Raw genomic sequence first — 286,152 nt, forward strand, 5'->3', positions numbered from 1 at the left:
GGTCACAATGAATCTGGCACCACACCACACGAAGTTGCTGCTTTCATCCAGATAGTGGCATCAAAACCACCAAAAGCCACCAAAATCGAGGCCAACTTCCCCACAACACTGAAGGTCACACACACAAAGCACCTGTAATCGTTGGGTGTTCGCACGTAATACCTCTTGTCAGCTCAACCAAAATATCCCCATGGTTTCCGCTCTACCTGAGAGACTGAAATTCTAACTAACCAGACCTCATCTGGTCTTTGTTGGCTTTCTCGGGCACGCCAGGGGCACAAATGTGGCAACATTAGCTTGAACCAACCAACTTCTGAAAAACATCTACTGCAAGTTAAGCTTTGGATAATCCCCATTCTCGCCCATTTATGTTAAGCTCAAGGGCCGTGACATAAAGTGGAGATGACGGAGTTACAGAAATAAGGATTTATTTCACTGAAAAGAAAAAGAAAGCAGCAACAGGTGAGACATGGTGAGCATCTGCAGCTGAAAAGTGGCCTCTTCAACAAGGCCCTTTTATTCACATCTTCTCAGGTGTAGCTGGTTAAGGTGATTACGCACAAGCCAGAGACACTTTCACAGCCTCTGCAAGGCCAGTAGAGGTGCAGATGGGCGTAGCATGAGCATCAACAAATGCTCCTAACTCCACACACAAAGACTCAGCTTCAGAGGAAGAGAAACTCAGTAAGAAAACCCTCTTTAATTTTAGTTGATAATCGTTCGGGGATTACTCCGAACAAGATGAGCCAATTAACCGGCGGGTAGGACAAAAGTCCAGCTCCCCTGGGAATCCCCGGGTACGAGGCTCTAAACCACAGCTTTTGGGTTACATCTCTCTCTTCTCGTCCCCTGCCTCGTTTTCTGTCCTCTACCTCTCTGTTCCCCTGGTCCTTGTCCCAGACAGCGGTGAGGGGTGGGTGTTCGGTTTCCCAGATCGTGTGAAGGAGCTGTCATGCCAACTTTGCAGCACATTAATCATACACAGAATGTGGCTAGAGATACTCTGTATCCTGTTCGGGTGAATATTTATTATTAATAGAGGCGCAAATCTAAAGGATGAGACCACATTTGGTGTAAGTGAAAAATTCAAAAGCTACTAAAGAGACAAGGATGTTAACTGAACAATAGAATTAGGCCATTCTTCATTCTAGATAGCGTTTATGAGAACAGGAAACCATTCGTTTAGTAGAATGACCATGCTGTGAGGGGTTTCACTCTCATTGGTTACAGGCTTGTGATGTTCGACGTCGTGCAGTAAAAGCCTCGCAGAGGACTGTATAGCCCGGAAAGCCGTGTTATTTTAACTTACCCACAAATCTGGCAGTAATTTGCCGCCTCATTTATTATCTCTCTGAAAGCAAAAGAAAAACACTTCACCCAGGTTTTATTTCCATATAAAGAATGATCTTTTAATAGATAAGTCCCATTTGCAAAAACATGTAGAAACATTGGAAGACACTGCATGTGTATATACACATATATGCATATATGCGTATATACATACACACTGTGTTCGCTACCTTGCAGCTACCTCGTCCATGAGACAAGTATGACAGTCTTTTTTAACACTTATCCAAAAGATAGCAAGAAAAAAAAAGCCATATTTACTTACGTTAGTAAAACAGAAAAAAGCCTTCAAAACTGTAGTTTTTAAATTATACACTTTTGCCTCTTACAATAAATACGAATCATCAAACACTTACTGAAATGAACACACACAAAGGGAAGAAGACAAATCCTAAACAGTGACACCATGTACAGTTGTGCGTGTCGACTCAAAAACCTGTCTGGGTAGGCTGAACTTCAACTGAACTACTCCCAGTAGTGCAATTTAGAAACTACCTCAGTAGCTTCACAGAACTGAGACTGACATTGAATCAATTTTGGTGCTTTTTAGTTCGTTTGTGCAAAAACAGAAAAATACTGATGTGAGGACGATATCTGTTGTGTTTTGACTGAAAAGACGACGTGGAGAGTGGCTATTCGTTTGAAAGGAAATGTGTCCTATCTGCAGTGAGACGCCAGGCCGCCGTGGTACTGAGCTGAAATGTTGATCTTGTCATGAACAGTAATCTAAACTGTACAATATTAGCTTTGACTCAACGTTAGGAATTAATAGTGGACATCAACAGAAGAGTTTTAACCATACAAATTTTTCTTCAAACTAACAACTCGTCTGAACAAATCCTCCAGCTGATAATCAGTACAGTCGTTGTGATTTTTTTATATATTCTTGTTGTCGTCACCTTTCACCCTCCTCCATGTCGTGCAAACATCTATGTAAAGAAGCCGTTTCTAGTATGATAAACAAATGCAATATAAAAAGCTTTGGCCCAACCAGTAGTTTTACATGTTTTGGTCCATTAACTGTAAAATACACCTTATTCTGCTGTGAAGTTTTCCAAAAAAGGATTCTGCAGGAAGCTGGGACCATTTGAAAAGGATCCTCTGACAGAAGCATTGCACTGGAAGCTTTTGTGAACGTGCCCTTGTATGCATGAACAATGAGTGTAAATACATTATCTTGCGGCAAAGATGTGACTTGAATCAGTTATTATTATTTTTTAACTGCAGTGGAGTCTATTTCAAGTCTCAGCAAATGATTTAACACAATCCTGTAATGCATAGAAATCAGCAGTTTCCATTCATAAATCACTGGAGGCAGTCGTGACAAAGTTATTTTTAGTTAAAGCACTAAAACATGCAAAACCACCGGCTATCCTTTCAGTTGTCTTGACTGTGACTACCATTGCATATTCTCAAAGTCGGCCAGCTCACATGAATAGGTCCAGCTATAAGTCATCTCCTGTCTACATAACAAAACATTATTATTATTTTTTTTCACTTTTTAATTTTTTCTTTTTTTTTTTTCTTTTTACAGCATAAATCTTTGTCTCTTCCACAAAAGCCAGGTGTGCACAACATATACAAACAAAATAAACTCGCGTGTCTAGACATCGTTTGTCTCATTGTCGCTAAATCCAAAAGTGCTCGGAAACCGACTACAAAATATACTCGTTAAAAACGAACTCATCTAAAACCATAAACTGGACTGAAAATATTATTTTCTGATTGTCACTAGAACCTGAGCCTTGTTTGCGTCCTCTTCGTCAAATGGAAGACACCCTGGGAATCCTCGTAATCATAAGACTTTTATCTATTTATTTATTTATTGTAATGCTGGTGCATTTATCTAAAAGTACTTTAATGCAAACTGATTGTATGTGAGGTGTGAGCGAGAGCTTGGGGGGTTGGGGGGGTGCAGGTACGAATCTGCAGTTGTGCTTATGTGTAGGTAACGCATCGATCGCTTCTATGGCATATAAATGTAGGGGCTGGACTTGTGGTGGCCTGCGCTCATGACGCACGGCATAACGTTCCTCGGGCCGACCATCATGGACTGGTTCATGTCGTGGCCGCTCTCAGGCCACGGCGGCGAGTCCATGGGCTCCCGCTTGATCGAATGGACCAGGCCGTGACCTTTGAACTCGTAAGTGCCGTGCTTGTTGTAGTCCGCGTGCATGTAGGCCTTGTGAGGGTCCTGTGAGTAGATGTGCGAGTCCACGAGGTTGATTGTTTGGTTGCTGCATAGAGAGTCCGAGTGAGACAGTCTCTGCGGACTGAAGTGGCTGGAGTCAGTGTTGTTGCCCAAGTCTTTGTCGCACTTCAACAGCCGCGCCGTGTTGTTGTTGTTGCCGCTGTTCTGATAGTTCTGATAGTTGCCGTTGTTGTACGGCGGGCTGATCCCTGCCTTCCCTCTCTGACAGGGTGAATATTGAGGGTCATAATAATCTGCCTCTGATTTGAGCTGCATACCAGAGCTCTGGTCGTACACCCCGTTACCGTAGCGGCGGTCGATGGCCCAGGGTCGCCCGTACGCGTCGCAGCCGTTCTCCGAGTCGGAGTCATGCTCCACCTTGATGGGTGGCATCTCAGGCATCAGATGGCCGTCGTAGCACTCTCTGTACCCGTTCTCGCTCTTCACCAGATCCACACAGTAGGCGTCAGGGTCTGTGGGAATCTGGACGTTCCCGTAGACCTTGGAGACAAACACCTCGCCGCCTCTGCCGTTGTGACAACTTGGGGAAAGACGGTACGGCTTCCCGTACTGGCCAGCTTTGTTCATGCGGTTAGAGGGGATGTAGCCCACACCCTGACCCGATCTGTGGGGACCTGAGTTCTGCCGCAGAGGCCAGCCGCCGCCCATGCCCGGGCTGAGACCTTTAAGAGGACCCACTGAGGTTTTACAGTAGTTGAGAGGTTCCTCTTGGTTGTAGTAACCGTCGGGACGATACTTGAGGTTGTCTTTGGAGAGCGGGGTCCAGGGGGTGTGGTGACCTCGCTGGCCAGCGCCGGGAGTGGAGCAGGAGAGGAGGAGAGGGTCTGCGACGTCACCCATTCCTCCACTGAAGGAGTGCCTCCGGAGGTGTTCCCCACGCTCGCTGTCAGCGAAAGGCATAGCATGACAAGAGGGGTGGGGAGAAGAAGAGAGGGATAACAAAAAGAAAATTGAGATCATTATTCATGAAACGGGGAATCAAAACAAGTTCCAGCAGAGGTATTCTCCTAAAATACCTTGTGGCAACGCCCATAAACTCATCTGGGAATGTCCACATACTGTTTTTTCTTTTCTAAGGAGTGACTCAAAGAGTAAATATGGTTTGGTTCACTTTAGTTCACAAAGACTCTTTCCAAAAGTGACTCATCTTTTCCGGGACGAGTCTCATCTTAAAATTGAGAACAGAGTCAACAACCAGAGCCCAAAGATCAATGACCGCAAGTTTAAAAGGAGCACTTCTTCATAGTCACACACTAAGGTTTAGGTTTGTTTTTGTGTTTGAGAATCTTGTATTTTAGGGCTAGGGTTAGGGACGAGGGTTAGGGTTACTACTGATGGTTTCAATCATATCATATATTTAATTAACAGTTAGATTGAGACTAACACCAGGAAGGATTTAAACTTCTTAAAGCCTTAGTAAACTATATTTTACATGTTGAAATAAAATGCATTTTGTCAATTACTCGCAACTGCTCAGACTTGACTTCAAACACCTCGGAAACATTTATTATTCATAAATCTTTTCACTTTAATTCAGTCTGTAACAACATTTCCCTCAAGGAAATCCAAGCACATGCCTATAAATGTAGTAATAGGTGCTGCTCTGGCTCTGTGTGAGCTCAGAGTAGCGGCAAATGTTTGTTTCCAGAGTTAAGTTTCTTGCACTTTGCTTTTCTATCAACTGCTTCTCCTCTCTCCACCTGATAGCTACTAATATCTATATCAACTAAAAGCTTTGGAGATCTAAAAAAATCAGATATGACAAGTCTTATTTTGCACTCACAAAAACAAAAGCTGCACCCCAGGTTACCTCTGAACTAAGAGCCACGTGACAATTAACAATTAACGACTCCTGGTGACGAGTGGCGCAAAGTGACAAACAATGTTGGTTTTCATGTTGTATAATTAAAGCCTGATGCAGTTTCTCTATTCCAATCAGGGTCGTTCAGCTTCAGCCAAGAACCGGACAGCTTTGTGCAACCGGCTAATTTATTTTTACATAAGCCTCGTCTTTGTGGAACCGGGCCCCGGATGCCATGTCCACTGCACCCTCTCTGTGAACCTCAACCCTGAGAGCGACTCTCCGATCCAAACCTGCTGTCCAGTTAAAACTAATTGGAATTTTGTTATATTACACAACATGTTGCCCTGGATAATGCAGAAAGAGACTCTGCTCACTGACTACAGCTCAACTCTTGGCCTCCCAAACTCGTTAATGATGCATGAATCACAGAGGGCCTTATCCAAGCTGAGACATGTATTTGCTCCTAATTGGCCACAGGTAAAGGCGTCCAGCCGCTTGTTTGGTTTGGTATCGCAGCCTGCTGGGTGAGGAAAGGGCTCATGTTTGTGTTGGTAACTAGGCCTCAGGATAAATTATTGTGTGTCCGTGGAGCTGTTCCTGGGTAATAAGTTGGTATTTTTAAGGACTGATGGACATATATATATATTTTTACAGCTCTCTTGTACTAATGTGAATGTTTTCTTTACTTTTATTGTAGGTACGTTTTACAGTATAACTATACAGTAAAAAAAAGCAAACAACAGGTCACCCCTCCTGAATAACGAGCTGATACATCAGCTATAGTTGATGAGGCCTGTTTTGACCTTTGACCTTTACTTCTAGCTCCCCTGTCAGGTGAACCAAGGTGCCAAAATGCATCAAACCCTCGACCTCAAGTTTGTGTTAAAAAGCCTGACCTTTAATTATATATTTATATATATCGTCCTCATTAAAAGTGTGAAATTACATCATTCCTACCCGTGCTCCAGTGCAGAGATCATGCCTCCCGCTCCTCCCTTGCTCTTTCCCCGCATTAGCATGTTCTTCATTTTCATCTCGGTGATGGAGGGCAGCAGGAGGGGTACAGCCACGCAGAACAGGGCTAGCTGGGGAGGCAGCAGCGCCCCGGAGCCCGACTTCTTCTTTTGCCCGTTGAGGAACTTCAACCGACCCTGGAACTGCATGGTCTGGAGCGGGAGAGAAGGGCGACGAACAAAACGATATTTATATCTGCGATCTATATACACAGCTTTAATTCTGCAGCTTTAACGTGTCAGTCTTTGGTCCTTGAAACGTACCATGGATGGATCCATACCTTTCTTGTGTTTATTAAAAATCGATGGCTCTGTAAGGCCATGCTACTTAACGAGATTACTGGTCGCTAAATGCTAACATCAGCGACATGCTCTCAGTTACAATGCGAACATCTAATTTAGCAAGTATCTTGAGGCGGTTTACAAACATCACCGCCTTGGTTTAGGATGTCAGGATGCCAATATTTGCTAATTAGCACCAAACGTGGTTGGTTTAGCGAAAAATGCATAAAATGCAGTTCCTCTAATGGCCACATGAGGCTTTCTTGATAAAAATGGAGCCAATCCCCATAGAGCTCAATGTTAAAATGCCCAACTTTAAAGCATAAATAAACATATTTACAGCCTGTTTTCCTCTCTATGGACTGTACCCCACTCACGAGAACTATATTGTGGGTATATTTTTATATAACTCACCAATTTGAACCATATTAAGGCTTTAAATTATGCATTATTAGGGGCGTGGCCTCTTGTGCTACCCTTTCACACTTTTTATTTGCTTATTCCTGGATTAGCTGGGATTTATGTGGAGGTTTATATTCTGTGTAATACACAAAGTGATTCTTTAAACAAGAAGAATATGTCTGGCCTTTTTATTTGCTGGCAGACTGAGTTCTGTGCATCACATGAACACATAAATGCTTGTGTCCTAGCTGCTAGTACGTCCGCTGATGAGAAAAGCATCTCGCTGATATTTGCTCACTGCTTGGCTGCCAGTATTTCCATTATACGACAGAAAATTACCATCTAGAATTTCTGTTGTGCAGCCAACATCAGTGCAACCAGAGTGGACGTGGTGACAGTGAACTTGACTGACCCAAATGAAACGGACTAAAAATGGTCCAAACCCATATTCTTGTTGCGCCGTCGAGCTTTTCCACTGCCGGTTTCCAAACCACCCCAGTCACAGCCATATTCTGCTGTTGTGTCCATGCGCCCAATTACTTTATAATCCCTTGCAATACAACTGGAAATAACCGCGATATACACTACAATTATAAGTGAAGCTTTACAGTCCCAAAGAGGTCATGGCACTTTTTATTGGCCTGGTTCTTCTCCCAGTGAGTGGGCTACACTTCGTCCGTTCTCAGTTTTTTATGTCTTGCGTAAACTTTAATGCATCGAAAACTAAATGAGTGTTTATTTTAGCCGACCACTCACCAAGAATCCAGAGGTGCTGTCCAAGAGGCACCGAACCCTGGCTATGAAACATCTGTTGAGAAAGCAGGAGAGCTCGGGAGGGATTTCCCCCGCGTCTGGAGAATGGAACAGGCTGCTCACTACAAAGTCCTCACCTGCAATGCAGCGGAGACAGATGGAAGAGGAGGAGGAGGAGGAGGAGAAGAAACATTTATTTCGGACTGCAATTTGCGTGTCAGGTCTAGAAAAGTGATTCTCGGTGAGGGAAAAGAGAAAAATAGCAAACCATTAAGCACTGGGAAATGGTGACGCTGTTTTATGTGAAGTCTCTTATGACTTTGTCTGCAGATTTCTATAGTCACCACACTGTAGCAGACATAGTGAGATACCCACCAGTTCCTGCTGGGTTATCCTGGTGCGCCGACGTCCCCTGATGCGGTGGAGGACACATGGACCAGTGGAGCTGACGTCTGAACTCCTGACGGTCGTCTATGTGGATGTAGTCGAACACATTCTGGTGCATGACGTCAGTCTGCGGAGGGTAGACTTTGATTAGTTCAAGTAAATCGATTGACTTTTCTTTTTAATGCACTGTGTGCATCATCAGTCAGGAATACTCCTTGTTTTATATTGGCTTTGTTATCATGCACCATCCAGTGTGCTCTGCTTCCATCGGTGCAGCTGGTAGCTTGCTGGTTTAAGGGAGGGAGGAAGAGAGGGGGGGATTCCTGTCATTGCTACTCAGATAGATTCAGTCTGCCTCAGGAGGGTTTGCAAGCTTCCCCCACCGCCAGAAACACAAAGTCAGTGGAGGTCACAGATACATACAGACCATTTACATATACACTGTGTGCTCCAGCGTATACACACAGGCAGCAGCAGCAGCAGCGGCAGCAGCAGCAGAGTTTACCCCGTACAGTAACAGTTTAAGGGCAGCTGCAGGGCCAGCGAGGGCAGCTGTGTTTGTCAAACATCGCGTGACACCGGCTCCCGAACAGCAGTCCAGCCCAGCTCACCCTCCCCATCCCCATCCGCACATGCACCGAATGAGTCGGGTTCCAGCCCGCTCTCGTCATGCCCCTCTCTCTCTCTCTCCCTCTCTGTCTCTTTTCCAGCAATAGCTTTGCTTTCTGTCATTCCATGACAGATTCCTCGCTAAAATGTTCAACGTTCTCCTCTTCCCCTCTCCCTCCCTCCTCCCTGCCCTCTCTCCATAATTTCCACACTGGTGGCACGCGAGGGTTTTTGATCGCCTGCCTCCGAAAACACAATCTGTTCCCACCGTTCTCGGCGAGCGATTCGCCCTGTGGTTTGGTTCCCTACCGGCAGTCAGGCAGACAGACGGATCGAGTGACTATTGTTTATGTTTCTCGTAAAAAACACAGAGAGGAAAAGAGGAGGAAAAAAAATGGAGAATAAGTGATATTTTCTCTGACCTTCAAAGGCTAAAGGCCCCAGCAACAAATTGGATCAAAGGCCAGTGGAGGTTTTCTTCTCCTCTCCAGGGCTTTCTTGTGGTGCCTCTTAGTGAAGCCTTCTCTTTTCTCTTTTTTTTTTTTGTGGTATATTAGGGATAAGTGTCTTTCTGACTACAATTGCGGGCTCTAAAATTATGCAACATGTTGTCAGGGCCTCGGAGGCAAAGCATGTCACTTAAAAAACAACCAATGGCTCATTAGGAAGAACTGAACATGTGGGGATGGCTAAGAAAACGTTCTGATGACAGTTTACAACGTAACGTGTCAATCTGTGAGTATTTAAGGAGTTTTCTTTTTCCCTTTTAGGTGCGAGGAGTGTGATCTTACGTGTAGATAAACTGTGATTTTTCTTCCTCTGTCGGCTATAAATCACCTTATCGCTTTGCATGCTGAGGATGCTTTGGTTCACGGCCAGACTTGTCAATGCCTCGTCTCATTCTCTTGAGCGTGTAATGTAAACAGTTTTGCATTAGTCAAATTAAAAATAACCACGTGGAATGACAGGTGCTATGAATGGGCCAATGCCTAAAGTTGTAGTTGTATGGACCCGAGTTTGTGAATTTGAATTATTTTGAACACTGCTGTACTTTGCAATTACTGCAAATAAACAATTATTAACGTACTAAAATCTTAAAGTACCCATTAAAATCAAATGACATGTATTAAATTATTGTACGTATATTTTTTCATACAGTTTTTTATACAGCTTATCATTTCCAGAATCCTTTTTAACGTCGATGACTCATCCTGCACCAGGGGGCTTATACAGATTTCCAGGCCCCTCCCACCCATTGTGTCCCTTCACCATGCAGCAACGCTGGCTTAGCTCTCTGAACATGTTCAGGCGATGGGTGTTGACCAATCAGAGCAGACTGGACCTTTTTGGAAGGGGGCATTCTCCGTAACTCTTGTTTTGACAGGAGACATTTAAATAGTAGCACACTCTTTTAGCTATATGGCTACTTTAAAAGGGGACTAAACCCATCAAAATGTTAACATTGTCATTATGGACATGTTAGCATGCAGACATTAGCATTTAGCTAATGCTAACATGCTTGCAGAGCTGTTAGTGTGAGTGTAGAAACTTTTCCTTGTCTAAATGTTTATGTATACTAAAAAGAGCATTTATTTGTTTATTTGCAACATTAGTTTAGTTTAGTTTATTTCTTACAGGGACCATGTAGAAAATGCATTAATCACTTAAAAGGGAGAAAATACACTGTACCAGATTTAGCAAATAGCTAATTTACATCTGCCGTCCCAGGGCAGGTATAGACACACAAGTACATGCTTGTCAAAGAGCATGACATATGTGACATTTTTGTTAATAAAATAATTTTCATTTGAAAGGAAATATCTGGAAAAAATTCACCTTACATTTTTATTTCCTCTCCTGGTTCCCAATAAAGTGGGAACACGCACACACATTCACACATACTGCGGCAGGGTCTCTCAGACCACTTTGGTTTTCATGTCGATTTTCATGGCACTGGGCTACTGCCCCCGTCTGCTTGTAAGCCAAGTGGGAGCGTAGTAGCGGCAGGATTTCTGCCCCGATGAGTCAGTAAGTTGTGTGTGTGTGCGTGTAGACGAGAGTTTAACAGTGAAAAGCACTTTATTCATGGTTTTGAAGGGGAGCGATGGTTTCAGCATCGCAGGACAGGCGAGCCGGAGTTGATATCATTTATATTTAATGACTGGCTGGGTACGGCCGCCGGAGAGGAAGGAAGTTAAACCGACTTATCAGTGCCCGCACAACACAGACATACACACACACACACACACACACGTGTGTGCAGACACCCACAAAGTGTATCTTGGGGTGAAACGGAGGTCTTCACCCTCTCGTGGCCTCCTGACTGTAACTTAGTGGGTTCACTCTTGCCTCTAGAGAGAGTTATCAGGCAGCAGGGAGGCAGATTGAAAGAGAGAGTGTTAACTCGGGACAATTAGCCTCAGGATGAAAAGGAAAAGGAAGTAGAAAAGGATGGATAGGGGAGAACAGACAGATTGGACTGCAATAAAAATGGGAATAAAGATGTTGTTGAACAATGGCAGCGGTTATGTCTGAATTCTTGAATGAGCCTGTGTGATAGATAAGCTGTTTGGACAGATTTATTAACATATATGTAAAAACTGACATAAATAGTGACATTAACCGTGTTGATAATGTAATTTATGACCTGAAATTGTACAAAGCTATTAAATATACTGTTTAATATGGTGGGAAATAAACATAATTGCCTTTATTTTGTATTATTATTTATCCATTTTATACTTAGACTTTATATGGTTTGGCATTCATTGTGGACAGCAGAGGAAGAAGAACACGTTTCCTTACTGTGCATATGACTTTAAACTTGAAACTTTAATGACACGATTGATGTTGTGATATGTTTGTGTGCTTCATATGTCGACGAAGCCGGTTTATCGTAGCGTAGCTGAGCATAAAGACTGGATTTTGGACAAATCCAGATCAGCTGTTCACTCATGTTCCCAGTCTTTCTGCTACGCTAAGCTTAAAAGGATGCTGGTTCCAACTACACATAAACCCACAGATGGAAAAGTGGTTTCTCATCTTTTTTTTTTTTTGGTGTATATTTTATCTGTTTTATGTTCATTGTGACTTGGGTTACTGATCTGATCCAGAAAGTAAGAGAAAGAAGGTCGAAAAATATGCATTTCCGTGTACTGGTGTGAAACGCTGCTTGCCCCGTGCAGAACAAAACATCTGGGCATGTAGCATTTGTGTTTGTTTCCATTTATACATATGCAACATGCATTATACAGTATGCTGCACAAATGGTGTACAAATAAAAGGAAAACTAAATGAGATGTTCAACTCACCTGGTGAAATCCCAGATAGTCCACAATGGTTGAGGAAGCGTAGAAAACCATCCCATCACTGCTCACCACCAAGGCAAAGCCTGTCAGAGACTACAAACGCACACACACAAACAGAGACAGAAATAAGAAATGACTCAGGACATAAGAATAAACTTAAGTGGCACAAACAATTATAACAACATCTATTCGATCCGTGCAAAGCTAACTTTAGATGCATAATCCACACTTAGCACGCACCCAGCGAAGACGTGTGTCCAACGGTTTCATATGTGGTCCAACTGCGGTTACAGTCATTACTGTATAATTATTTTTAAAAAGCCTGAGACTAAATGATGCCAAAATTTGTTCTGGCAGCATTTTTTTTTACAGCACAATGTTCAATTCATATAATGCTCTCCATAATTCTCAGAGCGGCAAATAGAACGATAAAAAAAGGGGGGACAAAAGAAAGAATAATACGACTCGGGTAAAGGAATGAAAGACAGATGGTTATGTCACAGAGTCCGCCAGATAAAACAAATAAAACTTAGTGATTTCTAATGCAAACTATTGCTTTTGATTCATGTTTTTAGAGGATTTTTCTGGTGAAATATGAATTCACGGTATTTTTTTTGTGGACGACGCACCCGCCTCAATTTGCTGCACTTCAAATTTATGTATTTCATGAGCTAGGAACTTTGATAATGAAGTCTGTTTGACCGCTAACATGCTTTGATTTGTGATACCAAACACGCTGATTAAAAGCAGAGAAACCCTAGACACAAACAGTCTCGTTTCCACACTTTTTCCCCCCGCACACACTCCCGCACACAAGGGGGAATAGCATGTTTGGCCGGCGGAGCTCGCAGAGACAAGTGTTGATTAAGAAAAGACGAAATTTCAAATAAACACATGACTGGCTTCGGTCAAATGAGCGGGGAGGGGGCGGACGGATGGGGAGGGGAGGAAGAGTGGGAGGAAGAAAAAAAAAATAAAGCAGGAGAGAGAGAGGGAGAAAAGTACAGGAAGGAGATGTGGAAGAGGGGAAGAGGTCTTCCACAGTGTGTGTGTGCGCACAGCTGTGATAGCGTGACAACTGCAAGGCTACTTGACTTGCGTGACTGCTGCTGCCAGAGTCTGTCACCTCTATTTTACAGCGAGACTATGCAGGTCTGTCCTGGTGTACGAGTGTGTATTTTACATGGTATACATTCCCTACGGCCTCCGAAGTCACACTCATACCCACTTCTCCTCCACGTATGCCTCCTTTCCCCTCCCTTCCCCTAACAGCGATCTGATTACCATCGCAAAGCAGCGCCTGATAAACTCTGATATCTCTCTGAGCAACGTGCACACCTAAAGCCCTAGGGTGCCGGAGTCATACTGTGGCGGAGAAACATTGTCAGAGGCAAATGTACGGAATATGATCTGGAAAATAGACAGCAATACGAAAGCATGATGAGCCCGGGTGGGTGTGGATGATACAGATTGATGCCTCACATTCAACTGGTGCATTTAAATGATGACCAGAGCACAGAACAGAAACACAACACACACAGCTCGCTCCTGCAAATACGCAAAAAGTAAATAACGATGCAATTTAGTAAGGAATGACTTATTCTGATCTCGATTTGAACTTTATCAAACGCGATCTTTGTCTACGTGTTCCGCTGAAAGGCATGCAGTTAAATTTAAAAGCTTTTGAAACGGAGACAAGAGGCAATGATGGATCAACAGAAGTTAACATAGTTTTCAATATACTTAGGGCACATCTTGGGGCGGCACAGACATCTGGCAACCGCGCATCAGAGCCAAATCTAATATATTTATGAAGTCCAGCATGTCTGTGATGAAAATATGAAAATGTCTGTTTTTTAGAGCAGGAATTTGACTTTCTGGGATTTTTTATTTTTTTTACTGCATCAAAACCATGTGTCCGAGGAGGGATAGGGTGTTTTAGGTTGTACGGCCCGCAGCTGTGTAATGCCGTCCAAAGCTGCGATATCGCTTGTCTAATTAAAACATGATTTACTGTACTGAACATGTACCGTCCGGTTACTGAGCTCGTGTTCAGCGAGCCTGGAGAAAACTTACACGACCCGCTGATGCGCCATTTAGAGAAACCGTCCAAAGGATGGACATGAAAACAACGTCCTGGATATATACGGGAGTGTTCTGGTGCTTTTTACGAGATCCTACGAGGCCGTAAAAAAAGGCCAGAATTTACATGTTGGGTTCATTTAGGTTTATTTAGCCGGTTCACCTTTTCTCTGCTCCCCTTCCAAGGCACTGAAATTCCACGATAAATTTCTGCAACCCATTTTCTTTGACATTTTTATTCCTCTGGAGAAAAGAACTTAGTATGTGAGGGCACAGAGAGTGTATACATGGGTAGGTAGGTCGATTAAGTTAATTGGCTTTATATCTCTGATGTATACTTGTTTTTCTCATGTCCTCAACCATTAAAGGAACGTCCCATGATTCATGTGACGAGGGCAGCCATTTGTTTATTTCATTTCACAGATACAAAGAAGAAAAGAACAGCTAAAAGATCTTAATAACTATAACAAAAAAGCAGCCATCTAAACAGAGACACAGACACACTGGACTGATATTGGCTGCGCTATGCTGCATGTTGTTTTGGTATGTTTCCCCCCATTCACATTTCCCTCAGTTCCTTGCATACTAAAGCCTTTAGGTAATGGAAACAGGCACCTGCTGCTGGCCCGCTCCACCACATATCTGCAACTACGACGCCCCCGGCTCCCATAACCGCCCCTGGGAGACTAAAAGCTTTGACTTACAAATCTTAAGAGGCGCTTTGCACGCAGAGCCCAAAAATAAAATATATGTTCTCTGGATCTGGAGGCATGTGAAGAGGAGGAGGAGGAGGAGGAGGTGAGAGAGAGGTGGTGGTGGTGGTGGTGGTAGTGGTGGAGGAGGAGTGTAGGGGGTTGACGGCGGGGGTTTAGCCTTGTCTCATTGTTTCAGCAGAGTTCCTTTGGTTTTCCCGCTGTCTAGCTGTCACAGGGAGACGAGAGCGGAGATGATGAGGTCATGACAAACACGGAGACCTTCTGCCGCCGGTAACGACACCCACATCGTACACACAGATGTTCGGGTTGCAAGAATACGGGTAATATGGGTGACGGTAGTGCTAAACGCTGGTTAGCAGCAGCAAAGTGGAAGCACTGACACACAGAACAAACGGAATAAGGGTTTATTTTCACTTTTGTTTTTTAGATATGACAGGGTTTTACTCCTGACTGAATCATTTCAAAACCTATGGGAGGAAGTTTGGTAACTATGGAACATTAAAGCCTTGGGCAGCATCCTGACTCTCCCTCTAGCACCTCTGCAAAGTTGACAAATGCAGTTTTGGTTTAATTTGCTGTTTTGTCAGTACTTCAGCTGCACTTTGTGTTAAAAGTGAGAAAAATAAGGGTCTGAAACGTGAATGGAAACATGCAAAAGTACAAGCACAATCCATGGCTTGCGTCCACGCTGTTACCTGCCAAACACAGACAGACGCCACCTAAGCACGCATACCACAACACACACACACAAAGACATGCAATCCCACCACCAGACGACGCGCGCACATATCCATCTCTTCCCTCTCTTGGGATCCCATCGCCATAACACAGTTTGCAGCGAGGGCCCCCCGGCGCAGGACGAGTCACGCAACGGGAGGCGGCACATCACTACGGTCAATCTAGCCTTTTGTTTATTCGGCCCCATTGAGAAACCCAACGCGTTAACAGAAGCATCAGTGGCTCGGCTCGGCTCGGCGCTGCTCTGCGTGTGTGTGTGTGTTTGCGTGCGCGTAGTTGTTGGCCGACGATCAGTGTCATAATTTGCTGCTTGACCGTGAGCCATTAGGATATTGAGTGCGCCATGATGATCTGATGCCCGAGCAATTCACATGTAGCGCGCTGCTATATTTGTCTGACAACCTGTCTGCTCCGATGCCCTCAACAGAAACAGTCAGCATTTCCAGGAACTTAACAACATATCTTTACAAGGTTTATTTGAAATGTATTCAAAATTACACACGTGCATATTACTGGGCGTTCTTGTCATGTCAAAATAAAAAAAAAAGTACTTGTCAAATGTTATTTATCCAAAAGAAACTGAAACAAATGCCTTCATAATGAGTCCGTTGTCAAAGTCTGATTAAAGGTCTGAGGTCAAGTGCCTGAAAAACACATCCTCTATTCGCTCTGATTGGTGTTGACAGCCTTGTGTGTTCTTCTCACTCCCTTCTGCTCACTTTCACCCAGGACCACATGCGCTCGGACACAGATGCAGCTCACACAAAACACACTTGGCCGGCTGCTCGAGTTCCCCCCACTGCCTTCATCAGCTCTGACACTCGGCTCTCACCCGCATGTCACGCAACACCGCGGCTCTGCAAAGGAGGTCAGGGCAGAGGGCGAAGGGCACACACGCATGCACACACACTGAAAAACTCCGCACCCCACCCCGCCTCCAATTCTCCAAGTCAATCACACACACACACACACACGGCCATGACTGGAGTGAACGCAAACTTGAGGGCATTTCACCGACGGTGACGTGCGGGAGGCAGGAAAAGACGATGCCAACCAAAATGACATTTAGTGGACTAAAAATGTATATTAGCAAAACAGCTGTAGGGCAGTATTTGCATTCACTTGCTGTTTGAGTGAATCGGAACAGGTGTCACATGCACACATACACACAAATCTTCCACAAGATATAAATACAGACGACATGCCAGGTGGGTTTTCTTACTTCCAGGAGGAGGCCGCTCTCGCTGACGCCGGTGCCCAGGGAAAGGCTCTCTTTCCTGGGTTCAGCGTTTGAGGATGCGGTGCTGATGACGTGCTTCCTGGAGGTCTTTTCTTGATTCGCTGTGAGAAGAAACAAAAGAACTGGGTAAATTGGTTGGAAGATTAATAAATGAATAAACTCTTACGACAAAGATAGCTGGAAGTTAAAGTATACAGTAGGTGGAGGTGAAGAGAGCATCCAGAAACAAACCAAGGAACTCACACATCCACTGTACTACTTATTCAAGTTAACCTTATGGATATGTGCTCATGTTTGCAGGATTCAAGTTCTGGGAAGTAAAAATCCCATTCACATTCTCAACTTTAATGTTTTCCAACATGACAAGTGAGGGAGCTGGAACCAGCGCTCAGACATGTGGCGGGAACACGTTAAACGCTTCAGTCTGCTTTTTGCACGGCGCTAAAGCCAGGTATTAGCCCGTGCGGAGGGCAAGTCTAACAAGGACTTTACAGGATTTCTCACACACGATATAGACGCATGCGAGGCTTGGCGGTAACACAGAAAAAAAGTGACGTTGCACTCGTTTTTATATCAAATTAATGATGACATCCGGTTGTTTTAGCAGTTTCCTAAAGCGGGTCTAATAGAAGCAAATGTCTTGAACAAAAAGGAGAGAGGAGACTAAACATTTTTTGTTTTTTTGTTGATTCCTGAGGTAAAAGCTTTCCAGCTCCAGTGGCGCTGTTACCTAGCTGAGCCTCTGGCCAACTGATCACAAAGTGCAGCCGTGCTATATATAACAGGTGGACACTGTTAAGAATCTCTTCACACACTTTATTCTAATTTAGCACAATGTCAGCCTGCCCCTGAGCTACTCCCCACCTCCTGTTTGTGCTACCTGCAATTTAATAAAGCAGAACTTTCAACCGAACGTCCCAACTAAGTCACGCTCCATCGTCAACGGCTGTGCTTCCTGCCACAAAGCAGAGCCTTCTTACTTCCAGGCCACACCGTGCTGCACACGCAATTAGCCTGTATGATCACGATCGTGGCGTGCCGAACCCTCACATGTGAACCGGTGACGTGTGCGTTGCGTGTTGGAGGCATGTTTGCGTGTTCCTCTTGTGGGTGTGCAGTCAGTGGTGGGTGGGAGGCGGGGGGGGGTTGGGATAAGAGATCAGCCCTTCGCTCTGTCACTCATTGTAGCTGGCACAGATTAGTCACGCAACACACAGCGTAGCTTCATTATGAAAAAAAAAAAGTATCTACGGATGTATCTTCCGATGCCTCGTTGCTCCCTCTCCACCCCCCGCCGACTAACCCCATTACGGCTTCCATTCCTCCCCCCTTTAACCTTCCACCATCTTCTACATCCCCCCCCCCCCCCGTCCATCCCTCCCCCATTGAGCTTCTTCAACCCTTCCTTTCCTCCTCGTCACCACCCTTCCTTTGTTCGGCTCGGCTTCGCACGGCGATCGACAACCGATTTCGTGACGTTGGAAAAATTCTCTTAAATCCGCTCACAAGCACGCATGGCCTTTTTTTTTTACTTTCATCCAAACAGTTATCCTGGATTATTATTTTTTTTTCCACATATATTGATTTGTTGCCTCAGTTATAATACTTTTATTCAAGCCTTTCGTGTCAAGTAAAGGTCAAAGTCTGCGCAGGAGATGCTGACAGGCAGCTTCATAAACTCATAAAAGCCAGTAATAATGTTAAGCATTTGGTCATCACCTCCGCTAGGCGCAAACACACACACACACACACACAAACAAAAAGACCCAGACGTCCACACACACACACAAAACCATTCAGCCCAATCACCGCAATATCACCCAACCAGTGGAAACCATTGCAGAGGGAAACGAATCTAATAACCGTCTTCATTTTCCTCCTTCAGCGCCTCGTGTGTTTTTGTTTTCTCTCTTACGGCAGCTTTTGGAGAGGATGCTGCGTCAGGAAAGACAAACACACGGGATGATTAATTATCGGCACCGGCACTTCCTCTGCCAGCAATTCAGGGTTCATTCCTCGCCGCTCATGTCCTCGGAGGGTTTGCTTTTCTTCGCCCTCTATTTTCTACCCTCTCTGGTCTGAGAGGGAAAACAGAGTAGGTAATGGCGAGGCGTTTATGTGCTCTGTGCGCAGGGAGGACAGGGTGCTGAGGCAAAAAAAAAAAGAAAAGAAAAATAAAGTGACAAGTAGAAGGGATGTAGATGGTGCCAAAGGGTGAGGCTGAAAGTGCCGAGCTCCTTTAGTCGGACGGGCCTGTCTTTCCACTTCCACTGTGTAGACTAAATAATGAGACCACCCGCCAAATATTAGACTTCCACAATTATCACGTCTTAAATGAAACGGGCTCAAAGAAAGTTCTGGAGGAGGGACCACAGAGCTCATAATTAAAATTATAAAAGGGTAGCGGTGCTTCGCTTCAGTTAAGATTTAAAGAAAAAAAAACATCAGCAGCTTCTTCCTGCTGCCAGGAACCAGGTCTTATTATTCAGGTGTTAATGTCTGCAGCCTCTAGGGGGTGAGGTGAGTTTGGCCATGAAGCAGACGGATGTGTACAGCACACTCTGTTTTCAACACCCTCTCTGCTGATGCCACTTCCTCTTGTAAAAGCATCAACAGCTGAAATAAAGAGATAGAAGAAGACGCACTAAGGAAAAAGGAAAGGGGGAGGGGAGTCTCTGAAGGGCCCATCGTCACACTGACGTGCTTTTATTCTTGGGATTGTGGGGATAGAAGACAGAGAAGTGTCTCACAAAATGTTTAATATTTCAAGCCCATGGCATGACAGTACTTAAAAGTGATATACGAATCGTGCGTACAAGAGCAGCATGCATTTTGAGGCCAGCGGTTCGGTTAATACGCCATACTTGTGGGTCTTGTCCCTGTCCAGAGCAGGTACGCAATCATACAAGCTAATAGACGTCAGCTGCTGCACGGTTTTAACCTGGGACCTGCCTGCCAGCCAGCCTGCATGCATGCATGCAATGCAACTCCAAACTGGGTCAAACAGGTGGTTACTGCAGCTGTTCGTTGCTCATGTGTCGCAGAAATTAATTCAAGTCTGTCTGAGGATATAAATAATGTTAATAAATGATAAGAAGTGGTATAAAAAGAAACTTTACAAGGCAGTTTTAGTTGCTAATCATCTTATGGACTTGATTTTTATGCATGCACTGTAGAAAAGTGTGGGAAACACTTTCTAACACCATAATTTGCAACAGCATAACATTTACATAGTGTTTTCTGCATTATGAGCATTTTTATATTTGATTTTTTTTACATGCATTTGGTTGGTACGTCTTAATTTTGTCCAAAAGCATCAGCAATCCTTCTGAGTAAATTGATTTTTATTCCCGGGGGGGACACCCAAACAATCATCTGTGCTATATACAGGTCCACCCCTGATAGGAGCAGGGTGGGTGCTATCTTTTGGCAGCTGACTATCAGCTGTGTGTTTCTGGCTCGTAAAAAAGAGCTCCAGACCTGAACATGCAGCCCAGCACAGCCCAGCAGTCCCTCCCCTCCTACAAGGCTTGCGTGAGTAGAGAAAACTCTGTGTGTGTGTGTGTATGGGTGTGTGTGTGTGTGTTGAGGTTGAGCTGGCTTGCTGCCACCTCCTTTGCCTATGCCCGCCCCCTTCGCTCGGCAGTCTTCTTCTATGTCTCTCTCTCTCTCTCTCTGTCTCTCCACAGGCACAGGAAATCCACAGCGGTGAGAGAGCAATACCAACACACACAGAGACAGAGAGAGAGAGAGAGAGCGAGAGAGAGAGAGAGGGAGAAGTTGGCTGATCAAGGGCTGGTTGTCACGCGAGCGAACCGTCTGTCAATCTCCCCCCCCTTCCTCCTGACAGGCTGCTGGCGGACGGCCAAGGCCTTGCGTGCAAGCCGGCAAGCCACATTAGCCCATAAAGAATTTCATAATAGCAACAGCTGTTAAATATTGATGACTGCTGGCAAGCGCTCAATGGTGCTCCGCAAAAAGGTTAAGCCTGCACTGTAATGGAAGCTAATACTTCATTATGCCAGAGATCAAATATCCACATCTTGCCTGTGTCCAAATCCAACTCCATACCATTACAACTTTTTTTTTTTTTTATGTTTTTGCAATGTAATAAATAAATAAATAAATTTTTTTACTTTTTGGCATTTTCATCATTTTGCAAACATTAGCAGACCTTTCCACTAATTCAATTCCGAGTATGTGCAGCACACTCCCTCCCTCCTAAGTCCTCTTACGTGCCATATATTAACGTTAAATGGAGGTTTATAATCTTCCTGATGCCGTTTTGGATGAGAATGTTTTGTCTCCTCTGTGACATATTGCACCGAGACGGATGGAACGATTTAAGGGGAAAACAACAACCGCAAAAAAAAAAAAAAAAAAAGCACTTTGTTGGACCCAGGTCAGGAATTACAAACATTCATCTTTTTCCGAGGAGATTATAACGTTGAGTGAGTGATTTTTTTTTTGGTGGGGGGGGGAGCCGCTGGGGGAAGCCTGATTTTCTGAGCAGACCATAAACAAAGGCCTTGGTTGTGCGCCGAGATACCGAAGCAGAAGGGAAGCGATATAATGACAAAGCAAATGGGATAACAGTGAATGAAAGTCGGGACGTAAACTCGATTGTTTCCACTTCTCTGTTTTGTTTGGCAAGCAGACGCGCCAGTCGCCGTGTTGTACAGGAGTAATACGTCTTCGCACATGAGCCCTTGGGCAAAACAGACTTGTATGGCAACATCTCTACAGAGTGTACACTGCTACCGTATGTGGCTTCGCTTCACGGTGCTTTGTGGAGATTGGTGCCATGTCCTCACACACACACATATGCTGGAGGGCTATTATATCAATCATAATTTGAAAGTTATCTAATTGCTCCTATAAATAGAGAACGTTGCTGATTGGGGCACACATGTTTTATGTTCGTCTGCAGGGGAAAGCGCTCTGCTGATGAGCATCGAGCTAGCAGAGCCAGCTAACAGGCTGTCTAAACACTCCTAAATTTGGCTTGTCAAGCCTTGGGAAAAAAAAAATAAAAAAAATTAACCACAACACAAGCCCAATGTGGTGCAATATTTATACAGACAATTAGAAAGACTAACAGAATGCAAATGGATGGAGGCCCAAGGAGGATGAATGAATGAATGTGCCCTCACACACATGCACATGCACGGCCGCATTCAGGCATGTGTTGCGTGAGATGAGCCAGTTATGAAGGAAAAGCTTTTTCTTTTTTTATTTTGACTATACCCAAATGAGTGCAATGGCGTATCATCTAATTCAAGACTCTCTCCAGTTTTCCTGCCGTTGCCGGGAATGGGATACGTTCCACCGGCCGAAACGTCGACGCTCGGGAGGGTTGAACTCGGGACACAAACTCTCTCATGAGTCACAAACTCTATATACCAGCGAAGAAAACCGAGCCTGGAGGCTGGAGTGTCAACACATTATGTACACGCTGTACTTACAGAACCAAACAGTGAAAGTGTATTTTAACGGGAGAGGGGAGTCGACTTGAGAATCTATTGTTAAGTTAAAGTGAGCAGACAATAAGACCTGTCACCTTTGCTTTAAAATTTACTTCCAACTTCCGCTGATAGGCCGATTCAAATGGGGACATTTTCCTTTTGGGGGCACCTGACTGACGTCTTTTGGCTTGAGATAACCTATCACAGCGGAGAGCACAGTAAGTGCCGTTTCCAGTCATCCAACTATAAAAAGTAATACTAAGAGCTGATACATTTCTCATGCAATCTTTAGAGGCCGCATCTAAACATCCACATCTGAGATCCACTGCAAGGAGGCATCAGCCCCCTTTGCATGCATGTATGCGTGGCTGCTCTATAAATAGTCCCCTTTCCTTGGATTCCTGTTTTGATGAGAGCGGCTGTGGCTTGTTGCTCTCTCAAGGAGCTGGCGGTTAATAAAAGTTGCATTCACGGAACCCCACCTGGCCACAATAAAGCGCCAGCCTTCTATTTTTGCGCTCGCACAGTCTCGGTTTTCACAAGCGGGAGGACCTTGACGTTAGCGTTCACGTGAGCACCGTCGCTGGTCGCTGGTCGCTGGTCGCTTCAAATCCCCGAGTTGGAGTTTAATTAGGGATAAATTTGTAATTGAATCCTCTCGTGCTTCGTAAACAAACAAGAGGCTTGGAAACAGATGTACCATGCGAAGTGAATTTGAAGTTTTAAATCAGTCACATATGATTGAAAATGCAGGAAGACATGGATGAGGAGGGAGAAATACAAGGGAAGAATGATTTTAAGGACTAAATTCACTTTATTATTATCATCTCAAACTTACAAGAGGCTCACAATGTATAGAAAAAACTGTAATAAATGAGTAATATATTGCTCACTTGTTGGTCTTAAACTTTTTAACGCCGTGAGAGATTGCACAACAAACACCTCCAGCACCTTTGGGACCAGTTAAAACGGCTCAGGAAATAATTATTAGTTTTCTACCTCCTGTATTTTTCTTCACACTGAATTCTTGCACGGGAGGGGGTGGAGGGAGGAGAGCACCGTTTTGCAGCAGCATCACATGCACGTCTTACTTTTTGCAAAACACCGTCTCCTTGCATCGCGTGCCAGCAGGTTTCACTCACATTATTCAAAATGACAGGGAGACAGAAGTACAACAAGCCTCAGATTATCTCCCCTCATCGCATTTTCCCCCCTTTCTCTTTGGCCACTCAGAAGCAGCCCTCGCCCCGTTTCGTGGCGAACAGTAGGTTCAACAGGTTTTCTGGAAAACAACCACACCTTTTTTTTTTATAAAAACAAAAAGTTGATTTCATCTGTGATGCCATTAGAAGGTTTTTTTTTTCACCCTCACAGTCTCTCCATAACAAGAAGGTAATCTGTTAAAAAGATTATGGTGCCGTTTCGGCCCATTGAGGCAAGTAATAATGGGCAGATGGTCCCTCAGGCTGAATCCATATGGGAGGGAAACTACACTAATGCTGCCGTAGCACGCAATGCTAAACTAATGCTAACCACCGACGCTGGGTGGAAAGAGTGCTTCGTGGCAAGATGTGTTGATTTGAGGTTTCACTCAAGGTGACATCAATTATAGAAGGAGAGGAGCGGGCGTTGGGTAAAAATAGTGGATCGTTTAGTGTGCTGGTGATTAAAGGTTTCAAATCGAGGGAAAGGTGAGGCTGCCACAACATGCAATTCTAGGAAAGGCGAGTTAAAGGAGAAGAATGGACGCACTTTTACAAGCAAAAACATCCAGCAGATAGCTCCAAGACTTTTGTTTGAGCAAAGCGAACCGCAGTTGTTTTCAGTTCTGTGGCTGCGTCTAACGGTGTTTTAAATGGTTCATTAAGCCGAGAAGAAAGGAGATTTTTAAACTTTAAACTACTTTAAAAGGTCAACAACATGCACATAGTGTGTTTTTCTTGCAGAATCCGCCCCTCACACACATAACGAAGGCCCACCAATGTGTAATTAAATGGGTGTGAGGTGGTTAATGTGTCCAGGGTTGAGGGGGATCAAGTGATAGCCACGATGCTGATCATGCTTTATGCATGACATCCATTAACTTGTCAATCAGTAGACACTACCAGAGGTGTTATATATCTGCTGTGCCTGCGTCTGTGTGTGTGTGTGTGTGCTTATGTGACCCGGACCAATCTGTGAGGCAGGTAATTTAGAGCAATAGCAGAATGCAGTATTTATTGGTGTCACACAGACACCGTTCACCCTATTTCTGAACACCCAGAGCTAAAAACATAACTCTGAAAATTGGATTTTAACATGTGACGGTTTAAAAGCGGACTTTTCCATCAGTTTCAGCCTGATTTGATTTGACTTAGCGTCTCCTGTCAGCTCCACTTTAACACGGGGTGATTCATCTCCTTCATTTCTCACCAATATCTCATAAAACGCTGGCCGATGAAAGGGCTAATTCATCGACGCAAACCCAACCGTAATCTGATTTAGTTTCTCTTTTTGAGAAAGTGACTGATGAGAAAAAGATTTACACCCATGCACAGCAAAAACATGACAGTTAAATGCTGTAAGCATCACTAAAATATATGTAATATTAGCGTTCACAGGTGTTTAGGAGAGCCATGGTGGACTCTACGATTCAAAATGAGGGAAAATGGATGCGTTTCCACTTGGCATCAATGATGGAAAACTTTTATCAGCATCATTCAGCTGATATTTTGCAACTTAAGTGGAAAATTAGACCTTTATACGTGTTGCCCAACTTTAGTGAACTTTATGATTGGAGATTTTAGATAAGGGATGAAATAAAAGTGTTGAATGACTTTGCTCAACACTACTGCCCGGTGTCAGTGCAGCAAATATCCTAGCGGTATTCCAAAACCCCTTAAAAGTGAAAATAACTAAGCTCCAGCCAAAAAGCCTTTGTCAGGTCTGGCCATATCGTGACTGTCCACTTCACAATCTCCCATCTGTGCCGCTTGCGTGTCATAACCACGGCATAATCCGAGCCTGTTTATACCAACAGTGCTGGCTCCGATCACTTCATTTGGCACGGGGAGAGAAGACATATATGCCCCCCTCGTGCTATTGCCCAGCAGGCGCTATGCGTGTTTGTCTATATGTGTGTGTGTGTGTGTGATACTGATGGGAATGATGGTGGGATCACGCAAGCTTGCTAAAAGAAGCAGGAGAGAGTCACGCACGGTGGGACTTTGCTGCAGATGCCACTCGGCCGCCACTCTGCTCCCTGGCATCTGGTGTTAGCGTGAAGCTACAAGTGTGTATATGTATATATATATATATATATATATGTGTGTGTGTGTGTGTGTGTGTGTGTGTGTGAGAGAGAGTGTTGTGTTTAATTCCCAACCAACTGAAGAGTTTTTCAGGGTGTAAACAAACACCGACTTGTCTGCGCTCTCTAAACAGGCTGTCGCTCTAAATTGGAAGACTATTTTTCTCGGGGCGCAAGCAAAAGCTGACAACTTGTAGCACATGCTCCCTCGAGAGGGAACACGCTGCATGGAGGTTTGGAAGTTTGACTGGCTGGATGTGTGCAGTGCAAGGAAAAATGAAAGATGAGCAAGTGAGAAAAGCCCGTGGAAGCAGAGGCATAAGGTTTTTTTCTGTGGCTCAGAAGGATCGTTGCGAAGCCAAAGGAGGAAATGACAGATTTACGGCACAAAAGCTGTTGTATAAACCGGAGGTGTACAGTAGATTTGATTTATTAAAGTATTACTAAAAGATGCCATTAGTTGCGTTATGTGAAATGCAGAGCTCGGAGCTTTGAAGGACGGCTATAAAAGGACGTCTCACAATTTTCAATCATTAATCTGTGACTCGTGAGAAAGCATCCCTTTAATCAAAATTATTTGTCTCTACGAGGCCCGTGGATCTGTAATTTACCATAACATCAAAGGCGAAACTTTGAATTGCAAATCAGCTGCACAAAAATGTCCTCTTAATTTTACTGAATTCCCGTGTACAGAGAACGAGCTGCGGTCAAAGCAGACAAGCTCCCAGCACGTAATCATTGTTTGCGATGAGTTGAACAAGCTGGGCTGGTTTAAAGACATGTCAAAGGGCTGAAGCTATGGGGAAATTGGAATCAGCTGTGCTACTGTATAAGTTTCTGAGTGCTTTAAGTCTGCAAAAAAAAAAAACAGAAAGGAAAACATTTCTGTGCATGCGTGTCTGTATAGACCAGCATTTATTTGTTGCACTCCTTGAGTGTTTGCATGCATGCATATGACTCAGCAGTTGTTTGTGTGTTTCGGGCCCGGGTGACGTTCTCACCATGTGGCTAAATATCCCCGTCCCCGAAAATGAGACTCCTCTTCTCACGGAAGCAAAAGTCGCAAGAAAGCAGCGGAGCAGGTGCGTGCGTTTGTGTGTATTCGAATCACTTTTGTGCAGCACGGCAGGAGTACAGTAGGGCGCTGCAGGGTCAGCAGACAGAATTAAGTGTCTCTGTCCACTGACCATAAAGCTCCCCTGTAGCACACAAGCTGATGTCTTGATGTCTTTGACCGTCTTAAAATAACTATAAAGTCTGAAATGTACTGGAACTGGAAACTGGAGCTAGTTGCAGGATACAACATCTTTATATATGGGCTATTTAAATCCCAAATACAAGCATTCTTTAGGCTGAGTGCCATCTAATCTAATTCCGTTATTTTTAAGAGAGGGCAGGACATAACTTACCCTGATATCTCCAAAACTGAGCAGCTCACATCAAAACAAGAGGGAAAAACATGCATATTTGATTTAGCGTCTGAAGCTGGATTTAGATCACTTCAAACAAAGCAGTGACTGATTGTAGAGGCTGATCCCCGAAGAATGACGACATGACAGATCTCAGTCTAAATTCCAACCTGCAGCCAGGGCAGAGCTAAGCTATAGATTTAGCTATATGCTAAATTTATGTTCTTGTACTATGTTGAAATCTGCAGATGGCGAGGAGCGGGTCGGTAACGAGTAAATGTGGAAAAAGTTCTTTGATTTATCTAAATAGTGGGTATTATCCAGTCATTGCATAATTCGATTTGTTGAGATTTATGTCATGCATCGAGGCTGCAGCTGGATGAAATGCGAGATGAAATCATGTGCATCTGAAGTGCATCTGTCAGACTCTTTAAAACCAGCGGCGGTGAGGACATAGAGTCCCAAAAGTGGCTTCTGGAAGTTTTGAAAATACCCACTTTAAAAGGTTAGAAAACTCCCAAACTCTAATTTTTCTAAATGCCGTACGGCGAATATCCGGCGTTAACGCGCCGCACGCTTCTCAGACTACCCTTGCAATTATCGCCTCCACACTAATGAACCTCACATTACACCCTGTGTCAGTAAACCACCGCTTAGGTTCAGCAGCATATAAACTTCCACTCTGGCTCTTTGGTGGCGCCCTGCAGCTGAGACCTGCGGGCAACGCCGCTGGACCAGCGCCCATATCCACCCCATATCTGTGACTCCACTTCTCTGTTTTCATGCTGTCGCTTCGTTTGAAAGGTTGCTGCACAAACTGCTCACACTAATCACATGCTCCCAATAAAATGTATTTAACTTCTACCTCTGTTTCACTACTAGCTCTTATCTCTTGTCATGTTTTCATCTAGAAATGTGATTTATGCTTCTCTGTTTTTCCTGTTTTTATCTCTTCCATTCTCTGATGTCGCACACCAATTTCCTCCCAGACATCTTCAAAGTTTTATCTAATCAAATCTAACTAACGCGCCGGGTGAGATGCAAGATGGCAGCGTTCATCAGATCAGCAACGCTTGCACAAGTGTTGCGGTCTCAAAGCGAGCGTCGGAAACCGAAGCAGCTGCTTTGTTCGTCGAGAGGATCACGCTTCATTTCATGGATCACTCCTCGAGAGAGAAATCTTCGCATAAATAAAAAGAAGTTAAGTGATTCATTGATCAGCGCAACAGCTTGTGATTTCCAGCCGGCGAAAAAGACAACAGGACGCCTCGGACAAGGTAGAAGTGAGGAACACATGTTCCCGAAGCACTTCATCTGGAGCAGCACTGTACTGTACATCACAGCGCAGGCCGGTCTTCCAGCATTTTCTGCTTGACTTTTTTTTTTTTTCTTTTTTCAGCTGAAGTCTGATTTATGAGCAGGGCCACAGAAATTCCTCTGCAATAGCTTCAGGATGTCTCTGGAATAAGGGCAGCATCGCTGATTTGGGAAAGTATTAGCAGCTCAAAACATTAGTGTCACTGCGAGCGACTCACGCGAGGTATGCAATAAAATAAATCTGGGTTTTAAGTTGTTTTTTTTTGTGTGCATTTCAGCTGCAAATGTTAGCGCTCTGTGAGATAAATCCCTGTCAAATGGGGAAGAAATCCTTACACATTACTTCATATCTTGACCCACTAACACAAACCCACTCTTCAAGACAATCCAAGCTAACGCCGCTACATTTTAGCCTCTCAGGGACGCGGTGTCTTGCTCAAAGACGCAGGACGAGCAGCTGCCGCTGGGTTTGAACCGCCGTCCATTCGGGGGCCAGTCTCCCGTTGCACACACACACACACTCTGTGCACACGCACACACACACACACACAACATAAACACACCAGCTACCCACATCCTCCTCACCCAACAACAGTGCTGCAACTGTTTCTCATGTGACAGAAGAGGGGGGTGAGCTGCTGAGTCGAGGGAGTGGCGGAGGAATAGCGTGCGAAGACCTAATGCAATGTTTCAGCCCCAGATGGGTCACATCAGTAGCCCACAATCAACAAATTTGGCCCTGCCAAGTTTACACGCTGAACATGTCAGGAGAGACGGCACAGAGGGAGAGAGAGAGAGAGGGAGAGAATGCTTTCCTCGGTCGCCACAGGTTGTAATTATTAATTGCTGTGACTGATTTTTCCAGAAGAAGAGAAGAGAAGAGAAGAGAAGAGAAGAGAAGAGAAGAGAAGAGAAGAGAGCTGATTCCAGACATAAGGGCATTTCAAAGCAAATTAGCAGAATTAGGTTAATAAATGCAATAAATTACATGCAATCACGGGACACCCTCGAGCCTGCTGCCTCTTTCCCCCGTTACAGTACGGCAGGAAGAGCTCTGCGGTGAGCACGACACCAGCCTGATTATAACCACCGCCACAAGGCCATTTAGGGCTGGCAAAAAAAAAAAAAGAAAAAACATATGCTAGTAAGTGTCCAGAGCGTTGAGGACACCTGGTGAGTAACTTTAGACCCGTCCAGGGCCCGTCTAATGCGTCCACAGTAGGGATGTTTAAATAAGGCCGATGATATCACCGTCTCTGGAGAAGCGAGGCACCTGATAACGAGAAGTTTCAGCATCCTGCTCCAGACTATCAGTGGCAAATCGCACACACGCATGCTTGCACCCGCACAAACGTGCAAATCTTCTCAGACGCGCCGACGTTAGGGAGAGAGAGATCTCTGTCTCCCCCACCGTCTTCCCCCCCACAGCAGTGTGTGGTCTTGTCGTTCAGCCTTTGTTTCCACTGCGGCCTCACTCGACTTTAAATAGCCTGCCGCAATCGTGCCCGTTCGAGCACAGGCGCATGTATTTTTTTGGGATTTTTTACACAGCGCCGTCGCGCACGTAACGAAGGAGGCTTTAAAGTGAGTGGAAAGAAAAGTCGCGAAAGCACATTTAGACCGTGATTTACTAAATGATCAGATAATAATCGCGTCTGAATTGCAAAACAAAACTTCCAGACGAAGCAAAATGCCTTTAATTTGATGCTATTCTGAGATAATGATTTGACAGATTGCACAGATGTTGGTTAATCCTCGTCCTGTGCTACGGAAGAGCACTTTAATGTGAAGATAATGACTAACAAAGACAAGATGGGAGGGTGGGAAAAAAAAATAAAAAAAAGTATGGAGTCTTTGTGAGGTAATAAAGACAAAAAAAAAAAGAGGAAAAGATAAAGAGAATCCAGGGTGGGAACTGTCATAAAAAGAACAGAGGATGAGATTCAGAGTCTTTTTCCCACCGGACAATAAAACATGAAAAAGTAAGTGTTAGAAGGAAGGAGAAATCCTCCGTGGCTCCACTGTACTGAGAGGGAGAGTCGGAGAGAGATCCAGATGTGTCTCAAACATGCTTCAAGTTTCATTGTGATACTTAGTGGGTCTTAGCGAAGCAGACCTGGGTTTTGTATTAAAGCCAGTCCGGTCTGGCCCTTGTTCACACACGGCCAGATGGTTTGCATATGGGAGATAGCTTTCAGCTTAATTGTACAGCTATCTTTTTGAAGAACACGGCGCGCAACGCTCACCAGAGCGCTTAGTTTTGATTTATCGCGCGGCTAAATGCTAGACGATGAACGCCACTCTGTCCACAGCTGTCTGGACTGATCTGGAGACGTCTGCATCAGCGCTGCGTGTTTAAGCGGCAGCTACAAAGAGGTTTACTCAGAGACAGAAAAAAGTAGAAATGCATTTAATTGGTACATGACAGGGCTTTTTAGGTACCTGCGCCTGCGTACGGGTGGAGGCGGGGGGGGGGGGGGGGGGGGCAACAACCACCTCCAGCAGATGCAGAGGATATTGTAACACCTCCCTGATTCTTTTCAACACTTCCCCGATGTGAAAGTCAGCGGCTGACATCACCCCCCGCCCCCCTCGCCTTTCCTGCCTCTCCTCCCCTCCCCTCTTCCCCCGTTGCTCGACGGTCACAGCTTCTCCCTGTCTAAACATTTAGTGTCACCGCGCCACAATAGAGATATTCACCTTCGATCACCAGCTGTGAGTCACCGAGGCGGAGGAGAGGTCGAGGCAGGAAGGGGGGGAGCGGAGGAAAGTAGAGAGAGTAGAGAGAACGACAAACCAACTTGTTGAACCTTGTTTAAGGAAACTGTTATCACAAATGCACAATTTATATATTCTCTCTTCTTCTTAATTAATTATGAATGTTACATTAGAAACTAAGCACTAATTTAATTTTTATTTATCCTTTAAACTTCTTTTAATTCTACTTTTGCATTTTAAATTATTTTTTACAATTATATCATTTTATTTTCAATTGTTGTGTTTTTTTTAAATTTTTTGCTCATTTCAATTTATTTTTTATAATTTTAGTTTTTATTAGAGTCACTATTTTTTATTTTTTATTATTATAATACGTGAATATCTGTCAGGGGAAGTCCAAAATGATAAAACAAATACAAAACTTTGTGAAAGTAGCAGGATCGCATCGATTTTGACTTTCCAGTCTTATTAAACATAAGAAATTCTCATTTATTTATTTTTTATTAATATTTCAGTTAACTTTCACACATAGTTATAGTTTAGTTAACTACAATAACCTACAGTAGTTACACAAAACTAAAAAACACTGCTGCTGCTGAATATTCAAACATCTTCCAGCAGCGAAAAGCATTTCCAAAAATCAATTCTTTGCATATCAAGCAGCTAATTAATTGAAATCATTTCCCCCTCCCCTTCATATGTCAAACATTTCCATGACAGAGCTCAGAGACAGTTGCATGGAAATAGTTATGTTATAGCGTCGGCTTCTGTATCTCAGAGTTTCTTGACTCGGAGCCAAACGAGCCAATTGATTAGCTGCCAGCTGGAACACAAACTGTTACGCTTCTGGCATCTTTTGTGTAGCGTACTTTTTTTTTTTTTTTCTTAGAGGGCGTCTGACTGAGAGGGAGTTTTTAATCGGGCACACAATCACACGGCATTGTCACCTTCTGAGTTCTCAAGAAGACGGAATAGAAAAGACGAAAGGGAGATCAGAGAAGGAAGGAGGAGCTTTCTTGCAGGTGCAGATGGTGTATATATATCTATCTAAATATATATATATATAGATATATATATGTGTGTGTGTGATTTTATCAGATTTGTGTGAGCACTGACGGTTGTATGTGTGTGTGCACTAAATGCGTGTTGCATTTGCACGTGTGACTGCATCAGTGATTTGTATTTGTATGAGTGTGCATATGAGTCTACCTGATTGGTACTAAGTATTTCAGCTCCATATCCTAGAGGTGTGTGTGAATGTGTGTGTGTGTGTGTGTGTGAATGTGTGTGTGTGTGTGTGTGTGGGAAGAAGAAAGCTGGGATTCCCTAAAGCGTGTTCAGTAAATCCTCAACCGGCACGGATTCCCAGGCATCGCGTGCAGCAGGGTGGGACTCTGGAGCTAAACCACTCCTCCTTACACGCTGTACACACACACACACATACATACATGTATATATACATACATACACACACACGCACACACACACAGTAGGACAGCAGAGGAGCTTGTAACAGAAGCAGTGTTAGAACAGTTAGGTGGAAGGCTTAAGCCGGTGTCGTGGGAGGGTTAATGGATTTCAACCATTTATTCACCTGTCATCCCCATTAAATCCATAGCTGCTCCTTCCGTGACCAAATGAGACCTCTTATCTCTATAACAGCACAACTCTGGTTAACCTCAACCCCGATTTCTCTCCACAGTGTGTATGTGTGTGTGTGTGTGTGTGTGTGTGTGTGTGTGTGTGTGTGTGTGTGTGTCAGTGGAGATGCATATTCCCTGTATGCCCTCGGCAGCACTCGCTCGTAGAAACACAGAACGACGCATATCTAAATATAAGAGCACCCCTCCGAACGTACCGGGCCTTCGTGGATACCTTGTGACTCATCCACTTTGTGATTTTCTCCAAATACCTGAAGACAAATGTGGTTAAGAAGTCAAAGAGCAGGTTTTTGGCCTGATGAATGTCACATGTCGAGGAAGCTCTGGTTGCAGCGTGGGTGGTCAAGTCCACAAGAGATCAGAGCGACTGACAAGAGAAACCCCGCTTCTATGTGTGCGAGAGTGCGCTGCGGTGGTGGCTGTGTGTTTAAGGGCGAGAGTGCACCCTGTTATGGTCGACTACGCCAAAACACGCCACTGCTGAGAAACGGTTGGTCCTCCACCTTCGAAACCATTTTAAAGCGAGACACTTTTGACCTCAGAGCAGCAGCTAAACAAAGGCTTTTATTTACAGGTGAATTTGGATTTCAGTGTTGAATGGTGGAGTTTTTGTGTGGTAGCTAATTTCCACATCGGGGGTTTACTGGTCGGTGACAATGAAACTTCACAAGTCCCCGGTTTACTGGGCGAGAGAAGAGCTTCTACGTTAGCTCACACATTTTGCTTCTCTCATTGTGGTCTGGCAAGTCTGAGCATCAGACCACATCTAGAGGAACCAGTTCTATACTCGATTATATATGCATACACACACATATATATATATATATATATATATACATATATTCACAACTTGCCAGACCATCGCTGGCATTTGCTTCAGGTTGTAAATCTCTGCAAACATGGCAGCTGTTCTGGAAAAATGTCTTTAAATGTCATCATATTTCTTCCGTCATGTCTGAAATGCTGTCGTTGTGAATTTTATTTTGGGGATGGGTCGGCCGGGCCAACTGATGCCAGCACTCTGGGAAACCACACCTCAGTTTTACACGCAAGTAAAAAAAATTTAAAAAAACTAAAAACACCTGAAATAAACTGGAGAAACAAGACGGTGGACGTAGCGCAGCTCCTTATCTGCTGAACTACTCAGTAAGGAGTAGGTAGGGAGTTAAGGATAGCGTCTACAGACAGATTTACTACCTCCATGTGGGCAGCTGTTTTACAGTGGAAGCAGAACATCTCAGAAGTGTGCAGTCCGCTGCCTTGACTGATTCGTCAGCATCCACGTGCGGCTGCATTGGAAATTAAAACAATTTAGGAAAAAGAAAGGACGCGTGCACCCAGCCTCGTTTTGGCGTACAAGTGCACGAGCTCAAAAATGCATGTGTGCAGCCTTGATGTGCCTGAACCTGACACCATTACAGCATGTGATGCACGCCACCTGTGCAAACAACACTACAAAGGCTTCCTTGTTTTCGTGGACCGGCCCTTTAATTAGCCTCTAATTGGGCCACAGCTCCCACAGTTGAGACAGAAAGACACAACCAGCCAGCTGTGGAATGACCACTGGCACAGAAATGAGATTGAAGTGCATGAATGGCTGGAAAGCTGCTTTTTCCGTCCCACTACGACGTCACCCTCTCATAACGAGTGTTATCATGTGTTATGTTTATGAGAACTGCATAAAGATGTAGGATGTTTAAAGAGAAAAGGCTACCTATTGTGCATGCAGTCGAATAAGGAAGGTGTCTGTAGGAGCTCACATACACGCACTTCTACACTAATACTTTGTGATTTACAAACCGCATCTGAGGAGTTACGCAACGTTCAAACATGTGGCCAGTATTGAAAACAAACCGTGGCACGCGATGGTAGAGAGGTCATTTTTATGCGCTGTAGCGTCTCGCTCTAGCCTCTCTCCACTCTCCGTCCTCTCTTATTCCCAAAGGCGCACTTATGCAGCTCACAGGGAAAGCGGTCAGACGTTATTAGCTCAGCCAACATGCCACTGAGTCTTTCCTGACATAAGTTGAGACCTTAAATAGACTTAACGCCGGAGCAAGGGACACGCAATGCCATCCGCTTTAAGAGCCATTCATGAAAAGAGGAGGAATTTGCAGCGCGCTGCAGAAAACATCAATTAATGGGCTTCGGTCTTGATGATGAGGTGACGATCCAAGATCAAGAGGGGCAACTGTTCTGAGCTAAAGTGCAAATCAGAAACACGTGACGCTTTCTTCGAGGAGCTGTGTTTTTTTTAGTGTAATCAATACCACACTAGAGCGATTTTATAAAACACTTTCACACAGAAACAAAAATGTCTTTCATTGTTGAAAATAAAGTGTCTTTAAATATGTCTAACTCCCCCCGAAAAGAGCCAACTGTTGCTTTTAAATAACCAATAAAAGCGGGTTTACGGCAAAAATGCGCTTTCATAATGCAATCGTATTAATATTTGAGGCTGGTATTGAGGCTGGAATTCAGATTTTATGAATTCTGAATTTGGCACAGGGCGATCACGCTGAATATCGCCACCAGAAGAAGTCACATGTGGAGCTTGATCTGATTGAGGAATGTATTAGTTAGTCACCTCTCTGGCCCGATATAAATCTTTATTGTGTAACATATCAGGAATGCTGAATGAAGACCATATGACGAGTGCTGTTAACTGCGGGGAGAAGAAAATCTGCTGCTCACATGAACATATTCTCCACATGATGGAATACATTTGTGGACAGTTAAAAAAAAAAAAAAAAAAGGTGAGAAGACATAAAAATCTAAGAATCCCCGACTTGTTTTACACATCCTGTCTTTTTTTTCTTTTCTTTTTTTATTGGCGAATACAAGCTGCATTTGATGGGAAATCTGAGAACTGATTCAGCAGGTGATCTGAATCTATAAACTATTTTTTATTTTTTTTTTTTACAACAGAAGAGTCAGCAGTAGTAAATGAAAGCAGCATGTGCGGAGCCATTGTTCTGGGTTTGTTGTGTTGTGTGTTGTGTTGTGTGTGTGTGTGTGTACTGTATGCAGGGAGCATCCTGTGGAGAAGCAGAGGGAAACCATACCATTGTGTCGGTGCGTGTTGTCGACATGTCCTTCCTACCTCCTGCCTCACCAACACTTTAACAGAAGCGGATACACAACAATAGAAAGTGTTATTGTTTTCTTTTATTTTTTATTTTTTTTGCTGTTCTACACTAACATGAGAAGGCCAGCGCTTTCTTTGTAATACTGATAGATCTCTATCACTGTATATGATAAAAATACAAGTTAGCCTGGGAATAAACAAACGTCCCGATTCCTTCCTCCCTCCCTTCGCCATTTAAAATGAAAATAAATTTGATTTTTAGCAAATTTAAAGTTTTTTTTCCTGCACAGGATTGGTTTCTTGCAGTTCTCTCCCCACCAGATGTTTAGCACTGCAGTTATTAATTACAGTTTGACTAGCATACGTCAACACACGATAGTTTTAGCTTCAAACAATGGACAAAGAGCAATAAACTAACCTTACAAATAGTTACAACAGCAAACGTAGTGGTTGTATATGGTTGAAACTGAAATTATATGGAAAGTATCGGACAAAAGGTTATGGATACTCAACTCAACTTTATTTATAAAGCACTTTAAAAACAACCACAGCTGAAACAAAGTGCGGTACATTGGTAAGACAAACTATTAAAAACAATAAAAGCACTAAACAAAAGCACAAAAACAGTGTCTCTTGCTGGGTCAAAGGCCAAGGAATAAAAATGGGTTTTAAGACAAGTTTTAATAATGGACAGTGTCTGATGTGGAGTGGTAGGTTGTTCCACAATTTGGGAACAGCAACAGAGAAAGCTCTGTCCCCTCTGAGCTTCTGTTTAGACCTTGGTACCTCTAGGAGCAGCTGATCAGCTGACCTGAGACGCCGAGCAGAAGTGTAAGGATGGAGAAGCTCAGAGAGGTGAGGAGGAGCGAGACCGTTTAAAGATTTAAAAGCAAATGAAAGAATCTTAGAATGAACTCTAAAGTGCACAGGCAGCCAAGTGGAGGGAGGCAAGAATGGGAGTTATGTGCTCACTCTTACGTCCTCCAGTTAAGAGAGATTAAAACATCCGGTTGAATACAAACTGGACCAAGTCAACTTAACACTGGAAAAACTGAAGAAATTGACTTAAATATTAACTTCTATTTGACTAATAATGTTCAAAACTGGGTTAATATTCAAAAGAAATGCAGATTTTATACCAGAAAGAGCTGCACAGACTCAATAGAGGGATCAAATGCTCTAAAAGCTACATAATATTTTACTTAATTTGTCCCATGTGACTCTGATGTGTATTTTTCAGAACAATCCAAGAAGTAAAATCTAAAAAAAAAAAAAAAGTGTATTTATATCACGTGTGGTCACCAGATCCGCCAACTTCCGTGCAAGATGCTTAGCGGATGCCCTTCGGCAAAGCATGAATGGGGCATCAAACATGCTCTACTACGGCCCGGGACGAAAGAGGAATGCCTCTATATATACGTTACACACTATTAAATCCACATTGTGAATTATGTGAAGAGTGGATTACTGCATGTAGCACTGGCATGAGGGATGGAGAGACGGCCACATATGGAAGGAGTAGGGGTTGGATCGGCACGAGTGAGTTGCCAGTAATGTATTGCTTCCACGGGATGCCCCGCACGCTACAAAACAAGCCATAATTGGCCTTGATCACGCTCCGCCATTGAGATGTACAGTAAATGTGACAAGCAGCGGGGATGGAGAGAGAGAGAGGGAGAGGGAGAGGGGGAGAGATGGTGAGGCACTGTGACAGAGTGATTTTGCAGAAGAGGATGAACTGTAAATATTGACCCTGGAGAGGAGGGCAAAACAGTCATGGTGCACCAGCAGGGAAGTCATATCACACACACATACACACACACACATACAGTACAAGGTCTGTGTTCATCTGGAGGCATGAATCTTACCGAGGGAAGATAAACATCATGCTGGTTTTAGAATCGTTTCAGTCTTCACGTGTGCAACTTGATTTGGAATAATCTCCTAATAACCGTGTGGTGCATGTCTCAGCTATTCGTCGCAGGCCTACCCATCAAACTGTATGTATCTATAGAAGTGACACCGCCTACAGTTCATTTCACATTCCTCCTCTGCTAAGCCTTTTATCCTCAACATTTAGTGTAAACTCCTTCTCAGAGCAGAGCAATAATACCGGTATCCAGATGAGAGTGCAGAAACCACACGGCCCACGACGGCTGCCAGGAATTCCTCTCACCGAATTCTTCGCGAAAATGTTGCAACCAACGTGGAAAAAATCTTTCCAAACTCCGTGTCCTCAGATGAGATGACTCCTTGACCCCTTTGGATCTCATGACTAATCCCTCTACGAGGAACAGGCCTCCAACTTAATGATCCCCCAGCTTTTTGGAATGCACTTCTGCAGCTTCTACGAGCATCTCAAGAGTTTAGTGTCCTTTGAAAACACAACACAGTTGGGAAAGGCTTTCATTTAAGATATTTTGCAACGCTTGTTTGTCATGCTGTGTGTTTTATAGCTTTATTTTTTATATAACTGCTGCTTTAAATTGTGTATTATTATGGTGCTTTTAAACAAGGAGCCAAGATACTCATAGCTGCCCTGGATTTAACATGAGCTAAGCAACTTTTCACCTACTCCCATCTCGTTATAAAAGGCTTTCTGCTTTAACGGTGGTTCCTGCTTCATAAAGTTTCCAGATCTCGTGAATGAGTTACAGCGAGGTCTATATGTGTTTATATTTGTGTTTCAGTTTCAAGCTTCAATTTAATGCCAGTCCGATTTTACTTTTTCTCGCTCATTCCAAAACAACAACCGAGCTTCCTCGTGCTTTTTACACCGTCCTTCGCCTTATTTCCATAATTACACTTCCACTCGTGCAGGACCTGTAGTGTGAGTGTGGGACACAGTATAAATATGCTTATCTCACGCCCAAAGCGTGAGAGTTGGCAGCCTCGTTCATAACAAAGATCACAGTTGTCATGACACAGACTCATTCACCCTTCCGCTCTCTCCTCTCTCCTCGTCCTCCTGTCTCTCTCAGCCCCTTGCCCTGTTGCGCTGTTCCCTCCCTTCCTCCCGTCCGCCCGCCCTCCCTCCTTCCCTCCGTCATGCCGCTGTCCCTGTTGAGCGACTCATGCATGGAATACAATGCGCTCCACTGTGCTCTTTGAAGGCTAGCATTACCGTTCACACGCAATCTGCGCCCGATACGTTTCTCCCTCGCTTGCATATTTTCCCCTCTTCCTTCTCCCGTCCCATTTCCATCTTCTGCCTGCTCCGTGTAAACTTTTAGTGATACCCAACCCTCGCAAACTCAACCCATCAAACTCAAACGGTTTCACCGAATTCCCTGAAATTACACCCATCCTTTTGGTTATTTTTAATTTCAAGTCATTAAAGCTTCATGTCTTCGGTTGAAGCTCAGTCAACAAAGCGTGCGGCGTCTCCTGTGACAAGGAAAATTAACAGCTTACATCTTTCTTTGATTACACAGTACAGGTTTACGGCTCTCCTGCCTCGCCAAGGAATGAGCAAAAACAGTCGCAGGTCTCGCCGCAGTCGCAATGTGGAAACGAACTTGATGTTCCTGTAATTATTTTAACGCAGCAGAAATCCGAAGCACATTGAGTGTCTCTCGGGTTTTTATGCAGGGAGGGAAAAAGTTGACGCAGAAACGGTGGAAATTTCACCAGTCCAAGCATCTATGCGATGTGTAATTTGACGGTTTATTGTGAGCCCTTCCTGTCTTCCGTCTGTCTCTGATTGTCCCCGTGCGGTCGGCCTCAGGAATCTCTCCTGGATATTCAGAGCATGCCACTGCCGCAGTGGAAACACGATACCTGACTTTCTCTTCCCCAATCTCTCTCCTGACAAAAATATTCCCATTCCTCTCTTTGTGTTGCCACCGTCTAAGCACGCTATCTGCTCCCTTGGATGAACTGGTCTTTAGTGTACAGTGTTGTGCCCTTGTGATCTATTAAACTGCTGTAAGTACAGGACAGAAGAACACAGCATGGAGTAGATGTGAAATGGTGTTAACTGCATGTTTGTGCGTGCGCCTATGCATTTAATACCTCAAGGAACATATGTGTTGCCCTCCTGTAGTCATTCCGTGATAGTGTAAGGAGCAAATGAACTCATTTCTGCAGGGCTGGTCTCTCTCTTTCTCTTTCTCTCTCTCTCCCCCTCTTTTTCATTCACTCCCTCTCTCTCTCTTTCTCTCTTTCTGCGCTCGCATCGACGGATCGTTTTCATAACCACTTTTCTGAGGTCACAGCCTTGTCTGCAGTAGTCACGCAACCCCTCGCCTGCTCAGTCAGCTTTACGTGCGCGCACACACACACACAACTTTTATATATAAACACACACACGCACGCACACACTCAGTCAGTGCACCACAGCAGCACTACACTACACTACGCTACACAAAACCCCGTCTTAAAGAGACAGCATCTCTCCCGGCAGCCACAACATGTTACAGACTCCGCTTTTAAAGGGTCAGCGTGCCTATTTTTGGCATCTCCGCGCTCAAAGCATTCCTGCGCTGCCGGCGACGCGCATGCAACCTGTGGCTGCAGCGCGGAAATGTAACACCGGTTAGAGACGATTTTCGGATTGAACCCTTTGACCGTCAATTGTCTTGAGCAGTTTTATAGGATTCATTTTTAGAGCGAAAATAGAAATATGCGATTCATGTGAGGGAAAACAGGTACAGTGGATTAATTACGGCGCAGATACTCCTGTTCCGGTAACAATATACTTCAAGGGGCTCATCAAAACGCTGCCTTTATGTGGTTAGTGCACACTTAGGATGCGGTTTCTTTGCCTTTATCTCATAAAACTCATTTGTATCAGCGGTTCCAGCTGCTGTTGCAGGTGAGAGCCAATTGTACAACAAAGCGTGCACTGATCATGGAAGGGAAGATGATTAATTCTCAATCTCTAACGGTTTCTGTGTGACTACATTTGCTTGTGTGTATGTGTGTAAAACATGGTGATGGCCACGTAGAGCAAGTGAATTCCTTCAGCAGCCCAAAAACAGAGCCTCGCATTGTCCTGTCCAGATCAGGACCTATCCAAGTCTCCCCCTCGCCCCGCTACACCCACCCACCCCTCGCTCTCTCCGTCCTCTTGTTTCTGTCTTGTTGCCTGTCCCGACACCTCTCGATCCTCTCATCACCTTTGTACTACCGGGATAACCCAAGGAGGAATATACAGTAACAAGGGATGACAGGGAGCCAGAGGAAGAGACAGTGGACAGAGAGAAAGTGAGTGCCAGTGGATTTTGAATGGGCTCAGGAAGGCAGAGAAACAAAGAAATCATTCACATTGCTGGCCTTTCGAACACTTTTCAAAATCCTACAAAGGTCTGGTTTGTTGGACAGCTCTCAAATATAATACGGCGGATGTGACCGAGACCTTATACTAATATGAAATGATAGAAAACAGAAAATCAACCGAGACTTTGGCTATTTGTCACCGTTTTTTTTTTTTTTTTTTAGTGCAGACTGACTTTTTAATGTCTCAAGCTTATTTGAGAACCAGATATGAAAGACGACTCTGATAATTAGTTACGCCGGGGTTGTTAAGGTTTAAATTCCACAGATCTGTTAATATTAGCACAACACATTTCTACATAATGCAGCAGCGGTGCCTTGAAATTGGCTCACGAGAAAGAATCCGTGCACTTGCTCCACCTCTCGTGGTACTCGCACACTCGACACTGGAAATTCTTAGAGTTTGTGAGCCGAGACGTGCGTTTTCAGAAAAAGCTGACGCCGTGGAAGTTTTATTTTTAGAGTTTTTTCTACATTTTATAATAAGCAAGAGGAAACGTTGATATTCCCGACAGAATCATCTTTTCCTTATGCCTTTGCATTTCTTTCTTGCTTCTAAATCCTGACTTGCCAAGCAGTTGTGTTCTTACTTAAAGTTGTGTACATTTTCCATGTCATAATCATGAACTTACTACTTCCATTCAGATACATATATTTCTAAATATTGCACACATATCCCTTAAATTGGAAGTAACAATGGGCTACTTCAAAACTGTTCAGTAGTTTGCAGCTTATAGCAAACACACAGTTAAATCTTGCAAATTTGCTTTTGTGTTCTGGTTTTCTGGGGATAAAGGAGGAGCCAAAGTCGATCCAATCCACCTTAAACAAACAGACCAGATGCACACCGCCTTAATGCAAAACCCTGATTCGGACAGCCCCGACTTCCCTTCCTAATCCAGGGCAGGAACAAGAGTCTTAGCTTGCTGCCCGCGACGCACAACAACGTCCGTTTGTTGCGTATGAACATGTGCCCCGAACGGTGTAAACGCCCGGACACGCATGAACGCACGCACAAACCTCGCCGAATTCAAATATTATTACCTGCACTCTAGCTGTATAATCAAAGCTGACGTTTTGACACATGCTCTACACAGAGTGGACAATAATTCTTTACAAGCTGGAATGAGATTTTCCAGCTCATCAAATCTCAGTTTGTGTTTTTTTGTCATGACATCACCGGCCGAGGGAGCGAAGCCACAAAACAGCCTCAATATGGCCTGGAAATTGACAGAGAATTTTGGCCAGAAGGAGGTTGCATGAGAAGGAGAAGGACTTGAAGTAGCAGGGAGGAGAGGCTTGCCAAGAGTAAAGGCTCGGGGCCTGAAGGCTTTTGGCAGGTGTTTTGTCTCTGCTATCCATCCAGCTGCTGACTACAACCATGGGAGGCGTTACGAGAAAATCTATTAGCCGTACAGACAGGCTGTAATCCTGGTAATCCTCCGTTGTAGCAGCTTTTACTAATTTCTACACACTTAAAGCATTTTCCTTTTTAATCTTAATGCACTTCAAAACGTCCACTCGATCTTGGCAGGTGAATATACAAGAGAGACATTACTCCAGATGCAGCTGAGCAGAAATTGATCTTTCAAAAGAGCAGCGCCATTGCCGTGAAGGGTTAAGCATCGACAGTCAACCAGGTGCAATATGTCAACAAATAGCTACGATCACTTCTGTGGAAAATCTGCATCATAGTTTATTGTCTGCAGCAGCTGCCACGGCCTCAACAGCAAATCATGTGGCACTGCCAATTAAGTCAAAACCGAGAGTTTTCTACATGAATTGGCTGATATTTTAATAAAGATGCCGGTTCAAAGATGGATGAATGGAGAATGAATTATGCAACATGTTCTATCTCTCTCCTTTTATTTTATACGTCCTTTTTTTTTTTTTTTTTCCTGTTTGCAACCCCCATCGACCTCGCTGGGGCACGCCACCGTGTTCACAGGGTTAGGTATTGCGTGACAAGCTGACCTCGTTGCAAGTGTCTTCCTGTTGAGTAATAAATAGCCAGATTTTTTTTTTTTTTTTTTTTTGTGTGTGTGTGTGTGTGTGTGTGATGTCAGAGCATGTTGTGTCAGACTAAGCTGTGATTATGGGTTTATTGAGAAGTGGACAAGTGAGTGAAGAAAAGCAAAAAAACAATGTCAAAGGAGGGAAAGAGAGAGTGGGAGGCGGGATGAAGCCACACAAGAAGGCATGTCATGCTGAGGCTGTCCAGGCCTCCGGGCCAAGGTGTGGAGGCACCGCAAGAGAGGAAGGGCTAAATGGGAGATTAACAAGATGACTGAGGGCAAAACAAAGTGGCGAAAACACACACACACACACAAAACAAAGCTGCCTCAACGTTCAGAATGCAGAGACGCAGAAAATGAAAAAAGTCATGACATTAATTCGGTTAAACTTTACGTTAAAATGTTTGAGATTGAGAAGTGAAGCTGGAAAAACACAGTGACGACGATATAATCCATTTGTTCTGCGATGTTATTCTGGAATGCAATCAACCACAACATTATGACTGTACCTATGGGTTGAGGGGAGGGGCCTCTGTGGATCATCCCACAGACACTTGATCAGTTTGGGATCTAGTGAGTTTGGAGGCCAGATCAACACCTTGTGCTGTTCTTCATGTTTTGTTGAGTTGTTCCTTAAGTGTTTTTGTGTGTGTGTGCCTGTGTCAGGCTGAATCCTGTCCAAGGAGTGTCATTTCTATGGGGTGGGGGTGCCTGGTCTGGTCTAGGTGGGTGCTACATGTCTAAGTAACATCCACACCAATGAATGCCAGGCCCGAAAGTTTCCCAGCAGAACATTGTACTGTCACAAGATGTTATTTACTTCTCCTGTCTGTGGTCATAATGTTGTGGCTGATTGGTGTACACAGGCACACTGCTTTATTATTCATTATTATCAGTTTATAAAGGAGAAGACTGCGCTGTTGAGATTGCAGCTGCAGTTTTTCGCAGTTCGATTCCTGGCTGTTGTTTTCCACATGAAGCCGTTTCATTTGATCCGACATAAAAGAGAAAGAATTCCGACACGAACAGATGGTAAAACGGTCAAGACGGATCCAGCGGCAACGTCGGCTCCAGCGGGAAACGCTGACAGACAAAAGACCATCAGTATCCGCGCTGCTTCTGTGCGCACATTAGGGCGGGTATTTATAAAACTATCACCACATTATCATGCCTGAGACATGTGAGCGGGCGCGGCATCTTCATCCTTAACTTGTTTAGGACATATTGAGGTCATTTTTCCCCGGGTTTACACAACATTGCGTGAGAAGGGAAGGGTATCTGGTGGATCCAATTGCCCTCTGTGAGGGCGGCAGCGCCTCCATGAATGTGGCCTTTGAGTGGAGAGAGGCCAGCAGACATGCAGACAGCCTGTACTTACTGTATGTGGGAAATAAGCCCTGATGCGACTTCAAACAGCCACAATGATGTTATTATGGTCCCCCCTCTCCTCCCCAAAGACTGTTTCCCTCTTCTTTCTGAGAACTTGTTGCTCATGAGTCACAAGGAAGGACTCTCCAGTGATCTTTTGTTTACCCTGATATTACTCGTGGTAAGAGTTGGATGAATCCCTGCTTCAGTTTCAGTGTAAATACCATGTTTTCAGTTAGCGCTTGCTCTGCAGGGGATCGAACTATCGCTGTGATCATCTCAATTTTCCCACTGCTGAAAATAAACGTTACTTTTGTCTTGGCCAAACGTCTTTTTTAGCTGGAGGAAAATGAGTAATTGCTCTTATATTTAAAGGTCAAATAGGATCATTTGTCGGGGTCTCATGGGAAAATACGTAAGAAAACGTTCTGAAAAAGCATCACCACAACTTTTAAAGTGATAACGCTGCACTGACTTGGCTCTCCTTCATACTTAACTGGGTTGTCTATATCTTTAAGCCAAGATTTGCTCTTGTTTCCATTAAGATATATATATATATATGTATAATAAGGCCTCTCGCAAACATTAGACAGGACATAATGTGCAAGAGGAAGCAAAGTTTTTTACAACAACACGGTTCGGCGTGGTGAAACACATATGCGTGGTAAAACACCCGCTTTTGTGAACTTTTATCAGAGCTGTGCTGAAGTCCCGGTTTCATAAAGTGACGCAGACGGCGGCTACGGACGACGAGCTGGATGTGATCCAGCTTTGATTTCGGTGCTATATTTACACAGGCATTCAACGCCGGCGCCGGCTGTCACACCCACACCTTTTCGGTGTCAGACTCTTCGCTGGGCCGGGGCTTCCTTTTCGACAGCGAGAAACTGGGTTAGACTTCAGAGTGACAATTTTATCACATTTAATTTGGGGAAAAAATAAATAAAACTGTGAGCATCCCTACTCTTTTTTGTCAGTTTTAGATTTTGCAAAGCGCATGGGAGACCCTCACTGTCTTGCTAATTCGTTCAAAAATACATCTGCATTTATTTCAAAACAGCTGAAAATACATTAATGCTACTGTCTGGTTCTGAAGAAGAATCAATGCATCATGGCCACACACACAGCTCCCATTAATCTTCCTGCATGCTGACTAATTGTTACCCCACACTGCACGTGTTAACGTAGAGCCACGGCCAAGGGTAAGCAGCGACTTCCATTACAGTCCGAGAAATCCCAAGTTAGAAATCAAATATGATTGAAAAATTAGGGGAGTGGTGAGTGAAAAATAAACATGGGTGGTAGCCACTTCCCGCTCCGTATTTGACAGATGACATTGTATGAAAACAAGGATTAGCGCTGTAAGCGCCGCGACGGGACGAATGTGAGTAAATGTGTGAGTGTGCGCACATGTGATGCATATTTAAAACGTTTGCAATTTGATGATGAAAACAAACACTGGCACATTAGCATGGAGAATTTCCCTGGCTCCGCACGCAAACTTTCGAGCTGGGGTGGGCCCCAGTGTGCGAGTCTGTGTGTGTGTGTGTGCTGCTGTGGGTGAAGCCGGCAGCTGTTTAAATTCACTCTAACGGTGCTCTCTCTTTCTCTCTCTCTCTCCCTTTCTGCAACATGCCAATTTAAACGAGATCCTCAGGGATAGAAACAGAGTTTGACGCTTCTCTTCACCTCCCTGTCATTTTCTGTCTCTTCCCTACTGTTGGAAATATGCTTTGCTGCAGCTGCACCGACTTTAAGTCTGAATCCAGCGCGATAGTAAAACACATCACTTGTACCCGGAGCTCATTAATCTCACCGCATTAGCCACGATGAGCTCATGCACCTGATATGATGCTCCGGCACGGATCCCCTCAGCTCTCGGTCGTGTACCATGTATGTGAGGTCGTGTCGTTGTGCCCGATGAATAAGTCATCAGATCAGCGCTGCATTAGCTCCTGAAAGGCCCAAAGGGTTGCAGCCGGTGGCTCAGTTTCAAATAAGGTCACACAACACAAAGGAACAACGAGATTAATAAAAATTCAGGTACATGTTGGTCAATTACGAGATTAATTATTAGTCATTACTGACTAATAATGGCTAAATAGTACTCTGCACACTGGTTAAACAACTTTACAGACTAGTTGCACTACTGCTGAACACTAGAAATGACCTTATTCGCACCATCTGCTGAATTTGTTCATTTGGTTTTTGTGCAATACTCTGTATGTTATTACTGTACCCTGCAAGCTGCTATCACCATACCCACTTCTATACATAGCCAACCTGCTGTTGCATATTCTAGTACTGTGCTGAGTCAATGCAATGACATTTTGTTCTGTGCACGCTTGCTCTATACCTGACTGACAATAAAGTGAGTAAAACAAGAAAACCAGTTGAAGCTGGAGCTGAAGTGGCATTTGAAATTCAAGAAGTCCAAATGAAAGGGCTGATATGAGGCGATGCAGAAGTATCATCTGAAGTAAATGTCTGCAAAAGGATAGGATTTTAATCACCGAAAAGAGATGACATAACAAAGCGTGCGAGAGAAACTGACGCGGATGTGTCAGCAAGTGTTCGTTACAGTGAAAGTCTAAAGAGAAATACGCCTGATCTCAAACGTAAACCAAAAAGACAATGCTGGGCGAAGTGACGGCTCTAAAAGCAGTCGTACTAAATATGAACAAAAGGAAGTTGTCAGAAGCTGAAGGTGGTTTGTTTTGCTTGCGAGCTGGCGAGGATTAAACGTGTCAGCTGAAAGCAGTTGGATTGTAAATCGAGATGAGACGAGGGAAGATGAAACACCTGTGAAAATATTTAAAGCCTGCCGTAGCGGAGCATTAACGCCGACAGAGTGAAAGATTCAATTAGGGCCGCAGCCAGAGATTTGTTTATTCCCTTTGATCAGATCAGGTAAAGTCAATAATCGGCTGCAGCGAGGAAAACGTTACTCGTCTGTTTGCTTTTGATAAATGTGGCGGTAGATTAGTCAAGTCCTTCAGAACTGATTTCATGATCAGACAAAACAACCATAATTCATCTAAAGGAGAAAAAAAAAAGGACTGCAACACAACTTTTTATAAATAGCATCGCTATCGTTTTAATTATTCAATCACTGCGTCTTTTACTCCTCTATCACTCGAAAAGTCTCAGAGGGCTTTTAGCATGAACTATCCCAGTGGGCCTCTGGTTGTTGGTGATGCTAGTGAAAACCTCAAGCTTATCATTTATAAATAAAGAAAAAAAACCCACTTGTGTTTGAGTTCTGCGAGCTAACACTGCCTCGCCAAATGTTGTACTTACTAGTGTGTGTTTAGTGTGTATAAGCACCTGGGAGTCACTGGAGTTTATCAATGACATTTCAGTTTAGGTTCATCCTGCCCAGGTCATCATTTTTTACAAATGTGCACATCCCAAATAAACTCCAGTAAGCACTACACTGCCCCATCACCGCTGTGTTTACTGTAAAACACTTAAGCTATGCCTTCCCTTCTCCCGGTTAACAAATAACACCCGCGGGGCTGAGCAAAGCACAAGTCACGCAACTGCCTCTCTGGCTCAGTCACTCCTCGCCCTCACATACTTGTGTCTTCCTGACTGACTGGATACCTGACTGTCTGGGTGAGACATTTGCCCCTGCAGAGCTGTTCCTCTTAAACAATGTGCCCGGACGCCGTCAAGTCGGGGGAAAATCCTGCTGCCGCCAACCGATGCTCGGCTCGGCTTTGACTTGGGCCCAAGGAGGGACTGTCTTCGCCCTCTCTGCCTCTTGCTGTACCCTCCGCTTGCGTCTCTCTCTCCACCCTAAAAATATTTTGTCAGGTTCACTCATTCGAGCGTAATTCGGCAGAGAGCGGGAGTTCACTAAGAGTTCAGACTGTGCACGGGGTGCGCAGAGTGCAGCCAAGTCTTGCCAGCCTATAATAAATTAAACAGAAACACTTTTAAACACGCTCTTTCATCACATTACTATCATCCTCTTTAATTAGCCTGCACCGTGGCAATATAAGCCGTTAGCAGGAAGACGTTTTAACTCTGTATTTATTCAACACACTGTCTGCAAAAAAAAGGAACCCAAAGCCGATCTCCGAGGCTTCTCCAAATAACCCTAACAGTATATGACATGATCTGAGGAACTATTTTTACTCGGGCGAGTTACGCGCTGCTGTTTTCCCATATCAAATGCTGATGAAAGGGGACCTCATCTGGCTGACGGTAGTTAGCGTATCGAGCTGTATCGGGTCAGATGCCACCTTTGGTTAGTGATCTTTCCAACCGCATGGAAACATATCGATTTACATTAGGGAACAACAGCAGGAACCGGGTCTGGCCACTGCTGCACACTGAAGCATGCTTCAATTAAGATAAATGGAGGTGACAGACGAAACAAACGGTCCGATGTACGATGCGCCTGGGCAGCGCGGAATACAGACGCAGCCCGACGACTTGTAGTACATGCGGTTGTTACGCCACGTGAGGAGCCTTGTTGAAAAAGCCAGCACGATCACTATCAGTAATATTGCTTATCAAAGGCATATGCTTCAGTTCCTCTGCAATCAATCCATCACTACTTCCTTCCGACATTTGTGGAGAAGCTTTTCTTTGTGGTTGACGGTTTTAAAAGTCCATAATCATGATGCATTGAGTTGCAGCTTGTTGTGTTCAGTCTAGTTTGGTTCTTTTCACACTGTTATTTTACTGGTTAAGGCTGGTTACTTCTTGGCAAGACGTCGTCCTATATATTGACACAGCAGCAGTGTCACTGAGTTCATCCATCAGCCACTGTGAATAGCCCTTTCCGTTCGCTCGGTTTAGCCATCAACAGATCACATTACTGACACCAGTGAGCTTTTTATGCGAGTGGCCATGTTAAATTGGTTGTGCTGCTGCAGCTAATAGGCCTTGGGTGCTCAGTGGGAAGAGATTGGGAGGCCATTCGAGCCAGGGTGGCCGCTAACATTCGGTCGTGGATCTATGTCAGGCCGTCATCGTGTCCTATCCAGGTGACGAAGGGACACGGAGAAGACAGACAAAGCTCCACAGCCGAGATAATACACATAAATTGTTTACACGTCGTTTATTTTCTTCTATATTTGTATGCATTCAGGAGATCCCACAATAAACAGTCGCCAAACTTTTTCCTAAACTCAGACATTCAGAGACTCTGCGCTGGAGTGCCCACATGCCACAACAAATGAAAGGAATGACTCCTCCGGGGTTAAATGAGATATCAAATGAGCTTTCAACATGTGGCTTCATGCTGTACTAAATCTGTAAGCCATATCGCATGTTTGCATGGAGATCAACGAACCCTATTTGTTTGCCGTGTGGGGGTAATGGATACAAACTGGCAGCGCACAATTATTTATTCAAATCCAGAGGGAGTGTAGTTGGTATTAAGCAAGGCCGGAGATGCGTGCTTGTAAAAATAGCACGTTGCAGTGCAAACCAAAAGCAGAACAAATGTTTGTAATAAGAGACATGTCTGCCAATAACATTACCGTTCAATAACTGAAGATTGACTGCAGTTTGCACACCCAGTGGATATTCTAGACATCAGAGCGGTACAAGGTTTCGACTCGCATGCCATAATGTCATAAACCATGTAAAACAACAGCTGGAATATGTCAGCATGTTTGTAGCACCACTGCTCCTTAAAGTGCTTCCATTATATAATTATCAACTTAATCTCCGGGGGCTTTGGTGGGCTTCCCTTCTCGTCCCTCCGTGCTTGCCTCGCTCAGAGAGACCACTGCGCTAAGCGGAGGCTGTGACAGTAATTACACAAGACAGCTCCCAACAATAGTGTTGGCCCAACAAAGGCTTCTGCTCCCTCTGCATGAGACCTAGCTGTCTATTCACACTCACTCAAACTCCAACACACACTCTACCCGTCTGCTCGCACACACACGCTTGCGCAAAAAAACACACCTCCCGTCGCTGCGCGGCCTCCGCTAGCTGCTACAGTTAGCGTCTGAGGGGGGGTCTTGCTCTCTGCACTGATTTGAGCAATTCACTTATGGCCTTTTGTGATCCCGGGGGGCTCCTTTGGCCCCCTCGGGCCTACAGGGTCCCAACTCCACTCAAGCGAGGTCAATGTCTATGGCACGAGAGGCCGAGCTGGGACAAAGCCAGTGTCATGCCTTTGATTCAAGCAACTAATGAGTTAGTTGTGAGGATGCTAAATGCGTACGGCGCCTTCTCCATACATGCTTTTCGACACATACAAAGGATTGGCATGGCTGGTCTGTCGCAGTAGTTAACAGCTATTGTGCGGCTGATTAAAGCAGAATGGGCAAACGCACATGCAAGAGGATGGGAGAGTGAGCTGACATGCAACTAATGTCTAATTTAACATGGAATCAATGGGAGGACAATGGCTGTGTGTGTGTAGGGGGGCAGCAGAAGGAATATAACAAATCTAACTTAAATAAATGCATGAAACTAGTACCAATAATTGGGAAAATGATAAAAATGCAAAATGAACCCTTAAACAATCAAGCTACCAATCAAATCAAGGGTAATGCAAGACAATAGTTTGTTATAAAAGGTACCTACTCCACCCTTGGATCATAAAAATCCTTTATCTTGTGGGTTTTCTAGCCATGAGTACAGGGTAGTAAACTTATTCCTGTATTTTACTTGTGCAAGACTTCTTGTGTGCAGGTATTAAACGAGCAAATACTTTAGAGAAAGTTTAAATAAGCAACGACAATGCCTTAGTGTGTAATCCTACTTCTTTCAAAACATTTTCCGCTCAAATGACAAAGGATTTTTGCATGCCAAAACAAAGGATAGGAAGACCCGGAGGAGTGTTAACAGTGAGAACACATTAGCTTGTACACGGAAAGGCATTAAGCCACCATACGTCTTGTCTTTGTATATAGAACTCATCGCACGAAAATTACAGACATCGCATGCGGAGGAAAGAGGAAGGAGAGAAAGCCTGAGCGCTGGCATTTAGCCCGATCACGCACTCTCCGCGAAGCGCACGGAGACGAAAGGTGATTTTCTTTTCGCGGGGGTCAGCGAAACAAACAGAAGGGCAGAACCCCCCGTCGGGATGAAGAGGGGGGGAGGAGAGAGAGGCAGAAACGTCGGCGGTGGCCAGCGTTGAGAACGGAGATTAAGAGCGACAAAAAGAAGACGAGGAGTAGAAGAGGGGGCGACAGAGTGGAACTGTTGCCTCATTTGAAGATGCTAATCATGCATAAGAGCAAATTTGCTCTGCTTCAGCAGCCATTCACTCCCTGGATGCTTGTAATCAATATAAATGTTGTAAAGGCTTAGTAATGTGCGCTGATTAGAAGCACGTAAGCTCTGGTTACCCTGTGTTATGACCAAAAATGTCTCAACTCTTACTCTAATTATCATACTCTTAGAAAATGTAGTGCCACAGCTCAAGAGATCTGGAAATTTCATGCCACCAACAACCAGTTCAGCATTGACCAGTCCATTTCTATCTTGTCTTACGGCCTTTTGACATTTAACTGATGGACCAATGTTCTTGCAGCCTTCGGGCTTTGATGCATTGCGTGCTGCAAGGCCCCGAACGTACAGCCGCAAGAACAAGTAAAGGCTCCGATAAATCAGCATGTAAGCGTCATGTTGGTACTAATTAACCAAAATGTTTAACTTATTCCAAATGATCTTCCAATCTGTCAAGGAACAAGGGGGAGAATGAAAGGGTCGAAGGGTTTCAACCTTCAGGAGCTTTGAGTTTTCACTTAAAAAAAAAATGGGTTAATGCATATATTCACAACCCGAGAGCATATGATGCTAGCGTCGTTTCACTGGCGGCTGATCATCAGCACGAACAACAATCACGCAATCGTTCCACGAAAGTGAACTGGTTCCGCGAAAGAGTCAAATTTACACCAATTCTCTAGAAACAGTTGGGAAGCGAGGCTCTACTGTCATGCCTTCAACTCCAACTTGAACTGAACGCTAACGTCAGCTAACACGCTCATCGTGACAATGCTGACATCCTGATTCATTCACCGATCAACACTAAACACAAAGTACAACTTAATCTGACTGGAGCGTCGGTTGTTTTTTTTTAAATCAAGCTATTGGGCAATTTAAATTACCCTCCCCCGCCCGATCATCGCGCAGATTGAAAATTGCCTGCCTTTGGGCGACAGAGTATCAGAGGGAAGGGTGAAACCGTGGGGTCACTGAGAGTTTAGTGAGCACAAAGTCTCTCTATAATGCGACCTGATACACATTTTCACCCCGGTCATGGGATCACTAGAGTCAGCATGATTTAGCCTATTTGCACAGTCTGCGCCAACTAGACAGTCTACTGATAAACTATAGGTCCATGCACTTAGTTAAGCAAAAAAAAAAAAAAAAAACAATGTCAGACATAAGAAGAATATAAACATTTTTGGTTTTGAGCATAAAAATACTAAATATATTTCCTCTTCATCTTAAATTCTAAGCTGTTGAGACAGAAAACCAGTCAGAAACTAATAAAGAAATCTGCTAATTTACTTCTGTATAAAGTAATAAGGTTGCTGCATCTTAAACATACACCTATCAGGCATAACATTATGACCACTTTTTTAATATTGTCTCTTGTGCCTCCAAAACAGTTGTGACTCATGAGAGAATGGACATGGACCTTCTGAGGGTGTCCTGTGGTGTCTGGCAACAGTTAATAGGGGTGTCTGGTCTGGTCTGGTCTAGGTGGGTGCTACATGTCTAAGTAACATCCACATGAATGAATACCAGGTCCAAAAGCCTCCCAGTAGAACACTGAATTGTCACAAGATGGTCAATGTTATTCACTTATCCTGTCGGTGGTTTTAATGTTGTGGCTGATATATGTATTCTAAGCCAGATTAGATGCAAATAGAGTGAGCCAAATTAATTAGTAAAATGAGTCTAGGGTACTAACTTTCATAGACCTATACTCAGACAAGGTGAAAAAGACACCAGTAGGAGCACCTGTGAGTTTTTGTCTATAATTCGCTGGCATTTTATTTCCAAAAAAACAACAACAGTACACACTGACCACATGTTGACCTTTATTTGCTAAACCCTTTCGCTTCATCTGCAATATGTGCAGCCCGCTGATACATCTTGGCCTCTGCCCTACCATATCGCCTGCCTTTGGGCTGGAGAAGATTAGGGAAGGAAAAAGTGTAGGGTCACCGAGAGTTTAGGAAAACACAAAGTCTGTCTATAACGTGACATGATTCACATTTTCACCCCTAAGCAAAGTCTCCATTCAGAAGCATCTATCACGCTGCGGCACTTCCCTCTTCGAGGAATCAAGCGCTCGCATTGGCTCGGTTCGACACAGACCCGGAAAGGTTTATTAACCCGAACAGAGGAGGGGCGCTTACACCCGTGACATTTTCTTAAATGAGTCGACGATAGAATAAGGATCCAGACTGATTGTTTTGCCTCGTTCCGTCCTTCCTCTATTGCGGGGCGGTGGGTTAGTTACAAAACCGTCTCCTGTCTGCCGGCTGACGTCATGAACCGTGTGTGTGCTTGGCGTGAGTCTGTGGGCTCTGTGGCCTTTTCCTTCCTCTTTTATTATAGCTCAGCAAGCAGTTAGTCACACAACGCGTCGTACTGAAACCGGCTCACACACTTCTGGCAATTAGGGACACGCATGTATAATGAAGATCTGAGCTTTTAAGGCAGCAGCGAGGTGATTAATATGTTGCGGTTACCATATTTGGCTCAATCAAGTATACTTGTCTCTCATTTGTTTCACATCTACATGCACGTGTACCCATACACTGTCAACACCTTGAGTGGACTAGAAACTATGAGGGAAGGTGGAGTTTTAATTGAGGGCTTCCAGACACACTTATAAATACACCTCAGCGCGCCGCGGCTACATTTACACCACAGGCATTTATATTTGGGCATTGGAAATGTTGTTTTGATGGTAACATCATGGGCTCCTATGATAAATGGCAAGACACTGATGATTTTCACAGCAGATTATTTACCGAAAGCAAAGCAGTCCTGACTGGAAGTCGTCTGGATGTTTTTTTAAGGCTGTTAATGTCTCATGGAGAGCTTTTGCTTTCTGCGTGCGAGCGTTTATCAAGTATTTAAAGTATTTAAGGGATTTCGGGCAAGCTCAAAATAGTCTGGGTTTTTTTTTTTCTTCGTGCAAGTTCAAGTGTGTAAAATAAACTCTCAAAATCATCTGCTTTTGCAAGTCGGTTGTTTCGCTGGAGGTCGATCATCAGCTCGAGCAACAATGACGCAATGTTTTCTTTCGGGGATTTGAAATATTTTCAAGAAGATACAGTAATCTCCTTCTAATCCCTCAGTTTGTAGCATTTTCAAAGAGCAACCAGCTGCTGGCTGCAATCGGAACGTGCACGTACGTCGGCCCTGAACGTGCTCTGCTCAGACTGAGAAATATTTACACTGCAGCCGATGCACACGTGTGATAATCGCTTCAGCTTCCTGGAGAAAGTGTGATAGAAGAGCGAAACTGATAAGTAACACTGTTCACAAATAAAAATGCAGCCTGTTTGGTTGTGATCAATACACGTGCTGTGCAAATGGCATTAACCGCTGGTTTGGTGGTTTTCGAAAGGCAATGCAACCATTTGAGGTGTTAGTTAATACCACTGACATCTGACCTGATTACATGATTTACTTTCGTTTTACGTCAAAAAACTTGCTGAACTTAAATCAAGTCCACCAGTCAACTTCAGTTTGCCCCGGCCAAAGCAAAGAAAAGACGACGATTCGATTGGATTCGAGTCCCAGAGTGAGCACGAGGACAGAGAGGGTTACGGGCCGTGACAAATATACATGGAGTAACGCAAATGCTGCTCCTTTCCCAGGGGTGTGACGGGGGGAATCTGATCGCGGTGACATAAGGGTCGAGACCTAAGAAGGCGACAGATGCCGTCAAAATAAGCTTCTGTTGCACCCCATCAAAGGCGGACATAGTGCACACGGTTAAAATAGCCACTGTGGAGATTACGCAATCATACGCACACTTAGCAGACAAACACATTAAAAAAAAAAAAACATTCTGGTGTAGCTGTCAGGGATTAATGCTTATGTCCAAGTATTAATGTAATGCCATGTTCTGTGTTGGAAAGAAAAGGAGGTAGGAGGTTAAACCGTGGTCGGCTAGCGTCTTGCTTCGAGGGGCGTTGTGGGTGTCAACTGAAACTGAAACTGTTCTGGACGTCTGAACTCTACCTGCTTGACAGTTAGCTTTCCCCAAAGGATTCACAAAAGCGTTGTGCTTTGTCTGAGACACACGAGTGAGAGACGGGGGCACGCGTCTGCAAAAAAGAAATGTACAAAACACAAACCACAGGCTGCACTCCAGCTCGCAAGGATGTGACCACATTACAAGCAAACAGAGCCCACAAGGCTCAGTGACGCTCGATATTTTTGATATGTGTGTCATGACAACAAATGGCACGATTTACAGCGACCCATTCACATGCAAAGCCTATAATAGTGCCACGCAATAGCCTTATTTATAGCTGCATAAAAGAGGGCCCGTCCTTAAAACTTCCATCTGATTCATATCACAAGCTGTTGACGTTTTCATTCCACTTCGTATCTGCTTAAAGGGCGGCGTGAAAGGGAAAGAAATAAAAGGTGAAAGCATTAATAAAAGCGAGGACTCCTCGTCAAGATCGCAAGATATTAGATTAGATTAGATTAGATTCAACTTTATTGTCATTAAAAAAAAGTTGAATCTAATCTAATCTAATCTAATATCTTGCGAGCTTGACGAGGAGTCCTCGCTCTTATCTGGATATAAAGATATCTGGATCTCTTTAATGTCAAATACAAAAAATAACAACCACCCCCCTGTAGGCACATCACCCATAACAAAAAAATAAATCATAAAGGGAACTTTCCCCTACAGTGTTTGCCTTTAATCAGCTAATCCCTTAAAACTACAGTAGTAACCTGATTAAAGTTTAGAAACAAAGCATATTCTGCTTTCAGATAATGAGGGCGGGGGGGGGGACAAAAAGTAGTGAAACACAATCACACAGACTCTAAAACAACACATATGCACCGGAGGAGAAATGCATGCAATCGGGGCAGAGAGACAAATGAGGAGGGATAGTTAATCCTAAGGGTAAATATTTAACAAGCTCAGCAATTACAGTGAGGGCAGAGACCTAACATGGAAGAGAAGGGAATTACAGCCTGCTGACTGTCAAAGCAGACGCGCACACACACACACACACACATTCACATGGACCTACCTGATTGGACGTCTGCCTTAAAGTTATGGAAATAAAAAAATAAATGCCCTGACCTCAGAGCAAATTTAAATCAAACGTCGAGCTCCACACAACCTGTAGGCTATGAAATGATGATGTATACTATTTATTTTTATTATTATTTCTACTTATTATTTCGTATAAAGGAGAGGCTTGCCCCCTCTGGACTTGTAGCCCGATTTTCACTGGAAAAAGCGACTTCAGGTTTATACTACGCCCCCTCTCAACTGGCGGTAAAGCTGCGGCGGCAGAGCTATTATATATTCCTACAATTTAAATGAATCTTTTAGTTGAGTTGTAAGATATGAGCTTAATTTTTAATAGTGTGCGTCAGAAAAACCCAGAGAAGGGGGCATCCTTGCGTAAACTTCCCTTGTACGCCGACGGGTATTCTCCAAGCACGGTAAATAAAATCCTATAAATAACAAATGAAATGGTTTTGCTTTATTTATTTATTTTTATTTTTTTCCCTCCCCCTGCGTGTGAAATAGCTCATAGAGTCATATCAGGTCTTGTGCCGTTGTGCCTGTAAACAAATTGTTTTGTTAACTGGTCTGAATCTGATGATGAAAGGAAAACGAAGGTGAATCTACTTCATGCTGCTTTTGTTATTGACACACACAAATCGAGTACATGCAGACCCACAAGGCCTAGGGGTATATTTGCATAAAGTGCATATGTACACACTGTTTGGTGTGCTCCACCCTTGAACAGTCACGCAACCCAGACAACGGGCAAGAATCTCAGGGAGCTTCCAAAAGCACCTGCTTCACGATTTTCCCCTCTTCTTCTGACTCTCTGAAAGCTTCAACAGGCTGCACAGGAGAACGCTAAACTGCCTAATTGAGATGAGAAATTACGTTTAATAAAGTATGAGCAAGTTCACCTGGTCACAACTAAGTGAAAAGGACAGCTGCTGTAACTCCAGTAGTAACTTCACACAGCCACCCCCTAGTGGGCAAAAAAGAAAACTGCATCAGGAAAAAGAAAAAAAAAAGAAATCTTCATTCTTCCTCTTTGAAACTGTTCATAAAGACAAATGAAACTTAAAGCTGCAGGTCTCATGGTTTCGTCGCATGATTTCTCTCAATGACTCACTGTTAAAAAAAAAGAACAAAAGACAAAACAGACAATTGTGACTGTTGTTCAAAACCGCAGGACGGATGTGGACGTGTTGCTCATCTTACATTTATCTGGAAAAGTTCTGGTCAAACAGTCCCATGGTTGAATAACAGTGGAAAAACACCACGCTGCTGCTGCTGCTTCTGCTGCTGCCGCCGCGAGAGTCAAACGAGTAGGCCAGAGTGCAACGAGGGTAGAGATTCCAGATGTATACAGATCCAAATCCCCTCATGTTCCACTCTAATTAATCCCATTAGTGAAGCATCAAAAGACAGATAAGCTGTTCACTACTGCCACTGATAACAAGGCACCCAGCGGAGGAGCGGTAAACAACGAGGCTTTGGCGTGGACGCACATTCAAAGGCTTCAAAAACAGCTAAATACTCCACAGAAATACCACCTTTAATGTAATGTTATCTTAAATGCTCAAACAGATGAGCTAGGAGAGACGTAAGCAGGAAGTAGCTGTTAGCACTGATATTAAAAAAAGAAAAACACACACCAGCAAAACCAACTGCTCACTTCCAATAACTTCTAAACACTTCTTCAACACATTTTTTCAGTTATTCCCTTTTACAGCTCCTGCTTGGCACTGACAGCCCTCATAGCATCTCGCTTTATCGAAGCAGCGGCCTTTATCTCTGCGTGAGCCCTTGCCCCGGAAAGGCGCCTTTAATAACTCCGATTAGCACCTGCGAGTTTGCGTGACGGCCTGGCTAAAGGAGCAGCTGTGTGTGCGAGTACGACCGCGAGCATGCCAGTTGTTCGGGTGCCATGCCAAACCGAGGCGGACGGCGGATGATGGAGATTAAGGTTACCGCGAGGATCGGAGGAGGAGAAGGTGAAGGAAGTGAGCCTCGTGTGCCAAAGGGGAGACCTTTCAAATGTCGGAGCCAACTTCTCCAAGAAGACAGCTCTCATTGGGAATTTTCTTACAGCCCCGAAGGTCTAGGAGGACAGTGATTCTCCCCCTCCTTATGCTTCATAACGTGCCTTTCACTTTGCAAAAACAGAAAGAGAAAACGCTCATTATATTTTCCTTGAAAGCCGTCACGTCGAGTTGCGTTATTACCCCATGAGTCGATAAGGCGGCTGCCCAAGGCCACCGGCAACAAAATACCGTTTGAAGCGGCGCATGAATATTTGAAGCGGGTCGTGGAGCAACGCAGGGAGACGAGGAGGAGCGGCGTTCGGTGGACAGGGCAGGGAGGGAGGGAGGCAGGGAGGGAGAGAGGGTGGGAAAACAAGAGCAGGCCTTCGACGTAGCGTTTAATTACATGTGAGCAGAAAAGACATTAAGATAGATGGACGACCGGGAGCTGAGGTGAAGAGGCAAAAAGTTTTGAATCAATAAAAAACTTACAATCATTAACCGCTCTCACAAGTTTGATGAAACTTTTAATTAGCAGGGTTTTCTAAAAGAGTTTTATCCTGGTTTGAGCCATTACCACCAAAGAAGCAGAGAGAAAACGTTCACAGGTTAGAAAGAGCCCAAAAAGAGAGATTTTGTAAATGTAGTCTTTCTTTACAGGCTACTTATTTCTCTAAATAATCACTTCCACGTCACAACACTGCAAAACAGTAAATGTATATCTATAGTTTCTTCCACTCCTGCTACTGCAAACATTAATAACTCACGTTTGAATCACTTATGTCGGATTTTATCACCATGTTTCTTTAACGCAGAGATAAGACTTTACAATTAATATGTAATCCAGTAAACTGAATTATATCCATATAACAGAGGTGGGCCACGATGACCTCTGTGCCAACGTACAGCCAATAAAGTCTAACCCATGTCAGCTCAGCAGCTTCCTACCAACACAAAACGACACACACACACACACACAGAAACACACACACATCCACAGAAACACCACCGGCACTATAAATGTCATCTATTTGACCTCCTTTACCTTGGAAGAAACTCTTGACGCGGAGGTAGGAAACGGCGAGCCGCAGCACTGACAGCTTGTCCAGCTTCGAGATGACATCTGGGGGGAACGGCAGCAGGCTGGCCAGGCGGTCCAGTTCGGCGTTCAGCCTGTCCCGGTGCCGCTTGGATGGGTTGGTTTTCTCATTGGCGGAGGACGGCTTCCTTTTGACGAGATGGACACAGACAGACGGAGCTCAGAGGGCAGCAGGGAGCGTGTGTGTTACAATCAGAGGTCATATATATATCAAAACAAGAAATGTTTTAGCTAAAATTGTCTTTTTTTTTTCACACGCTTGACTAAAAAGCACCTCGACAAGGAGTAGCAGCAGCAGCAGCAGCATAAGAAATAACTTGTTCACTTGTTGCTGCTGCTGTTAGTCTAGGTCAGATTCACACAACACGACACAGGTTGTTTTAAAAAGCTTACAATAATCTGGGTCTGTGCTTTAATGTTATTAATAATCACTCATATAAGAGCTGGTGTTTAACTAGTTGTCCAAGTTGTCATATCAGATCTGTATCAGGGGCACAAGGGATGCAGCGCTTTACTCACGAGAAGATTTAGCGAGTTAGTACTTGATGGTTTCGACGGATATGACTTATAAGGCACGCAACTCATCTGGATTAGTTTCTAAACAAATAATACCTGACAATTCTGCTCGTCAGCTGTTCCTCATTACAATGACAGAAGCTCCTGGATCATATTTTGCCTGACTCTGTGGCGAGCACCACAACCCAAGTAGATACACATGACCGAGCAAGCCACACCGTGCACAAGTCTGTCTTTCTTTAAACTGTATTTCTTTTTCTTTTTCTTTTTTTGTCTCAGCCTCCCCCTCATACACCATGCACCATTCTCTCCAAAAACAAAACGGAAGAAATGATTTAGGGGTTTCATTCTATCAGGGGGGGTCAGTCCCTAAAGAATATCTGTCACGTTAAATGCACCGTGCCTGTTCTACTTAGTGACTCCCGATATCAGAGGTATCGGCCTGACGCGCCCCGATCCTTCGCAGTGCCGCAGAGAAAGTAAAACCTTAGGCTTAAAGTTATTTGTGCATTTTAGTGCGGCGTGCCACAGCTTTCCCAGTCAAACCTAACATAATCCACATATGTCATGGTCAGCTTCGGCTTCCGAGAGTTTTCTGTTCGTGTGCCCCGAGAACTTTTACAAGAATTGCCAGACTTTGTTTAATCCTGACGACGCAGCTAATAAATGTATTTTGAAATACATGCAAATGTCAAGGGCCGGTCACATTATTTGGTTAAACTAAAGTTCGCCTTACTTGCAACCTCAACAAAAAGCACAAGAAAATACGGCAAAGGGGTCACATCATTGTTCCACCATTACACAACAACAATAAAAAGTGAATTTCATCGCAATTAAAATACTTGAAAATATTGTGGAACGGCGAAGAGGCTGAAAAACAATAGTCTTCTCCGCACAAAGCATCGGTTTGATGTGGCGAAGGTTTCCTTTCAGATCAGAAGCACAGGCTAAAAACTTAAAACTTCACAAAAGCCCGGGTCCTTGTTAAATTACCACTTCCCTCTTCAAATTCTTACTACAGCCAGATATCATGACTGATCTGTTGACAAGAAATGTATTTGCCCTTTCATCAAAAGCCACAGACACTTAAAGTAGCACCAAGCAAACGCAAAGTGTGACTCATGAGGCTGCACGGAGACAAACAATGTTAATAAAAGGTACTGCAATAACTATATTTGCACATATAAAGTTAGTTTGTATTAACAGTGTGAAGTCAAAAAGGCAGTGAAATCACTGGAGTTATTTGTGACATTCAGAGCTACATTTAAAACTGACAATCTGTACCAGACTGAGCTTATACCCCTATATTTTCACACCTTCATGCTCATGCTAGTCACTAACTTCCTGTACTTCACTATATTTAATATACTAATTAGAAGAAAAAAAAAAAGTTTCTCTCGCACGTTGCCAGGCAAGGGAAATAAACAAAAGAAATAAATAAATAAATAAACAAACTGATTTGACAAATGCAGAATATTGAGCTGCTTAACTGCTTTTGGACGGGCTTCCTCCTCTTTCTGCCCGCGTACATGCAGTCTCCAGGAGGGATCATGATCTTGCGCTCCGTGGAGGTAACAGGTGCGCTGCGGATGACACAGAGCAACTTTCAGGCTGGAGAGAGGAACTTAGCACACAGTGTGAGGTAGCTGTTGCACGTTATGTCACCCAATGTCAAAGACAAAAGTTCCTTAGGATGAAATGTGCACTAAATCCCCCCCCCCCAAAAAAAAAATAAAGCGATTATTAGTCTGTAAAAGCATAAAATGTATATTTAGTGTAAATTAAGATTCAAGGCGTATCTTAGTGCCTTTGCTAATAAGTGCAAATAATTCAAATAAAACTAAAAAATAAATGAAATATATTGATTAGTAAGAAGTAGCAGAAGTAAAAGGCATGTTCTTGGAAATTAAATTTAAATTAAAAAAACGTCACGCAGAAAACACTTACCTAAGATGTCTGTGACTTTCACTTAATTCCAGTATAGTGATGTCTGTGGCGTCACATTCACTTTAAAATGTAGAGAACACAGAGATGCGTCTCCCCGGCGATGCACCGACTCCAGCAGCGATAAATCCCAGGGAAAAATAAAACAAACACGGAGAGGTCCTGCGTACGAGCTCCGAGCTGATGTTTTCATCAGCGCTGTACTGCTCGGGGCAGATGTTGGCTGATGCTTTATACCCAATTGAGTCGCCTTCACTTCCTCGCGTTTCAGGTGGCGGATTCCTCTGAATGACATGTCGAGCCCTTCGCACGCAACTCTCTGCCACACAAACACGGCGAGGGCGCACACACACACACACACAGAAACACATACACACACACACACGCGAACCTCGTGTTGCGTTCAGGTGCTGTCTGCATATAGGAATAATGCATATTTTTGCTTTGATTTTTTACCTTTACGTTAGTTTTGCTGTCATTCTTATGAAGGAAAAATAAATTAATATCTTTGTCAACACACAATTTCACATCGTATTTTACACAATTTTCGCCATCATTAAAAAGCTGCGTGCCTACAAGCATTTTATTTATTTATTCTTTAACTTTAGCCGCAGTTTTAACCCCGTTTTAGAAAAAAATAAATACAACTCTACTGATAACAGCTACAGTCTTCACCGTGCTACTCTTCAACTCGCGCTAAAATACGTGTAAGTACGCGATTTTCCCAGTATCCTAGCTAACTAATATTACATTTGTGATCAGTTTGCATATTTACGAGGAGCACTTGAAGGTAGCAAAAGCCCAACCCGACCCGAGAGACATTTTTCGAGCAGCGCGAGGGGAGGGATCACACGCGAAGGGCAGCAGAGGCTCGAGCTTTCGAAGCCTTCACATTCGAAGCGAGGCGGTTGTCGGTTGACGCTACTAACGGACCAGGGGTTTTCTCTTTTTTTGTCTTATTTTATGTATTTTTTTTACTACTTTGACACGTTAAAGACAAGAGTTCATTTCCAACTAAACCTGCTGCGCTTGAACATCACCGTGCGTCGACCCGGACTGGACTTCTTTGTAGTTAATTTAACGAGCGTAGCTTTCCAGAAACAGCCTCGCGCTCTCTCGGCACAGGTTAACGCCGGAAATAAGACGATCGCGCCTTCCAAAACAAAAGCACTGACGAGTCGTGGATCAACTGTACAGTGTTGAATCAGTTCGTCTTTGTAGTCTCTGGAAGTAAATGTGACTCCACCTGCGAGTGGGAAAAAGGATTAACCGAGGTTGTGGTCATTCAAACGCTGTAAATAATGTGTAATTTTAAAAGTTTGGTGTAATCTGTAAGGTTTTATTTTGCAATTTTATAACCGGAAATGCTATGCTAAGCTGTTGGACTTGACGGAACTATGCTTCAGTTCCTATCTTATATAAATACTTGAGTTCATTATTTATTAATTGATTAAGTTATATAAAAGGAGACACGTATTCCAAACAAAACATTAACATGAATATTAATAATAGTTCAAATTATTGATATTAATTAATAAAAATCCTGCTTGCTTGTAAAACATTCCTAAATAAAGTTTGCTTTGAAAAAAAGTTGTCTTTTCACTGAAACACAAACGGTACAGTCACCGGAAAACACAAGCTACTAACTGTATGTACTGTAGCTTGTATTGTACTGTGGTTTGCTTTAGTGCACCCTAGTGTGCAGATGCATTAACTACAAAAACAAGAAGCTGATGGATGTGAAGTAAATCATGCAAGTCGAGTTACGCTCCGATACACTTCTTCTTTAAATAAAGATGACACGGTACAGGAGGATCCCCATGGTAACGAAGCACAACAAGCACCATAAACAATACAAATAAGGAAGAATTTGATTGTTTCTTTTACTCATTAGGATTAGGAAACATAGGAAAAATGGACACATGGACTTCAATACACTAACCACATTGTTTATTTTGGTGTGGTGGTTAGCACTGATGCCTCACAGCAAGAAGGTTATGGGTTCGATTTCATCTAGGGCCTCTCTGTGTGGAGTTTGCATGTTCTCCCTGTGTCTGCGTGGGTTCTCTCCAGGTACTCCAGCTTCCTCCCACCGTCCAAAGACATGCTCATTAGGTTAATTGGTGATTCTAAATTGGCTGTAGGTGTGCATGTGAGCATCAATGGTTGTCTGTCTCTCTGTGTTAGCCCTGCGATGGACTGGCGACCTGTCCAGGATGTACCCCGCCTCTTGCCCAATGACAGCTGGGCAAGAGACGAACCTTCACAGGACAAGTGGTTACAGAAGAAGAATGAATGAATGAATGAAGACAGTCTTGAGCCACACAGACAAGATGTGCTGTTGTGACGTGGCTCAACCTACTAAGGTTTATGGCAACCAATGGGATTATTTCTGAAAAGCTCTGACAAACGTTTCCCTAGCTAAAACTTTAATCTGCCAGCTAATGAAACTGAGCAAAGCAGCCAGTGGGAATTTTGGCAGCATGATGAGAGCAGATTAAATCACTGTTTAATCACCACAGGTCCTCAATAAGGTCAAAAACAACAAGCAGAACAAAGGCCACGTGCTCGGTTGGGGTTGATGCGAAAAGGAAACTCGATGCATTTGTCACTCAACCCCCGTCGTCTTCCACGGCTGTTATGAAATGCAATTCTTCCGAAGCGAGTCGGCCTACACTTAAACAGATCGGGTGGCTGCGTATGATGCGGCTGTATCAAATTGTACATCAGTAGGGATGTTCTATTTGTTGTGACAGGTGGAGATGGGGATCTGATGAGGTCCTAAGGTCCCGTTAACACTGTCACTGGCTGCCATTAAAGCTACAGGGAGCTCTGGTATCGTTGCAAATCCACTGGCAACACTATCCAAGCTGCCTTCCAGATTAGCCTTAGCTTAATGCTCTGCTAATGCTGCGGGGGCAGACCTTTGCACGCAACAGTGTAATTGTCTCAGCAAGTGTGTGAGTGTGTGTGTGTGTGGTTAAATACACATCTCACAAAAGTGGCCGTGCAGCCAAACATGACTCCACGAAGGGCAAGAATGTGGCTTTCATTGATTAAGATGCCCTGGTTAGCATCGCCTTAGGGACACTTCGGGGGACACGCAGAGCTGGGACACGACAAGTCTGATTCCTAATGGACATGCATAATTGATGAGAGGAGGGGGGGGTCAATAACGGAAAGCGCCAAACATACACTCGCTTCACCTCTGTCGCTGTCATTTAAAGCTTGCTTTCCATTAAGTGCTCCGTGATTGCTCCAGTGAGAGGCAAAACAAGACACGCAACCTAATTAACACGTAGCATGGAGGACAATCCCGACCTCTCGCGCACTCGTAAATGGATGTACATCATCACTAATCCTGTCAAGATGTGAGACGAAAGAGGCTCCCGGTGTACACCAATCAGCCACAACATTAAAACCTCTGACAGCAGAAGTGAATAACATCGACCATCTTGTGACAATTCAGTGTTCTGCTGGGAAACTTTAGGACCTGGCATTCATTCATGTGGATGTTACTTAGACATGTAGCACCCACCTAGACCAGACCAGGCACCCCCACCCCATAGCAAGGACACTCCTTGATGACAGCAGCCATCCCCAGCAGGATGCAGTCGCAAAAACACTTTAGGAACTACTGGCCTCCAAATTCACTAGATCCCAAACTGATCAAGTATCTGTGGGATGATCCATAGAGGCCCCTCCCCTCAAAGCCCCCCCCCCACTAACAACATCCTGTTGCCAGACACCACAGGACACCCTCAGAAGACCCATGTCCATTCTCTGATGAGTCACAACAGTTTTGGAGGCACAAGGGAGACTTATGCAATATTAGGGAGGTGGCCGTAATGTTATGCCTGATCTGTGTATCTATCTATGTGAAGCTGCTATAGAAAGCAAAGCAGAATGGAAGCAGCCGAGATGTATTTAATCTAATACAAACAAAAGTCGTGTCCATTGAGGTGATGACCTCATTTTCCGAAGACCCGAACTCAAAGGGCACGAGGAGCGCTATGGAAAAGCAGACATGTCGCTGAAAGGATTTGTGGTCCCAGAGTCATAAGCCATGACAGCAGAGAGCTCTTAATGCAAAAGACCAGCTCAAAAGGTCCTGTTAGTTCAAACAGGAAGCCTGCTCTGACCCCTCAGGACCTGCAAGACATACTTTGTGCCATGCCGACATAAAGCGAGCACACGGGGAAAAAAAAACAAAAAACGAAAGCGAGGTTTTTAGATATTCATTTTCATACAGAAAGCCCCAAACAGTCACGCAATGACCCTCGAGTGTTTACGGTAATACCACATTTGATGTTTGTCTGGGGACAATGAGCAGATATTCTTTGATCTCATAAGACCTCAAATCCTGAACAAAATTTGACAACAAAACCAAAAGGCACAGATTGAAAAAGCCTCGGATGCACAAAAATAATCTGGCAAAATACGATTACTGCAAAACTTCTGGACAGGAAGCAGTATAGATCTCATTAATGATCCCTTCAGGGTACGATTGTGAAACTATTGTATTTATTTATGCTCTGAAACATATGGAATCAGTTGAGACTGGAAAAGGAGAAGCATATATTATTATACTGTTTACGCTAACGTAAAATACCGTGCAGTTTAATATCAGCAGTTTGAGCTCCGAATAAGAGATAAGCTGCGTATGGACAACAGAGAAACATGAGCCGATGGAGCCAAATGTTAATGAATATACCCTCAAACTCGTGCTCAGCTGTCACGTTTCTGTCCGTCCCTGCGTTAAGATCTATGTCAATTGGTCTGAGAGGGAAAACTGTGTGTTGGGACTCTGTGGGGATAATCTTTTGTTGACATTTGGATTTGCGTTTTTTTCCAGAGGTCACTTTACGGCTAGACCGAGGGTCAGACAGAGACCGACTTCTGCCTCTGCTCCCTCAGTCTCTGTAATCTGCTCCATCCCGAGGCTGCGGCCCTTTCTATCTGAGTGATGTATGCATTAAAAAAAAGAAAGAAAAAAAAAAAAGAGAAAGAAGGCCAGAGAGGTCGACAGAGAGGGCAGCAATGTTGTGCAACAAGACAGGATGCTAGGAAACCCTGCAAGCAAATGAGTCACTGTTGCAACGAAGAATGTTGACAGTGGAGCGCGAATGCGAAATCAGGCTGCAACTGTTTACGTGGACGCAGCTATTTATGCGCGCTGGTTACTGCATGTACTTCAGCTTTTCTTAACAACAACAAACTGAGAGCTCTTCAGAGAGGAAGGGTGGCAAGAGAGGAGAGGGAAATTAATCGACCTAAGCCAGGTTTCCAACCAAAATATTTGGTTGCAGAAATATTTTTTTTTCTGACAGATATAAAATCCTGTGAATATTAATTGGCGAATTAGATTACTGGCGGCTGTTTGCACGTTACTTTGCGTGCATCCCACAGATACTTGATCAGTTTGGGATGTAGTAAATTTGGAGGCCAGGTCAACACCTTGTCCTGTTCTTAATGTGTTTTTTGAGTTGTTCCTAAACCGTTTTTGGGGCTGCATCCTGCTGGGGAGTGTCATCGCTATGGGGTGGGGGTACCTGGTCTGGTCTAGGCGGGTGCTACATGTCTAAGTAACATCCACACTGAATGAACGCCAGGTCCAAGACAAGATGGTCAATGTTATTTACTTCTCCTGTCAGCGCATGCATGTATGTAGGGCATCACTATCACACTTTTTCCATAACCTTTGGTTTCTCGTACACACGCATAGTCATACCATATTCACACCTCCCCCTCCCCCATCCCACGAAACAACAGACTCTTAGTTGAAAACTTCTCTCAACAAGCAGCCCACACACACACACCTACACCGCACAGTTTTTTCCTCCCAAGCACCTTATTTTTTTTATTGTATATATTACCCATACTACCTCTGCAATAACACGTAAATATATAATCCCTGTAATTCCTGTTTACATTTGCACTTCAGTCACTTTACTCTTGCAGTCATGTTTACATCCTCCATGGACAGTCTGGATAGTTAATATATTTATGGGATAGTGTTGTTGTTTTTTGTGTATATATACTTTTACGCGTCTTGTACTTGCACGTCATGCTGCTCACTTGTGCCTTAAATGAATCTGAATCTTTTTTTTAAATATTTACTTAATGTAATATTCGTAGCTTGATTCCTATTACTGTGTTAACTTTGCACTTTTTGCTATTTGCACTTGTGGTTAGACGCAAAAGCTGCATTTCGTTGTGTATATCCCTGTGCTATATGCACTGACAATAAAGTTCAATCTAATCTAAACTGATTTACTTCTTTCCAAATGGGTCATTGGTCATTGGGTGAAAGCTCCAGAGGCTTCAAAACTGCAATCACTGCTCCCCACTACACCAAAGAGGTGTCACACACACATGCGGCGCAGCAAAGCCATTGCCTTAGGTGATGCGCATCAGAAAACCGCACTGGCTCGTACAGCCAGAGGCCGATGGCCGCTAAGTGACTTTTTGGGAAGACACCCAAATGCCGGGTAAATTTAGCTAAAATGTGACGCCGGGAGGGAGCAAGTCACTTCTCGTAAACTTCACTCCAATCCTGGACACATCACACCGAGCACAGAACCATCACTAGCTAATTAAGTTTAACAGTTAATAGTGAAATAGTTCTTTTAAGAGGTGAAATAAAGCAGGAGAGCGACTTCTTGTCTCCAAAGAAAATCCATCATTGAAGTCACTCGTTCCAACGATTTAAAAAAACAGATGAAAGAGATTCAAACGTGCATTCGCATGTATGAATTTTTGTGAGATTTTCCTCGTGTTTGGACCGGTCTGTCCCTGAGTGACTCTTCGCAGAGGAACACAGCTCTCATCGCTGCAGAAAAGCACGAGGAATGGAAATCGGAAAACTTCCACCGAAGCGAAAATTGATCTCCACAGGGAATCTGAACTTTAACGCAGACGGACTCAGGTTCTTTTAGGCAGGAAACCATTTTCAGCGTACGAGGCAGACATCCTGGCGGGCGGGCGGGGTCTCGCCATTAACGGGATTCATTAAAAATCTGGTTATTAATTACTTTTAAATCACGCGCACCCAAAAAAAAACTGCTTCATCCTGAGTCAAGCACCCATGATCTACTGTACGTCTGCTGTTCCTCCCTACTGCACGACTACTGTATTGACAGTTACAAACAAGATTATTAAATGTTATTCAACCCAATCAAAACCGTATGCGAATGAAAACAATTCGGAGGAAATTGAATGAGTCACTCCATTTGCTGCCCACATGCCACAGCGAACGCTAATATCTTCCAAATGCTCTCCCCTCCCTCTCCTCCAGCTCCTCACTGCTCACATGTGACCGTACGTCTGAGCTCTCAATCTGCCACAGTCCTGGAGAGGAGAGCCGTCCTGCACTGAGTGATGCTTTTCATTAAACACTACAGGAACCCTGTCGCCGGCCTGTCGGGCCAGTGCATATCCAGCTCATCAATAACGGTTTCAGCAACGCCAGCGTGTTGCTATTTGGTCATGTTTGGGGATGATCTGTGTGTGTTGCCGAAACTTCAGAGAAAGTTGTTTGAAGCGCTCGTCGTTTCATTTTTTCAGCTGATCATTCTCACATGGCGAAAAGAAAGCTTCAAAACACGAGAACACCAGTATCTGAGTCCTCATCCTGTATTGTTGATTTTTGTGTGGTGACTTGAAAGCACGCCTGGAAATAAAAAAAAGACTTTTCAGTTTAGTAGGAGACATCATAAACTCTGAAAAATGAAAAATAATTGCACATTTATAGAGAGACTCTAAAGTAAAAGAAAAATTGTTCTGTCAACACATTTTAAAGGGGAATTACCGTTTTTTACAACCTGGACCTTATTTCTGGCATAAAATATGATCGTTTACTCACCCATATAACTTTGGTGTCATTTGGAGTCGTAGATAGACGATATGTAGATCCACGTATATCTATATAATGGGAGTGAATGGGGCACCGAAACACAGCCTCTAAATAACGCATTATCTGCCGCGAAACACTCTCATTTCACCGATATTTGGTCATGATACGCTAGTGCTATTTCCCGTTTAGTCCGGAGTTACCTGTTATCATCATCCAGGGTCTGTGGATTGACCTGCTAACCTCTGACCTGTAATTTACCTGTAATTTGCTACTGCTAGTTTTTTGCAACATGGCTGAATATTTTTCCAATTCTGAGGTTGTGGACGACGACTTTGTTTATGATGGACGTCCTTACCGTTTTGAGCCAGAGTATACGGATGAGGAGCTCGTTGAAAGGAGGATGTGTAGGCAGGGAGAGGAAGAGCTAGCCAAAGAACAACAAACCGCTGCACGTCCACGAATAGATTACAGGTAACTCCAGACTCAACGGGGAATAGCACTAGTGTATCATAACAAAATATTGGTGAAATGAACAAGTTTCGTGGCAGATAATGCGTTATTTAGAGGCTGTGTTTCGGTGCCCCAGTCACTCTCACTATATGGATATACGTGGATCTAAATATCGTCCAAACAACTCTAAATGACACCGAAGTTATATGGGTGAGTAAACGATCGTATTTTATGCCAGAAATAAGGTCCAGGTTGTAAAAAAACAGTAGTTCTCCTTTACATAAACTTTCTCTCATGGAAAAAATTTTAATTCTTACAAAATGGCTAGCAGTGTGCTAATCGTTCCTGGATATTAATATGTTTAAAATAAAAACAAACCTATCCCCAAAAACCTCTGCAGACCGTTCCACATCACCTATGCTAGTGTTTTTTTTTAACCAGGTAAGCTAGCTAGAGCTCAACGCAGAGAAGAGCCACGAGGAACGCCTGCTCTCTGTTGATGTTACTCATGAATCAGACAGGGATGAAATTAAACAAGAAAACCTGTGCTCCCGCACACGTTTGAGCAAAGACAAGAACTGGCAGTGCTGCTGGGGGAGACGAGATGCAGAGGGAGGAACACAACAATCTGAGAAGGCATTTAATTTGACAAAATATTAGTGTACGCCCCAAGGTGCAGGATGAGTCATCAAGATTTTTATATGGACTTCCAGGAAATAACAAACTCTGAAATACCATTAATAATACCTACAAAATAAAAACAAAATGTCATTTTTTAGCAATATACCGATATATAGGAGATATAAACCGATCAGCCACAACATTAAGACCACTGAGAGGAGAAGTAAATAACATTGACCATCTTGTGACAAGTCAGTGTTCTGCTGGGAAATGTTTGGACCTGGCATTCATTCATGTGGATGTTACTTAGACATGTAGCACCCACCTAGACCAGACCAGACACCCCCACCCCACAGCAATAACAACCCTTGATGGCAGCAGCCATCCCCACCAGGATGCAGCTACAAAAACGCTTTAGGAACAACTAAAAAAAAACATGAAGAACAGCACAAGGTGTTGACCTGGCCTCCAAATTCACTCGATCCCAAACTGATCAAGTATCTGTGGGATGATCCACAGAGGCCGCTCCCCTCAAAGACCCCCCCACTAACAACATCTTGTTGCCAGACACCACAGGACTCCCTCAGAAGGCCCATGTCCATTCTCTGATGAGTCACAACTGTTTTGGAGGCACAAGGGAGACCTACACAATATTAGGAAGGTGGTCATAATGTTATGCCTGATCGGTGTATGTGTATATAATGCAAGGCATATCATGTAACAACAATTAAACATTGAATCAGAGCTCACTGGGACTTTAAAACAGTTTTTCTGGTACATCTTCACACCCAGGGGGCTTTTAAAGTGAATTCATCACAATGACTCGACATTGTCACGCGCAGATTAAAATCCATTTGAAGTTTGCAAACATCAGATGCTATAAAATTCTTGTCATGAGCGAGTGAGGCTGTAGCAGCTTTAATGTGCCAACTAAACTTGTGCAGAGGATCACAGCCCAGGATTGTCTGAGCTCAGTATCAAAGCTAGACAGCGCTGTCTTAATAATTCATTACATCAACAGGAGGTCGCTGCCATCTTGTGGAAGGAAGACGGTTTTACATCATTGATTTTAATTTGCTTTCGTACATCGTTTTTTTTTTTTTTAACACAAGCACGGCTGGAGTTGAGACCTATTTTCCAACTATTAAACCCAAGCAGCACTGAATACCGTTTGTATTCTGCTCATGTTTGTAGCATTTACTCGCGGACACGCATTTTATTTTGTTTAATTTGTGGTTTAATTCGTCATACAATTCACGTCCCCCCACGCTCATTACACGACTAAACAGGACATGACATCAGTGTCGTTTTATATTTAACTAACCGATTCACAAACACCGCCACAGCCCATCATTTGGATTTAAGACTCGGATTATAAATACACCTGATATTTACGATTGATACAGCGCTTCATCTGTCTTTATGCAGACCAACAGTTTAACGGTGCAGCCGGAGGCGAAAACATACAAACGTCTCGGAGGAAAGTGTTGCTCAATGCACCTCTTTCAAAGTAAATTTGCACTCCTAATAAAATGCTCCCGGAAAACATTTTCTCATCTCAAGTCCGGTAAGATATTAAATGGTAGAAACAAACATGTTTATTGAATCATCATGATGTTTATTTATTCATGACAGCGCAGCCTTGACGGAAATCATCTGTGTACATAGTGGTTTGCGAAGTCAAGACTTAAAGACACTAGTTAAAGCAGTCCATGAGACTGGAGGATGAAAAAAAAATAGTCTGGTTAATGTCCCTTTTTCCTCCATCGACTCTCGTCATCAGTGCACCTTCTTAGTCACAGCATCTGCCCTCACGTCTCAATCCCAGTCTCTCTTGCTCTCTCTCTTCTTTTCCCTTGACTTAACCACATTTACAATACATTTGCTGCATCTCACATTCATTGACAAAGAATGCGTGCTGCACAGCTTTTGTTAAAAGCAGCAAACACTGAACATCCCCGTTACGTCTCCCCTGCTTTACAATCCAATCAGAGGAATATTTTAAGGCAGTTTGGTCCAGTACGATCCTCTAAAGGCAGTTTTTGCTGCAGCGTCCTCTTGCACTACGACCTCTTGTGGTTTTGGGACGCTGGCGTCCAGAAGACTTCCCATTTTTCATGCCATACCATGTGGTCACCGGCATTTTACTCTTACTTTAAGTACCTTTGGTGAACTTCCTCGTGGGCATCAAGGCTACCTCTTACTGGAGGAACGTACCTGGTGTCTCATCCAACTCGTTGGAGCTGATAAAGAAAAGGGGGAAAAGACACAGTTCAGGATGCCGTCCTACTTCTATCAGGGTTGCCTGGCGCAGTTTCTAATATCTGTCACTTACAGCGTGGTTGTCCTGGTTGCCGTGGGTTACTGGCGCTGCTTCCAAAGGAAGACTGGAAGTTATGGATGGTCTCTTGAAGGATCTGCCTCTCTCGGCCCTGATGACAGCCAACAAGAATCGTTATAGAATAAGAACATTTTGATGCACTTGGCATTTGGCCCCTCTAGTATAAATTCACAGTAACAGCAATTAAATTCATTATCATATAAACTATTTAGAACTAAATGCACCTTTCCAGCATTGAGCTCTGATATGGCAGCTAAGATCTGTTGTCTGGGTCCGTCTGTTTTAATGCCCAGCTCCTTCAGGTCTCCGTCTGTTAGAGTCAGGAATGCCTCCATGTCTACCTAGAAGAAGAGAAAATAAGGTTTCTGTTTAATTTAAGGTAAGAACTGTCTCATTCATATAGTCTTTATAGCCACAGGAAAGCAGTTTCCTTCATGTTGAGAACTTATTTTATTTCTAGGTAAAGGAAATGTTTCGGTTTCTATTTGAAATAAAAGACAGAATACCTCCTGTTCTTCAAATATAGGCTGGTATTTCTCAAGGGACAGTTTTTTCAAAATACTGGACAGCTCATCTGAAAAAAAAAAAAAGACAAAACAATGTAGAAACACACAACTATTTGCAAGTTAATTTAGTTTCTCTAATTTCTCCAACAGCTCAACTGCAACACATATATAAGATCTGGCTTCACCTTCATCCGTGATGGTTCCGCTGCTCGAGCCACCGCTGCTCTTGGAGCGAGGGTGAGAAGAGGCTGAGGACAGAGAGTCTCCTGGGCCGGTCGGGATCTTGGGCGTTGGGGAAGGAGAAGGGGTCAGGGTGGGCGACGTACTCTTGGAGGTGGAGGAATTCCCCGACTGAGGTCTTTTTTTCAACTCCATCTTCTGCAAAGAGGACAAACGAGGACCGACGCCAATTATTCCACTATTAATACTCAGGCACCCTCTCCAAAAACTAGTCTAAATCCAAAACCTTGTTTAAAAAAAACTTCCTAAAACCTAAGGATCTCCTGAAAACCATTTCAAATCAAACAGGCTCACGTCACATCTGGCTCTGCATCCAGTCTTGATGGGTAAAAGCGGAGTAACAGTTCTGAAAATACATACCCTTCTAGAGTGGATGTCGGAGGCGACCAGGCTGGGGTGGGGGTGGATGTCAGGGAGGCTGATATCAGGTGGTGGAAGGCCAGAGGCTGAAGCTGGCAGCGGGGGCTGACTCTGAGTCTGGCTGGGCTGCTTCTCTGGAGCTGGGGCTTTCACCTCTATCAGGCCCGCTGCTCTTTTCCTCTGAGCTGCTATTTGGGAGAGGACACTGTCTGCACTGCCCCCTGGTGTAAAGAAGAGAAACAAGAATTTATTTTCTGTGTCTAACTTCTATTCTTTCTGTTTTTATTTGTTTTTAGATTCTTATGTGCGAACCTGAGCGGTTGTGAGAGTCCCGGTTGAGCCCGGCCACTCCGTTCGAGCCCCCTGAGGAGTGGGGGGAGTGGTAGTGACCGGAGTTGGAAGGAGAAGACGAAGAGGGTCCCTTTGGGATGCTGGGAAACTTAATGGACCTGCTAACCACACGACTGATGGACGTCTGCCAGAGAAAGAAAACAGCAACAGGCACATAAACGATGACATCTATAAGGACGTCGCAGAAACTTTCACACGCAAGCACTCACGATATCCGAGTTTCCACTGCTGTTGAGCTTCCTTTGTGGGGGCATGGGCAGGCGGGGCACTTCACTGCTGCCCTCTCTGAGGAGGCGAGAACGATCCGAGTTCCACGGCTCAAAGTTTGACGGCGGCAAGAAGGGAGGAATCACTGCTTTGAGCTTGTCGTTTGGCAGACGGGTCAGCGGTGCACCGCTCCTCAGCTGAAGATGAACACAGTATCATAATTCCCTCATTTAAATAATTGTGATTGTTTATTTTAAAGCAAAAGCAAGAGAAAATAATATATGAAATGTAAGAAATCCTAGATTAACGCATTCTATATAATGAAAGTAAATTATAAAAAAGTTCAAATGCAGCTCAAGCTCAAAACCAAACACTCCTACCATTGTGTTTTTTAGGAAGTCCTCCTTTTCTGACGATGTTCTGCAGTGACCTGGTAAAAGAAGAATGCATCACTTTTACACACGACTTTTCCATATTCTGAGACTTAAATTCAAATGTGATCAGTGCATTCGTTTTTAAGAAAACTGACAACGAATGCATCATGGTATTATTACTGTGGCTCACCAGCGTCTTTGGTCTTGACTGCCCAGGTGGTGTCATTTCCTCCCAGGGCGGGAGTCGGTGCCACCGCCCCATTAGACACAACAGCAGCAGCAGCAGCAGCAGCAGCAGTAGTCTTCAAACTCGCCTTCATCGTGGCATCCAGCGGAGTTTCGGCGTCGTCGGGGAACGGAGCCAGGCGATTGGACGAAAGGCCGTGCCTCAGGGTGTGAGTCAGCTTGAGCCGCCGGAAGCGATTGGACATCCGACTCCACCAGGACTGGAAGAAAGAAGGATGACGGGAAGATTTTAACCTCAACCGTTGTGATTTGGTGGCATTTTAAGTGAACGATATATAACAGTAACGAGACTTTCGTTTCTTTACTTTTACCTTGAGGCCACCCTTGTCATCAGGTGGTGGGACAGGGACATTGTTGAGGGACTGTCGACTCTTGGAGCGAGTCATTAACGTTCTGCCTCGGTGTTTTGACTTGTCTTTGACTACCTGCATGCACACTGACGCCAACAGACGGACCAGCTCCGTATCTGGTGAATTCAGACGAGAGACGCAAGGAAACGTTAGAAGAGCTCACAGAAACAAATGAACAAACGGCGGAGAATTAGCCGTAGTAGCAGATGTCTCTCATAACGCACTGAAAACAGTGAAACGTACATAAAAACAATACCATTTTTTACAATTAAATGCTACATATTGTATGTAATAACTTGCACTAAGTTAAATGAAACTGTTACAGTTTATTAAAACCGTATGTAATGAGCACTGTTACTATTGATTAACCTGTTGATTCTCTAATAATGGAGCTGGAGTCACTATACCACCACAGGCGACTATGAGATGAGCTTTTAGAAAAACAAATATCTAAATTTGAGAAAGTAACAGCAGTGAAATTTGACATTTTCCTTTTTAAAAGACAAACGCTAACCCATCTATTTGCTAAAAAATTAAATTTTGTTTAGCTGAATGTTCAAGTAACTGCGCAATTCTTCAATTTCCAGTCAATGTAATATCTAAAAGATATCAGATTTAGTTTTGTTTAGTAGTAGTGGCAGTAGTGGGCGGCACATTGGTGTGGTGGTTAGCACTGATGCCTCACAGCAAGAAGGTTCTGGGTTTGAATCCATCTGACTGTGGGGCCTTTCTTTCTGTGTGGAGTTTGCATGTTCTCCCTGTGTCTGCGTGGGTTCTCTCCAGGTACTCCAGCTTCCTCCAGACATGCTTATTAGGTTAATTAGTGATTCTAAATTGGCCGTAGGTTTGAGCGTGAATGGTTGTCTGTCTCTCTGTCTTAGCCCTGAGACCTGTCCAGGGTGTACCCCGCCTCTCGTCCAATGACAGCTGGGATAGGTTCCAGAGGACAAGCGGTTACAAACAATGAATGAAGGCTAGTGGTTTTTGTACCAAATTTTCCAAATATCTGAACAGTGTCGTCTAGTGAGACTATTTTTTGGGTAGAGTTTAAGAGTTTAAGGTGTTTGTTCAGCCTAACTAGGTTCTGTGCCGTAAAAGCGAGCGATGACGGTGAGGACTACCTGGGTCGTTGAGCAGCATGACCAAATCAAAGGCCGTGTATCCATTCTTAGCTCGAAGGTTGACGTCAGCGCCTTGATTCAGCAGGTACTTGACAATGTCTTTATTGCTGGAAGAAGGTGTGAGGAAGAAAACAAAAGACAATGTCACTATACTTCCTGTATGCACATCAATCCCGTGCTTGTACCATACAAAGCCGCTCCTACTTACCCGTGATACGTGGCCTGCATTAAAGCGGTCCACCCATGGACAGCATCTTGCTTGTCTATGTCGGCATTCTTGTCCACCATCAGCTGCACCACCTCTAACTGGCCGCTCACCGCTGCCATCATCAGAGGAGACGCTCCCTCCTGATTGGACGAATTCACCTGAGCGGGGTCCTCCTCCAGGATCTCTTTGACCAGCTGTGAATTCCCTGAATCAACACATAAACACACACGTAGACACACGAATACGCCAATAATAACCTGGTATTGTTACACAAAAAAAATATTAATTTCTTCACCGCTTCTGCTTCATGTGTTTAATTTAACTCACCCAGCTTGAGGGCGCTGAAGACATCCGGCCTTCTTCTCTCATCGTCTGTGAAGAAATGAGAAAGACTCTGAAACAACAGCCCTACTTGGCCTGACTCCACATAGCTCTGCACAGTCAGTCAGTCAGTCAGGGTGGGGGGTTGTGCACATAAAACCTAATTACTACACAGTTAGACACTGCAGAAAAAAAAATTTACTTGCAGAAAGAAAGAGAAATAAGAAAGATAGAGAAGTGAGAAGCTAAAAGACATAAAAACACTGGGTTTTGACTGGAAGACGTTAAGAAATATGGCAAGTCAGATGAAAACGCTTCAGTCTGGGCTTTTTAAGGAACATTGCGTTTGACCATGTTGGCAAAAAAACCCAAACCATCAGTCAGAAGAGCTGTCAAACATCAAAAGAGTCCCCACTGTTGGTCTCACTCTCACAGACGTGTTAACTGCAGTGTTAACGTCTAGAATATTGTGGTGACAACACACACAAAGAAGGCGTGAAAGTCGTCAGTTATCTTGTTAAACTCTACTCGAAAACCGTGAAAAGAAAACCGTGAGACTCTACTCTATTTTTTCCCCATCTCTCATTCAATAGACATTGTTTTGACGGCTGGTGGTTTGATTAACATGCACAGGTACATCAAGCGTCCGCATTAAGTCCCGACAGTGGATTGGCAGGCCCAAAAGCTGTTTTCCCTACTGCGACAGCTCAAAAACACCTGCTGTGCCCCGTGCAACAGGTGTTACAATACGCCGTGCCAATAAATGAAGCAACACTTTGAAGACGGCTCCACCTGTCTGTGGTCGGACAGTGGTGATGGAGTCCAGGTAGGCCTTGATGTCTCTCTGTTTTAGCTGCATGGCGAGTTCAAACGCCGTCTTGGACAGAACGTTGACTCGGTCTGGGTCGGCGCCACGCTCCACCAGCTGCTGAGCCACGGCCACCTTTAAAACGTGCACAAACAATATTATTTGCCAGCTTCCACGGAAATTTTAACACAAGCAGGATCTGTGTGCTTTAATTTTAAAATAAAATGCTGGGGTTTCATCAGTGTAAGATGTGTTTTTTCACCTTCCCACTGAGGGTGGCGACCATCAGCGGCCCCCAGCCAGTGGTCTTCTGGGAAAAGTTGATATCGGAGCCCCACTCCAGGAGCAGGAGCACAGTGGCCTCGTGGCCATGCTGGGACGCCACCATCAGGGCTGTGATGTCCATGAATTCTCTGCCACCGCCTCCTCCTGGACAGCCTTCACCCGGTGCAAAACCACCCGCACTGTGGGAAAGAAGACAAGAGAGAGGCACATCATTATAAAGGATTGAGAGCAGCGTGCAGGCTAAAGATGTCATTCACAGATAAAAACCTGCAGCTGTTGTTGTTGTTGCCGTTGGAGACTGCCTCCGCAGCGACAGCCAGGTGATCGTGATCGTCAACGTAGGCCCCGCTCTCCAGCAGCAGCTTGACCACATGAGTGTGTCCCCCACGGGCCGCCATAGTGAGGACGCTGGCCCCGAGCCTGTTGCGTCCGTTAATCTCGGCACCGTTCTCAAGGAGGATGTGGGCAACTGTCAGGTGACCAAACCTGGGTGGAGAATTGGGAAACTAAATAAATATTTTTCCCCCAGCTAAAGCCAGTTCATCAAACGTGCTAAATATGCATGAAGACAGTCGCATTTTAACATTAATTAACATCCTAAAGGTCAAGAAGGTCAAATTTATTATTATGTTAATCATCTGACATCTTTCCGCTTATAATATAAGCTTATCATACTTTATTATGTACAAGTTAAAGCTCCAGAGTCATAGAGGACAAATGCCTTTAGTCAAAGTTTCATGAAGTTGACAGAACAAGTTCAAAAAGTTCAAATTCATGTCCTCCACCAAACTCCATGCAAAATATTGCACATTTTCAGGCAACGCTCACAAAGAAATAAATTAACCAGACAGCCATTGTGTTCAGATAGAAAATGTTTGAACAAGTCAGTATTCACTCAAATTTATGTTTGTATCTGCCGAAATGAGGAGAATCATGTGAAAAATCCTAAACTCAGGGGTGAAGTTATGTACCATTACGGACAATAAATGACAAGCTAAATTATACTATTTTTAAATGGAGTTTGGTGTGACTTTCTTCACTGTGGAGTAAAGCTCCAGCGCGCAGCCCCACCTAGCAGCCTGCATCAGCGGGGTCCAGCCGTAGTTGTTGCGGCTGTCCACCGAGGCCCCCTTCCGTAGCAAGAACCGGACCAGGTTCTCGTGGCCGCTGGCCGAGGCGAACTGCAGGGCGGTGTTCCCCTCCTCGTCGGTGCAGTCCACCGGTACCAGAGACAACATGTCCGCCGCGGCGGCGGCGGCGGCGTTGCACTCGGAGCCAGCTTCTGACCGCAGCCTGCTCTGCCGTCCGGACTCCTTCGGGGCTCCGGGCTCCAGGATGCCCCGGGCTGTCTCATAGTCCCCCTCATCGCAGGCGCGTAGAAGCAGCAGCGAATTGGCGGGGACACCGAAATTCATGTCTTCATTTAAAGCGTTGTCCCGTCTCCATTCAACTGGTCTCAACTGCGAAAAAGTTTTCCTCTGTCACTTGGAGGCGGCCTGTGTTTGGAAATCATGACGCACAGTGAAATAAAGTTTATAATTCAAGTCAAGGGGCTAATCTTCTTGTCCCGGGACCCTACACCCGGGAACTGTTTTACAAACTTGACATTTAATCGTTAACTGTTGGACAAAACAACTTTCTGGCAGGCAGCCGGCACTGCCCGGTTCCGTTACTTGTTTAAGAATCTGACCGTTATCAAGTCAACGACAACACGACACGTGACTTCCGCTTTTACTTTTCAAAATAAAAGCACGATTATTTCCCATTTCCCATCAAGATTTCTCATAGATAGATAGACAGATAGATAGATAGATAGACACTTTATTTATCTTTTTGGGGGGAGATTCGGAATTACACACAGCAAAAAGGGTACAAAATAAAAATAAAATGAGGTAAAATGGACCTTGAACGTATAGGTCTAAGTGTATACAGTACACAGCCTTTATTTGGTGTTAAAGAGTGTAGTGTCAAGTTATTGTTTTTAATATACAAATGATGTGACAAGAACTGTTTCAAGATGTGTTTAATGTTTTAGCATATTTATTCTAAGTCGGTTTGCATTGTAATATAGCATCCTTGCAATGAATGCATACCTGTAATATAGCAAAAAAATTGTTTTGTCATTTTTTTCTTTAGCTATATTAACATTTAGGGGCGGAAATGTAGAAGGTTTTCACTGGATGTATTATCTTATTATACCTGCCTTGACAGAGGTATGTCAAACATATGTACTGCCATCTCGTGTTGCGAATGGGGACGTACATCACTACAAGATTTTTAGTAGGTGTGGTGACAAGTCTGGTGCAATACCATATCATTTTATTTGCCCCAAATTAAAAGGAAGCAAGATTAAACTATCAAATTAATTTAAAAAAACACGTATAAAGTTTGTTTTAGAAACATCCACTGTATTTTCTTCTGTGGCCTCTAGAAATACAGAAATACTGCCCTCTAGTGGTGACAATGACAGCTACACTAAAGAGAGAACCATGTAGTAGCCACTAGATGTCGCTGTTTATTACTGATTTGATTAAAACACCAAAGAAGAAGTTGTCGGAACCCCGGATGAGGAGTACATAACCAGGAAGCGGCCCTCTGCGCTTCCTTTTCCCCCAAGAGCTCACCACGTTTGTGGCGACTGTTCCTGGCTCACCGCTGTTCGCTTGAATTTCTCCCGAATAAGTCGGTCAGGAATAATCATAATGGTATGCGGATTTATAATACACACCCAAATGCCTTATTTGATGTGTTTCTGCTGGTGGTTTGTTCATTTTTAAGGATTTTATTGTACTTGAAAGAAATGTGTGCTAGGCTAGGTAGCTAGCGTCTAGAGCTTATGGCGCTCTGGAGTAGACGTCCCGCCAGATGCAGTTCACAAAACGAACTCTTTAATAATATCACGATTATAGTCAATTTTAACAAATTGTCCATTCACGGGACAAGTCTTATAGTGTTTTTTATTCTTATTTTACAAATCGGCGTGCTTCTCGTTGAGACTGGTGACTGTGTTGGATAAATATTAAGCCTTTTGTTTTGGAAGGTGCAGGGTTTTATGAAATATTAAGTGGTGGGATTTGTTTAGACCATTAGATTAGGCCAGTTTTTACTCAACGTAAAACTAAAATCGACATTCACTTGTTGCAATAATTTTGTTATCTTACCCACGTGCTTGTAAGCCGGTGCTGCGTTTAGGTCATCCAGGGCTTCAGGTTTAAACTAGACTGATCAGATTTCTGTGTATACAGTTAGTTGGGGGTTTTTGTGCCTATATTAGATGTATATACATGCAGGTAAATGTTTACAGTCAAATACTGTCTAATACAAAAGAAAACATGCTAATCGTTGCAATTCTGCTGCACTCATTGCTAGTTTTTACTCATAATGCTGTGTTAAGTTCAGTGTGTTAATAACTTCTGTTTACTCAAATGCAGGCTTTTAAGGACACCGGCAAGGCACCCGTTGAGACCGAGGTCGCCATCCACCGCATCCGCATCACCCTCACCAGCCGCAACGTCAAATCTCTGGAGAAGGGTAAATATATTCTGCTTTGTTCACGCTGAGAATAAAACTAGACCTGAGCTATGAGGATAAAAACTTAATCGTGATCACCACTGACGACGTTATACGCTATTCTGAGCCATGGCTTTAAAAAAAAGTATCAGCATTAAAAGAAATGGATGCTTTTGTTTTAATAAGTTTGTCTTTCTGTGATGTGCAGTCTGCGCTGACCTGATCCGTGGGGCTAAGGAGAAGAACCTGAAGGTGAAGGGACCCGTCCGTATGCCAACCAAGGTACTGGAGATCAAGAACCACACATTTATTTAAAATAAAAACGACTTTGATCACACCTCTGTCCTGCATGTCACAAATGTAGTCATTCGAGCTAAACTCTCCTTTCTCTGCCTCCCCCCAGACTCTGCGCATCACCACCAGAAAGACTCCCTGTGGTGAGGGCTCCAAAACCTGGGATCGCTTCCAGATGAGGATCCACAAGCGCCTGATCGATCTGCACAGCCCATCTGAAATCGTCAAGCAGATCACCTCCATCAGCATCGAACCAGGTGTAGAGGTTGAAGTCACCATCGCCGACGCATAAGCGGAGAAGATGTTTGAATAAAGAAATGATAAAAAGAAACTGATGTGGTGTTTGGTCTCTTACATGTGTCAGCCGTGTATCATATACATACAATAATAAAAGGGAAAAGGTGATGAAGGGCCAAGAAAGATATGGATCTACAAATTAAACTGCAAACACATGTAAACTGTCATTGAGTTTATAGAGGATTGTTTAAGTGAGCCAGTTCTCTGAATGAAAGCTCAAACTTTAAGCTCTCGCAAGTTTTTGTTACAGTTGAGTTGGACTGTTTATCAGAATTAAAGTATAAATCCTTCAACGAAATTGTTTTGTTGCTGTTGCTCCCATAAAGTGACAGTTGCAAAAAAAATAAGATGAATAAGAACCAAATGTTGCACAAGTATTCACGATTTGACAGAGGTAAAATGGTAAGAGTGACCAACACTCAGCAGGAGGAGTTATAAAGTTTGATTTCCACAGGCAGGTAATGACCTGTGGTGCATTTGGGTAGGATGGTCTTCACTCTTGCCAACATCCTCCTCTCTGACACTGTTCAAAGAGTCCAGCTCCATCCCTATAACATCACCGGCCTTGCGAACAGTTGAGTCTTTTAGCATCCGTCACTCTCAGCCTGCTGCCCCAGCATGCAACGGCGTACAGGAGGGCACTGGCCACCACAGACTCGTAAAACACTTTTTCATTGGGCAAACTGAAACCTGGGAGCACATAATAAAATGTAAGACAAACTTTGAATCTGTAAGAGTTTGGTTTAACTCATGACAATATGACACGTTTTATTCTGACGCTCTCTTCCACAAACACTGAACAAACTAAGACAAATCGGTGAAATACTCTACTTCCAGAGAAGGAGGCACTACTTCTCTGTGATACAGCATCATTCACCCTATTAATTTATGCTCTTCAAAAACAACAACCTCTACAAAATCTTGTCCATCTTGAACATGCATCTACAGTATGCAGCAGGATTCATTAATACACAGGATTAGATGTTGCAATCCCTTGTGCCAAGATCCCAGGCAAAACACATTCAGAGGCCCTGTTCAACTGAGAAACCCTAACAAACCTACAGTCATGAGCGATGACTTTTAACCGATAATCTAAATGAACTAAGTAAATGCTGCTGGCTTGTATGGCCCGCTCAGCAGCTAACCAAACAAATAAATATCGCCACCAACCAACATGAAGACATCAGATACCTGGCCTAGTCAACAGCAGTATGCAGCATGTCACTGGGGTTTTCAAGTGGGAACCTCCCTTCACCGATGTTTCGTTAAGTTAGGCCCACGACACCTCAAGAACGCTTAACAGTGAATTCCAGAACAAATATTGCAAACTGCTCTTAAAAGTTTACTTTTTGTAGTCTACTTTAATAATGATGACTCTGCAGTGGTTGGGTGTATTAGAGATGGACAGGTGGTGGAGTATAGGACACTTTGTGGAGTGGTCCCAGGCAAACCACCTACTCCTGAATGTGGACAAGACCAGGGAGCTGGTCATTGACTTCAGGAGGAAGAGGACACCAGCAGAGCCCATCACCATCCGGGGCCTGGATATGGAAGTAGTGGACCACTATAAGAACCTGGGAGTCCATGTGAACAACAGACTGGACTAGAGGGACAACTGTGATGCTCTGGACAAGAAGGGACTGAGGAAGCTCTGTCTTTTAATGTATGCAGCAAGTTGCTGGAGGCTTTCTACCAGACTTCTGAAACACAAAGCTGGAGCAGAGCCCTCCCAGCTGATTGGCCAGTCCTGATGACTTGTTTAAGTTCACATCTGATTCCAGTTAAAGGTGATTGAGAGATTCCTTCTGATTCCCCAGGGGAAGGAAAAACAGCAGACATATCTGTAGCTCTTGTTCTGTTCGTTTATTTTTAATGCTAAAGGATTCTGTGAATTGATTCAGAGGTTGTTAATCGGTAAATATTTTACCCTAACGTCCCGTGGATTGAGTGAATAAGGTGCACAAATTTAAATTCCTGTTTTGGAGCTGACTTGCCTGAAGATGAGTACGGACATTGACTTGAAGGAAGAAAGTTTCTGTTTGCAGTCTGTTGACATGGACCTGACCTGTACCGCTCCTCAGCAGGTGATTGTTTTAATGAAACCGTGTTGCAACGGGAGCAATGTTACGTCAGTGCAGTTGTGTTTAGTTCCTGCTCTGACTTGGTCTTCTTCATCGTTAGGCTGAAGCTCCTGGTGTTGCTGAGCAGCAGACGATGAAAGTTTACCTCAGAGTCAGGCCTTTCTCTAAGGAGGAACTCCATGACAATGAGGATCAGGTACAGTAAAGAGTGGAAATGGTGTCATGTCATCCCTGAACAAAGCTGAACAGTAGGGAGTTAGAAATATCACTCGTTATCAAGTGTTACAGTTCATCCACATCCACAAGGTAAAGGACTGGTTAAAAATTATTGTTTTTAAGAAGAAGGGACACACTAAATTTAATAGTTTGGAGCCTAAAAGGTATATACTAGAGGGAAATCAAACCTTTTCTATATTTGCAAATTTTCAGTGTTTTTAAAGTTGAATTCTGAATTGGATTAGATCAACTTTTAGTCCAATGTGTCTGAGGGCAGACGTAAAAATAAAATCAACAACATGAAGGCCACAGTTGTGAGATGAAGTGTGCTGGGGGATGACTTTGTAGAACACACAGGGGTAACTTTATGGTACATTTTAATGTACTCACAGTTACCAGGTTTGTGCTAGAACTGCTTTCCAGTCCAATAAAACTCTTAATTTACGGACTTAATCAAATCTCAGCCTTCCTCAGGGCCTTTCTGTGTTGAGTTTCTCCCCGTAGCACTCCGGTTTCTTCCCACCATCATCAAAAAACATGGGTGCTAGGTGCTGGGTCAGGTCAAGTACAGCACTTCACATTTAACCAGATTTGGAGTTTTCCTGAAAACCAGTGCCAACAGTGATATGGATTTATCCAAGAGAAAACTGATCTTTATTACTGCTTCCACCTAAGCGTTATTGTGGACCAGATCAAGATCGAATGGCACAGTTTACAGGCTGAAACAAACTTAAGGCAGTCACATGCTTTTGAATGAAACCAGAATCATGTCAAGTCGAATGCTGTCTCAAAAATGTGGCTTGTGAGTTTGTGCGGGACAGCTCTGCCATTGTTAATCTTTTTCCCCTCCTCACTCAGGATTGTGTTGTGATTGAAAACAGTCAAACCGTGACACTGAATGCACCGAAAGGTTCTGCCACCATGAAGAGCAGTGAGAAAGGAATCGGCTTGTCTCTCCACAAGTTCTCCTTCTCGCAGGTTGGAAACTTTTAAAAAAGGAGCTCTGTGCCTTTTTTTTCAAGCAAGTATTAACTTTCACCTTTTATGCCGGCCTTTAGATCTTTGGCCCGGAGACGACGCAGGCTGAGCTGTTTGAGGACACAGTCCGAAGCCAAATGACCGATTTCTTGGAGGGAAGGAATGCGTTAATATTCAGCTATGGTGTTACCAACGCTGGAAAAACCTTCACAATCCAAGGTACCAAAGTCAACACCTTTCTGGGCTTTAATCTTTGACGGGAGTCGAACAAAGTGCTCCTTGTAACGTTGTGAAACGCTTTAGGGACTCCAAAAGAGCCGGGGATACTACCTCGAGTTCTGGACGCCACCTTCCACTACATTGGAGATCATCAGTATGAGGAAATGGACCTGAAGCCCTACCTCAGGAACGCTGCGCAGCTACTGGATCATGACCAAGTCAAGCAGGAGAGGAGTGCTAAAGCTGCCATCTTCGCTTCAGTAAAAGAAGTGAGGAGTGAGCTCTGAACTGGTGACAGCTCCTCTCTGCAGGTTGTGCCATAACATGTGCACGTATGTTCTCTGGTCTAGGAGTGTGATTCGTTCAGAGCCAGCGGTGGATCGGAGTCTCTGTCCTCTTCTGCCAGCAATCTCTCATCCTCTTCTTTGTCTTGCAGTCAGACAGGTAGACGGGCAATGAACGTGATCCTGTATTTTTGTCCAAATAGGAAATCTAGTTTGAAGTGCACATGCAGTACCGTGACCGGAATGTCTTGAATCGTCACAGACAAGACGAATAAATGTACTTCTGTGCTTTCCGGCTTTCTTCCCACTTTAGCTGTGGCCAGCAACCCAACAGAAGCAAGCAGCAGCAGCAGCCAGTTTGCCTTATGGGTGGCGTTCTTTGAAATCTACAACGAGTGTGTATACGATCTGCTTCAACCTACTCTCTCGTCAATGTCCAAGAAGCGAGCCACCCTTCGCGTATGTGATGACGGGGCTGGAAATGCTTACGTTAAAGGTGTGACAATTTACATTTGTTTACTCAGTTGGTAGCAGTATGCCACTAATAGTATAGATGTTGCTTCCATCTTAAAACCGAGTTAAAGGACTTTGTGTTTGTCTCAGACCTCAGGTGGATCAACGTCCAGAACCTGGGTGAAGCCTGCAAGCTGCTTCAGTTTGGAAATAAGAACAGAAGTGCTGCAGCCACTAAGATGAACCAGTCTTCTAGCAGAAGGCAAACTGTTGAGTTAAATGTTTTGGGGATTTTTTTTGGTGTTGTCTTTTGTTTTTAAAGCTCATACCAGGTTTCCTTACAGCCACAGCATATTTACCATGAAGTTAATGAAGATCGATTCAGGAACAGTTGAAGGGATCTCAGAGTAAGTAACTGACCTCATGAATACGGCCTTCTTTATTAGTTATTCCCATGATGCCAACATTTGAACTTTGTTTAAATCATAGCATTGCAAAACTCCTTGCAACAACTGATGTGTAAGTTAAGGTTTATGAATGAATACAGCTGTCAATGTGTGAAGTCTGAAACCTCTAAAATGTTCAGGCTAGTTCTATTGGCATTAAAGAAAATTCACATTGCAGAAAGGGAGGACACAGTTGCAGCTAATAACATGCACATTTGAGTCGGGGTCTGCACATAAATTAGACTTGGATTATGTGACGCTCACCTCACCTGTCATCGGTGTTGAAGAATGATGGATTCAGAGCCTAATTTCTCAGGAGTTAATTGGACCAAACTGCTTTAAACTTACTTCTGTTTCTCAGGTTTTCTCTGTGTGACCTGGCCGGATCAGAAAGATGCAACAAAACCAAGACGTTCGGCGAGAGGCTGAAGGAGGCGGGAAACATAAACAATTCCCTGCTTATTCTGGGGAAGTGCATCACTGCTCTTCGCAACAATCAAACCGACAGGTACGGTGCAAAGAGTTCAGCTCCTACCTGACTGCACATTTAAGTGAAATACTTAGTCAGTCTTATTGACTTGGATGCTTCTGTGCTTTCGCGTTGTCGTCCATAAGAATGAAGAGCAGCTACATTCCTTTCCGAGAAAGCAAGCTCACCAAGCTCTTCCAGGCTGTTTTCTGCGGCAAAGGTAGAGCGTCGATGATCGTCAACATCAACCAGTGTGCTTCCACCTACGACGAGACTCTCCACGTCATGAAGTTCTCTGCTGTCGCCAAACAGGTGAGTCTGAGGACACAATAGTGAGAGATTAATCATGAGGATCTTGGAGCCACTGGTCTGACCTGTGCTTTCTGCAGGTGGTGCAGGTGATCCCAGACAAGCCTCTGGAATCTCTGGCTCCTTGTCTGGTCGGTCGAGATGGGAGGCCTCTGGTGAGGAACGGGGTGATCGACAGCGAGGCCCTGGAGTACTCCCTTGCTGAAGAGAGGCTGCTTGATGAGGGAGATGAGGCCGACATAAGTTTGCTGCCACAGAGTGTATAGCTGCCATTTATGTCATGGTCACATTGCAGTATTTTAGCGAGTGTTTAACCTATAATTAATATTTTAATGTTCCTAGGAGCTTGTGAGCATGATTGAGGATCTGCGAACCAAACTGCTGGCTGAGCAAAGAAAAAACCTGGCGCAGGAAATAGAAATCCGCAAGGAAATGGGAGATGCCATGCTGCAACAGCTCATGGTGAACGAAAAACTACGCACGTACGTTACTACTTTGGTTTTGCAAAATTATGTAAACTTGCCATGCACTTATGTATTTAGTTATGATCATCAGACCCCTTTTTAAATACCGTTTTTAAACTGTTAAGTCGACAGATCGAGGAGCTGAAGGAGAGCTATGAAGACAAAATGGAGTACACTTTAGAGATGTACAAAGATGCCATCAAAGAGTACGCTTACCAGAGCGCTCTGAACGAACTAGAAGAGGACTACGTACCTCTTGATGAGTTCATCGTTGAACAGGACAAAGTAGAGGTACGCTATTGTTTTTTGTTTTTTTTTTCTCCAGGGTGTTAAACTGTTTTTCTCGAAAGGAAGTAGTACAGAACTTGACATGATGAACTACAGCTGAATTACAGACTAATAAATAATAACCCGGTCAAAAAAAGATTTGATGCTCCACAGCTGACAGAACCACTCACAGTACAAGTTATATATGCATGCATCGCGTCTTTTTATTTAGCGTCCTTGTAAATAATTGAACTATCTTCATCTCTCTCTCTCCAATATAATTAATTACCCTATGCCTCGACTACACATTGACAGAAATTCTTCAGATTTGGCACAAGCATTCTCTTCAACTCGAGCATGAACTAATCAGTATTTGATGGCCAAAGGTCCCGTCACCTCAGCGGCTGAATTTGTGAATGCAAAATCTCAAACGCCAAAAACTGAATATCTTGAAATTTGCCACTAAAGCTCATTTGGAGTCGAGGATGAACAGATTTTTAAATGTAGAGGTCAAAGGTCATCAAACTGTCTGTCCCATACTTGTGAACGCAATGTCATACGAATCTTGAGGGATTTTCCTTAAAGATGAAGGCAGTTTTGTGTTCATTTAGTTTTTAGACGTGGACATGCGCTGCATAACGATACTTGCTAAGTTAATCTTTAAAACGTTAGCTCTGTATATCCAAAAAGTGTTTAAGAAAGGCAACTGAACTCGCAGAGTTTCTTGAAGATGTTTCATCCGAGTAGCTTCTTCGGTTCTAAAGGACTGGTGGGAAGTTGAGGTTTAAATGGGAACATCTGTGGGTGTAGCCCATCAGAAACTTGCTTGACTTGTTTTCTAGAAACTTGTTTAAGCCTTTCTTAAATGCTTTTTGGATATACCATGATCTGGATGACTCAGAACCTTCACATTAGACATTAGATCTGTGTCTCTGTTGACTTCCAGGCCCTGAGATGCAAAGTGTCCGAGTTGGAGACTTTAGCATCCAGTACCAGAGGAGGAGTTTCTGCAGATCCATCGGTGGATGAGTCATCTAAAGCAAGAGAAGAAGCAGGTTGGCATACAGTCTCATTTTTTTTTTTTTTCCAATTGGCAAAGATATGACATTTGAAAATGGACATATGTCACCCACACAGACGATGATCGACGCGAACGGCTTTACAAAGAAAAATGTGCATTGGAGATGATGTGTGAGGATAAACAACAGGTAAGGAGGGGAAAAAAATATATATATTTGCTCAGTCTGATTATATTTAAATGATTTCAGGTTAATGTTTGTTTGTTCAGTTAATTTTGTCCCTGGAGAAAAGGCTCGTGGAGCTTGGTAAAACACTAAAGCAGGTCAGAGATGGCTTCCTGGACAAATCAGCTGAGTTGGAGGCTCTGCATGGGAAGGCTAATGATCAGGTGAGATGACTAAGGAGTATACGGAGAAGGGTGGTTGTCTGGGTGTGGCCAGCAAAGATTTCAAATCTTAATGTAAAGGCTTTAAAGGGGAATTACCGTTTTATATAATGGGAGTGACTGGGGCACCCGAAACACAGCCTCTAAATAACGCATTATCTACCACGAAACTTGTTCATTTCACCAATATTTTGTTATGATACGCTAGTGCTATTCCCCGTTGAGTCCAGAGTTACCTGTTGTCATCATCTGGGGTCTGTAGATTGACCTACTAACCTCTGACCTGGATGATGTCATCTCTGAGCACCGCGTGCACCCTGCGTTGGTTGTTTACCTGTAATTTGCTACTGCTAGTTTTTTTTGCAACATGGCTGAATATTTTTCAGATTCTGAGGTTGTGGACGACGACTTTGTTTATGATGGACGTCCTTACCGTTTTGAGCCAGAGTATACGGATGAGGAGCTCGTTGAGAGGAGGATGCAGAGGCAGAGAGAGGAACAGCTGGACAAAGAACAACAAACCGCTGCACGTCCGCGAATAGATAGCGGGTAACTCTGGAGTCAACAGGGAATAGCACTAGTGTATCATAACAAAATATTGGTGAAATGAATGAGTTTCGCGGCAGATAATGCGTTATGTATAGGTTGTGTTTCGGTGCCCCATTCACTCCCACTATATGGATATACGCAGATGTAAACATCTTCCGAACGACTCCAAATAACACCAAAGTTATATGGGTGAGTAAACGATCGTATTTTATGCCAGAAATAAGGTTTAGGTTGTAAAAAAACAGTAATTCCCCTTTAAGAATAATATTTAAGCTGAGCGGGTGTTGTATGTGGTTGGTTTTACTTTTACTTTCCCCCCCCCCCGTTAAGACAAAATCCATGGAGGATGCTGTAAAGCAAAAAGTTGAAAAGGACCGGGAGATCACCTCGCTCAAGGCAGAACTTGCCAAACTCTCCCAGAAGTCGCCTGTGCAGCCCAAGACCAAGCGAGGCCTGCTCGCCAACATCAGGGACGCGGTCACGTCGCCACGCAAGGGTTCGACTAGCCGGACAATCAAGAAAACGGCTAGGACTGTACACCACTGAAAAAAGCTCAGCCTCAGTACGACAACTTGCACTTGGACAAGTCGTTAAGTAGAGATGTATTATAAACTTCTTTCGTGCAGATTTAAGGTACCTGATGTTTTCCATGTGTAGTTTGTGCGTTTTTAAATGTTTGTGATGTTTTTTTTTAAATAAAATTGACCAGATTTGTAGTCGAGCATTGATTTATATCCGTATTCACAGTTTCTTTGTAGAAAGCTCCTCTGCGGTGATTTCAGTTCATGGTCATTGCATATACACTACATACGATTTTAGTTTTTCTACATGCCTTTGTCCAAAAGGAGACCTCGTTATGCATGCATGCATACATTCACTGCTATAGAAATGTCACATGTTACTTCCAAGGATGAATTCACTGGTCATATAAGCCCATCCATTTATCTGGAGCCTGAGGGGAAAGTAAACCACAAAGAACCTTAATAGGAAGAACATGTTTTAATTCCCTTAAATGCTTCAACATTTACTGTCCAGTTATTAGTGCACGTTCAGATGCAGCATAAATCTGTTGCACTGTCTCAAGCCGTGTAGGATTTGAAATGTAAATCTACCATGCTGTTAAAAATCTTAATGTAGCTTATTGACCTTAACCATTGCATGAGGTGTAGCCAATGCAGCGTGCTTGAGGTAACGGAGTCCAGCCTCCTCTCAGTTAGTGGAGGGGCCATTGTGATAGACGGACAGCTGCTTCACTATCTCTCTAGTCTCGGTGACGGTTAATGAGATTAGCACTTCGTCTTATCCTGCGTCAGTGCAAAGGGGTCAATCACAGGATTAGCACCTTGCTTAAGAGTTACATCACTTTATTATATTTTTTGTCTTCATTACCTTTACTACAGGCTCTTTGTGAGGAATTTTTCAACCTCCAAAGCATGTCCTGTAACTTCACTTTAGTTGCCGGGTTGGATAATTGCCGTGCGCCATGCTTCTTTGGCACTGAGTCTGTCTGGACCCTCAGCCGCTGAATGAAGCATCTTCCAGGGGTAGGAGAGGAGCAGGGGCAGCCAGAAAAGTGAAGGGCAGCTGGGCCAAGATCTTGCCTGCTGTGGCAGAGTCTGAGACTCTGCACCAGCCATCCTCATGCCACTTGTAAATAACAAAGTTGGCAATGATAGCACGGTCAAAGGAGAAGATGATTGCACAGATGGCAAGGGCAAGGCTGTGGCGGATGGAAAGGCTCTGGTGGATTCTTTGATAAAGGTAAGCTCAGTTTTCATTTACGCTGGGACCAGTCGGGACAGGATGAGAAAGTTGTGGTTGTGATTGTGTTGAACTGTCATTTTCAAGGTGCTGTAAGCAGGTGCAAGCCACCATCTAATATGTGCATTACAATAATACATCTAATTTGAATATTTAACTTCTACAATTTTTTAAAAAAGGGCAGTTTTTATTGCAAGAGTGGAAAGATTGTACAAGAAAATACACTTATCTTATTTTCTGTAGTCTGCACCGTGTTATTTTACGGAGTGAACACGCACAGAGCACTGAAACATCTTTTATTTTTCCACCCTGCGGCTTAAAAAGCACTCTCTTTGAAAAGAATTTCTCGGTCCGCCGCATCTTTATGACTGCTCTGAATTAGATAATGCCATGGTCATGCAACTTCATTTTTTTCCCCAGGTCGTAGCAACACACTGTGATGTTTTGCCCCTTAATAAAACCAAAAAAACACGAGTCGATTCATCTTGTAGAGACATGTTTGCACAAAGAGAACATTAGGTAGATTACAACTACAATTAATTTGTTTCTTGTCACACACACACACACAAAAAAAAAAAGCTCACAGGGTGCACCTCTGCAGGATAAGTAAATAAATAAACCACAAATAATTGGCTGGATTTTTGTACTTTATTATTCTTGTCGTTCAGCAAATATACAATATGCTGTTTAGTTATTGGTTATTTACTGTGACAAATTTTAGAAATCTAAAAAAATTTAAATTAACACATAGTAAAGTATATAATAAATATAATAATAGTTGTTATTTTTATTTATTTTTTACTGTGGTCGTGTTACTTCCCCTGATCCGTCCAACCGTGAAAATGCGCCCCTTGTACTCTGAGCGCGCAAGGTTGTTTTGGCTTATCTAGAAATAGAAATAGATCAATGGTAATGAGATTATTTCTAATATTTTTAATGAATGAAACCCCAGCTGCTAATCCGCCAAGGTTAAGCTAATGACTATTAATAAAACACCATGTTGCCTTGTGACTTGGAATATAAAACCAGAACTGTATAATTTCCCACATTACCCAGATATTGAGCGAGAGGAGATTATTTAGATGACTCACATTGCGTCTCAACAGTCCACAAACAAGTCACAGGATTTCTTTCTGATGTGGTGCTCTGGTAAAATATACACTACATGAATGTGTCTTGGTTATGTGATCAGTTTGGGATAGCTGCTCAGAAGGTTAATGGATGCAAAATACCTAATTAAGATTAGTGGTCTTCATACTTGATCAGAAGATAAGGACAGCAGGGACACGTCTGTACCTGTGCAGAGCTAAACAGGGTATTCCTCTTGCAGACTATAAGAAAAGGACACTACTTTGTTTGCCTTAACTCTGCAAATTAATCACCACTGTGAAATCTTTTCCCTCACTCAGGTGGTGGCATGTTACCGGCATTTGGCGGCATGCGTCGGCGGGAGCACAGACACCCTCCAGCTGCGGGACGAGCTGCGGCAGACGCGAGAGAAGGCCCAAAAGCTGGCCGTGGCCATCTGCCAACACCTGACCTCACATCTCCGAGACAAGAGCCTGCCCGAGGAGCAGCGGAAGGAGATGGAGCTCCTGTGGGTGGCCTTCTCGTCCAGCCTGGAGCTCCTGCACGTCGACATGTGCAAAGTTTTCAACATGGGTGACATTTTCTCTCTGGCTAACACCGCTACCCTGGTGCAAACCGGCCTGCAAGGTACATGAAAAGCAGTGGACGTCTTATTGTGTTTGCAAATTCAGGCGCTGATGTGTTTAGAGGCAATGCAACAAATGTTCTGATTGCACCGCTTAGTCTTCAGAGATTATGTGGATGTGGGTAGATCTTGAATGTCTTTTCTTGACTTGCTGAAATAATAGAGCAAGAACACAGACACTTAAGAGGAGGTACTGTAGGTAGGGCTGTTAATTATATATATTATTTAATCAGAGTGGCTGCAGAATGTACTATTACAAAAAAAGGCTGCACCTTTAATGATCCAACTACTAATAAAAGGCCTTGAATAGTGACACTTCTTAAGACAAGTAAAATCCCAGTTAACTTTGTTCAGACCTCCTCAGACAATAGTAGTGGGTACCTCTATTCTTGCTCTGCTACTAAAAAAAATACATATAAACACACGATAATCAAATAACAATTTATTCATTTGTTTATGACCCAGGCTATTTGGGGGATTTTTGAGATGGTATACGGAAATTACTTCCTTTCCTCCTACTGTCTTCAAAAATTGTTATCCTCAGCAACTCTCCGTCTTAGTCTTAGACTTCCCAGCCAGATGGTTCCCTCCGAAAAATAGTCTTGGCTTCATACAAATAGACTTATTTCTATATACAAAGCCCTCGTGCTTGCTCTTGGGGTTTCAGACCGGATTTTGTAAAGCGTCTGGAGACAATTTGTATTGTTATTGACCAGTTTTCTTTTATTTTCTGCTTTGTTAGCGACATCTAAGTCCATCACACTGATCCAGACCGAAATATTTCACCAGCTCTTAGATGGAGCCTCGTAAAAGTTTATTAAATTATCCACGGTCCCCAGAGATGAGATGAGTTCTGGAATGAGATTTACATCTGTGTTCTTGGGTTATTTGTAAAAGCAGATGATTTAGCAGGAAATCTGGAACCAGTATACTAAGGGTGCAGGACCTTTGTCATTTTCAATGGAAGTTTTTGGGATGCTTGTTCCTTTAGGTTTACTTTTTAGTTTTCTACAAAATGTCCGCTTATTGTACTATCATGAGTTTAGAGGCAATAGAAGTGACTGGTGGAAACATTTTAAATTTCAGGAGGAGGCAGCGAGGTAGCAGCTCGAGCACTTAGCCTTCCAGACCTGAAAGAGGTTGAGACCCCAAACCTCCCTGATGGCCTGGAGAGCGAAGAGCGGTGCACCATGGAGAAGGAGATCAGCCAAATCGACCACATGATCGACGACATGGAGATGAAGGTCAACGTGTTGCGCTGGATGGTGGAGCCCCAGGGCCCGCAGTACGCAGACCCGCTCAGCAGCACCGACAGCGCCTCCCTACCTCTGATGTCCGTCGACGAGGAGCAGCCTGGACGCCAGCCTTTATGCCAGCGCAGTCACATCTTTGGGCTCGCCGTGCTGTCTGTTGTCATTTTGCTGGCGGCCGCTTTGTCCGTCTGCATTGCCCTTTTCTCATGAACAAAAACCTTAAAACACTCAACTTATTTTGTTCTCTCTACAACCTCAGAAACGCTCAGTAACACTGTAAAAATGGCGAGCTTTGCACGTGTAGTAGTTTTCTCTCTACCTAAAGTTTAATTTTATATCAGCAACTATAAAGTTTATTAGCGCAAAAGATAATGAAATAAATCTGGATGTGAACCAGATTGCCATTTATTGCAGTGATACCAAGTCTTTGTTGAATAAAGTGACAAAAGTACAGATGCCAGTTAAACGTGATTAAATAATATGACCATAGGAGAGGTGGTTCATTCTACCTACTCCACTGTAAAAAGAGAGAGCTTATATTTTCCTGTACATTTTCCTGACTAGTTTGATACGAGAAAGAAAAATATTCAGATTTTAAAAAGACACTTTTATTACATTTTGTTCCTTAATCGTTGCCATTGAGAAGACATACAGTAGGTGCGGATGCTTTGTAGTTGATAAACTGTATTAATTTTATTTTCTGGTTCACTGTAATTTATTTTGTATATGATCTGTGACAGTATATAGTGTAGTTACGCATTATAAAATATCAACTTTGATATATTGGTTTTCATTTATTCTTATTAGCACCTTAGCAAAATGCTAAAATGTACAGTATGCTAGGCAGGAAACATACTAACATAGTTTTAAATAATTCATTTTATTGTTTTTAACTTTAAAACAAGTGATTACAATCTGTGAAAAGTCTGTCAGGCGTATGTTTCTTGATAGATATTGTACACTGTGGGTCAACCCATGTTATCTTTTAAAGATATCTACCAGTTCAAGGCCTGAAACGGTTAAAAGCGCACAGAGCAGTCTTTGTGGCTTGTAAATACAACTTCAAAGTTTGACCCTTTCCACCTTAACTCAGCAACATGCAAAGCATAACACACGGTCTGTCTGCAGGCTGACGAATCTCAAGGACATTTTCACTGCAATCATGTCTCAGCATGGTGGGGACCGTTGCAGTCATTGGGCTGATGTAATGTGTTATATTCTAATTCCAGGCTGATGCAGATATTATCAAATATATAGCATTATTATAAAAACACACAGCGATTTCCAATTACATATGCATTAACAGCGGAAATCATTCAAAATCCTTGAAATTCGCTTCTATTGCTCCTTAATTCTGTTTCACGTAATTTACACATAACCTGTATTTTGTAGGTGAAACAGCATGTTGTTTATACGTGCAACAAATTTTAAGGGGAATAACCTATAGCGGTGTAAATTTTCAAAAGGTTCTGAATAATCATAACATCTAGTGAAGAGGACTGTTCACTATTAATTTGACAGTATCTCTGACTGTGAAAACCAGTTTCTGCCAATGTTGTAGAAAGAAATCCAATCTTGAAGGTCATTAAAATGAGAACATTTTTGAGTTTTGTGTCTCAAAACTGGGATAATTTTTTCACAAATTAATGACTTAGGGTCTTAAAATGGGTTAGTATCTGAATATAATGAGTATCTCAAAATAATGAGAAATTTTCCCAAACTAATGACTTAGTATCTTAATATTAAGTGAAACCAACAGAGAAGCTAAGTGATGCACATTATTGTGAGAAAGTTTGTTAATTTACACTATTATTTTGACATTCAACGTCATGTTTAATTTGAAAAAGTTTGTCACTTTCACAACACTAAGTTGTTGTTATTTACACATTCAGAGTCATTATTTGGAGATGACCCTAACTCTTTAATTTGAAAAAAGGATTTTCGAGGTACATTATTTGATCAACTTTGTCATTTAAATGACTTACAGGATTAAAATTTATTTTATTTAAAATAGAAAGTTATTGTTTAGGCATTCAAAGTCGTTATTTGGAGATGCTGCCTCCTTAAAACATACAAGACTCAAAGAGTTTATTCTCATGTGCACAGTGTAGAAACATGTTTCCTTGTACTTTTGATTTACAGATACTTACAGAAACAGGTTATACAAAAATAGAATATGTAAACATATAAAGACTTTTGTATAAAAATATAAATGGAAGATAAATATATTGCACAGTCTAATTACAGGGTAAAATTTCACAGCAATACGGCACTGAGGTCCTTAGTTGAGCAGTGCTGTGTAGGTGAGGAGGGGGGAAATATTTTGCCGTCCACCCAAATGCCTAACAAAATAAAAAAATCTTAGAAATATAAAAGATACATATAATACAAAATATAAAATAACTAATGCAAATATCGACGTGCAAATGGGGATGTAAACATGAACTGAAAAATGGAAAATGGAAACATTTTCATTGTTTTGAGATGCTAACTCATTATTTGGTCTGGTTTGTCACTGAAAGTATTAACAGAACGTATTTCAATATAACTTTTACAATTTTTCAAAATGCATAAAGTTTGGCGTAAAGGGGTTTCCATACATGAAAAGACGTATATACGTTCTTTATTTTGAAAGGCGTGACAGGAAGTTGTTCCTTCATCTGTTTTGAACGCGGGTCAGAAACAGAAACTGGGTGAAAAGTGGCGATGGAGGCAGGAAAGAGTCAGTTAATACTCTGAACCTCCTCACAGACGGAACTACCGGCTTTTTCTAAACCTTTTACACGATGGTGCTAAAACAGTGTCAGACACGACTTAAACTTTTTAGTCTGAACCACCCAGAGAAGTGGTATGGCCATTTTAATAAAGACTGCAGAGCGACTCCTCCCAGAGTTTCCTCGACCGGTTTGACAGGTGTCAACATCTCGGCGTGTCTCCAGTTTATCACGGACAGGCCGCCATTGAGAGGGAGACGAGCCCCTGGACTGATGCACCTCTCTGGGGTGACACACATGGTCGTAAGAGGTAACAGACACTACTGTGGTTCTTATATATGTATGTGACGCTAATGAGTCATAATAAAGCCTGTTAGTAGATGCAGACAGTCATATGTTCTATTGATAGATATTCCACTCCATTCACTTGAAGGTTAACTTTAATGACAAAACGTTTTGTGGATAACTTGAGTCACTGTTTCCCTTTTGAATGTCAAAATAAAAGTCCTCTAAAGGTTCCTGTTTTAATCTTAAATCTGCACTGTCTTCATCTAGAGCAGAGGTGTCAGAGTTTCCCTTTGTTTTTAGTGCAAAGATGTACACCATGAAGATGTTTACATTTAATCAGCTATCCTTTTACAAAATATTTTATGAATAACCTGATTTTTTTACGAGAAAAATAAAGTGCAATGTCTGCACATCGCTGCCATCTGCTGTTTAGTTCTGTGTCTCTCAGGTTTGTGTTGTGTCCACAAGTCTTAGTGGACAAATTAGGAACAGTTGACGTTTTTATTTAAAACTTAGATGTACATTTTTCACTTTAGTCTTCTCTTTCCTTTTCCCTTCCTTCGTTCCATATCTCCTCCTCCTCCTCCTCCTTCATCTCCTCTTACTTCTCCTTCATTTCCTCTTTCTTCTAGTTCTCCCTTCCTCCTGCATCACCTCTTCCTTCTCTTTCTTCCTCCTTTCCCATCTTGTTCTTCTTCTCCTCTATCCATTTCCTCTTGCTCTTCCTTCTTCTTCCTTCCCATCTTCTCCTCCTCCTCCTCCTCTTTCTTCCTCTTCCTTCTCCTTCATTTCCTCTTTCTTTTCATTCTTCCTCCTCCTTCATCTTCTTCTCCTCCAGCTTCTTCTCCTACCCCTTAATCTTCTTCCTTCTTTCACATTTTCATCTTCATTCCTTTTGTCTTCCTCCATCTCCGTCACCTCTTCCTTCTTCCTATCTTTTCTCCTCTCTTTCCCCATCTCCTCATCCTCTTTCCCTCTTCGTCCTTCCTTCTTCGTCTTCTCCTCTTCGATTTCCTCTTGTTCCTCCTTCTTCTTCCTCCCTATCTTCTCCTCTTCCTGCTCCTTTTCCTTCTTCTTTCTTCTCCTTCATTTCCTTTTCCTTCTCCTTCTTCCTCCTCCTTCATCCTTTTCTCCTCCCCCTTTATGTTCTTCCTTCTTTCTCATTTTCATCTTCGTTCCTTTTGTCTTCCTCCTTCTTCACCACCTCTTCCTTCTTCCTATCTTTTCTCCCCTCTTTACCCATCTCCTCATCCTCTTTCTCTCTTCGTCCTTCCTACTTCTTCTTCTCCTCTTCCTTTGCAAATTCACCCTGTTGGGCCGGATTGGACCCTGTGGCGGGACGGTTTTTGACCCTGATTCAGAGCCTACTTTCAGCTGAGTGTTAAATATTTCTAAAGCCAAGCCCTGATACTGAATCCACCTTGTTTTAAGTGTAAACGTCTGCCCACATTACACACACTGTGTATACATAACATACCTCTGAGCATCCCCTTTTTCCAGGTGTCTGACCCCACAGAGTGTTATTCCTGTGTTTTGAAATATAAATGACTCACAAACCATCTCTAATAACTTAATAGAAAGTAATTTCAAATGAAAGCTGCATCTGTTAATTGCATTTTCTCTTAAAATACAAAATCTGAAGCGCTATAAAGGGCAATAAACTTTTAAATTGTTTCGAAATAAAAGAACATTTCTATATACGGCCTAATGCTGTTTGTATAGTAGGAAATAGTGAAGTATTATTGTAAACTGTTAAATTTGTGGCAATAAGAAGAATTTACATTAATATACTGTTCGTGGTTTTAATGTCTTGATGACAGCTGCAACAAAACAGAATAGGTAATGTCTGTGTAGTATCAGTGTGCAGGTGGAACTGAAACCTGAATATTCATTCCTTCATTTCAGAGATATGTACGTCAGTCAGAGCATTCCAGTACGACCTGAAACCAAGCGTACCGCAGTCCGGGGGCCGGAAGATGTTTTTCGACACGCATGCGGTGGTGCGACTCTTTGAGGAAAACGGTTTGGCTTCTTCAGTTAGTTCTAATATGTTCCTGCCGGCTTCAATTTTCTCATTAATATTTATTTATTTTATATTTTTTTTCTCCCCATCAACAGGTTTCACTACGCAGCAAGCTGAAGTGATAGTTAAAGTGCTGGTGAGGATGACGAACTCAAACATGGATGTCATTTATAGTGACATGGTAACCAAAGTACAGCAGGTGAGACTGAGGGAAGAAGGTTTGCATATTGTACATCTACTGTAAGGACTCTAGTAAGAAATGTGTTTCTTTAGTCTTGTAAATACTGAAGAAACGCAAATATCTTTCAAGAAGTCCCGTTTAACTCTCTAAAGGCTCTTTTAAGGTACTGTGGCTCCTAGACGCCGAATCATACGTACGCAGCCTACGCCGGTGCGAGCCATTTATACTTGTGCACTCGTCAGTCTGGCTCGCTCTGTAACAACGCCACCCAAACACTACTCTGCGCTGTGTCTTTTTTGCCAGTCGGGTTCATTTTTGTTTCTACTTGCTGCTTCACTTTCAGCGAACGCGACTGAAACTTTCGGCAATCAATTTGACAACTGCGGAGATAGAGAAGCAGCTGTAAATACTAAAGCAGAACCAATCACAGCTCTTGTGTTCTGCGTTGCCACGGCGCATAGTTACATTTCGGGGGAGGTGCACGTCAGTTACGGCGCTAGGGTCTGCGTAGTGGTCTGCGCTGTCGCCGTAGCTTCTGCGTCAACTTAACGCAGAAGTCTAAACCACCGATAACTTGCACATTTTTCTTGGTCACGGCGAACAGTTGCCTGATGAAGATCTAGTACAGAGAGGTTGCGTAAATAAATATTTCTTTGCAAGTTAGCTCGGTGACATACCAATCTGACAGTCACTTTTTTTTTTTTTATATGACCCTACTTTTTCAGGTGTGTCCTGCACCGTTGGCATTAGCAGGACCCCTGTCAGCAACATGTCATGAGAGAGCTCTCTCTGATTGGCTGTTGAGCACGAGAAGAAAGACCGAAGTCATGAAAATAAGCAAAATGTCAAAGTTCTAAGGGCACACAGAAAGCTTTTCTCGTTCACTTCTCTGTCTAACCTGAACATTCAAGCACACAAATCAGTGTGATTCAGGAGAGGCTGTGGTCTCTGGATGACCTTAGCTCTGCCTAGCTTCCCAAAAAAATAATAGTTCTTCTAGTTTCTCCGAAGAGTTATTTCCTTTCACACAGGAGTACAGGAGTGTATCTATCAGCTGGTTGTTGGCTGTAGTCTTTGTGGTGTGTTCAAGTGCAACTTTTTGGCCCCTGACACAGCTATGTGACCTTTGTGCACAACTGCAACTTGCACAACAGTACTACTTTTTAACTCTTATATGTATTTCTGCAGGAGATCATGTTGCAGCGTGTTATGTCTCAAATAGCAGCTGTGAAGAAGGACATGATCATCCTTGAGAAGAGTGAGTTCTCCACTCTGCTGGCAGAGAATGAGGTAAATACGTCTACCAGGACGCTAAATCTTTTTCCAAAATTACATTTTTGGGATCTAAGCCTTCCGCTGCTCTGATGACCACTGTGGTCCCTGAAGTCAAATCCATGCAGAGAGGGCTGCAGTCAGATAAAGACATTGTAATTGTTAAAATGACTGACTTTCTTTCTTTTTGTTAGTCAGGAGCAGTGACTGTGCAGTACATTTGTGTTAGTATTTCTAGATGTTTCTGACTTATTATTTTAACATTTCTCCCAGAAACTCAAGATCCAGTTATTACAGCTCAAAGTCCAACTTGCTGTAAGTGTGTTCGCACTTTTAAATAACTTTTAAAACGTCTTTGACGACCCTGGCGTTGTCATTTCATTGAATTTAACAGAAATATTCCTGCAGAAACGTTTAATGTGAGGTGTTTTATTAACCAGCTGTTGTGTTGTGACTTTCTTTTGTGTGCATCTTTTGCCGCATTGCAGGACGTACTGAATAAAGTGCGCTCAGACACAATCATGGACATGAATTTGGAGAAAAGCAGAGTAAAAGAACAGGTAAGGGTTTGAGATACCATCTATATCTAATGCATCACGCTGCTGTTGTCGCTGTCACTGAATTTTACTCAGATCAGTTCGTAAACATAATGAATCATCATGTTTGGCACGTCATTACTGAAATTAATCACATTTTTCTTGTTGGTTCTATTTGCAGAAAGCAGAGCATGAGAAGAAGCTTCTAGAAGCACGAACTGAGATTATTGAAATGGTTTGTATAAGTGCAGGACACTTACAGAGTCTTATCGTGTATCTTTTTTTGTTTATCCAAGTAATATGCATTCATGGAAATGCTGTGGCTTGACCTGTAGAGGCTCATGGTGCATGGCATCTTGCAAAAGACGAAACCTTTTATCTTTCTCTTATAAGCACACGGTATCTGGTAGGTTTTTGGTGTAGAACTTCTCCATTGCCTGCGTTTAATTTCCCTTCTTTTACAGAGTGCAGAACAAGATCGTCATTTGACTCAGACGAACATGAAAATAGACACGGAAGTGGCTGGTTTGAAAACCATGTTGGAGGCTCACAAACTGGATACTATAAAATACCTTGCAGGTAGGACATGGCACTCAGAAAGTTTCTTCCCCGTTGCAAAGGTGCAATCAACGAGTCGCAAGGTTGTGATTGCTAGAAAATAAAACCTAAGTGGAGTCATTCGGACATGTTAAGCTTAATTTAAATAACTACTCAACTCAGCCGACTAGTTGCCGCCTAGCGTTCTAGTGCCGTAATCATCGGCATAGCCCCTTACGGCGTAGGCTCCACATGGACCAGTTGCAGACGTATAAACCAAGCTTTACACTCACTGAAACCAAAAAGGCTAAAAATGCAACAGTATTTGAGAAAAGTGTATTTTTTAAACAGTTGAGAAGTAGCTGCAAAAACATTACTAGAATACAAAGTAAACAAGACTATCGCAGAAATTGTTATTGTCGTGGTACTGAAACTGCAAATTATGTTTCTCTGTTCCAGGTTCAGTGTTCACATGTCTCACTGTGGTCTTGGGTTTCTATCGTATATGGATGTGAACTGGGCTGATGATCATCACATCAAGTCAACTTTATTTGCTATGTACTGTATATATGTACACAAGGAATTTGTGGAGAAGTTTTGGGGTTTTAGGTGCTTGCTCAAGTTACCTCAGCAGTGACCATCACCAGTGACCAGAGCTGTTTCAGTGTTTGAACAACGTTGATTGACTGACAAGTGTACTTCTGAACTAAACTCTTGTTTTCGAGGGGAGGATAGCTTTTTATGTTGTGTAAATATTTTATATGTGTATATATATCAAGCTGAATCAGAAGAAGCTTGACCCCTCCACTGTATCGTCACATATATTTTACAGGTTCTTATCTTTCTAGTTTGTGGTTTCGGAAATGTCTGTAAGATTCTTTGACACATATATTTATTAACTGAATATAACTGTCAATAAATATCAGTTTTGTGCTGACAAATTATGTTTCTGCTTCTACTTGTGTTATTATGTATGAAATTCAGTCTCAGACACATATTTACCGTTTTACGTCTGGATTTCAAAATATACTTATTATTCTCAAGCAGTACGCTAACAAGGAACGTTAAATGTGAATTATGTTTGTAGAAACTTATTTTTTTGGATGAAGGGAAACGAGAAACTTCCCATGAGGTAAGTTTTGTCAGCAAAAGTAAACAGTGCGTCACTGTCAAGTTCACTCTGGCTTTTATTTTGAAAAACGAGTGAACCGGAAGTGTTTACAGCGGAACTGCTGCGGCTAACTGACGACACGTGTGTTGCTGTCAAAGAAGATTTTACAAGTGTACTCTTACGATGCTTATGGTGTATTTGTGGTAATGTAAGTACGAAACGCCATAAATATATTATTATGTTTTTTTCTTTGGAAAAATACGGGGAGACTCAGTCAAATCAGCTAGCAGCTAAGCTAACAGCTAAGCTAACAGGCAGCTACTGTGTAGCAGGTAAAATACAAGATATTTGTTGTTATGTAGTAAGACACTAGTGCAGCTTAGTATTAACAATGTGGTCTGGTGTTTGGCTTAGTTTTTAAACAAATATTTAACAAAAAATAAGATTAAAAAGCAGTGTTTTTTTGTTGAGAAAATATACTTACATAAAAAACAATAATTGTGTCCATATTTTTTTATTATTTATAATTTAATAAATGTTAGACATGCTTTTCTTCATTAATCAAGTTGCTAAATATAATTTACTGTTTTTTTGTTTGTTTCTTTGTTTTGTTTCAGGCAATTTTGAGTGTTTTCCTCTTTCCAATCATGGCTGATGCGTTCAGTAGCAGCTCGGAAACCGTAATTCAGCGTGTGGTGGAAGTCACGGCGAAGACAAACACTCCCGTGGACAAACTTGACGAGCTGTATCAGATAAAGGAGACCTGCGACTTCATTCGTGAGCATCTGTTCAAAAAGGTGGGGGACGTCACTTTAAAATATCTTTTAAATAATTGCTCAGTCAAAGCAGCTGAAGTCATGCAGAAACATTTTTTATTCTGATTGTGTCAACATGTTTTGCAGGTTGCTCTGCAGTTTCCTGACGAGCTGTTGGTGGATTCAGTTGCGATAGCGGAGGAGATTGAGAGAAACACTGACGCCAAGTCGTATATACTGGGAGATACATCCTATGGCAGGTAACACACCAAGTTTAATGAAGACACAGCCTCCTTCATTGTTATAGTATTAAGGTTTTTGCCAGCTGATTCATACACATACAACTTCACTGTATTCAGGCTTTATATTTTTATGTACACTTATAATAACTCTCCTGTGCAGCTGCTGCGTGGACGAGGTAGCCGCGGAGCACGTCGGAGCTGACTTCATCGTGCACTACGGCAGCGCTTGCCTCAGCCCGTCCAAACGTCTGCCTCTGAAATACATCTTTGAGAGACGACCTGTGGACGTGGAGACGTGCGCCTCCTCCTTCAGAGAGCTCTACCCCGACACACAGAGTCACATCGTCGTCCTCTATGACGTCAACTACGTTCACGCTATTGGTAAGTGACCAAAATGAATAAATATGTTTTTTGAAATAGTATTAGGCCGGTATATAAATGTGCTCTTACACTACGTGGATAATACGTGACAATAATAATCTGTGGATGACTCCTTACAAGCCCAAGTTTTGTGCAATGTGGTCTATAGGGGGCGCTACTGGTGACGTGTAAATATTTGAGTCCTATCTCCTACTCAGTTGGCAGACCCAGCTTTCTCCTAGTCTTTAGCCCATGACTCCCTCTAGTGGCAGACTGAGGCAGTGGCATCTGTGGAAGACTGCATACAAGCCCACCAAATTTCGTTGCTTCCGACCCGCCTGACTCTCAGGCTGTGTCTCAAATCGCGTACTTCTGCACTTACAATACCTAATTTGAGTACGTGAGTGCGTTCACACTGAAAATTCCAACGAGACGAAGTGCACTGCAAGTACCCGGATGGTGTACTCATAACGGTCAAAAAGCTGAGTGTGGAACGCTGCACACTTTCCACCCTTAACGGTAGCCATCTTGACTACGAAGCGGAAGGGGAGGGACTATCAACCCAATTCAAACTTGCGATAGTGGCGGCTGATATCGGCGGCAGTGATTTGGAAGCAGTGGTGGAGCAGTTTTACAGGTCCATACAGATGTAAGTTACAATATGACATTTAATGAAAATGATCTATATTGCTGTTTTACACGTAGTACTATTAAATTGCTGCTCGATATACGCTCGCAGTCAAAATCAAAATACGGCGTAAGTCATTCGTCATTTCCGGTAAGTATAGGCGTAGTACCCGATTTGAGACGATACTACCTTTTTGAAAATTACGCACTACGGACGTAAGTGCATAGTGCTCATAGTGCATGATATCGAAGTGTACTGACGAAAGTACGCCATTTGAGACACAGCCTCATTCACTTGTCAGCCAAAGGATTCCTCCACAGACACTTTGCCTCCTTTTAGGCCATGTCCCACCCGCTTATGCCTCTGCGTCCCACTCGGGGGGGGGGGACACATATGGTAGTAAACAGTAAACAAAAAGGTGTTAAACAAAGCAGAATATGTTTTAGATTTTAGATTTACCGCCTTTTGCTTTGGTGACAGCTTTGCACACTCTTCTCTCAGTCATCTTCACGAGGTGCTCACCTGCAGTGGGTTTCCAAACATCTTGAAGGAGTTTCCAGTGTTACTGTGCTCCAATTCATCCCAAACCATCTCAGTTGGGTGTGGGCCGTGTGATTGCGGAGGCCAGTTCATCTGATGTAGCGCTCCATCACTCTCCTTATTGGTCAAAAAGCCCTTAACGTAGCCTGGAGATGTGTTTGTAGTCGTTGTCCTATAGAAAAACAAATAATGGACCCAGCAAAATCTAATATATAAACATTTTTGTCTATTTAGATGTAGATGTGTGAAAACATTGGATTGATAATGTGTGTGTAATCCCTCACTCTGTTATTATCATGTATATATTTATGTTTTCAGATGACCTCCTGGCAGTCTTATCACCAGAGTACCCAAACCTCGTCGCCTCAGAGCTTGTTGTCGAAGGGGAGCAGTGTTACAGTCATGGGTGGATTAAAAAGCGTCTCCCTGAGCAGGACGACCACCAGGTTGTCTGTCAGCTTGGACGACAGTTCTCCTTGAAAAGTGGCTCGAGCGTAACGGATTACAACATGTTCTATGTAGGCCAGGAAGGAGCAACCCTGCGAAACTTCATGATGACCTGGAATCGCTGCTCGTTTTGCTCTTTTGACCCCGTGACAATGAAGGGCAGGACTGAGTCAGTGAGCATCAACCGTGCTCTCATGAAGAGATATTACGGCATAGAAAGGGCCAAGGATGCCCGAGTGGTCGGCATCCTGGTCGGCACCCTGGGGGTGGCGGACTACCTCGCCATCATCGAGCAGCTGAAGGAGACGATCCGCAGAGCCGGCAAGAAGAGCTACATGTTCGCCATGGGGAAGCTGAACGTGCCCAAGCTGGCGAACTTTCTGGAAATTGACATCTTCGTGTTAATTGCGTGTCCCGAGAACTCGCTTCTGGACTCGAGTGAGTTCTATAAGCCGGTGGTGACGCCGTTTGAGATGGAGGTGGCCTGCAACAAACAGAGGGAGTGGTCGGAGGAATATGTCACAGACTTTCGATCCCTCCTACCAGGTTTGATTGAGATTTATTCAGAAATCTTTTCTTTATGTTCAGGGGCTGTGAGACAGTGTTTAGGGGGAAAGGTCACTGTGAATAAGACGATGGAAAAAAATAAAGTACATGTTACATAAAAATTAGAAATAGATGAGGAGAAAATATACGAAGCAATAATATGAAACATATGGTACAAGGAAATATTCAGCTATTCAACCAAACCCAATTTAAAACAAGAGTATTTACCAGTTACCGTGGGAACACTCCCACCTCAGCTCTACTGCATTGTGGTTTATGCTGGTGTAGTGGACTATTTAACTATATTAAATGACTCGTTAGTGTGGAATTTCAGGCATATACACCGATCAGCCGCAACATTATGACCACTGACAGGAGACGTAAATAATACTGACCATCTTTTGACAATTCAGTGGTCTCCTGGGAAACATTCGGACCTGTTACTTAGACATGTAGCACCCACCTAGACCAGACCAGGCACCCCCACCCCATAGCAATGACACTCCTTGATGGCAGCAGCCATCCCCAGCAGGATTCACACACACAAAAACACTTTAGGAACAACTCAAAGAAGCATAACGAACAGCACAAGGTGTTGACCTGGCCTCCAAATTCACTAGATCCCAAACTGATCAAGTATCTGTGGGATGATCCACAGAGGAGCTATTAATTCCATTCCTGATATGTGTATTTGTAGATACACTGAATGTTTTTACATTAATGTAAGTTTCTAATACGACTGCAGCTCTTTATTACATGCGGCTGTCATCATTGCTGAAGTCTCCAACATCCTCCTTTTCAAACTGTTTCTAGGTGGACAGAGTCACGTGCCTTTGGCTGATCAGCAGCAGGAGGAGCAGGAGGATGATGACACCGACGTTTCATTAATCACCGGAGCTCTGCGGAGCCATAATCTGCTGAGCAGTGAGCCTGTGGAGTCGGCGTATGGGTCCTCCGTGGTCCTGAGGAACCAGACGATGACTGTAGCCAACACAAACTCAGCAGGTAGGGGGCACTCAGAAATGTATTCGTTTATTAAACAAAATGAGCATGAGTAAAGGAATCGTTACTCTTTGTGGATGTTGATCATTTCTCAAAATAAATGATGCAGAGTGTGTAATAGCTACTACTACTTGTGCCTTTTTTCTTTCAGCGTCTTTTCTGGCAGGTCGAAGCTGGCGTGGCTTAGAGCGGAAGTTGGGGGAGACACCTGTTGTGAAGGCAGTAGAGGGAAGGAGAGGCATAGCTATAGCCTACGAAGAGGAAGGAACCGCTTCATGATAATTCACCACGATGTCTTACCACAACAGATTATTTATTGATTAACAAATGCACCAAATGTATAGTATACAACTTGTAATCACTGGAAACTGTTAAGTTGAAATGGTTTTCATTAAACATGTTTTATTTTCTAAATCACAAAAGAAGAAGCTTATTGGCCTCAATTAATGAACATTTAGGTTTCATTACATAAATCACTGGCCGTTGACGGGAACTTCTTCCACAAAGGACGCGGGAAATATACCAGTGTTCCCATTAATCTTCCCTTCCAACCACTCCTGGTTAACTGAAGCAAAAGAAAATATGAATCGCAGTCATTTCTCATGTTCACATCCCAGCGTTTCTAAATGTTTTGTTGACATGTGCTCGGCCAGAAGAGCGTAGCCTCACCTTTAGAGAGCAGAACGATTCTGTCTCCTTGTTGAAATTTCAGATCCTCTGGATTCGACGACTCGTAGGAGTGAAGCGCCACCAGGTGAACCTCGGCCTGTGGTTTTCCATCAGTTTGCTACAGTAAAAATAAACGCACACAATCATTTCCAGCTCCAATTCAGTGTTAGCTTTTTGCAATGTTTGACTTTCACAGTGGCTTTAAGGAGCAGTTGCACATAAAAAACACTCTTGGAAAAGCACAAAGAAATATAGGTTTTAAGATAATTTAAAATAAAATAATACAATGGTATAAGCAAAATATACAAGATTTGCATTTGCACAGATCTACAAGAAATAGAAATTCAGAAGTAGCTGACACGTCTATCAAATAAAGAGTGAATGTAAGCAAAAGAAAATTACTTTGAGGTTTAAATATTTGCATAAACTACTTTCATTCAGTCATTTTCTGTAACCGCTTGTCCTCTGGAGGGTCACAGCAGGGCTGGAGCCTATCCCAACTATGATTGGGTGACAGATGGAGTACACCCTGGACAGGTCTCCAGTCTATCACAGGGCTAACTCAGAGAGATGGACAACCATTCACACTCACATACACACCTACGGCCAATTTAGAATCACATCTCCAATTAACCTAACCAGCATGTCTTTGGACGGTGGGAGGAAGCTAGAGTACCCAGAGAGAATCCACGCAGACACAGGGAGAACATGTAAACTCCACACAGAAAGGCCCAGTCAGTCGATGGATTCAAACCCAGAACCTTTCTTGCTGTGAGGCATCAGTGCCAACCACCACGCCACTGTGCCTCCCATTATGAAATACATTGCATTCAAATTACTTCTAGGCATATTAGAGTCGTGGGGCCACTATGATTGAGGAGAAACCATCTGTGAGGTTGTTCTAAGGTCTGTATAGTTGTTCTACCACTAATTTTTATCCTCCAGAAACAAGAGCACCATTTATAGAGAAGACACAAAAGCTAGTGAGTCATAAATATCTTCACTTTCCTTATCCTGATATTCAAACAACATTTTTTTTTTTGTCAGGAAAGTGTGAGCAGCTATAGATCTGTACCTCCTTGGTTTTACACCACACGGTGATGCGTCCATCCCTGACACGGTTCCAGACTTTCTCCATGTCTGTGCTGGCGTCGATTACGCTTTGTCCACTTGCCTCTGCAGTCAAGCTAAAGCAGAAAATGATTTTTTTGTTGTTCTCAACACGACAACAACGGGTTTTTGTTTAACTTGGAACCGTACCTCAAGGTGACTGCTTTTGAGGGGAGGTTCAGCTTCTTACTGATCTTCCCAACCAGAATCTCATAGGGAGAGCCACGAGGTACCGAGACAATGAAGTTGAATGTGAAGCGGACTTTGACAGTGTATGAATTGTCAGTGCGTCTTGCCTCCTGATGTTAGTGAAAAGACACAAGAGTGGAAATTAAAGCACGGGAATCAAAGGAACAGGTCAATATGTCACACTCTTGAAAGCAGATGTTTAAAGGTTGTATCACAGTATCACACGTACCTGGCGTTGAGTGTTTCCTCCACTGCTGTCATTGCTAGGAGTAAGACCTTAAATATGGAAAATGAGAAAAAATTCAAATCAATAATGGGTCAAATCACTATAAAACTGTCAGATGAATCTACCTTGTATCCTTTCAGGTCTGGTTGGTGGTTCTCGGCTTGGAGGGGCCGTTGTTGCCTGTTAATTATTTTCCGTTCAGTACACAGAAACAAAAGAGTTTTAGAAGTATTAACATTACTGCAGTAGAAGTCGTAGTAGTAGTAACAAAAATAAATTCCCTACCTTGTTTTGTTTGGAAGTCACAGAGATTTCCAAACGTTCCAGGTAATTATAAGGTACAAGTCCCCTCTGTAATGGACATCGTAATGATAAGACTGACAACAGTGTGACAGGAATTCTCATAAAATGATGAGATTAATTGATTTGTGCATTAAAAAAAAACTTTAAAAAATGCTGCAGGCGTGCAGATTCTGAACGTCTTACTCGCTCATTGAAGACCACAGAGGCCCAGTTGTCTGCGCCCTTCTGCAGCACAAACACAATGTTGCCCGGCACGACGGCCAACTCATCGCTGGTCTCGGGAACAAACTCGAACAGCACAGTGTGGGGTTCTCCCTCCAAAGCCCTGTGGAGGAGACGGACATCCCCATAGCGTCAGGACACTAACACTGAGGTAATCTCTTTTATAATGTTTAAAAAGATGCAACACACATCATATTACTAAACACTGTAACCCACATTTATATCTAATATGATGTGTATTTATAAAGCGTCATATTTGTACAGCGTACCTCAGAACCTCAGGTTCTTTCGGACAAGCTGGACCATCTTCAACCTGCCACATGTGAGCAAAAAACATCAGTGGCTGACGTGAGGCTGCACAATAATAACTTTAAATGTCAGTATTATATCTTCCATATAACATATTTTGGATATATTGCAACATAACACTCTGATTTCTACACTGGTCAGGCATAACATTATGACCACCTTCCTAATATTGTGTAGGTCTCCCTTGTACCTCCAGAACAGTTGTGACTTATCAGAGAATGGACATGGGCCTTCTGAGGGTGTCCTGTGGTGTCTGGTGGGGGGGGCTCTAAGAGGAGGGTCCTCTGTGGATCATCCCACAGTGAATCTGGAGGCCAGGTCAACACCTTGTGCTGTTCTTCATGTTTTTGTGTGTGCTTGTGTCAGGCTGTATCCTGCTGGGGATGACTGCTGCCATCAAGGAGTGTCATTTCTATGGGGTGGGGGTGCCTGGTCTGGTCTAGGTGGGTGCTACATGTCTAAGTCACATCCACATGAATGAATGCCAGGTCCAAAGGTTTCCCAGCAGAACACTGAATTGTCACAAGATGGTCAGTGTTATTTACCTCGCCTGTCAGTGGTCATAATGTTGTGGCTGATCGGTGTAAGTATTATTTTTTAGAGCCCATTTGTCACCTGTGGCTGTAATGGAGCGAATCCAGAGAATTCATCTTGTGGAACAACGGAGGCAACAACCTGATGATAATATAGAAAAAAAGTAGATTATGATTTATGTCACTGTGAAAAATAACTATAATAGTATAGTTATAATAGTATATAATAAATTGACAAAATCGGAAAAGTGAGTGATGGAGGTTTTACTAATCAGGGTAAGCTGTAATCAGTTTATTGAGGTAATCAGTATCATCATCCAGTATTACCTTGGCCTTACCCAGGTAGTCCTTCTTCTCCAGCTCAGCGACATAGTGCTTATTCGGTTTGAAAAACACCTTCGATGGGAGCTCGACCGGCTTGAAAAGTTTCTGCTTCTGAAATTTCACCACAGCCGTTACTCAAAAATATCACATAGAGGAGTATTAAACTCCTAACTCTAGTGCAGGCAGTGAGAGACACAAATAAACGGCAATCTCAATTGCTCACCGTGCATATTGACTTAATAATTGAATGAGACGTGCATGATATACAGTATGTGTACAGCTAGATAATAGCGTCCACATCGTGACTGACCAGGGTGGACTGCAGAGCTTTGTCGATGATGTTCAGCTTGGCCTCTGTTTTGTAGTCGAGAGCCTTCACGAGGCTTTCCTGGGCCTTCTCCCATCTCCCCAGCTGAGCCTCAGCCAGGGCCATATTGTGGAGAACCTGTGGCAGCAAGCATCAATATTTATGTAGAAGACTGCAAAAAGGAGGTCACTGTGTCTGAGCTTCCAGACATTTTATAATGCCTGGGCTTCTTTTGTTCTTTTCTTTGAGTAAAAAGTTCCACATTATACTTTGGAGGAATGGCTAACATTAACAATCCTACATATTGAATAAAAACTTTAACAAAAAACGTTTTTTGACATTAAATTAAGCATCAGACTCTTTTAGAAAAAGAAAAGTGTTTAGGGTTAAAGGGGAACTACTGTTTTTTACAACCTGGACCTTATTTCTGGCATAAAATACGATTTTTTTACTCACCCATATAGCTTTGGTGTCATTTGTAGTCGTTCGGATGATGTTTAGATAGATAGATAGATAGATAGATAGATACTTTATTAATCCCGAGGGAAATTCAAGCATCCAGTAGCAGTTACATACATTGAACATAAAATACAAAAGCTATATAAAATAAAATAGAAAGTGACTAGAAATAACATGTTTATACAAATATAAACTATGTTAAAAATATAAAGTGACCTGTTAGAAATATAAATATAAAGTGACCTGTTAGAAATATAAAGTGACCAGTAGAAGTAGAAGGTTTTTTTTGTTTTTTTTTATAAATATGAGAGCTACAAATGGGAAAAAATGAATGAAAATCACAGTCACCAGATGTAGCAGAGGTAGACAAGATCTGTGTATATCCATATAGTGGGAGTGACTGGGGCACCGAAACGCAGCCTCTAAATAACGCATTTTCTGCCGCGAAACTCGTTCATTTCACCAATATTTTGTTATGATACCCTAGTGCTATTCCCCGTTGAGTCCGGAGTTACCTGTTATCTATTCGCAGACGTGCAGCGGTTTGTTTTTCTTTGGCCAGCTGTTCCTCTCTCTGCCGCCGCATCCTCCTTTCAACATCATCCAGGTCAGACGTTAGAAGGTCAATCTACAGACCCCGGAAGATGATAACAGGCTCCAGACTCAACAGGGAATAGCACTAGCGTATCATAACAAAATATGGTGAAATGAACGAGTTTCGCGGCAGATAATGTGTTATTTAGAGGCTGTGTTTCGGTGCCCCAGTCACTCTCACTATATGGATATACGCAGATCTAAATATCGTCTGAACGACTCCAAATGACACCAAAGTTATATGGGTGAGTAAACGATCATATTTTATGCCAGTAATAAGGTCCAGGTTGTAAAATACAGTAATTCTCCTTTAATAATCAGGAGACTTACCTCACATGCATATAATATGTATCTGAGGCCCAGGGCTTTGTAATCTATCAGCTGATTGCCTCTTAGGGCTTTGAAGGCTCTCTGGAAATCAGCTAGACTCTCTTCATACCTATGAACAGGAATATTCACATGAATCACTTTTGCATATAGTAAAAAAAAACAAAAAAAAAAACACAAAGAAACACAAGACAGTGGTGGCATTGTAAGGCATACATTATCTTTTAAACTAAAATAACAAAAGAAATGTTGAGATAACTGGTGCGTCTTGCCTCTTCTTTCTGTAGAAGGTGATTCCTCTTTGAAAGAAGGCAATGGCCAAATGCTCGTCCTTGCGTATGCTGCAATCAAACGCCTGAGGAACATGAGAAAACACAGTGACTTCCTCTAGAAGAAAGAAGGTAAACTCCACTTCTTCTTTCACAGTGACTTGCACTTTCAGTCAGCACAAGATCGCATGATTTTACTCTCGGCCTAAATCTGAACGGCTTCACCTTTGGATGTGTGCTGTTACCAAAAAAAAAAAACAGATCAACAACATAATGTTGCATCCTGAGTGTGCTGGTCAGACATACCTTTTCCGCAGCATCCAGTTCTTGATTGAGAAGCTGGAGACAGCCGATGTTAAAGCAAATTTTGGAGTTGGGTTCTTTGATAGACAGGAGAACCCTGAGCGCCTCTGTGAAATCCTGTCTGTCTGCGCAAGTTATAGCCTCGTCCCACTGGCGAAGAGTGTCCACGAATGACATGACTGCTGGTTAGGAGTGTGAACCGGGCTACAGACCAGATTGAGGAAGCTGCACATGATTTGTACCACTGAAATCAGGAAGTGAGTGATGACAGCCATTGTTACTACATTTAGCCACATCGTCACTGCGTCATAAGGTCCAGTGATTGTTATTTCTCTCTCTCTCTCTCTCTTTTTGTTATAATTTAGTGTTTTTGTTTGATGTGGCTTAAATAAAATAATCAAATTTTGTGATATTTGCCATCATATTGTTCCATTGTTTCAACATAAAAACATAGCAGCATCTATCATAAATGTGAGGATGCGCTGTGCATGCTGACATTTAGGCTGCAATGAGGTCTTTAATTAGAAATAAGGATGACATTGTTGTTAAATAATAATAATATAAATGATTTAAAGACCCACAGGTATACAGGAACTGTGTATTCAGCTTGTCTTTATGAATTTTTACTCATCAGCATGATTGCTAAACTTTACAGCCCAAAAAAATGCGACTTCCGGTGTGTTTTATTTTATTTTATTTTTTAAAGAAAATCATTTATGAACAGACAAGAATCTCCCATCGGTGAATAATTACATTATGCACTCCAGCTCATCTCAATTCCACTCTATAGTTTAATGAAAGTGTATAATACATTACTTTGCGTCTCAAATATTCCTCTTTTACCCCAAGCCAAAACGATGCTCTTATTTTGAAAGGAAAACAAAACGCGTACTTCCGTCATTCCGGTTAGCTTGAGGAGGCAGACGTCTCTCTCCAGCTAAACAAACATGGCTCTGCTACACAGTCAGACATCGGACCTTTATGATACGTAGGCAAACGAAAACAAGGAATATGCGACGATTAATAACAAAAAAGCCACGCGTGGTATGACACCGAAGCCATAGTGTGGCTGTGACACTTAGCCGGCTAGCGTAGTGTAGCCTTTTGTGACGGGTGTTTACACGTAGCTAGCTGTGCAGTTGGCTAAAAGTACGCTAGCAAAAATGGACCTTGGAACAATGTTGTACAACAATTTAAAAGATGTTACATGGAGCACGACGTCCTTGCCACTAGATCAACTCGTCAGTACTTATAAGATGCCTCAAATTGTCAAGCTGGATAACGGTTAGTAACTTTTTCGCTGAGCCAAGTTTTACAAGCTACCGACTTAGCGCTTGCTAGCTGCTAGTTAGCATCAGAGGTATTAGCCTTGGATTTTGTTTCTGTGTCTTACCAACATAAATAGTCTAGTTTATATTAAAAAATAGGCTTTTTTTTGTAATGATAAAATAGAGAAGTTGTGTTATAAAGCGTTTCCCTTTATTGTGCAGATTGCAGCAAATAATGCTAAGCTAACTTTTTTCTGTTTTTCCTTTTGCTCTGAATGCTTTCACTTAGAAGCTATCCCTATATTGAAAGTTAGAGTAAACGTGGCTATTGCCATACATAGCTGAGTTAGGAACATCATATTCAGGCATGCAAATGTCTTTAATTCTGCAACACAGTGACTAGCTGTTAGAAAAAATGCATGCATGTCATCCTGAAGAGATTTAAAACATATTTTATCAAAGACTAGCCCAGAGCTACAGTTGACAGATGAGGCAGTATGAGTTGCAGCAAAGCAAATAACTAATAAACAGTGAATTGTTTAGTCAAGGCTGAAAACTGATCTGTGGCCTCATTCTAGACACAATGATAGATTTGTTTAAACACAGCGATATAAAATTACGGGGTGAAGTTACAGATTGCTGTACTGTCGAGTTATGAAATGTGCCCGTGCAGATATTTTATTTACCCTGCAGTCGTGTGCAAACATATTATTCCTCAGCGCTGGTTTTAATTTTATCCAGTCACACGCACACACGCTGAGCTTCTTGTGCAGAATTACGGCGCTGTGTTGCACTGTCAACGAGAGTGCATGCTCTTTTTGGAGAGGTATGGATTAAGGCATTACTCACTGTCCACGGAGCACAGTGGCTTGAGTGCGCTCAGTAATCCAATACCTTCGCCTGTGTGTCTTGTAAAAGCTAGTACAAGTGGGACAAAAATGGAAACAAGTCACCACGTTTTTTTTCCTCGTAGTGATCAGCTCAGTTCAGGTGTTGTACCTGTGCGTGGTCTTTGTTATTGTGCGAAAGATGTGACGCCCCCTTTTTGTCATTTGGATTCCCGCAGGTCAGTCGGTTGAAGGGCTCCGAGACAATGACTACCTCTTGATTCATTCCTGTCGTCAGTGGACGACTATAACTGCTCACAGTCTGGAGGAGGGACACTATGTCATCGGGCCCAAAATAGAGATCCCAGTACACTATGAAGGTACAGCCGTATAGATGCTTGTCCAGTTTGTCTCATGTTGTTATCGTACCTTTGCCTATATTTTTATCTTTTTGTATTTCTGAAAAAGTCCTTATTGACACTGAGAATACTCTTTTTTTTAATTTACAGGATTTGTGAAGCTTCGTAAAACTAACAAAAGTATTTTCTGTCAAAATGAATCGTGACTTCTAGAGGTCAATGCCGTTTGAGACCTGTCAAATCCAGACAATGCAGTGGATTACATGCAGATGTGTGGCGCTGTGGTCACGACTCACGACTCTTCAATGCTGTGTCCTTTCCTTCTTCAGGCCAGTTTAAGCTGCTGGAGCAGGACAGGGATGTCAAGGAGCCCGTGCAGTACTTTAACAGCGTGGAGGAGGTGGCCAAAGCGTTCCCCGAAAGGGTGTACGTCATGGAAGAGATCGTTTTCAATGTTAAGGTACTTCTAATCCGTTCAGCTGATTATCTTAAAAGTTTCATGGCATTAAGTAAACTGTATATATTTATCTGTCAAACAATGCCAATGTTATTTACCACTGGCAGCGAGATATTCTAGATGTTTATACTACCTGTTGAAGCTGGAGATCTTGGCTCTTAATATCGGTTAGTTTGTGCTTCTCAGTAGGGGCGGGCGATATATATCGTCTGCGATAATATCGTGATTGTTGTGTTAACGATGTGCAAATTCACATTATCGAGTATTTAAATTAGTCACTCCAAAACACGCATTAAAACTCCACACATTCAGAGGTGCGTGCAGCAGAAGCCCTTGGCTGCAGCAGGGCGTCACGTGATTGCTGTAGTGGGCCCACACGTCATCATCTCTCTCACAGGTATGGTTACCGCGGGGAATGTGAGTGAGGGGAGTGGAGCGGCAGGGCGCACCGCTGTCTCCCGACTGCTTTTTGTCAGCTGAGCTGTTTGCATCCCGAGGCCCGGCCGTTATCACAGGCCTCTCCCGCATACTCTAGATAAACCGTTGTCTCGGCATTGATGTGGGCGAACATACAAACTGATCGCTCCATGTTGTGTCAGCTAGCGCTAGCTTGGAAGCTAACGGGTGTTAGCTAGCGTGCAGCCGCTACTTTAAAGTGAACGAGGTTATCCACGGTCATGACGGAAATGAAACTTCAAAATAAATGATAGACGTTGATTTTACTCTCTTTAATTGCTATAAGGTCTCATAAAAGTCATGTTTACTCAGAGGTCAATGTTCTTACACTAGTTCAATTGGTATTTTGTATTTTGTCTGAATTGTTTTTACTTGAATACTTACATGTTAAAGAAAATAAATAAGAACTGTTTTCATTCAACATTGTGCCCATTATTATTATCAGTGATTAAGTAACTCAGACTTTTAAAAACACATTTTTAATGGATATCGTCTTATTATCGTTATCGTTAAAATCGCCAAAAATATCGAGATATTATTTTTTGTCCATATCGCCCACCCCTACTTCTCAGGTTTAACTGGCATAACAATCTAATGAAATTATAAAAGCTGTGTTTGCCAGGTTTTATACTTTTTAAAATAAATTGTAAATACTCTCTTTAATATCTCCAGTTCTCATGCAGTATGTCATCTTTTCACAGATGGCTTCGGGGGAATGCAATGAAGACACAGAAGTTTACAACATCACACTAAGCACCGGTGATGAGCTGACGCTGATGGGCCAGGCTGAGATCCTCTACGCCAAGAGCTTCAAAGAAAAATCGAGATTCAACACCATTTTTAAGAAGATCGGGAAGCTCAACTCCATCAGTAAGATCGGACGAGGCAAGATGCCGTGCTTGATCTGCATGAACCACCGCACCAACGAAAGCATCAGCCTCCCTTTCCAGTGCAAAGGCCGCTTCAGCACCTGCAGCCCGCTGGAGCTTCAGATGCAGGACGGCGAGCACAACATCAGGAACATTGTGGAGAAAACCCGTCTCCCTGTAAATGTCACGGTGCCCAGCAGTCCGCCCCGAAACCAGCACGACCTCCATCTCATTCGGGAGGGTCACCGCTACAAATTGGTTAACATTCAGACAAAGACGGTGGTTGTGTGCTGCATTCTGCGAAGTAATAAAATTATCCCCATCCATTTTCCCTTTCATATGGCCATGCCTAGATTTATTGTCCCAGAGGAGCTGCTGCAAGGCGAGCTGTGGCTAGAAACCATGGTCCACCGCTGGTTCTCCTTCTGCCAGGAGCAGTTTGACATAGACGACTATTCTCGCGCCGTCCGGGACGTACGGACTGACTGGAGTGACGACGGCAAAAGCCCCAAGAAAAGCAGCGGGAATGGCAACTCCGGCGGAAGCAGCGGAGGCAGCAGCAGCAGCTCCAACGGGTCTCAAAACCACATGCACATTCCCAGCTCTTTAACTTACGCCCGAGACGAGCTCACTCAGTCCTTCCACCGATTATCCGTGTGCGTGTATGGCAGCAACCTGCACGGTAACAGCGAAGTCAACTTGCAGGGCTGCATGACGCTGTGTGGAGACTGGGGTCTGCTGCCGTCTGATAACAATCCCTCAGAATCTGGAGAAAGTGAACACTATTTCCCCGAGCTGATGGATTGCACAAACCAACAACCGACCCTCAAGCTGGACGTCCCTTACGAGGAGCTGTGGTTGGATCACTTGAGAAATCAGGTCCCGAAGACTTCTGCGAGCGAAGGAACCCGAGGCGTCGACAATGGTTGTGCCACAACAGCTGCACTGTCGTTCCCAGTCACTTGTCCTTTGGTGGCCATTACCAGTTCAGATGTGCCTCTTACGCCACCGCCGGTCCCGCCCAAATCTGAAGCTGTGAGTGTAATATATCATAATTGAAGTTGTAGTTCATTAGGTTGCACATCTTGTTGTCTGGGACGCATTTGGCCGCTTTCCTTCTGGTAGTGTGAACACCTATTCAGCACAGGAGCTCTTGCATTGTGCCTCATTCATTCAGAAATAAAACACGCAACCGCTGTTACACATTATCACCTCAACTAGAAAAAGCGCCGTAAGAGATTTCTGTTCATTAGCAATAAGAGCCTCTTAGAATATTTAGTCCTTGCAGCTGTAAACTAACTAAGTAATAAATTAAAACTAGTCGGGAATGAAACAAATTAAAAGTATTTAATATGAGAGCGCAGTGTGCGATCCTGTCGCTGAAAAAGCAGATCGGCATGTGGTTAATTATTTATTCGATCACGCTGATGCATAAGGAGCCAAGTGGAGCTGAGTTACCTATTACCTCAACAGTGACTTTCGTTTTTACGAAAAGCACAGCGGTGAAATTACGGTGGAAGTTTTCAGGGTTCCAGTTATAATCTGAATCTACTTGTGAGTTTTTTGAGAAGACGTTTCACCGTTCATCCAAGTAGCTTCTTCAGTTCTTGGTGACTGGGTGGGAAGTTTGAGGTTTAAACAGGAAACTCCCACTCAAACTGGTGTGTGAACAACCAGAAACCGGCGCAGCTAATTTCCATTAATGTTTGTGTACTTACCTGTCGTTGAGGGGGGACTGTTTTGTCCCTCAAACTTCCCACCAGTCCCCTAGAACTTAAGAAGCGGCTCGGGTGAGTGGTGAAACGTCTTCTCAAAAAAACTCTACAGGTCCAGTTGCCTTTTCCGAACCTATTTTGGATAAACCACGAACCTGGATGACTGAGAATCTTCACAGACTGTTTGTGCCGGTCTAAAATATCTAATGTCAGGGCAGAGAAGAATAAATAGACAGATAACTTGAGTGCTTTCAGTGAGTGAGAAAGACTTTTTATGAAATGTTAATCATCTCCCTAAAGCTTGTTACGTACTCCGCAAGAAGCAAGACATTCGTTCTCTCTCCTAGGGCTGCAAGAACAAGAAGAAAATTCGTTCTGGCCAAGTAATTTATACTGAACTCAAGTGCCACTGCAGCACACGTCACACATTCACACATGCTAAGCATTGTGGGAGATGCGGGGGAGATAGAGCACTTTTCTTATTATTTTGACAACCGTGTCCTTCGGATCACGCTGTGTTTTTTCAGCATACACCCACACACAGAATGCCGACCTCTATCCAGGAGAGATTTGCAGCCACACAAGGTTTAAAAAAAAATTGTTTTTCCCTTCAAATTTCCATTTGAGAGATCCAGTATCGATGCAGAAACCAAGAATGTTAAATGTAAATACCCTGAATGGCTATTGCAGATAAAATGCTGATCTTAAATACTATTAAAAACAAAATGGGGTCTGATAATAAGAAAGTTGTTATTTTACAGACATTATGGTGCTTTTGCTGGATATTTTAAAGTCGGGTCATTTCCTCTTAGGTGAAGGAAGAATGTCGCCTTTTGAACGCCCCACCGATCCCGCCACGAAGTCAGAAACAGATGCCGTCAGTGCCCGTCCTGTCAAAGCCACGGCAGCAAGACACTCGGTCTCCAAGTCCAACCCTCTCCTATTATTCCTCTGGCCTCCACAGCATGTAAGAATTGGATTCACTTGAACCTAACCCTCCTTAACCGACCGCCGCACTCTAACAACAGCTGTGAAATCTGCACTATGTTTACGTCATATTGTGCCACAAATTAATCTTGTATTTTTCTTTCAGTAGCGGAGCATGCGAGCAAGAGGGAGCTGACCCACAAGAGCAAAGCCACGTGTGCTACCCGTGTAGCTGGGGTAAATCCAAGAGCACTGAACCAAATGTCACTTCTCCCTGCGGTAGCCTGCCATCGGACGGGGTGTCGTCCCGGTTGTCATGGCCGAATAACTTCAGCGGAGGGGACTCGCGCTGCATGGACGAATTTCTACCAGCAAGTTGTCGGAGTTACTACAGCTACCCCAGGAAGAGATCCCCGAGCAACGCTAAGACCTGCACCTCCAGCCTGGTTGACTTTGACGGCAGAGAGCATGCACACAGCAGTAAGGACTTCAGCATGCAGAAAGCTTCTCTGAACCAGTTCTGCACCAAGTCTTCGAGTTACAATTCAGAAATGTACAGAGACAAGCCAATAGAAGAATCTAACACTAAGCAGAGCCTCTCCTGTCCCATCCTACCCCCGAGAACGCCAAAACCCAACGCAGTGAAGAAGGGCACAGAGTCGCTGTCGGAGTCGGCGCGTGACACTGAGCAGGAACCTTTGAATTCCTCGCTCATGCAACCTGAGCAGCAAGAGCAGGGCGCAAAGGAGATCTACTCCATCTCCAACTCATTAACTCTGAACTGTCCACCCTCGTCTCCCGCCGCACAGTGGCAGCCGCCGTCCGACTTGGCCGGCCTTTCCATTGAAGAGGTGTCCAAATCTCTGAAGTTTATCGGCCTGCCGGACGACATTGTTTCTCTTTTCGTGTCTGAGAAGATTGACGGGAATCTGCTCCTCCAGCTCACCGAGGAGATTTTGTCCGAGGACTTCAAGCTAAGCAAACTGCAGGTGAAGAAACTCATGCAGTTCATAAACGGGTGGCGACCCAAGATATAAAGAATATATGACACTAAATCCAGTTGTAAAGCAGAGATAGACATGCCTTCAGTATATATGCTATGCACATCAAGCCACAAAGAGTTTCCTTTTCTATGGTATGAACTTATTTCCTTGTTACAACATTGTGGGGCGGGTATTGTTGGGTAATACTTCCCACCTCGCTTATAGTCTGTGACTGCTATTTGCTAACTGAATCGAACTGTTTGGCACTTTCACAAAGACATTTTCATGTCAACTACTTAGTACTTTTCCATCCGTGTTCACGTCGTCTCAAAAATCCTAAATTAAAGGTCCAGTGTGGAGGATGCAGTGAGATCTGTTTGGAGAAATTATGTTTTCTGTCATTTGTAATCAGCTGATTGACCACCGTAGTGACCACCGTAGTTTTCCTACATGCTTGGAAAGAGCGGAAAGGTTTTGGAGAAGTGGTGTTAAGTCGGTTGCAATCTGCAGTCTCACCACTAGGTGCCATTAAATCCTACATGCTGGACCTTTAATCCAAAACCTGTAAAAGAAAAAATCATCATTAACGCTAAAGATATGAGGATCCGAAGACATTAAAATGAGATCTAAAGGTGGATCCCAGCAAATTCTGCTAATCACACACTACTAAATGTTTGGCTTTAGTATATGCTGCTTAATACACCTAAAAAAAAAACTATGTATTATCTGTATTTGGTGTGAAAAATGATGGTGTTTTAAATTATAAGACAATTATAATGACGAGCTCACAGCCAGAACACGCTGTTGCATTACGCAGCTAGTGACGGACATGGTTGAGGTCAGGTCTAGACAATACAAAAACTGATAAATTGACGACTGCCAACAAGTATAAAGATATGCTTAGCTTCTTCTTTTTTTAAAAGCAACCAATCTGAGCTCTTCTGAGGCCTGGTCTGCACCAGTAAAGTTTATTTTTTAAATGGATAGAGTATCTGTGGCATTAGTGAAAATAAGAAAAAGTACATAAATCTGATATCGGGGTGAAAGAGCTGGTTTACGTTCCAGTTTCAGAAGTTGAATCGTCACATGCGTTTAAACCAGCTGGGTTTGGAAATTGCATTCTTTGAATTATATTCCACTTTAAAGGAACTATGCTAACGACAGCGAGCCAAATCAAATGATTATCTTCATCTCTCAAGTGCAACAGGATGCAAAGAGAACGCTACTTATGCAAGATCCTATTTCTGTTTCAATGCCTTTTAAGTAGAATCAGTACTTAACGTCAATCTGTCTAAAATGCAACTTGAGGTTAGTTGAAGTTGAAGTTGTGCCCTTACTTTAACATGGAAACAGCCAATGGAGCTAATGGACCATGAAGTTCTAAATAAAACACAAATTATGCATCATGCACTTTGGTAGATTTCAGTTTAAATAATTGCAGTTAAGGTCATTAAAAAGAGTGTGTGTGAGTGTGTGTGTGTGTGTGTGTAGAGTGAATGCGCTACATGTTTATTCAGACGGTACGTCTCCTTTTGTTTGTATTATAAGTGTCCTCTAACACGCCTTAACCCAGAGACCTTAAAACGTTAAATATGTCACCTTGGCTTAAACATTTTCATTTTGTCCGTGTCTTATCGTGAGAATGTACTCGACACAAACTGAGGGAACGATGATAAGTTTGTGTTTTATTCCGCCCCCAACACCCCGAGAGAGAGAGAGGGAGAGCCATGCAAGCTAAAAAAAAATTTAGCTTGTTTTTAACACCAGTAATGAACATTTTATTTCTATACCCTGGATTCAGAATTGATTTATTTATGCAGTACTTTTAATACAATGCAAAATATGCAGTAACGGTTATTCTCAGAGGGGTTTGTAAGGCTGGTGAAGGAAGGTGCCACAGCAGCGGCGGTGTTTCCCACAACCCAAGTCTGCTCTGTTGGCCAACAGCTGTTATTATTTTTATTACCCCCTCCTCTGGGACTATAAATCCCCCCCACCACCACCGACATCGACACTTTTGTTTTGTCTTGTTATTTTTTATTTTTTGCAGCGGGGTGTTACATATTTTACGTGATATTTTTTTATTTTGTATGTAAGTGCAAATTTTATGTAATTTTTTTTTTTTAAAGAAAATTTGTTACTAATGTTTGAAATTATTTTTATGGAGGAAAAAAAAAAGAAGCTTATGTTCAAATTTTTTTTATTATTATTTTGTAAAACATGGACTTTTAAACAAATACATGCATTAAAAATAATGGTCACAGGGAGAAAAAAATAAAATAAAAAATAAAAAAAATAATAAAAAAAAAAAACATCAAGCCTCAGACACACTACAGAAACAGCGACCAAAAAAAAACAAAATAAAAAAAAACAAAAAAAGATGTCAGTAAGAAATGATGAGTGCTGGTAATTTTCCAGATTTGCTTCTAACTTCGTGACAGGTATTTTTTTTATGTCCTACGTTCCTTGAAACTGTAATTATATGGCGGTGATTAATGTCTTATGCAATAGCCATAGCACTCTAAAGCAACAGTGTGAAGGAACAACAAACAGGTAAAATAAAAAGGCAGCGGAGTATTAACGTGTGTTGAAACTGCCTCAGTGTTAATTTCTGACAATTGTGCATGCCAAAGGAATTCGTCCAAGTCGGTGATGTGTTTTTTTTTTTTTTTTTTGCTTTTTTCTATGGATAATTCTGGGATATGAACTGTGAACACACTACAACAAGTCCTACTAACTCTAAAAATAATCTACTTGTCAGCTCTGGTATGAGGCCTACATGAATTATTGACATTCTTGTGCAAAAAAAAAAAAAAAAAGAAAAAGGTAAATGACTGTGACTGTGACTCTGGGTTTGACAGCATTACTGAAATCTTGAGTTATAAACAGTTAGCTTTCTCTTTAGCTCTTGTTTACCCCCCCTCCCTCCCTCTATGTTTTTTTGATTGTATAATCTAATAAAATGGATTAACCGGTGCTTCGGGTTTTTTCTTCTCTGTCATTCGGCTCCATTGTTCACATGGAATTCGCAGTTGGTACGAGCAGTTGCACAAGTGTGTCGCGCAAAAGTTAATGACGAAAGAGATTGGTTCTTTAGAAAAGTATGTGATGAAATGGAAAGCTCTCGATACAGGGTAAGGTTTTAGCTCTGCAACAAGTAGTCGATTCATTTTTCAGTTGTTTGACGCAAGGTTTATGTATATATGTATTCGCATATTCATGTATTTATACGCACAAGCATTATTTTTCCTGCGTGCACATATATTTTCTTTGTTTTTAAGCCGAACTAATACAAAAATTTATCAAAGATTATACCTATTGCTGCTACTAATGAAATATAGCTTTTAATATATTTTGCTTCTCATCATGAAAACATGTAAATGTGCTCAATAAGCACAAGACTCATCCAGCTTCAGTATTATGTAGACACAGATGTTTCAGAGAAATTCTCCTACAGTAGTTCTTTGAATACTAATTGCGCCGTTTTAATCCATAAACTAAAGATTAACCAACTAAGTCAGTACTTGGCGCCAAGAATGTGAACTCGGTGAAGTTCACACACAATCCGTTAAAGCAGATTGATCCACCTCGGTGCAGAAAACATCTGGCACGTTTCCTTTTCATCAAATGCTGCCGCTGTTTGTTTGTCTTCAAACACACCTTTGAACTGTTCACGTCACTTGTTTTCTAAATGACTCAAGTATTTCAGATTATATATTTCGTTGGACCGCCTTTAGCTTTGATTACAGCACGCATTCGCGTTTTAATAAGCTTCTGCAATGTCACCAGATTTATTTCCATCCAGTGTTGCATTAATTTTTCACCAAGATCTTGTATTGATGATGGGAGAGTCTGACCACTGCACAAAGCCTTCTCCAGCACATCCCAAAGATTCTCAATGGGGTTAAGGTCTGGACTCTGTGGTGGACAATCCATGTGTGAAAATGACGTCTCATGCTCCCTGAACCCCTCTTTCACAATCTGAGCCCCATGAATCCTGGCATTGTCATCTTGGAATATGCCCGTGAACATCAGAGAAGAAGAAAATCCATTGATGGAATAACCTGGTCATTCAGTATATTCAGGTAGTCAGCTGACCTCATTCTTTGGACACATAATGTTGCTGAACCTAGACCTGAGCAACTGCAGCAACCCCAGATCATAGCACTGCCCCCACAGGCTTGTACAGTAGACACTAGGAATGATGGGTGCATCACTTCATCTGCCTCTCTTCTTACCCTGATGCAGTGGTTCCCCACTATCCTTCCAGTTCCCAACTGTAGTTGTTTCTTCAATCTCCTTAGATGTTTTCTCTGCTTGATGCATGCCAATGATTTGACTCTTCTCAAACCACGACCACGTCTTTCAACATGGTTGTTGAAGAAATGAGAAGCTGCTCATTGCATCAGTTGGGGTTAAATAACTTGTTGCCAGCTGAAAGATAATCACCCATGCAGTAATTATCCAATAGGAGGCTCGTACCTGTTTGCTTAGTTAAATCCAAGTGGCAGTGTATAATCATCCCTCTGGTATGAGGACATTTCATTCAACGCATGAGGTATGACTGCAGAGGCTTCAGGCTGCAAATAATTCAAATAAAGTTCCCAGACGCTGAATTTGAATAAAGCATTCAAAATTTTAAATTTAAACTGAGTATGCATGTAAGATATTCAAGTGGCACTAAATCAAACATCGACTATGCCAGCCTTTCACACTTTTTCACTGATCTTGTGCAGTAAGTTGTTCTTCCTTGCAGCAGAAGTAAGAACAAAATACAATCTCCTATTTGTTAAAGTCACACACTCGGTTGGAGAGGTCATGAATCTTAATGGTCTTAATGGAGTATATTATATTTACATCCTTTGTTCTTTAGTATAAATTGTACTAAAGAACAAGAACAGTATCTAGCGCCATCAAGTGGTTAAGTTGAGGAACTGCAATTAATTCAATGAACGGTGATACTTCCTGAAGATTTTCACAATACAGTTATCATAATAAACAACCGGATACGAAATAACGGAAAAAAAAAAATAACAACGCTACTTGTTCTCCGATCCTCAAAAGTTAAAAAAATTATTATTCAAAACTTATATATTTTAGTGGGAATTGCAAACGTGCTCATATTGACAACTGTTTATCGTCCAAATTAATAAAATTAAACTTTGTACAAAATAATACGTCCAATAAATAACACCAGACGGATATATTAGCAGAATAAATATAAGTTTTAACATTTAATACAGTTTGGTGTATTACTGATAATTCAACTCAAACAACCGTCAAGTTACATTTAATGTCAGCCCGCTATTTCCGGTGACTATTTCAAAATAAAAGTCACAAACCGTTCGCGTCGCACTCCACTTATGATTCTACGCGTATAAAAGCAAATAACTGCGTGAATACATATATAACAGCACACTCGTTATTTTTTATGTATAACTTACGATGTGGTAAGTGTTTCATACGGGTATGTGCTTAAAGAAAATGAGAGGGCTTTTATTGTGGAAAAACATCCAGGTGGTATCCGGTTGTGATTCTTCCTGGTGTGATGGATGTGGGGCTCCATGACTGCACACTTCAAAGTTGACAGTCTGTTGTTTAGCTAGTTGGAAGGAGCGTGGTTCGCCAGCCGAAGTTGGTTTTGTGATGCTAGCGTGCTAATGCTAATAGCTTGAGCCGGTGCAGCAGTCATGTCTTCCCACGGCGGCGCCGCTGGAGGCATTCAAGGGATTCTCCTGAAACTTCACGAATCACTCGCAGACGAAGACACCCGAGCCACGGCCTTGAAATGTCACGATATCATCGTTGATCTGGGACAAGAGTGCATGCTGACGTCCACCGAGAATGAGCTTGGTAAAACGGTCAAATCTCCTTTCGTGCCCCCCCGTAGGAGCGCATTCAGTCCGCGCCAAACTCCATTGACAATCCGTCTATTTCACGTTTATGACTCTTCTGTTGTTCACATGCGCGGAACATCTTGTAGGATACGGCACTTTAGAGATTTTTAGATGCTGTTTATCAGTTCGTCATACAAGAAATACTTAAATAACACCCTTAAGCTCTTTTATTAACTTGTATTATTTCCGCCAAAACACTCAGGGGGGAGTTAACGCTCTGTTTAGAAGACAATGATTATTTGATGGGAAGCAAAACCTATAGGAATTACTGCCATAACTAAATTGGAAGTGTGCATGATTAAACTTGCAAAATAATCCAAAAAATATGATTAAATGTGTTGCTTAACACTCCAAAATGTGTTTGCAGCAGAGTTCAGAAGTCTGCAGGATGTTGCTCTAACCACAGATTCCCTCCATGGCACTTTACTCCTCAGGGGGATTCACTCTCTAGTTCATATGCAACACAAAACATGCCCTCATACAATCATATCACAAGTGCTGCTTGAACCCACGAACCTCACCATTTCTCATTCTGCTCCTTAACTCTGCCACACCTACAGTAACCCAGCTCTATTAACTAGACAGACTTGTGCACATTTTATTGAGAGGCACATACTGAAATTTAAAGCAAGTATTAACATGTATTATTCCATCTTTGCGCCTTCTAACCCTCCCAGCTCTGCAGACATCCCTGTTGTTCTCTAAAGACTATGGGCTGCTCACCTTCCTCAGGAAGTCTCTGGGAAAGGACGAAGTAGGTACCACGGTACATCCAGTAAGTAAGCGCTTATGCAGTGAACTAAAAAGTCCTTACATTGTCTTCTTTTTTTTTTCCCCAGCTGCGAGACACGCAGGTTAAGATCTTAGGTTTTCTGGAGAAGTTTCTGGACAAAGTGTCGCCAAGAGTCAAAGGTTGGGATAAGACCTACGCCACGGACATAAGAGTAAGTTCTCAGTTAGGAACAAGTTCATAGCATCACTGGTAGTGGTGGGGCTGCTTTATTACACCTGCTACATAACATTTTATTGCATAAACGCAATCACATGCAGTAATTATGTTGTTTGTTCTTTCTTTTTTGTGCAGGACATATGCATGTCTGTGTACACAAAGGAGAAAATCGCCAAAAGTAGGACTTCAGTGCTGGAGCTCCTTATTAAGGTTGGTGAGCAATGACCACAGTCCAGTCGGTTCCTCACAGGGGGGTGTTGTATAGTCTTATGTCCTGAGAGACAAACAACCTCCTCAACCTGTCCGTGGAGCAGGACAGAGACAGCAGCCTGTCACTGAACGAGCTTCTCTGCCTGACTATGGTGTCGTGTAGAGGGTGGTGGACATTGTTCATTGTCCGGAGTTTGTTCAAGGTCCTTGCAAGGTCCTTCTTCTTAGTGCTGCCTCCCCAGGACACCACAGCGTAAAAGAGGACACTGGGAACAATAGTCTGGTAGAACATGTCCAGCAGCTTCCGGCAGATATTAAACGACCTCAGCCTTCTGAGGAAATAGAGACGGCTCTGACCTTTTTTGTATACTGAGTCTATGTTAGCCAACCAATCCAGTTTGTGATCTAGATGTAGACCCAGATACTTAAAGGTCTGAACCACTTCTACACACTCCCCGTTGATGGTTACAGCCTGCAGGTGGGACCCGGACCTCTGGAAATCCACTACCATCTCCTTGGTTTTAGCTGCATTCATCAGAAAGTGGTTCGCTCCACACCTTGAGGCAAAGTTGTTCACCATATTCTTGTAGTCCTGCTCTTTGTCCATTCTTGATGCACCCCACGCTGACAGCTCCAGTGCTGATGACGATAGTTCCCCAATCTGACATACTGAGGTCCCCCATTAACATAGTCTGCTATCCAGTTGAGCTGTGAGTCCACTCCCATCTCTGTTAGCTGGTCTTTCAGCGGCAGGGGCTGGATGGTGTCAAAAAACAAGATCCTCACAACAGCATTCCCCTTGTCCAAGTGTGAGCGAGTCCAACGGAGCAGGTAGAGGATGGCGTCCTCCGCCCCCGCCTTTTCATGGTACTCAAACTGCAATGGGTCTATAGCTTGGCGGACCTGGGGCCTGACGTGATGGAGCAGCAGCCGATCCATGGTCTTCATGATGCTGGATGTCAGGGCGACCGGTCTGTAGTCGTTCATCCAGCTTCTTGGAGACAGGGATGATGTGTGGTGTCTTCCACTGCAGGGGGACTGCTCCTAAGGTGTAGGCTCAGGTTAATTACATGCTGAAGGGGCTCCCCCAGCTCAGAAGCACAGGCCCTGAGTAATCGTGGGGACACTCCAGCTGGGCCGAAGAGGATGATGGTGGTGGTGGTGGTGGTGGTGTGAGGGGTGGCTACAAGCTACTTGTCTGCAGCAGTGACTGTGGAAGGTGATGGTGATGGTGAGGGTGAGGCGCTATTATGTCTGGTGTTGCTAAGGGGGAGGATCTTTATTATAAAAACTGTTTCACACGATAACTTGAGCAGCTGTTCTTATATATGACACGTTAACTCCACTCTGTAGGTTCTTCAGACAACGAAGGCTTCCAGTGTCGTTGCTGACTTTAGAATCTGTGAAATATTCAACAGATTTTACGGCGAGCTCTGTCAGAAGAGCAAATTACCAGATTCAGGTGAGTGTTCCCTTTTAATGCCAAACCTTTGTCGTGTGGAACGACTTTAATCAGGCAAAACATTGACTTTTTCTTACATGTTTTTCTTCTTACTTCTGGAATAGTTCTCGGTAAAATCTACGAGCTGCTGGGAGTCCTTGCCGAGGTTCATCCCAGCGAGATGGTCAACAACTCAGACAAACTCTACAAGGCGTACCTGGGAGAGCTGAAAGAGCAGGTACACTGCTAACTATCCTGTCCTGTGCAGGTATTTTTATTTTTCTGGTTGTGTGACTGACCTACAGTAGTTAATACAGGTAGAGCCAACAGCTGATAATCACCGAGCTGATAATCGGTTTTCAGTGTTTTTATTTATCTATTTTTTCATTATTTTTTTTAGATGACCTCTTCCACAAAGGAGCCCAAGCTTTTCGTAGTCGCTGGATGTCTGAGAGGACTCACCGCCCTCATGGTCAACTTCACTAAAACCATGGAGGAAGGTGGGACGTCTTTCTCTTGATGCGTTTACTTCACAACATAAGTTCTCATTTCTATTTTTACTCAGCTCCTGTTTCTTTCTCGCAGACCCTGCAACGTCTAAGGAGATTTTTCAGTACGCCATGAAGGCAATCACTCCCCAGGTACACTGAGGATCACTGAGCAGTTTTTACCCTTTTTACGTTGTCCACTGTGTTTGTGCATCGTATACCACGTCACACTGAGCTAACTGCATTTATTATGATTGTAATATGAGTCCACGTCTTCACTTTCTGTTGCAGATGGAAATGAGTCGCTATGCTGTCACTAACGGTGAGGCTTGTCTTTTTATATTAAAACAATAATAATAATAAAACTCTTTGACATTTCCTTTCTTTCTTTCTTTAATAGCTGGCCTCAGGTTATTTGCCAGACACGCATCCCAGTTCAGCAGCTGCCTCATGGACCACTACAGAGCTCTGTTTGAGACCATGTGTAAGCTCTGCGGACACATCAATGCAGAGATGAAGAAGACGAGCTACTATGCGCTAGAGGCCTTCCTCAAACAGGTAAAAAAAACACTACACCGACTGGTTTATACTGCAATTGATATAGGTTTGTTTTTAAGGTTGAGATAGATAGATAGATAGATGCTTTATTAATCCCAAACTGGGAAATTTCACAGTTGCAGCAGCAATGTACAGGCACTTCACACCATACACAATATTTACAAGAATTATAAAATAAGAAAGAAAGAAAAATGAAATTGCAATGAAATTAAATGAATTTACAAATAAACACCAAACAACCATGTGCAAATGTGCAAAAAACAATAATCCAGAGTGTCATCTGTCACACAGATGACAGATGAGGAGTTGTACAGACTGATGGCTTGAGGCAGATTTCCTGTAGCATTCTTTGAGACAAAAAAGTTGTCTGAGCCTTCTGGAGAAGGTGCTCCGTTGTCTGTCTGTTGTGTGGTGGAGAGGGTTGATGGATAGTGTCCTCCTCTCCAAAGGTTTCCTGACTGCAGCCAGCCTTCCTGATCAGTCTTGGAAATACTTAATTTCAACTCGAGGGTGTTTTTGTCATGTAGAAAATCAAGATTAATGAAGTTACCATATATGGTTCCTTACCCTTAAGTGGTAAACAAATGTAAACATGTATTTAAAATTAGAACATAAATGTTGATTCAGGCACTTGTCAACATTATCACATTAGGCAACATTAGGCCTTTTTCTTCGTTAATAAAGCAGTTATGCTCAGCTTTCATGCAAAGGTGGAACTTGCAGACCACATGTGACCTGAGGATGTTTCCTTGATCTTCTCTCACATGCTTCCCAACCTCACTGAGAGGCACAGAGACGCAATGAAGTTACCAAATATGGTTCCTCTTCCCTATAAAGGGTTAACCATCTTCTGAACTCAAACTCCACTGCTGTATCCGACCATTTTTCAGGTTGCCATGTTGGTGGCGGACAACATCGAGGAGCACAAAGGCAAACTGAAGTTCTTCATGCACAAGTTCTGCGGCATCATCAAGACCATGGAGTCAACACACAAAGAGCTTTCTATTGCCATACGAGGATATGGATTCTTTGCAGCCGTAGGTTCTTTTTATTTTCGTCTTTTAAATTCATATAACAAATGTAAAAGTTTCCTTCTGTTGCTTATTTTTCTTCTCTTTTCTCGTAGCCTTGCAAGAAAGTGTGCCCGCAAGACGTGGACTTGATGTACACGGAACTGATTCAGCGCTGTAAGCAGATGTACCTGACGGAGTCTGACGGGGAGGACGATACCTTCTACCAGCTGCCCAGCTTCCTGGACTCTATAGCCAGCGTCCTGATTCACCTGGATAAGGTAAATCAGGACGCAGATCCACTGGAATGACTTAAATCAGACTTTACATGATGGAGGAACATGACGCACCACAATCATTCTTAGATTTGTCTTTGTTGATGTGATGCGGCCCCTTTGAGAGACATCGCTGCTGTGAGCTAGCTGGTGTTAGCATGGAAGATAACTAGATAGAAGGAGGTCTAATCGCAGCTTTCTGCCTTCGTATGTCAGATCCCGGAGGTGTACACGCCGCTACTGGAGCGCCTCCTCGTGGTGCAGATCGACAGCTTCCCTCAGTACAGCGAGAGGATGCAGACCGCCTGCTGCAGGTCCATCCTCAAGGTGTTGGTGGCCATGGCCTCCAAAGGACCTGTTCTGTGGAGTTTCATCAGCTCCGTGGGTACGTCGACGATGGGCACGTTGTTGTCCCCGATGCTTCCATAAAACACTTTCACAACATTCACCTTTGCCTCTTTTTCAGTGCACCAGGGCTTGATTCGCGTCTGTTCGAAACCCATCGTGCTCTCTGAGGTTAGACTCGTGTTTCTGCTTTGAAATGAACACAAGCGTGTAGATTGACATAGCAGAAAATTAAAAAAACTGCTCTTTTGTCCTTCTTTTCTCAGGACACTGGGGCCTCTGAGTCTCCCCAAGTCCGTACTGGAAAGTGGAAGGTTCCTTCTAGTCATGACTACCTCATCCTGTATAAGGAGCTTTTAGACTGTGATCGCTTGAAGGTACATTTATCTTCATTTAGCATTTTAAGACGTGGAAAATTTGCTTTGCTGTAATCACGGCAGATTTGTATTAGTTCGTTTTATAAATACAGTTAAATGTCTTTCTGCTGTCCTTCTGTAAAGTTGGTTTAAATCGGCACACATCGCTTTACCATTTTGTACATTATATCATGCAGTGACTTATAAAACGCCCCTTTTGTGGGTAGAATATGTCTTGCGTTTCAATAAGTAGTACACTTTATTTGAGTCCTTGTTTATCCGTTTGCAGGATTCAGGATTTTTAGACGGGGCTTTCGAAAGCCAGAACGCCGCTCTCGGGTCTTTGAGCCGCCTTCTGTACGATGAGTTGGTGAAATCAATCCTTCGCATTGTGGAAAAACTGGACTTGTCCGTCCAGAAAGTGTCCACAGGAGAGGAGGTAATGTCTCAGGTGCATTTAGCTGGCAGGTGCACAGGAGCACAAGAACAAGGAAGAGCATTATTTTGGGTGTCATAAATATCTAAAACCTTCTAAAATACAGCTCTTGAACATTAACCCTCTGATGTCCTTGTCCTTCAGGCTCCCGATGATGCTGCCCACGTCCTGCCCTCCTCCGACCCAACAGCTCACCTGCTGCCCAATAAGATCAAAGACTTTACAGCCTTTATCAACCTGGTGGACTTCTGCAGGTAACGGACGTTCTTCTCTGAGTTTGTCCTTCCAGTGTGGAGCTCAATTACAAAGTCAGGCCTGAGGTCGACCATGGCTGCACCTTATTTTCACCTTAAGCTTTCACTTTAGTCTAACACACACACACTAAATAAGAAGTTTAAACTCGGAGCTGAAACTTGTTTTGTGACCAGTTTACAACTAATCTTTAGCCGTACACAAGTCTCAGGTGAACACTGTTTTGTCTTTTTTCCTGCAGTGAGTTGCTTCTGAATAAACACGTGGAGTATTTCCAGTCATGGATGTATCCCCTGAGCCACGAGCTCATCCTCCACTCCATACGAAATCCACTCGTCAGTGGCTTTTACAAGCTGCTGTCTGTCACCATGAGGATTGCAAAGAGAATCAAGTACTACCAGGTAATGTTTTATTTAGCTCAGAGTCGTCATCATCATTTCAGCTTCCTATGTTCCCCTAACCCACATTGTCAGGTGTTTCCTGACCGGTATATAACATATGCATCTGGATATGTGTAACTGGCAGACCTGACGCCACATTGAACCCCATTGGCTCATATCAACATGTACATGTATATGATTGGTTGTTTTAATTTAACTTTTTTTGATGCCATGAATAGAATTTCTTCTACAGATTCTTATGTTAGGGCATATAGAACGTGTTTCAGTGTAGTTTTTGTACAGCATACTTTAGGATTACGTTGGAAAAAATGATTTGTGTCCTTGCAAACTTGTGTGGCACAGGATTCTTGCAGAATTAAACAGAATCACAATGACAGAAATATTTAATAAAAAATAATCCAGTTCTGCTTCTGAACAGGGAGTTGGCCTCAGGAGCTCTTCATCCCCTCAGAGCGACACGGTGAAAACTGCTTGTTTTGCGCTCTTCTCCAAGTTTGGAAAAGAGGTAACTTCCCGTTGCAATCTTTCCTAGGAATGTTGTGAACTGTGTCTGTTGACGTTATAAATATGAAGTGAATTTGAGACACGTTCCTTCCTCCTAGGTGTGTGTCAGAATGAAGCAGTACAAAGATGAGCTGCTGGCGTCCTGCTTGACATTTGTCCTCTCGCTGCACCACAACATTGTGGCTCTGGAAATCAAGGCCTACTGTCCTGCTCTGGAGGTGGGATTCTTGTATTTATTTCATCATATATCAGTGAGCTAGGTGGACATGGTTGAGTACGGCTTAAAAGAAAAGAGATGAATGCAGATGTACAGTAACGCGGTTGCAGAATATGCCCCTACATTTAGTAAAGTTGTTTGAAAACGAGCTACTGAATGAAACAGTTAGCGAACGTCAGCTAATATCTACTAAATACATTGTTTAAATACTTAGCTAACAGTTGTGAATGTGTGGTATTGCAGTTTAAATGGTTAAAATAACTAACAAACATAAATTCTCCAAGGTTGCAAGGAAATAGTGAGGAAGCTTAGCTGCACGTAATAATAAAACGGTTTAAACTATTAGCTAAAACCGCTAAACAGCTAAACTGTTAGCTGCTAACCCTAGTACAAACGTCACATTTACTCCATTATCTGGTCCTGCAATGACAACAACCTGCCTACTTACTTATTCTTTGCATTTGTGTGCGTGCAGACGGCTCTGAAGTTGGGTCTGAGCCATGTTCCTTTGGCCAACACGGCCCTGGATGCTCTTGAGGACTGGTCCTTCCACCTTTCTTTGGAGACGATGCAGCCCTGCTACATGAACGTCCTCCCTCTCCTGGATGGATACCTGAAAGCCGCCTCCACCGACAGTAAGATGAATGATCATATGTAACTGTAAAGTGGCTGGACGCATCCGCCGGTGCAAAGAGCTTAAATCAGATTCTGTTTATTGCAGACAAAGATGAGAGCAGCTGGGAGGTGATGTCGTCTTTGTCTTTAAAAAGCGGAGGATACAACAAAGTGATGACGAGGCTCCTGAAGAAATCCAAGCAGCTTTCTATGGTAATAGGCCAGAGAAACATATTTCATCTTTCAGTATTTGTGCTCTCAAAGTCAAGATTTTTGTGTTTCTCTGGCTTTGTCATGTCCACAGTTTTGCCCCAAAAGGGTCTCACATTGCAGCTCTGTTACTTCCACAAGTCAGATTACATTTTAAATAGGAAGTTCTACTTGTATCATCCATCTTTTACCAAATAAAGAATCTGTTACGGTTCAACCAGAGCAAATATAAAAGTAAGCAATCATGTTGTGCACGTCAGGATGAGTGCAAATGATTTCTATATTATATCGCAGTACAAAAGCAGAGCTGTGTGCAGAAATGTTGCGTTCACAAGCAAAACGACATCCTGCATTTCATCTTCCTGGTTATGTTTTTTTGCAAATGCAGGAAGACGCTCCTCTTGTAACGGTGAGGCTCAGGGTGGTGAAGCTGCTCGGCCACCTGGGAGGAAAGCTGAACAGAAACCTTGTAACTGGTAAGGATTTATGGGACCATCCCCTCGAGAACACACTGACTACACTTGCATGCACAAAATATTCCAAATATTGTTCACCTTTATTCAGAAAGTTGTCCAAAGAATGCTTCTGTAGCCTGAATAACATTGCCACTTTCCACGTGTCTTAATTGGAATAACAGTTGGAATAAGCGCTAATTCAGAATATCTGGTCTGAATATGATGTTTGATAATTCTTAGTCTGGGATATTGTCGTATTCAGAAGTATAGTCGGTTCATTTTAACGTACTGATTAACTGCTAATGGTCCTACATTTTGACATTCAGTGGTCTCATCGGAGGAAATGATGAAGAAGTTTGTCGCCTGGGATTCTGAGAAGAGGCTCAGCTTTGCCGTGCCGTTCCAAGACATGAAGCCGGTCATCTACCTTGACCCGTTTCTGCCTCGCATCAGTGAGCTGGCTCTGTCCACGAGTGACAGACAGACCAAAGTATGTCGTTCTCATCTCTTAGCACTCAGTGATTTTCTAGAAATAAAAAATAAATCTGTTTTTAATAATAATTCTGTTTCTCCGCAGGTGGCAGCTTGTGAGCTGCTCCACAGCTTGGTGGTGTACATGGTTGGGAAGAGCGCTCAGATGGCTGAAGGGGAGAACACTTTGCCGCCTATGTACAAGCTGCACAAAAGACTGTTTCCTGTGCTGCTGCGTCTGGCCTGTGACGTCGATCAGGTACAGTTCCCATTTAGCCTATCCCAGCTCTCATTGGGCGAGTGGCGGGGTACACCCTGGGACAGCTCTCCAGTCTATCGCAGGGCTAACACAGAGAGACAGACAACCATTCACACTCTCACCTACGACCAGTCTAGAATCAATGAACCTAACGAGCATGTCTTTGGATTTAATTCTCTATATCTGATTTAGTGTGCAGAGGACAGGGTAGAAGGTGTATTCATTTCATCAGGGCCACATTTTTCTAATTTACACTTTATATTCCAGGTCACCAGACAGCTGTTTGAACCTCTGGTTATGCAGCTGATCCACTGGTTCACAAACAACAAGAAGTTTGAGAGCCAGGATACGGTAGCCGTGCTAGAGGCCATTATGGTAAGTGTTCATGTTCGTATGTATACGGCTAAACTTCTTTGTTATCGTTGTTTTTTTTGTGACTTTGCATTTTCCTTGGATCCTCAGGACGGCGTGGTTGACCCCATGGACAGCACTCTCAGAGACTTCTGTGGCCGCTGCATTGAGGAGTTCGTCAAATGGTCGATCAAACAAACGACGCCCAAGCAGCAAGAGAAGAGCCCGACTAACATGAAGTCCTTGTTTAAGCGCATCTACAGCTTGGCTCTCCACCCCAACGGGTTCAAGCGGCTCGGTGCCGCCTTAGCTTTCAATAGCATCTACAGACAGTTCAGGTAGGAGGCGTTTCTCTCGGCTGATTTGCTGTTTACAGAATGAATGTTACACTTGATTTCTTCCTGATAAATAATGCTGTTATTTATTTTTGTCTCACAAGGGAGGAAAACTCGTTGGTGGAGCAGTTTGTCTTTGAAGTTCTCGTCATATTTGTTGAAAGTCTGGCTCTTGCACACGCCGATGAGCGATCGATGGGTAATTGTTCTTCTGCTTCAGCTTTACAGACGTTATGCCTTGCTATTTATCTTTTTGTCTTAAAATAAGTTAAAGGGGAACTACTGTTTTTTACAACCTGGACCTTATTTTTGGCGTAAAATATGATTGTTTACTCACCCATATAACTTTTGCGTCATTTGTAGTCGTTCAGGAGATATTTAGATCTGTATATATCCATATAGTGGAAGTGAATGGGGCACCGAAACGCAGCCTCTAAATAACGCATTACCTGCCGCGAAACTCGTTAATTTCACCAATATTTTGTTATGATACACTAGTGCTATTCCCCGTAGAGTCCGGAGTTACCTGTTATCGTCATCCGAGGTCTGTAGATTGGGCTACAGACCTCGGATGATGTCGTCTCTGAGCGCCACGTGCACCTGCGACGTTCGGCTTGTTTACCTGTAATTTGCTACTGCTATGGTTTGTCCGAATGATGATAACAGGTATCTCCGGACTCAACAAGTATTGGCACTAGCGTGTCATAACAAAATATTGGAGAAATTAACGAGTTTCACAGCAGATAATGCGTTATTTAGAGGCTGCGTTTCGGTGCCCCATTCACTCCCACTACATGGATATACGTGGATCTAAATATCTCCCGAAGGACTACAAATGATGCAAAAGTTATATCGTTGAGTAAACGATCGTATTTTATGCCAGAAATAAGGTCCAGGTTGTAAAAACCAGTAGTTCCCCTTTAAGTTAATAAACTTTCAGGCTATGGAGCAGATACACCAGTGTTTTCAGATACAGTAATAAACCAAAAAGGGATTTACTTTGTGTATTTGCACATCAAAGATGGTTTTTTTTTTTTTTTTTTTACATACCCCTTCCACTGCACAGGTACATTGCAGCAGTGCTGCAGCGCCATTGACCATCTGAAAAGAATAATCATACACAAGGCCGCCAGTCTCAATCAGCCCAACGCTAAGAGACGCGTCCCGAGGTCGGTGCTCCGTGTACATGTCATTTTACGTCATTTTGTCTTATTAATTTTTCCTCAACTTTATCATTCATAGTGATATACCCTTTTATATACATTTCCCTTTTTTTCCAGAGGTTTTCCACCAGATGAAAAGCTGTGCCTGTCAGATATGGTTTTATGGCTTCTCCAACAGTGCGGTCGACCGCAGACTGAGTGCCGCCACAAATGCATGGAGCTCCTCTATGAATTTATTCCCCTCCTCCCAGGTGAGAGGCGTCATTTTCCAAAAGTTAGGGTTATATAGTTATATATACAATACTTACCTACTGCCACACTGACTTAATATAATTTGCAATGCATCAGGAAAGAAATCTCCACCTCAGTGGTTGGACGGCATGCTGAAGGATCATGGCATAGACTTCCTGATTTCACGGTTCGAGGGTGGAGGTCTCCTCTCCCAGCCCACTCTGAGGGACCTAAATAGCCCTTTCAGTGTCAGAGCCACCCTGCATTGGCTGGACCTCCTGCTGGCTGTTCTGGACTGCTACAACACCTTCATCAGATTGCGCATAATCAAGCCTCAGCACATTCTTAGTGAGTCTTATTTGTGAAATGCTTGGATGTTGCTATCAAACATCTTGTTCCCTTGTCTGCATTTCATTATCAAGTCAAAATAACAGTAGTGTTGATTTCTTGTCGTCTCCCGTCTTCATTTCCAAGGCTCGAAAGACCAGTCCAGCTTTCTCAAAGCACTACATTTCTTTCTGACTGAGCTGGCAACTCATGAGCTGGCAGCAGCAGAAAGCTGCTTCCCTCTTGGCGAGAAGTCGTCTCACTTCAGCCCAAGAGAGGTTGACCTGTACAACTACAGCAAGTGCACCATCATCGTCCGACTGCTAGAGTTTGGCTCAATGATTCTTGTCAAAGGAGACGAGGAATTTTGCAAGGTACGACTGATTTGTAATCGCTATGACACTGAAGTCTTCGTTTGTGAGGTTTTACTTATGATTTCCTGATTTCATCTGCAGCTCTTGGAACCGGATATTTTTTGTGCAGTCTTTTTCGAGTTGACTGCGATGGTGGTGTGCAAGCCGTCCGCTGTAGGTTTCAACATGGCGAATGTGGAGGTAATGAAGAACCTGCCGGAGGTGTGTGTTCCTCTGCTGAAGGCACTGCTGGCCTCACCGTACAGCAGCCGTCTTGAAAGCAGCTTGCGGACAAAAATCTCACGTAAAAGGTACCTGAAGAAGACAGTTCTCTTGCAATGCTTATCACTTAATAAAAAATTAATGGACGCACTTTTTGACCCACTTTTTCTTTCATCTGACCCCCTGTAGTGTGGAGGAGTTGTGCACCGTAGACATGTACCATTCGAGCATTCTCGACCGCCATGCCCAGATGGAGATGGTTCTTTCTTCCTGTAAGCAGATTCACAAAGCTGGCTTCCTCAGCTCCATTCTGCACAGCCAGGTATGAACATTAACCTACCGTTAGTTCAATTTTTACAATGATTCTGTGCAGACCTGTCGTTGTAATCATCCAATCATGAATTAAATCTGAGCACTGGCTCCTTAAAGGATTCAGCCTACGCCAAGTCCCTGGGGTCCCAGCTTTTAATGACGGTGTATAAAGGCATAGCACCAGGAGAAGAGAGGAAAGCTCTTCCGTCCTTGGACGTAAACACCAGGAGGGTAGCAGACGGCCTGCTTCAGCTTGGCTTTTCTCTCAGTCAACAGGTCAGTTGCGAATCTTTGTCAACTGAAATCATACCATCTCTACAAACTAATTGGTTTGTCTGCGACCCCTAAGGTTGAGAGTCTCAACCAAGAGGTCGACACGGCACTAAAAATGTATTTCAGATAAACAAATAATAGTCTGAATACAAGTGTTTTTACAGATTGCTGCCTCTCGTTGTGCACGATGTCTCTGCAGAGTGAGCAGCTGGTGGATTTGCTGTTGAACACCATCATGCTGTCTGTGCCCATATCTGGAAGCCACAGCCACAACTTCCTGAGCTTCTCGCACGGCGAGTACTTCTACAGCCTCTTCCAGGCGACCATCAACACGGAGCTGCTGAGAAGTCTGGACGCCACAGTGCCACGCCTCATGAAAGCCTCCTCTCAAAATCCCAGCATGGTAGTCCCAACACACGATTACTTGGTTGTAGATAGTCATCTAGTTTTTTTTGTGAGTGAGAAAAAGCTATTCTGGCGTTGAACTTTTCATCAGGTGAGCGTGTTGCTGAACGGCATGCTGGACCACACCTTCGGAGAGCGCTCTGTGAGGAAGACTCAGGGAAAACGACTGGTTGAGGAGGTGCTAAGCAGATGGGTCAGTCTGCGGTCGTGGTGGGAGGGAGATTCCTCCACTCCAGAGAGTAAAACCGCTACTCTACTGCTGCTCTCCAAGCTCCTCCAGGTGCAGCATGATGAAGTTACCAGTTAACAACCTAAACTTAATAGATAATGTCCACTGTTATAGTGTAGATTACCCAGAATTTTCTTCCAGTGTTGATATTTGTGCTCTTTATTTCAGATTGACTCATCTGTCTGCTCCGATATCAACCATGAAGCATTCAGACCGGTGTTTTCCACTTTCACTGTGCTGCTGCTTGACATGAATCTACCTCTGAATCTCAAGGTAATGATTTATGCTTTGGCACATTTTATTACTTTAAATTACATTTTCTGTTTTTGTTTCACGTTAATTCCTCAAAATCACCAGAGCCAGGCGTTGTTGGTGTTGCCCTTCTTCACAACCCTCCCAGAGGAGCCGCTGGCCGAGCTGCAGAAAGCCCTCGACGCCCTGGTGGCCTCTCACTTCCCCATGCAGTCGGACGAGTTTGCTAAGGGCTCCCTTCACCGCAACAACTACATGGACTGTATACGGAAGGTAAGGACAGGGCTTTGGAGAGTTGGAGGCTTAAAAGTTTATTCCTCAGGCTGACCAAGGCAAAATAGACTTAGGTCCCGTTCAGACCAGCTTCCAAGTACCAGTACCAGTTTGGAGGTGGTCTCGGATTCCAAATTGTGTTTTCAGTGAATGAGAGAGACTTCACAGCTCGTTCCAAAATATAAATCACTTCCCTACGTCATGACACGCGATAAACACCTGCTTGTGGTTCAGATACAGCATCAGGTAGAGATCCACTAGAGTGGATCAGTGTTTATTTGCATACCGAGCAGAAAACTGAGATTGGATGGCTGGGGACGTATGTAGAGATTCATTTTAACACCAGTTTGGATTTCCCGGGTGGGATGTTAATGCAAAGTCTCTCTCTTCCTCTTAACTATGTACATTTGACTTGGCAAACCTTACATTTCCTCTAGTTGCTTGATGCCCTGGAGCTTTCTCAGAGTCCGCTCCTGCTCAAATTGTTGGTGGGGATCCTGTGTCGAGACAAAAAACACATCATGGAGGAGCAGTTCCAGACCTGTTTCCAAAGAATTGCCAAGCGGTAAGTAAGGACTTTATTTGTACTTGAAAGTAAGGCTACGCATGAGGTTTCTGAAGCGGCCCGGCTCTAGCTCTCATTTTGTCCACTCCCTGTGTTTGTCAATGTCTGATTAGGTCAACCTGTGAGCGGCAGCTGCAGCTGCTGTGTGCAGTGTACGATGTGATACAGGAAGGCGATGTCCCGGCGAGCTTCATGCTTCAGGCCATGATGGAGAGGGTTCTTCTGCCTCTGGTCACTCACTGCAGCACCAAAGCCCTGAATGACTTCTTCGTGTCGAACGTGTTTGACATCATCACCTTCCTGCTCAGTCGCTTCACCAAGGTTTGCCTTTTAAACATGGGAATAATTTAAAGAGCAACAAGAACAGCAAAGTGACACTCGCTTCTTTGTAAAATCTAGTCAAGTGAAACAACATTTGAGATCCAGTTGCTGAAGAAGAACGGCTGCTACAAGCTAATGGAGCTCCTGTATTCACGGCTTCCCAAAGAGGAGGTTTACTCCAAGGAGTCCCGCATCAACCAGGCCTACTGTCGATCCGACAGGACAGAGGGAAACGAGTTGTCCAAAACCTTGATCAAGTAGGACTCCCCATCATTTTGCTCATTTGTTTTCCTTTTTTTTTTTGTTAACTTTCGTGAATAAATTATGATTTATGCATTTTATAAATCAGGTCCTGCTTCGAAGCCTTCACTGAGAACATGGCCGGTGAGACTCAGCTCCTTGAACTCAGGAGGCAGTATCACTGCGCCGCTTACAACTGTGCCATCGCCGTCATCGGCCGCAGCTTCAATGAGCCCAAGTTCTACCATGGCTTCCTCTTCAGCGAGAAACCAGAGAAGGTAGTGTCAAGTTTGCACAAATACAAGTACTTATCATTTAGGTAGACTGCAGTACAATCAGTTTATTACATTGTTTCATGCACAGGAGGATCTTACTGGTTTTGTTTCTGTTTCTTTGTCCAGAATCAGCTCATTCTTGAAAACATCATCAACATCGAAAGGGAATACAACTTTCCAGTTGAAATTGAGGTGTGTTTTTGGTTATTTAAAAGTATGCTTTGAGTTTAAGACAAGGTTTACCCATTCATTTATTTAATCATCGTAGGTCCCACTTGAGAGAAAGAAGAAATACATCATGATCCGAAAAGAAGTGAGCGAGGAGAGTGGAGGTATTAAAGCTTTTACAACTTGGCCGTCTACGTCACATAGTAGTAGGACTTGGCTTAGGAATATGAAAATAGGAGACGGGTCTGATTTAATGATAAATGACTGCGGAGGTCGATGCATGTGACTCGCCTCATGTTTTTATTAAAAGCCTGTGACGTTTGTGATTATGTTTTATGTTGCGGTTTCCACAGAAGCGCCGGTGTATCTCTCCTCCCAGTCCTACATGGCCGACAGCAGCCTGAGTGAGGAGATGAGTCAGTTTGACTTCTCCACGGGAGTCCAGAGCTTTTCCTTCAGCTCCCAAAACCCAGAAGGACAAAAACGCACCGTTGCCAAAAGAGTTAGTTTTTCTTTTTTGCTCTCTCTCTCTTTAACATGTTTCATGGGCACAATTTTCAGTTTTAAAACAAAAGAATTGTAATGTGTTTTTGAATGCTTTTAAGGTTTGTTGATATGTTTGCATATGCAGGAGGCAGAGGACTCAACCCCCTCCCAGGACGCAATGGTGGATCTGGAAATGGACGAGCTCAACCAGCACGAATGCATGGCAACGATGACCGCTCTGATTGGACACATGCAAAGGAACAACATAACACCCAAAGTTGAACAGGTCATTTGCATTTAATTTGATTGAAAGGGGTTTAGAGAGAGAGACGTTCAGGGCTTCAGATCAACTCCAGATAACATTGACCATCTTGTGACAATACTGTGTTCTGCTGGTAAATGATTTGACCTGGCATTCATTTATATGGAATGGATATATGGACATTTTTATTGTAAAACCTTGTCATAAAATACAGTAGATGTTTGACACGCTTATTAGTGAAAGATACCTTGACACGTGCAAGTCTTTAGCATCTAGAATAGCATGCATTTTATAGTACACCATGTAGTCTATAGTAAAGGAGTGTACACTGATCAGCCACAACATTAAAACCACTGACAGGAAAAGTAAATAACATTTAAACCATCTTGTGACAATTCAGTGTTCTGCTGGGAAACTTTTGGACCTGGCATTCATTGGTGTGGATGTTACTTAAACATGTAGCACCCACCTAGACCAGACCAGGCACCCCCACCCCATAGCAATGACACTCCTTGACGGCAGCAGCCATCTCCAGCAGGATGCAGCCACAAAACACTTTAGGAACAACTCAACAAAACATGAAGAACAGCACAAGGTGTTGACCTGGCCTCCAAATTCACTGGATCCCAAACTGATCAAGTATCTGTGGGATGATCCACAGAGGCCCCTCCCCTGAAAGGCCCCAAAACTAACAACATCCTGTTACCAGACACCACAGGACACCCTCAGAAGGCCCATGTCCATTCTCTGATGAGTCACAACTGTTTTGGAGGTGCAAGACCTACACACTATTAGGAAGGTGGTCATAATGTTATGGCTGATCAGTGCAGATTTTATTTAGGCTCACTTTCTTCTTTGTAAAACAGGGAAATGTGCCCAGTGATCTTCCTCCATGGATGAAGTTTCTACACGGAAAACTGGCAAATCCAGCAACTCCTCTGAACATCAGACTCTTCATCTCAAAGCTGATCATCAACACAGAGGAGGTGAATTTCCCTGTACATATTTATCCAGTCGCACCATTTGTTAATAAAGGGAAAACGTATTTTTCCTGTCTGTGACACATTACTAATTTTTCTTTGTGGTTTTTAATGTTTCGCAGGTTTTTCGTCCGTACGCCAAACACTGGCTCGGGCCGCTCCTGCAGCTCGTTGTCTCTGGGAACAACGGAGGAGAGGGGATCCATTTCATGGTGGTGGATGTTGTGGTCACGGTGCTTTCTTGGACAAGCCTGGCCAGTCCCAAAGTTGGTCCTGCTTCCACATAAGAGAAAATCTTAACACAGGATTCACTTAATGTCAATAATCGGTTGCTAAAAAAGCTAAAATCTGCTCTTAAAAATGTATAAAATGTTGCCTCTTATTATATAAAACAACTTTGCTGCACTCCTATGTGTCATAAGCAATAACAATATATCTGACCTCAGGGAAATCCCAGAGATGAAGTCCTTGCCAACCGGCTGTTGGAGTTTCTGATGAGGCACAGCTTTCACTCCAAGAAAGCCGTTTTCCGTCACAACCTGGAGATCATTCGTACTCTGGTTGAGTGCTGGAAAGACTGTCTGCATGTTCCTTACAGGTAGACCACGCACGCCTTCACTACAGAGCTGACTGCGTTGGTTGGGTAATAAGGACAGACGAGAGGAGAAAAAATATTTGCAGGAATGTTTAGTCTTGTGTCACCACCCAAAGCTACTAAACCACTTGTGCTGTAAGGAAAACACAGAGCTGTTATATGTATTTATTTTGTTTGAGATTTAAGTCCCCGGGATTAAATCTAGGAAAGTATATGTTGAAACATTATGCTGATTACTCATTATGCTGCATACTAGAATGAATTATAAGTCTAAAACTTGTGTTAACTAACTGAATGAAATTAAGCTGCTCTGTTATCTCCTATCCTGCTTTTGCAGTCTGATATACGATCGTTTTTGTGGCACCGACCCGAACAGCAAAGACAACTCTGTCGGCCTTCAGCTGCTGGGAATCATCCTCGCCAACAACCTCCCCGCGTACGAGGCTTCGTGTGAAATTGACTACGACAGGTAGTTTAACCGAGTCGCCTGACATCCGTTTTTACTTGATGCTGAATTTGAGCGTGAATGTTTGTACTTGAAATTACAAAATGCAAGTTCCAGTGACGTGAAGCGACAGCAGGAGGTGAAATTAGGAGCGGTTTATTCTGACTTTTATGATTTATTTTATCATTTCTGCGTGTTTATTTCTTTCAGATACATCCAGTCTCTCACCAACAACCTGTCCTTTATACGGTATAAAGAAGTCTACTCAGCCGCTGCTGAAATTATCGGCCTCATCCTGAAGAGCATGGCTGAAATGCCCAATGTATGAACTGCATCTAGTTTGGCTGAATTGCATTTAACGCCTCATTTATGTCTGAGGAGGCTCTAAATGTGCATGTCAAGAGTAAAGCCTTCTTCAAATGTTCCCTATTATTTGCAGTGTCGTTATTCTTCTATCTAAATTCATAACCTGTATTTTAATTTTCCTGTTCATGTCCCAGTATCAGCAGGAGCTTCTCAGTCTTGCTGCAACTAAAATAACAAATCTGAAGAAAAAAGACATGGATGACAAGTTCATTATTTGCTTGAACAAAGTATCAAAGCATTTTCCTCCGTTCATGGATCGGTGAGTTCGTGCTCAGATTGCATTTATTTATTTATTTTTGAATCATTTATGTTGGACCTGATAACAGGTTAATTTCTTTTCATTTTTCAGGTTCATCAATCACGTGTTCTTCCTGCTGCCAAAGCTGCACGGCATCCTAAAGAATCACTGCTTGGAGTGTGTGCTGAGCCGAGCTGATGTCATTCCAGACATCTTTCTGGAGCTGAAGACCAAGGGATTCATTCAAATGATGGGGCACGGGTAGGTCTTGTTGGTGATTTAGTAGAATAGATTTTGCAGTTGATTGTTTTGGGTCAAAAAAATGTGGAACACATCAAGCAAAGGTTTACTGAGGAGGTTCAGAGATACAGACATTTGTATGACTCGTCTTCTGTGAAAGTTTCAGTCGCCATCGTAGAAGCTGAAGCAGGAAGTAGAAGCAAAAATTAACCCGACTGGCAAAAATGACACAGCGCCGACTAGCGTTTGGGCGTTTTTTACACAGAGTGATGAGAACACAAGTATAAATGGCTTGCACCGACGTAGGCTACATACATAGGTTACGCCGTCTATGTCCCATAGAGGCATACACCGCGCTTCAGTCACAGTCTACCACGTGATCGACAGGTTTCTTGTCCTGGTGTTATTTTAATAAGGAGGAGTTTTGAGACGTTAACTACGAGTACTGATATTACTTTTACATATGAAACCATCCCTAAAAAGACTTAATAAAACCTATGTTCAGTTCACAGTGCTTTGCTGTTTATTATTGGATTAACATGAAATCTCTGGACTTGCAAAAACACCAACAGTGTATCTCACTGTTTTAAAATGAATGAAAATGAATGATATTAAATCAAAATCCATCAGATCGTGACGGATACATGAACCTAAAAGACAAGACATTCCTCATTTCATTCAGGACTTTCTTCTGTTAGCTTGTCGAGGCATTAAAGTCATGGTATCAGTCTGGAGGAGTTCATATTCAGTCAGTTTAAGGCTACAGGTGTGCAGCATGTTCGCCTGCAGCTCTTCATCCAGTAGCTCACTGTGGCTGCTACTTCCTGTTTTGTTAGTGCCTACTATATTTCAGAATGATCACACATCAAAAATGACTACTCCATATTAAAACATGACATGTGTTCTGCCATTTAAACTCCTTTAATGTGTGTTTGCATCAGTTGGAAATCATTGTCTGATGATGAGTTAGCATTCTGCATTCAAATTTAGATATATGTGATCTGATTACATCAGCAGCAAAATGTAATCGCCTCTTCAGTGTTCTTGTTGTTCCCTTGACTACTCTGTTCAACACTTTGGTCGTCATTCGTTGTTGTTAAATGTGCTTTATAAATAAACTGACACTTACTTTACCTTTTTCTCAGGGACGAAGCAAGACAGCGAGTGTGTCTGGACATCATCCACAACATTATTTCCCGTCTGACTCCGGCTGAGCTTCAGGAGCTCCTGGGATCTGTGACAGCTTTTGTCTCTCACCCTTCACCAGTTTGCAGAGAGAGGATGTACAACATCCTCATGTGGATCCAGGACAACTATAGGTCAGCCTTTTGACTTCTTCAGCCAAACAGGCTACTTTATTTATGCTAATATGTAGTAAATGTGATATGTGTGTGTTTTTTTTTTTCCTCTAGTGATGAGGAGAGCATGAAAGACAACACTTCACTCGAGGTTTTGAATGCTGCCAAAGAAACTCTGCTTCAGGGATTGTCAGAAGAAAACCAAGGCCTCCAGTCAGTACATACTTGTCTCACCACTTGATTTTCAACCATGTGATAATACTGTAAGGATGTAATAACACCATTCGTCTCTGTTCTCTCTTTTTTAGGCTTTACGTTCAGAACTTCTGGAGCCAGGAGAAGCGCCTCCCCGCCGCGACCCTTGAGCGAATGTTGATGGTGCTTCGCTCTCTGTACTCGTGTCAGATAGAACGGTGCTTTTTGAGCTTGGCTACGAATCTGCTGCTCGAAATGACCAGCAAGAGTCCTGACTTCGCACGAAACATGTTTGAGTATCCTCTGTCAGAGTGCACCTTCCAGGTCAGTAGACACACACAGTAGACGCCAATTAGCCACAATATTATGACCACTCACAGGAGAAGAATTGACCATCTTGTGACAATTCAGTGTTTTGCTGGGAAACTTTTGGACCTGGCATTCATTGGTGTGGATGTTACTTAGACATGTACCACCCACCTAGACCAGACCAGACACCCCCACCCCATAGCAATGACACTCCTTGATGGCAGCAGCCATCCCCAGCAGGATGCAGCCTGACAAAAACGTTTTAGGAACAACTACAAAAAAATCATGAAGAACAGCACAAGGTGTTGACCTGGCCTCCAAATTCACTAGATCCCAAACTGATCAAGTATCTGTGGGGTGATGCACAGAGGCCCCTCCCCTCAAAGTCCCCCCACTAACTACATTCTGTTGCCAGACACCACAGGACACCCTGAGAAGGCCCATGTCCATTCTCTGATGAGTCACAACTGTTTTGGAGGCACAAGGGAGACCTACACAATATTAGGAAGGTGGTCATAATGTTATGCCTGATTGATGTATATGTGTATATAATGAACTGTATATACTGTACAGTCTAAACTGTCTATACTACACATACCCAATACCCAATTATTGCAAAACACTTATTGTTAGACGCCAAACTACATTTATTTTTTTGCTGGAATTTATTTTTTATTTTTAAATAAAAGTCTTAATTATATTTTGGAACTTTACAGGACTACGTGATCGATTCCAACTGGCGCTTCAGGAACACAGTAATGACTCCCATGTTTGCCGAAACCCAAAGCTCCCAAGTGGCGGAGAGTGTGGCAGCGTCCCAGTCTGGAGCCATGAAGGGGAAGCTCAGAGCCACACAGACTTCATTAGAGTTCAGCCAGACCCAAGCAGCAGGTACTGCTTCTACTCAGTGTTCCCTATGAAAGAACAGTGCTAAAGACAGCAACAACACTGCTCATATTTGGGTTAAATGCTTTTACTTTTACGTGTCGCATGTTAACACGTGTGCGTTTTCCCCAGGTCGACGTACAGCTTATAACTGGCTGACGGGCAGCAGCGTGGACACACTAGCAGAGTACACGCTTGGATCTGAGTCTCTGTCTTCACTCATGGTGTTTGATAAGAAAGCAGAGAGGCAAACGGCAGCAAGGAGACCGGTGGGAGAAGGGTTCGGGCTGAGGCGTCTGACTGCGTCATCGGACGAGGTGGACAGTCGCACTAGAGGTCGGTCTCCAAGAAAACGCACACTTATTCCCCTGAAATGTGACCCCTTTTTGATTGTTAAGGTGAACATACACTTTGTATTAGTGTGTGAAAACACTAAAAATTAATACATCTTTTACAATTTATGTCAACAGCGGAAAACGAGCGACGTAATGGCATCCTAAGATTGAGACGCAGGTTTCTCAAGGACCAGGAGAAAGTCAGCTTGGGTTTTGCACAAAAGGAGATCCAACAACAAAAGCAGAGAAAGGTATTCAAGAGGCTGCAATCTGACCAGATCTATATTTATAATCTCATGCTGGTTTGCTGCGAGGGTCTTTAACCATCTGTGGTTCTGTTCGGCGTCGTACAGGAAGAAAAAGCGGACCAAAGGCTGCGTAAAGAGGCCCAGGTGACTCTGTATCGTAGCTACAGAGTGGGAGACTTTCCAGACATCCAGATCCCGTACAGTAGCCTCATCGCTCCGCTCCAAGCACTGGCTCAGGTAAAATTGCTTCTCCTTTCTGCACCCATCCCAAGTGGCATTTCTTCTACATATATAACTTTTGCTCACTAATATTTTATTCTCTATGCATACCCCTCTCCTCTTCCTCCTTAGAGAGACCCCATTTTAGCCAAGCAGCTGTTCAGCTCCCTCTTTTCTGGTATCCTCCAAGAAATGGAAAAACAACACAGTCCGGATGAGAGTGGGAGGATCAAGGAGGAGCTACGGTGCAACCTGGATACATTCCTGAGCAAGAGCACGCTCTGCTTCCCTCCGTTCATAGCGTGTGTGCAGGTAATGTTTGCATCTCATCTGCCAAAGTCTGCAACCGCTACCATGACTGCATAGTTCCAGTTTTTCTGTGTCTGGTTATTTTGTTGCAGGACATGTGCTACCAGCATAAGGACCTACGGCAGATCGAGCCAGCGGCCGTCAGCTCCACTTGCCTTGTGAGTCTCCAGCAGCCTTCGGGCATCCTGTTGCTGGAAGAGGGCTTGCTGCACGCCAGTGGCCCGAGTGAACGCACGGCTAAAAGGTCACGAGGACGCCAAGAAATCCCCCCAGACACAAATAAATGGATCCACCTTGCAAAGTATTACAGGGTTTACCTTCATACTGGCTGTATCCCTTCTGGCTTGTAGCCTGTTGTAGAGTTTATGACATTGCGTGCTGCTTGTTTCCTTTGTTCTCCAGGCTTTACAGGTCACTGGAGGACTATGATGTTGCGCGTGGCATCTTTGGTGGTAAAGTTGGGACCAAGTCGATCACCTGTGCTGCCCTTCAAGCAGAAGCCAACACTGACTTCGCTGAAGCCGTGAAGCTTTACAACGAGGTAACGTCGTAGACCACTTGAGAACATTTCGCTTCGGTAGCTTGTCAGTGCACACGGACTGGTGCAGTTTTATCAGATTGTCTTCCATATTAACAGGCTCTAAACACAGACGACTGGCCTGACGGCGAACCCACCGACTCTGAGAAGGACTTCTGGGAAATAGCTGCGATGGAGGCATACAGTCAGCTGACCGAGTGGAAGTCTCTTCAGTACTGTTCCACTGTCAACATAGATGAAACCTCACCGCCCGACCTGGAGAAGATGTGGTCCGAGCCTGTGTATCAGGTAACAGATTGGATTCTTCCGAATTATGCCAACAGATGTAAACCTCTGCTAACGCGAGTCTCTTGCATGTGTGTGTTAGGACATGTACCTGCAGCACATGATCCGCAGCATGCTGAAGCAGCTGCAGCTGGGCGAGCGCGACCAAACTCTTCTCAGCTTCATCGACAAAGCCATGAAGGTGGAGGAGCGCAAAAAACTGCTGGAAAGTTATTACAGCCAGGAACTCAGCTTGCTGTACATCCTGCAGGAAGACTACGACCGCGCCAAATACTACACCAACCACGCCATGCAGCTCTTTATGGAGGTCCGATCTGGTGGCCCTAGTTACTTTTTGTTTATATTGTTGGGTACGGATCTCAGTGTCACTGTTTGCTCAATCTGTTTTGCCTCATACAGAGTTATTCCAGTGTGGACACACTGCTGACTCAAAGTCGACTGACCATTCTACAGTCAGTTCAGGCCTTGACGGAGATCCAGGACTTCTTGGTGTTCGTTAAAGGAGAAGGTGCGTGGACGCTGCCTTAGAACTCCAAACACACCATGAATCACACCTGTCTTTGAATAAATGCAAATAGTTTCATGCTGCTGTGGAAATTTTATAACTTTCATTGTGTTTCAGTGTCTGTGAGCTCTCTCAAGCGCCTCATCAGATTGTGGACTGAGCGGTATCCCGATGCCAAAGTGGATCCAGTGAACGTATGGGACGACATTGTTACGTCTCGGTAAGTCGTACAGGACGATTTAAGAGATTTAAATGTGCAAATAAAAAAAAAACGTTGACACAGCTTCAAATCATATCTCTTTGGTGTTTCAGGTGTTTCTTTTTGGATAAGATCGTGGAGAAGCTGAGAGATCCCGCTCCCAGTGACAGTATGGAGGTGGATGGTTCAGAAGACCCAGCTGGCGGCACTGAGACATTAGTGAACGACTGCAAGTTCAACATGAAGCTACACATGGCTGATAGCGCGAGGGAGCAGGTGGAAAAAAAACAAGCGCGGGAGTAGCTTTTTGTGCCGTCACGCGGTATCCGGTCATACTCATCCGAGTGTTGTTTTTCAGAATAACTTTCCGGTCGCCACCAAGCTGCTGAAGGAGCTTCACAAAGAAGCCAAAACTAACAGAGGCCGGCTGCTGCGATGGGTCCACAGTTTTAGCCACTACAGTCATAAACGCAGCCAGACCCAGGGTCCTGTGGAGCAGATCAGTGTCATGCTGAAGACTGTCCCGCTCCTGGGTAAGGATTCAGATATTAAAGGCGTGAAGGGAGCAAGTCAAAATGGGACTTCAGCTTCTCTTGTTTTCTGTTGAGATGTTTCATATCACCTCTTTTGTTTGGGTAGAGGACCTTCAGGAGGACTGTCAGAGTGCGCCAGCGAAGGTTTTCAGATACCAGAAGATACTCCAGGGTACGTCGTTCCACATGTTGGCCACAGCTGTAAGCAGGAGCCCCTCAGTCCTGGAAACAATTGATGGTGACAAAGCACAGAGAGTTGTTGAGCTTTCTGGAGTTCCTTGGCCCTACGGAAATCCAAAGGTACTCGACTCGACTTAAGTTAGCAGTTGTTAAAATATCACAATATTGATGGTGTACAGATGAAAAGGTCCAGTGTGCACAATATACACAACATGCACAAACAAAACGCCACTAATGTGTTTTGTTTTTTCCTGCAGAAGGTGGAAGAAGGGCTGCAGTTGCGAGCGCTGACGTTGTTGTGTGAGGCAACCAGAAAGGCCGATGAGGAGCTTCAGTCTTATACTCAGGACTATGTGGAGACGGGCAGCATCGTGGAGACGTACATGGCTTTGGCTAACTTCTGTGACAAACTGCTACGAGAGGAGGAGCAGCGTGATGCTGGTGAGTAAACCTTTATTAAAGGGGAACGACTGTCTTTTACAACCTGGACCTTATTTCTGGCATAAAATACGATTGTTTACTCACCCATATAACTTTGGTGTCATTTGGAGTTGTTCGGACAATATTTAGATCCGCGTATATCCATATAGTGGGAGTGACTGGGCACCGAAACTCAGCCTCTAAATAACTCATTATCTGCCACGAAACTCATTCATTTTACCAATATTTTGTTATGATACGCTAGTCCTATTCCCCGTTGAGTCCAGAGTTACCTGTTGTCTATTCATGGACATGCAGCAGTTTGTTGTTCTTTGGTCAGCTGTTCCTCTCTCTGTCTCCACATCCTCCTTTCAGCGAGCTCCTCATCCGTATACTCTGGCTCAAAACGGTAAGGACGTCCATCATAAACAAAGTCGTTGTCCACAACCTCAGAATCGGAAAAATATTCAGCCATGTTGCAAAAAACTAGCAGTAGCAAATTACAGGTAAACAAGCCGACCGTCGCGGATGCGCCCCGGATGATGATAACAGGTGACTCTGGACTCAATGAGGAATAGCACTAGCATATCATAACAAAATATTGGTGAAATGAAAGAGTTTCGCTGTAGATAATGCATTATTTAAAGACTGCGTTTCGGTGCCCCATTCACTTCCACTATATGGATATACGCGGCGATCCGCTGGATCTAAAGATCTTCCCAATGACTCCAAATGACACCAAAGTTATATGGGTGAGTAAACGATCGTATTTTATGCCAGAAATAAGGTCCAGGTTCTAAAAAACGTTTTAGATGCACTGCTGCCGACGGAGTGATCTGACTTTCTGCCTCAAATTTAGCTGAGTTTTGTTCGTCTTTTTTCTTCTTTTGTCTCCAGCCTTTTTAATATTATAATGTTTTATTGAGAAAGGAAGATATTTTTATTCAAAGAGAAATCTGAGAATTGACACCTTGTTTTTAGACATAAGTCATAAGAAAAAGTCTAGTTTTTGGACAAATGCAATGCCTGAATGAAGTCATTGCAAACTTTATATAAACAACAGGGTTATTCCAAAGTGTTTGCAGCTTTCTGTTGTGTGCACGTTTGGTTACAGAAAGCCAGTTTCCAGAACTTCTGGCACTGCCTGTTCACGTCGTGGAGAGCATGCTGAAAGCACTGAAGATGAACTCGGAGGAGGCTCGTCTCAAGTTCCCACGTCTGCTACAGATCATTGAGTTGTACCCGTCGGAGACGCTGGACCTCATGACGAAAGAGGTTAGTTTGTTTCTCAAAGGCAGCAACATTATTCTTCAGATAAGGAACATGTTCTGATTTGTAGAACTTTCCCCTTTTCGTTCGTGGGAATGTTTTTTTGTGATGGAAGCTGTGTGTTTGTTTTAGACAACTCTGTAAAATAATGATTAAACCAACACTGGCGCTTTGGAAGTGAAATTTGACTTTAATCCGAGGAGTCTTAGTTTTAATTCGATGCCGTATTCTGTGATTTATACGTGCTTCAGTGATGGCTCTTCTGTCTGTATGTAGATGATGACAGTTCCCTGCTGGATGCTGATTAGCTGGATCAGTCAAATGGTCGCTCTGCTGGATAAGCCGGAAGCGGTGGCCGTGCAGCACTGCATTGGGCAGATAGCAGAGTGCTATCCCCAGGCTCTGGTTTACGCTCTCATGATCAGCAGCGAGAGTTACCAGTTTGAGGACTCAGTTGCAGGACATCAGCAGCAGGAATTTGTCAACAAGTACGTATTTATTTATTTTTAAATAAGTATTAAAAATGTGTTTACAAGTCCACTCTTCACTATTTTTATGTGTGGCTCTAAAGACTCAAGAGCATGCTGGATAAGGGAGGAGCTGTGAAGAACTTTGTGGATGCACTGCAGCAACTTACAAATCCTGAGATGCTTTTTAAGGTAATCAGTGCAAGTTGAAAACCCTGAATTATTACTCAAGCCGTTGCCTTTTAGGGGTTTGTCACCTGACATTGGTCGTTGTCATTTGATCCACACAGGACTGGTGGGATGGGGTGAAAAATGAATTGGAAAAACCAAGCTTTACCAAGAAGCAGATGGCCAGCATGTACCAGGAGATGCGCTCTCTCCTCGGGGATCGTAACGCAGGCGGTCACGGACCGTTCCGCAAGAGGTTCATCCAGGTTCGTCATTTGTCTCTGTTTCTTCTGATTAATTTTTGTTTCTGCTCATTTAGTACAATATTCACTTAGCATATGCTAGCCAACCGGTTCTTCAGTTGAAATTGCGTCACTTATCAAAATATAACTGTATAATTTAGTGTGCCATCTAGAATATTAACTCTACTCTTATTGACATATGCAGTGATAGTGCAGCAGTGTTAGATTTATGATAATAGTGCATTGAAATTTTACTTATGAGGAAAGATAGCTTCCTCAAAGTAGCTAGATACAAAAGCTAGAGCTTAGCGTGTGTGTGTTAGGATGTGTTTTTTTATTTTTTTATTTTTTGACCTGTCTACTACCTTTGGCAGTTTTGGGATGCCATACCAGGGACTGACCATGCAGTAGTTGTAGCTATCTCTGTTGAAAGACAGTTCGGAAAACATACAACTAGTGGAATCTCCTACGCAACAGAATGTAATTTTGTACTCTTTCGTGATTGTATCTGTGGCAGAAATTTTCAAAAGAAGTGGAGAAACTGCTGGGACCCAATGGTAGTACGCTCTTCGAGAACAGAAAAGACAGAACATTTTTAGAGAAGGTGGATGCACTGATTGGACCCATGCGGGACTTCCAAAAGGAACCAGGGAACCTGAAGGAATATTCGCCATGGCTGAGTGGATTTAAAGCTGACCCATTCACCAATGAGCTGGAGATCCCAGGTCAGTAGGACGAAGCCTCTGTGAAATTGTGCTCTTAAAATAAAACACATCGTCAGTACAATGACTTCTTTCAAAAGCAGCCCTGCATATATCTAAAGAATCTGAATGTTTGTGAATGCAGTGAAAGAACTCTTTCTCTCTTTATGTTGTAGGACAGTATGACGGCAGATCGAAGCCTTTGCCGGAGTATCATGCCAAGATTTCTGGCTTTGATGAAAGGGTAAATTGTTTTTTTATCATCCTACGTGTGTATATTTCCAGTCTCTTTGTGGTCTGGTTAGTAACTTAATATAAACATATGCCCTGCAGATAAAGGTGATGACTTCTATTCGCCGTCCCAAACGTCTGATCATTCGCGGGGACGATGAGCGGGACCACCCCTTTCTGGTAAAGGGAGGGGAGGACCTTCGTCAGGACCAACGCATCGAGCAGCTTTTTGCCGTCATGAACATTCTGCTGAGCCACGACCCGTCCTGCACACAGCGAGGCTTGCAGCTGCGCACCTATCAAGTCATTCCCATAAACACGAGGTGCTGGCTTTGTCAGTGTGTGCCTGTACTGTACTCTTTCAGTTAAATGCATACAGTATTGAGAACGATATATCAAAGCTGGTTGATTCATCATTTCCCTCATTTTATAATTTATGATTATTGATTCTGCAAATTATTTATTTAGGACTGAGGGTAATTATTGGTATCATGCAGTACAATTAAAGGGGAAGTACTGTTTTTTACAACCTTATTTAATTCGGACGATATTTACATCTGCGTATATCCATATAGTGGGAGTGAATGGGGCACTGAAACGAAACCTCTAAATAACGCATTATCTGCCGTGAAACTCGTTCATTTCACCAACAATGCTATTCCCTGTTGAGTCCAGAGTTACCTGTTATCATCATCCGGGGTCTGTAGATTGACCTACTAACCTCTGACCTGGATGATGTTATCTCGCTTGTTTACCTGTAATTTGCTCCTGCTAGTTTTTTGCAACATGGCTGAATATTTTTCCGATTCTGAGGTTGTGGACGACGACTTTGTTTATGATGGACATCTTTACTGTTTTGAGCCAGAGTGTACAGATGAGGAGCTCGTTGAAGGAGGATGCGGAGGCAGAGAGAGGAACAGCTGGCCAAAGAACAACAAACCGCTGCACGTCTGCGAATAGATAACAGGTCACTCTGGACTCAACGGGGAATAGCACTAGCGTATCATAACAAAATATTGGTGAAATTAATGAGTTTCGTGGCAGATAATGCGTTATTTAGAGGCTGCGTTTCGGTGCCCCAGTCACTCCCATTATATAGATATACGCAGATGTAAATATCGTCCAAATGACAAAAAATTACACCAAAGTTATACGGGTGAGTAAACGATCGTGTTTTATGCCGGAATAAGGTCCAGGTTGTAAAAAAAATGTAGTTCCCCTTCAAGTCTAATGGAACAAAATGTCCAAGAAAACACTTTTATTCTCTTTACAGAATTGGTCTAATTGAATGGATGGAAAACACCAGCACTCTGAAAGAGTTCCTGTACAACTCAATGACTAAGAAGGAGAAGGACGGGGTGGGGAGGTATGATACATGCGTTTCACTGTCCAGTGATGAAGAGGAAATGTCTTCGTCATTGCTACAGAAACATTTTCTCTCTTCGTAGAGTTTTAAGTCTTATTTTTTGTCTGAGGTACTTGCAGAACATCTCAGTTCTTCAAATACAGACGACAAATAATAATAGTAAATGCTCTCCACAATCAAAAATAGCTGTTTGGTTACTTAACTAGTAATAAAAAAACTGTATAGACTCATGTGCTCCACATAGTTCAGTGCAGTCATTTTATATATTATTTTTTAAGGATGTCTTTCTCTTAAAGGTGTGCAGTCCTCCACAACGACTGGCTCTCAACCTTCGCTGGAATATCAAAAAAACAAAAAGAAACTGGTCTTGTCCTATATAGTCGGGCTTACGAGTAAGTCAGCTGATCTTTTGTCTAACAAGAAATTATGGCAACTGGTTCAAATTAATTTTATTATCTGAAAGCATGTATTTTTTTATCTAGAGTGAAATATCAAACAAACACGAGGTTACACTTAAACTCTGCTCTCTACCAGGAAAGCAAAGCGTGCTGATACGATCACCAACTTTACGAAAGTGCTACGTCTTGTGCCCGGTGATCTGCTGAAGTAAGTTGGTCATCTTTGTGACACAAGCGCTCATGAAGGGAAACACTTGGAATAAGACATTTTATTCTCCTTTTCTTTTTTTAGAAGAGCTTTTCTGAAGATGTGCAACAGTCCCGAGGCCTTCCTGTCTCTGCGCTCCCACTTCATCAGCTCTCACGCTCTGCTGAGTGTCAGCCACTGGATTCTGGGTATAGGAGATCGCCATCTCTCCAACTTCATGATCAACATGGAAACGGGAGGCATGATTGGCATCGACTTCGGTCATGCATTCGGCTCGGCCACACAGGTCAGTCTAGTGAAAGCGCTGAACTAGGAGCAACAATTTATTTTTACATACGTATATGCATCTAATAAGATCCATATTTGACTTTAAAGTCTTGATGTCAAAGTCTCAACAGCACAGGTAGATGTTTTTGCCATTAACTTGTATGTATATGCTAGAAATAAATAAGGAAAAGGAAATTGAAGAAATGGTAAAATGTGTGATGAAAGGTAAGGTGTAATATTGCACCTACAAAAAAAAACACATAAAAGTTAAAAAGTGAAAACTACTGCAGGTTTTGGTTCCTTTCCATTGGCCTAGGTTCCTCCAACCTCTCCTAAGCTCATATCGTACCTTGGTAAAGTCTTTAAAGGTCAGGGGGATTAAAGAGTGTAACATACCTTCATAGTCAGTAACTGGTTTGTCAGTGTGATGATGTCCAGCTATATACAAGTGAAGCACGTGTGAAACAACACAACCCCCAGTATAAATAAATATGCATGTTTTTCTTTCCCCCCACACAGTTCCTCCCTGTGCCTGAGCTCATGCCTTTCCGGCTGACCCAGCAGTTTGTGAATCTAATGCAACCCTTGAAGGAGTCAGGTTTGATCCAGAGCATCATGGTTCACTCCCTGCGTGCCTACAGGGCCAAGCCAGACCTTCTACTGAACACCATGGATGTGTTTGTCAAGGAACCCTCACTGGACTGGAAGGTAACCATCCCTCCTGCTGAGGTTTCCGGTAAACAGAGAATATTCTGGACGTATTATGTACAGAAGTTCAGCTTTAGATGGAGAAGATTGGTTATTTGACAAAATCCCAATGTTTATGTGAACTTGTAGCCTTTAGGTATATTCCATAAATGTGTTCTTAAAAGTTGCCGTCTCTCCCTGCTCTCTGTCAGTACCATGGATGTATAGAAAGGCAAATTTCCTCCCTTTCTGATGGACCAAAGTGCAACTTTAATTTGGAGAAATATGTATAGTAGTCTATGGAGAAAGATAAATAGCTTTAAGAACCTGTTTGACTTCTGCTATAAGTTACACACACTCTCACGGGTCAGTTCATTGGGTACAAAAGTGAAAACTGCAATTTAATATATATAACACTAAACCCCCCCTTCATGACTTTTATAATGTTCAATTAAAAAACAAAACAGAATCAGAAAAGTGGTAATTCAACTGTAAGATAATTTTGGAGGATGTAGTTTGTGGTTGCTTATAAACTGGATTATAATGAAACACAAAAGTGTTTTTGTCATTTAGCTTAGCCCACTGACTAAAATGGAGTTGTCGAAATATTATCTAAAAAAGCGTTTAAGAAAGGCAACTTGACTTGTAGAGTTTTTTGAGAAGATGTTTAACCACTCATCCGAGTAGCTTCTTCAGTTCTCACTTTGCTATGCAAAGTGCTGTAGGTAGTGTTTCTGTTGGACTGAAGGCAAGGCAACACAGTAGAGAGGTGACAGTGGATAGGTGGATGAAATGTATCCTTCAGATGCATTCACTCAGAATCCAACAACTGGTACCTTTGTGTTTATTTGTGCTTTAGAACGTAACCACCGTTAACCTATGTTATTTTCTGTAATGCCGCTCTCTCTCTTCATTATACTCTTAAGGGGCCAAGTTGAATATTACGCTTGCAGGCAGCAACTGAAAAATGCTATCGATTATACCTTTAACTTGTATCACTTGGTCATTGTATATTTTATTAAATTTACTTGAGAGGTTAAAATAATTTTATTGTAATTCTACTGTCTTAGCTTGTTTTGACATTTCTTTCTTTAAAAAAAACTGCAAAACATTTTTCAACCTGCGATAAAAAGTGATTTGTGTCATTGATATTACACAGAACTTTGAGGTGAAACAACTGAAGAAAGGAGGCACATGGACTGAGAGCGTAAACACCAAAGAAATCAACTGGTATCCGTTACAGAAGGTGAACTTCGCCAGACGAAAACTAGAAGGAGCAAATCCAGCTGCTATAACCAGGTATATTATTGAATGCTATTGAACTTTAAGATGGAATAAAAGCTCCCATTGTTGACATTTACAATGGTAGAAAACTGCTTCAGCTCTATAATGCACAATGTTACAAGGGCCTTACTCCATTATTATTGTATTCCCCTCTATATTACTTGTGTGTGTCATGAGATGCAGGGGTGTAGATCCGATGTCAGGATTGGGGGGGACACAAAAGTGATTTTTGTTTTTTGTCGGTATGCAACTCATACCATGGCACCATACCAATCATTTCTTTTTAGATGTGAATCTAAAATGTGAAGAATGTGAAGTCTGAAAATACATTTGTTCAATTTTGAATAATTTTTATTGGGGGGGACAATTCATGTTTTTCACAAATTGGGGGGGACATGTCCCCCCCATCCCCCCCGGGATCTGCACCCATGATGAGATGTTTGTAACAAGGTAATTTCCCATACATGGGATCAGTAGACATGTCTTATGTCTCATGTCTTATGTCGGTTTATTTTGTCAGTGAGGAGCTGAAGCTGGGCTTTGAGAAGAGCAATGCCTTCCCAGGGATGCAGTCTGTGGCTTTGGGGACTGAGGAGCACAACATTCGTGCTCAGCTTCCAGCTGCAGACTTGTCGGTGGAGAAGCAGGTGGACTGCCTGCTAGATCAAGCCATGGACCCGAATGTTCTTGGCAGAGTTTATTGGGGCTGGGAACCATGGATCTGATTCTTTTCTACTTAGCCATTGTTCCATGCCATGTTAAGAAAGGGTTTTAGAAAAGGAAATTGGATATAATGTTTGTACTGTCTGTAATGTCAAATCATCTTTTTGGAGTTATACAAAATCATTTTTTGAGCTGTGACGGTTTTTGCTGAATGGATGAATAAGTAAAATATGACAAAAGAATGGAATTTGGGAGGGAAAATGCTGAATGATTACTGTATGTGTTTGGTATTGAAGTCGAAATGATTACAAACTTAGCAACTGTGCGACATTTTCTTATTTACTGGACGTTATGTCATTTCTCATTTCATTTCTATTTCTACCGACTTTTGGAAATTGTCATGTATTAAAGGAATGAAAAATATCAATATCCATTCGTTCAATCCTTCGTTGCTTTTTAGAAGAAATCGTGTAAAAAACAAAACAAATACAACAGGTACATTCAAATTAAATTTGATTAAATATCATCACAAGGTTCAAAAGACCAAAACTATGAAGAATTTGTTGACAGATAACTCTGACTAGAGAACACGAAATTAGATCGACCTTGGACTCACAAACATAATGAATAGAGTGGTTGATATATGTTAAAGTTATGAATACATTTATGTTATAAATACGATCATGATTATAATGTTGCTCCAGATACCAAAAGTCCACTACTTAACAATTCATAGTGCCAAACACAGAGGAAGTTTATTGTATTTGGCCTAGACAGCATGATTTGATTAAACACTTAAAAATGCGGTCGGTCCGGTAGGTCAAGTTCCTTTTTGTTTTTTGTTTTTTTAACACTTCCTCATACGTCACAGATTACGTTCGCATCCACTGTTAACTTTATCAACACCTTCACATGTAGGTTTTAAAGGTGTGTTACCTGACAGTTCGCTTTACTTCTCATGTAATTACATAAATTTGTCATTTTTATTCCCCAAAAAGTAAAGTTTGCATAATATATTGGGGGATTTACGCGTTTTTATCACCGTCGTCGGTCAAAAGTCAAAAGCCAGCAGTTTTGGTGGGCGGGGCTTGTTCATTTCCGGGTTGCTGTCAGTCCAGCGTTAAAATGTAACACCGCCACAACACGGAACACTTTCACTTTCGATTTGGATCGAGGCGCAGTCTTGTCGTCTCTCGTCTCTAACAAGAAAACAACAGTTTTTCTCGTCTTAAAAGATCGTTTGAAGCTGAAATCATGAAGGTGTTTTTCGCCGTCGTCGCTGTTCTCCTTTGCCTCATGGAAACTTCTATGGCTAAAGAAGGTACGTTTGATTGTGGCGTACTTTTTTATTCCAACATGGCCGTGAAATGGCGTCATGTGAAATGGTGAACTATTCGCTTTGTTTAAGGCTTCTGTAAATGTCTCTAAAGGCGTTATATCTTAGAAATAGCGTCTAAAAACTTATTTATCTCGAATATTTCAGCTACGTTATACAGTATTTATACCTTTTATATAGTTTCGTACACTCATGTTCTTAACTCTATTGTATATTTATCTACATGTACAAACAACTGATCTCATATCCATATTTGATACTTTATTTTACTCCCAATATTTATTTTAAGTTTTTGTTCATACATTTTATATTACGACATATTTTCATGTCCTTGTTTATTCCACATACACTATTGTCCATTAAGTTGGAATAATTTTTGTTTTCAGACACATTAATCTTTTTATTTATTAAATCACATTGTCACAATCATTTCATGAGAAGAGGTAAAAAAATATTTTATTCTAACTTTATGAGCAACAGTATATAATTCATATAGCTTTGTATATAATTTTTTATATCTTTTATTTTTTTTATACATTTCTACCCCTCTACAAATTTTACAATTTTACCAACTGTAATCTAGATCTAATCTAAAGCCTATTGAATCAGCTTGTTTGGTACATTTACACATAACATTATTACCAACACTACAGTTAAAAGTGTATGAAAGCTAAATTAGTGGATATTTTTTTCTGATCTTGTTTCCCCCCCTAGCTCCACCAAAGGTCCAGGTGTACAGCCGTTTACCAGGAGAGTACGGGAAGCCCAACACCTTCATCTGTCACGTGAGTGGCTTCCACCCGCCAGAGATCAGGATTGAGCTGCTCAGGAACGATCAGGAAATTCCTGACTCCAAGCAGACTGATCTGGCCTTCGAGGAGAACTGGCACTACCACCTGACCAGACACGCAAAGTTCTCGCCAGTCAAGGAAGAGAAATATGCCTGCAGAGTGACACACATGGGGAAACCCAAGATATACGAGTGGGGTATGTTTATTTCTCAGTTTGTCTCTCAGTCTACTGTCATGACTTGATGGTGTCACCCATAGACAGTATAAAGATGGACGGCAGAACTGCTCCTCAACAGTGAAGCCAAAGCAAGTAGAGCTCCACCTGGTGGCTGGCTGCAGTATAGGTCACAAGCTCCACCTCCTCCATGTTAGTGGAAAATGGCTTCAGTTTAGCCAGTGCATAGAAGTGGAGACTCATTGTCCATATTTATACAGTCTATGGTGTCACCTATTACTGCTAAATGAGGTTGTAGAATGTTTAAAATGTGAGGTTTGGGAATAAGAAGATGAGAGACACTTGTTACTACACACATTACTACATATTATTTAAAAATATTCAACTTTCTTTTCTATTTATTTGTGTGCATTTCAACAATCTTCATACCACTGACTATATTGAAAAGGGATGCAAACCTTTTAAAAAGATGATTTTATATAAGAAATATATAAAAATAAGAAATAACATAACTAGAAAACTAAACACAAGAGGCATACTAAGATCTTCAGCCTCAGAAATTAAACTTACTCGTTAAATTTACTGTCACATTTTCTCAAAGATGAAAATCAAACTCAATCATTAACCAGTTTTCTTTCTCTCAGTAAAATGAGAATAGTTTCACTTCTTGATCTCAGCTTTGTAGATCTCAACTAATAGCAGACACGTGGTGCTTTGACACGAACTGAGATATTGTTTCTGAATGGCAGAAAATAGTTAATTTTATATGATAAGAAAAATACTAAGAAATTACTATTATTTATTTTTTTTGGAAGAACCCTAACACTAGTATCAAACACTACCTCTACTACAGCATCAGAATACGCTCTCTAGCCAGTTAAGTCGGTACTCTAGTGAGAATGGATTATTACGTCATAACAGTCATATGTTCATTCAGCTGTGTTTCACATGTTTTGATCCTGTGGCTTGTTCTGCTATTGAATAGTACTGGGTAGTACCAACGTGTTTCTATTATTTTGACTATCCCATTTTAGTCAACGGGCTAGGCTAAGTAACAGAAACAAAAAGCGTTTAATTCAATCCAGTTTAACAGCTCCACTGAACTACATCCTTCTTAATTACCATCCGGTTGAATTACCACCTTTCCGACTCTGTATCAGCATAAACTGAACATTAAAACAGGCATGAAGCTAAGATTTAGTGCAGGATTCTTATATTAGAATGCATTCGTGTGATGTATTAGAATAACTGCAGCGCACGTTTTCTGTTTCTCATTAATGTCAACACCCAAATGAAATACTCATTTAGATGGTTTAACATTTGTTGTGTCCCTCCACAGAGCCAGACATGTAATTTCTACGCAGCATCTTACACAAGGTATGTATGAAGGAGTTCAAGTATATTATCTTAGTTAATTTGTGCTGTAACTGTCTGAGTGACCACACGCTGTTTTGCTCTTTTCTCCTCAGCATCCATAAGATGAAGAAGATTGGATCGCATCTTTAATCTCTTGGGGTTTTCTGCAATCATGGGTTTCATTAAGTGTGAGCAACGACAAGTGAGAGAAAATCCAGAAAATCCAAATGATAATGAAAGATCACGTAGTGACAGTTGCGCGCAGGAGCGCAGGTGGACACCCAAAAACAGTCTCACACTGTGACAAAACATCAGCTTAATGTGAAATTAGATATGTAAATTATGTTAAAAAATGTTATGACTCTGCCGAAGCCCTCTTGTGTTTTGATCATGTTTAGGCTATTTCTGAGCATTCTCTCGTCTCTGATTGGCTCTTCTGTGCTACGCGTTGCTTACGATTGGCTTCGGCTCCTGATTGCACTGGATGCTGATTGGTGTGATGGTCAATTCTGCTATCCCACTGTCTCAGTGTCCTTTTTTGGTGTCCATTGAGTTTAAAAGCACCTTTCATGTTATCATTTATTGCCATTGTTAATTATTTAGCTGCCTTGATATGTTTTGATATGTCTTGTCAATAAGCAGGTATCAGTGATAACTAAAGTCTCCACTAGCGGAACGAATCAGAGACGGGCCGGGGGCGGGGCACATGACCGGGCCCTTTAAACCCAAATAATAAAGCTCATCATAGCGTCATTTTACAACATACACATGTTAAAGCTATACTCTACGATCTGGAATATGGTAGTTGTCCGATCTTCACAATATGGATAGCAAAAAGAACAAAAAAAAAATTCATTCATTCTATCAACCGCAATCCTGCATAGAAATTGACCAATGGGAGCCATGAGGATGAGGATCCCGCCAGGTCCCCGCTCCCGGGCCGGGGGCGTGCCACCCTCCCGGCCCCTCCTGAAGCCCCGCCCCTGAAAGTCTCTTGTTAAACGACCTGAAAGTCGGGTCTAGTTAGCTTTCACATACTCACACAATCAACATATTCTCTTTTTAGGAAGCTTTTTATATAAGCATAAGAAGGTGTTGTCATGCCACTATATTTTTCTTTCGGTTGGCAGCATAGCCATTTCTTTTGGTAGAGAGATTACTAACTGAGGCATTTGTCAGTAAACCAGTTTTATTGCTTTACTCTGATTTAGCAACGCCCCTCTGAGCCTGCTCCAGTGCTGGCTGTCTGTATGTCTGAAAAATAAAACCAAAACCAATTAACATCTGGCTTCACGTTTCTTCACTCTTAAACCGGTTTTACATTTAAAAGAGCGGAACACACTTAACAATTTAATAACCTTTTGTTTATTGTCATATTTGGCTTTAATAAACAGCATCCAAGATTACTAAAGATTACATGATTTTGTTTGCTTAGTTAAAACATCCTCACAGACCACACATTACATTCATATACTCTGTTAACCTCGAATTTAACAAACTATAGAGATTCCAAGAGAAGTTTAACTTTGTCAGCACCTCTGCATGTAAAGTTTCAAAGTCCGATTACTTTAATTGCTTTACTCGCTCTACTTGGAAAACATGGTTGTAAACAAACTCCTAAATAACTCAAGCAAACTTTGACTCTACTTGGTACTAAAATAGCATTGTATTTCTGTATTTTTTTATACTAAAATATTTTATAAAATGTTCAGAGCAGAATGTCTTCTCCCATTATAAAGTACAGGTTTGGACCGAGGGAACAGATTCTGACAGTGATGTGGCAGGAAGCTGTCCTGGAGTCATACCCTCGGCAACTAAATATGCTCCAACAGTTGAGCACTAAATGCTTCCCTGCTTGTTTGTTGGACTATCTAATTGCGTGCAGAGGGATTGTTTTTTTACCGTAACAATCGAAACACGCCCCGTAATGACATCCCAATGACGTGTTAAAACGTTTATATTCTGTACAAGGTGGACGGTGGCTGCTCAGCACATTTCTAAAGCTTTCAAATAATATCTATATCTATATCTATATATGTAATTTTTTTATTTTAAGAAGTCATTGCTACAAATGGAGGGTGGATGTGTCAAACAGTTTTTAAAGACAATGACAAGTTGTTTTTTGTTTTCTGTTATTCTAACTGCTTCAATATTGCTAATGAATTGCCATTAAAAACCAATCAACTTGTCATTTGCCACTTTCAATGCTTCTAATACATTTTTAATGAATGAAAATGTCATTTACATTCAGGTTTTAGTATTTACTGTACTCACAAAGTTATTTACAACATGATAAATGATGTAGCACTTCATATTGTGGAGGTAAAACTATTTATCTATATAGTTAATTAGGTATATAGTTACTTATAACAGAGCAATTTCATCTCGACCAAAGGAACACATTACTGTACAGTGTGGCCACAAGAAAGAAAAGACTTGTGTGGAAAAGATTGATATTTATTCTTAAAGAACATAAATCTCACAGGCCACAAAGTGGGCACCTGGTTTATTTGACTGCACTACATTAATTTCACCAGCAGATGTCAGTCATGTGTGCGGTGTGACAGGAAGCCTCCAGATCCGTTTTCAACTCCCAGAAAATAAAACAAGCTTATAGATCCAAATAAGACTTAAAATATATTCACAGAAAGAAAAAAAAAATTAGTTATAGATAGACTGATTGTTTTTTTGTGTATGTTAAAAGTAACAGTAGGGTATTCTTTGTTAAATAGTGTATATGTAAATATGACATTAGCATCAGAAATCGGCCCTGAGGCATAAAGACTGAAGTCAGATGACGACATCCTCCATTCAGTGTTTTGATTTTTAGTCCGTTTAGTCACTTGTCCCTGTCTCATGAGGGCAAAACAAGAGCTAAAGACACAGATTACAGAACATCCAAGTACATTCAGTCACTGTGAAAAGGCACATGTCAGTTCAGTCCAGCTCCATTTCTACTGAAACTCAGTTTTCATGTCATACATCTAGACCGCCAACGGGTTTTTGCTGGAAATAAACTGTATAAATTTACCAAATACAGTTTTTACCCCATTAAAATGTTAAAAAAAAAATCACTTTTTGAAATGGATTAGTGTTAGTGGTCAGTGAGGTGACATCAGGTGATAGGGGGGGGACCATGTCTTGCAAGCACAGCTGAGCAGAATATTTGTCAAATGTCCAAAATGCAAAAGGTACAAACTGATCTGCAACACACGTTTTCTTTTCAAGTATGATTTACACAAACAGCTGTGGCTGTAATCCAGGCAAACACAATAAAACAGCTGCTGCTTCCGAGACACTACTGCAATGTTTTTGCTAATCAGGACACTCCATGCCTGCTGTTGGGCTTTTATTGAGTCGCTTATCTTGAACATTGGCACTGAGGTGTTGGCCGGTAGAATAATGTCAAGTCAGCCGGAATTACACTGGAAATACATATTTTCAGAATAAAAGTTTAAAGCCCGCTCGCATGTGAGCTTTGCATTGCATTCAGTTAGTTGCTGCATATTTTACAGTAGTTGCAAACTAATTACTCGTCAGTGTTATTTTTATTTAAACTAATTCATGTAACATATTGCGCTGACACGTAGCTTGTTGCGATGAATTCCTAGCAGTGTAATTTATTTTGAAAGGTCAAACCGGAAGTCCTCTGTTTTGTTACGCCACTTTAAAACTCCAGGCACCTGTTGTTAAGGGAGGACTCCACGCAAAAAAAAAAAAAAAAAGAAAAACTCACAGACACTCACAATCACGCCAGTCACAAGTTAGTGTGTACATCACATGGAGAGAAGAAACTCAGAGGAGCTCAGCTAAAAAAAAAGTTTTTCGGACACAACTGTGAAATATAAGGATAGAAATCTCTCTGTGGATTAATAACCGTCTCATTACTCGACTTTCGGACACTTTTCCGCTTCGGGATTTTCTTCGGCTGCAATGTTTCGGGACTCAACGGCAGGTGAGTAACGTCTGGTAATTTAAAAACTCATGTTTGGATATAGCTGCGAAGCAAACTGCTGCTTGTAAATCAGCGTAACAAGTCTTCTCAGTTAGAGAATGAGCGTAAAAAGGCGGTATCCACACACTGAAATCCATGTTCACATTTCGGACTCTCACGCGTCATTGTTTGTTGGCGAAATATTCCCGCTGTTATTGACGAAAAAAAACTTTAAACCCCTTCTGCCTACTTAACACAGCAGTTCGGCTTGCACCGAATACACGGGGGATGAATGACTTCCACGGAAATTCAAATTTACCATCATGTTGTAGTCTGAACGGTGGTCGCGGTTTGCGCGTGAGAACAAACTGCAAAAGTCCAGATTTTATGACAAAAAAAAAATGTTGCTTAGTAGATTTTTAGATTCTACTAATGCCGAATTAACTAGTCAACCTTAAAGAACTTTCAGTTTTAACGTGGGTTAATTTGGTCATAGTTTATTCAATAAAAAGCTGAAAACATCTTAAAACTATCATATTTGACAGGAAGCTTGGCGTGTTTTTTTTTTTTTTTTTTTTAGACGTGGAAATCCATGATTATTTTTTCTCTCCCTATCAAACTGAGTTGACACTTTGATTTCCTTAAGTTAAATTTATAAACCACTAAAGTGGAGAATATGTCAGTCTTTATCAGCTGTAAAATCCGGCTGTCTCTTATTATAAAAAAGTAAATAGAGAAGTTTTTCATGAATGGGGGTGTTAATAGCACTTCCTAAAGTAGGCACAACAAAACCAGCCAGTAAAGGTTTAGTCATCGCTCTTGGGCTATGTTTAAGGTTGTAAATGGTATTATTATCCTGTTAAGACGAACAATGCCGAGGTTTATAAAGCGCCGCAACACCTGGTTTAGTGAATTACATCATAATTGTTCAAAACAGTACACCGCTTGTGAAATACTGCATGCGGAAAGCAGCTCTGTGCAGGAACTGTCCGGCTGCATGCAGAATTTCTGCCGTTTTATACTGCATTTAGATTTTCATTATTGTCAGTTTCAAGGGAAATGTGGAAAAGATAAATGATTTTTAATGTAAAACGGGAACAAAATTTAGGATTTTTCAGTTTGTTGATGTCAGAACATGTGTCCTGCAGAATCTGTGAAAGGATTCATTATGTTGAATCAAATAGTTCTTCTCAGGACTAAGAATCCTCTCTCTCTCTCCTTTGCAGTGTTCTTCATCCCTGTCCTGGTGCAGTGTTTGGTCTGAGAACGAACCTGAACCGAGGGATACCAGGCACCGGGCCCGAGGGCCGCTGGACCGGGAAGGCATGCTCGCTGCCATGCTGCGCCAGAGCTCTGGCGGAGGTTCGGGAAGCGGCAGTGGTGGTGGTGGTGGCGGAGGTGGAACTAAACTCTCTCTAGGTATCTCCAGACTCTCCAGCTCTAGCTTGGGTTCGCCAAGCCCATCTAGAGTCAAAAACGATTCCGTCAGCTCTGACAGCCCAGATACACCCACCTCAGACCCAAACTACATCATGCAGCTCGTCAGTGATGTGCGCAAGTTTGCTGATGTTCTCCTGCAACTTAAAGAAGTGTTCAACTCCAAAGGTAGGTAAAAAAAATAAGAGAAATGCGGCAAAATACTAATCTCTGCTTTGATATTAAGTTGTAGACACAACTAACTTAACAGCTGAGGTACAATTGAGTCATTAAACCTCCACCAACAGGTTCAGCTGTACCAACCTGAGCTCTGTCTTTGGAGGAACCCTGTTAATGATTTGTTTCCACAACAGTTGACCATTGTGTATGCAGGTTTTTCAATAAGTTACACATGTGTGCGCTTCCATGTATCGGCAGTGACGCGTTGTATCCCCGTTTGTGAACACAACAGTGTGCGCCTTTTTATGCTTTATTAGTTTGTTTGAACAGGACGTACAGAAAGCTTCCTTTTCAAAAAGAAAGGGGCTTGTGGCAGCGTCGGAGGAAAGGACAAATGCTGAACAGTTTAAGCACGGCAAAAGGGGGATTCATAACGGAATGTAGCTGCACTCCGTCCAGTCTTGTGTACACACTGTTGCTTTCACCGTAGTGTACACAGACCCGACCATATCTACCTGTTAGCGCTGCAGCCTTGGCTGCACGGTCAGTCAACTCGCCTTATCTCACTTTTACTTTAGTTTTTATCTTTGTGGTAATTTCAGGAAAAAAAAAAGGTGCATTTAGTAGTCTGTTTAACACATGCTAAGTGATCTGTGATAACAACGGTGCCACTAAATAGCTTATAAGTTTTGTCTGATGGCAACGAAAGGGTCTGTACTCAGACTACAGGGAAGCAGAGACTGGGCTGCTGTGTGGGTGAGTGGTTAGACTACCTTTGTATGTTTGGCATTGGGTTTTGGATTTGAGCCAGATCTTGTAAATACACGGGTCTGAGGATGAGGAAGTTCTAAACGAGATGAGGTTGAGATACTTGTTGTGGTGCTATTACATTTCTTTCCTCATTAGTACTGCCAGGAGTCTTGGAGAAAAGGAATCTGGGGAGGTCAGTAAAGGTGCTCGACCCTGGCTGGACAGCGTTACAGACAGCAGCTTGACCTGTCAGCATGCTACAGATCAAAGCGCTGAACCGTCATGCGCAGGAGACTGACATCTGCAGCCTTAAGAATTAAACGCGATCGGCTACAGTTTCTGTTCAATGCACGGTGTGCAAGCAGAGGTTCTTGCTATGTGACAAGGTTGCATAGCTGTCATGCTGGACATTTTTGCTTCGCTGTTTCTCTTTAAGAAACCGGTTTGTGTAAATTTCCAAATTCTGCTTGGAGCTGACTGCGAGCGGGACCTCAGATCTTTAAACATAATTCAGTAAGCGTTAGAGTCCACAACTATACAAATATATAAAACAACTATACGCAAAAGTTACAGGTCTAGTGAGCACTGGTTCCTTTATGGAAATGCAGCCACTGAGATGCCAGCATGTGATTTTAAAGCAGAGGATTCACATTAATTACACTTCTTCTTATTTTGGTTAAGATTTAGGCAAAGTAAGGCTGATTCAGAAAACAGATTTGACCACGACTGACGAAAGACCATTGTTCCTTAAGCAAAAGGTTTGACAAATAAGTGATTTTACATTGCATTTTGTCTTATGACAAAATTTTTATTATTGTTCTAAATGCAAGCGAAGCTACCAAGATGGAAATCAGGAAATCAGCTTCGGTTTTCTCGTCGTATCTGTGTGTCTTGCGCTCGTCATCTTATTGTTGAGTTTTAGTGCTCTGGGGGCTTTTAGGAGACTGCGCTAACAGATTGTTGGGAGTCGCTGACTTGTGCTGTGATTGGATGTGATTTAAATCCCCCTCTAATTTATGGCCATATTGTCTCTGCAGCCCTACACAATAGTTCAAACCTCTCATTACCCTGGCCACTGACTGAAACCAAAAGGGGAGCCGTCTTTTAACCACACAGAGCCAATAGTCACGAGCAGTAGTCAAGCCCATACCCCTCTCGCAACGGTTCCTGCATTCACGGTCAGTGATGTGAGTCTGACACCCATTGTCCCGAGGAGGCATCTCCAGACTTGCATGCTCCTGCTAACTGGGAGCTTTTGCGAAATTAAAAAAAAAAAAAAAAAAAAAAGATTCGTTCCCAAGTCAAGAATAGCTGTGTGCTGTGCGGTTGATCCCTCGGGGGCTTTCCTCAGCCAGAGTTTTATTTTTTTAGCAATGCACATCGGCCATAAATGGTAATTATTACATAGCAGCTCATCAGTTGCGTCTGCAGCCAGTGACGCATGACTGAATTTTGTTTTTTGCCAGCGCCTGAGAAGAAATTGTTTACGTGCCTGCTCCACCGTCGGGTCATTGTTGGGGACGTGTCATCCTCGGAGCGTGACAGATATTCCCATTCTCTTCTTTTAAGGTCGTGACCTCGTCCAGTGGCCACTTGTGAAGGACATGTCAGTAATTGGAGGGGATTATTATTTTGAAGGTTCGGGCCTTAACAGGGGTCACAGAGGACGTTTGGAGAGCAGATGAGCTGTGGAGGTGGTCCGCGCGGCCTTTTGTGTTTGGCGGCGAACGGGGGCCTCCGAGGCTCTCCATCATAAGATTAGCGCAGCAAACATTTGGCCCTTGCGTGTCTTCGTTCAGCAAACAACAGTCTGTGTTTTGGAGTGTGTTTTTGTGGAGCTCTGCAGAAGATTGTCATCATTGGCTATTTTAGGAGAGAGGGTGTTGCTGTGGCTGCCCTGACTTAACAGCACAGGTGTGTCATCCGTACCCAATTATGCTCTGCCAAGCTGGATTACGGCCAGTTTTATGCGTCAGCTGCTTCAGAATGAAAACTGCAGCATCGAGCAGTTCACTCAGCAGGGTGTTGCTTTTGAAATTCAATGCCAAACTTCCGCTATACAATGAACAATTATCTCAATCTTCTTGTTGCAGGCTTTTCAATTTCAGCATACATGAAGCAGCCTCGCTGATCATGTATCATCCGCTTTTTTTTGCACCATAAATGCTTTTGTGGTGACAGAATGTAACCACTTTGAGTCATCACATGCTTAATTACCCTGCCACACTTCCTACTTCCTTCATGTTTTGTTCCGACCGCACGAAAAAGCTCACGTTACTTTAGAAACTCCAGTGAAACATACCGATCAGCCACAACATTGAAATCGCTGACAGGAGAGGTGAATAACATTGACAATCTTGTGACAGTTCAGTGTTCTGCTGGGAAACTTTTGGACCTGGCATCCATTGATGTGGATGTTAATTAGACATGTAGCACCCATCTAGACCAGACCAGGCACCCCCACCCCATAGCAATGATGCTCCTTGATGGCAGCAGCCGTCCCCAGAAGGATGCAGCCACAAATCGGTTTAGGAACAACTAAAAAAGGTCCAAATTAACCCCAAACTGATCAAATATCTGTGGGATGGTTCACAGAGGCCCCTTCCCTTCAACCCAATCGTCCCAGAGGCCTCCCACTAACAAACAACCTGTTGCCAGACACCACAGGACACCCTCAGAAGGCCCATGTCCATTCTCTGATCAGTCACACCTGTTTTGGACGCACAAGGGAGACCTGCACAATATTCGGAAGGTGGTCGTAATTTTACGCCTGATCGGTGCATGCCATGAGTCCCAATCAGGACATATCTAGGAAGGATTGTGGCACATTACGCATGTATACAAACAAGGTTTTACGACAGCTCCATCATGATTAGTCACAGCTTTAAATTGCAGTGTTAAATGATGACTGCTGTACCTGCTCTCCTTGAGTCAGCTGTATGTTTCACGTTGAGTCACAAGTGTCCTCAGTTAATGAGAGGGCATTTCTTAGAATCTCTTCTTACCGTGATTGTGCAGCTCTGGGTTTTAATCATTAACAGGTGGTCACTAAAAATGTGGCTGCATGTGTTGTGTAATGAACAGTGATACTGTTTATGTACCTGAACACTTTTTTTTAGTTTCTCTCTCTTAGCGGTGCGCTGATGATAAACTGATGCAAACTTTACAGACGTTACATACTGGCTTTTTGTTTTTGTACCTTTACTTGAAATATGTTGTGGGAAAATATGCCCCCCTCTCTGTTTTTCGAAGCCAGCTGAGCGCTCTGGCATGATGTAAAAGCAATGTGGGAAAGTGATTCTGGTCTGGGTCCTCAGAGAAAGCCTTAATGCTATTTTGGTCATTTGTATTGTAAATCACCCCATGTGAAGTACCAGCCTAAAATTAGCCATACTTGGGCTTTTCACCATCAACCATTCCAGAGTTTCCAAATGGCTGCAGCTATGCTCTGTTTAGACAGGCTATCCCACTGGGTCTGGGATCCACTGTAAAGCAGCGCGTAGCTTCTTCTTCGTCTCCGAAAAAAGTTCCTTTTATGGCTCTTTTTTTACCGTGCTCATATTTAAAGCCGCTGTAAATTATCCCGAGCGCAAGAAAAACGAGCTTTCCTCGTCTCCCGAATGTCTAGTTACACTCACGGTTTAAAGGTCTGGTCACAAATTGAGTTTTCCAAAGATCTCGATTTAATCACGCTGTATACTTATCTTGCTAATTAAGCTGCCTTTTCAGGATTTATTACATTAGCTTAATTGTTCTGCGCGATCCTTGTGTAAAAGCACTGCTATTGTCTTAGCATTAGTAGAGACGTGTAAGGGTTAGGCCTTTTGGATTGCAGGATTAAAGTGCAGAGTATTGCAGCATATGGCAGGTTCATTTATCCCCTCAGCCTGAGGAAACAGAACATGCACCATTAGCTGAAAATCTATCTTTTTGACAATGCACAATGTTTGCAGTAATGACATGTTGTATACAAGTGGCAAGCCATGCTGGATTGTCAAGTTTAATTGAGGATTTAGAGAAGTTATTTTTTTTTTTAAGTCAGGAGCCAAGGGAGCTCCCTCTCTCTGCGCGTCTCCGCTTCCTTCCCTCTGGGAAGATTTACGGTTATGGGCACTGTTTTTGCAGGGCCAGCTTTGTTCCATGAGGTTGTCGATGTCCAGCTCCAGGATTCCCACACTGCACAGGAAGATGTTCTTTTATTAGAGCACGAAAACGAGCACATTACACGTATGTCATCGAGTATTTTATTTCTCAGAATTAAAATGACAGATTTAACTAACACCCCCGTTTGTTTGGGTGCTCTGAGGTTCAGCCTTCCCCCTCTTGGATTTGTCCTCTGAATAAGATTAAGTATCCCATGAATCTCTACGTGGAGTGGATTAAAGGTCTATAGTGCAAAAGATTCATCCACTTGACTTTGATACTTCAGCTGTTATTTTTGCTGGTGGAAATGTTTTTTTTTTTATACAGCTTTGCAACGCATGGGAATAAGATTTTGGAATATGCCTGATATTAGATGGCTGATTATTTTTGATTTAGTAGAAGATGCAGGGTTTTATGGATATAAATTAAATGAAACTAGGCACACTTGGCACAGAAGCCGTCATGTAAGAGGTTGTCTATTCGGTGAGGGGCCTTTTGAAGGATAAGCAGCCGTTTATTCCCGACCTCAACATTCGGTTATTTTAGGAACTCGGTTTCTCTGCTCAGTGAGAAGGAACAAGGGACCCCGTCTGATGTGGCGGTAAACACACAGACTAAAGCATGAAGCACAACTAGGACCAGTTGGGATCTGTCCTGTCATGTAAGGCTCAAATTAGATCCCATTGTGGTGTAGGAAGAGGACAGTGGATCTATTGAGGGGTGACTGAATGTGCCAGAGCAAACGGTACACAAGCAAAAAATTCCTGTATCGATGCCATCTCTTGAATCGGCGTCTCCTAACTGATAATGGCGCCCTTGAACAAACGCTGTCCTCTAGATCAGATGAGATTAGATTCAAATTTATTGTCACTGCATATAGTTCAGGTACATACACACCAAAATGCAGTTAGGGATCTAACTAGAAGTGCAAATAGCAAACAGATATGTAGTTTGTTTCGACAGACATCTGAATTTTGTAACGTAACAGGAGGCCTCCCTGGCATCATACGTTTTAGTAATCTTAGCAAGACTGGCAGGTGTAGATAAGCACTGACTCTGCAGCCCTGAATACCTTCACCCCTTCACCCCCATACAAGGTCTGTGTCTGCTCTAGCTGTTAATTGTAGCCATGGTAAGAAACAAAACAGTGTCTTGTGCTCACAGTGGGCCTATGTTGTTGTCTTAAACTCTTCGGATGCTTTTCCTTGCAATGAATCGTATGACGTCCTAGTCGTTTGCCAGTGGAGTTCCGTTCTAGTTGTATAACATAAAAAACGGCGCCCTGAACTCAACTTTTTCATGGCCAGAGTTGACAGAAACATGGATTTCTCAATTGTCTTTCTTTTCTTATTGAATGAAATGTACTATTTTGGTCAATTGAACGCCTTGACAGTTATGAACTGCATTTTTGAAGGCCTTTTGAAGCTGTTGTTTTTTTTGTTTTTTTTTGCACACAAAGCTAATTTTCTCAGGATTAGAATGCTAGTAAAGCTAAACAGTGTCCTCTTGTTCTCAAAGCTGTGCGTTTGCCTCCCATGCTCAGGCCCCTCACCTTCCAATTTTGCCTCTTGACAGGTGTACCAAAGGGGCCCCATCTGTGGCCTTCTCGGGCCGATCTCTCAACTCCCCGGCCTCCCGAGTTTTTTCTTTGCCTCCATAACACGGCTTTTGGAACAACTGTAGTCTCTTCAGTCTTATGCCTGACCAGCTTGGCTTGGCTGCCAGCTAGAGGTTGCACGGTGGGGGGATTTTGAGTTTCTCTTAAAGAAAGCATAGTTGGAATGCCAGCCTTCAGAGCTTTGCATCAACAGAGGACGGTGGCGGCGGTGGTGGTGGTTGTGATGTGGGGGGGTATCTAGAGAGAAAGGTTGCCTGTCTTTCCTCACAGTGACAGACAGCTCCAAAGAGAAATGAAAAAGGGGGGAAAAAACAAATTCTTTACTCCACACTGGGTATCTCATTTATATTCGGAGGAGTAAAGAGGAAAAATATCCAAGGGTAAATATGCCTGTTGACTAGAAGGAGGTCTTGGAACGTTTCACCCTTGTCAATCAGTGTGTTATTGGATTTTTATTACACTACAATATATGCTTTCTTAATAGCAGGTATATTAGACATTCTTTGCTAACTGCTAACAAGTTTGACAAAGGCGGCATCCTGCAGAGTGGGAACAAAAACGCCCCCCCATCAGGTGGAAGGTGCTGTGTGTCTGGCCTAGGGGTCTTTTTTAAAAGCCGGCTCTTTGTGCACGCAGTGATGGGGAAAAATGGCTTCAAAGGTGAAACAACAGGGAATGGCTTGGTATGAGTATAGAAGTCGGGGAAAGGCAAAGTTCCCCCTGCCTTTTACCAGCTGCATGTAATCTGCTAATCCGTAGAGTGGCCCGCCGGTGGTCTGTCGACAGAGGTGGAACAGGGCCGCTGACCACAGGAAGTATGTTGAGGAGGGGGATATCGAGGGATGTATGGGCCACCCATTGCAGTGACCCTGCAATGTGTTAAAGGTTAAGTGGAGCTATTTTGCCTGACCGCCTTATAGTTGTGCAAATAGTTCAAATTTGGATTGAAATGATAGGGCCGTTTTTAGCAGTGGGACGCCGCGCTGAAACGTCAAAGAATGTGGCATTTTCACCCTAGACAATTAAAGAAGAGTCAATTTGAACAAAACAAAGGTTATTGAGTCACACAGTGATTGATTATTAGACCCACATTTGGCTGCTTGCCTTTTGAAGAAGGGCCAAGTCCCAAAGGAGCCTCTTAAAAACCTTAGCTCGCCATAGCTTTTCATGAATGCACAATTTCTTTGAAACAACTGACACTATAGAGTACTAGTTGGTTAGAAGGAATGTCCAGCTGTGGCCCAACTCAATGGGACACATGGGAGAGGTTTTGATTGACATTAGTCATGGCTTGCCTGTCCAACATACTATTTAGCCCCCTCGGCCATGAGCGACTTCCATTTGATTGGACCTCTGCAGACCCGGTTGTGACATGTTTAGTGATTTCACACTTGCTTTGTGGCAATGAGCACCCTCCGTTCTCTCTCAAATGTCATGAAGCATAAATAATACATTGCTCCCATGATTTGCAATGCATGACTGAACATAGCTAGGGTCACGGCAAAAGGAATGTTGCCAAGTCATATTGTGCAAGGCCCAAGTGGCCGTTTTGTGCCCAGCAAAGCAACCCATTGACGCAAAGTCCCAAAAGCGACATCGTTACCATATGGTTCACATCAAGCAAAAGCATCAACATATTTTATTATGGTAGTTTCTTCAATGTGGACAAATTTGAAGTCTTGGAGTCTAAACTAGTTTGGATCTTTGCAAATACAAGGTCATAGTTCCCACCTTCTGTTTATGTTTCCTTTGAGAACCAAATTGAACTAACCAATAACATCTAACCAGATCAAATATGTACTGTTCACATTTAAACGTAAAACACAGATGAGTAAAACTTCACTTTAGGAAGATTGTAGTTCTTCATTCCAGATAGTTTGCTTTATAATGGTGCCACAGTTACCTTGCATGACATATACACTGTTAATGTATTACAAGTCAATATGTTGTGTCTTGTGTTGTACAATGTTTTAAAAAGGTTGATGGTTCAAAAAGCTTGACCACTGCATCAATTGCAAGTTAACGTTAGGCGTGGATAGGGCCTTGTACTTTAGCAGGATGCAATATCACATAAAGATATTGTAGTAACCGGGATGTTAGGAGGTGGTTGAAGAAACTCACAAGTGAAAACCAGTTCACAAATGTCCCTGCTAGAGAATATTGCTATGGCTACAGGTTTAATGCTTACCAATATTAAATTATATTCACAATTCTTCCTAAACCTGATGTTCAGATGGTCTCATCCTGCTCTGTGGCCTTTCTCCATGTCCATGACATGAACATTTTGGAAAGGGGCATCATAAAGTTTTTGGTATTGAGGTGTCATCTCGATAGTGAATGATCTGACAATGTTTTCATTATGGACCCCCCCCACCCCTTACTCTTGCAACTCCCATCCCCGCTCCCAAACAAGAGCCTGGAATGTTGGGTTTCCATGACGCTAATGAAGTAAAAACCTGGCAATGTGTTGCTGGCAGCCTCTGAGCAGCTCCTGATCCGCGGCCTCCTTCTCATCAGGATCAGAGTCTGATCCCCCTGTAGACTTCATTCACCAGGGCTTATTATGCCCAGGAATGTCTCTCCCTCTCTCTCTCTCCCTCTCTCTCCCTCTCTCATAACCCCCGCTGGAGCAAGGGAAGAGGGGTGCAGGGGTAAATTTGGGACAAATCCCAAGGGAGAGTACTACCCCAAATAACACACAACCCCCTTCCTCTTTTTTTTCTCCTGACTCCCATACCCACTAAAACTCCTCCCCTATTACTCCTTACAATCCTCCCACTGCTAACTATCACATTCGGACAAAGACACACACACACAAACTCCCTTTTTCCCGTGAAAAGTGAAAAGCTGTCGTTGTGATTTATTGTTCCATAAATGCTTCATGTGGCAGACCCATGAGGCGACCAGTCCCACTATTTGCTCGTGGCCCCGGGGACAATAGTGAGTTTTCGGCACTCAAACAAGTCCTCGCTCCTAACTCTGCAGACTTCCCTGGGGAAAATACAATGGACTTCCCAGCAGCTTGTTTGTTTTTTGCACGTTTTCAGATGGCCTTGAACTAATATTTGCAGAATGAAACTTGTACAGTCATTGCAGCTGTCTTTCTCATCAGATTTTCCCATCTTAAAAATGACAGTCCTCTGGTCAAATATTCCTTTACCAGGCCCTCCTCTGTGGGAACGAATCTTCTTCTCTTTGTGTCTCCACCAGAATGGCAGTATAGGGGTTAAATAATCAGTCTCTGTACATTATCCTGTGTCCTGCTGGGCTGGTTGACGCAGCCATAATGTCTTGCTAATTAGCCTCCATTTAGGATTTTCCAATAGGCCACACAACCGCCATTGACGACTGAAGCCCACTGAGCTTTGCAAAGGAAGACCCTTCTGTCTCGTGGGCATTCATGGTTTAGGCCTGTCCTTAATAAACCTCTCCGAGCCCAAGCCTGATGCCTCCAGGACTCGGGATTCAGTTACTCAGCTGATGAATAGGGCAACATAGCCTGTGTGGGGATGATTTAGGCCATTGTGTGTATGTTGTCATTCACAGGATAATGTCCATAAATGGGATCTAAACTGACCAGGACCAATTAAGGGCTTAAGGGTTGAAGCAGCTCCTTGCCAACTTTGACCCTTATCAAGTCATTGTGGGTGTGACTTCCCCATATAGATTTGTAAGACATGGGGTTTCTGGGAAGGACTGAAATGGCAAAAACATACAAAAAAGTACATTATTTTTAACACCGTGTTAGGGATTTTATTTTTCCGGGGTTAGGGTTTGATAATAGTGAGAATGGGGAAGACGCCAAATACAAGAATACATGTGGTAACCCCTATCCAATCTACCAACAATGAGAATGACCCCTTCTTTAGATCCATGTGCATTGATTATACAGAGGTACTGTGTCGCAGTTTGATGTGATGTGTTGTGTCGTGCCAGAAAGTCACTGCTGGCTCTTTTCCTGCCCCGTGGGGAGTTGGGCGGCTGAAACAATAGGAAAAAAGGCTTACATCATCAGAAGCCACCAGGTCCTCGGCACTGGAAAAGTCTGGCGTCTGATGAAGATGAATGAAGATGGTTGCTATGGAAAAGATGGGCCTCTCCAGGTCATGTGGAGAGGCCCTTGGCAAGCTAGAAGCAGTAGGACTTGTTGGCAGGGAGTAGTTCATGTGGTCTGGGGTCTGTGTTTGTCTTAATCTAATTGTGTTGACTCAATTTGTATGGTCCAGGTGTTTAAAGCCATCTATTGCTGATTTGATTGGCTTTGTATGTTTAGTGTTCATCTGAAGTAGCCTCTTGACCTCAATGTTACTACTCAGTTATTGTACATTACTCAATCAACCATGTCTTTAGGTTTATGTTGAGTGGTCAATTATTGGTTTGCCGGGTGTGCTGATTGGCTGTCAGTAAAGCAGTAGCTTATTTCATCATTTTTGCATTATTTATTGAAGGAAAATGGCAGATGCCTAAGTACTATAGGTAATAAACTGTATATGTTACTATTTGTTAGAAAAAAATGTTCTTGTTAACAACTGGTGCATCCGTTTTTCACCAGCATAGTTTACCTGACCTGTAGGTCATTGTGAACTTGTCACCGCCTGGTCAGTTGGCTGGATTTCCGAGTCAGGCCCCTGCTAGCATTGTGACAGCGCCCAGCATTATTAGCCCCACTGGCGGCACTATTTGTCCCACTCCGAAAAAGGGGGCTAACGAATAAAAGACAAAACGGGAGACAGCTAAAGTCTTTCTGATCCCCCTTTCCATGAAGGGTAATCCAGGGGTGATCGTCAGCACAAAATGTGGCTTTGACTGCCTGTAACCATTCTGTGTTTGTGTGTGTACATCCCGTATGTGTGCATTTGTTTTTTAAATGTAACTTTATTACCTTACATCGAATGCAAGGAGACCTGACAATGAAAAAGCTATTTATTCAGCTCTTCGTTTTAAACGCGTGGCTAATATAATTGCTTTTAAAACATGAAATGAAAACAACCGTCCAGGCAGCCTACTGTGTGTTTAGTGTGATTACAGAGTAGGACCGGAACATGTGTCAGTCACAATGGCAATTATGTGTGTTTGTGTGCGAGAGGAGAGACAGAACTGAAAGATGTGTCTCCCCTTACCTATCCATTTCCCTCTTGTACCAGTTGTTCTTGAGAAAACCACCCATGCTAGCTGCGTCAGAGCTTGGTCACACTACCTTGTATGTTTCCGTAAGTAGTAAAAATGTTTGTTTTTTCATTCATTACCTCATTCCTCAAGACTCCCAAGAGAGAGCATTTTCAAGGTTACGTGATAACAAACTGCATTTTGTCCCATTGTAAATGGTGGTGACTCAGTGTTAGTAAAGTCGCATCTAAAGAGAATCACATACCAGAGATGCCTAGTCACTAATAGCAGAAAGACCTCAGTGGCGCATGTTAATTCATGCATTTAGGAGTCTGGTTAGTGTGTAGCGCCTCTCCCTCTGACTATTTGGCTGTGAATGAATGCCTGTAGTCTTGACATGGCCACTATTTTCAAGCTTAAAGTGCTGGAATGTCCTATAGACACCCCGTTGCCAATCATTTATTCAAAGCGTTAAACGGGTTCCAGGTCCAGTCTTCTCAAGATTTATAGCACGCGATAACATTTTTATGGTACAACCTTGTCATAAATACATCTACTGTTTACAAATACAGTAGATGTTTGCAGACACGAGACCAGGCACCCTCACCCCATAGCAATGGCACACCTTGATGGCAGTAGCCAACCCCAGTAGGATGCAGCCTGACACGGGAACACACACAAAAACGGTTTAGGAACAACTAAAAAAAAAAAGTGAAGAACCCAAGTATCTGTGGGATGATCCACAGAGGCCCCTCCCCTCAACCCATAGGACCCAAAGGCCCCCCACTTGCCAGACACCACAGGACACCCTCAGAAGGCCCATGTCCATTCTCTGATGAGTCACAACTTTTTTTTGGAGGCACAAGGGAGACCATTATTAGGAAGGTGGTCATAAAGTTACACCTGATCTGTGAATGTCCCAATCAGGACATATCTGGGAATGATTGTGGCACATTACACATGTTTTACGACAGTTCCATCATGATTAGTCACAGTTTTAAAGTGCAGTGTTAAATGATGACTGCTAAACCTGCTCTGTACTCCGTGAGAGGTTATATCTTAGAATATCTTCTTACTCAATATTAGGAAGGTGGTCACAATGTTATGAGTGAGCTATGTATGTCATCACTGTGGCAAAGGAACATGTAATGACACCGGTGTTATCTTACTGGCCAAAGGTTAGTAGATCTCATAGAAAATGTAGTAAATGTCAATACACAATCTTTACCAGTGCTGTTATGTAAAATCCCAATATATTGGCAATGTGAGTTATTGCCAGAAATTTCTAAAAGTTGTCCCCTGTATTGCTCTAAATATTGTTCAAGACAAAGTACATTTTTTTTTTCATGTAGGGGCTTAAAGAGCAACTTCTACAACTTAAAATATATGAGCAGTACAAGAATGTAGGTTATTGACGTTAACAAAGATTCCTTTATTGCAAAACCGTCATAATATCATTCAGGTCAGCTTTGATTAGACGTTAATCAGCGTAACAAAACTATCTCTATCTTCTTTCAGAGCACCAGGATTGCCTCCACCATGCAGTCCACGAGCGGCTGGGAGAGCTTCTGCGGGTCCTGAAGGCTATTATCAGCAAACACCAGAGCCTCAACTCGGTAGATATCCTCAGTACAGCTGGAACCGTCATCGCCACGGTCAAAGGTGAGCAGAGATGCCCGGCTCTCCCCTAAACACACACACACACACAGATTAAGACTCATCTTGCCTGTAGGACGTACCAGCTACTCCTCCACTCCTTCCCTTGGTCTGTTTTGTGTCTCTGCTTATCTAATCCTCCCTTCTCCCCTGACAGTTCTCCCTCCTGGACACTCGCTATTACTATGTCCTTCTCTCACACACTGTCTTCCCAAGCCTTAAAAACAGTTTAAAGAGCTTCCCAGGGAATGTTCCTGAGAAGTTTTCTTTTAGCTTCAAAGCGAACGCTGCTCTTCAGAAGTCACTCAAGTGCTTAGAATGCAGCAGCATGTGTTTCAAACCCCATACGGCGAGAAAGAAAATAATATTTGGAAGTCAGATACTTGATACTTCAAGATGCAGGGAGAAGCGGGTGTCCTTTGTCTGCCAGTCCAGAGGGAACTACACTAAGGAATCCTATTGAATCTCTCATTCTTTGAGATTATGATCTGGCATGCAGGTCAATTCTTAACTTGGCCGCCGCGCAGGAATCCCTCCGAGTATACCTCGTCTCAATTTGCATTGCAAAGGAGGGCATAGCGGGGGCTGCATTGCCTTTATGAAAGGCTTTCACTTAATAAGGAATAGTGACATGATGGGCCGAACAAAGCCAGAGGAGGATCTGCATTTTACCGCGGCTTACCTTCACTGAAAATTTTGGAAGGAGTCCATGCACTTGTGGGTGTGTGCGCGTCTGTTTGTCGCATAAACAGCTATTTAGTGCTTGCAAGTCAGGTCTTTCATGCAGTATGTCATTTATTTATGTGGCATTCAGGCATGTTGATGCACAGCACAGACACAAAGAGAAAGACCTTTTTTAATTTTGAAGATTTGCCAACTCAGTAGTATTTTAGGCTCGTTAATGATATTACATTATACATTGTTAAGAATGTAGATCAGTAGCATCAAACTCATTTTAGTAGGAGACACATATAGCACAATTTTATGTCAGACAGGCCGGACCAGTCACATGATAACCTGTAAACAACAAATGTTTCCCTTTGTTTTAGTGCAGAGAAGTACAACTGCATATATGAACCTTGCAAATTCATCCTGTGGGCCTAATTGGACCCTCTAGTGGGCCGATTATGGCCCACAGGCCGCATGTTTGACACCCCTGATGTAGACTAATTCAGGCCTGTTTACTGACTTGTCTGATTTGAGGATACCAATCTCTAAAAGAAGAATCTATGATGAATAGCAAATAACATTTCAGGTTTAGCATTGACAGTATACAGATTACTGTGTTGTGCTATAACATCCTTTCTGCCACTAGGGGGCCAGGGTTGCTCGCTTCTTGACCCCCCATCCAGTGACAGTGCGTTATCAGCTGTGCATGCACCATTATACCTCAAAGCTTTTGGTGTTACACAGAAATTAGGATGTCCACTTTTACAGGCTACTATTTGTGCAGATGTGTCACAGATGTAACCTGGAATTTGTGATGTGTTTATGAAAACTTTACATTTCTCCTTAATCACACTATTAACTGCAGCCCGATTCTAGATCAAATATTTCAGAGCTTTCACTTCTGAGATACAACACTTCATATCCAGTTACATACGTCGCCACAGCTCCGTATTTCTCTCTATTGGAACTTAACCTGTTCCCATCCCCGAATGCTACTCAGGGCTTTGCTGCTGATGAGTGTTTTGAGAGTGTTGTGCTTTTCCAGTGAAACAATACCATTTTTCCCTGATGATGTAACTTCCACATTCGGACCACTGGTTGGGGCCTGAGCGAGTACTGGCATTGTATTCCAGCAAGCCTCAGGATGTCCTGTTGGGGTAGGGGCTGGACAGGAGAGGAGATGTAACGGCGGCACTAGAGTTGTGCGCTTTGAATGGTGGTGGCTACTGTAGCTGCTCTGGGGCTGACAAGAGGCTCCCAGGGCCCCATGGACTTGGGACTCTGTTAAAACCCTTAAACACTTCCTGTGCCCAAGTCTCAAGAAGATCGCTTTTGAATCCCATCTGTTTTTCCATTTTTTTTATTTTATTTTTGGGCAGTGGAACTTATTATTGGACTCTTTGAAGACATTGTTGGTGTCTTGTTTAAGGTGTTGGACATTAAAACTGCTTTTCACGTTCAACAAGGCTTGTTACTGTTTAAGAGGAGGACAAGGAAAGCTTTATCTGAGGTAGGTAAGCGGTTGTTGTGCCAAAGATATACGTCTTTATAAATGATTTCCAAAAAACTTCCAGAGCAAAAGCATCCTTGTGTTTGGTAGGCGTTGGTAGTCGCTCTCCTGTTTTCGTAGTCGGGCACAGATACCGGAGGGCCCAGCTCAAGATCGAGGAGTGTAATTGTGGAAACGGTTTGACCTGATCCTCCTTAAATATTCGAGAAACTGTCCAACAAAATTTGGACTTTACCCATCTTGAAATTAATCTACAAATGAAACTTTCTTCTTCTGCTAAACAAGAAAAGAATAAAACTGAAATTAGGCGACTGAGCCCTCGATTGAGCCGAAAGAATACAGCTGACGACATTTGGTTTGAACTCTAGAAATCTCCATTGTTCTAATGGAAAGGAAAGACGGAGGAAATCATGGAAGCAGGAGAGTGGTCAGAAACATCACTGATTTATTGCTGGGGGTTTGGTCTTATTTTTGAACATCTCTCCTGGTTTATTTTCTGTCTTCTCAGTCAGAACAGGAAGTTTATTGTGAAGACTGATTACAGCCGTATTTACGCTGGTGTTTTTTCCCTCATTCTGTCCTCAGTCATCACGGTGTTTGGACTTGCTGCAGGAAACTACTGCCTGAACAGATTGCAGCCAAATATACACACTCGCAGCCTATGCTTATCTCTACTGATTTAACATACAGTTGTTTTTGGATGCCTCTGAGAGACCTTTCAGTTTTGAAATGTCTGCACTTTTAAGATATGAAGTGGATGGCTTCCCTCGCTCCAGGGGGTTTTCAAGAGTAACGGCATGACTCAAAAGATATTCTCATTGATTTCGCACTTGACGTCGTGCACAGGATGATGAATCATACCGTGGGATTGATGCTTTAAACACAGGATGTCTTCAGTGTGCAGGGGGTTAGGTTTGCTACCAAAACGTTACTCAATCCCGTTTCATTATGATTTGACAGGAGTGAACTTTAAGGAGGTGAACGAAGAGAACAAGCAGAAGCTTTTCGGCGAGATCTACACCGCCATCGACACATTGGCATTCACGTTTGGCAATGTGTGAGTATGACGTCATTACTGTGACCACCACGATTTGTTTCATTAAATGATCTTTGTTGCTGCATCAAATTGCACATCGATTGTCGACTATGTTGCTTTTCTTAATCAGCTTTCTCCTATGTAACTGACGACACAATTAATACTCCAGTAATTCAGATTAAACAATCCAGTGTAAAAGAAAAGTAGTACAAACAAACAGCTCACAATAGAAACTACTGGAAAAATATATATATGAGCCTCAAACTAGCAAATCAAATATCCAGAGCTAGATCGTCTTTCATCATACACTTGAGGCGAGGATTGGGAATGAGGATATGTTGCAGGTTAAGCAGGAAGTGAAATCCTGAATCACTTGACTATATGAGATTTCTGCTCTCTGTTTGCCAGTCCTTTAATTTGCTCCTTCTCCGTTTTTCTTCAGAGTGTCTGACTTCCTTATGGGAGATGTAGAGAATGGATCGGTGTTGGGGCTCCCCCTAACTAAGAGAAGCAGGGTAAGAGGAGTACAATATCTATGTTGTATAGTTCTGCCAAAATCAGTCAAGAGGTCTGATTAATTTAGCACAAGAGGGGTATTAATAGCGGAACTCTACTTAATATGGACCCCTATTCTTGTATATATATATTGCATCATTAATTCATTCATCCGCTGGTCCATTAAAAGCAGGATGTGGCCCCCTGAATTGTCAAGCACACGATATGATATATTACACAGCGAAGTTCAGAGGTCAGAGGTGAAGCAGGTACCTGCAGGTCGACGCTTGATCCTGAAATGGCCTCCGCGAATGATGAATTGATGCAAATGCATTGTTGTTTTCCTGCTGCAGGTTTTATAACTGCTCTAAAGAGGAAGTCCAGGTTCTGATAAGACTTGTTTCAAGTGTGTTAGCAGAGCATGCCATGCTTTGACTAGGAAATCCACCCTCCCCTGTAGACTTCTTTTTTTTTTTATAAACATTTGTCTGTTTTTCAGTCCTTTGAGAACCTCTCTGTGGAATCTGGAGGATCCGGTCCTGAGAAAGATGATCCGCCAGGTAAGACAGATCTAACACTCAGCTACTGTACTCTGGCACTGCTGTGTAAAAGTGTCAAGGGAGGGAGGGGGGTGAATCTAATACTTGCAAATTTGTTGAGGAAAAAAAAAAAAAAGCCTTCAGCATAATCAATTTGTAAACTGAGATAATTGCTGCTTTATTATTCTGGCCACTGCCATGTTTGTGGGATCATGTGCGCCACGTATTAATTCATGTAGTCAGTCTGCTGTCAGCATTACTTACCATCAAATGGTATAAGCCCGTATCTCTCATACGGGTCAGCGTGGGCTTTAAACGCTGACTCACAGTTACAGATGTTGGCCCACAGCAGGGGTGTTAGATGGAGGTTGGTTGCGAATGGTCATGTTAAAGCCCATCCTTCACAAGCTCCCTCGCGGGATTCCTGTCGTCAAACTAGGCCCATCCCCACCGGTCCGAGTGGAAGACGTGGACAAGACACTGCAGCACCAGGACAGCGGAGTGGAGTCGGCCCTGCTCTACGCCAAGTCGTGGTCCAAGTACACCAAAGAGCTGCTGGCGTGGGTGGACAAGCGTCTCAATGCGGGTGAGTTGAAACTTGAGGAAGCAGTTAAGGAGAACCTGTCAGTTTAAAATGCTTTTGTGTATTTATGTCATGAACCACGCGCTTAACTTGTGCTTGAACACATACTTGGTCTGAGGAGTGGTGTTTTTAGATGTTTTCGTGGTTATGTCATGTACTTTTATGGTCTTGAAAGCAGCTAAAAACAGCTTCACCTTTCATGTTATGTCTACAGTATGTACATTTTAGGTATCAGATGCATAGTGGACCACACTGGCTTTCAAACTAGATGGAATAATACTTCAACTTTAACAAATTACATAACAGTGTAGTGTGTAAGCACAGAAACCTTTTCTTCTCCAGCAGATGAATTCAAAAACAGACTTTGGCACTTAACTTTGCAGTGAAGTGTGGGAAAAAAAAAGCAAAAAAAAAAGCAAAACACCTTCCTGAGTGGACTGACATTTCATTTTCATCAGTTTTATATTTATCACCTTCCTTCTTTATCTATCTTCACAATTTGGCTTTAATGTTTACTCAAATTACTCATAATCCGGATACGGTTTTTAACAGTTTTAACCGTGAACATTTTGTTTGTTTTGGCCCACGGCACAGAAATGGTGATTAATTTGGGGCCAATTCCTGAGATATGTCGCTGAGATGAACCTAAAACAATGAAGTCTCATTCAGGCTCAAGGCTGAGCCGGCCTTTGTTTGGCGGATTTGGTTAATGAATGGTTTCAGTCTAATACTCAGTCATTTGGCCGGTGACACATGCACTCACTTAAGCTGTACAGTACGTTTCTTATCAGCTTGTTTGCCCAACACGTCTGGATTGGTTAACACTTTATTTGCTTATTTATCTTTTATTGATTAGTTCTGTTACAAAAAGACACTGTGTGATTCATTTAGAGACTATTTGAATAGTTTTTTTTTATTTTCTAGTTGCGGTGGCTGATAACAAATTAAATGCACTTTAATGATATTTAATTCTTCACACCTGCAGAGAACAATGTATGAGCTGTTTAACAGGGTGATTTAAATTTGTCGTTGCAGATATTGAGTGTGCAAAAAGTTACGCCAAAATGGCAGAAAGTTCCAAGACGCTTGCAAGTCAACAGGTGAGTAGATGTTGCAGCTAATTTTGCATTTGCACTTTGCATTTCTCTATCTTTTGCACTATAATCTAGCTGCCTTTTTTTGCACTATCTCTTTTATTTTTTTAATGCCTGCAATTATTTTGGGAGTCACCTCACATGATTTATTTGTGCAGCCTACAATGACAACGAAGTGTCTTATGTCTTATGAAGAGCTGACATTTAGATTGTCCCCTTCCTCATTCCAGGAGTTCATGCCTTTCCGTGAGATCTACATGACAGCTTTCAAGAATGACATCGAATACAGCCAGCTGGTACTTCACACTGCAGCAGTGCTCCAAAGCAACAAATTCGTGCAGGTAATTAATCAAAGCAACCGCTGCATTCCTGAAAACGGGAAGGGTTGTATAATGGAAACAAGAGTCCTTACTGACTGACTGTGTGTGTGTGTGTGTGTGTAATGTGTTCCTTTCCAGCCTCTCCTGGCCAGAAAGAATGAGCTGGACAAACTGCGCAAAGAGGTCAAGGAGCAGTGGCAGAGAGAGCAAAAGAAAATGGTGAGTCGACAGTCACGAAAGGTTGCACTTTGAAGAGGGCCACACACAAACCGTATGAAAAGATTCACTGATCTGGAGACTCGGTCCAAGAATGTGCTTGAAGTGCCTGAACTTAATATGCACAAACAAACACTCCATTTTGTCATGCAGTCACGCAGCCTGCTAGGACATTTGTTCCATGACAAAATAAGTCTATTAGTCATTTTTTAATGGCTTTTTAACATAAAAGTAAGCTCCTAGACTTGGTTTTACAGAACAGTAATAAAAAGTGAACATTAATCGTTTATATAAGGCTGTAAATTAATATTTACTTTAAACGAGATGTTAACTTTGATGCTATATTTGTGCGTGTTTGCGTTATGTGCAGTGTGTCTATTATTTATACGTCCTTATACGTGCATATTTTTATTGCAGCACGAAGCGGACAGCGCTCTGAGGAAGGCTCGGCTGCTGCAGGCCCAGCGGCAGGAGGAGTACGAGAAGGCCAAGGTGACCACCAGCCGTCTGGAGGAGGAGCACACCGGAGGAGGAGGGGGAGCAGCGGCGGCCAAACAGCTGGAGAAGAGGCGCAGGCTGGAGGAGGAGGCCTTGCAGAAGGTAGAGCACCTCCTTATGAACTTATTTCTGCTGATTATATGGTAGCTAAAATATTTTCTGCCACTTGCCTCTACTTCACATTCTATGTGGAAATGTTGTTACATTCCTCAACGCCTTGTCATAGGCGTCTCCACAGAGGTTTAATCAACAAAAATGCTACTGACGCTGTTTCTGTTGAAGCACAGCACCTCCTCTGAAGGATGACCAGCCTCTCCTCTCGTTTGCACCTAATTGTTTTAGCACTTGTGTCCGTGCCAGTGAGCAACGATGGTTCATCAACTGTCGACAATGGCCCTGACGGCAGCTGAAACTGAACTTGCTCACACACCAGAGCATAATCCATCACATTCATTTGTTCAGCCAGGGAGATTTAATGGTTTGCCTCCCTTCTTGTTGGCAGGCTGAGGAGGCCAGGGAGCACTGCAAAGCATGTCAGGTTGACGTGGGGGTGAAGAGAGTCGATCTGGCCAACACCAAGAGCGAGATCATCACTCAGATCAGAGAAATGGTCTCCCAGTGCGACCTCACCCTCAAGGCTGTAAGTGCAGCTATCTATGCTCATTTAAACCGTACATCTGTGTTTTCTATGAGTCAGAGTTTCACAGGATAATATTGATGTTGGTTCTTGTTTCAGGTCACCGTCAACTGGTTTCAGCTCCAGCAGGCCCAGGTTGTGTCTCTACCTGTCAACCACCAGAGTCTATGTGAAAATTCCAAGCTGTACGAGCCTGGCCAGCGCTACATCGACTTTGTCAGGAGTTTGCCCACCGACACCTCCCGCCTGGAGTCCCACTCATTTGATTTATCTGCCACGCAGAACACGGGGTAAGATAGCATTTGACCTCATTCCTTTGGTGGTGTGAACACACAATATGTTCCCTTTGTCACATTAAAGACCGCCTACTCAGCAGGGGTGCTTCAGGGGAGTTCTGAAAGGAAATGCACAACCGTTATTATAAATGATCACCTGCAAATGAAAAGGCACCGTAAGTGGGGTCTCTTCGTTAGTAATCCACTGTTAATTAACTAAATAATAAATTAATCATACCAGGAATTAATTTAATATGAGTAAACTTGGTCATGTGGTTAATTATTGATGCGATCATGTTGTATAAGGAGCTGCATGGATTTAAGTTGCATATTTCTTCAGTTATCACCATTTATTTATCTTTATTACTGAAGAATTTTCTTTCACTTCTCTCAACAGTGATAAATTACCAAAGCTTTCAGGGTTAAATTATAGTCTAAGCTTTGCGCAGGTCCCTAAAATAACAATCACTATATAAATAACAACTTAATGTTTGTGAATTCAAGGAGAAAGAGAGACATATCACAGCTTGTTCTAAAATATGTGTCATCTCCTCAAGTCATGACGCGCACACAACAAACAGCTGTTTGCTGTTCTGATAAAAAAGTAGAGATCCATTAGAGTCTGGTCTCACGCTCTGGCTGTGGACGCATGTGTTGCATTTTAATGCCAGGTGTGACCAGAGGTACTTAAAGCTTAAAGCCAGCTCAGACGTTGAAGCAAGGTCTGAATGGGGTCTTAAAAGTTCCCACAATGGTTTGATGGATGTGGGTGTTACCCTAATCTAATCACGGCCTTTCCTTTTAGCCAGCTCACAAACCTTAAAGTGAAATCTGACTCTTTGTTTGAAGGGAATGTGCCTAAATTTAACTTCTAAATCTCTCGGTTATCAGTGTTTGTGTTTAGTTTGTTTACAGATGTTATCCAGGGAGCTGAGGGGCTGTTAAAGTTTATTTCAGCATCAATTAATTTGAAATTACAGTTATTTTATATCAAAAGCCGAAAGCTTCCATCATATGACTCTGCGGGGATTGTTACGGCAAACAAGTGGTTTTAGATGTAATGTCATGGGGCAGCTTCAACACCCTGTGTGACTGCGGACCTCTCCGGTGAAAGGTTAAAAGTGAGAGAGCTTGTTTTGGAAAGCGTAAAACAATTGGGTTGGCCAGGGCTTCCTGCGGAAATGACTGTGGTCACGGGAGAGTGAAGCCGGGGCAGTGGGCTCACCATCAGTCCACTAAACCTCTTTGAACCCTCTCAGTGGCTTTTAAAATACATACCCTCTGCGTCTAAGATGAAAAACACAGCGGCCGTCCCTACTTTTGGGCACCTCTGGTCCCTGCTTCTTATGAAGGCTTTGGTTAAAAATAGTTAGTTTTGTTGACACAGGTTTGTGGTCACACACACACACACATACCAGACAGAAGGAAATAAGAGGGTGCTTTGTTCTCACTTAGTTTTATCCCTCTACCAACCGGCCCCCCTGCCCCCCCTGACTCTGATCCCTCTGATCAAAAGAATTCAGCTTGAGAGAGAGGAAATGAAACTCAAGCACACACACCCACACTCGCATACACCCACAGCATTGGTCCCAAAATGTTTAAATATAGACCGCTGGCCTACTTATTGTATATTGTGAGATACAGCAGGATAGCCCAAGTCCCTCTGAGTCTGTTAATCATCATTAGTTTAATTAACTGCTGTTGAGTATTGTCAGCGCTGATTGAACTTTCTAATACAGTTGGCAATTTACTTCAACTGCAAAGGTAAAGTAATGATAGATATTAGTCTTACTGTCTGAAGAGGGCGTGGTACTTTAGGACAAGAATCCTGGTCTGCATTATTTGTGATCTTAAATGTCTCCACTGCTAGCATTTTAATTTTAGCATAGCCAGAAGGAGAAATGAGATTGAACTGAACAATGGCGCTCTTCCACGTTTGAGCTGCTTCCAAGAGTTTATTCATGCAGAGTTTCCTTATTTGAATTTAGATTAAAGCGTGTGGACAGATTTTAACGCCCACAGAAGTGTTTATTGGTTTATATGTATACATTTTGTGTTGGACGTGAAATGTTTTATTTAATGTTTTACAACAGCGGTGTCAAACTCATTTTAGTTCAATGGCCACATAGGGCCGGACCAGTACCACAACAGCATAATAACCTATAAATAATGATAATAATCCATATGTTTTAGTGCAAAGAAGAACAAGTAAATTAGGAGAAGATGAGATGTTTACATTTAATAAACTGTCCTTTAAAAAAATATTTAATTTCTTAAGAAAAATAAGTGCTATTTGGGCACATTGCTGCCTGCTGTTTAGTCCTGGGTCTCAGTTTTATTCTGTCCACTTCTCTGACGAAAACAGTGGACAAATTAGGAATAGCAGTTATTTTCACTGAAAGATTGTCGTCTTCTTTGTAGTAAATTCATGCTGTGGGCCAGATTAGACCCTCTGGTGGGTCCTTTGGCCCGCATGCCATGTGTTTTATAGTATTAAACAAAAAGAATACCACATCTTCTCAAATAAAATGCACATTAAAAGTTGAGTCTAACAAATGGCCGGGTAAAAACAAGGGTGAATAAACGAAATAACAGGAAAATGTACATTTCTTCCGCTTTACAGCTGTAATTATGTTATTTTTAAGACTTTGCTGTTGTTCTGGGTTACTAATCTAAACTATTACTGTTCTATTTCAGTCATTTACGTGTGTTATTTGTCATTCTTTAACCCTGTATAACTGTATTTGCATGTGCTATGCCTGCAAATCCTTCACCATAAAAACTGAAATGACGGGTTTCAGTCCTGTTACACTTGAGCTGTCAAGGAAATAAAAACATATTCACTTCATGTGACGCTTTTATGTTTACAGCATAGCACTGGTTGCATAACTTCTGTCTCACACGTGTCAGTCTTTAGCCATTGGTGAAGCATGTGTTATTTGTCGTCCTTTAAGCCTGTGTAACTGTATTTGCATGTGGTATGCCTGGAAATGCTTCACCATAAAAAAAATGAAGGGTTTCAGTCCATTAAAATGCTTTTAATTTGAAACGATAGGTATTTAGTTTATATTGACAGCTTAGTAAAGTTTTGGGAAGAAGGTCAGGGGGAGCAGATCTAAATTGTTTTTGTAAGAGAGTTAGAAATACAGGTCTGCCTCTAATATAAGCTAGAGCTCTGCTGGGTCCTGGTCACCATTAGAATAAATGTGGTATCTTATGTAGTTCAGACTGTCCACAGTAATAATTAAAAGGTTTAATCAAACTGACCAGGACTGTACTGCCAGTCTAAAAACATATAGAATTTAATTTATGTGGGTTCTCAGTAGAAGTTCTACATTGTGCACGCTGATCAGATTTCTTCTTCTGCACTGTGAGCTCAGTTTCGGCCGGTGTCATTATTTTCTCTTCTGTCATTTTCTGCTCCTAGGATAACTTTCAACAAGCGCTCACTAAGTGGCACCCACTCCTCCCACAGCTACCACTCTGTGACCTCAGACGTCCTCGTTGGAGATGACGTGGACGGTTCGGTTCACACCCAGCACGCCAAGGTTGCAGAAAGACGCTCCAACGGCAGCGCTGACATCCAAGGTAGAGGGGGGGGTTTACATTTAACACATTAGTTATTTCTTTTATAACTGATGTCACATTGCCCGTTTCCCCACTAGGTCAAATTAAGATAAGATAATCTTTTAATTTATCACAACCACAATGGGACGGTACAACGTCCGGGACTCTGTGGATAATATGGTCAAAAATTAAACATGAAGTGACAGGTGAACAAACCCAAGATTTAAACTGGAGCCAACTTCCCCCAATGAGCTCATAACATTTAGACCCATTTACGTGACTAGATAGCAGTTGCAGTTACCAGAGCTACAATCTTTAGAAAACCCTGGCAAAATAAATGTTTTAAATCTAAAGTTTATATACATGGAAAAGGTTTTGATTGAATTAATATAAATCCATTTTTAAGGGTCTGTGAAGTTTTGTGGTTTTCTAGTTTTTCAACGTTGATAAATGTTTTTTATCCAGCACTTCGCATGCAGACCCCGTTTCGTCCCTGGGCCTCGGCCAGTCAAGGTGGAGGGATGTGCAGCGACTCAGAAAGTGCCGGAGGGAGCAGCGAGTCCCGGTCCATGGACTCACCCACTGCTAGCCCAGGTAGGACGGCGGCGAAGACCCTCGCCAACTTCTCGCCTGCTGCACTGCTTTATTCTAACACCACATTTAACGGCTCCTTAATAACTGCAGCGTATTTATGTAGCGTCTTTATCTAGTCTAATCTCCTGGATAAACCTTTCCGTGCTGTTACACTTGAGTCTTCAAGGAAGTAAAAACATATTCGCTTCACGTGACGCTGTTATGTTTACAGCACCGCACTAGTTGCATAACTTCTGTCTCACGGGTGTCGGTCTTTAGCCATCAGTGAAGCCACCAAAAACATTGAATAACAAACAGGAGAGACATTCCTCAACACTCAACGAGCCCCTGAGGGCAGCGCACACCTCCCACCCCCCCGGTGAACTTGATGTTCACCCAACTTCGCTGGCATGTTATCTCAGAATCAAGGGGCTTAGCAACCAGTGACAGCGGTGCCTCTTTGTTAAACCTTGTGTTTCTCTGCAATGTACACAAACACATTAAATTGCTGCTTTGGTTGAGGTCGGGTTTTCCTGTGTTCGCGCCTGTTGCCACGCAACAGTACACATATGTCATGGTGGAATGTTTTTGTACTGCATTTTTCTTGCACCATGGTTGTTTGTTTTCATGTCTCGTACTGTCACCGTGTTTCTGCCTTCGTGAGTTCATTCTGAGTGTGCAGCACCTTCCTTTGTTTTGTTTTTGCATTTTATTTTTCTCACTCACAATCCTTCTTTTTATGAATGCATAGCCTTTTGCTTGTATTTAGTCTGTTTGCATGGGAAAATGGAGTGAACTCTTTACTCTTTACTACTTACAGTATCATATTTAAACAGTTGCAACAGATTACAGGAACCTTAGAGAATATTATACATTTACTATTGAATATTTTCTTGTGAAAGTGGTTTAAATTCTCCCTTTTTCCCCAATAAGTCTCTATACAAGAGTTATTATTTACATTTTCTAGTTGAAGAGGAAGATGATGATTGTCCTTGTTGGGGGGGTGATGTGTTGTTAGTACGCTATTAGCATTACATTAAAGGGCGTCCTGTCATACTCCATCCACCAACCCCCACAGCGTAAACGACGTAGGAGTTTATCCCTGATTAGCCTCTTTATTGGCCTCATCAGTAAATCAACGTTTTTAAAATGGGCCCCCTGCTACCATTGATCAATCGGCGTAGGTGTTATCGGCAACAGGAAGTTAACCACACCTCTTCGCATGCCGCATTAAATTCACGAATTCGTCCCAGTACGCGACACTCTTGCCGCTGTAGCGTGGAGCAAATGAGACAGAAACCGAAAGACTTGATAGGACTGTGGGGATGTGGACTTACTGGTGCGTCCTGCCTTACTGTTCAGGTGACTTCAAGAGGAGATTACCCAGAACCCCCTCCACCGGCACCATGTCGTCCGCCGATGACCTGGATGAGAGGGAGCCTCCCTCGCCCTCCGATAACGGTGAGTCAACCTGAATTTTATTTAATACTCCACAAAACTCTTCTACTGTTGTAGTATTATAAGTTTGATTTGTGTAATTGTGTAATGTGTCTTTGTCACATTCATGTATGTTCTTGACACCACGTGAAGAAGATAATAATTCATCCTTGCCCTCTGCAGGGTTAAATGAGATGATAATAGAGACGGCCAGCTCCCCAGGACCGTTCAGAAACACTCAGATGTCCAAAGCAGCTCAAACCCACAAGCTGAGGAAGCTTCGAGCGCCCTCCAAGTGCCGTGAGTGCGACAGCCTGGTGGTGTTTCATGGAGCAGAGTGTGAAGAGGTAACCTTTCACTCCTTTTTTCTTTTTATTCTTAGCACTGTTAGAACAAAGCACGATCCCTCCATGACCTTCTGTTTGGACCTTTAGTAAATGTAGTCCAAAGCATTCATGGTGCTACAAGTTCAAGAACAAGATTGCCAAAGTCTCCTGACGCTCGTCAACCAAAAACAAAAGAGAAAAGCCCACCTCTTGCCCCCCCCCCCATCAAAACGTTTGAATAAGAGAATAAAGAGAAAAGTTGAAAATGACCACAAACTCTCCTCAGAGACCAAATCCACCAAATGGTCTCAGCTGGGGGAACGGCCAGTGGAAACTGAAGACCTTTTGTTCGTCTTCTGAGGAGTCCTTTCCATCATCCCTGTGCACTCCCCCCTGCGATGTTGACTTTAGATCAAGTTTCTGTCCATATTTATTAGATACACTGAACGGGACAATAACAAAGCACTTACTGGAAACTGTTTTTAAGATTATGTAATGTTTATAGGCAAATTGACAGGAAGCTGACACAAGAATGCAAATTTCTGCAGCGAACTGGAATCATTCAGGGATGATGGTTCAAGAGGTCACTAGATGTGAAGTGTTCCTTTTTGGTTTTTTGGACTTGATTCAATTAAAGGGGCGGTTCACGATTGTAGCTTCTTTGTGAGTACCTATTTTGGTGCATGGGGCGATTAGCTTTAGTAGGAGACACAACTTCTTGTTTTTGTTCATTGGTTGTGTTAAATCATTTACCTTTACATGTGTGACCCAGTGGCTAAGTAGTTAGACATTTAACATGGGGCTGATAAGGTGATTTTGACCTGAACTGTTTTTTGGACTCTGACGGTAACTAGCTTCCCTGATAACTACGGTAGCTAGCTTACAATTAGTATTAAACTTCACCTGCTCAGAATTCTTCTGGGCCTTTGAAATAGTTTGGTTGGACTTTATATGGTGATGGATGTAAGAGTAACAGTGACAAACGTCATCTGAGCGCCATGAAGTTGAACACATCCCATGATGAAATCCAAATGTCTTGTTACCACTCATATTCTGATAAAAACTGAGTCTAAGTTAAAGTCACTTAATTCTATGCAACATAGAGATTTGCTTTTGTCCATCCCCTCTTCTCTCTCCTGCATTTATTCTCTGTTTCCCTACAGTCTCTGTCGAAATAAAGACTAAAATGTCCAAATAAATTCTGTGGCCTTTCTGTTTTCCGTTCATACCTGATATATGCATCCTGTGTGTCCGTGCAGTGTTCGTTGGCCTGTCATAAGAAGTGTTTGGAAACCCTGGCCATCCAGTGCGGCCACAAGAAACTCCACGGGAGGCTTCACCTGTTCGGCATCGACTTCACACAGGCGGCTAAGAACAGTCAGGACGGCATCCCGTTCATCATACGGAAGTGTACATCGGAAATTGAGAACCGAGCTCTCAACCTCAAGGTATTGTAGTCAGATTGGAAAGGCAAAAAGAGTGTTGCCAGTGTTGTTAGGGGTAGTCTTTGGGGGATTTATGTAATGTGTCAAAATGAATGTTACTCCTTAAGAGATAATGGTGCATTAGTTATCTTTGCAAGCACAATCCTGGCACTGTAATCCTTATTTCATCACATGAAAACTCATAAGCTTCTATTTAAAAACTGAAATGAAAATGTTTTCTGGTAAAAAATCATCCGCCCTCAGTTCAAGAGAATCTGCAACGTGCCTGCAGTTTCTGCGGTGGGTCCTGTTAATATTCAGCAGCTGCCCCGTTTCCTCCATGGCGACTCAAAAAAATGTCATCTAATTTTCGTGTGTTGAATGCATTTTGTTTTTGTGCTCTGAAGGGTATCTACCGCGTGAACGGTGCCAAGTCCCGGGTGGAGAAGTTGTGCCAGGCTTTCGAGAATGGAAAGGACCTGGTGGAGCTGTCTGAACTTTATCCCCACGACATTAGCAACGTGCTCAAACTCTACCTGAGACAGGTGGGCTGCTATTGAATCCTTACCCCTAATGTAATGATTTGAGGCATTGTTAGATCTTCACTCTAACATGATTAAAATTATCTCTGCGCAGCAGAATCATTGCATGAGGTGTTTATTGTTCTTTGTGTATTTTTAGCACAGATTTCCCGCCTCTCGCCCCTTAAGTGCTTATCTCATTTCCAATTCTGTACCACTTGTGTATTTACTTGAATATTTCGCTTGTCTCTGTTTATTATTAACTTCCTTGTTTCATTTGTTTTTCCAACTTTTTTTTTTCTTTTCCCCTCCGTACTTTCTTCCAGCTTCCAGAGCCGCTCATCCTGTTCCGCTACTATAATGACTTTATTGGTTTGGCCAAGGAAAGCCAGAGCATCATTGTAGAGGAACTAGAGGCCGCCCGGCTTAGTCAAAACCCCGTCCCCCCGTCCCAGGTCAGCGTGGATCTCAACCGAGTCCTGTTCAAAATCAAGGATCTGCTGAGACAGCTGCCACCAGGTCATTACAAGACCCTTCAGTTCCTCATAGAGCATCTTCATCGGTAGGTTGTGGGAATCCAATCAAAGACCTCAGGGATAGGGCACGTTTGAAGTAGTTTTATAACTAATTTATAACTTGCTTCCTCTCTCCAGGGTTTCAGAGCGATCAGAAGAGAATAAGATGACCGCCAGCAACCTGGGTATCATCTTTGGCCCCACACTCATCAAGCCGAGGCAGGCCGACGCTGACGTTTCCCTTTCCTCCCTGGTGGATTACCCCTATCAGGCGCTCATTGTGGAGCTCCTGGTCCGACACTACGAGATGATTTTCGACACCCTTCTCAGTCCTCTAAACTCGCCCACAGACGTTGACGGCCACCCCGATACCCGTCTCACCCACCAGGAGAAGGAGCAGCTGAGCAGGCACTCAAAGTCGCTGGGAGACATTAAGGAGGTAATTATTTTTCATGATAGAAATTACGTTTGTCATTTAACATCAATTGTAAACTGAGGATTTTATTTGCCGTCCCTTTTTGTCGTCTCACACTTACAGCAGAGCACTAAGGTGTATAAGAGACATTCCTCTATAATTCCTTCATCGCACTTATTGACGGAGGTTCAGGAGGCCATGCCAAGCCTCGATGGAAGTGACTTTGAACCTGGTCAGTATTCTTACTGTTTTTAAAGTCTGCATTATTTTACTTTGACATGTCCATGTTTTAACTTTTTAAAATATTTCTGTTCAAAGCTGATGAACTGGATTCAGACGCACTCAACGGGGTCCTGTCATCAAGCGTCTCCGACGTCCCGAAACGTGGCGAGCGAGGCCTCAGTCGCTCTCAGCACATCACAGTCACCAGGGTCCAGCTTCGACACCCTCGGAGCAAACTCTCCTCCCGGCCGGTCAGCATGCCGGCCGAGCGGTTGCTCAACCGAGGCCAAGTAGACGAGCAAAACTCCCGGAACAGCTTCGACAAAGACGACGGCAGAGGAGGCGCTTGTGACCAGGCGATCGAAGAGGTGGACGAGACTGAGAACACTAAATTGCGAGCGGGCACGCATTACAGGAGCACGTTTATCGACACCCAGACGTTACGCAGGACTTGGGACAAACAGTACAAGCACGAAGTTACCTCCAGGACTGTTAGAATTGTGGCCAGTTCGTCCACAGAGAGTACAGTGGACACCAGCAATTTGTCAACTTCTGTGCCATCAGCCTTCTCAGTTGGAACCACAGAGAGCTCTATTAGCACCATCTACCCCAATAGACCATTAACAGTCGCAGTGCGACCCAGTAGGACTTTAAGAAAGGAGGACAATATAACTAAGTACAGCCCGGTTGCTACAGCTTTCAGGCCTCCCAGAACTCTTCAGCCTCCCCCAGGAACCTTCTACAAGCCCCCATCAGGGAGCAAAGCTAAAGCGCTGTCGAAGAACTGTCCGTTAGCCAACAGCGCCGAGGAAGAAGACGACGATGACGACGACGAGGAGGAGGATGAGGAACTGGGTATAGAGATAGAGGTGTCTGTAGACGAGCCTCTCGAGGAGGACATTGAGGTTGAGCAGGCAGCAATGTCTCAGTCTCCCAGTTCTAGCCCCGAGGAACTGGGCCAGAACCAGAACAAACCAGTGTACCAGAGACTAAGGCCCAGGCGCCTCCAAGAGGTGGAACACAGAGAGGCTCATTTTGTCTAAATCATAAAGACACACGGCCTCAAACGTGAACAATGTGCGCCACGTTGTTTTTGAGAAAGACTGATAAACATCTGCATCGACTCTATAAAGAAAAATAACCAGATGTGTGACTGCAGGCACTGTGTGTAGAAACCTTGTACCTATTATCCTATTATTTGTACCTTTTGGTCCTCAAAAGACAAACAGGATGCACTTAAAACGTATTTTTTCACATGATTCACAAACCTTTCATTTACCAATCACATGCTCAGTTACACGCTGACAACCGGTCAGACTATTTATAATTATTATATTTTTTTTCCAAGCTGTGCAATTACATTCTTGTTTAAATATTTTGTATAAAAAAAAAAGAAGTTCTTACAGGCTCACCGTGTATGTTTATATACCAAAATACAGTTTGAATCGTTTCAATAGCTCATATAGCCACAACAATGGACAAAAAAATGGTGCACTTACCAGATATCAGTAGTCGGAGTTGTCTTGTACCTACTGTGAGTGTTTTAAACTGTTACACATAGGTTTTAATTAATCATTTTTGCTATTAACTGTATAAAGCAGTATAATGATCTTTGTTACAAGCTGTATTGGACTGTATTGATAACGTCACGAAGCACCGGCTGCAAAGGGTATATATACACCGTACATCCACTTGTTTTTATACTGTTCAACTCGATTGGGGTCAACTTGTCTGAAAAGCTTTCAGAAATGCCACATGGCGTTTTTTTAAATTTGAATTCATTTTAATGCAACATTTACACTTCTTGATAGCCAAAGCTGTTTTTCTTGTTTTTCTTTATCCTTTTCTTTTTTCTTTTAAGCTGTCTCATCAATAACCTAAACCTTACAGGCTCTTTGTAAGTAACAGGAAGTGCATCATTTATTTAAATGGTATCTGTTTTTCACGGTAATGTACAAGGTTGACAGTATATGCTTAAAAGTTCAGTGTAAGAAAAGAGGTACATGAAAACAAACACCCTTTTGTAACTTATTAAAATATATCTGACAACTTCCAACTATGATGTTTTGTCTGTTTTTCTTCTTTTTTACCCTCAAATTTCTAACTAAAGTATAATTTGTTAACCATAAAAAGCTTATTAGCAATCAGCATGATGGCCGGTGACTACAGATGTTAAAACTAGTGTTATAAATTAAATATGTCTTAAACAGGGATGGAATTATAATTAGCGGTGGGATTATACAGCATAATGAAGGCCAGGTGGGGTGGTTAGGTCACATAGGCATCTACAAATGGAAGCGAGAGGCGTTAACCGTCTCCCAGCACTGAGAAAGGAGATTAAATCAATCTGCTTAACTATTCACGAGGTCTAGAAACGAGCTGTGTTAGCAGCCACGGGAACACTTGTGAGAATATGCGGTGTTATGCTTCATTTACTGGATATCAGTCTGCACTGCAAGTGTTCTTCTGAGGTACGTTATGCTGCACTGAATGCTTTGCAGTTCACTAGTATCTTCTAGTGTAGCGTGTCTGATTAGTGTATTGGTAGCCGTGAACTTGCACCATAGCTTTAACTGATCCAGATCACAGTTAATGTTGTTTACATGTCCCGGGAATGCGCAGTGTTTCGTGTTGTTTTGGTTGTGACGTTAACCGTGAGCGGTACTGACAGCAAATATGTAAACCGTGGGTGGATTTGTTTCTGCTCCTCCGACCCTGAGAAGTGTCTTGAGCTCATTAACCTCATTAGAGATCTACTGCTAGCTTTCACATGGACCTTACACCAGCTGAATGGACAGATTTGTAAGACACATAGGCGCTCATCCACAGCATTTCAACCATTCAACTGAAAATCTTATGGTTTTAAATTGATTAAATAATACAAGAAGGCTTTAATTGGCTCATAAGATAACTATGAACTGGTTGAATACAGGTTTGCCAGCTGGAGCCTGCCCCTGCGGGGGTAAAAAAGGAGGCGCCATGGGGGCAGGAGGACAAATCAAACTCCTGCTTTGGAAGAACTGGACCGTCCGCAGGAGGCAGAGGGTAAAATCCTCTCGTCCATCAGTAACACCACAATATATGTGTACATATATACAAGTGAATGCTTTGGTTAGATAAAATGTGTTCAGGTCATATTCTTTGCAGATGACACCAGCGTATTTATCATCGTCTGGCCAACCCTAAGAATATAAGAAACAGCTTAGAACAACATTTTACCTTGGTGATAGCAGTATTTACAGTTGTCAACAAAGCACAAAAGGAAACTTGTGTCTGTCTCTCAACCAATAAACCTAACAAGTATGTCTTTGGATGGTGGGAGGAAGTTGGAGTCCCTGGAGAGACCACAGCAACTGTGAACTCAGTAAATTGTTCCATCTGTTTGAAACACATAAGTGGAATTGAGTGATTCTGACCCAACAAAGTGTTAAATAAATTAAAAATAAATTATTAAACGGTGTAAGAAAACAATGCAATTGAGTTGTTAGGAACAAGCTGAACTATCGCTAAAGGTATTCTGCATCTCTCAGGGGCCTTAGGGTTGCGCCATGGTGGGCTATAGTATTGGTTTATCAATTGCCATGTTTGGAATCCATTTGTGATTTGTGAAAGTTTATGTTGTGCATTTTAACCAGGTACGTTTCTTCATGGAGATCATGTGGCCTGTTATGCTGTTCATGGGACTGGTATGGCTAAGAAGAGTGAATCCACTCTACCGTCAACATGAATGTGAGCAAGCGGCTACTTTACAAGGAAATATCAAAAACTATATCCTCTGCGGGCAGTCCTGTTCATACAGATTCATAGAAGACTTGTGTAATACATACAAAGCTAACAGGACCTCAATCTATTTCAGGCCACTTCCCCAATAAGGCCATGCCCTCAACTGGGGTCCTACCATGGATCCAGGGGATCTTCTGTAATGCCAACAACCCTTGTTTTCAACACCCCACCCGTGGGGAATCTCCCGGCCTGGTGTCCAACTACAACAACTCCATGTAAGCATCAGCCTGGGCTAACAAAGGATGGCTGTTTTCATCCAGAGGTGTTGAATTCCTAAGAAATACTTGATCTGAGATGAAGGTGGTGGGGTCTGAAAGAAAATATTTTATTTTATTTGGGCAGCCAAGGCTATCGTTAGTCCATCTGGGGCTCATGTTTAGTCTAAGCAGGCACTGGCTGCTAAAGAGAGCACTTTCTATAAATGTGCTGTATATGATGTGAACCTATTGATGAACAAGACAAAATAACAATGTTCTCTTATCACCCTTGCTCCTCAGATTGGCTCGGTTCTACAAAGATGCCCAGGAGCTTCTTCTCAGTGACCAAGAGTTACTCCAGTATGGTCGCCTCTGGAGGGAAATGAACGCCATGAGTAACTTCATGGACACTCTGCGGACACACCCTGAACGGGTCTCAGGTCTGTGCTCCATGTTTTCATCAACATCCCGAAAAAACTTCATTGCAAAGCAAATCCAAAGTCAATGAGTTTATTTTCTGTGGTTGTTACTAGCAGAATCTACTTTCTGGATTTCCTAGCTGGCAGTTAATACAAATCTCATGTACATTATGGCTAAATTTATCCTTGCACACTATTTATAGTGTTAGTGGCAGACTGTACAACTAAGAATTATGAATTATCTGCAGTTTTTAAACTCCACATCAGGTAAAATCTATATTTAGTTGGGTGTGTAGCATGTCTGCTAGCTCAGAAAAGCTGAAAATAATCCTTGCAGCCAGTTTGTTATGAGTGGTCTGAGAGTAAACCTGTGTTATTCAGTGAGCCGTTTCAATTTTGAGCCGGTTACTATGTCGGAAGTTAGTTATTTGCATAAGACCGCCCCTCAGCCATATATGGAGCTTCCCAACACGGCTATAGACTCCTTCCTGGTATACACAGCTAGCGACGCCTCATTTAATTTTAGCAAGTGTCGGATACAAAAAGACAATGAAGCAATCCGGGCACACAAGGCTTCTTTCCACAGAATCCCAGCCTCATGAGAAACAAGAGCCAGGTGGCTTGATTTTATTTTTCCTGGAAATAGTGAAAGACTGCAGTCTATACGACGCGGGACTCACATCCAAGTTGTGCTAAATCAGTTTTTAAAACTCAAAACTACAGTCTGGTCTAAAGCTGCATCCTGGTGTACGTCACACCTCAAACATTTTCCCATCAGTCTGTCCGGACAGTGTGTGACACGATTATATCACACGGGTTTAAGGCAGGCCTGTAATGTAAGCTGCTTACTTTTGCCTCTAGCATATTGTTTATTTGTTGGGAAAGCAATTCATGTGTCACCCATTCACTCTTATGTTCTCCATGAGAGAACAAGTGCCTCAAGGGACCCCAGGCTAGCTACTCTCTCTTCATGTATACTTGCACATGTATATTGTATATACTCCACTTTTCCCGACTGGCAAAATAAACCTTTATGATGGGAGTGGAATGAGGCTGAGTGCATTCCAGCCTGTGAATGATTACGTCTGGCTGCTGGAGACGTACGTAGATGGACTCGCAGAGATACGGACCCACATTCCACTCAAGTTCCTGTGAGTCCCGGGAAAAAAGAGAGAACCCGGTTATGTAACCGGGTTCTCTGTGAACTGAGGGTTCACATCCAGCACACAAAACCCTTGAGGATGAGCGAATGTGAATGTGTGGGCATTAATGTGGGCATGCCAATGCAAGATGGATGGCCTGCAAGGGGATGACCAATGATGGCACCTTGAATTTTCATTCACATTTTGTAAAGCACACTGTTTTCTGACAGAGACGCTGATGAAAAAGTCATTTTTCAGAACTGTCTTTTAAATGTGGATTTATACCAATCAGGCATAACATTATATCCTAATATTTTGTAGGTCTGCTTTGTGCCTCCAAAACAGTTGTGGCTCATCAGAGAATGGACATGGGCCCTCTGAGGTGTCTTGATCAGTTGGGATCTAGTGAATTTGGAGGTCAGGTCAACACCTTGTGCTGTTCTTCATGTCATCAAGGAGTGTCATTGCTATGGGGTGGGGCTACCTGGTCTGGTCTAGGTGGATGCTACATGTCTCAGTAACATCCACACGAATGAATGGCAGGTCCAAAATTTCCCAACAGATTATCACCAGATGGTCAATGTCGGTGAATAGTTATCAGCCAGCCTGCTAGCATTCACTGATTAACACACCCACATCTTGTAAGTTTGAATTTGAGGGAAAAATTGAATTGTGGCTTTTATCGTGGACTATTTTTTTTGGTCAGGAGTAAGAGTATTATGGGAGAGAAAGCAATCTCTATTCTTGTTTAAGAACTCGAGGAAGCATATTTACCAAGATGTCAAATCACTGCCTTCCACTCATTACACACATAACAGTGTTGAACTCCCAGCTTGTACATTCATGTACATATTGGCTGAACGAATCGGTCTGCCTAATCTCAGCTATGTGCATGACTTCACCACAAAAACAAGATGTCCTACTACATGCACTATGTTCCCCTTTATCGCGTGAGTCAATGTTACTGTGAAGTTTTTGTTATACTCTTTGTGTTCGGAGGTCTGACAATAAACCACCGAGGCACTGGTCAAATGTTGCTGGATAATTCCACATCTGTTTGCCACGTTCTTTCTCCTGGTCTTCTGAATCAGTACTTACCCCATTTCTAAATTTCTTTCTTTTACGTAGTTTCCATTTGGTGCATCACTAAGCCGGTTCAGTAGGATCTGGATAGAGGCCAAAACAGCTTTTTGGCTGCCGAAGAAAAACTCTATTCATGCACCGACTAGCTCCTGGAAATAATGGGACATTGCAGGGGTTTGTGTTGCAATGATTCCAATGAGGCGGATTTGTTGCAACTTGCTCAACATATGTGTCACTAAGAACAAAGATTTTTGCCTGACTCAAACGGAAGTGTGATAATAACAACAGCACATACTGTAGCTATTAGAGCCAAAAATCTACGTATGTACTATACATCTGAAGCCTTCTAAAGACACATTTATTGCACCACTGCCCTTGTCTTTCCGTCTGTAGGCCGAGGGGTAAAGGTGGAGACTATCCTGAAGGATGATGAGACTCTGACGTCATTCCTGCTGAGAGACATTCCTCTGACAGAGTCTGTGGTGTATCATCTAGTCAATGCCCAAATCAGGCCTGAACAGGTACGTGCCCCCTTGCCCCTCCCCACACACATACACACACACACACGTAGCTAAGGGTACACAGTGTACCATTTTAACATCGCTAAATCAATACCCCATTAATTCTAAGACGTTAGTGCAAGCAGCGACCTGTGTGTACACCGGTTTTGCAGGATAGCAAACTGGATTTTGTTGGAGTTCAAAACATGAAGAGTTACCTCAACCCATGCCGTCAACCAGAAAGTACTCTCTGAGCAATGACTTGCTCACACGTGGAATTTTTATACTCTATTTTGGCATCTGAGAAGCTGACTTGAATTAATTATACAGCTCAACACTATTCAGGTTAAAACACAGATACATTAATAGAGTCACTAACCGATAATCTGTAGGCCGAAAGACATCACGGTGCAGTAATTTAAGAATCTAAATCCCTGTGTCCCTGTTTGACCTGACCCTAACGTAAGCACACCTCCCGCTCTCCTTATTTTCAGTTTGCTTTTGGGGTCCCAGAGCTACATCTGAAAGACATCGCCTGCAGCCTGAATCTGCTGGAGCGATTCCTCATTTTCCAAAGCCACAGAGGTCTCTACGCCGTTCGCAACGCCATGTGCCTCCTCACCCCGCAGAGGCTGCAGATCATCGAGGACAAATTCTACGCCAACGTTGACTTCTTCAAACTCTTCCGCCTGGTCAGTGCTGGTTCATTCGGGTGGGCTGATGTGGAAAACAGTATAATGTAACGATGACAGACACTTCAGTTTATCACAACATCTTTCAAATAAATCTCCTTGTAAAACTCTGGTTTTCTACTTCCACTAAAAAATATCTAAACCATCAACACTTCAATCTGCCATAAATAAAGTGGAAGCACTTTGTCCATATTTACAGCTTAAACCCTTGCCAGTAAAACTATTAAGCCATCCATTATGGGACAACTGTACACAGTTTATATAAATATATCATATAACAATTTGGCAGGGTTATCCAGTTAGTCTCTGGACAGGAAAGGGCAGTATGGAGCTGCATCTGGATGCATCCCATCTGGGATCATTCCATGTTTATTAACTTTATTTGCAAAGAACTCTGATGGTAAGTCAGAGAAGACTGAGCCAAGCGAAGGCTGAATGGCTGAATGTCTTGGGGCGAAGCTGGCATAGGGCAGTAGAAAACATAGCAAGATATTAGACTGGTAAAATAGTTATTGAGCAATGGCATAGAGCAGATATGTTAAACTCAAGGCTATCTATCACAATTGGCTCGCAGGTATTTTGCGTGCGCACCAATAGCTGAGCTTTTAGCATCAGGCAGGTACAGAGTTCATGAGAGTTGGCCACTAAAAGCTCAAGCCACAAATATTAGAGCACTAAATACTAAAATATGTTAATGGAGATTCTTACACAAAGACAAAGTAATGCTGTACCAGTTAGCAGGCTAAATCGGTTAGCCTACTATTCCACGGTAGCACACAGCAAACAGAAAACTTACTAAGATATAAATGACAACACAACTACAGCTAAACACCTGTCGGTTGCTAAGTTCACGTGCTAACTTAGCAACCGACTGACTTAGCATGCTAACTTAGCCCCGTGGTTAGCTCCGCTCTCCACGATATAATCAGTCGGTTGCTAAGTTCACATGCTAACTTAGCAACCTACTGACTTAACATGCTAACTTAGCCCCGTGGTTAGCACCGCTCTCCACTATCAGTCGGTTGCTAAGTTCACATGCTAACTTAGCAACCTACTGACTTAGCATGCTAACTTGGCTAACTTAGTGATTTGGAGTCAGTTCTTAATCTTGACCCCCTCTCTGACTGAGTTTGATACATACTAGCATAGAGGGCACATTTATTTAATGTGTTCATCTGGTCGGCAAGTTTGACGAGCGATTTTTACATTTTAGATGTCAGGTTTGTTGCATAATAAAATCACACAACTAAACTCTGGCTGACTTGAGTCAACGGTCTGTCCTCATATCACATCCAGATCAAACTTTAACAAGCTCACACAAGCTTATTGTCTGACATGCGACATGTTTTCAGTCAGGAGACACAATGGATGAACAGCTTTTTGTGTTTTTATAGGAGCTATGACTCAAAGGGTGGGACTAATATTTCTCAGGGAAATGCAGTGCAGTGTAACAAAACAACATGCAGAAAATGCCCACCACCCCCACCTCCCCTCACCCAAGGATGACTAAATTAAGGGTTTGCAGCTCTGCCAACAAAGCTTCAAATAGACTGGGTTAATGCAGACAACATGTAAAACAGTCAGCATTAGCCGAGCAGACGGACTTGGCCTCCTTATATAATTAGCTTACTGCAGAGACACTGCTCTCTTTAGCAGCCAGGGCCCGCTCGGCATAAACACAAGCCTCAGGAAGACCAACAACAACAATGGCTACCCTCTGCCTCCCTCTTCTTCCAAAACTCAGTCACGTGACGCTTGAGCCGGGCCAAGAGTGCTTGGGTTGTACGTTCCTGTCCTTATATGCTCCTCGTGTTGACATTCTCTCACTCTCCAGAATCACTGCACCCCACTGGAGTGGTTTAAAATACGACTGCTGCTCTTAAGTAAAGAAGTTTTACTCGGATCACACATTCGCTGTTCTCTCATCCACGTTCACTGAGATAGGAAGAGACGTTAAAGAGGAAGGATGTTTCTGCGTCTTGACCTCGAGCTGCTTCCTGGACATCCAACCTATTGTGTTTGTGAAGTTTTTTGGAAGCTCTCAAGCCCCAAAAAAAGCAGATTGTCAATAGAAAGCAGTGCTAGGAAAAGATAAATGGAAGCCGTAACAAATGAACAATGAAGACGGTTTTCATTTTCAAGCTTGATTTCTTTAGGTGGCTATGGATTTTATCACTCTTTTACGATACATCACATAAACACACCCTGGTTTAGAAAGACATTTGGTTTTTATTGGAAATGTTGATTTTTAAGGAACAGAATTCTGCACATTGACAGTCAGAGACTTAATGTTTCCCCATAAATCTGAAGGTGAATATGACATTTGAGAGTCCATTCATGCCGTGTTTGTGTTTCTCATTAGCTTCCTCTCGTTCTGGACAATCACTCCGAAGGCATTAACATTCACTTCTGGGTACGGGTAGTCTCTGACGCTTCGGACAAACTGCACGAGGTAAGGCCGCCGGTAGCTCCATTCAAAAGTTCACCGCTCTGTATTTTTAGCCGGCAGGAAACAGTTGCTTCCTCTGGCATGAGTTTTTTTGACGCAAACACAGAGGGGGTGGGCGGGGTGAGGTGGGGGGTATCGTTTAGTGCGTATGAAGAGGGCTAAATCCAGAACAGGCTCATTTGGCCTCAAAAATAGATACATCATCACTTTGAGAACATCCCAATGGGAAAAAAAACAAAAACAAACAGAAACACAGCGACTCCAACAACAAGTGAAGCCTCCAGCCATGGAAACGGTTAAAGAACAGATTAATATCAGTCTCAGTTCTCTCACTGACATTAAATCTATGCACACTCCATTTCCTTTGCTTGGATTATTCTCCTCAGTGTAACCACGTCTAGTGTGTTGTGATAAAGATCAATACTGGTGCAACAAGTTAAGTGAAAGTCTTTCTGCAAGGGTGTATCACCCGATATGAAACAACGTTTGGTTAATGTGGGTGGGTATACTGTTGTGTTTGTTGTGGATGTTTCCATGGGACATTCAGTAGCTGACAGCCCGACATCCTGTTGGCGAGACACTTGTCTCTGTTGGGACCGTAGACAGTGCATGGCTGGAGTGGAAGATGACTTTTGAATCAGAAATGGAAGATTCCAAAAAAAACTTCCATGTTTTGTTTATTTTTTTCCACTGAACCTGTCGCAACAATGCTCGTCTTATTTCTTTCCATCGGCGAGGGAACTTGCTAATTCCCCCTCGCCCCCACTACTCACACACACACATACTCTCTCACAGACTTTTTAAGCCGTGCTCACCATCTTAATACACAATTATACAGTACAGTTTATCCTCTATGTATATCTATTTGTATATTAAAATTAAAGCTCCTTGGAAGATTAGGTCGTCTCTGTTTTGGATGTAATAAATACATGCCTATTATTCAAAGCCCTGGATGCCCCATGTTCACTGAATATATCTTCATTATAAGAGGACTGTTTCAATCTCCGGTTTTCTCCTGTCTCTCTCTTCTCATGTCCCTACAGTTGCTCCAGAGGAGCAGCTTCAGGGAGTTCGTCCACGTCCTGACTCCCCTCTTCAAGAACAGTATGTCCTTCAGGCAGGTGATGGCCGCCGCCTCCAGCCTCGTATGCGGCTACACGGAGGGCGCTTTCTCCCGAGTCGCCTCCTTCAACTGGTATGAGGACAATAACTACAAAGCCTTCCTGGGAATCGGCAGCGGATGGGCACAGGGCCAGTACACGTACGACAACAGCACCAGTGAGTGGGACGGTAGTACCAAACCCGCTAGGTTTGTGCAGTTTCCCGTAACGGTGAATGCTGTGATTTTGTTCCGCTTTCTTTGTGCAAGAGATCAAAAACTCCTGCATAAGAATCTGGGAGGTTTCATAGCAGATCTGATTCCATATGCATCATCATGTGGAATCTGGATTTCATTTTGGGGAGTGTTTCATCCAAATAAAGAGTAAAAAAAGTACCTCTTGATGAATCTAGAAAGACCTACAACCAAACAGAAACATTTTTCATATCCACAGTGCTCAAATTACGCTTATGACGACATTGCTGTTACTCTTCTGTCCTTCAAAGAATGCTGAAATGATTTAAATTCGGCCAGCAGATCTTTGCAGGAGCATAATAGGTTCCCAAAGGAGTGACTCCAGACTACCTTTCTGCCACAATAAAACATCCGCGCACATGTTTTCGAGGTTAGTCTGGCTTCCAGGCTAACAATAAAGTAAAATGACAATTCTTTCAAAATCAACGATATGAATAATTTGTATTCATCAAGTCTAATGAGCAGAAAAGGCCTCAATGTTTTTTTAGCATCCAGTTCTCCAGGTACACAGCTTTTCAAGGTACTTTGCAGGTATAGGTGGTTCCAACCATCTTGGGGAACTTGCTACAACTATCCTGAGGATTTAATCGGTCTCTTCATGTAAACCCAGACCGATTCTGTAATTCTGTTGGATAATTTGCAGTCCCTTGCCATCTATTGCGTAAATCCTCGTTCGTTCTCCCCACAAGATATTTTGGGCAGATAGTTCTTAGTGAGTCTGGCTGTTTCAGGTCAATGTCATGCCGCAGAATCAACTTAGGGCCAAACCAGGTAACTCTCTGATTGTACAGCATAATGGATAAGAATCTAAAGAGCCTGAAATGTTTGCACATAACTGTGAGCACATGTAGGAGCAAACTGTTTTTTTTTCTCCTTTGTTCTGGATGAATTATTCATAACCATGCTTGCAGTCTTAAATCCGAAGATTCACTTTGTCACTCCACCCTAAGATTTATAATAAGTGAAAGTTATTCTACTCATCATTGATGTTTTGCATGAAAAGATTGGATGTGTGTGTCTAACCGTAATGCCTGACAGACATCGCTTTCCATTTATCAATCTGCTTAAGCTGCGTAAGCCTTAAATGACATTTTGCCATTATGCCGTAGACCACTTATTATTAAAGTCGGCCCACAATCATTATTTGACTTGTCGAGACTGTAACGTCTGTACCTGTGTTATGCTGTTGTAAGTTCAATTACTCTTTTGTGTGCATTCAACTGCACTCGAGATAAATGAGAGGTTTCTCCAGATGTACATGAATGTTGAATTAATTCAGTAATTCTTTGTGCAAAACTATTCCTTCTCCTTTCCCACTTTATAGTTCATCCAGTCTTTGTGCTCTCCAGTTTAGTACACCGCTTCATTGGATGAGCATGAACAAAAATACAGATTTTCTGTAATTCGTTACCAAATTCTTCATGATAAATCCTCTTTGATAATGTAGAATAGGCTCTCAAACATCTTACTTTACTTACATTGCAGCAGTGATTATACACCGATCAGGCATAACATTATGACCTCGATATTGTGTAGGTCTCCCTTGTACCTCCAAAACAGTTCTATGGGGTGAGGGGAGGGGCCTCTGTGGACCATCCCACAGATACTTGATCAGTTTGGGATTTTGTGAATTTGGAGACAAGGTCAACGCGGGTTTTTTGAGTTGTTCCTAACTGCTGGGGATGGCTGCTGCCATCAAGGAGTGTCATTGCTATGGGCTGGGGGTGCCTGGTCTGGTCTAGGTGGGTGCTACATGTCTAAGTAACTTCCACACGAATGCCAGGTCCAAAAATTTCCCAGCAGAACACTGTATTGCCACAAGATGGTCAATGTTATTTACTTCTAAGTAATGACACATAATCTTTCTCTCCAGCTCCTTTCTGCAATGACCTGATGCAAGAACTGGAGTCCAACCCTGCCACCAGGATTGTGTGGAACTCTGTCAAGCCCATGCTCATGGGACGGATCCTCTACGCCCCCGACTCTCCTGCTGTCAGGAAGATCATACGAAATGTGAGCAGCATTGACCACATGGTGGATGATTCCAAGACATGTTACACTGACATGTGGAAGTCACGCTTTAGAATTGTGCTATGGATGCAATCACAGTTGCCTTGATAGAAACAGTTGGGGAAAGTCTTATGGTAGACAAGAAGTGATGCATTTAGTGTGCTTTGCGGGATATTTTGAGTAAATAGTTTAATGTTAGGTAGTTAGCAGGATTATTAAATAAAGACGAGATGCACTTCGAGAAAAAGTTTAAAAATAGAATAAATTGCCATCCTTAAAATCCTTTCCGTTACCCAACGACATCCACGTCTTTGTTTTTCTTCGGGGCAGGCGAGCCCACTGCAGTGAACAATGCGTTTTCCCTCAAAAGAGGATCAGCTTTCCTCCAGTCATGTCCAACCCTTTGTATCTAGATGTAGATACGTGTTGGTCAAAGCCCCTTTAGGGGGGCAGCAGTCATGGATGGCTTGGTCGCAATGGAAGAACACAAGCTGATCGGCTGTGGTGGCTATCACTCAGTCTACTGGCGCCACGGCTTTTTCACTGTTATGTAAGCAGCACGGTCGTTCCTTAAAGACGTGGTCGCGCGCACACACACAAAGAGACCCACACATTTGTGTTTCCTCTTTGCCAACCTTTAATGACGTCTTTGTTTTCCTCTTCCTTCTGATTGGGATCTTAATTGCACTAAGAAAGTAATGACCAAAGGGTTAAGCCATTACTTTCCAAAAACAAAAACAAAAACACAGCCTTGGTAGACTCTTTGTTGTCAAACGCTCAACTCATGCATCACTGTGGAGGAACGCGAAGAGAAGAACATTTGACGTATGTTGTCATGCTTTATGTGACTGCTCTTCTGTAATGGCGAGCTACGTAGGTTTTATCTTTAACCTCTCATCAAGGTGCTTTTACCTTGCAGGGACTAGGAATTCAACTTTGACCGGTCTTACGGTTCAGACGTCTTGTTTGCATGGAACAGCTTCATAATTATAATCAAAGAGCATGGAGAACCTGTAATTGGGCAACTGGTTGTTTTGCCACTCATCCAACTGGTTCCTCAGAAGAAGACGTTTTGCTACTTGTAGAGTTTCTTGAAGACGTTTCACCTCTTATCCAAGTAGTTTAAGAAGCAACTTAAGAAGCTACTTGGACGAGTGGTGAAACATCTTTAAGAAACCCTACAAGTCCAGTTGTCCTTCTTTTTTTTTTTTTGGATATACCATGACCTGGATGACTGAGAATCTTCGCAGACGTAGGGCCGAATGTTCCCATCCTTTAATCTGGCAAATATCAGCAACCACTTGATGTGTTTAGCACCCCTTCTGTAAAAGATAAGACGCATCTAGATAGGCACCAAAGGCATTTCCTTTACTTTAATCAATGATCCTTTTGTTGCAGCTTTACATCTACCAGCATGTCTTTAAGCATATACAACGTAAGGTCCAGAGCACCCCACATTTTAGATCCTACGTCTGTTCCCGTCTTCTCTTCTCCTGCCTGCCGTTTCTAACCGCCTCATGGGATGAGGAAGCGCTCACTTGTGGGAACCTGACTGGGATTCACTGGGCCAGGCTGAATGCATTCAACCAGTTGTCACCAACGGCCTCCATTGTCACCCCGGCCCCATTGTCCCCATTGTCACCCAAAATCAGACACACACAAGAGGAAGGCGTTTAATTGGGTGTACTCTTGAGTGCTTTCATCCCCCACTGCACATGGCTGAATGCTGGAACAGCCAGCCTTGGGTATGCGCCACACAAAGCACTGTACCCACACACATTCAGGGTTTTAACGATAAGCGTGCGGTAAATATTTGACGATTTGGCAGCGGAGTGCATTTGTTGCACAGTTTCTGGTTATCTGTGCAGGCCCACGGGAATTCTTTGTGTGAGAATGTGTGTGTTGTCTTTGCAAAGCCTGTTTTCACAGAGAGTTTAATGTGGGAATGGTATGTAGCGGGAGATTAGGAGATCTGTGACACTGTGTGTGCTTGAGTGTCTGAATGTTGTGTACACATGTGGATTTGATGTTTTCATCAACAGGCAGTGTCTTCCGCATGCCGAACAAAGACGAAATGTTTGTATTTACATATGTTCTATGGTATTTTATAGCATTTTTGACCAAGGCATGGACATCAATGAGAATCCTTGTCTTAAAATACCAATTTCTGTCACACATACACTCACATTTCTATCTCCCCTGTAGGCAAACACCACATTTGAGGAGCTGGAGAGACTGAAGACAATGGGGAAGGCCTGGGAGGAAGTGGCTCCTCAGATCTGGGCTTTTTTCCAAGATGGAGTCCAAGTCAAGATGATCCGGGTAGGACAACAGCATTGTCCGGCCGAATGAATAAGTGTCCGTAGTCTAGAGTCTCTTAACGCGGAAACAAAAGGGCAAAATAAAATGAATGTACGGAATATTAGATTGCAATCTCTTTAGTAAGAGTTAACGTTAACATTAGCAAAATGGAGACATTTATGCTCAACAATTGTCTCTTTGAATGATGTGATTGATGATGTTGTTGTTATTTCATCCTGATCTTTTTTCCTCACTGATTTTACAGAGGTCTCAGGAATTTCCTGCTTGAATATAGAAGCTTATCTTACCAAAATATCGCATGCCATCTCTTTCCCTTTTCCATTTATTCCTCTCTTTCATGTTTTTGTTTTTCCCTCGACACATTCATCACAGCGCATCTATTTGACTCCTTGTTCTGGTCCTCGTTCTTCTGGAAAAAAACTGGGAAAAATAGACGCCATTACCCTGCTTCCTTCTCTGTTTCAGGACACCATCCGCAACCCATCTGTAATGGACTTCATTGACAGGAGTTTGAATAATGCGCCGTTCTCTTCCAAGCACATCCTCAACTTCCTGCACAACGGCCCACCGGAGGATCGTCCAGACGACGTGCCTGATTTCGACTGGCGAGACATCTTCAACCTCATTGACCGGGTCATTCGGATGCTCAACCAGTACGGGGATGTGAGTGTGCATTGCTAAAAGGACTTGGGGCCTTTTAGCACTTCCTTCCTCTGGGCAAAATTACCTGCCTCTCAAATAGCACTGACTGGATTTTGAGAAATGTGGAATTGTTCCGACGAGTAAAAGGAGGTCCCACACCTTTTCTCACTTTAGACTTTGACACAAGAGTGTGGACTGTTTTGCTATTTCACTTCACCTGAAATGTCAAGTTTAGGTACAGGCCTATTCATGAAATAATCCAATTAAAAGTCCTGCCACTTGTAGATTTCAGTACACTGGTGGCCTAACTGCTCTTGACGTGATGCGAGCATTTAGATAAACTGCCTCTAAGGGCCCTGTAATTTGTCCCCCTGTCCAGAGACATGAAAATCCACCCAGGTGGGCATGAGCCAGGGCAACAAACTAGCTGTCGAGTCTCTTTTGTTTGCCGCTGACTGAGTGGAGCTAAAGAGATAAAAACAACAAAAAACACATCACATACCATCTCTTGTGAGGGCCCTCCACGTTGGAGTGAGCCAGTGTATTTGAAACAAAGTTTAAATTGCCCCTTTTGCAGAGGCTAATCGGGATGAGAGGCCTATCGCGCTGGGGGGTGACACGGGGGGTACCTGGGGGCACGGCCGGGTAGATGGTTGGTGCGCGGTGTTTTTGTCCAAGTTGAAGCTTACAGCACTTGAGTGTGACAGAGAGAGGGGGAACGATTGAGGCCGATTAGATACAGCTGTCACTCTATCCACTATCCATTATAGAGAGGCAACAATGACCATGGGCTTGATGGCCGCCTGGCTCACGTTGGTGGCATGCATGCGTATCACACCACCCAGTGGGGCTGCAGTGTTACGAGGTGAACGCTTGAGTAAATCAGGGGATGGTCTTTTAAAAGTGAATCAGTTGTAGCGTGCATTGTGTCTGTAAATGCAAACATGCATGTATTCTGGATGCATATCTATGTTTAAATGGCAAACTCGGTGCATGTATGTTTTGGGTTTAGAAGCAGTGTCCGTGCACTCTCAGCGGCACAACAACAGTGTTGGATTGATTCCTTTTGGATCAAGGCCCTCCTTATTTGCATTAGCTTACAGTGAATGGCTGTATCAGACACGGTATTCAAGGAAGAGACAGCCGCTGCAAACTGCAAATGAGTGAGGATCGTTGCAACGCAAGGCCAACACTGGTCACTCTAGAGATGACTCTTTCGGGTCAGTCCACCATTTTTTGAGAGCTAAATATCTCAACAGCTGTAAGACAAACTGTAATTTAGATGGTGAAAAAGAGGCATTTATAGTTTCAAAATGATTTATTCTATTGACTCTACAAAAATTTTACTGCAGTACCACTGTAGCCTGGTAGTATCAGACTCAGTCCTCATCAGAATTTGACTCTGGTAACATGCCAAAGGTTACAACCAATTCAGAAGTGCAGTTCTACAGCCAATCAGAGCCAAACGAAATTTGGGAAGTTGGGATCAAGTTCATCTGCCCCCGACTCCAATATCGGCCAATTTCGAGTCCCAGTACTGATGGGGACGTCCCTAAACACAATCAGCTCCATAGCACTCAGATGATATGAATACGTCGATGTTACTCTTCGTCAATCTCCGCATAAAACCCATGAAAACGATTTGCCGGGGTCTTAATCAGTTTCCAAACAACTTCAACTAAGTACAGTCTAATATCTACGTCACAAAAAATAAATGGTGGGATGGAAGTTGGTTTAGCTTCCAGGCTAGGACCACTGTGAAGTTGAAAACATATTATCCTGAATTTTGAATTGCCATTTTCCTTATGTTAGCTTTTAGCATTTAGGTCAACCCAATGCTGTGCTCGCAACATAGCTGTCTACTCTTACTGTTTTATAAGTCAGGTTAATTACTAAGGTTACCCTGTCCTCTCTATTTATTTGTCTGTCTGTCTCTCGTCCACCCGTCCTCAGTGTGTGATCCTGGATAAATTTGTGGCTCTGCCTAACGAGGATGCCGTCACGCATCAGGCCTTGGACCTGTTGGAGGAAAGCAAGTTCTGGGCCGGCCTCGTCTTCGTAAACATGTACTCGTGGACGACCAAAGTCCCGCCTCATGTTCAGTTCAAGATCCGTATGGATATTGATGTGGTGGAGCGCACCAACAAGGTCAAAGACAGGTCAGATCCGAACTTTAGAAGGAGTAAAATACAAGGCTAATACAGAACTATTAGAGGCTAATTATGTGTGTATTGTGTACTCAGGTACTGGGACCCAGGCCCCAGAGCTGATCCTATGGATGACCTCCGCTATATTTGGGGTGGCTTTGCATATCTTCAGGACATTATAGAGCATGGGATCATTAAGACTCAGACCGGAAAGGAATGGCCACTCGGTGTTTACCTACAGCAGATGCCCTACCCTTGTTATGTGGATGATCTGTAAGTGGAAGCATGATCATTTAAGTCGAAAATTATTATTCATTTTCAAGATAAAGATCTTATTTGTCCCTCTTTCTTCTCTGTCCAGCTTCATGCTGACACTGAGCCGCTGTTTCCCAATCTTCATGGTGCTGGCCTGGGTCTACTCCGTGTCCATGATAGTGAAGAGCATCGTTCTGGAGAAGGAACTCCGCTTGAAGGAGACCCTGAAGGCCACGGGGGTCACCAACGGTGTCATTTGGTCCACCTGGTTTATTGACAGCTTTCTCATGATGGGCACTAGCACAGCTCTGCTTACTGCCATCATCATGGTGAGGAGAACTATTTTTTTTTTTTATCAGCATATTGACAATGTTTAGGCAGATGAAAAACTATAGGAGGACATTGAAAAACTATAGGCCTTCAATGCCCTCCAAACTTATTCAAAACACCTCTTAATACAATCGTTACAACGCCACCGCTATACAAACCATTAACATCATACGGATACGCAATAAAACAGGCAAAAATATGTAAATATAATTAATTTTACTCACCAGAAACAATTTAAAGTTCTCATAGGGCTCACAGTAGCTGACCTGAAAGTGGCGGACACACCCTTTCCCTGGCTGGGTCATGCTAGCTAGCTAACTAGCTCCGGGGTTGGGCGGCCTCTCCTCTCAATCCTCTCATCTTTTCCTTCAAAGTCTGCCGTGAAAATGGCTTTCTAAGAAGATTTGTAACCAAATCCATAGCCTCCCCTCCTATCGTCATCGTGGGTTCAAAAAATAGGTGATGCCCTCTCATCAGAGGATGCGAAAACGCTGGTAGTAGCATAGGCCACAGAGAAGGCTTAAGAATACAAACTTGAAATGTGATTGGTTAAAGGAACAGCGTCATTACAGTGTGTTTCAAGCTTCAGCCGCATGCAGGCAGATTTCTTTGACTCCGGCAACATGTGACGGCTGAAATATGATTAGATAAAAGCTCTAATGCAAAGCTACACAAACAGACAAGCCATAACATGAAAAGAATAGGCTATTGGGAATAATTTAAGATTAATGGGAAAATATTCAAATGTAAATCACTGATTTTGATAAAGTTTAGGCCAGCAGAGAAGGCGTTGCCGGCCCTGACGGCCCACGGTTTTCTACTTTCTGCCTATTTCACTGTGAATCATTACACAGTAATTTTCCTTTAAGTAATTAATTGATAATAGCGGTACACTGGGTGTACGCTGACCCTATCAATCATTGATAAAGAGCTGTGAACACCGTGACATCATGGGAATTATGTCAACGGCTTTGCAGGAATGTGCCGGTAAATGATTAACTCTTCTTCTACCTAGTAAAAGTCACAGGTTCTCTGCTGTGAGGCAACCGGTGACTCATCTGACACGTTATAGACAGAATGGCTGCTGCGACCTCTAGTGGAAACTTTGTGTAAAACAACATTGAAACATGAAAACTTAACATCCCTGTGCAGCTATCTATGAACCTTATCTTATAGCAATAAAAAACTCACAAAGGTATAATAATGCAAGACTCTTTTCACCATTTCTATCACTTGTTTGAATGATTTCACTCATTTTTAACACTGCATGTAAAGAATGCAGGTAAACAACATGTCTGATATACACACAGAGCTAAGTCCCCCAATCAAAATCTATTTAATATACTTTAAATAGCAAATACAACTTGTTTTCTCTCTCGTCTCCAGGGAGGGAGGGTGTTGAACTACAGCAACCCCGTCATCCTCTTCCTCTTTCTGCTCACCTTCACCACGGCCACCATCATGCAGTGCTTCCTCCTCAGCGTCTTCTTCAACCAGGCCAACCTGGCCGCGGCGTGCTGCGGCATCGTTTACTTCACCCTCTACCTTCCGCACATCTTCTGCTTCGCCTGGCAAGACCGCATCACCAAAGACATGAAGATCCTGGTGGTGGGTGTAACATGCGTGTAAATTCATTCTGGTTAAAACGGATGTTGAGAATTTTACCAGCTTTTATCGTTGCCTCCTCAATCAGAGTCTCCTGTCCCAAGTTGCGTTTGGCTTTGGAACGGAGTATTTCTCCCGGTATGAGGAGCAGGGTCTGGGTCTGCAGTGGGACAACATCCAGACAAGCCCCCTGGAGGGAGACGAGTTCTCCTTCATCACCTCCATCTCCATGATGGCCCTGGACACTGTGCTCTACGCTGTTCTGGCCTGGTACCTGGACAATGTCTTCCCTGGTCAGTGTCACTAAGAGATTAGCAAAACATTTTTAGGGTGAAAGCCATCATGGTCGTGAATAAGATTTAACTGATTTTCATCACAGGGCAGTATGGAATCGGCCGGCCATTTTACTTCCCCTTCCTGCCCTGTTACTGGCTCAACAGTGTGGCTCCAGCTTCAGGTACTACTTTAAATTTTTCTGTTCACACTATTTTCTTTGAGCATTTATTTGACAATGGATGCTGCAGGAAGAAATAAATACTCGCTTGGATTGTTAGACATTTCTTATCTAGCAACATATCTAATCTCAGCCCCTATTTCTCGAAGGCAACAACAAAATGGAGCTGGACAAAAAGGGTTTTGACAACCTGGCAAACAAGGAGCAAGGAGAGCAGCAACAAAGAGAGGGGGAAGAGAACCAAGAAGAAGAGAAACCCAAGACTATGGAGGAAGCAACTTCATGCGAGCACCAGGATCGACGTGAGAGGCTGGGGAAGGAGGACCAGGCTGAGGAGGAGAAGAACCAGGATGGTATAATTGGCTACAAATCCCTGTTGTATGCATGTCTGCACAATCTGGATGTATAATTTCACACACAATTAACCATATATCTTCTTAATTACTTGTAATTATAATATTTCTCCATGCAAACAACTGATCTCAGGCCCGGAGCTCTCTCTCTCTTTTCCTTGGTGTTAACTTTACCCTCATTGTGTGGGAACTCTGCGTCCTCGTGTGTGTTTGCACTTACTGGCACATGTGAACACACACACTCCTGGTCAATTGAGCGCTTAGTTAATAAATGATGGAAACTTTTTCTTTGCACAAATGGCATTCCAGCTGCATGATGTCAAAGGTGTAAAGCTGCCTCTTACAGAGAGATTTGGAAAATGCCACTGCATATCTGTCCAGAGGCCGCATTTAATGCTACTCCATATGAACTAGTGATTTGTTTGTTTTTGCTGTGCACAGAGCAGACGTTCTTCGAGCCAGAGCCCGTTGATCTGGTGAAAGGCGTTTGCATCCAGGACCTGGTCAAGGTCTTCGGCAGCTCCTACAAACCGGCCGTCGACGGCCTCAGCATCAACTTCTACGAGAGCCAGATTACTGCCTTTCTGGGCCACAACGGAGCCGGAAAGACCACCACCATGTACGCCACACGGGTCCTGCACAAAAGCGTGTCCATGCACTGAATGCTGAACATTTAGAGTCCCTCTCTTCTTCTTCTTCTCCGCACATCCATCTTTCTGTCACTGTGTCTCCCAGGTCTATTTTGACTGGAATGTTCCCTCCCACCTCGGGGACGGCAACCATTTATGGCAAGGACATCCGCACAGACATGGACACCATCCGTCTGTCTCTGGGAATGTGCCCGCAACACAACATCCTTTTTCAGTAGTATGTAGTACTCGCCACACATTTAATTAAAGCTTAAACTGATCAGTCATAACATTATGACCACCTTCCTAATATCGTGTAGGGGACTCCTTGTTCCTCCAAAACAGTTGGGACCCATCAGAGAATGGACATGGACCTTCTGAGGGTGTCCTGTTGTGTCTGGCAACAGGATGTTGTTAATGGAGGCCTTTGAGGGGAGGGGCCTCTGTGGATCATCCCACAGATACTTGATCAGTTTGGGATCTAGTGAATTGGAGGCCAGGTCAACACCTTGTGCTGTTCTTCATGTGTTTTTGAGTTGTTCCTAAGGCTGCTGCCATCAAGGAGTGCCATTGCTATGGGGTGGGGGTGCCTGGTCTGGTCTAGGTGGGTGCTACATGTCTAAGTAACATCCACATGAATGCCAGGTCCAAAAGTTTCCCAGCAGAACATTGAGTTGCCACGAGATGGTCAATGGTATTCACTTCTCCTGTCAGTGGTTTTAATGTTGTGGCTGATCAGCGTATTAGTTAGCTGTAGCTGGATTTATTTCTCCTCCTTTCTCTCGTTCCCAGTATGACAGTAGCAGAGCATATCCTCTTCTACTCGCTGCTCAAAGGCCGTCCGATAGCCGAGGCCGAGGAAGAGGTGGAGAACATGCTGCAGGACCTCGGTCTTCCTAACAAGAGAAACGAGCTGACCCAGAACCTCTCAGGTTTGACTGCAAGCACGTTGGCGCACAGATGTTTCAACGCTCACCAGTTTTGCAAACCACGACACACCCACGATGGTGTTCTGTTCCAGGAGGCATGCAGAGGAAGCTGTCAGTCGCCCTGGCTTTTGTTGGCGGGGCAAAGGTGGTGATCCTGGATGAGCCCACGTCAGGGGTGGATCCCTACTCCAGACGTTCCATTTGGGACCTTCTGCTTAAATACCGTGCAGGTGACACTCACTTTTGTTGTCTCGAAATAAGAAATGAGTAACTGCTTTCTAGTTTTGTGTACATAATAAAGTAAGTAGTTGGGACAAGCTAGTCATATTTGTACAATAGATCTGAGAGAAAACACACACCCAAGGCAGTGTAACTTTCATGTATTGCATAACATGTATAGGCCGGTTTGTTTGGTCTGGCCACAAATGATTCAGACTAGGTCCGATTGTTACATCATTTACACTATTGACATCAGCTGATACAGGCTTAGTCCCTTACAAAGCGCTGGCCAGCCGCCCAGAAATCTCTGTTATAGAATTTATTTTTTCCACCTTACTACATACCTATCCTCCTCTCTGCATCACCGAACCGTCCGTCTCGTTTGCAGGGCGAACGGTGATCATGTCCACCCACCACATGGACGAGGCCGACCTGCTGAGTGACCGGGTGGCCATCATCTCTCAGGGCCGCCTCTACTGCTGCGGTTCCCCCATCTTCCTCAAGAACTGTTTTGGCGCCGGCTTCTACCTCACCGTTGTGCGCCGTATGAAACACGACATGGTCAAGGTGGGAACCAATGAAGATGAAACCATTAAATTATATATTTGGGGTAAATCTGGACTTATTGTCTGAGCAGAAAAGCACGTGAAACACAATTTAGACAAATGAAACTCTTTGATAACAAAGACAATTGGTTTCGCCTCTCCCTCTGTTATAGACTGAGAGACAAACAGTAACTCCTTCTAAACTAATCTCTCTCTTGTTATTATTTTGTCTTGCAGGCCAGCTGTGATTGCACCCAGGACTGCTCCTGTGACTGCTCAAAGTGTTCAAAGTTTAAAGCAGAGCAGGAAGAGAGCAAGCCCCCAGACAGACAGATGGATGGTAAGGTCACCATTAACTCCATTACTGGACTGTAGTATATGCAGAGATCAGTGTGTTGTGCCAAGTCCAAGCTTCAACCTCCCTGAACTTGTTTTTTTAAGCCTGTTTATATTCAACGTGAAAAATACAATGGGACTGCAACTCTTTGTTGTATGGATGAATGGTGTCTTTACACTGGATTGTTGTCAGTCTACTTAATGTAACCGCTGCCAGCACACCTAGAAACACCCTCAACTGAGTGTGCTCTTAGAACTAATGTGTTTGCTCTGCAGTCTATATGGAGGTATGGAGCTTTGTCTGAAAATACCAATCAGCCACAACATTATGACTACTGACAGGAGAAGTAAATAACAGTGACCATCTTGTGACAATTCAATGTTCTGCTGGGAAACTTTTGGACCTGACATTCATTCGTGTGGATGTTACTTAAACATGTAGCACCCACCTAGACCAGACCAGGCACCCACACCCCATAGCAATGACACTCCTTGATGGCAGCAGCCAACCTCAGCAGGATGCAGCCTGACACGAAAACGGTTTGGCAACAACTCAAATAAACATGAAGAACAGCACAAGGTGTTGACCTGGCCTCCAAATTCACTAGATCCCAAAAGTGAGAAGAACCTTTAATGACTGGGCTGCAGCAACAGTAGTGATAGTACTAAGATGCATTAGAAATTAAGAAAGTATGCAAAATTAGGTGAAAGAAATCCATAAAATGCAAGGAGCGAGTGTCGTAAAAGCTGAAATATAAACGTTTTCCACTCTTCTCCAGGTAACATGGAGAGCATCACAGCCCTGGTCCACCACCATGTGCCGCAGGCTCGTCTGATCGAGGCTATTGGCCAGGAGCTCACCTACCTGCTGCCAAATCGTAACTTCCAGCCCAGGGCCTACGCCAGCCTCTTCAGAGAGCTGGAGGAGACCCTCATGGACATCGGCCTCAGCAGCTTCGGCGTGTCCGACACGTCACTGGAGGAGGTGCGTGGAAATTATAAACAAAGAAAAGAGAAGCAGTTGGAGGCTTTTGATAAGAATCCAAAAAGTCATTTCAGCCAAAGCACTTAAAAAAAACCCCAGGACATCTGATGAAAATAATATCTGAAAATCATCATTTAAGCCTGACAAAATTAATCTGCCTTCTTGTAGATCTTCTTAAAGGTCACTGCGGATGGAAATGCAATCAGCAGAAAATGTATTCAAGGTAAAAAACAGAAAAAGAGAAACATTTTCTTTCTTTTCTTCTACTTCCTTTTCACTTCCTGCTGTTTCATTGTGTCTGAATGTGTCGCTAAACCTCTCGTTGCCCTTGTTCTCAGTCTTCCCTTGATTGTTTGTGTCACGTCCTTTGTGTCTATTCTTGAACTCTCTCAGAGAAGAAATCATTGCAGCAGCTTTCTCGAGCTAGCTTCTGTGGATTCAACAGAGTGGCTGTTGATATGGAGCCGCTAAAAGGTGACAGCGGCTTTTCCATCTTACGGCTCTGGACAACGGCTGCTGTTGTGGGAAAAACATATGAATTCTTTATAAATGTCACAGTGAACGGAGAAAGCAAAGGATTAACTTGCCATACTGAGAAATGTGGCCTTCTTTATGAGAGATGTGAAGGTAGCACTGGCAGCTAGTTAGCTTAGCATAGCACAGGGGTAAACAGCTGGGCTAAACTGAAATGTTCAACACCTCAGGGTGACAACAAAACCAAAAAATACCCCAGCTCATAACATAAAACGACAATATGTTGGTTTTCTTTCAACAAAATATAAAAAAGTAAGTAGCTTTAAATGGGCTGGTAGTTGTCGTTTTAACCTCTGGACAGAGTCATGCTAGCTGCTTTCAGTCTTTGTGCTAAGCTAAGCAGCATCTGAAACTCTATATTTATGGTAGAGACATTTAAATTTACATCAATCTGCTTATTTAACACTTCACAAGAATAATTCTTCTAAAATATTTTCTTTTTATTTGTGAAAAAGGTGTTTTTCCCAACAGCAGTGTCATGCAGAAGGCTTCAGCTTTGGACAGTCTTGCTAGTGACATGCTACCAGCTAATGTGTTTAACAACAAATATGCAATTTGATCCTGGTCCTTTCAACAGTTTACACTAAAACTGCAGTAGCACACCGCTTGGCAAATGCTTTGTTGATGGCCGCACACAGAAAGGCTCAGCACATGCTCGGGCAGCTGTCTGGCTCCTCTGATGCGTGAGTCAGACTGTGTCATCTTGACTTGAGCTTTTATTCCAGAGTCCAATGGACACAGCCTGTGTGATAACTCGGACGGCAGCGCGGGCAGAGGATCCTACCAGGTCAGAGGCCTCTCTCTGATCACCAAACAGTTCTTCGCTCTGCTGATCAAGAGGCTGCATCATGCCACACGCTCCTTCAAAGACTTTGTCGCCCAGGTAACCTTCCTTTAATTCATAATCCTAATCCCCATACATTTGCTATATGTTTGCAAATTAAACTGCACGATCCGATCTGCTTTTTTTCTTTTTTTTTCTGGTAGATTGTGCTGCCGGCCAGTTTTGTTTTCCTGGCTCTGACGTTCACACTGATTGTTCCACCTTTTGGAGAGTATCCTAGTCTGACCCTCAGCCCCTGGATATACGGTCGGCAGTATACCTTCTTCAGGTGGGTGGGAACTTGGTCACCTTACGCCAATATACTACATTTAAAATTGTCTCAAGTGGCTGAAATATCATTCAATAAAATACGTGTAATTGTTGTGAATCTTTATTTTATTAAATTGTCATTTGCAGCAATGAACGTCCCATGGATGCTCAGATGAGATACTTTGCCCAGGTGTTGCTGGATAAACCAGGCTTTGGCACTCGCTGCATGGTGGATGAACCACTGGAGTAAGTAACCTTCACGTGTTTGGATCACTTTTCTCCCCCCACCCAGACTGTCCACTATGTTATTTTATTCAATGGGCTAATTTCTCTTCCCGGTAGAGATTTCCCATGCAACAACATCACCACAGAGTGGGAGATGCCCTTGGTTAACCCTGCTCTGATAGAAAGGCTTGCCGGGCCAGAGTGGAGCTCCCTTAGGCCATCTCCAGAATGTCAGTGCAGCACACCTAAGAAACTCACCATGCTCCCCGTGTGTCCTGAGGGTGCTGGAGGCCTGCCACCTCCACAGGTAGGTACTGATCATCACCAAGCTACATACACACATATAAAATTATAATGTGTAATTGCTCTCCTATTTTTTTTTTTCAGAGGATCCAGACGACAGGAGATGTTCTCATGGACCTAACGGGTAGGAACATCTCAGACTACCTGGTGAAGACCTACCCCAGCCTCATCAGAACCAGGTACTGGATTTTTGCACCAGTTCAAAGGGAATTAATGCAAAACTTAATTCAAACTTAAAACACAGAACAGTCACTTTACATAAATTTCTGTCAATAAAATACATGAAATAGTTATTCCAGCAGGAGATAAAATATTTGATCTCTGCATGTTATCTCTTTCCAGCTTGAAAAGCAAATACTGGGTGAATGAACAACGGTAAGATGTCTAAATAATTCTTCTAACATTTTATAGTTTAAGAAAGGATGTGTTGTGTGTTGTGGTGCAGCTCTCCCTCTAGTGGTTATAATGGGATAGTACATTTTTGGTTTGCACCTGTTGGAGTTAAAAAGGAAACTGATTTTCCTTGTGGTCTCCAGGTATGGTGGTATATCAGTTGGTGGACAGCTTCCTGTGTTAGAGCTGCAGCCGAAGACCATTCAGGATGTTGCAGCTCAGCTGGGTGGACTTCTCAACGTTACCGGGGTAAGGCATTAAAACTAAACAACAATGTGTTTACCAGTGTGCACATGCACTACCACCACTGTTTGTGCATGCTTATCAACTTGCTCTTTTTATGGTCTTGGCCTACAACATTTTATCAACAGGGCAAATACTCCAAACAAATGCTCAAGGATATAGGGACATTCCTCAGGTACATGGAGACTCAAAACAACGTCAAGGTCAGTCCAATCATCTGGATTTTTGTTATAAAACACAATCGAATAGACCATGACAAATAATGAATGTAGTATATAAATGACATGTATGTAAAAGCACAGCATTCACTGCTTTCCCCAGGTGTGGTATAACAATAAGGGCTGGCATGCCATGGTATCTTTTATGAACGTGGCCAACAATGCCATCCTCCGCACACATCTGCCCAAAGGAGCTAACCTGGACGAATACGGAATCACTGTCATCAACCATCCTCTGAACCTCACCAAAGAACAGCTCTCTGAGATCACTGTGTGAGTGAACGTCAGCTAGATAGTATTTTATTTTAAAGCAATAATAAAGTAGCCAAAATAGTTGGACTCACAGTACTGAACAACGGATGAGGCAAATCTCTCAGTTTTAAAATTTGTTCTCTGTGGCTACATTTACGTGCTGGCTCACTAGTAATGATGCATTTTAAGGCAACTAAGAATAATAGTTTGGCACATCTGAAGAGGGGAGCAGTCATAGCGACGGGAGACAAAGTAGACTGATTCAATGAGGGTTACTATTGTAAGTTGGTTTCTATGAATGAATTGTCCCTTGTGGTCAGGGAGAAAACAGTAAAACCTAGGACACACCTGAGAAAAGATTCTGATGCTCCAGATAAATGTTCAGAAGAACAACATACAACGATCAGCCATGACATTATGACCACCGACAGGAGAAGTAAATAACACTGACGATCTTGTGACTATTCAGTGTTCGGCTGGGAAACTTTTGGGCCTGCCGAACACCTAGACCAGACCATACGCCCCCACCTCATAGCAATGACACTCCTTGATGGCAGCAACCATCCCCAGCAGGATGTAGCCTGACACAATCACACACACAAAAACGCTTTAGGAACAACAGCACAAGGTGTTGATCTGGCCTCCAAATTCACTAGATCCCAAACTGGTATCTGTAGGATGATCCACAGACACCACAGGACACCCTCAGTAGGCCCATGTCCATTCTCTGACGAGTCACCACTGTTTCGGAGGCACAAGGGAGACCTACACAATATTAGGAAGGTGGTCATAATGTTATGCCCGATCCGCATATAGTGTGGCAAAGAAAACTATAAACATAGATTACCATTAATGTGGCTTTTCTACATTGGAGAGCACTGAAAGAAGATGTAGGAACTAAGGGACTGAAGGCATACCTTATATACATGTGTTGAGAGTATTTGTGTAAACCCTCTCAACACCAGAAGAGCAAAGTTCTGCATGGCAGCTTTAAGGTCTGAAACTTTCCCTAATGTAAAGTTCTGAGAAAAACTCAAGTGTAACCATTGAGTAGCAACAATAATCTAGTCACTGTTTTTACATTTTTCACAAAAATTACTGCAGAAAAATAGTGAAAGATGAATTTCTGGAACCTTATCTCCACTCCCTTGTCTTCCCCCAGTCTGACCACGTCTGTGGATGCAGTGGTGGCCATTTGCGTCATCTTTGCCATGTCCTTTGTCCCGGCCAGCTTTGTCCTCTATCTCATCCAGGAGAGGGTCACTCAGGCCAAACACCTCCAGTTTGTCAGTGGTGTCAGTCCACTGGTGTACTGGATGGCCAACTTCCTGTGGGACATGGTACCGTACCCCTCTTGACAGTCTGTAACATACCTGGCATCTGACTGGTAATGTTTGACGACACTTTTGTTTCTCTGTGACTTTCCTTCCGTGACAGGTTAATTATTCCATCAGTGCAGCGATGGTGGTGCAAATTTTTATCTTTTTTGATAAGAAGTGCTACACCTCACCGACCAACCTCGAGCCACTTATTGCCCTGCTCATGCTCTATGGGTAAGCTCCTGTCTTTTTTAGTTTTAACTGCATTTATTTTGCAGTATAGTACAGTCGTATAGAATAATAGTAAGCGTTTGAAAGTGGTTGTATTGACTTCTTTGATGCAACTCACAAACACATTTGTGACCTGTAGCAAACTCGTTGTCTTTGGTGAAGAACAAGGTACACCTAAATCCAAATGCCTTAAAATGATTACACAGCTGGTTCATTTATAAAACAAAGACAGGTTAATATTGGTATATTTGCTGGATTTCTTTGTCATACTGGTTGCACAATGGTCGACTGAATGGCTGCACTGATCCTGCCATGGTTTTGAATTTTGATGGTTTTCTGTGACCCTGGTTGGTTTTCATTGGTTTCTTGTCTTGCTTTAGTTCCTGTGTTTCCTGTGTTTCCCCACTACTGATTGCTGGATTGGTTTCTCCTTGTGTGCTCCGTCCTCATTAGTTTCACCTGAGTCCCGTTAGCTCCTCTGACCATACATATATAGCGCTGCCTCTCCCTTTGTTTGCTGTCGTGTTTTCCTTCGGTCTTTCATTGGTTTTTAAAGTTCACCTGATTCTTTTGCATTTGTGTGTTAGGATTACCCTGCTGTCACTGCAGCGCCTTAACTTCTGGTTTTTGAGTTTCTGTTAAAGTCATTTTGTTGCCTGCTCCTGCCTCCCCTCAGTGTTTTGCATTTGGGTCCTCCCTCCTTGGCTATTATACGTGACAGATCACATAGCGTATGGGTAAACTTGTAAATGACTGCCATGGTAGATAGTCCTCATCATGCAGCCTAAATGTGACCTACTGTCATCACCAGACTGTGGGTCAAGTTTACAGGACACAGCAGCTGGCTAATGACATGGCCCGTTGGGCGTCTGTGGGTCAAAATATCAGCGAGGGAATGTGTTCCACTGAATGCACTACTTTAGAGCACACGTGTGTTGCATGCTGAAGCGTGAATATTCTGACTTAACATCTTCTTTAGCCTCGTTAGCTTTTCTGGTCTTATGATTGATGCATTTCTTCATTTTTTATGTCTTGTAAAAGTTTAATACACTATGTAGAGATGAGGCCGTTTTCTGTAATCTCATTTTGTCTCCAAACTAAGCACGATTGTACGTTTGAGTACATAAAATATGTAGTTATTGTGCAAAACTACTAAATTGCACCTTTAGAAGTTCAATGTCACAGTTCTTTCAACGTCTCCCTGTCGACACTACTTAATAAAGGTATCTCTGTCTCTCTTGCTGTCTTAGCTGGTCTGTGACACCCATGATGTACCCCATGTCCTACATATTCAGCGTCCCCAGCACAGCCTACGTCTCTCTATCCTCTATCAATCTCTTCATTGGCATCAACAGCAGCGCCATCACCTTCATTCTGGACCTTTTTGAGAGCACCACAGTAAGACCCTCTGACTTGTTCGTCTAGATCCTGTCTGTCATCCGTCTTCTATCTCACACTATTTATTTCTGTTGGTTTGCTCTTCGTCTAGGCTCTGTACAAGTTGAACCAGCTGTTAAAGACAATGCTGCTCATCTTCCCACATTACTGCCTGGGCAGAGGTCTCATAGACATGGCCATGAACCAAGCCCTGACCGACATCTACGCTCGCTTTGGTAACTACAAAAATGACTCACAGGCCGGCAGGCACATACTTGTCGGAACAGAAACGTCCAACTGTCAGCAGTCATCTCAACACTTGACGCATTACCTGCGTCAGAAATCTGATGCCATACATTTACCGTCAAGGTTGAGCAGACTGCAGTGTTGCAACACACTCAACGAACTCTTTACTCACACAATCTTCTCTAACAAGTTATTCAGTATTGAGGTGTGAGTGTAAATTCAACGGGTTGAAAGAGCAAAATATGAAATATTAATTATACACCGATCAGGCAAAACATTATGACTACCTTCCTAATATGGTGTAGGTCTCCCTTGTGCCTCTAAAACAGTCGTGACTCATCAGAGAATGGACATGGATCCAATGAGTTGAGGGGAAAGGCCTCGGTGGATCATCCTACAGATGCTTGATCAGTTTGGGATCTAGTGAATTTGGAGGCCAGGTCAACACCCTGTGCTGTTTTTCATGTTTTTTTTTTAGTTGTTCCTAAACCGTTTTTGTGTTGGTGCCTGTATCAGGCTGCATCCTGCTGGGGATCAAGGAGTGCCATTGCTATGGGGTGGGGGTGCCTGGTCCAGTCTAGGTGGCATCCAGACGAATGCTAGTTTCCCAGCAGAACATTGTATTGTCACAAGATGTTCAATGTTATTTACTTCTCCTGTCAGTGGTCATAATGTTGTGGCTAATCGGTGTATGTATCTGACTGATGTATTAAACATTAATTATACTGTAGAAAGTATGAAAGAAACGCTGTCATGATAAACACCAAATGTGAAAAACTGACTCGTAAGAATATGTTTCTGTATTTCCTCAGGTGAGGACTACAGTCCAGACCCCTATAACTGGGACTTTATTGGGAAGAACCTGTTCTGCATGGCTGTTGAGGGATTTGTCTATTTCATCATAAACATTCTCTTCCAGTATCGCTTCTTTCAGGATCACTGGCAAGTGCAACAGAGAAAGAATCACATGTCAAATTGATAACATAACTACAAAAACAACTTGTGCAGGAAACTGTCTAACATTTTATTAATGTTTTCACTGGCAGGAGACCTGATTGCCCAAAGCGTCATATTTCAGACGAAGACGTAGACGTGGCTCAGGAAAGAGAGCGAATCTACCAAAATGGAAAAACAAATGACATATTACGCATAAGAGACCTGTCCAAGGTCAGCAATGAAAAAAAAAAAAAACAATGAAACAAATGTTGGAAAAAGATTTTAAACCAGCTGTTTCAACTTTTATTTTGTTCCCCTGCTGCCTTGCCAGACATACACAGGAACAATTATCCCTGCTGTGGACCGAATCTGTGTTGGAGTATCACCTGGAGAGGTCCGTACAGGTTTAGTTCCACCGTTTTTTTTACACCCTGTCTGATTACTTTATTTTACTTTATTCTTTTTCTTTCTCACGATTTGCAGTGCTTCGGTCTCCTGGGGGTAAATGGAGCAGGGAAGACCACAACGTTTAAGATGTTGACTGGAGACATAGATGTCACCTCTGGAGAGGCCTCAGTTGCTGGTCATAGGTCTGTAATATAAAGTTAAACCAATATGGGATTTGAAGGTTGATATCAATATTGAGGTGTAAATTCATGTTGCTTCAGGGGAAAGACACGGTCCCACTAGACGTTCTGTATATTAGCCAACTTTTAGGACTGTCCATCATGTTGAATTGTTGCATTTCACACACAGCGTTTTGACCAACATCCTGGATGTCCATCAGAACATGGGATACTGTCCGCAGTTTGATGCCATAGATGAGCTGCTGACAGGCAGAGAGCATCTGCACCTCTACGCCCGCCTCCGTGGAGTCCCCGAGTGTGAAATCAGCAGGGTGAGATGCCACTTATAACCAAGAAGTAATTTATTGAGAATGGTGTGGTCTGCAAGTCATAAGCAGCAAAAGTGACTGCACTGTAAGACAAGGCACTTACTCTATCCTCCTAAAATGTAGGTTGCAGAGTGGGCCATCCAGAAGCTGGGTCTCTCAGAGTATGCAGGTCAAAGTGCCGGGACCTACAGTGGAGGTAACAGGAGGAAACTGTCCACTGCCATTGCCATGATGGGCTGTCCTGCTCTGGTGCTACTGGTGAGCCCAATGCTCAAGTCAATGCCCAGTTGATTCGTAGTTTTTAGATGAATTAGGGGTAGTAATAGACAAAATACTCATGTTTCATACATATATGTTGTATTGTACTTTAGGATGAGCCCACTACTGGTATGGACCCTCTCTCCAGACGGTTTCTCTGGAACTCCATCATGAGTGTTATTCAGGACGGACGAGCTGTGGTCCTTACCTCCCACAGGTAATCTGTATACGAACAGTACATGCATTACATGTGTCTGTGCAGAAACTGACTGATTTTGTCTTCACAGTATGGAAGAATGTGAGGCTCTGTGTACACGCCTAGCCATCATGGTCAATGGGTCGTTCAAGTGTTTGGGAACCATTCAGCATCTCAAATACAAGTAGGTTGTTTTAACACATTATAAAATACAACAAAATGTCTTGCAACAGTGCAAAATCCAAACCCCGTAACCATTTCATTCAATTGCTGACTTAGATTTGGCGACGGCTATGTAGTGACCATGAAGATCAGGGCAGCTAAGCCCGGTTGCGCCCCGGACCTGAACCCAGCGGAGGCATTCATGGAGAGCACCTTCCCCGGTTGCATCCAAAGAGAGAAACACTACAACACTCTCCAGTACAAGATTTCCTCCTCCTCCCTGGCGAGGATCTTTCAAATGGTGCTGGCTAACAAAGACAAGCTCAACATAGAGGACTACTCCGTGTCACAGACCACTCTGGACCAGGTACGTGAACAGAAAGGCACGACGAAACAATGACGTATGAAACGGGAACTCAACGAGGATTTGCATTTTCACATTTTAAATTCCTTACATTCCTAATTCAGCCCTTCTTGGCCTTCTGTGACTTCACTTTGTTCTTTCTATGTCCCTGCAGGTGTTTGTGAATTTTGCCAAGCAGCAGTTAAAAGAGGACGAAAGCATTGTTTTGCATCCGAAAGCTGCAGGAGCACAACGATATATTGAATCCGCACCCACAAAGTCTTTAGGGAGTTGAGCTGTTGGCGCTGAGCTCAACCGGAAGAGATGTTAGATGAAGGCCTAAGGATGTGCACGTCACGTCAGAGGCCTAAACCGAATAAGCAAAAACCACTAGCCTGATAGAGACCCCTGACAGGGGCATCAGTTCTGGGATACTGAAAACCACAGGGGATGGACTGGTTGTGTTCTCCAACCTTTGGTAAAAGAAGTTTCAATCCACATTTGACGGAGCCTTTAGCATACGGCAGTTGATCCGTTTAGCTGGTAAACCTGGTTAGTGGGCTTTGGATTTTGGAAAGTGTGGAGCATTTATGTGCCTGCTATATGTTCCACGTTCTGCTCACCTTGTAGGCCTTGCAAACTAAGTGAATCAGGAGATTTAAGGTCCTGACAAGGGCCGTGACTTCTACTGATGAACAAGTTTACTGTCGGGTTATAGAAGAAAGCATAGGTCCTTTATATATTTTTTTTCTTGTTTTTGCTTCAGATGCCAAGCAAGATCTTTTATTGCCTTCTTTAGAAATGTGAAGTAAGCACCGAGAGGAATAGTCTTAGCACTTTATCGATGCGGCAGCAATTGGAGCATCGCAGTTCTTACCAAGACATTTGACGATATACTAGTGCAATACAGCTCATGACTGCTGCGTAATCATTCTGCTTCTGTTAATTCATTTCTGTACCATGTGACATTTCTACACCATGAAAGTCTTGTTCAATCTTTTTTTTCTGCTTTATCGCATTTCTCACAACTTTGGTAATCCATCTTCAAGGCGCCAACACCTGGCGTCATTACAGGAAGATGACACAAACTCCGAAAAATCATGTCATGTATACTATCATGTCAAATAAAGATTCATTTTCTTTAAGCTGTGCACCTTTATTACTTTACATTCACACCAGTTTTTAACAAATTGATAATACCTGAGATTAAAAAACACGGGCTAGAGGACCATACTAGAAGTTGTATTTCAAAACTGTTTCCATTTGTCTGAGGAAAACAATCTGTACAGTAGAAAATCTTAACATTGGCATGATTAAACGTCTGCGGTGTCAGCGTTCCTCGCTGGAGCTTAAATTAAAGGTGATGATGCTGCGCTCTTAAATGGATGCAATGACATTTTAAATTTGTTAGTTGCTTCTATGCAGGCACTTTATCACAGGGACGATTTCTCTCGCTTGACCTGAAAACTTGCATCACTGGAAAAAAAAAAAAGATAATAGTAAAAAATAAGCACAACTCACTGGTTTGAATATGGGTTCCTGAAGTACCTTATCTTTCAGCCTTTAGTCAAGTTCTGAAGGATCCCATTACAGAAAATGTGAACACAATAAAAAACACAAATGAGATGTGTATGTATGAGATGAATTTCCAAACTGTATCACAAAGCCAAAAAAACTGAGGAAATTAAACCCCTACTTATAACTAGACAATGTCAACACTGCTGGGAATTAAACTATTCCCAGCTATTTTAAAGGGGAACTACTGTTTTTTACAACCTGGACCTTATTTCTGGCATAAAATACTATTATTTACTCACCTATACAATTTTTGTGTTATTTGCAGTCGTTCGGGAGATATTTAGATCAGCATATATCCATATAGTGGGAGTGAATGGGGCACCGAAACGCAGCCTCTAAATAATGCATTATCTGCAGCGAAACTTGTTCAATTCACCAATATTTTGTACGCTATTCCCCGTTGAGTCCGGAGTTAGCTGTTATCATCATTCGGGGTCTGTAGGTCAAAGATTATTCAAAATAGATAGCAGATAATGCGTTATTTAGAGGCTGTGTTCCGGTGCCCCAGTCACTCCCACTATATGGATTTACGCGGATCTAAATATCTTCCGACTGACTACAAATTACACAAAAGTTATATGGGTGAGTGAACAATCGTATTTTATGCCGGAAATAAGGTCCAGGTTGTAAAAAACAGTAGTTCCCCTTTAAGGGGACATTCTAATATATTATGCAAATCTTTTTTTTATATATATATATATATTATGTTCTAAACATACTTATCCCCATCCTCAAAGTTGGGAGAAAAGACAATCCCCTTGTTTGTCTCTTTTCTCGACTGATGGAAATTTGGACGAGCCTTTCAAGTTTGCGGCCCCTAATGAGGCAGCGAGGGGCAGCTGGCTGGTTCAGATTTTCAAATCACGACTGCATTTGCATCATTTGCGTTTAAAGCTGCAAACACTGAAACAGCCTGTTTAGAACAAAGGCTCCAACAAGGCCTATATAGTCATGGCAGAATGGGGAACATGTGTGACTTGCACACTACTTGTTCGAAAAAAGTTGATTATAGGAACTTTAAAGGTTCAAATTTATTGCGACATTATTGCTCCCATACTTACTTATTTTAGCTCATTCATTAGTAAAAAAAAACTACATTGCATAGTGCTGGATTCAGCAGCAGCAGCAGCAGCATCCCCATTAGTTCATGCTTCAACCACTATTAGAGAATCAGTGGGATAATGGCCACTCTGAGACTGGGATAGTCCTTGAACTCTCTGCTGTAGGCTCTGTGCTTCCCTTTAGCCCAGATGGTCATCTGAATGAATCCCAGTAAAGTGTATAATGCCACTGGAAGATAAAATAAAGGACAGTCAGGACATTTAAGTTAAAACAATGAAGGATGTCACATCTCCCGCGCAGTCTTGCATCTTTCTATACATGCTAACTTGATTTAGAAGTGGTGTCACTGTGGCTAGGTTGCACAATACGTACCTGGCAGACACTGGGTCATAATGGCAAAGCTCAGCCAAGCTCCAACCTATAGTAAGTGTCGAAGTGTGCAGGCAGACAGGGAGGTAAGTACGCAAGCGATATGTGATATTAACAACAGTGATAAACAGCTATGGATGTTACCTCGTATGTGTAATTTGGACAGGATACAAAGAAGAATAGCCACGTAAAGGGGTTCTTGGTGGGCGTAGGAAACCTTCGAGCTTTGGATCCTGACAAATAGTTTTAGAAAAAGAAAGAAAAGATAAATTTTATTTAAGAAGCATTTCTCTGAATTATGAAAATGTACCGAAGGCACTAAATCATTATAATTTTTCCTAATAATCAGAATAATAGCCCAGACAGAATAAATATGGCATGTTTTACCGCATCAATCAGAACAGAGCGGCATGATCAGAAGGAATTTTGATTATCCATTCAATAGGAAAATTCACTCATTCATTCATTTTATGCAAACGCTTGTCCTCTGGAGGGTCGCGGGGGGCGATGGAGCCTATGCCAGCTGTCATTGGACGAGAGGCGGGGTACACCCTGGACAAGTCTCCAGTCTGTCACAGGGCTAACACAGAGGGACAACCACGCTCACACCTGTGGCCAGTTTAAAATCACCAATGAACCTAACAAGCATGTCTTTGGACGGTGGGAGGAAGCTGGAGAAAACCCACGCAGACACAGGGAGAACATGCAAAGATCAGATCGTTTTGGTGGGTTCAAACCTAGAACCTAGAACCTGCTGTTCTCAAAAACATCTTCTCCTTCTGTTATATTTGCAACAGATTTGACCACTATAGTGCTAAAAAGTCCCGTTCTGACTGATGTGTTGGTGGCATGTTAAGACATATTTCTTACTGGGTCATTTTATTTAGCGTCCATGATTGTAGAGTGTATAGTTTCATCACAAAGAATCTAAATTTATGACTTGGACAGAATCTACATGTGCATTCTTAAACAGCGTAAGTTAAATAAGCGAAGCTCGGCAACTCACCGTCTCCTCTGAGATTACTTAGAGTCAAGTGAATGGAGAAATTGCCCAGTTCACACATCTAGAGCAGAAATCAACGAATCAGGAGACCGAATTTACATTTGTCCGCGTGTGAATATATGTAAGTATACGTACCACAAATATGACTAGTGCATAGTTTATTTGTAGTTCTCCATATGCTGTGAAGATAAAGTTTGGAATTAATATGCTGCAAGAAATATATATATAAAAAAACATAACGTGCATGCATTGTATATACGTGGGCCGACTTACATGGAGGTGTATAAAGGGGGTGGTTAATGTAGTAGGCCAGCCAAGCTGAGAAACCCCAGTAATAGGCACAATTCTGCAGGAAGAAACAAACAACAGAGAAATAGGATGTATGGGAAAATATTAAGTGAACTTTTTTTAAATATAGATAAAACCATATACAGCATGGAAATGTCTGAAAATAGTCTGTATTGCATGGAATGTCTTTGTACTTAGGCTAAAAACAGTTTAGCATTGTGTTACTTTACTGCATCATCCTTGGTGCTTAGTGCATTAGCGGCTCATTTAGGAATAGACACTGCAGATATACACTTGTCCCTATAAATAGACGGTAAAAACAGCTGGCATGTGGCGGGGGCGGGGGGCCGAAAAAGAGGCCACGCGCTGTGAAAGACGTGAGCTCATCATCCGAGGCCCTTCCTCACCTTGACTATCGTCCTGAGAGGCATGGTCCCGTGCGAGAAACGATGCACGAAGATAGTCTCTACCAACCGCTTCACGTAGTGGAAGGTGTGACAGACGCACGCCAGGCTGTCAGACAGACAGGGGACGGACAAGGTCAGAGATACAACCGCATGCAACCGAGCAGTCGTGTTGTTGTTGTGCGCCAGATATTTTCTCCACGCCATTTTAGCAGCGAGATGAGAAAAGATTAAATGCGACTGAATAGAACAAACTAAAATCAAATTTAGCATAGTGAAATAAAGAAGGTATATTGAGTCATAGTAGCTTGCAAAATAAAGATCACAAAGCGTACACCACAGATGACATTAGTTAAACACCAATAATTCTAGGTTTCAAAAATGTCTTTGCAACTGCATCAATAAACTCACAATGTTGGAATAATTAGAGATCAGAATCTCAAGTAATTAAATCCTCACAGCAGCTTAGGACTGACAACTAAGTAGATATAAGTAATTCCTTGTGTGGTGAGGCCTTGCGCTAACAAAAAAAAAAAAGGATTTATCTAGACAATAAATCAATCTCGTGCTCCGTGAGCACACTCAGCACGAGATGCTTTACGACTTCGGAGCCTGTCATAAGCTTGACGTGTTCATAGCCCAGTCTTTACTCGGGCTGTTTTATTTTTCCACTTACGTGACAACCGTGTGAGGACTTGCGGTAAAGGCATATCTGTGTGAATAAATGTATGGCACCCGGAAATAGAAGAGGAGGTAGGTGAGGAGGGGCCCGATGTACTCTGCAAGAAACACCTGAAAACAGAAGACGGACTTAAAAAAAAAAAAAAAAACACTTTTATCTATGGAAAAATTGTGCAGCATGGTCGAAAATAAGGTTTTCACAGATTAACACGGATTTCTTTTTCAATTTTTTGAATGTATAACTGATAGATTACCATAGTCCAACTTAACTGTGGACCAAGATCTTTAAAATACATCGTAGCAGTGGTCCCGACAGGAAGATGCTGTAAGATTTCATCGTCTCTTAGCGATTTTCCATCTGAAAATAGGAAATAAAAAGATGTTTATGGACGCAAATTCAGCTAAAGTCACTACTACGGCCACGCTGACAAAAATACTGAGCTTATAAACATATAAAAGGCAGCGAGTGTGGAGGTCTGAGTGGTGTTTCAGGTTTTCAGCACACGCTCCATCTACCTAGAAGCTCGTGAGGGCACAGCCACGGATAATACGCTGGACTAATTGGATGACATTTTTAGAATTTCCCTTGGGGGAACTGACCCAAATAGCTTTTATCCAAATTTCTACTACTTCATTTTTTCTTTTCTTTTTTTTTTACAAGGTAGATCTCATTCAGAACCAAAGCACATCAGTGTAATGAATCAGGGTCGGCTGTCTTGTTCAGTTTTAATTCAGGACGAAATGAATGAAATAATGACGCACAATAAATAGCGTACGTTTTTAGGTGAATATAACGTGGGGTTGTTTTTAAAGGCTGTCATTCACCTCTAGAGGGAAAGTGCCACTGCATCAATAGTATTTAATAAACTGGGATGGACTTTGCAAGATTTGATACCTGACATCAGAGACAGTACAGGAGTAGATCGCAGGTATTTGGACACTTGCACTTGTTCTTTTGGCATATTCACGTCAAAATAAAATAATGGATCCTACTTTAAAAGGCCAGGTCTCAACTTTAATTTGACATCGGTGCAGAAAGAAATGTGTGGGAGCTATAACCCTTTTAACATTTAGTTCCTGAGGCCTTCCTTAGTATTTTGTCCAAAGTTCTCCTACCTACACTTCAGATCCTGCACGCTCTCTGCTCTCTCTTGTCTAACTCGGATAAGGCCAGTCGTGGATCTTAATTTTTAAGGAGCTCTTTGGTTGCTTTGACACTATGTGACATGCTGTCCAATGTGTTTTATGCTTTTAGCTGAATCTGGGCACAAAGAATTCTTATACCTGCATGCCTCACCCATGCACACCTGCATACCCGTTGCTTTATAATCAATAACAGCCGGGGTGCAACTGGTATCAATGCATGTCCAAGCCATTGCGGGAACATCACAATAAGCCTTGTTCCACTTGGCCCATCAGGTTGTTTTCCACACTGTCGTACACTATCTGCACTATGTGTTAAAAGGGTTACACCGCTAACACACTCTTCTTGCTTTACTGATGTAAACCCACTCAGATTAAAGCTGGATAATCTGGACTGGATGTTCATAAGCACAACGAACGAAGAATAAAAATATGTCCAAATGCTCGGGCTTGTAATGTGTTTATGGAAGCCTGATATTGATGACGTGTTGCAAAAACCTGCATTGACTGTTGCACTGATTTACCGAGCTGGAACACGTCTAATCAAAATATGTAAGTGCCAGATGACAGCTTTTACAAGAGTAGCCAATAAAAGCTGTGGATGCCCATTTGTATTATAAGCAACTTTAAACTGCTTCATGCCTCTATGTTCTCCAGATTACCCTTCTAATAAAGATCGTGATGCAAAATGTGCATATTTGCATCTAAAAGGTAGAACATAAACTGTCCTCTAAATGGCAGCAAGTGAGCACTCACTCCACAATTGAATACCTCACTTTTTCTTTTTGTACGAAACATTAAGGTCTGCACGGTTAACACTACGTTGTTCAAGTCCACAGTCATGCACTCAAAGACTTTGAGGTGAAGGGCTTCGGGCCGCCTCACTGTCAAACTGTCAAGTGCACGAGGGCTCTCCTGCAGACATCTCGAGCCCTCTATGCACAGCCTCTGCCAGCCCGTGCTTCTGCAGACGTTGCCTGAGGGAATTACCCACAGTTCATAGCACTGTTTACTAGGGGTAGCATGGAACAGCTGTACATAAAACCACACGATACCAGAGAAACGCGAGCACATGCGATGTTAGAAGCCAGTTTGCTCGTTAACGGTTTCTTTAGACTTTTACTTAAGGATTGTGTTTTGACAAAACGTGACAAGATGCTCAAAACAGATCAGACCCTGAAGTGTCTTGGCCATGAAGAAAGTAAGAACCGTAAAATAACATTTCCCAAACCCGCATTGCTATGATTATGATTTCAGGTTGCCAATATGACACAATTATATCATAAAGTGCCATCCTATCCCTGTTCCTATCGTTGTGAGCCGTTGTAGTCTCTCACATAATAATAACTTACTATGCAACATCAGTTATAAGTCTGTAAAGGCTGACTGATTAGACCCTGTGGAGATTGGGACTGTGCCTGTAAGAATACTGTCTACACTTACATGTCCACACAGTATTTCTGGATTTTAGTCAGTCACACACACAACAAGGATACTTACTGGGATCAAGCTTCAGGGCCTGTCTTGCTGGATACCAGTGAGGATCTAAGTAGATCAAGTGTAATAAATAAGAAGATGATTAAAAAGACCTTGGTTTAGACTTTCTGGAGGAGATGAGATACTGTGAGGTTACAGACTCAGTAGCAGAATAAGTGTACTGATCATTGTTAATACTAATATTCTTATTATCTATTAGAACCATATACTGTAAGTCTGTGCCTCCAGTTAATCATCATCTGTAATGAAAGCTATAAAAATGAACGTAACACTATAAAATCAACTCAAATTGGCAATTTAATAATGAGCGAAGTCTTCAAGAGAATCAGAGTATAATAGAGAACTCTTTTAAAGCATGAAATACACTCACATGATCTGTGAAAGAGGCTCTTTATGTCTCCTATCGATGAATGAGGCTCCACCTGAAAGAAATACCATCGTAAAGTACAGTATAACCTTAATGTGATATCTCATGTAAAGGGCCTTGACACACCAGGCAGACTAGTTTTTGCAGTGTGTCCCCCACCATTAGTCAAACTCCCATCAATGGCTTTGTGGCCGATTGAGCAAATTAATCGAGAGCAGAGCCAGTTGGATCACTCCTACTGGCAACCAGAGCACAAGAAGAGAAATTGAGGTGGTGGAATACAACAAAGTCCAGGGGCACACACTCCAGATCTGTCATCTTTATCTGATTTGAATATGTAAATATTCAAATATTTTCAAAGTGAGATGGATGTCTAGAATGAAAAACGATTGAAGAGACACCAGCTCAGTACGAGAGTTTGTGTGTCAGCAGTTCTAGTTCCTCTAAATGCAAATACTACGCTGGTAAGGAGAGTTATTTCCTCCCAGACGCAAAAGATGCTGTGTGTGTGTTAGTTGGCCGTTGGATGTACTAGTAGAAGTTGTTGGTTCACACCAGTCACATGCCTTTTTTGCTGCTTGTTCTTTGATGGTGGTTTGGTGTGTCTGGGCCTTTAAAGCTTACAGTCATCATGAACTCATGCTGGGCTGCCAAATATTCATAAATATTCAAATGTCCATCAATACCAAAAAGTAGTCCTGCTCTTATTTTAGTGATTTATTTCTTTAAACCTACAAACTAAAGCCCGCAAATCATGCCGTCGTGTCATACCTTATCTAAAAAACAAAGCTGCTTCCTTGTCTTGGCATCGAGAACCTCCACCTGAGGGGAAGAATAAGGTAAGTCTTTAAATTTATGATTTATTCTCAGCTTTAATGTTTCATGCAATCAGTGTTTGGTAAAGACATCTTCCTTGATCTCTGACAGTGACACTATTAGGATGTAAACATACAGTGCATCAGGTTTTTCTGCTTCCTATAGGCCCCACTATATTTACATCTTCTTCTTGACCACTCATATTTATCACAGCCTCACATGTGTGCAGCTCTTCTTCTTAAGTACACTAAATCTAAATAATGAAGTTAATGAAGCTTGAGTCAGTTAGAAAAAAAAAAGGAATTGTGTTGCTTTCTTGCACACTTTTTTTTTTTTTTTTTTTTTTAATTAGACCATGTCACTGGTGATGTACAGCATATGCAAGGTGGGTGGGCCCACAATTTGCCCTGAAAGCACTCCGTACTGTGCAGCTCAGCAGAGCTGTCCTAGCTAAATTGGTTCCTTTACTGGACAGTGTAATAACCCACTAATGGATACCCGAAGATCTGCTGAGTGCACAGTTGAGAAAGAGAGAACGGCAATGAGGGAGAGCTCTACATGTATACACCATCTGGTGTTTGCATAGTAGCAAAAACATACGTTTTATAGTTCATCTGCACAATCTGGCAGCACGGCCAGGTTTGCTCTGCGATTCCTCTCGATGTTCTACTTCAAGTGTTTCATAGCTGAGCGTGTTCAGGCTGTGCAGCATCTGAGCGCAGAGCAGTCGCGGTAAAGGGCATTGTGGGAGATGTGGGTTTGTCTTGCTTTCCATCTGCTAACCTTCCCAACTGCGTACCCGCGGCGCATCTTGATGTATGTGCGCGTTTGCCGAGAGCACCGGGGGTGTCATTATGTAGAGCGGTGCGTCGTAAAACAGCGTGCACTCTCCTGAGCTGTGGTGCCCTTGTAAATCTGATTATCAGACACCCCTGTCCTCTCGTGGGGATTCAGGGCTCTGCTGACAGCACAGGTCACGCAGAACATGTACGTGCTTGTGAGTCCTCTGTGGACGCAAGAGGAATTAAAGTGAACACTCATCTTTGGATGAAGAGTATTTGAGGAAATAAATAAAGTAAAAATCAGCATGTATTGCTTTAATAATTTAAGTAATTTATATCAGCCGGAGAAGTTAACCGTGATAGCTCTTCTTAATGTGAAAGCTGATGAATGTAACGGCTGATCTTGCACTACAGGATCATTACTTCAGACGCAGAGAAGAGAACTATTGAAGCTTATTAGCTGAATATAGCTGCTCAGCATATACTATTGTCCTTTTCGCTTTCACACTAATTCAGAGCGGAGAGGATTTCTCTTTTCGATCAAGGAAAGTAATCAGCTAAACACCCGGGTGGCTGTTTTCATGCTGCCAGTAATCACTTTTCTCTTAATTCCACAATTCGGCTAAGATTTAGGTGCGGGAGCTAAGTGAAATGCAGGAGGTGGTTGGCTGTGGAAAGTTTTATGAAGTTTGCCTTGAGCTGCAAGTTTCCTACTGTGGATCTTAAAGCACCTAAACACGTTCTGACTGGTTTACATCCGTTGCAAAGTCTCAACGTTGCTTGCAAATCCTTAAAAATGTGTAGTTTTAAGGTTAAAGGTCGAGGCTAAGTTAAAGGATTGGGGTTAAGGGAGGGCTAAAGGAGTTAGCTTAGCATAAAGACTGGAAACCTGGTGAAAACAACCAGCGTGCTCTTTCTCTTTCACAGTTTCACACACTCCTTTGTAAGAAATAAAAGTAACAACGGACATAATTGTAGTTTCTCATGAGATCAGGCTTTACAAGCGAACATCTTTCTCATGGACCGTTTAAATATTTGCCAATTTGGCTTCCAGCCTTTTTTCCCGGAAACAGCTACTGACAGGATGGCACGCGTCCCAGAGCATGTTGTAATTAGCTTGAGTTCATAAGCCGGCTGCACTTACAGCAGTTTGCTTGTCTGCTTCTTCATTAGCGCTCATCAGGCCCCGGGAGGCTGTGAACGGCCTCAGCTTTGCGTTTTATCTGCCGTGGAAAACTTCATAAACTTTCTACCTCTCATTACTCAAAGGGAGCTCCTCGTTGGAGTGAGGCCCAAGAGGAAGCGGGAGGTCTCAGTTAGTCAAGTCACGGTACTGTGCTCTCACTTACCTCAAAGAAGGTGGTTCGGCTCATGGTGGCGGCTTATTGTGGATATATCCTCTCTCTCTTTTATAAGGGTGAAAAAAAAATATCTTAACCATCAGTATAAGCAAACACAACACATGCACTCATTGCTATCACACACACACACACAAAAATAGCTCCTCTCCTTTCGAGGACAATCCCAGGACTGACCCCTTATTCATCCCAGCCTCCTTTCCTCCCTCACTCTCTCTCTCTCACCCACACATACACTGACACTCTCTCTCTTTCTCTCTCTCTCTCTCTCTCTCTCTCTCTCTCTCTCTCTCTCTCTCTCTTCATCTGAGATATACTGCTGGGATACAGAACCACTGGAAACACTTCCAAAACCTCACACATGGTCTCACTCTTGCCACCCTTGCGTTTCTTTTCTGCTGCTCCTTCCTGTTTTCACCTCTATCTGTTTTTCCTTTTTTGCCAAAAGTATCTTTCGAGAAAGCCCTTGGCAGACTCCTCCGGCTTGGCTTGGATAGCCGCCAGAGGCTTGTGCCGCCGAAGAGCAGAAAAGATCTACAAGGAATACCCGCCATAATAAAACGCAAGATGACACGAAACTTCTAAAAATCTCCTGCGGATAAAGTGAACCGCTGCCGGAGATAGCAGGATGGACACAGACGTAAGGAAGCAGCCCGAGTAAAATGTGCACGAACGAACCGCAGCTGCATTTGGAGTCCATTGTTGAAAAGTAATAAAAGTACTTGAAACTTAAAGTGCTATTCTACTGAGGCGGCCCGACAAATGTCAGCGAGAGAGTTATGGCTGGAGCACTGGCCTTAAGCTGCAGAGCTTAGTTGGGTCAGCAGAACCTGAGCTCGCCAGGGGTGAACCGAGCACCAAAATACCCCACGCATAGTCGAGAACTATGGGGTCAAACTGTACTATACATATCAGTGTGGGAGTTAGAGGTACAGTTTGAGTGTGTTCAGTCTTTTAAGTTTGAGTGTGCCGTTCATGAGGTGCGTTTTAAAGATTGTAAAGTGTAATGGCAACGGTGTCAAGTTTTCTGCAGGGGTTTACTGCTATTATTTACTGTTTTATTTGCTTCCTGACTTTTTTTTCCCCCTCCTCCCATTGTGATTGTATGCTCCACCCTGATTAATTTCACCTGTGTCTCATCAGCCAATCAGCTTTAAATAAAGCCTGGTCTCACCTGTTTCAGCTCAGCTGTCAGTTTGTTGTTTAGCTTTCCTTGTGCCATGTGTTCATTATGTGCCCTTTTAGATTTTGAATGTTTCTGCTAGTTTAGTTTCTTCCTCCTTTCTTTCTCCTTTACCTTGCGTTGACTTTAGTTATTATAGTATGTCTTTAGAGGGGAAGCAGAGTTCATTCTCCAACAGACTGATCCAGCTACAGGACTTCATTCAGTCCAGCTGAACAACAACTCACCTTTCTGCAACAGATAACTCCATGTTATTCACGTTAATGCATGCTATTGCACCTTACTATCATTCCTATATATTCTTCCATCTCTATTTGCTTTTTTGCTTATACTATTTTCATTTTATTTTACTTCTATTATATTTTATTTAGTCTTTCTTTTACTTGTGGTTCTTAAGAGTGTTTTTTAAGTGCAACTAAGCTACTGTGACCAAGCAATTTATGTTGTGGATCAATAAAGTGTATCCAAGTCTAAGTTTTTAGTCTTGCAATCCACCTTCTAAATTTAATCAAATTATAACACATCATACCTCCGTCAAACTGACAGTCCTATCCCTAATGTAAAACCCAATAAACCCTGGTCCTTACGGCCTTTCTCTGTATTTTTAAGAACTTTCAAGCACCCAAATATTTTGAAAGCTTCTAGTTTATGGTTTTGCTTCTTTTACACTATCTTCATATTTTTCTCGTTGCATCCTGTGCTAGTTTTATTTCCATGCTCTATGTCTTTACCATTTTTTCTCTAGTGCTGAATGGAAGAAGAGGTTAGAAAACGGCAGCCTAGATCCCAGCTTAGGATCACTAATGAAATATCTTTAGTCCCCTCTATCAGCCGTAAAGTAAAGACAGGCTACTCACACTGGTGTGTTTTTGGCATTTTGTCTATGAACAACTACAACCAGTCATCTGAACCTGCTCTGGCAGATGGTTCAGATGGTTTAATGGACTAAATCAGAGGCAGCTCCTGCCAGATCTCTCACATGGAGCCACTGTTTCAGTGCCTAAGGTGACCTATTCAATGGGTAAATTGACAGTGTGCTCAGTAGACAATGTCTCACACAAGCAGCAAAATGACCAGTTATCATCCCACTGAAATCAGGCATGACTAGATCTCTTCATGTTGAACGCATGGTCAGAGCATTCAGCTTTTTCTTCTTGTGAGTTGTATGAATATTTAGATCCTAACTGGCAGCCCCAGCGATCCAGGAAAGAGAGGTTGAATACGACAAAAACGTGTTAGTGCAAACCCACCTGGAACCGTAATCAGATTGCATAGCAGGTCTGAAGTTCAATTTGCAGCTAAACTGAATTCACAGGGGGGCGGATGCTGGCCTGTAGTAGAGTGTAGAATACGATTTGAAGGTGAAATAATTCTACTACTATACACCGATCAGCCACAACATTAAAACCACTGACAGGAGAAGTACATAACATTGACTATTTTGTGACAATTCAGTGTTCTGCTGGGAAACTTTTAGACCTGGTATTCATTCATGTGGATGTTACTTAAACATGTACCACCCACCTAGACCAGACCAGGCACCCCCACCCCATAGCAATGACACTCCTTGATGGCAGCAGCCATCCCCAGCAGGATGCAGCCACAAAAACACTTTAGGAACAACTCAAAAAAACATGAAGAACATCACAAGGTGTTGACCTGGCCTCCAAATTCACTAGAATCGTCCAGTTTCCGTGTCGTGCACGACCTTGCGTCTTCTCTGTGAAGTTCTCTTCTCACCTGCTTTGCCACGCAGTTTTCGCGCATCTGCTTGCTCAACTGTGTCTTTCTCCGCTTGTCATATATTCACACTGTTGTTATGCCGCCTGAGGGGATTCAATTTGTGGAGAGAGGAGGCTCTTCGGCGTGGAGCTGGACCAAACCCTGAACGCCTCGGGCAAATGTAAACCAGGCAGAATTCAGTAAAGGACGAGACCCAGCAAAGGACTTTCTCTTTGTCACATGTGTTGTTGATGTAGATCCTTCCCTCCAGTCATATAATAAGACTGCGTTGTACCCTTTGGATAAGACTCTATTTTATTTCAAGACTGCTTTTAGAGTTGTATCTTTTCCAGTAAGTCTAGTGTTTAAAAAATTAAATGACATGTTATTTATTGGCCTATAAATGAGGGAATATTCTTCGAAGGTACCGTATCGATCTGCAGCCTGAAGTATTACACACATGCTGCACACGGTGCTAATGTTATGCATCATTGCCTGTGTAAAACAGGCATTTTATCAGCATGTACATATAAATAATACTAAAAGAAAAAGTGCATTAACTTCCTACACACGTATTTAAAGGGGCCGTGGTTTTAATCATTCTGCAATGAGCTACTGAATCTTACAGTCACGCCTCAGCAACTTCCAAATGATAAAATTTAAATGAACCAGGAAAGCAGAGAAACTGAATGAAAAGACAAGCAGTGTGATTTCTTTACTGCGATAAGGACGAACTAAACTACAATCCAGCAAAAGCCAGCATCACATCTGACTAACAAAACCCATAACAGCGGGATTATCTACTGAGCTCAGCAACGCGGTCGGCCCCCTTCCACTGCCCGGACTGGCGAGCGGATGCCCCTTCTCTGCCGTTAGGCTCTGTCCCACGACGAGGCAAGTGAAGCCAGGTGTTCAATCACCTGCTGCAACACAAGGGAAGAGGAAAAGACCAACACAGGAACTGTGCCAAAACAGTGTGTTTATGTGTGAGTGTTAGTGTGGTTTTCTGATTCAGTCGAGTGTCTCCAACCCTTGACCGTACCGCTTTAACGAGAATTACATAATGTTACCAAACTACAATGTCCGTCCTTAGCACGTACAACAAAATATAGAGAATCAGGAAAAATATGAATTAAACACTGACGTGGCGGGTACTATGTCATGATCAGGGCCTTCTGAGGGTGTCCTGTGGTGTCTGGCCATAGGATGTTGTTAGTTGGGGGGGGGGGGGGGGGGGGCTTTGAGGGGAAGGGCCTCCCACAGATACTTGATCAGTTTGGGATCTAGTGAATTTGGAGGCCAGGTCAACACCTTGTGCTGTTCTTCATGTTTCTTTGAGTTGTTCCTAAAGCGTTTTTGTGTGTGTGAATCCTGCTGGGGGTGGCTGCTGCCATCAAGGAGCGTCATTGCTATGGGGTGGGGGTGCCTGGTCTGGTCTAGGTGGGTGCTACATGTCTAAGTAACATCCACACCAATGAATGCCAGGTCCAAAAGTCTCCCAGCGGAATATTGAACTGTCACACGATTGTCGATGTTATTCATTTCTCCTGTCAGTGGTTATAATGTTGTGGCTGATCGGTGTATACATATGGGATGAGGCTGTCCTCTGCTGGTCAGCCGTGTTTAATCTTCACTTGCTGCACTGATGACCATGCAATACTGATTCATATGCATACTTTATATTTGCATTACCAGCAAACACGTACGTCTATCCATTAAGTGATGTGACTTGACTATTTCTATTTCTGTTTTTTTTATATACGTTGTTTTGTAATTTCTACTTTCACAGTTTAGCGGAAGGGGGAAAAAAAACGTTTTAAAAATGACTAAACTTTTGAGGGGAAAGTTTTAAGGAAGGCAGCAGTTTCTTAGCAGTTTAACTTAGTCATGGCACTTGCCTGCTATGATCAAAAGTCTGAGTCTACATCACAGCCAGGGCCTGTCGCCTGCTGCTCCCGAGGGTCATTATTGACTTTTTCCATCAGGCTGCATCACCCTGTAACCTCTGAGGATGCCAGCTCATTGTAGTTTGGGGCTTTTTTTCTATTTTTTTCTCGTCGAGATGTGAAGCATAGATGGAAAGGGGGCTAGAGGCTACAGCTGAATGTAATCGGCTCGCTGCAGGGCGTGTGGGTGTGATGGCGGCTGGTGGGACGTCTCCTTCCCCCTTCCCCTGCAGAGATCTGAGACGGCGACCTTATATAGGAAGGCTGCGCGTCCACGAGGCGCATGTACATCTTTGTACCTCTGAAGTTTTGATGCGGAAGTGACAGCTGGAGAAATAAAATAAAATAAATACGCGGTATATAATGAGGCATGTGTGCAGTGGCGTATGTGTCTCGTCTAGGATTATTACTGTTGTATTTGTTATTTTTTAAAACAAGTCTAAATTAAATTACATCTTTAAATTGGTTCATTGTGTTCAATTGTAAACCTTAAAGTCTTACAATGCGTCCTCTTTGCTCCACCAATTTATAAATGAATAAAGCACCAATAAAGACCTTTATGAATTGACTTTTTGATATTCTTTACTTTAATTATTTAATTGACTGCACTGCAAAGGAAGGCTGAAATAAAACATTCATTTAGTACAAGACCTATCCACAAGACACCCGTACTTTTAGCCAAATTTGAGCCTGACTTCATATTCCCAGGAACACATTAATCATTCTAAACTGGTCCACTCCTAAACTCGATTCCAGTCGACCATTTCGTGACACAGCAGGGCTGGAGGCCCCCGCAGCACTTCTCCCACCTGCTTTCCCCACGAGAGCCTCTTCTGCCAGTGCTTGAAGGGTTACAGGAATTCAAATAAGCCCAGCGGCTGGCATGTCTGATTAATAGCAGTTTGCATTAAAGCAGGCAGATACTTTGAGTCATTTGTTTTATTAATTCTATTTATTAAGTCCAAAACGTACTCTTCCGCAGCAACCTTTTCACACTGCAACGCGGCTGCTGCAAATTGCAATCTATAAACTAATCTAGGGTACAGAGACCATATATTAATTTGACACGGCTTAATGCACATTGTTTGATCGTGTGCTCAAGTGAAAAAAGCCGTTTCCTCCAGTAGGGGGAGATGGTGACCTGGCGCTGGGTAGCGCAGGCATCCTGCACAATCGGTTATTGGACAGACCTGGAAACTCTTAAATTCTTAAACCGCTTTCTTTCATGTGTCTCCGTTTGATCATCTTTCATAGATTCTGGTTGGTGTTGAGGCTTTTCTGGCTCATGAGGGGAGATTATTCCCATTCCTGTTGTTCTTCTAGGTGCAGAGGGAAGTGAACTGGAAAGGAACTGCAGAACTTTTGCTGCAGGTGAAAGTAAGAAAAGATAAGAAAATGTTAGAACTGGCTAATTCAGACATACTACAACTACAGTAATAAGATTCTTAACACTAAGAAAATAGCTCATTGTAGAAATTCTAATAAAGAGATTAAGTTTTGCCATTATGGTCTTGTTAAATGTATTTTTTAATCCCATAGTGCTTTATTTTGTCAAAATAAATGTAATGAGACTATTTGGCTATATGCACAACAGGTAAGTAGCAAATTGGAGACTTGACGGCTTGGATTATAAGTGAAAGAGACGTAAGGATTATAAATCAGTTCTTACTTTTTTTTATTGTTTCTGCAACATCGCAGCAACTTGTTTAGATTATTTTCCTCTCGCACTTCATCAGCAAATAACCAAACAATTGGAGAGGATGCTACAAGTGGTGGGCGTGCTAATGCACCTTCCAAGGCGAAAAAAACAAGCTTTCATTTGAATTTTGGAGAAAACTAATGAGTTACAAAAAAAAAAAAGAGAGGAATAATGAGAATTCTGCAAAATGACCTTAATCAAACTCCATTTGCATGGGAAATAGCAGCCTCTGGTCTGCCAGGTAAGTCATTCACGGCGCCACAATGTCAGACTGATTGATTTTTTTTTTTTTGCTCAGTCTGCAAAACATATCGCTGATGAGTGTGACTGAAGGACCCCAATCTAATGCCATTCAGTGCAGACCAAATCAATCCCCGCATTAGCCAAAAAAGTGGCAAAATCATAATTACCGAATCCCGGTAGCATGCTAATCTGACCTCACCGAATAAAGAAAGATGAAGCAGAGTAAAAGGTTGGCTTTTGTAGAAATGTGTGATTTAATGCAACTGTTGCTGCTAATGTGTCCTGATGTGGTCATCAAAGCTCTTCTGTGCAATGTAAAACAGACATGATGGGAAATTAAGGGAACAAAATAGAATAAAGTAAGAGAAGAGAAACTATATGTGAGTAAATATGTTAAGTTACAAAAATATTTAGACAGGTACCACCCACCTAGACCAGACCAGGCACCCCCACCTCATAGCAGCAGCCATCCCCAGCAGGGTGCAGCAACAAAAACGCTTTAGGAACAACTAAAAAAAAAAAACATGAAAAACAGCACAAGGTGTAGACCTGGCCTCAAAATTCATTCAAGTGTCTGCGGGATGATCCAAAGAGGCCCCTCCCCTCACCCCATAGGACCCAAAGGCCCCACACTAACAACAGACTCTACAGGACACCCTCAGAAGGCCCATGTCCAATCTCTGATGAGTCACAACTTTATAGACACAATTAGGAAGGTGGTCATAATGTTATGCCTCATCTGTGTATGTATGTAGAGAAGAGAAACTATATGTAAGTAAATATGTTAAAGGGGAGCTACTGTTTTTTTTCAATCTGGACCTTATTTCTGGCGTAAAATACGATCGTTTACTCACCCATATAACTTTTGTTTAAGCTGTAGTCCTTCGGGAGATATTTAGATCTGTGTACATCCATATAGTGGGAGTGACTGGGGCACCGAAAGGCAGCCTCTAAATAACACATTATCTGCCGCGAAACCTCACCTGGATGATGTCATCTCCAAGCGACGTGCGCCCCCGTGACGGTCAGCTTGTTTACCTGTAATTTGCTACTGCTATGGTTCGTCCACAACCTCCGAATCGGAAAAATATTCAGCCATGTTGCAAAAAACTAGCAGTAGTAAATTACAGGTCAGAAGACATCATCCAGGGTCTGTAGGTCAATTTACAGACCCTGGATGATGATAACAGGTAACTCCGGACTCAACGAGGAATAGCACTAGTGTATCGTAACAAAATATTGGTGAAATGAACGAGTTTCACGGCAGATAATGCGTTATTTAGAGGCTGTGTTTCGGTGCCCCATTCACTCCCACTATATGGATATACGCAGATCTAAATATCTCCCGAAGGACTACAAATTAAACAAAAGTTATATGGGTGAGTAAACAATCGTATTTTATGCCAGAAATAAGGTCCAGGTTGTAAAAAACGGTAGTTCCCCTTTAAAAGTTGAAAAAAACAACTAGTGTTAGTTGAGGGTTGAAGTGGTACAGACACTGAATATGCATAATGAGAAAATAAACATTCATGAATATAATGGGTAAAGACAAAGGAGTTGCACCACTAGGACACGAAGTAATGACTGGGGTGAGTTGGTATATACAGATATAAAACCTACGTCTTCGCAGAAAGAATCGAGGCAAAGTCTGCATCGCAGCAAAGATGAAGTAGGTGTTTCGCCACAATAACTGCAGATACGAGGCTCTCATATGTTGGGGTGTGGAGAGGGGAGGAGGGGCTGTCTTTGCTGCTGTTTTTTGTTGCCTCTTCAGTGCTACAGGGAAAAGATATGACCAGCGCTGCGGAAGAGATCCCAGGTAATCAGTCAACATATTACGGCGCGTCGCTGCAACCTTAACACATCATTGTTTTCATTAGCTTTGCTCACACAACGTCATCTTCATTGTCCGGACAGATGGCGAGGCAGTCGCTCGCGCTGGCAGCCATTATAAAAGTTTTACTGCAGCTTCTAAAACTGTGGAAGAGTCGAAAAGCGCGTGATCCTTAAAGATCATGTACTTTAGCTCTGTGTGTGTGTGTGTGGCCTTGTGTACTTTTTAAAACCACATTTCTCGACATTGCAGCAGATTCTTCCATGAACGTTATTAACCTAAAGGTCTCAAGTAGTTATTACGTCCTTTAACATTCATTTTGCCATTTTGCTTGCTGTTCATGTTGTTTCTTTTTTCTCGTTACGTCTCAACTTCTCTGACTCCTCTTTTTCTCGCCGGGGTCGGTCTCGGGCTCTCCGTGTTTTTCTACGCGAGCACGAATTTCAGCATAGATCTGAGAGATCTGAGGAGAAACATCCAGCAGCCTCTGTTCTTCTTCGCACCCCATAATCCTCAGTGTTGAATATGAAATGAAATGTCTCAGTTTTATGTATTCTTACTGTGCACCCGCCTTAACCGAGACTTGTGTATTTATATTCTCTTAAAATGGTGCAAACATGAATTCTTTAACGGCTACGTGCACGGCATTAGCTGGGATTTTAGAAACAAGTCTTTCTAATGTTTGATTTGTTTTTGTCTGTTAATCTTATAGTTTTATCTAAATAGAGATCACTGACATCTCATTTAAGATAACTTTTATTGTTCCTCAATAGAAATAGAATAAGAGATATGTACACCAATCAGCCACAACATTAAAACCACTGACAGAAGAAGTTAATAACATTGACCATCTTGTGACAATTCAGTGTTCTGCTGGGAAACTTTTGGACCTGGCATTCATTCGTGTGGATGTAACTTAGACATGTAGCATCCACCTAGACTAGACCAGGCACCCCCACCCCATAGCAATGACACTCCTTGATGGCAGCAGGATGCAGCCTGACACAGGCACATGCACAAAAACGCTTTAGGAACAAATAAAAAAAACATGAAGAACAGCACAAGGCGTTGACCTGGCCTCCAAATTCACTAGATCCCAAACTGATCAAGTATCTGTTCGATGATGCACAGAGGCCCGTCCCCTTAAAGACCCTCCCACTCGCAACATCCTGTTTCCAGACACCACAGGACACCCTCAGGAGGCCCATGCCCATTCTCTGATGAGTCACAACTGTTTTGGAGGCACAAGGGAGACCTACACAATATTAGGAAGGTGGTCATAATGTTATGCCTCATCTGTGTATATGCACACTTTGGTTATGTAGTACAAGATTGCATGCTATAATACTATAACTCTTTCCAAGGATCATCTTGCAAAATCGTTAGGAAACTACATCTCAGCATGGAGTTATAAATGTTTCTTCATGTTCTCTCCGTTCTGCCAAGAAAACTTTCTTGCATTCCCGATTCTAATTGTTTCCCCTAAAGGTAGTCAAAATTATAATAAGTGCAGAAATACAAACCTCCGACAAGATTTCCTTTAGAGGACATGGCCTAGGGATCCTTCATGGCAGCACAGCTCAGGCTACAAATCTGGCAGTTGATCTAAAAAGAGTTTGTAACGATTAGACGGCAGGAAGGAGACGGAGAGACAAAAATCTAGACCGAGGCACTTACTGTAGATGGCTGCGTTTTGTTTTTTTATTTTTTCTGCATGTGAGCCGAGTCAAGCGAGCGTGTCAGCTGCAGCTTCTCTACAAATTCGTCCTTTGAAAGTCCTTCAAATTCCCATTTTCAGTGAAGGTCCAGTAAATACGTTTTTTTATTGTACAAAAGCACAAAGTGACCATAATATATCTGCACGGGTTTGATAGAGCTGTCGATCAATACCAATGACTCGATGATTACCTGGCGGAGTGCTTCGATTTCTGACTTTCAGAACTCACTTTCTGACCTGTCCTCTTTTTTTTTTTATTTGGATGAAAAATCCTCTCCACGCTGGAAATGGGACATTTTATTAAGTATTTTCAGCTGCTCGACAAAAGAACAATAATGTACTACAAGTGAAGCGTTGGTGTCGTTACGCAATTCTCAACCAAAGCTAAAAAGCTTTCTATTTGAGGCAAAAAATAAAGGAGAGAGAACTGTACTAGCACGCCACTATTGTGTTTGGTGAACTCTTAGATATTTTATGGTTTCTCGTGTTAGATAGCAGTTACATGGTCACCTTTTAAGTCTTATTTAAGTCTTATTTCTGTACGGGCAAGAGATTTAGATTAAGTGAAGCAACCTTTTGAATTTCCCAGCAAATATTAAATTCATGAAGGTCTTATTATGAATAACCTGCTTTAAAATGATCAAAATGATTAAGGCAGCCAGTGGCACATCAGTGAAACTAAGGGGCCACATCTATTATAATGCTTTAATCCTCTGATTCATGCATTTACGCACATGCTGATGACAGCAAGCTACCATTTATTTTTTTCTATTGGCAGCTTTGAAAGAATCTCATTTAATGGATAATGATAAGCCCATCATGCCAGACTGTTTACAGTTTTCTTACAGTGGTCTAGCTGAATGATGTTTCAGAGAACCTTGTGCACCGACATAATCAATTTCAAGTGTTATGAAGATTCTGAAATACCGTATACAATAATACTCTGTTTGTCTCTGATTTTTGTGGTACAATCCACAGCAAATGCAAATGCACATCAAAAAAGATTCGTGTGAATTTGTTTGTAATTGATCAAGATTTTATTATACTGGCAGTGACAGCTGGGATAGGCTCCAGCCCCTGGCTTACCCTCCATAGGACAAGCGGTTACAGAAAATTAATAAATGCCTCTACATCTAATGTGAAGCCAGAGCAAGCAAGTGACTAGCTTAGCTTAGCATTAAAGGGATAGGTTAGCTGCTTTGAAATGGGGTTATATGGGGCACTGATCCATAATGAATGTTTTACATACTAAAGGTGATCAGGACGCCCCCAGTTTGGAAGGGCAGTCAGGCGTATTGACACAGGGCTATCAAACTGTTCAACCACTCACTTTGGGGAAGGAGGACAAAAAGAAGGGACCGTAGGATGGGGAGGTTAGCACTATTCATTCATTCATCTTCTGTAACCACCTATTCCTGTTAAGGGTCGCGGGGTCTGCTGGAGCCTATCCCAGCTGTCATCGGGAGAGAGGCGGGGTACACCCTGGACAGGTCGCCAGTCTATCGCAGGGCTAACACAGAGAGACAGACAACCATTCACACTCACATCTATGGCCAGTTTAGAATCACCAATGAACCCAATGAGCATGTCTTTGGACTGTGGGAGGAAGCCGAAGTACCTGGAGAGAACCCGCGCAGACACAGGGAGAACATGCAAACTCCACACAGAAAGGACCAGTCGGCCCATGGTTAGCACTATGTCTAGATCTATCTATCTGTTATGACCGGCCTAGGAGAAACCAGTGCACGACACAAAGAGCTGACTCTCCCCTTTTCCCTGCTCCCAGCCTGTTCCCACAGAACAGGCGTCCAAAACAATCTTTATTTGCCATTTACATCTTCAAGGTGAGCAGAGCCAAAACAACAAACCAACTAACCAACATAATTACTAACTGACTACCAAACAAATATGAAATAAAATACAGGGATCCTTACCTGACTCCCTAACCCAAAAACAGGAGAAAACTTCCTGACCCGTACTTGGCAGAACTGCGGTGGTAAATTCAGACATGGAGTGTACCATACAGCGAGAGTGGAGTAGTTCAGCTCTTGATGGTTTACAGGAAAAGAGTAGAGCAACTGGCTTCTCCAACAAAGACCTTGTAAACTCCAGTTCAGCCTGTCTCCTCCAATCATTGGCTGGCACACAGGAAGCTGAAATGAAAAAATGAAAAACAGCGACCCCTGCAGGCGGGTAGGGAGCATAGTACCACACAGGCACTCAGACACACATGACTCACCGTCATAACAGATTGTAATATGTAATCTCAAAGTCCTTATACGGGAGTTTCACCACCAGGCAGCTATTCTGCTATCGCTAATTTGGGTTAACAAGACGAGAACCCCGTGTAAATAAATGGACCACTGAACAACTTGAAAGTTTGATGACGTTGTTTTTAAAAAGCTTTTTTCCTCGCAGGCTCGACTGCTCCACACACACACGCCTTGCTGATTCAATCCACAATATGGATGCAGTAAGCCGAGAAAAATAATAAAAAAGTACACTGACACTTTTTGAAGTCCAGTGTCGAAACTGTTGCAAAAATCCATTGTGCACTTGGGTCAGCGCAGCAACACCACTGGCTTTCAGTTTCCCTTATAACCTTTCTGGTAATGGTTCTTTTGTTGTATATTGCAGAGATTATCGTCCAAGACAAGCACCTGTGCACCGCATAATAATATAATAATAAAATAATAAAATAATAAAATATAGTGATTTAAAAAAGGTAAAATAAAGGGTTCTAGACTATAGAACCAAAACAACAAGCTAAAATGGTCTGGAAAGCTAGGGGGAATGGTAAATGCCAAGACATTTCAATATTAAACATGTAATTATTATTTTTAGTGTTTTTGTAGAAATAAAAAGGTCGATCAGCCCACGTTCAACTAAACGCATAAATGGTACAATTAATATATTTAAAGTGAGACCACTGTTTTCTGAAAAGACTCCTGGCAGTCCATGTTCATAAAGGTTTGCTCAACAACAGGTGCAGCTTGACGACTGACTGCTCCAACAGCAGGATGCTCTTCCCTCATTTTACAAGGCACAGATGTGTGGATCCAGAGCTCCTGGTGATTTATCAGCACGCAGTACAACATCATAAAAATGGCGTATTTAGCAAAAGGCACGTACACCGACCTGCTGTAGACATTAACTACGGTTATTAACTCCAACTAACGTGAATCTAAACACTAGTTTTAACAACTGAAGGGAAAATGAAAGAAAAACTGAATCCCCAACGGGAGTCACTACAATCTTTACTAGATTATTATTTTTCCACTGTTAACACAAGCACTGAGCGAAACGCCTGGTAATTTTCAGCGGGGCTTTGGGATAAAATCAAATAAGACCTTGATGTCGGAGGGCTTACAGTGCAAGTGTAGGCAGCCAATGAGATATTACGCTCCTCTGACTGCCTTGTTAACTAAGAGCCACCTGGGAGAAACATCTAGGTGTTAAACTGCATGAATAGACCCTCAAGTCGAAATGAGGAAATAGAAATGACCTTCTGTGCCGCAACCATCACTGCGCGCGAAAGGTCAGAACCGGGAGTGCAGGAAAGTGGAACAGCTAAGACAGACACGGGGAAGTGAAAGCCGCCGGCACACGGTGTTCAAAAAAGACGCTGAACACTGCGACTTACGTCAAGCAAAGAGAAAAGGCAAAGATAGAGAGGGAAAATGGCAAGCCACCCACGGAAGTGGATTTGGAAAGAGTAAGAGAGGCAGCCGGAGAAATCAGATAAGAGCCGGAAAAACGGGAGCACCTTAATGGGTAACTTCAGAATTCTATTAGGGGAGAAACACAATGAAGCTGGAAGGATAAGAGACGGGACAAGGACAGGGTATTTGAAGAAAAAGACAAATTGCAGATAAAAATCAATAATCGTGCGCCAAGGAGATTAAAGTGTTCGGCGAAAAACGGCTGAGAGACCATTACAAGGAAAACCTGGCTGAATTAATATTAGAAAAATCTTGAAGCTGGTGAAAATGCACAGTGGCTTGGTGGTTAGCACTGATGCCTCACAGTATGAATGAACGTTCCAGATTTGACTCAAGGCCGACTTTCTTTCTGTGTGCTTCCTCCCACCGTCCAAAGACATGCTGGTTAGGTTCATTGGCGATTCTAAATTGGCCGTAGGTGTGCATGTGAGTGTGAATGGTTGTCTGTCTCTCTGTGTTAGCCCTGCGATAGACCGGAGACCTGTCCAGGCTGTACCCAGCCTCTTGCCCGATGACAGCTGGGATAGGCCCCTCACAGGACAAACTGTTACAGAAGATGAATGAATGAATGAATGTTGCTTTCACATTTCTCGCTGGAGATTTTTTCGTTTTTTGGGCAGGGGTTGCAATTATAAAATATCATATGGTGATACTTTATCAAGAACCTGCCACCTGCTTGTGTCCCGGCGAAGGCGTTTTGGGGGAAATTACAGATGCTTCCTGAGCAGATGGCTCCCCGTGTGACCTCACAATGGTTTTCTTCTATTCAGCCGAGCCCGCCCGCTGCCGTGGTAAACACGTGTAGCGTGGAGTCAATCTTTTATTCCGCCCAAATCCTTTAAAGCTGCGTTTTCTCTCCATCTCTATTATGATAGATGGGCTGCTTGTATGTGAAAGCAACAATGAGCCGAGCGCTTGAGAAAAAAAATCATATTCACTGAAAACCTTCAAAACACAGATAATAGTGAAATTACAGCTCTGTTGTCACTGTATTATATCGCCTCCATCTAGCACTTAGGGAGTTCTGTTCTTCCTCTTCAGTCATACAACTCTTGCAGCAATGTCTGGCATGTATTATTTTGTATTTATTCAAAGGATGCTTTATGTGACCTTTAATATTTATTAAAGTATATGCTTTCTTGTGTGGTCGGCACCTTTAATCTCCAAGACTCACACTTTAAAATAAAATTCTCAGAAATTAGTTTTATGAAAATACACTTATTTGGCGTCCCTCCGATTATTCCATATTTCTGTACAATATTAGACTTCCACCATTTAAATTAGCTTAGCTGAAGCTAGTTTAGCACACTATATCCTGATTGCTTAACATGAACAAAATGTGAAAGTTAAAATGAATGACATTTTGTGGAGGGCTTATGTGTTCAGCTATTTCCTGGATTTTGCTGTCCTTGTACTAATCCTACACCAAAACTGCACAACCATCGGGAGTTTCAAATTTATTTGCCATGTCTATACTGCAGTTGCTGAGAGCGCAGCCTCAGCCATCAGCACCGGCAAACACAATCACGCTCCAAAGGCCATCCCCTTCATCAAAGCTGAAGAGAAACCCAGTGCACGTCTGCAGACAGCCCCAGATTGGCAGCTGCAAGTTGACCTGGGAAAACAGCTGCATATCGCAACTACATCTCTTTGGCCAGACATGATCATCACCCCCGAGGTTACAAAACACCTAATCATGCTGGAACTCACAGTGCCGCCTTGGGAAGAGCGGCGGATTGAGGAAGCCAACGAGAGGAAACACACCAAGTACCAGGAACTGGTGGAGGAGTGCAGGGGCTGGAGGATGTTTTACGAGCCCACAGAAGTTGGCTATAGGGGCTCTGCAGGACGCTCACTCTGTGAAGCACTCGGCCGTTTGGGGGGACTGATCCGTGGGTTGCTGATGAGTCGAGGGTGTCTGTTGTAAGACCTGAAACACCTGCTGACCCCAGGAAAACAACACTGAAGATGCGTCCCAGTGCTTCCAGGAGATGTGTCTTAGAGAGTATGTAGTAGGGGTTGCACGTGTTCAGATTTTGAAGTCGACTGTTATGTGATGAAAGTCAAGTCGCCACCGACTAGTCGCTGATGACATCAATAATAAAAACACAGTAGAAAGTAATGCTTTGCAGCAATGAAATCTGTATTCTTGACCTATTGAGAACAGACGGCTCATGTGCTACATACTGTGAGCTGCAGATATGTATAGCCTGTATAAAAACAGGCAGCAACTCAGCACCATCAGTAGCATTTAATAGTACTCCACAGCGTACTATCCACAGATCTAATAGTAAAGTTTGCTAGCGTTAGCGGATGCCTTTTCAGATGAGTGTGTATTGCAGTAGTACTTTTGTTGTATTTCAGGACTGACATGTCACAGTAGCATGGGCATCATCTTTAGTGAAGTATTCTCTGAGGTGTCCATGTTGTTATTGTCACGTGATCAGTGACTAGTCGACATGATGTTTATAGCGTCACGACACAGCAGTGAAGCCAACTAGTCAGTACAACCCCTGGTATGTACGCACATGCATACAATATGTTCTCTGCATTAAACCCATCGAAGTAGGGGGGACAGCAGTGGACATCCTGCGCCATCTTGTAGCTGGTGAAGTTTGCAGAGGTAACAATTCAGCCGGAGTTGCTCAATCTTCTCTTCCTATCATTGTGAGAGAATCTTTGGTCACTGTGTGTGTGTGTGTGTGTGTGTGTGTTGAGATGTGAACAGTGTGAAGGTCAGATACAGGGTGACCCAGTCCTTCTTTGATCGTGACTTTGTTTTTCTAAGCCCTTTTTACAATGGGAGCTCCTGCTGCTTCAGAGAATCGTGTGTTCTTCATGCGTGGGTCTGTGCAGTCATGATATTGCTTCTTCATAAGCTGCCCCGAGGAACTAATTTTTGTAATCCCTTTGTTGAAATCTGGAATCCAGTGGCTGTTTGTGAGTCTCCTCTTGGTTCCCACATCCTCCCAGTGCCACTTGAAATTGTACTTAAAGAGATTTTTGATCTGGCTGGAAAAAAATGAAAGTCCCTAGAACTGGATTATGGGATCTCTCTAGAGAGTGGGGCAGACACAACCATCATCTCTTTCGTATACTTTGATTCACAAGTTCATTTCTGATATTTGTTACAATAAATGTGTCAGAATTGTCTCACATGTGGTCAGTGTATTTATTTACTTATCCTTTCTACTCTGCATCATGTCCTGAGGCAATAGATGCAAACTGCCGGCCAAAGGTTTAACAGAAATGTCAGCAAATCTCAATAATGGCTCGTTTGCACCTATACAGCCTTCGGTTTGCGCTAACATTGGGTCGGCCAGGCAGACTGAAAGGACCGCACCAGTGGTTTTTGCATGTTTTGGCCCATTAACTACAAATTGCATATACCTTACGTTGGTGTCAACCACTTTCCGAAGCATAGCACAAGTTTCTAGATTGAGTTCAACGTGGCAGGCAGACATTAGCTTCAGTTAACTTCAGAATTACACAAAATAGCCCAATGTGCTTTAGCGCAATCAACTTTACGGTCTCTTTTTTGGGTGTAAAATGTAATTTAGGCAAATGTGATGCTGGGAATCAGTCTGTACCTGTAGGGAAAGCAATTTACAGTTTGTCTGTCATTCACTCTTACACACATGCATATCTACCCTGGGTCATATTACAGTGTTAAAAGCTCTATCTATCTTTGTTTTTATTATTCAAAGAACAACAATTGTGCACCTTTAGAAAAAAAGCTCTGTCCCTTTAAGAAAGACTGTAGTCTTGAGTCGTTGTTGCTGTGCATGGCTGTGGATGTGTGGTGTTGAACCTAGGTCATGTTGCAATAAAAAGCATTAAAGTTTGTCTTGCTGTTCGTTCTGGAGGTGCAACAGATAAATGATAGACATTCATTCATTCATCTTCTGTAACCGCTTGTTCCTGTGAAGGGTCGCAGGAGGGCTGGAGCCTGTCCCAGCTGTCATTGGGTGAGAGGCAGGGTACACTCTAGACAGGTCACTGGTCCATCGCAGGGCTAACTCAGAGAGACAGACAACCATTCACATGCACACCTGCGGCCAATTCAGAATCACCAATGAACCTAATGAGCATGTCTTTGGACGGTGGGAGGAAGCTGGAGTACCTGGAGAGAACCCACACAGACACAGGGAGAACATGCACACAGATGCCCCAGATGGCCCATGGATTCGAACCCGGAACGTTCTTGCTGTGAGGCATCAGTGCTAACCACCACGCCACTGTGCCGTCCACTGATAGACTAACATCTAAAACATTTTTTCAATGGCACGTGATAATGGCGATCGGTGTATTGGGCCCAACCTGTTCCAACCTAACTCACCAATGACAGCAGAAATCTGAGCAAATCTTGATAATGTGCTAGTGTTGTTTGCAGTACTAATGTGTCAGTCCAGTGGACTGAAAAGACTGCACCTGTGGTTTGGTTTTTCATGCAAGACACCTGTCTGACCATCAGGATATAAGATATAACTGGAGGTTGACCTACTCTACCACCTAACCTACAGCTTGTAAAACTTGCCAGTGCTTATAGGGAGGCACTGTCCACTGAAATATGAGGATTGACTGTTGTGGTTTAACATTTTTGGGTTTTAGAAATAACCAAATTGACATTGGGCTTATTTCATACAGATGTGTGCACAGTGCCTCGTTGCTGCACCACATTTTGTAACCAGTTCTTGGAGATCCTTCAGCATGGTCAGAACTACTCTTCCAAATATAGTAACATTTACCTGAAATAAACAAGTTCCTCCAACTGGCATTTCATCGTGCACAGTGATAATTACAAAACAACTGCTACCTGGAAGATGCCTTTTGATGGCCTGTATAGTCCCTGCATCTCTTCGAGCTCTGTAACTGGGGCTTCTTATGATGCTTTGAGTTCTTCGCTGGCTTTTTCTTTTTCCTGCAGTTTCTCATTTGATCTCTATTGCTGCATTAAAATCATTTCCCCGGCGCCCTCATTATAAACTTTAAAAATACTTCTGATTGATAAAAGAAGAAGGAAAAAAAAAAAAAAAAGAATCTAGCACATGAACAATCCACCGCACTTTGCGAACATGCATAAGGCCGCGCCTAAGATTACGCTGGATTTCATCACACTTCCTCCAAAAATCTGCTTGCAATTAAAACACTATTAAATCTTTGGAAATATCCCAAAATCTCACTGGAGTATTCTTACCGCTCTGTAGCTACAAAAAAAAAATGCTTGGGGTGCTGACCGCTGGGATTGCTTTTCGAATTTTGCTGAGAACGCCGACACAAGTACTTCAGTAGTTATGCTCAGTTAGACTGCACTGATTAGCATGCTAATTGTTGCCTCTTACCTCAACACTTTCACTGAACTTAGTTACACTCGCCAGTTTAAAGGCTAATCTGGGCATCTGATTCAAATAGTTTCAGTGCCGCTGTCAGCACTGTTACCCTTCTGGATCTGACAGTAAGAGCTCCCCACATAATAGCCTGAGGCTCTTCCGAGCCTGGGGGGATTGACTCAGTGCTGCTGTCGCTAGCCATGACGGAAAAAATGTCCACACATTTAGATTGAGGCTCATCCATGGTTTATTCAGGAAGCCGCAAGCGAACAGCGGAGACACTCTGTTGATTTTTTTTTTCCAGTAGATAAAAGGACCACAATATCTCTTTGGGATGTAGGAGTTCATCATACGAGGTTCTTGTACTTGACATGCCGTCAAAATGTTTGACACTCGTCTTCCACCTAGGATACGGTTATGAATATAAAACTCTGCAGAGAGGTGCAGGGGTGCCTTTCAGTAGCGCCATAACTGCCAGAACAATTGGTTCTGCTAATACGACACACTAGGACCTTGACTACATTTATCAATAAGATATGACATCCCTAACGTCTATATGATGAATATTTTATGTTAACCACATTCATACTTGCAGCATATACAGTATATGGCCTCAGTAGGCAGCTGTAACAAATGGAAAAGCTCTATAAGCATACAGTACCTGCGCAGCAAATGGCAAACACACAACGTCAGCGACTAGGTGGTGAACATAGGGGACCATTTGGTAGAAGCGATGGGATATATTTCATTAGGAGATGGTAGAGAGAGCTCAACACACCATCAGCTATTTCCACTGTCAATTTTAAATGCAAGACCAGTGGTGACATCTTTATATCATGAAAGTCAAACAACTAAATCTACATAATAGTCTCCTCGTATTACCTGAACTCCACCTTGCAACAGTGTCACATCAAGCTCAGTGGTCATGATTAACTGTATCTATGTATTTTGTAAGTTACTCTCTGTCATTTCAGATGTCGTGTGGTTTCCCCCTTTGCCTGATTGTTAGCCCCGCCCTGATGTGTCTCACCTGTGCCTTATTGTTCCCCTTATATTTAGTCTCTGTGTTTCCTTTCCACTTTACCTGTTGGTCTTTCTCCTTCATGCCAGAAATGTTCTGTGATTTCTGCTTTTCTTTTTCTTTCTTTTAACTTTGCCTGCTTTTTAAGTTAAGACTTTCAATCCACCACCTGTGTCCTGAGTTGTGTGTTTGAGTCCTCCTCAACCAGCTCCTCGTTACAGACAGAGGTTGTGTAGAATGTGAGCGAAAAATAAGAAAGACAAAGCTTCTAACCTTCTCCTTGGATGATTACTTTTACACGTACTTAAGCCTAAATCACAGCACGGCAATTGCCCTTATCTAATGTGCATAGTGATTGTTTTGGATGACAGTAGTTGCAGTTATATAATCAGCATTAGCTGTGCAGAGCAGCAGCTTGGAAATGACTTCTAAGTGGACACTAGTTAACATGTTTTGGTGACAGTTTGAGTCACAGCTTCATACTCGTTTCTTTGTCTGACATCCGAAACAGAAAAATATGTGAATGAGAAAGCTTCCTAAGGACTTTGGCTGTGTCATAGTAAAGTATATGCACAGAGAGTACAAGAGAAACGAACAGATCTAATGGGCTGACGCTGAGCAACACCTGTCTTATTATTCCCTTACCCCACAACCTCTTCCTCCTTTCTGCACTTTGGAGTTATAGGCGATTCATGCTTCTGAGTCAATTTCACGCTGTAGTTACAGAGATAGCCTAGACCCTATGCAGACCCTAACACCGTAGCATGACGTGCACCGCCCCCAGAAATGTAACTATGTGATGATGACTACTACGCTTGGTCGTACCATATTTCCGCTTTAATATTTCCAGCAGACATCGAGGAAAGGTTAACTGAGGAGGTGTGAATGCACGAGCATTTGGACGACTCGTCTTCGGAGAAAGTTTCAGTCGCTATTGTTGAAAGTGAAGCAAGAAGTAGAAACAAAAATGACCCCGCCCTGCAAAAAAGACACGCCGCCAACTAGCGTTTGGGTGGTGTTTTTACAGAGTGAGCCGGTCTGATTAGCGCACAACATTTATACTTGTGCGCTAATCAGACACGCTCACGCCGGCGTAGGCTATGTACGTAGGTTACAGCATCTATGTCCCACAGTACCTTAAATGAGTGATATTATTCTTGTCTTCCCATCTTATTCGTAGCATTAGCCTAGTTTGAAACCTCTGAACTATTGCCCACGCGTTAGGATTGAGCACCTTTAAAACATTTCAATAAGAACCAAAATCGTATGTTAAGGTACTTTGTCATTTCCACCTGCCAGTCTGAGCACACGCTGAATTTCTTTTCTAAAACTGCCTCTGAAATTCTTCCTTTAGATAACGGCGACCCCGTAGGGTTTGTTAAAAGTCTTTGCATAACCCATCTAACATTCATGGGAGCCCCAAACGGTTAATCTTTTAAAATTTCAGCTCCCTTCTCAAGTTTTGAATGTGATTATGAAATGCTTAAATTATTCAAACTTGATTTGCTTTTGATGTCTCATCACACCTCAACTCCTCCCAGCATTGTTCAAGAAATGAAGGCAGCTTGACAGTAAAGGTGACGCGAAGGCCATTGCTCTCCCACTGAAGTCAGATTAAAGCTTTCTGCACATAGAATGGAGGTGACCCAGCCTGGGGCTAAATGATCTGTGCTCGTCCCAAAAGTCATTGTTACCCAGCCGTGAGAGGAACCTGTGGCATGACTATCATTTCACATGAATTTTCAAACTGAGCCACTAAGCAGAATAGCAGCTAACATTGGTCCAACAAATGAACACTCTTCTCTGGTGCGTTTATGGATCAATTCCTGCACAAGCACGGGCAGCTAATGAGAACGATAACGTGAGAAAGAAAGTGCGCATCTGCCACGACCAATCTGCCATTCTGCTTGGAGTTGCCACAGATAGGGAATGGAGCAGACTGAATCTGAAATGACACAACGCTCTGATGTGACACGCCATTATAACTGTTTCCCCTTTTTCATGTTTCATCGCAAACAGAACTAGCCCGCTGTTCTCTCACAGCTGTTGCATGCGCGTGTCTTTCAGAGAGACCGCGAGCATAGCGGTATGCTATAAGTTCAATCAGTTCCTTACCTTTTTCATGCACACCAACCCCCGAGGATTGTCAGATGTGGGGAAGCGGGAGGCGAAGACAAAGCGTAGCCCAAAGGCAAAGCCATGGATGCCTCAGAAAAGAGCGGTGGAAAAAGCTCTCTCTTGTTATTCTCGTGCTTCTAGCTTCCTAGCATATAGCGCGGATTGCCTTGGAAAGGTATGGGTGATTTATTAGTTTGAAAGAGGAAGAGGGTTGGCTTGTTTGAAGACCGTGACTGTGTGATCTGGCTACTCCCAAGGCCTCTGGCTAAATCTCCCTTTGTTGCTCAGTCTTGAATTAAATATGTCTGTTCAAACTACCCACACGGGTTAACCTTGATGTTTACAACATTTCAACTTCAGTGATGTCTTCAGTACCCTACTGACTGATCCGCTAAATGTGTCTAAAATGTCAGTGGTGCGATTCATTTCCTTCCAAACGTATCAGCGGTGTAAAATTTATTTTCCTGGCTTGGCAGCGTCTAAGTTTTTGCTTTCAGTCAGTAATTTACATTTAGCAGAGGGAATGATGAGATGAAATTTGAGTTGCAGCCTCAAAACCTGATGCGCATAAAAACACAGGAATATTCTTTTTTCCACCCCTCTGCATGTTTTATCTTTTTTCTTTTTTTTAAGCTGGAAGGCTGCCGGAGCATGATAAGCAGCCCATAAACCAGGAGAGCAATGATTTCCCACCATCTCAGATGTTCCTTGTCTTTTATGGTTGACCCTCAAAAAAATGTCACCGCAGCCCGAGAATCTCTCAGTCGTTTCAGCGCCGAGCGTATGGATTATTTTATGGAGAGAGGTCTTCCTTGCATCGAGCTCTGTAATGATTCGGGAGGAGCGGATTCCCCGCTGAAGGAAGCGGGTGGCGCTTTCAGATAACGCTCATGCCGACCGGATCGACCGTTCGATTTAACCTCGTCCCCTGCTTCTGACCACACCCTTCAGTGACCTTTCTGTCTTTTCATCCCTAGTACCGCAGCACAATCTTTACTGTAACTGTTCGATAAGCACAATGCAAAGATACACCAGGCTGTGTTTTTCTCCTCCAAACTTGCTTTGTCTTACGTCATGAAAAAAGAAAGTGATGGACAGGAAGAAGAAGCCAGTGTGAATAGATGTGGAAGAGGAGCTGTGAAATACAAACATGCAGAGATAATGTAATGTATCATATAGAATACTAAATTAGTGGTGAAGTGGTGTGTGTGGGCTCACTTGTTTACTGCCCCTTTACTTGTGTTAATTAAGACCTTTGCTCACTTTGCATGGACATGCATCTACAGCTCCTTCAGTGAGCTCTTAATGCATAAATATAAGGTTGATTGTTGTAGGCTGGACGTAAGCCTGTCTATTATTCAAAGCTGGAATTTCACTTTGAGTAGTTATAGAAACCCATGAGGAGAAAGACGGCAAAAGAAATCCACGCTCACACATCAATGAATCCCTTTTTTTTTCTTGCACTTTCGAAAATGTCACCGAATGTCCCGCAGAGGAGCTACAGTATGTGTATGTCGTGCACTTCAACGTCGGCTGGCATTCTTACCCAAGGCGGCTCACAGTGCGAGATCAGGTATGGGGTCAGCTGCTTGCTCAGGGATACTTGCTCAGGACACATGTCTGTCGATGGACATTGATCGTCGCAAGATTAAACCTGGAAACCTTCAGGCTGCAGGGCCGTCTGACTACCCACCAGCCTGCTAAATAAATAGTGTGTGGGGATAGGTGCAGACAAAAGAAAGTAACTGGTAAAGGTTTATGGATTTTTTTTTTGAAATCCTGTCTGAAAAAGGATTTCTGTTGATGATTACTTCAACTATGGCTGATGTGTTTATGAGCACTGAGAGTTTGGAAGACCTCATCAACTTGCCTTTAACTTAAAAAGTAATGATGCATTTCAGCAGCGGGATGCCCTCCCTGATGGTCAGCATGCCCCCATAAAGGAATTAAAATCCTTAACTACACCTTATAAAACATACATCTGCAACAGTAAGGGCAGTATGAGATACCAAAACAATTCCATGTTTAACCTTTCCTTCCTTGCAACAACCAAATCACATGGCATCAGTAATCTGGGTTTTTTTACGAGAGCCTTTTTGAGCCATTTATCGAAAAGCTCATTGCAATATCTCGCCTGGCCGTCTAGTTTCTGTAATGCTTGTGAAGTTTCACAAGCCCGTGATTATCACAGAGGTCATAGCAGTTATTTCGTGCAGCGGTGTTAAAAGATCAAACTAGCACGGCGATGTTCAATGGGCTGATAAACCCACTTATATTTCCGCATCAGAGTCAGAAACACTTTTTAGTCACCGAGCACGATGGGAGCACAGGCAAATAAACCTGGTTAATTGGTACCGAATGCTGACACATTGGAGGACACTTACGCAACAGTGACCCCCGTACAGCAGAAAACATAAAAAGCCTCTCATGCTGTGCATGCAAGATGGGCTCGTTATAACTAGAGAGAAACCGCTGTAAAGCCAGAGAAAGTCATTTTGTTACTGTCTTCAATGGCGCATAAAAGATGCATCAAGGGAAAATATTTTTTTTCAGGGTATTGGTGAAAGTCAAAGACATTTTTTACACTCAACAACAGTTTCAACAGGTTTTGAAATTCCTGTCAGCAACAGTTAACCAAGGACCTGTCAGTGATGGATAAATTAAAGCCTGAAAAGTGAATTCATCAAATGTGCTTCTCACTGGGGAAAGAATGAATGGGACATGGATGTTAATCATAGGGATGTTAATGGCACATTGATGCAACCACACTTATATCAGCAACAAAAATGCATCTTTACTAATCTGACCATGGAATCCATATATGTGCAATACACTGATGAATGTTCAAGTGTACATTTATGAATTTTGGATAAGTTTAGTTATTTGACACCATAGAAAGAGGATGTGACATGATGGCGACTACCAGTTGCCATGCCAACCACTCCGTAAAGCGGTCGCGTGGGACCGTGAGAGTTATATGTGTGTATATGTATATGTGTATACGTGTATAATCTAACATTTCCTTGTAACTGGTGGACGTAGAGCAGAGCGTAGTATTAATTAAACGAAAATGTGAATCTGGTGGAAGCGAGTTCGGGTCATTGATATCCACGTGACTCCACTCTTGGACCATACTGCGCAGTCTCCGGCTCCAAACTCAAAAGATGCCGCCATCCGTATCGCCTGGAAAGTGGGGACGCTTTGTACATATTTATATACGGTCTATGAGGTACACCCAGAGAAGTCTAGAGAAGTTGCAAGAAATTGTTAAACTTAGTATGTCATAAACATGTCGACAAGACGGAGGCAGAAGTTCTTAAAGGGGAATTTTTTACAACCTGGACCTTATTTCTGGTATAAAATATGACCATTTACTCACCCATATAACCGTGGTGTCATTTGGAGTCGTTCGGACGATATTTAGATCCGCACACCTAGCACCTTTTGGACACACATAGTCCAAAAGGTGCAGTGCGAGGGAAGGGACTCAGCGGGGAATAGCACTAGCGTATCATAACAAAATATTGGTGAAATCAACGAGTTTCGCGGCAGATAATGCGTTATTTAGAGGCTGCGTTTCGGTGCCCCAGTCACTCCCACTATATGGATATATACGCGGATCTAAATATCGTCCAAACGACTCCAAATGACACCAAAGTTATATGGGTGAGTAAACGATCGTATTTTATGCCAGAAATAAGATCCAGGTTGTAAAAAAACGGTAATTCCACTTTAAGTGTAGCCTGCAGAACCATTGACCTCTCTGGATAATGTACAGTAGCTTCTCTAGGTTTATGTTATTTCAACCTGTTTTAGTTATCTCAACCATGTCTGTGAGAACTCCTTTGTTCTTCTAAGTATCATCAGTTTCTCCAAATGATCTTTTTTGTCTTCCGTAATTCAAACAGTATCCCAAATCAAGAAAAATCTCTAACAAAGCTGGTTTTTAATGAAACAAACTCTCCCCATCCCTTATACATGTATTTTTAAATTACTCTGAATGAATTAATAAGCGTTGTTGAGTAAACTGTGCAGCCTTGGACACCATCTTTCTCTGCAGATCACATAGCTTCAGTTTTTTTTTTTTTTTTATAATGTGAACAAATGGGTAGAACTCATTTTTCTCTCCTCCCTCTGACAAGAAAACACTATCACCCTCCATCACGGAGTCCCAAGAAGTAATCTGAGGGAGTATAGAAAATCAGGACCTGAAATAAAAGTAGATGAGGTAGGCTGAGTAAAAATGTGGCTACACCAAGAAAAGTAAATTACAACACTTCATCACAACATACGCTCTGGAAGGGACTGAAGATCCCAGATTGATGATATATGGAGAGAGAGAAGTCTGAGAGATTCAGCTGCGGGAGGACGGCTGATTGTGGCGGGTGGATTCAGCATCGTCCGCCCTGGCGTAATGTCCTCAGCCTGACGGGAAGCCCCGTGATCTGGTTACACTGATTAGAGGATGGCGCGGAGGATGCCTTGACGCGGATGGGAGTATTTGTCATGCCGATGGGAGCTAGTCAGACAATTCTTTTGATTACACCAACGCTAGCTGCTGCACCTGTGTATTGCTGAATGAATCTCCATCCAGTGCCGCCTCTGTCTCTCCTCTGACCCAGCGTCATCCCAATTTGGTTGTTTTGTAGCAATGCAGGGGAGGAGGTGTGGACAGGGGTGAGAGTAAAGAAATGTAGGCCAGCTGTTGGATGTGCTTGTACAAAACTGGGGCAGTTTTTTGTGGACACACACACAGAGGGCAATGTCTCTCCTCACGATGTATCCACATGTCTAACGCCTACACGATCCACAGGTACACCGTCAATCACTTTGTCTCTTGAAGGAATAAGAATACACCACAAATAGAGAGTGCGCAAAGCCAAGAGTTTGTGGCAATTAAAACAACAGCGCCCTGTACATTAGCCTTCATACTAACACACGGGAGATCCTTGAAATTCTTTGTAATGTGGGGTAATTCCAGCCAATTTAATCCAGCATCTGTTCTCCTTTTGATCTTCACTCTGACACTCTGCATAGAGCAGTCAGGATGTAGTATGATGCACTCATTTGGTTTGGGAAGGCAGTTGTTGGAAGCTTCTGTATCGTCAAATGGTCACGGCCAAAGTTTCTCACGGTTGCTCATCTTTCTTGCAGAACCAAAGTGGAACTGTACCTTGGCCTTGTGTTCTACTTTCTCTCACCATCTCTCACGGCTGTCTTCTAATGATGGAGATCCATTCACATTTTTTTTTTGTCTCCATTTCCAAAATAATCAAAATGAACAAGTGCAGAAGTTCCTATCCCTGGAGCTACTGATCCAATCACTCACAGGCAAGTTTGGTGTCAGCCCTACAGCTGCTGATATACAATGCATCTCTCCAAATTCTTCCCATTTTTTCTACTGTACTCTGTTCAGATTGTAGCCCTGTGAGTCTAGACTTGACTGCCTTTTACACTGTAGTATATATTGAACAGAATAGATGATAATAAAGTGAATGGAAGACTTTAGTGTAACATTTTATGCCAGAAGCCACAATTTGAAGAAAGAGCTAAAAAAGCCAAGGAAGAAGAGCATCGTACATGATCAGATCTTTGACTTTATTTTAAGAGCTAATTCAAAAATGGTCCAAAAGGTGCCCTCAACCCATAGGACCCAAAGGCTCCCCACTAACAACATTGTGTCCACAGGACACCTTCAGAAAGCCCATGTCCATTCTCTGATGAGTCACAACTGTTGGCAGCACAAAAGGGACACCTACACTGTATCAGGCAGGTGGTCATAATGTTATGCCTGATCGGTCGGGGTAATTTACCGTAACCAATTTCTCCACCAGGCTGTAAACATTTTCATTTCTGTTGTAAAGTTGGCCGATTGATTAGATGCACCTTGTGACAGATCCCTACATCAGAGACTGGACAGGAGGTGCAGCATATGCGGTGGCAACGATAGTTAAAGGAATCCGTCCATGCGCAAAAGGTCCAGAGTGATGCATGAGCATGTCACTGACATTAACAGTCTGTGACGTGGATTTTATGTGCCCTTCCATCTGCTTTCTGATCCTTCTGGGTTTTCTGAGCCTATAGAGTGAACAACTGCATTGTGCTCTGATAATACTCATCGCTAGGGCGCACGTATTAGTCATCAAAACCCTTTTCAGAGATTGAATGCTGACGAACATACATCCAACGGTATCAAAACAGCACTGATTGGATCTTTAAAGTGAAGCCAGCATGTCAAGGATGAATCAGGTAGAAAGGAGCCTGCCCAACATGTCCTTCTATTCTTATTCTCTTTGTCGAGCTGTTTCTTTGCTGCTCTGCATTTCTTGCTATTTTCTGCCTTGTGAGCTCCTTCAGTGTGTCTCTCCAGCCTGAGCTCTTTGGTAAACCATAGCTTGTTGCTGTAGCGCACATGAATGCAAATTGGTTCTCTGGAACCGCAGGAGTTTCCAGCCTCACTCTATTTCTGTTACTGCAATAAATTATACACCTCAAGAGAAAAATATTGCGCACCGCTAAAAACAAATATAGCTGCAGAGGTGTGGACGGACCCCCTTAATTCATGTCTCCGTGCCGGCGAGCTGCAGGAGCCGTGCATGTGCCAGGCATGTCTATGGACAGGCGAGAATAGCGGAGATTTATGTGTTACAACAATATAATGAATTTTCTTTATAGTGTCATAAATATACAACACACAGTATAATCAACGTGTTGAGTTTAACTCCTGTTTTTTTACCTGACATTTGAGATCTTAATGTTAGAGATATATTTTTGTTTCTCACTCATCCATCTCATTTATTAGCGCTGTGCCTACCCATCAACTGCAGACCTTCAGATATTTCTTTCGCCATATGCTCAGCACAAAAAGTCAGCCTTGTGTTTTTATCCTGTAGGAAAAGGCTTTCCTGCAGCTCTGCTGGTACGCCGAGACCCCGGTTGTCACTGCATTTAATGAGGTCAAAGCTATTACGCAAGAGGTCAAGGGAATCCTGCGTATTTGTGGTTCTGGCGCACGTCTCGCTCAAAACAAACTGGCAGTCGTGGCTTTTTACCCGGAGCAGAACAAGCGAGTTTGGGGAAGTTTCTCCTATCTCTGCATGTGGGAGGAGCAGACTGAAAGGCTGCAGGGCGGAGAGCAAATGCAGCACCGAAAGGGGCACATTTCTGAAGAGGCTTTGAGAATGTAAATGAGAAGACTGTCACATGACCGTAACATCCACCTGCAATGAGTGTTTAATTAGTGCTTGTGCCGCAGCTTCCTTGCTTCTCTAAATCAAAGCCTGCATGAGTTCAAACTGTAATTTATGATAAGTGCTTATTTGCATCGGCTATATTCAATATTAATGTGTTAGCAAAGCAGCATGACTACTTGTATGCCCAAGGGTCCTCTGTAATGAGGAAGACACAGAATAGGATCTGACAGACGGCTTTTGGACCGAATCCAACCGTCTTCTTGTGTCGTCCGTTTGGTTTGGAGCAGGTAGTAGCACACAGCCAACGAGAGCGACTACGTGGTGAATATAGTTAAGCAATTAGCATCAAATGAGCCAGATATTTCCCCAGGCAGAGAGTGGAGATCGGTGCGATACAGGGCGTGAATATGAGACTTAAATTCATTAGGTGGCTACAGATTAATGTCGGTCCACTGCTGGATGTGACAATAACTGTTTGCTGACTCATTTTATTGGCTTATATGATGCGTGTTCACAGCTCATTTCCACTGTGTCCAAGTAGCAAAAGAAGTCAGTTAATGTGAGTTTTATTAAACTCATATTCTGTAGTGGATTACAAAAAAATGGCAAAAATATACCACCTTATGCATCCTATTCGGCATCAAAAATATGATTCAAGATTCACATTTGCATGGTATATGGTGATTTGAAATGTGGATTATCTGTCTGATTGATTTACAGTTGGGTCCATATATATTTGGACACTAAACATTATGTTATTTTATCTTTTTACAAAATACAGTTGTATAATCAATATGGGCTTCAAGTGCAGCCTCTCAGTTGTAATTTGAGGGTATCCACATCCAAATTGGAGGAAGGGTTCAGGAATTACAGCTCTTTAATATGTAGCCGCCGCTTTTTCAAAGGACCAAAAGCAATTGGACGATTGACCCAAAACATACTGCAAAAGCAACCCGGGAGTTTTTTTAAGGCAAAGAAGTGGAATATTCTGCAATGGCCGAGTCGATCACCAGATCTCGACCAGGATCGAGCGTGCGTTTCACTTGCTTAAGACAAAACCTAGGGCAGAAAGATCCACAGCCAAGTAACAACTGAAGACAGCTGCAGTAAAGGCCTGGTGAAGCGTCACAAAGGAGGAACCCTAGCGTTTGGTGATGTCCACTGGTTCCAGATTTCAGGCAGTCATCGCCTGCGAAGGATTCTCAACAATAAAGTACTAAAAATTAACATTTTATTTATGGTAATGTTAATTTGTCCAATTACTTTTGGGACTTTGTATAAAAACGGTTGCAGTTCCACAACGTTTCATAGGATATCTTTGTCCCAACCCCTTGAATTAAACCTGAAAGTCTGCACTTCCATTGCATCTCACTTGTTTCATTTAAAATCCAATGTAGTGGCATGCAGAGTCCAAATCATGAAGATTGTGTCCAAATATTTCTGAGCCTGGCTGTATGTCAGTTCTTCCACTGGCATCTATTTTTGATGGTGGCATCTGCACACGGTTCTGGTTGTTATTAAGTATGTCGTCCAGTACATTATGTTAACTGTTGAACTTAATTCTTTGCCCTGAATTTGTCATCTCTCCCTGTCATTTGAGCACCTGTGGAAATCTTAATAACATGGGCTGTCCACTCTAATTGTTATCACACATTAAGCTTCGGCTGATGGTTAGTGCTGCTAGACTGAATTTGATAGAGTTCTGTATCAAGACGATTCATTGCACTGCAACTCAGTCGTGTGCTGAATGCTAAACATGATAGTATTTATCATGGATAGTGGGAGAGATGTCCACGAATAACTCAAACAGCCTTTATCTGCACTCTGTTCATCTTACTCAAATGTAAATTAAAACTGTGGACAAGTGCTTTTGGGAAGGGGAAACGGACAACGCAGGAAGATGGAGGGTTTCCTTACACACTCCTGACAGCTTATAGAGCTGGTGGAGAAAAGTGGCGTCAACAGGCTTTTCACGTGATTGACACGTTCTGGCTCAAAGTCAAAGGTTTTAATGATTTGGTGGGCGATGTAAGTATGTGAAAGAATTAACACAAAGTGTCAGCAGGCCACTCTGGAGAGAAGTGAGGAAGACTCAAACCCTTTCCACTAAGACATACAGGAGATCTGATTGATTAGCTGCATACACCTATCAGCCACAACATTAAAACCACTGACATTGACCTTCTCGTGACAGTTCAATGTTCTGCTGGGAAACGTTTGGACCTGGAATGCGTGTGGATGTTACTTAGACATGTAGCACCCACCTAGACCAGACCAGGCACCCCCACCCCATAGCAATGACACTCCTTGATGGCAGCAGGCCCCCCCACTATCAACATTCTGCTGCCAGACACCACAGGACACCCTCAGAAGGCCCATGTCCATTCTCCTGATGAGCCACAACTGTTTTGGAGGCACAAGTGAGACCTACACAATATTAGGACATAGGTCATAATATTATGCCTGATCGGTGTATTATAATATTAAAAAGTCAAAAGGGTTCTTTCTGCTATCTATAAATGTGGAGACACGTCATGCTCAGCATTTACAGAAAAACAGGTCTATAGCTGCTATCCGTTGCCATTTCTTTATTCTTTATTGTTGTCATAGTAATATATGATGATAACATATTTTCAGCCATTCCATCAGCGCGGCTCTCTAAATGCCAATGCCACGACTGCCTCTTCTACCTCGGCCGAGATGAAATAACTTCTTGATGAAGTCTAGTCCGGACATTCTTTATTCCCATGAGAACGAACGCTCGTGGTTATTGGCGATACCTTGACTTCTCTGAGAGAGACACTTTTGGTTTTTCGTGAAATGTTTCCACAGCTATTGGATGTGTTGCTGCAATATTTCACAGAGAAACTATTGGTCCCGAGAGAATGAATCCTGCTACGTTTGAAGGTTTTCCGTCTTTTTTATTTTTCTGAGTGACTCCAGAAGGTTACAGTTTTCACTGAAATACTGAAACATCCATCTGTAAAACTTCTCTTAGACTAGGAACCAGAGTAAAAGTCTCCTGACTTTTGCTCGACTGCCACAACAAGATTGACGTATGTGTTTGTGAATTCTCTACAACTGCTGGGTGGATTTTCATGACACCTTGAAATATGGAGTCATAATGCTGCCAACTGACCAGTTCCTTGACACCCAACGTCATTTCTGTCAGCCTCAGCCATATTTATGTGTTATGCTCTCACGGTGGTGTTAACATTTAGCTCAAAGCAGCACTTTGTCTGCAGACTCACAGAGCTGCTGCCGACCAAGGGATTCCTAATATTCAAAGATGTTTCTTACATACTAACGGCATCCTCCGCTGTGCAAGTCTGACCTTGTTCATGAACTCTTTCACAGACATTTGTAAAGGTGGAATATGTATTTTCGTTTGTGCACCTTGTTAAGGTTTTGATTTCTCCTCTTATAGATGCTATACACCGATCAGCCACAACATTAAAACCTCTGACAGGAGAAAAGCAACGGCCCTGAGCAAGCACCTACACCTATCCACCACACTGCTCCTTTGGGGCTTTGTAAGGCCGATCACTACCTCAAGTGCACTCATTTGCATGGCTTAAATGAAGAGAGCTGGTCTGTATTTGTGTACATGCACCGATCAGCCACAACATTATGACCACTGACAGGAGAAGTAAATTACATTGAGCATCTTGTGGCAATCCAGTGTTCTCCTGGGAAACTTTTGGACCTGGCATTCATTCATGTACATGTTACTTAGACATGTACCACCCACCTAGACCAGACCAGGCATGCCCACCCCATAGCAATGAAACTCCTTGATGGCAGCAGCCATCCCCAGCAGGATGCACACACACAAAAATGGTTTAGGAACAACTCAACAAACATGAAGAACTGCACAAGGTGTTGACCTGGCCTCCAAATTCACTAGATCTAAACTGATGCTGGGATGATCCACAGAGGCCCCTCCCCTCAACCCATAGGACCCAAAACCCCCCCACTAACAACATTCTGTTGCCGGACACCACAGGACACCCTCAGAAAGTCCATGTCCATTCTCTGATGAGTCACAATTGTTTTGGAGGCACAAGGGAGACCTGCACAATATCAGGAGGGTGGTCATAATGTTATGCCTCATCGGTGTAGATGCTCGCTGACGTCTGTTGGCTGACTTTTCAAACTCTTCCATGAACGTGACGTTTCCTCAAGTTCACTTTCTGAAATGTTGTGGATTGTTATTAATTCACTGATCAATACCTCCTTGGGGCTTCGCTGTTATCATTTCTTCAGACGTTGCTGGTGTCAGACCAGCCCCAGCACTAATCTGCACCTTTTGAGCTCTCCCTTATTCAGAATGATTAAAAGCTGGCTTCTACCTTAGGAAAAAAAATGATACACAGACTTAAATAAGTAAATTAAATAGGACCTGTTCAGAAGCATACAAGCTATTGTCTAATAGACCTGACCAGATACAGTACCAATAAACTCCACTCTGTGTTCATGTGTACGTGAAAAGTATCTGTAAAGGATGCTCTTTTATGTTCTCAAACTCAACACTTTGGTTTCCTCTATTAATTTGATGAGAACAATACCAGTCATCCCCTTTAATTAAGAAAGAAATGAGTCAGGATACGGCTTCCTCCATGCAAATAGAACAGTATTTGCATTGCAGCCCCCGCCAAATTTGCATTTATAGTGTTTCAGTAAGCTTGTTTAGTTGTGTGTTTAATCATCAGGGATATATCTTGGGAAGAAGGGGCTCATTAAGCTCTTGTAAAGCTCTGCATCAATACTGTTGGCTTTTATCAATGCAAACTAGAGGAAAAGAAGAAAAGCTCTCTCGACCGAAAGTTTTGATGAGGTTAAGCCCATGCAGGTCCGTCACTTACATCCAAACTGGAGAGGCTCCAGAGTTAGTGAGATTTATGACAATAATTTGGTAGACACAACAGTGGACACACTGGATGTAAATAACAGCTGGAATGATTAATTTACTCCAAAAAGTGACACGCTGAGCAGAGCGTGAGCCGAATGACAAGCGGGCCGGAGAATACATCGAGTCAGATTTCATTATCAATGGAATTACTCTCTCCTTCGTTATTATGAGTGCGATAAAGACCAGCCAAAGGTTGCTGAACTCATCCGCTGCTCCTCTGCGCTGTCGTACGCTGTTATCAGATGGCTAAATTACATCAGCGTGGTCAACTGCGCCGCGCATGACACGGAAGAATGAAATGAACGTAAAGTCAAAATGGACACACAAGGATTTACCAATTTGCATTGGCATGATGAGTAGCTGTTGGTAGCATTGACCTAATGACTGTATATCCAAGGAGGTTTCATTTGCAAAGGCCTAATTGAAAGCTGCTACCCTGTCACAAATCCTGTTCTTTTAATCAGATCAACCGCTGTTAATTAATGGCACTGCAGGTCATTTGTTTTTAAAATCATTTGCTGTTCCCGTGTCCCCTTGTTTTCCATTAGCCGGCTAGTCCTTTGTACGTATCCCCCCCCCCTTTCAGTTGCTAGATACTCTTTGTTCTACTCGTTAGTCAACATGCTCCAAGTTCTCCATTCATTTCTGTTCCTAGTAAGTTTCCTCTGGGTTTGACCTTTTGTCTGTCCCCTGGTTTGTTTTCTTGCCTGTTAACTAAGTCTTGTTTTTGATTTTTTTTACCTGTTCATTGATTTTGATTTTTTTTTATCCTGCTCCCTGTTTGTACTGCTCTGCTTGCAAGTATTTTTTTTTATCTTTGGCTTTTATCTGGTCTCTACCAATCCCCTGTTGTCGCACCAAATAACAAATTGATCAACACAGTTGTAGTTTATTCTGTTCAGACTTTTACATCAGGGAAACAAGACAACCCATCCACAAACGAATGTCCCAAAACAGGAGAGCCAGCTCATCAGGAAACGATTCAGCGGCCCACCTACACCTGAAGGACAAAGGTCACTCCTCCATGTTAAATTGGAAAAACTGAGATATAATATGCCATCAATTTACAGTAAAGTCCTAACTTCGGTCCCCCAAGAAGTTTCAACCCCGTTCACACCTCGAGGCTGGAGCTTCTGACTGATAATGGATCGTTAGAGCACCATTAATAGGGAGAAAGGACAGGGACAAACAGCCCCCCTCCCAAATTATATTTTAAGTATCTAGCAGTTAATGGAGACTAGTCCTGCCAGTTTCTGATGGGCTACACCCACAGATGTTCCCATTTAAACCTCAACTTCCCACCAGTCCTTTAGAACTGAAGAAGCTATTCGGACGAGTGGTGAAGCGTCTTCTCAAAAAAACTCCACAAGTCCAGTTGCCTTTCTTTAATTTTTTTTTGGATGTACGATGACCTGGATGACCGAGAACCTTCACAGACATCAACACAGTTAATAATCCATAATCTCAAGTTCAACTGCATCGACTCCGACATAACAACATCCACGGTTTGCATATCGTGTCAGCTACCTATTCGGTTCTAAAACTTTTCTTGTTGCACTTGAAACTCTATAAACTCATCGTCCCAGTTTCCGGACTGCTCTCTCTCTCTCTCTCTCTCTCTCTCTCTCTCTCTCTCTCTACCTCTGTCTCACTATCCTTTCTGTCGAGCTGAATGTGAATTAATGTCTCTCAGCTATTTCAGAAAGTACATCTATTTTTTTTTATTATTTTCTGTCTCTCCCTCTCTACTCTCTGTCAACTTTGTTTCTCTGGATTTGTATTGGGTAGTATAGAAAGAATAAAAGTTCCCAGTTTCTGCGTAGCTATTTAGCAATTAAGGGAAGTAATAATTTTGTTTGTGGTCGATGAGAGAAAAATACAAAGACGGCAAAGTAGGAATACCAGAGTTGCAATAAAATTTCCAATGGTATAATAAAGAAAATTATAAAAGTAAAAATGTTTAGCAGTGCAACATATTATATTAACTGACTGGGAAACAAAAGTGTGGAAAGAATGGCTTTTGGTGTGAAATAGTCAAGAGTCGAATACGTGCTTTTACTCATAAAACTTTATTGGAGAGAATACATCATAGTAAAGAATAGTGTTCTGTATTATGAAAGGCATGCACAAGGAATTTAGAGCTGCTATGAATACATACAACATACATAAAATAAAGCAGTCTCTTGCTCACCCATTCATACAAATGTTATATGTCATTCAGATTACATTATTAATTACACACCACAGTCTATCACAGCAGGTCAGTGTAGTTTTATACAAAACCTCAAAATGAGTGCAGACCCTGCATCTTACCCGGCAGTGAGCAGCGAGCCTGGGCCACAGTCAGACAGGATTAATTTCTCCAAGGTACGAGGGAGGAATTTTAATTAGCTAACTGTAACAATTATTGAGCTATTTGTTAGTTTTTAATCCCTTCCCAAGCAACCGTGTTGGGATTTTATTTCCCCCTCAACTTTCGGTATTAATTTCGGCCCCAGCTCCTCCGCGTTGCTTCTACGCGCCCTCAGAGGTAGCCCTATAACCCGAGTCCTGTCCGCGGAGACTCCTCCGGGTTTCATCTCACTTGCACATGATTTGGGTGTCAATCACGCTGCAGACTTTCCCGCCCCGGCAAAGAGCATCTTGTCTACGAGAATGAAGACAGGCCTGACATTAAAGCTTTGGAGAAGTCTCCATCTAATTTAAGTGCTCCAATACTACGTCCGGCTATCGGGGGAGGGCATTAAAGTGAAGGTGAAGTTAAAGTCCTTCACAGAGTTAGATGCTATAATGGCGCGTCGAAACCTGCTGTATATTGTGATGTATGCGCTAATTTACCTCATTAAAGCTCTTCTTCAAATTATCTCTTCTCCTCATGAAGCTGTTTTTGCCAAACAACTTGTTATGCACTGATCTGATGTGCAGGTTAATGTTCGGTGCCCGAGCTTGACACTCTACCAAGATGAATCCGTGGGTGACTCGGCATGATTAACCCTCCCACACACACACACACACACACACACACACACACACCTACACACACAGATAATCATCACCAAAAAACGACTGAACTCTTCCTCTGCTTTATCGCTTGTGTTCCCTCGTAATTCCGTCGTCTGCGCGCGGCACTACAGATGAAGTTTCAACTCGGCGAAACACAAAGTTAAGCCGCAGAGAGCAACAGTAACATTGACTGCAGGCTTACCCCTCCATAAATCCGACAGAAATGAATGAAAAAAAAAAAAAAAAAAAAGCAGACCTGCAGCTGAGGCAGCAGAGTAAGGAGAAATCCAATGAGGATGTCTCTATACGAAGCGTATTGATGCGCTGTAGTTAATCTCTGGCAGCTCGCCAGGAGAGAAGCTCTGAAACAAATGCACACCTGTGGGAATAAATCAATGCCGCCGATGACAGCTGCTCATTCTTTATGGCGCAGAATTGTAAGAAAATAACACCGTGGCTGTT

General features: G+C 42.8%; 13 protein-coding genes across 20 annotated transcripts; 9 read left to right on the forward strand and 4 right to left on the reverse strand.

Annotated features, from left to right (window-relative positions):
- Nucleotides 1–230: 230 nt before the first annotated feature.
- On the reverse strand, nt 231–62,703 carry LOC311503707 (uncharacterized protein). Its single transcript, XM_084566578.1, has 9 exons — nt 62,301–62,703; nt 61,844–61,936; nt 59,784–59,965; nt 16,876–16,994; nt 12,121–12,210; nt 8,189–8,327; nt 7,817–7,950; nt 6,321–6,529; nt 231–4,442 (listed from the first exon to the last, which is right to left on the reverse strand). Exons 2-9 carry the CDS (start codon nt 61,903–61,905, stop codon nt 3,314–3,316), a joined length of 2,064 nt encoding a protein of 687 aa, XP_084422704.1. The 5' UTR covers nt 61,906–61,936; nt 62,301–62,703; the 3' UTR covers nt 231–3,313.
- A 9,931-nt stretch (nt 62,704–72,634) lies between these two features.
- On the reverse strand, nt 72,635–80,618 carry anks6 (ankyrin repeat and sterile alpha motif domain containing 6). The gene is made up of 18 exons (XM_084566579.1): nt 80,013–80,618; nt 79,209–79,427; nt 78,919–79,120; nt 78,641–78,791; nt 77,855–77,899; nt 77,528–77,732; nt 77,320–77,426; nt 76,160–76,314; nt 75,793–76,048; nt 75,609–75,658; nt 75,231–75,425; nt 74,983–75,145; nt 74,671–74,891; nt 74,256–74,448; nt 74,071–74,138; nt 73,789–73,905; nt 73,559–73,655; nt 72,635–73,466 (listed from the first exon to the last, which is right to left on the reverse strand). Exons 1-18 carry the CDS (start codon nt 80,354–80,356, stop codon nt 73,417–73,419), a joined length of 2,838 nt encoding a protein of 945 aa, XP_084422705.1. The 5' UTR covers nt 80,357–80,618; the 3' UTR covers nt 72,635–73,416.
- Nucleotides 80,619–81,534: 916 nt separating this feature from the next.
- Nucleotides 81,535–83,076, forward strand: rps20 (ribosomal protein S20). The gene is made up of 4 exons (XM_084566198.1): nt 81,535–81,646; nt 82,373–82,472; nt 82,660–82,733; nt 82,855–83,076. Exons 1-4 carry the CDS (start codon nt 81,644–81,646, stop codon nt 83,035–83,037), a joined length of 360 nt encoding a protein of 119 aa, XP_084422324.1. The 5' UTR covers nt 81,535–81,643; the 3' UTR covers nt 83,038–83,076.
- A 1,810-nt stretch (nt 83,077–84,886) lies between these two features.
- LOC311503164 (kinesin-like protein KIF20A) lies at nt 84,887–91,882 on the forward strand. The gene is made up of 18 exons (XM_084565720.1): nt 84,887–85,126; nt 85,224–85,319; nt 86,198–86,317; nt 86,398–86,536; nt 86,621–86,805; nt 86,887–86,980; nt 87,134–87,316; nt 87,424–87,535; nt 87,618–87,680; nt 88,081–88,227; nt 88,335–88,500; nt 88,578–88,757; nt 88,840–88,979; nt 89,087–89,252; nt 90,175–90,283; nt 90,366–90,436; nt 90,517–90,636; nt 91,513–91,882. Exons 1-18 carry the CDS (start codon nt 85,043–85,045, stop codon nt 91,726–91,728), a joined length of 2,391 nt encoding a protein of 796 aa, XP_084421846.1. The 5' UTR covers nt 84,887–85,042; the 3' UTR covers nt 91,729–91,882.
- Nucleotides 91,883–92,036: 154 nt separating this feature from the next.
- Nucleotides 92,037–96,766, forward strand: rgs9bp (regulator of G protein signaling 9 binding protein). Its single transcript, XM_084565721.1, has 3 exons — nt 92,037–92,943; nt 94,353–94,659; nt 95,744–96,766. Exons 1-3 carry the CDS (start codon nt 92,824–92,826, stop codon nt 96,118–96,120), a joined length of 804 nt encoding a protein of 267 aa, XP_084421847.1. The 5' UTR covers nt 92,037–92,823; the 3' UTR covers nt 96,121–96,766.
- A 1,732-nt stretch (nt 96,767–98,498) lies between these two features.
- mcur1 (mitochondrial calcium uniporter regulator 1) lies at nt 98,499–104,434 on the forward strand. Of its 2 annotated transcripts, XM_084566804.1 has the most exons (9): nt 98,499–98,934; nt 100,818–100,934; nt 101,031–101,134; nt 102,305–102,406; nt 102,662–102,703; nt 102,877–102,948; nt 103,106–103,159; nt 103,389–103,503; nt 103,921–104,434. In XM_084566804.1, exons 1-9 carry the CDS (start codon nt 98,697–98,699, stop codon nt 103,974–103,976), a joined length of 900 nt encoding a protein of 299 aa, XP_084422930.1. In that variant the 5' UTR covers nt 98,499–98,696; the 3' UTR covers nt 103,977–104,434. The 2 variants fall into 2 exon arrangements, with proteins under 2 accessions (XP_084422930.1, XP_084422929.1); XM_084566803.1 differs by having other exon boundaries at nt 100,818–101,134.
- A 248-nt stretch (nt 104,435–104,682) lies between these two features.
- dph2 (diphthamide biosynthesis 2) lies at nt 104,683–109,515 on the forward strand. 2 transcript variants are annotated; one of them, XM_084566103.1, is made up of 7 exons: nt 104,683–104,780; nt 105,190–105,369; nt 105,475–105,587; nt 105,730–105,950; nt 107,416–108,090; nt 108,904–109,095; nt 109,244–109,515. In XM_084566103.1, the coding sequence occupies exons 2-7, from the start codon at nt 105,220–105,222 to the stop codon at nt 109,369–109,371; spliced, it is 1,479 nt and encodes a 492-aa protein (XP_084422229.1). In that variant the 5' UTR covers nt 104,683–104,780; nt 105,190–105,219; the 3' UTR covers nt 109,372–109,515. The 2 variants fall into 2 exon arrangements, with proteins under 2 accessions (XP_084422229.1, XP_084422230.1); XM_084566104.1 differs by lacking the exon at nt 104,683–104,780 and adding an exon at nt 104,870–104,904.
- Nucleotides 109,516–109,532: 17 nt separating this feature from the next.
- On the reverse strand, nt 109,533–115,474 carry ncf2 (neutrophil cytosolic factor 2). The gene is made up of 15 exons (XM_084566105.1): nt 115,240–115,474; nt 114,937–115,019; nt 114,668–114,776; nt 113,288–113,422; nt 112,981–113,088; nt 112,736–112,795; nt 112,081–112,124; nt 111,773–111,914; nt 111,572–111,637; nt 111,412–111,466; nt 111,290–111,336; nt 111,022–111,170; nt 110,837–110,948; nt 109,762–109,879; nt 109,533–109,657 (listed from the first exon to the last, which is right to left on the reverse strand). Exons 1-15 carry the CDS (start codon nt 115,411–115,413, stop codon nt 109,566–109,568), a joined length of 1,494 nt encoding a protein of 497 aa, XP_084422231.1. The 5' UTR covers nt 115,414–115,474; the 3' UTR covers nt 109,533–109,565.
- A 570-nt stretch (nt 115,475–116,044) lies between these two features.
- prkdc (protein kinase, DNA-activated, catalytic subunit) lies at nt 116,045–163,172 on the forward strand. 5 transcript variants are annotated; one of them, XM_084566508.1, is made up of 90 exons: nt 116,045–116,520; nt 117,571–117,711; nt 118,020–118,150; nt 119,305–120,507; nt 122,000–122,154; nt 122,281–123,103; nt 129,834–129,938; nt 130,079–130,153; nt 131,507–131,615; nt 131,720–131,832; nt 131,995–132,094; nt 132,180–132,235; nt 132,374–132,404; nt 132,483–132,640; nt 133,531–133,677; nt 133,767–133,931; nt 134,142–134,310; nt 134,392–134,441; nt 134,537–134,647; nt 134,916–135,065; nt 135,207–135,316; nt 135,556–135,715; nt 136,134–136,220; nt 136,318–136,437; nt 136,912–137,071; nt 137,158–137,264; nt 137,650–137,737; nt 138,043–138,206; nt 138,294–138,446; nt 138,714–138,821; nt 138,909–139,135; nt 139,237–139,331; nt 140,199–140,301; nt 140,413–140,546; nt 140,644–140,874; nt 141,001–141,227; nt 141,309–141,517; nt 141,618–141,750; nt 141,858–142,016; nt 142,213–142,416; nt 142,510–142,698; nt 142,816–142,920; nt 143,005–143,172; nt 143,610–143,737; nt 143,851–144,058; nt 144,137–144,315; nt 144,408–144,576; nt 144,700–144,765; nt 144,842–144,905; nt 145,095–145,243; nt 145,373–145,513; nt 146,356–146,475; nt 146,592–146,735; nt 146,916–147,067; nt 147,402–147,533; nt 147,720–147,831; nt 148,010–148,134; nt 148,225–148,374; nt 149,499–149,672; nt 149,766–149,864; nt 149,960–150,170; nt 150,872–151,046; nt 151,173–151,376; nt 151,511–151,626; nt 151,729–151,860; nt 151,975–152,154; nt 152,244–152,452; nt 152,554–152,692; nt 152,789–152,977; nt 153,057–153,281; nt 153,374–153,482; nt 153,597–153,699; nt 153,792–153,954; nt 154,037–154,211; nt 154,318–154,511; nt 154,649–154,832; nt 155,926–156,086; nt 156,357–156,568; nt 156,652–156,739; nt 156,838–156,981; nt 157,475–157,682; nt 157,835–157,902; nt 157,992–158,212; nt 159,163–159,255; nt 159,552–159,647; nt 159,790–159,861; nt 159,946–160,147; nt 160,648–160,836; nt 161,975–162,114; nt 162,620–163,172. In XM_084566508.1, the coding sequence occupies exons 1-90, from the start codon at nt 116,400–116,402 to the stop codon at nt 162,822–162,824; spliced, it is 14,673 nt and encodes a 4,890-aa protein (XP_084422634.1). In that variant the 5' UTR covers nt 116,045–116,399; the 3' UTR covers nt 162,825–163,172. The 5 variants fall into 5 exon arrangements, with proteins under 5 accessions (XP_084422634.1, XP_084422633.1, XP_084422636.1 ...); XM_084566507.1 differs by having other exon boundaries at nt 138,043–138,446; XM_084566510.1 differs by lacking the exons at nt 116,045–116,520; nt 117,571–117,711; nt 118,020–118,150; ... (1 more) ...; nt 122,000–122,154; nt 122,281–123,103 and adding exons at nt 128,504–128,950; nt 129,672–129,748.
- A 718-nt stretch (nt 163,173–163,890) lies between these two features.
- Nucleotides 163,891–167,701, forward strand: LOC311503269 (beta-2-microglobulin-like). Its single transcript, XM_084565908.1, has 4 exons — nt 163,891–164,083; nt 164,813–165,085; nt 166,404–166,441; nt 166,534–167,701. The coding sequence occupies exons 1-3, from the start codon at nt 164,017–164,019 to the stop codon at nt 166,415–166,417; spliced, it is 354 nt and encodes a 117-aa protein (XP_084422034.1). The 5' UTR covers nt 163,891–164,016; the 3' UTR covers nt 166,418–166,441; nt 166,534–167,701.
- Nucleotides 167,702–170,114: 2,413 nt separating this feature from the next.
- On the forward strand, nt 170,115–204,145 carry arhgap29a (Rho GTPase activating protein 29a). Of its 2 annotated transcripts, XM_084565845.1 has the most exons (24): nt 170,115–170,375; nt 171,581–171,959; nt 176,826–176,927; nt 185,086–185,229; nt 188,363–188,459; nt 188,881–188,953; nt 189,433–189,493; nt 189,912–190,058; nt 191,091–191,155; nt 191,380–191,490; nt 191,608–191,688; nt 192,103–192,285; nt 192,686–192,823; nt 192,920–193,110; nt 196,523–196,683; nt 197,128–197,256; nt 198,598–198,696; nt 198,856–199,019; nt 200,258–200,446; nt 200,830–200,967; nt 201,270–201,505; nt 201,597–201,897; nt 201,997–202,105; nt 202,192–204,145. In XM_084565845.1, the coding sequence occupies exons 2-24, from the start codon at nt 171,680–171,682 to the stop codon at nt 203,136–203,138; spliced, it is 4,146 nt and encodes a 1,381-aa protein (XP_084421971.1). In that variant the 5' UTR covers nt 170,115–170,375; nt 171,581–171,679; the 3' UTR covers nt 203,139–204,145. The 2 variants fall into 2 exon arrangements, with proteins under 2 accessions (XP_084421971.1, XP_084421972.1); XM_084565846.1 differs by lacking the exon at nt 176,826–176,927 and having other exon boundaries at nt 170,116–170,375.
- Nucleotides 204,146–204,970: 825 nt separating this feature from the next.
- On the forward strand, nt 204,971–238,077 carry abca4a (ATP-binding cassette, sub-family A (ABC1), member 4a). Its single transcript, XM_084566035.1, has 50 exons — nt 204,971–205,140; nt 205,731–205,824; nt 205,952–206,093; nt 206,376–206,515; nt 209,113–209,240; nt 209,714–209,911; nt 212,274–212,363; nt 213,404–213,638; nt 215,588–215,727; nt 217,930–218,046; nt 218,512–218,709; nt 220,642–220,847; nt 220,932–221,108; nt 221,197–221,419; nt 222,807–223,028; nt 223,114–223,318; nt 223,405–223,482; nt 223,629–223,832; nt 224,274–224,451; nt 224,568–224,699; nt 225,254–225,393; nt 225,483–225,620; nt 225,998–226,176; nt 226,392–226,494; nt 227,270–227,475; nt 227,644–227,698; nt 227,869–227,949; nt 228,735–228,892; nt 228,997–229,121; nt 229,250–229,348; nt 229,445–229,634; nt 229,715–229,809; nt 229,973–230,005; nt 230,167–230,272; nt 230,395–230,469; nt 230,588–230,757; nt 231,899–232,076; nt 232,174–232,289; nt 233,537–233,684; nt 233,776–233,899; nt 234,722–234,851; nt 234,956–235,076; nt 235,177–235,239; nt 235,329–235,435; nt 235,602–235,743; nt 235,864–235,998; nt 236,112–236,215; nt 236,286–236,378; nt 236,474–236,723; nt 236,875–238,077. Exons 1-50 carry the CDS (start codon nt 205,009–205,011, stop codon nt 236,992–236,994), a joined length of 7,023 nt encoding a protein of 2,340 aa, XP_084422161.1. The 5' UTR covers nt 204,971–205,008; the 3' UTR covers nt 236,995–238,077.
- Nucleotides 238,078–238,584: 507 nt separating this feature from the next.
- On the reverse strand, nt 238,585–248,331 carry tecrl2a (trans-2,3-enoyl-CoA reductase-like 2a). Its single transcript, XM_084565672.1, has 13 exons — nt 248,039–248,331; nt 245,863–245,913; nt 245,095–245,146; nt 244,728–244,772; nt 242,339–242,442; nt 242,080–242,195; nt 241,407–241,512; nt 240,985–241,057; nt 240,847–240,890; nt 240,715–240,772; nt 239,853–239,941; nt 239,712–239,757; nt 238,585–239,567 (listed from the first exon to the last, which is right to left on the reverse strand). Exons 1-13 carry the CDS (start codon nt 248,060–248,062, stop codon nt 239,440–239,442), a joined length of 936 nt encoding a protein of 311 aa, XP_084421798.1. The 5' UTR covers nt 248,063–248,331; the 3' UTR covers nt 238,585–239,439.
- Between the last annotated feature and the right edge of the window lie 37,821 nt (nt 248,332–286,152).

Source organism: Chelon labrosus (genome assembly GCF_963514085.1).
Source record: "Chelon labrosus genome assembly, chromosome: 18".
NCBI classification, from domain to species: domain Eukaryota; kingdom Metazoa; phylum Chordata; class Actinopteri; order Mugiliformes; family Mugilidae; genus Chelon; species Chelon labrosus.

Coding starts and splice junctions, on each gene's coding strand:
- abca4a (XM_084566035.1), top strand. CDS start 205,009: ATGAACTGGTTGAATACAGGTTTGCCAGCTGGAGCCTGCCCCTGCGGG. Junction 224,452..224,567: donor GCCGGAAAGACCACCACCAT/GTACGCCACACG, acceptor TGTGTCTCCCAG/GTCTATTTTGACTGGAATGT. Junction 227,476..227,643: donor CCGACACGTCACTGGAGGAG/GTGCGTGGAAAT, acceptor GCCTTCTTGTAG/ATCTTCTTAAAGGTCACTGC.
- ncf2 (XM_084566105.1), bottom strand. CDS start 115,413: ATGTCATTCGTGGACACTCTTCGCCAGTGGGACGAGGCTATAACTTGC. Junction 115,020..115,239: donor AACTGGATGCTGCGGAAAAG/GTATGTCTGACC, acceptor CATGTTCCTCAG/GCGTTTGATTGCAGCATACG. Junction 111,638..111,772: donor CTGTGGTCTTCAATGAGCGA/GTAAGACGTTCA, acceptor TGTCCATTACAG/AGGGGACTTGTACCTTATAA.
- rgs9bp (XM_084565721.1), top strand. CDS start 92,824: ATGCCACTTGTAAATAACAAAGTTGGCAATGATAGCACGGTCAAAGGA. Junction 92,944..94,352: donor TGGTGGATTCTTTGATAAAG/GTAAGCTCAGTT, acceptor TCCCTCACTCAG/GTGGTGGCATGTTACCGGCA. Junction 94,660..95,743: donor GGTGCAAACCGGCCTGCAAG/GTACATGAAAAG, acceptor TTTAAATTTCAG/GAGGAGGCAGCGAGGTAGCA.
- LOC311503707 (XM_084566578.1), bottom strand. CDS start 61,905: ATGATCCCTCCTGGAGACTGCATGTACGCGGGCAGAAAGAGGAGGAAG. Junction 6,530..7,816: donor ACAGCACCTCTGGATTCTTG/GTGAGTGGTCGG, acceptor CTCCCGCTCCAG/ACCATGCAGTTCCAGGGTCG. Junction 4,443..6,320: donor ATCTCTGCACTGGAGCACGG/GTAGGAATGATG, acceptor TTTCGCTGACAG/CGAGCGTGGGGAACACCTCC.
- LOC311503164 (XM_084565720.1), top strand. CDS start 85,043: ATGAGTACGGACATTGACTTGAAGGAAGAAAGTTTCTGTTTGCAGTCT. Junction 86,318..86,397: donor ACAAGTTCTCCTTCTCGCAG/GTTGGAAACTTT, acceptor GCCGGCCTTTAG/ATCTTTGGCCCGGAGACGAC. Junction 86,537..86,620: donor AAAAACCTTCACAATCCAAG/GTACCAAAGTCA, acceptor GAAACGCTTTAG/GGACTCCAAAAGAGCCGGGG.
- arhgap29a (XM_084565845.1), top strand. CDS start 171,680: ATGCTCGCTGCCATGCTGCGCCAGAGCTCTGGCGGAGGTTCGGGAAGC. Junction 192,286..192,685: donor AGGAGGAGGCCTTGCAGAAG/GTAGAGCACCTC, acceptor TCTTGTTGGCAG/GCTGAGGAGGCCAGGGAGCA. Junction 201,506..201,596: donor CTCATAGAGCATCTTCATCG/GTAGGTTGTGGG, acceptor TCCTCTCTCCAG/GGTTTCAGAGCGATCAGAAG.
- rps20 (XM_084566198.1), top strand. Junction 82,473..82,659: donor CGTCAAATCTCTGGAGAAGG/GTAAATATATTC, acceptor TGTGATGTGCAG/TCTGCGCTGACCTGATCCGT. Junction 82,734..82,854: donor CCGTCCGTATGCCAACCAAG/GTACTGGAGATC, acceptor GCCTCCCCCCAG/ACTCTGCGCATCACCACCAG.
- LOC311503269 (XM_084565908.1), top strand. CDS start 164,017: ATGAAGGTGTTTTTCGCCGTCGTCGCTGTTCTCCTTTGCCTCATGGAA. Junction 164,084..164,812: donor AACTTCTATGGCTAAAGAAG/GTACGTTTGATT, acceptor TTCCCCCCCTAG/CTCCACCAAAGGTCCAGGTG.
- dph2 (XM_084566103.1), top strand. CDS start 105,220: ATGGCTGATGCGTTCAGTAGCAGCTCGGAAACCGTAATTCAGCGTGTG. Junction 105,370..105,474: donor GTGAGCATCTGTTCAAAAAG/GTGGGGGACGTC, acceptor CATGTTTTGCAG/GTTGCTCTGCAGTTTCCTGA. Junction 105,588..105,729: donor GGAGATACATCCTATGGCAG/GTAACACACCAA, acceptor TCTCCTGTGCAG/CTGCTGCGTGGACGAGGTAG.
- anks6 (XM_084566579.1), bottom strand. CDS start 80,356: ATGAATTTCGGTGTCCCCGCCAATTCGCTGCTGCTTCTACGCGCCTGC. Junction 75,146..75,230: donor GCAGTGGAAACTCGGATATC/GTGAGTGCTTGC, acceptor TTTCTCTGGCAG/ACGTCCATCAGTCGTGTGGT. Junction 74,139..74,255: donor CGGAACCATCACGGATGAAG/GTGAAGCCAGAT, acceptor TTTTTTTTTCAG/ATGAGCTGTCCAGTATTTTG.
- tecrl2a (XM_084565672.1), bottom strand. CDS start 248,062: ATGAGCCGAACCACCTTCTTTGAG. Junction 245,147..245,862: donor AGCTTTGTTTTTTAGATAAG/GTATGACACGAC, acceptor TATTTCTTTCAG/GTGGAGCCTCATTCATCGAT. Junction 239,758..239,852: donor GTCCAAATTACACATACGAG/GTAACATCCATA, acceptor CACTTACTATAG/GTTGGAGCTTGGCTGAGCTT.
- mcur1 (XM_084566803.1), top strand. CDS start 98,697: ATGGTGCTAAAACAGTGTCAGACACGACTTAAACTTTTTAGTCTGAAC. Junction 98,935..100,817: donor GACACACATGGTCGTAAGAG/GTAACAGACACT, acceptor CCTTCATTTCAG/AGATATGTACGTCAGTCAGA. Junction 101,135..102,304: donor TGGTAACCAAAGTACAGCAG/GTGAGACTGAGG, acceptor GTATTTCTGCAG/GAGATCATGTTGCAGCGTGT.
- prkdc (XM_084566507.1), top strand. CDS start 116,400: ATGGACCTTGGAACAATGTTGTACAACAATTTAAAAGATGTTACATGG. Junction 118,151..119,304: donor AGATCGTTTTCAATGTTAAG/GTACTTCTAATC, acceptor ATCTTTTCACAG/ATGGCTTCGGGGGAATGCAA. Junction 136,221..136,317: donor TCTCCAAGTTTGGAAAAGAG/GTAACTTCCCGT, acceptor CCTTCCTCCTAG/GTGTGTGTCAGAATGAAGCA.